This window comes from Cylas formicarius, unplaced genomic scaffold (assembly GCF_029955315.1).
Source record: "Cylas formicarius isolate icCylForm1 unplaced genomic scaffold, icCylForm1.1 PGA_scaffold_7__23_contigs__length_41026272, whole genome shotgun sequence".
In the NCBI taxonomy this organism is placed as follows: domain Eukaryota; kingdom Metazoa; phylum Arthropoda; class Insecta; order Coleoptera; family Brentidae; genus Cylas; species Cylas formicarius.
In genome coordinates this window covers 35,441,577-35,669,494 of record NW_026844352.1, presented here as the reverse complement: position 1 = coordinate 35,669,494, position 227,918 = coordinate 35,441,577, and the positions used below count along the sequence as shown (strand labels likewise).

Genomic DNA, 227,918 nt, shown 5'->3' with positions numbered 1-227,918 from the left:
CGAGAAACGCTGCCCTGTCGCTTGATTTTCTGCAAAGAAGAAAAGAGAGGATAAAATAATTCTCTGTCTGAACGAGAATTGGTGCATAATTTTTCCGAAAATAGATTACTTTAACAGGCCATATTAATTTCAAACAATAATAATAACAAAAAATAGAACCTAAAAATAATTGGTTATTCTTGAAGGATATTTAACACATACTAGGTTTTAAATTGTTTCAGTAAATGACTTCAAAGTTATTTCAGAAGCAAAACTAACCAGATTTTAGGTAGATTAAAATAATGGGTGTTTTTTTTTCGATGTATAGAACTTTAAGTTAGCATTACTGTTTAAGATGGCGACCGATTTAACAGCTGTCAAGTGATTTATTCTCAGTTTGGTTTGGCAATTCATTCATGAATAGTGCGGAATACGTCGACAAAATCGTCCATCAGAGTAGTTAATGGAACGTTCTCGCACCACGTTTACTCTTATTGATAACTCGCATCCCCAGAGACGCCGTAGCATTGAGGAAGAACCGAATGAGTCCATCCGCCATCGAACATACGAATTGGATCTGTGTCCATCCACTTTATGGAAGATTTTGCGGAAGTATCTTGGTTTACGTGCTTACAAAATCCAACTCGTGCAAGAATTGAAGCCAAACGATCATCAAGTAAGGCGTAGATTCGTCGAATGCTGCCGAAACTGCCGCATTTGGAGCGAAGCTAATCCTCAAATATATGTCGAAACACCGTTACATCCAGAAAAACTGACTGTGCGCTTTATAGGCTGGTGGAATCATTGGTCCGTACTTCTTCAAAAGCGATGATGGCCAGAACGTTACAGTCAATGGTGATCGGTATAGAGCTATGATTAATAACTCTTTCAATCCTGAATTGAATAACCATGATGTCCAGGAGATGTGGTTTCAACAAGACGGCGCAACATGTCACACAGCTCGTGCCACAATCGATTTATTGAAAGACACGTTTGGTTACCGCCTAATTTCACATTTTGGACCTGTGAATTGGCCTCCAAGATCTTGTGATTTAATACCGCTAGACTACTTTCTGTGGGGCTATGTAAAGTCATTGGTCTATGACTACATCCGCGCCAGCCGTGGCGGTCATATGCCAGAAATCATATTTAAAATGTAATGCCACAGGATTATCTTTCGGATATATAAAATTCATGTCAATCGAATAATCCATCGTTGTTTTATTGCAACTTAAAAAAAGCACGCCTTATAACCAGAAAAAAAAGAAAATTTTCCTCCTAATTTCAGATAAAAGCTTGTAACTTTGAAATCATAATCTTTCTGATTGTCCTACTCCACACCAGGGTTGTTGTTTTTTTATTTTACAACAATTTGAATTCAAAATTCCAACATCACAATGTCAAAATGGGGAATCAATAAAAAAAAATCTCTGAACATCTCCGATCTGTCAAAGACCGAATCTAGTTTGAGGCACCCGGAGTTTACAGCATTCCATGCATACGCGGCCAAGAATAATTTGGGTAGGCCGGACGAAAAATAACAACTAGGCTCAAAGAACATGAAGGAGCCTTAAGACTACGAAAGATAAAGTCATCAGCAGTGGTCGAACACAGTCACGCAAACGGACATCAAATTTAATTCGGTAAAACTAATGTTTTTGCATATAATCAATTCTTCTACCAACGACAAGAGAGAATCTATCAAAATCTATAAGCAACCAAACAATATTAATCGCGACTCAAGTCGTTCACCAATATGGGAATCAGTCATCCGAGGCAATGTCTCTCCTTTAGTCCGCCTCAAACAATTTATAAAGAAGTACAGAGTAGAATGCGAGCAAGTTTCAGCTCTGAAGAAGGCAACGGCATGATTGGCGAAACGTCAGCAAGTTCGATTCAACAACAACCGACGCAGAAATCCAGAAGTTTTATAATAATAGTCCACCAAATGAGGATGTTAATTAGACGAATTTCGAAAACGTCTGCCATGATAATCAAAAATCCTGTTTGACATCAATTATTCACACCAACTTCTGGAATTGACAATATCTCTGTGGTTTATTATCAGGGTACTACCATATGTGGCCACAAGGGTTTCATTTTAATTTCGACGTCACAACTCGGTCCGGCTCGAATGAATTTATTAAGTGTAAACAAGACCTGGATGGGAAAAAACAGTTCGTAGATAATTCCCTTTGAACCCTGCTGCGGGCTCTCAGTAAAATTTTCTCCAAAAGTTGGAAAGCAAACAGCCAGGAGACTTTTTAATTTTCTAGCACCGAGGCACCGGGGAAAATAAAATTTTCGCTAGGTTTTCCGCGAAAATTGCCTGCGCCTTGTAATTAAAACTGCCAACGATGTGCACAGGATTAATACCTAATATCCCTCAGGTATTAAACTACCATCCGATTACTCGTCCTAGATTGATTACCGTGGTCGCGCCGTTATTAAAACCCTATGAGAAAATATCGAAAAATTTCTCAATCACTTTGACGTGCGGCGCTTTTCGTAAATTAGTTTCCGGAGAGTCTAAGAATTTTTTTTCCGCGCTTCACAAAGGAGTAATTTGCTCGCCGAACGATTTCGAATAATAAACTTCGAATAAAGAAAAAAAAGGGAAGTAATACGGGACAAAGTTAGGGAAAGAAACTGTTCTTCCAATTCGGTTTTGTTCGCGCCGCTTTTTGTCTTTAAACGACAATGAAATTAATTCTATTGATTGGAGAAGTTTTCCCTCTTCCCGCGACCGGATTCACTTCCAAACGAACGGGCTCTCTAATTTATCATTGTTTGAATTTGTTTATTCCCCTTTTTCAATCGGCAGTCTGTCCTCGTTCCCGACCTTTTTCGGATAACGAAGTTTTGTCGAAGCCGCGTGGGTTTGTATTGAAATTTATCGGTGATCAAATCAGAAGCGCGATCATTGCCGTTGACTGCGTGGATCAATTTGTCGGATTTCGAATATGAATTCCAATAAACATAACTAATTTTTTTAGGTTGATTACTCTTTGGGGCCGCAAATTAATGAGGATAGTTACGTCGGCTACTTATTTTCGAGAGCGCGTGCTTTCGCAGTGGTATAGCGTTCGGCTTTTAGTTATCTATACAATTTCTATTAGGGTTTCCAGAATCTGGCTAGCATCAAAACTTTTGTGAAGGATTTAATAAGCTGATTTTAATAGAAAAATGCTTCAAAATTGACTCTCACCATCTCGATTTTATGTTTTTTCATTTACGTTTGAGTTAAAGCATAGTAATTCCACAAATCCGAAATATCAATGAAAATTTATTCATTTGTAGATTAAAACAAACTTTTAGTATATATATATTTTTTTATTATCTTGACAAATGTAATAATAACTTTATCTCCATAAACAGATGTTGAACCACCGCCATTTTTATATTTATGAAATGACAAGCCTTTATAAGCTAATCATTTCGTTTGAGTCTATTTTGTTAAAAGAAAGTAAAGGAACTGATAACGTAAGTATCATCTAATTTTAGCTTCAGTTTCTAAACTTTTGGATTCCTCCTGCATCGTTTTTTGCTGGGTCGAACTTGCTAACGTTTCGCTAATCATCCTGTGGGCTTGACAGTTTCAGTCAAGCTCTGAACAAGCCAACAGGATGATTGGCCAAACGTCAGCAAAAACCGACGCAGGAGGAATCCAGAAGTTTTGTAAAAAGTAAAAAATTCACAATTTTTCATTAATAACTTTTCTGCATTTGGCAGAACTATACATACCTACGTGCATTCCAAGTTATTGTGCTTTTGCTTCGTATGAGAAGTATTTTTAAATAAATAAAATAAATTTAACAAACTGATGTCGGGGCAGTCACATAACAAAGTGGTATGGAGATAATCCTTTCTATTTTTCAAGCTCATCTTGAGTGGTATCGTTGGCAAATAAAATTAGGCAGCTTTTGGAATTACAAATTTATTCAAAGTAAGTGCACAAATTTTATTACAGGAAATAGAAAACGCATCTAATGGTGCGTCATTTAATATAAATACTAAGTCTATGTACACATGAATTCAGAGGGCCCTTAGATGTTCAACATAATGCACGCAAATAATAGAATGAAGTCGAGGAAATACACGGAGTCAGTAACTCCGCCGGACGAATAATAGTTACTGACTCTTTATGCAATATGCTATATGTATTGTAAACAAAGGGGGCCCTTACAACTGGGCTCGTAGTATTGGATAGTGCCACAGACGTCTAAAAATATATGCACAGAAACCTCTACGTTATTTTGTTCAGTTAAACGTTTAACGTTAATGTTACACTTTTCACTATTACTAGTTTTTTATAACCGGGCGAGGCTGATAATGGTACGCCACTGGACTGAAATTTGACAGTTGTTTGCGGCATTGTTATCCTGGAAGCTTGTAAATTTATCGTAATCCTTCACACGGATTTCTAGAAGTCTGTGAGCGGCACCGTCGTCAGAGAAGAGATGAATTATATACACAAATATGAGTGAGTAAATGGAGGTTTATATATTACAAGAGCGTCCGCCGTCATCGTAAAATGTCCATCGCGATCACTTTCACACGCGTCAATAAATATCGATTAAACTAGACACCTGCGTTCATCCCACGAAAGGATATCCGGGATACGGGGCCGGGAAATATCCCGGAAAAGCGGCCGTCGGTGCCACCGGTACCGATGTCGTCATGTAGGTGGTCAATAGCGTCGGCACGACCGTCGTCGAGAACACGGTCGTTTGGGCTGTCCTCGCGCCGAACGTCAGTTTCAGCACCTTGCTGTTCGTTTGCGTCACCATCGTGCTGTGGACGACCGGTGATGACGTCACCGTGAACTGCGGCTGCAGTTGTGGTTGGGGCGCTGCCGGAAACAGTGGATTAATGGGATTGATAGGATTGATGGGCGGGGGAAACTGGGGCAGTGGTGGCAATGCGGGAGCGATCGTGCTCGTGCCGAACTCGTAGTCGGTTTTAGTAAAAGTGCCTTTGACTTTGGATATCGTGCTCAGGACCGTGTTTTGTCCCTGTGTAACGGGCAACACGTGCGTTTCGTACAACGTTTCCACTTTGATAACCGGCTTTGATGTGGTTATTACTTGGCCCTGGGCGGCGGCCGCCGGGTTTAGTAGTCTTAAAAGGGCCAGCTGCTGCAATTGCTCCGGGTTCAGGTTGGGCTGCGGTTGAGGCTCGTTTACCTGCGAGAAAATAAACAAATTGGCGCTTCTTGCAGGTGAGACAGGAAAAAGGCGCCAATCCTGATTGACAGAAAAGGGAGTTTCAAACTTTATGTAAAACGGATTTTCAGTTTGCGTCTTTCATATTCAAACTCATGCGCATGGACGATTCTACGTGTAAGCAAAATATGCGTCGCACCAGGGTGCTTCCGTATAAGGGCGCCATAATTTACGCAATATTTAAACAACAATGAAAATGTACGTAGACTTTTGTAAACTGCTATATGGTAAGATATTGCGATACGACGATTCCATTTTTGTTGGCACGCAATCGGCAAATTCAGTGAACCCCAAGGTTGTTCCATTCAGTGCAGTTTTTTCCACGGTGGACGTTACTTATTGTGTCTATCATATATTCAAGGGTATGGGTGTATTATTAGAGATCGCTTTGCTTAAACTTTCTGAAAGTACCTTTTCTTATTTTTCAATAAAGCAAAATAATATAATAATTTGTTTTAATAGTTATCAAAGAAAATAAATCTGAAAATGAAAATAAAAAACAAAGACTTGAAAAAAGAAGCTGAAAGAGAAGCAATTAAAGTATTATCATATCTGGAGCATATGAAATTAAGATATTTATGGACACAAATTTAAATATTTGCCGGGAAGATGATTAATTTAGATTATGGGGTTCCAAATTTGACCATTACTATAAAAATTTTACTCGCACTTCCTTTTCCGTAGCTATTACTGAACGCTCCTTTTCGAAATTGAAGTTAATAAACACTATTTGAGATTAAAATCATTTTTTTATTTGAGGGGTGTCAATTAGAAGGAGCACACTGCTTATGGGAAATCCATTTTTTCCTACCACTGCTTAGGATATTACTTTATCTGCAATTAATTTTTATGTGTTTTGCTAGGAAATTGCGTTACAAAGTGTCAGTTAAGGATTCACCCATGGATGAAGCAAAATGCTCTTTACTGCAAGATTTTTTAGTATCTGTTGCTAAACCATATTAATAATAAATACAGTATCAAATTTTTTACCAACACGGAACTTAATCAGTCACTTTAGATTATATTCTGTTTTTATCTGGAATCTAAGCTGCTGAGTAATACCTTTTCAAAAATGCAGAAAAGAAACTACTAGTTCTCAAATAACACAGACATGTTAACCGCACGTCATAGGAAGAGGTTGCAAAAGAATCGATCACTTACCTGCAACTGGCTTTGACTCTTTTTGCTTGCTTTCAACTGTTGCTCAATCTTCGACTTGTCTACATCAGGGAAGTTAAAGTCTGACCCTATCTGTGACAAGTCCAGATCGGCAGGCAATATTCTCTTGGGATGCCCGTCCTCATCCTGCTCGTTGTTATCGCCAAACTCGAGCTCTAAGTGCAGCTCAGAGCCGGCCTCATCCAATCGACTGTTGAACTCTTTTAGCGTCTTGCTCGGAATGAACTGATAGGCTTCCATCGGTGGCAAAGTTTTGGTGGCAGTCACCAGTCTCGTTATAAGATAAGTTTGCACCAAAGTGGAACTTTTGGTATCGTTAACGCTACGTATCACCGGTAAAATATGGGTCTTGTACATCGTCTGCGTCGTGCTGAACGTTTCGGTGAGCGTTTCGAGAGGCGGCGTCTCCGTGTCCGACGCAAGATAAATGGGCGGCAACGTCGCGATGCTCGAGTCTAAAAAGTTGTTATCTTTCGCGTAATTGCTCGTTGTCGCGAGAATGTTCTCTGTGAGGGGCTCCATCGCAACGCCCGTTGACGTCGGCTCCACGCTTTCCGAATAGGTCTTCTCGAACGTCGACGTCACCGTTATGAATCGCGTGTTCTTCACGTTTCCCACCTGTAACAACGACGTGATTAACTACGTCGTTAAATTTACACCAAAATCAACGCAACTAATAATATTAAAATTAAAAGCTCCACGTCGAAGGCAATCGCCCTAATTTGTATTAGTTAGCAATCCATTATTATTCTCCTTTGATATGGATTACAGAATTTGATAAGTGGTTTACCGGATATATCCAGAATTCAATGGGCGTGGACACCAAAAGGAAGGTAAGCTCATAAAAAAGAATTGGGTAAGACCACCAAAATTTATTACGAAGTCGGAGCTGCTGAGTTGAAGATCAGTGAGCCTACTAAATAAAATTGCAGCATTTGCGAGTTAGCAAAATCAAAAGCTTCTACGAATAAAAACCTTGCGTTGTACATATTAAGTTTCATTTACTATTAAAAGTTGGACATCAGCGACGCCGACTCTGAAAAACCTCCAAAAGACAAGCAATTATTTTGTATCAGAAATTAAAAAAATAACCTTATTTTTTATAAGTTGCAAAGACTGAAATTATTAAAGACATTTCAGACAATGACAAAAAATTACAAAGAAATATTTGATATAGAAGAAAAAATCCTGTGTTTAGTATATTACCAGCAAAATAATGTGGACGCTAGATAGAATTCTTTTGGTAAACCTGTGGTGCATACATATTCGTGATTAAGATAAAACCTCAGGTATAAATAACTTTTAATTTGTATCTATCAATTTGAAATAAAAGAAAAACAATTATTTTGCAATCTGATTCGATTAAGGAATAGCATCTGGGAATTGGCACTTTTAGGACCATGAATGACATGAAGCCTCAATGGTCTTGGAAATTTTTTTTGACCATTTTGGAAACTTGGATCGGTCATGACACGGAGAAAATTTCTCATTTGTCTCACCATTTTCTACCAAGAAATAGTTTGCCGACAGGATGAATACAATTTTCGATTTCATTCTTCAATATAAAACAGTAATTTTCCCCTGATATTGTTAGGTCAGATCAACTTATGGTTTATTGTTAGAAGCAGGAAATCAGAATACAAGAATCAGTTTCTTGCATACCCGAAGACTGCAGAAACTGAAGAAACATTTTTTTATTTAGTTATACAAAATTTCAGACAATGAAATTATAAATTTGTTGCAATAATAATTAATCTAGCAGTTAAATTATTCTTTCTATTGGAGAAATCCGTATTAGTTGAGTATTATCAACAAACGAGGTGTTTGGTCATAGAGGCTGGCTATCCTGCCTCAATCTCTGGATATTAAACAGTCAATTGAGTATTTTCCCATCCATAAGTTAGCTTCAAAGCAATGACTTTAATTTTTAAAGTTAAACAACCGTTTCAATCACCTCATATAAACATTCTCTTTAACATGTTTAATTTTATTTTAAAAACTATTTTTGTCGCTAGCGTCACCAAGCGCCTTTGCCCTTGGAAATGGCGGCGTCGTAATAATAACGGCGCCGAAGTACATGGCTTTATTAAAAACATGGCGGCGACGATAATTTGATCCGGCGAAATTTTTATATAAAATTGAGGCTATTTACTTTTACATTTATCCGGAATGACGTGTGTTACTGCACGTGAAATTTCTCATAAGGTATTTAAATTGCTCGCGACGTATCAGCTCTAAACTTCCCGTCTTGTTAGAGACTACATGTTTACCCGAAGTTAGTCTGTAGGAGGCAAGCGAATGGCATCAATTACACTTAGACTTGTATATAGACCGGTGCCGGATTAACTAATGAACAAAGGAAGAAACTGATTGAAGAATCCACAGACTAACCAACTAATTAAACTAAACTTACTAAAACTAACCAGAACTAATCAAAACTATAAAGGTTATTGGGCCGACAACACTTGTTTACATCATAGCTATTGGAACCGACCAATTTTACCACTTGCTAGCTCAATTTGATAGTCAAAACACTCTAGAAATCAGGCTTGACTAGATGGTATTTTATTATTATTATTGTTATCACATATTAGTAGACTAAATCGTTTACTTCCATTTTTAAATAATTACTCAATCATCACGACTCCAACTTGCAAGTTGGAATAGTTTAAGAATTTAATAAACAGATAGTACCAATTCGTTAATGTTAATCTTTGGTCCAAACTCCAAGAGAAATATAAAAAAAAATCACAACCTCAATCTTTGGTCCACACTCCAAGGTATTGAACCTGTTCTCGTTGAAATATTTTCGATAAAATATCTAATACTAATAATTCATGAAGTAGGATGACGAACAAATTGGACGAGTGTAATACACCACTGCAATAGCAAATCCTCGTAAACCAAATTCACACAGTTCTTAGTGTATTTATTGACGAAATAGAATTTCTAATTTTCACCCATTTTTGCACCAATTTCGTAATACCAACTATGTAAAATTAATGAAAAGAAAGGTTATGTTATTATTAATTAATAAACGCTGTTTTTCCATTGTGGATTTTAAATAATAACAGGAATTCTGTCAAATTTAAGGCGAGTTTACGCTACTGTACGTAGTTGGGCTAGTACATGTTGAAATTAATAAACCTTCTTTATGGTGTTTTTAAAATCTTATGACTTAAAAACACCAGTGCAGTGAGAGCAAGTGAGTGCAATCTACTGATATCTGATGGAGGTCTGCCCCAACGCAGTAATGTCAGTCTAGATTTACCTGAAAACTTTGGAGTCATGAGAATCTGACTTCAATATAAGTCGACCAGACTCTGTCGGTTCTCCTACCCTTGAGGTTTCACACATAGCTGACGAATTCCAAGTACGAAAAGAAAAAAAAACAGATTCAAATGCAAACTTCAAAGGCAATTGCCATTATGCAAAAGGCCAATTCCGAAAATAAAACAAACAGCAAACAAAAAGAATACGAACGTAAACAAATGGCAGAACAAGAATCTGGAAAAGCCTACAAGACAGAAACATTGACAATGAACTATTAAGAGTAATCAAATGTTTATACAACGAAACAAGAAATTGTGTAATAAGTAAGAACATGAGATCAAAGGCATTTTTATAGCACAAGAAGGAGTGAGACAGGGGGGTAGTTTGAACCCTTTACTATTCATAACTTCTATGGACGATCTAATTAGCATGGTCAAAAGACCTTTACGTTAGATATCGACAGCTAGAGCGTATCAACATATCGCAATGTGCCTTCGCCTATGATATAACGATCATAGCCGGAAGGATCTGGAGGAAAATCTAAATAATTGGGATACTTACAAAAATGGAACGAAAATGAACATAAATAAAAGCAAAGTTATGGCAGCGTCAAATGGAAAAGAGAAATTAGAGTAGAGAATACGTGGGACACTAATAGAACAAGTTAGTAGCTTCCAGTACTTGGAAATTATGTTCGAAGAAACATGAGGACAGGACACAGAATTAAATAATAGAATAGAAAAGCCAAATATGCATTGAGTAAGGGGCTCATAAATAAATAAAAGGAAATGAAAGTTTACAAAACAATTTACAGACCAACCCTTACATATGGCTCCGAATTTTGGACAAGAGCAAAATTGGAGCAGCAGAAATGAAATACTTGAGGAGGGTGAAAGGAATAACTAGAATCCATAGAAGAATTCATTGAAAAGAAACAACTTGGCTGGTGGGGTCATTTACAGAGATTCTTTCGATGTAAGGTAGCAAAAAATTATGAGCGGCAGGCAGGCAGGCAGCATTTCTTTTTCTAATTTAAATAAAATATAATAAATAAAAATAATAATAAAACGTTATTTTTCATCAGCACAACAGGTCGCTGCAGGTTTAAACTAACCAAAATATACTCAAAATATCCAGAAAAACAAATTTCGCATAGTAAAATTTAAAATTTTCAACAGCGCCTTATTGACAGAACTTCTCCTTTGATCGTCAGGTCAAAAGTAAAATCATGGTCGACTAGTGAATATTACATCAGACCATGGAATATTAACAGTTTGATGAAACATCAAATGATACTGAGACCGATACTAATCCACTTGTTAAACCGTGGTTACCCCAATAGCTAACCTAACCCTTTTGTTTTACTTTGCTGATAATTAACCATTCAAATACAAACTGTGCAAATCTAGGAGATGTCAAACAACAAAACCAAAGATGTTTTCGAAAGACGAATTAAATGATGATTATAGATTATAGATCGTTTCACCAAAATTCACTCGGCTCCATACGAGATGAGTTGAACACATAAGACATGACGAAATTTTTATTTTGTTTTCTGGTTTTAGGTTTAGAACGGAAAATATATTACGAATATAATTGACCCGTTACTTGTTTGAAACCAATCCAGTATGATTCTATTTTTTTTAGGTAAACATTGGAGGAATAAAAATAAACAAATAAGAATTTTTTAAACATGAAATAATTTTGAAATAAAACTGTAACAATTTAAAAAAGAAACACACATTCTATGGTGGTAGAAATTCTGTAGAATTGTTTGAAATGTTTGCTACCAAAAGATCACTTCCCATATAGATTAAGGCATAACCATAGAAGACTGATTAAATGCCAGTTTCTCCATATTCTTTCCGAATGCAACTCTTAAAATGCTCCATTATAGAATTAGCTGCATCTTTTTCATATAAAAATGGTTGTAAACGATTGGTGTGAAATGTGTTTCGGCTGAAAGTTAATACACATCATTGAATTCATTGCAATAATCTGCATCACAGACCACAAAACCTAGGTTGGCGTTACAAGAAAACTGTTTTTCTAAAGCCCCAGAAAGCACGCCAATGATAAAATTTGCGGCGGAAAACGCCCTACGGCGGTACTTCATTTTCGCCGCATTACCTGGAAAGTATAGGGTGACTTGATTGTGGCAATTTCGTAATATACGTCCTTAAAATCCGGCGGCGTAGAAATTTCAACTTTAATAGTTTCCAGGGGCAACGTCGGGCTATCCACTTTATTTTCAGTCGCACTCTCGTCGTCTATAATTGTGGCGACGGATTCTGATCCCTCCAAGCTATCCTCGTCTGATCTGGCCTGCGGCGCGACGTCGTTGCTCATTTGAACCTGGAACGAGATCATTATGCGGTTAGTGCCTCGTGTTTTGTACACCGTGTTTCGTGATAAGGGAGCCACGGAACTAAAAATGTACTGATTATATAGTAATAGCTGAATCACCTAAACGTAATCAAAAGATCTCGTGGAAGCAACTCAATCTCTCCAGTTTTATGAACCGTCCAAATTAGCGTTTAAGGCTTTTGGTACGCACTTTCTTGAAGATCCTTGTGTATGCCCATTTTAGAAACTAAAAAATAATGTGCAACAGCTTTTTGATCTTTCCTTTCTTTGTTTCTTTCTAACACAGTTAAAAAGGAAAAGTGTTGAAGGTCTTCACATTAAAGCAAGAACGAATTGTTGCCGGTGAAGAGGCTGACGTTGAGAGAAGGTAGTTAGACGAAGGCAACTTTTAAGCTTTGAGAAGATTTCGTACGCGCTAGATGATTATTTCCCCCATCTTTATTTTTTGGTGAATGCTGAGATGAATTGGTTACAGCTACACAACGAATATCCTCATCGAAAATTGGGATGTTCTCCTTTGATACCACGTTAAACAAAGGAAATGAGTTCGTCACTTAAAGTTGCACAGAGTTGGAACAAGCAACGATTAATGTAGGATTTCTTTGGACATACATGGTGGACGTATAAAGATTAGATGATTTTGCGGTTCAAAGCAAAAGTGTATTGGCATGGGGCGTTATTTTTATGCAGGTCCGATCACCTTACTTCTTATCAAAGGCTAGCTGACAACTTAGTGACATATCGGTGAATTGTCACAACTTCACCCACAAACCATCCCAAGAGGCTAACCTTTGTGTTTTCTAATTGAATGTCAATATTTAGGGGGGCGATTTTTGGGTCCATTTTCAAAGGAAAACTTCATATGAACATATGTCCTAAAAGTCTTAACTTTTGAGATACAGGGTGGTAAAGTTTTCAATAATAAAATATATTTTTTTAATATCTGTAATACCAATTTAGTTATTTGAGTGAAATTTTGCACACATGTATTATGTTTCAAGAATTGGAATTTCATCTGTTTATTTTGGCAGACATTGATGGTACGCCACTGATTTCTCCTAAAATAAAGATTATCCTCACAATCTCCAATCATTTCTAAAGAAATTTAATTCCTTGATTTAATTAAATCAATGAAATTAAAAAATCCTCTTCTGTACATGGTCATAACCATATCGTTAAAAAGACATCATGCAGAGAAATTAGTTTTTATTTTTAAACCTTTCAACGGGCTAAAAAAAAAATATGAGATCAAATCTGCTCATCAATGAATGCAAATGTCATTATTTTTTTTTAAGGGAAATCAGTGGGGCGCCACTCACTGTCTATGAACAAATATTATTTTGGTTAATTACGTCACCGCAACACTGGTTAAATCGGGAACTTTTTTTTTGAAAGGACATTCCTTTTTACTTTTACATGACATAACATCCAAATAAGACAAATAATTAACGACTCTTTAAAAAAAACAATACCTACAATTCATAATTTTTAACAAAATTGTCTGTTAATAAATTAATAACAATTTTTTTTAAAGTAAAACATAGAAACTAGATAAGTTGTTCAAAGTGTCCTCCACCTTGAAGGATACACGCTTCAGCCCTTTTCATCACATTGCCGCGCACTCTTTGAACTGCTTCTTCAATTTCCGGAGTTATTGCAGTCCGATGGGAACCGTTTAAATGATTACTTGCCCTCAGAGTAACTGTTTTAGTCAACCTTCTATGTGGGGTATTTAAAGAAAAATGTGGGACACTAAATAATGCCTCTTGCTATATAGAACATGTCTGCCAAATTTCATTAAAATATATAAAGTGGTATTACAGATATTAGAAATATACATATTTTTTTGTAAACCTTGCCACCTTGTATCTCAAAAGTTAAGACGTTCATATGAAGTTTTCTTTTAAAAATGGACCGAAAATCACATCCTTAATTATTGACATTCAATTAGAAAGCACCTTGTATAAGCAAAAACTCTATACTGGCGATACAGCCCGCGAAAAGCCAGCTTTAGCGCCTGCCCAGTCTTAGAGGGAATTAGCATCGATAAACTTTGAATGGTGCAAAAATGGCATCTAAATTTAACAAAAAAAGGCGTAAGTGTATTACCGGAACCAGCGGTTGGGCTTCGGGCGATGCAGACGAAACGGTCGTCTCCACAGCTTCGTTATTGTTGCCCGTCTCCTCCTCGTTTTGCTTTCGAATAATTGTTACTCGAGGCTTGGGGGTGGTCTTGTACTGCCATCTGCCCGGCGATCTGCAATAATATAATTAGCCCCATTAGCAAAATTGCCGCGCAGACGACGAAGTGGCGTTCGCCAGAGGCGAATTGTTCTGGCAATCGGTATCGGTCAGGGATCGATTAGCCCTGTCGGATGCGGAAATTTTATTACTATTGATCGATCTATTAAGAGCAGTGGGGCAGCGAGGACTTCATTTGGTTGGAGGACGGGTTGTAACTGAGATTGTAACCAGTCAACTTGCACATCTTATCAAACAACCAATCCAACCAATCCAACCAATATTTACTCTCGTCTGAATACTTCATTCACGAACATTAGAACCATATCCTACTACAGATATAGAGACAATGCCTACGCTGATAAACCAGTTGCTAAAATATCAAATCCCAGTGAGCCAAAAAAATCAGTTTTGAGATAGAGAGGCAGGCACATTTACCAACAAATATCTACTTCAGTAAATTTGGCTAAAATCATTGAAGACTGTCTGGTTAAGTTATTGAATGACAATCGCCACAATGAAGATAGGAGATAAGCTACCTGTTTGGCTCTTTTAGATTTTAGTAAAGCTTTCAACACGATCAATCGCCATATGTAGTTTACAAAACTTCATTATTTCTGGAACAATATCTGAGCAATAGTTCGCATTGTGTTGAAGTTAAAAAGCAATTTAATCTAGAAAAATCTAACTATACCCCAAGGTTCTATTTTGGGACCTTTATTGTTTAGTTTTTATGTAGCAGACATGAATGAATGTATAAAATATTCAGTGATGCAACAGTATGCGGAAGATACCCAAATATACATTTCTTTTTTACGGAGGACTTAAAACGTTCTCTAATAAACTTTGATCTTGACTTGAAATGTGTATCTGTCTATTCTATGGCCTTTCAAACTCAATACAAATAATTGTATCCAAAAATAGAAATTTGTTTTCAGTGTTCTTCAAAAATTCAGACAAGAAGCATAGTAACAAATTTAATTAAGTTCTCATCATTCAAATTGATTCAAATAGAAGTGGGGATCAAATGATACCTCATTAAAATGAGTTTTTAATTCCTTATGGATTTCTGTTTAGATAGGCTAATAAAGAAAATATGGTATTTTGGGTCATCTAATCACATTACGGTCCCAACTATAGTAACACATACGCTAACTGACGATGATACTAACTATTGATTATGTCATCCATTGTTTTATCCCGTTGATAATTCAAAGCACCATATTTTCCCGTATTTAAACAGAAGAATTAAAACCCTCAAGTATCACTTGACGACCTCCACTCCCATTTCACACAATTTGTACGATGTACAATCAGGTAATTGAAAGTGTCTTTTGCGGGAAAACATCCATCTCACAAAAACAAAGTTTGGATTTTGGATTCTGGTTAAAAATTCGGTGTGTTTTCGAAGGGCCATCAGGTATAATCATCTCGTCTAATGTTTCAGGTTCCCAGCTACGTATTTAACGGCTTGTTTTTAGTATGTCAATTTATGGTACGGGTCAGACTGCAAGCAACCCTTAACCTGTTATTACTCCCATAACAATATCTCGTCGTGCGAGCTGAGTGCCCGTAATGGAGGGTTACTTCGAACATAATATCGATCGAGATGTTCAGATAATCGAGGCGCAAATGTAATTCTTCTACTAAATTTCCAACCAAATACATATCCAAACACTGGGTCGAATCAAAATACCCGATTTAACTCGGGCAAATAGAAGTACTACTACTAACCTGTTCAACTTAAACTTGTACAAGCTTGTAGAGGCAGCACCGTGATCGATCGGCGAAGCTTGCACCTTGGGCTTGTATCCTCTTCTGCTGAAGCCGCCGTTGTTATTGCTGGTGGTAGTCTCGGGATGAACGGTTGCGACCTTGGTTTGTTTCTTTCTACTGGTAAATCTTCTGGCAGATGACGGGGCCGGAGTCGGCTCATCGCTGTACGCATATTGGGTTGTTGTAGTAGCGACGGATTTTGCGCCAGACTTGCGACCACCACGACCATGCTTTTGAGTTCTTTGTGAGGAAGGCGTGTTTTGTCTGTATGTATTTACACGTGTTAGTGCATACGGTGTGAGTTTGTAGACCATTTGTTTGTACGCATGCCTGTATCATGCTCAATTTTTGATATTAATATAACTTTTCTTACCCAAGTATCAACACCTCATAAATAAATGTTTAAGGCAAAATTAGTGTTGAGACTTACATGTTAGATAGAAAGAGTGACGTTAGAAACAAGTAGGAAAAAAAAACGAGAAAAAACAGCTGATTTAGATCATGCAACTATAGCTAAGAAGATCTATGGTGGTGGGTTATTTTATACAATGTGTCTCAGAATCTCTTCTCTATTATACCTACAGCAGATTAAATAGGGAAAGTTTTAGAAGAAACGTACTGAATTTGATAACCTGCCAACAGATTTAAGATCGGTAAATTTCGTCTATCGCCAGTAAATACAAAACGGTTCAATCGACAGCTGACACTTTTTTTTTTAACGTAAAATTTCCAAAAATCTCGAGACAAAGAGTTTTGAACATATTTAGAAACATAAACGCAAATTGACTTGCAAAAGTTGTACGAAAAAAGGTCAATAAAAATGTTTCGATGTAATTGGCGCCATTTTGCAAATCTGTGTGTTACATTAGATGTATATTGTTCAAATTTTGTTGGTTTTGTAAGCGTTTCAAATGTTAATTAAATTAACGAAGACTTTTCTGGCTTTTTCTTTTTAAAAAACGTTCATGTTCTATGGTGACCATAAGAAAAATTAAAGTTAAGGAGGGTTTGCGAAATAACAAAAGACGATTGAGATATGCAATAAAGTGTTTGAACTAGGTTACACTTTGGTAGCTGTCAATTTAACCGCTTTGGATTTACTGGCGAAAAACGAAATCCGCCCGTTTCGGTTTTTCGTCGGTATTTAAGAAACCAAACCACCGATGGTAAATCTGAAGCCGGTTAGCCACACAGTTTACTCTAAAACATTGCTCATTTAACCTTCGCTATAGGTACAATGGAAGCTTATCACACATTTTAATTGGTTAAAAAATACAAAATGTCTGTAGTTTAATTGACTTTGACTTTGCAGATAAATCTTCATCATAAAGTATTTATGGCGGTCCTGAATAGAATGAGATATTACAAACTATTACATCGTCTCAAATTCTGATTAATTTCTGATAATATATCAGCAGTGCATACAAGAGAAATAAGTTTTAAAAGTTTAAAAGTTTGGTAACTTTTTGACATTATGTTTATATTTTGAAGATGACAAGTTTTGGTTAGTTAGATAAATGGTTTCTATTTATATTCTTTTTTTTTAATATTTTTATTATTACAAAGAAAGGTATCTTAAACAGACTGTTGCTCAGCCATTGCAAACTTAATGTAAACAAGTTTGATAACACTGACTTACATTGCTAACCAAAACCAACAACTGACTAAAAAATTGAATATTTAATAAGTACTTTAGTTGTCTTAGCTAGCTTTAAGAATCAAAACTTAATTTTAAGCTGCTAGAATATTAGTGGCTAACCATTGCATAGATAAGGATCAATTGCCAACTTGACAACTCGTACTAAACTGTTGGTTTATTTGCAAAACTAGTTCCTAGTAATTAGCTTCATCGCAAGCTGCACATTGTAACAACCTTTAACTTAGATGTTATCGATTGTTCGCTTACTTGTTGCTCCTTACATGAGCCATTTATGTAGATGCTTTTCGCTTCTCACTTACTTGCTGCTCCTATTCGGAGTCCTGCTACCCTTGTGGCTCTTTTTGAACGTAGCCTGTGACGGTTCCCTGTCGATTCTCTGTTCGGGTACGTCCGCCTCCTTTTGCCTGTTCTTAAATCTCTTCGCGGGTTTCCTCGTGCCTTTGATGGCGTTGTGAGCGCCGAAAGAATCTACGGCCGAGCTTTCATCGTAATACGCAGCCGCAGCTGGTGTAGGTTCCAGATGTTGCCTGTGCTGTTTCGAGGCCTTGTTTAACGTCGGGGCGGCAGTTTTCAAAATCCTTACGCTGGGGCTGGGATTAATTTTTCCCTTGGGCTGACTGTAAACATGCGAAGTGCTCTGCAACACTTGAGCGTATTTCCCCGATATATAAGTCCCGATGACGCTCGTCTCGTAAGAGGTCATCACGCCGTCTTTTACGACCATCCCTTCGATTTTCGAGACTAATCCTGTGGGTTGCTGGGGGTGCGAGGGTTTGTTTTTCGGAGGTTCGATGGCGGACGCGCGCGGTTTCAAATGGAATTTCGAACTCGAAGGTTTCAGGTTGATCAGTTTGTAAGTTTCCTCGACGAATTCGGATGGTTGACGAGAAAGGAAATCGTATTCGGGTTCGCCGATGTTGTTGCCGACGATTAAAGCCGGTTCGTCGTCAGATTTTACTTGAACCACGCTAGAAGTTTCCTTCTTGGTCGTGAGCGGCAAAGTTTTCGACGGTTCGCTGACCACTTCGACTTTGGTGATGACGTTTTGAGTTATTTTTGGTGCCGCTTCCGTTACCACTTCCACTTTGGTTATTATTTTGGGTTCGGGTTTCGCTTCGACGATGTTAATTTTTGTCGCGACCGACGGTTTAATTTCCAATTTCTTATCGGGAGGTTTGAAGGAGGACTCGACATGCACCACAGACGAGATCTTTTCAGCTGTCGTTTTTGCGACGGCAACGACGACTTGAGGTTTACTCGGTTTAATGTTCACTTCGTCTCGCGCTTGAACCGCCGCGGGTTTGGTGTCGATGATTGAGTTCGACGATACGTCCTTAGTTTGTTCTGGAAAGAGGAGATTGAAAAAGATTGTCGGGTTAATCTAGGCGGGTAAATTGGGTGTCAATGTAGAAATGACACGGTCACGCGCTTGTGACGAATTAATGGCGAAGAAAAACCCGAACCTATTCGGAATATAAACCGAATAGGCGATGTATGTTGCCAATGCGTATGCTCGACACAGGACGAATTCAAAATATTTAGATAAGAAATTGCCAAATAAAGACCGCTTAGGAAAATGATTAAAATACTCATATTGGCGAAGGAGAAATATTTTTACAAAAATTTGTATGAAACCCAGAGTGCGGAATATACAGTGTTTTGTGTTTTAAAAAAAGCATAATGAACAGTTTGTTCTGTCCGACTTAAATAAAATAAAATTTGTTTAGTTGAATTTACATACGAATTAGAGCTGGCGGGTTGAAACTTTAATTAATCTGAAACTTCTTAGTTTAAATGCATCATTAAAAATTATCTATAATTTAATTTGTTATGTACTGTCTAGTCTTTTTACTAGACTACACCTCAGCCAATCAAAAAAAAAAAGCAATAAATTTAATAGTTAAAATTCGTTCCGTACGTACATAATTTTGCGTTAGTATTCCAAATGCATTGTTATTATATTTTAAAGAACGTTCAATTAAGTAACAGCACCGATAGAGCAATCACTGCCAATAGTAACTGACGTCTAAAGCCGATTTGAGTCCTAAGATTTTACCGTTTGTAGTAAAATTGCAAAACAGTTTAGAAAAAACACTAGTTTTATGTATGCACAGGATTTTTCGAGCATGTTTTTGCATCCTATCTACAGGGACACCTAATCAACTGACCAAAATTTCAGGTTTTTCATTGTTGATCGAAAATGTAAAAAAAAATGTATACCATACCCCGAATTTTCTTTTATTTAACATTAATCTGAAAATTTTTGCAAATCTGAAGATAAATAGTTCAGTCAATTTTGTTGACAAAACTCTTTGTGAGTAGGATAATAAGATATCAGAAATCAACCATGACACGTCGAGTAATTCATAACCTCAAACTTTTTTTCTTTAATTTCCGTATTTAAAAACAAACCTGTGGCCGGGGCCGCGCTCTGCGGCGAGAAAATCATCACGGTGTTGCCGATGGTAGTGGTGAAATCCAAGAAACCGTATACAGTCTGCGTGACAAGGTTGTCATTCTTGATCACCGGCGTTGCCACAACCTGCAACGCGGGATTTACGAACACGGGGCCGTCAGCGCCTGTCGCCAAGTCACCTGGAAAGAAAAAAACTCACGTTACTCAAACCCATTGTTGTCAACATCAGCTCTCGCATTATCCACAAAACTAAAAAAAATCATAATTTAAGATAATTCGACTTTCAATTACAGTTTTATTCATCCTTCCTATGACACCCATGAATTGGGAGAATAGAACCGGGAAAAAAGCTGATTACTGAATATAAAATATTTTACTCGCTCCTACTCGTATACCAAGAATGGCAAACCATTTACCTGTCAGTGTCAGTCACGATAATGCACGATATCATCGACAAGAAATGAAGAAATTATCAATTCTTTGAAATTGTCAAAAATTACAAAACAAACTTGGCATATGATAGAAACAAAATAATTGCTGAAATGGGTCATTAAGTTTTAATATTACCTCCTTACCATGGTATGTTTAATACTATTGATTTGGTGTGGGCTCAGTGCAAAATATTTTTTATTAAAATATTGTAAGTGATGCAAGGCACGATGATACGATGTATGGAAGGCAGCTGTTCAGATAGTTACCATAGAAAATGACATCAGTTGCATAACACATGCAGAAAATATAATAAAAGGATAGTGAGAAAAAGGGAATGCATTGATTAGATAGATATTTAGGGCAGAACAAAATCTGTTCAAGTGGAATAATCTATTTTATTCTGTGGGCCAAAATGAATGGTTTTATTGGTGTGATTAGTATGACCTTCATGGTATATTTCAACTTAAGAAAATTAAATGAACCCTCACGTCGACTGGGCGGAGTGTTTCCCTCGATAAATTTTAAGATTGTTTTTGAAAATAACTGTATACCACTAGGCATATATTAAAATTCCACACTACTTTCAATCATAGTAAGAGGTGATATGGGCGTTCGACGAAAATAATAAAATATGATCAGATAACTTTCTAATCTTACGTCGAATACTTACTCTGAGACATTAAATTCTACTCAAAACGTTATATCAGGAAGTTATAAAATAAAAAGACTTTAGAGAGTACTTTAAAATAAACTTTCAAAATAGGCTTGTATTTGAATATTGTATGGATCATACTGTTGCGAATGTTGCTATTTTCTATCTATCTATAGAAAATGGTATACCCTTCTACGCCGCGTTGTGCTCGAGGTAGGTGAAGGGACAACTTAAAATACGCTTCACCCGGCAAAACATTTTTCACTGCTCGCATAAACACTGATCGCGAAAACTAATAACGAATTCAAGAAAGTTGGTTGGCACGTAAGTAAACGAAAGTTTTGGAAGTAAAGACTTTCGTTCAAACAGTTGCCGTATTGTTTCACCTGAAGGTAATTAAATTTTTATTTCGAGCGAAACGGTCTGTGTGAGCTTGAGTTGCCTGCCGTTGGCGCCTTTATTTTGCCCCGCCCCCGAGCCGAATCTTTTTTGAGATTGTTTTAAGAGGAGAAAATTACTGATTCTGTGTTAAAAATACAAATAAAAATAAAAGCTTATATAGTCCTATATGAAATCTTGTAATACCTTTTTCATGATATTTAAATGCAAGAGTTGCCTGAAGTGTTCAAATCTTATATCAACAAATGGGCAAAACATATTTTTGTTGTATTTATGTGTATTAATTCAACATTAATTTTTAATTCCAAGTAATATGCAGTGAAAATTTGAACGTGCCTCATATGAATTTTTCCGAAATTTTTATATTAATTTTGCAAACATCTGGAAAGTTTTAGACATGAATAAATAATCCGGCTTATTTGTTTGTTTACTCTTGAAATATTAAATTTAAAATTATAGCGATTTACAAAATACATGACACAATACAAGGAAAGAAAACTGATTTCAGCGACAAGAAGAAATAACAATCAGAACGACAACAGAAGAGCTCGTCACCCGTTTTCTTGACGATATTGTTGGAGGAAACAGTGGGGTACTGAGAACATTATTAATTTTTATAATTAATTATAAATAAATATTAATGTTCTTTTTTGTTTATTTTATGATTTCTATTTGTTTTGATTTATCACCAATAAAATTTCAGCGAGCTTTTAGTCTAAGCCTTAAACTTGATCTTTGACATTGAAAACATAACTTCTTTATAATTTTTTTGTTACCTATTGTTTCTGAAGAACATTAAAAAACAGACCACTTCGAATTTGTCTTTAGTGGTCCATGTAATTAATCTGATATACAAATAATCCGGAATGAAGCCCTGAGATTTCCACCCTTAACCCTGATCTATACGTGGTGTTTTTTTAAATGCTGATTGTTCTTTGTTCCTGTGCGTCAGTTCCAAACGTTATAAAACATTTGACACAGATATCCATCTTCCCCGCTCTGTTATCAATCTATTAATTATAAAAGTTTCGCGGTAGCTATATATACACGGAATTCTACTTAAACGTATTAAAAATGACTGAATACCCTGCCAAGGTCGTTCATCATCCCTTACGTCAAAATGCTGCATGACTGTATAAAAGTCGGGAAACCTGTATGTGAATAGAGCGATATATACGTGCGAACAAAAAATGATCAATTAATTTTAATTTAGAGTCGAAATGTTATCAAAAGTTTCCACCGCCCTTGTAAGCCTATTTCTGGCCGAATGAAAGATATTGCACAATTAAAACAAATGAAAAGCGAAAAAGCCACACTAATAAAAGGAAATACGGGTCGTAAACATAAGTATATTTTTTAGTTAAATAGTTAAACAACGCTGTAATGCCCCAATGGGCTTATTATTATTTCAATCCCTGGCACATCATGTTGTCGTATATTTACTGGGAAGGAAACCATAATTAACTATTAATGTTTGTTTAAATTCAGTAAAACAATCGTTGCCGTCTAATCACGTAAACAAGTTCAATCCCTTAGTTGCTGACCAAACACCACCATTTGCAGCGACTGACAATTTCAATAAAATGTCCATGTTTTCAGGTATTGTCAACAATAACCGTTAATGTGTGTCTACAGTTTAATTATACTTGATGGCGGCCCTAGTAAAGTAAGTAAAGTATTTTTGTAATACTACTGATAAAGTTCAATATCTTGTAAGTATAAATGTTCAGTATAATCTGCAGCTCTATGTTTGGTATTATTCTCTAAGGCGGTGAAACAAAGTAACCCAAAATATAATATGTATTCAGCTGCTGCATTCTGCCTATTCCATCAAGGTGTACCCGCAATTGCCTCATACTTTTTCCTTCCATCTCTATTACGTTCAGCTAGCTTCTGCAATATTTTGACGTATTTCTGAACGAGGATCATTTTTTACAGCAGAACATTAATGGCTGACTGTCAGCCTCAGAGAAAAATTAATTAAACGCCATAATTGTCCATACCATGGGCAGTGACTATTCCATTTTTGCCATTGCTCTAACTCGAAGTGAATAATTACATAACTTTAAATACATTTCTCTGTTACCATCATTCAATAGGGAAAAGGTATGAATTTAGCAGCCAAAATTACAAAACAAGCAAATGACCAGTATCGGCGGAGATTCTTAAAACTTGTATAGGGAGCAAAAATGAAAGTTGTCCTCTATGAACACTACGGTGTGTCAAAAAAATGTTTTTTTTTTGGACCTGACGCACAAAACTGGTTGCTAGTTACCTCCCGAAAGTACTACTAATATTAAGGGCTAATACGTGGTAAGGTACTTTCTAGAGGGAACTAGCCATTGTGCTGGTGATTTTTTACGCTTTTTTTTTGGAATTTTTTGCCATTTTTTATGACATCGAAGAATTATTTTCACTACATTACCAGCACCAGAAGTCGGAATATTATATTTTCCGTAGTTTGATATCTTGATCAGTTACATTTTTAGCACTTTATTTCAGGGAATATTTTAGGAAATTAATTTGTTGAAAAAATACACACATAACCTCTTTTAATTCATTAATTTAATTAAATATTTAATTTAATTAATTTATTTCTTAATTCATATTAAATAATTATGGTAATTATGTTAAAACTTAGAAGACACAACGCGGAAGCTCCAAAAACTTGTACGCAATATAGGAATATAAGAGGCGGCAGAGAAACGATCTAAAATCACAAGCACGAAATCCCCAGATAAAAAAAAAATAAATTATAATTTTGCGAAAAAAATGGGTTCTATTTTAAGAAATATTCAATTATGATCCTCAATTGTGAATAAAGTAAAAAAATATACTCCCAAACAAATGGTCAATAATAAGAACTGTCATTTTATCAAAGTAAACTCTATTTTTTATAAATATTGCGAAAAGTCGTCAATTTAATGCATCAATTGAAAATATCTATTGAAAACTATTAATATAATTATCCATTAGGACTCCAAATATCTTCAAAATGGATCGAGTAATCGATAAACCACAGGAGACCTTTTTGTAGAGCGTTAAATTTGCTATTAGAATAATTGACAACACTTGACGATAATTATTTTTCAGTCAATAACCAAATTCAGAACAAAAAGTTATTTTCTTCATTCTTCAATTCAATTCTTTAACCTCGAATATCTTTGAAATAATATGATTATTTACATATTTCTACATACATAAACCGTTGACCAAAATTCTTGAAACAAAATTACCAGTGAAAGAGGTTATGTGCGTATTTTTTCACCAATTTCCTGAAATATTCCGTACTAAAAATGTAGCAAGTTATCGAACTAGGGAAAAAAAATTATATTCCGACTTCTGGTGGTTCTGGAGGATAATCTTCCCATTAATATTAAAAGTACATACGTGGTAAGTACATTCTAGAGGTAACTAGCAACTAAAAACCAAAAAAACAACAAAAAAAAATAAATGAGATTTTTTTTACCTATACTCTTGAACACATTTTCATTAAGAATTGAAATTGTGTAAATTTCGATTAAGGTGGAAAGAAAATATTATCAGTATCAGTATCAGTATATAGTATATAGATTCTCGTATGATAGTACATAAGGGAGAGCCGCCGAAACGAACGCACATATTATGTCCAGAAAGGAAATTGTGAAAATACAGCAGCCTTCTTAAAGGCATATGAGAAATAGTGTATACTATGGTATATTGTTTGTATTGCCTTTCTTGAGTCAATATTTAAGGTCATCCATTTACTCTGAATCTGTTGGTTCTTAAAAATATTTTTAAAATCTCCTCCGCCACTGGTCGGTTCGACTGTTTTCGTAATTTTGGTTACCAACTTCCCACACCGGTAAACGCGCAACCCTAAACAATAATATACAGTCACGAATTCGCGTTCACCGTCATTTTTTAAAACTATTTTTATTTGTAAGTTTTATTTTATCTTTCAGGTTTACATGGCCGCAATCGTCGTGTAATCGCGTAAACAAATTTAATCGCGTAAAGTTGCTGACCAAAGTGCAGGCGACTTGCACCACCATTTGCAGCGATCGACAATTTCCATAAAATTTTCCACGTTTTGTGCGGAAACGCGAAATTGCCGGGACCGCAAAGTAATTAACGGAGGAAAAAAAATTAACGAAGCCAATCGGAACGTATTCTATGGTGCAAAATCCGTCGTAATGATTCGGCACATTAGCCCCCATTAACGGAATATGAAATGAATTCCGCAACACAATAGGGTTCCGTACAGCCGTAAAAAAACTTTGCAGAAGGGCTTTCCGTGTTTGCGTACACAGCCTCGCATTATTTTTGACAATTTGTTGGAGTAAAAAGTACGAAAAAATACTTATGAAAGGTGTCAAACCACAGCACACTTCCGTCATAACTTCATAAGGCGGTAGGACATATACAAAAAGATTCATACCGAAGTCTGCTATGCTAAAGTAGGTCTCCGCGAATTTATTTTCGGCTGGTCTCGTTGCTAAATGTAAACAAACGTGAACGTTTTACTTGCAAATTTAATGAACCTTTGACAAGTTCTTCTTCTTCTTCACTCTAAATTTGACCACGAATTTTACAGCAACATGGACAGTAAACACTTAATTAAATTTACCCATGTGAACTGCGAATTTACAATATTTATTAAAGCTGCTTCAGTTTTGTAAACCCTCAGACCTTTTCTTTGCTTTAAAATTCATGTACATTACCCAAAAACTCGGTACTTTTTCAGACAATCGCTAAAATTACATACGCAAGTAATACTCTTTGAAAATTTTGTTAAATTCCCTAGTTAAATCGCTGTAAAATCACCGGTTCCGGTAAAACCTGTGATGCAGACACACGTCGTACGCAGATGAATGCACAACGCCATATTAACGTTTGAACTCTCTAAAGGCACTAGACGGGAATGAGCAAGTAATACTAATTTTTGTTATATAAGATTATTATTTTTTCTACGCATTTAACTATCCTAAAAAGCTAAGAAAGGAATTAGGAGTTATAAGATATGTTTCGTTATTTATTGTCGTTTTTTCTCAAATGTAAATCCTTTTCCGCTTTTTGAATACATATTTTTAGAGTACGCACTGCCAAAAAAGCGCAAAATTGTATCAAATTGATATTACTATTAGTAATATTTTCACATTTAAGTGCAATTTTGTAACTGATTGTTTTGAAATTCAAGATTATAAGTTGTTTAAAGGTCATATATACAACCATATTGCTGTAATTGGTGTAAATGTATATCTATATTTAAAGAATTGCCGACCATAACAACCGATTTTTTGCGGGTAACTTATCAGTTTCTATTTGGTAATTCTAGCTAAAAGAAAATTATTTTGACTGGTTAACGGTTTTACTCAACTAATATTAGTAATGGTCATATTGAAACATTAATTAATAAGAATTAGTGTAGATCTTTGACACCAGCTAACAAAGTATGCACAATAAGGTCCCTATACCGCTAAAAATGTAATATATTGGGTTAAACCTATCTTGTACCGCGACGACATGCAATATTTAAACAAAGAATATTTCTACATAAGTGTTTGCATGTTTCCAGATATCCTATGCATTTTAATTCAGGTGACTTAAAAATATGAAATATTCACTTAAAAACATAATAATACTACAATTGTTCCTGGAAATGGAAATTATGGCTGTGAATTTGAAATAATATACAGAACCACGTAAAAATTACAATTCTCGATGCAAAAGTTGTTAATTTAACCAAAGAATTTGCTGTATATTTACAGGATTTTTTTTTTATAAAATTCAGCAATTACAGCAGTATAATAGCCATAATATAAGAAGTAAATTAAAACATAATATGAAATAGCAATTAAAATTTAGATCAATCGAAGTAATATTAAAGTAATTTTGTGTGGTGGCCTAAAATCACAGCACATGTACTAGTAATTTTATCTACAAAGTTTGCTGAAAGTACCTTTCAAAATAAATAAGTGTTGCATTGCTAAGATTCTGGAACAAATATTGAAAGTTACTTAAAAAATCCTGTAAAAACTAGTACTGCTGTAGTACTGGTGAAAAATTACCTTCCAAATACTTACATGATATGAGTGATAGGAGTAAAACTAATGTAATAGAAATATACCATTTTTACAGACGACAGTAGAACTACCATACTGGTTTAAATTTACGATGCCCTTTGCTGGCAAAATATGACCTATTGGCTGTCAAATTTTCATTTTTTGATTTAGAGTGTACCTGAATGTCTCTTGAGTGACACTGCAACCATTTCCAATTTTACTTACAGAGATGTCTCATGGATCTGTACCTACGACTTTACCCGCGTAGATTCAACTTCTATAAATTTGCGAATTCCGAAGCTGTTTTTTAATTACCTCATTATTTACTTAAATACTGGTTGGTATTATCCTCATCGGAAATTAAATATAATAATAATATGTAATAGATTGTGGTAAGTAGGCAAAGTATGTCTGTCATGTTGCTATAATCATGTTTGTAACAATAATAGTATGTTATGTAAGTGCGGTAAACAGCATTTGACTCACGAGTTTATTTGACACGAGCGGAGCGCAGCGGAGCGAGTGTTTTATAAACGAGTGAGTTAAAAAGTTTACCGAACGTGTTGCATACTATACTTTTTCTACGACCGTTAGTTTTTGGGTACATTTTCGCAAAACAACACGAATACATTCACTGGCATGACTGTGAGAATTGACAAACATCAAAATTCAAAGCGTGGGAAATATCTCCGAAAACGTCCGATTGCTTCCAAATCCCTGCGGTAAAATCCCGGAAATGTCCGAAGTGGCTCGTATTCATAGGAAACGAACCTGACGTGGTAAAGTGACGCTTCACGCACGCTGGATCGGTGGGTAATTAGGTATGTTACAGACGGGAGTAGAAAAAAAAAATTCAGGATTGGGTTGTGGATTAGCCCCTTCAGGGTCCTTCCATTGATATTTTTTTAAAGTAATTACTTATTGTAACAACTTTGTAAGAAATGAAAAATAAACGCAAACACAGAAAAATCGAAAAACTACTTTCAAGATATCTTGTGTTTGCCCTGCATCAAAAACTTGTGAGTGTGTGATTCAACAAATTGGGCTATCGCGTTATTTCCGGAAATCAAAATCACTTAAAATTTGTTTTCCTTTACACTGGTTTCAAGAATGACCCTTCTGTTGAGAGTTTGTTTAGGTGTTTAATAAAAGAATGTCTGAAGAAATTCGATAAATTTGTTACAAGCTATATTTTTTGTATAACCGTTAGTTTTTGGGTACATTCCTCCCCACCAGTAACTAAATGTTCGACAGTGTTTAATCAAGTTGACTTTTAAAATGACATTGGCTGCAGTTGCGTACATTGCTCACTTAGGTATTTTAGAGTAGGGAGTAGTTCAGTTTCGCGAATAAGGAGTATTAGTTAGAGGTCGGACGTAACAGAAACATTATTAAAATAACTACCGGCCATTTCACCGTGAAACGCAATACCGATATCTAAGCTTGCGGAATTTCCAGAAACAGAAATCGGGATAACGGAGTAGCTTGATTAACACAAAGTTTCAATTTTGTTTATATTATCAAACGTTCCTGTCCCGAACATTTTCAATATGAATACAAACTTCATCAGCCGATGTGTTCCCTTTCGGCGAATAGTTGCGAGAGACTAATTCTGGTTTAACGTAAATAAAAGCGAATTCCCTCGAAGTTTGTTCTAATGTTGTGTGCGGAGCTTCGAGAGCAGATGTAATAAAATTCGTGAGGTAGCCACCGTCACCGTCCGCTAATCTGCGAATGAATCTGTTAACGCTAACTTTGCTTTGCTAAATAATTCTATCTACAAAAGACGGGAGTAACCTAGGTTAATATCCAGCGTTAAATTCGATATCTTCTTTCTTCGTTTCCGTAACGATTCGAACATTTAAAACGTACACCATCATTGGAGGTTCATACCAGAGATTTTGTAATACAGTTACAAACATAGAAAAATTCATTAAAAAGTGTTGTCGACTAATTGGCTGACTTTAAGTGACGAGAAATTTCAATGGGGACAATTATCTTAAAATTATAGATGAAAATAATAAAATATATGATGCAAACAAAACAAAATAGTATTATCGATTCGAATTATTAGTGGTTGGTTCGCGTTAGTTATATTAATAAAAGTTTTCTATCTCTTCTTGTCCAATGTAAACTAAACAAATAGCCAATACACGTAATATATCATAATGTACTCTCTGTCGACATATTGAAGCTAAAAAGTTTAAAAAAACTCTTAAAAGAGGAAAAACCATTTTATTTAATCCCACTTTCAACTTTTCTTTGGAGTTTGCTTCATTTTCCTTCAACATGATACAAACTGAACCGATGCCTTAATACAAATACACAGTATAGGTAAAAATAATAATAAATACAATTAGCATTTTCTGTATCGGTGCAGTACAGATACTCACGGAAACGCATACATAAGTCGTGACTCGATTTCTTCAAATCACTCTCTTTTATTAGTTTTCTCTACGGTTAAAATGCTCATTTGCCAATGAAGGACACCCGACAAACACTGGAACAGTCTATAATAAGGACAAACGTATATTTTTCATTTTTATTCCGATTGTTTTTCTATTTCCCCTCATTAAATTTAAATCGTTTCAACTTTTATAATCCAATTTAACGCCAAGTGACAAGGAAACTAAAAAAAAAAACAATTTTGTCAATCGTGTTCAGTTGAAAGTGGAACGATGGTTACAAAGTTTCTGTTATAAAACGATTAATTATATTCAGTTCAATTTTAAAGAAATTTGCAAACTATTATGAAAAACATTCTCTGCTCAAAAGCGACTGCCGTACTAAAATATTAATTTTACTTTAATTTGGTTTAAAATTTCTTTGTAGATTGAATAGACTAGAGTTTGTGCAAAACAGCAGTTTTTGTCTAATCAATCTAACATTCAATTTATTTCTTAAAGTTTATATGTCCTAGGAAGACATATTCACGATACATTTGTACTGCTTACAGCTAAAACGATACCGCGATTCTCAACCTCCGCTCGATTTTAATAAATACGTTATTGGCAATAATACAAAATTTTCTGATAATTTTACTATTCAGTCTTAAAAACATCTCAAAATATTTAAAATTTAGATGATTATTAATCCCTTGCAAGTACTATGTGCAGGCAATAAGTTCTATGATATAAATCCCATACAATTTAAAAACACAACTTCCAGGTTAGTTTTTTAAATCTTTAGAATAGAGATCAATTTATAGTTTATCGCAATTGGATCCCCCCACCCCCTTCACAATAAACCCATTGCGGGTTTCCTAACCGCTTTTAACGTTAAATCGTAGAAAATTACTCTTACGTCCCCCCGGCCGCATATATTAATCAACAATCAACGGTGATACTTTCGAGCGCAATCCGATATTTTCACAAGCATCAATTTTCTTTCAAAGTTTCTTGCGAAAATCGATCGCTGAATCTTTGAGCGACATAGAAAACAAACGACTGTAGCCGAGATCCTTGCCCGCTAGCTGACCTTTGGCTGCAGGGTTTTGGGAAGGGGAGAGGGGTTAAGGAATATTTCATCGAGGCAAACGCTGTGACAAATGAGATGCGGGGTGCCTAGACGTCTGCCGATTCAGCATCGAGGGTTGAATTAGTCGATTTTGATAGTTTTGCTGCTAGCGTTCTCCATCTTGGGGAGTAACTGCTGTGAAATTCTTAGCCCATTTGTTCCTTGCTTCCGAAGGGCAACTAGCTTTAATTTCAGGAAAAACCCAGCCAAGTCTATATGGAGCGCATTTTTTCTATTGTCTAGTCTAAAATGCCTAACTATCAGGCGTGCACAAAGTATCACTTTAAAACGTTCGCTTCATTAAACACTGTCGCAAGTCAATTCGGTATTTAGTCACGGGTTGTGAGCGTTTGTCAGTTTTGTTCAGTCACACGTCATTAAGTCAATATATTCGTGCTGATGATCAAAGAAAAAGTATAGTCTGTAACACTTTTATGAACTTCTTCAAACTCTCGATACATTGCGCATGGCTAAAATGTTGTTAATAAAACCTTTTATGTACTATTACTAACTAAACTAAAAACAAAAAAATAATATTTGCTCCTCATCCTGGATGATCACCAACTGGAGTACCCACATAGAAAAACTCAAAAACAAAATAATAGCCCCTGTTGGCCCCTATTTCTAGATGCAGAATATTCTTAACAAGCAATGCTAAATATAAAATTTACAAGGCATATATTTTATCAGAACTAACATATCCGTTACCAATTTAGGGTACTTGTGGGAAACTCAACTTCAATAAAATAAAGGTTCTCCAGAATACGGCTTTCTCTCTCCGACTTGGATTATTGGACTCACACAGATGATTTTTTCAGTATGCTAAAAGTTTAAAAATTAAATTAGTCTAAAAAATCATTAATATTTTTCAAAAATACTGAGATTATTCACTTGAACGAAATTCTTTCCCATTAAACAAGGAGAAACATCAATATCCACGTAGATATTGCTAGAACACGAAAGGCTCTCTATAATCTTATAAGTGAAGCATCAGTCACATTTAGTGATCTTCCGGCGGTGATAAAAACTGAAGTATCTTTAGACTCATTTAAAAGAAAACTAAAAGCTGTGCAATAACATAACAATACTTAAAGTATTGTCTAAAGTTAATCTATGAGAACATGGTCTATTGAATCTAACCTTCTTGTAATTAATGTACATAAGTGGATGCCTCTTCTTGAACTCAATTAATTTTTTTTAAATAAAATCTCTCGATGGAGAACGGCAAGAAATATCAGTGAAAGCTCTTCTTACCAATTTTGAGTAACGCGGTATAAATTTTTTCAAATATAGTTAGTTATTAAAATCGTTTGACCGTAAAAAATTAACAGAATATTTATTTAAAAATAGTTAAAGCCAATCAGGTGCATGGACTGTGCTGAACAATCCTATCACTGAGAGAATATTCCGAGTAAAACAAGTAACACACATAGAGAAAGCAGATAAAAAGCACCAATCTGCCTCCCAAAAACATTTAATTTCTGGCTATGAGTCTTTGTCTTCAAACTTGCGACAATTATCAAATTATCTCCTCTTAGCAAAGTTCATCATGAACTGAAAAGAAAAATAATCAGCCTTCTTTCGACATAGAGCTGCTAATAGAGCATCCTGAGTAGCAAACTCTAGATTAGAGAATTGCCGCTAAATATGGTTATTTATCAGAAATCTGTATATTTGAAGACACCCATTGCCAGTGCAGTACGTTTGGGGACGAAAACTATGTTTTTCTTTTTTAAATTTAAAATTCTATTTGTATAGTAGTAATAGTATATTATGCAACAAGTGCGGAAAACGGCATTTGACTCACGAGTTTATTTGACACTAGCGGAGCGAGTGTTTAATGAACGAGTGAGTTAAAAAGTCTACCGAACGTGTTGCATACTATACTTCTTCTACGGCCGTTAGTTTATGGGTACATTTTCGCAAAACAGCACGAATACATTCACTGACATGACCGTCAGAATTGACAAACGTCAAAATTCAAAGCGTGGGAAATATCTCCGAAAACATCCGATTGCTGCCAAACCCGTGCGGTAAAATCCCGGAAATGTCCGAAGTGGCTCGGATTCGTGGGAAACGAAACTGACATCGTAAAGTGACGCTTCCCGCACGGTAGATCGCTGGGTAATTATGTATTTTACAGACGGGAGTAGAAAAAACTCTTTATTTGCATAGTTTTGACTGTTCATATGACCAGATTGACCTCCTAAAATGTTCTCCTATGCTGATTTCTGCATCAAAATTCGAGCAAGGTTGGCAGCCCATACGTTTCGCGAGGGACACATTTCTGGCACCGACTTCGAAGAACTTACTTATGGTAACGAATACGGAATACGTAACGCTGTTGTGAACAATAAATGCAATGACTGCGCATTTTAGCCCACTTAGAGTTAGACAATAGAATTCGAACGCAAAAAATGCACCGCTTTCGTGTAATTACATCCTTGAATTCAAACTGATCTTTCTGAAACGGGTCTCAAGAATATTTGATGTATGTCAAAAGTCACATCACGCCCAACTACGCGGAATAATCATTTATGGAACATTAGGCGCCCGTAGCGAGAGTTTTAAGTGTTTGCCTAATCTAATTTAAATCAGAAATGAGAGAAACACACTCAAAATCTACATTTGCTATGTACACCAAAGTCGGTAAAATTCAGTTTTTAGGTCTCAACAAATAAACGATTACACAGCCATAAATTAAAAACCTAAACTTGAATCAGGGCTGTCGATCTCCATATTTTCCAGCAAATCCATCAGCTTTCTCCTTTTGTCATAGGTACGTAGCACTAGAATATTCTGTTATTCTGCTGAGGTGGAACTACATGACCAGATGTTAGTAAGTGGAGAATTGGAATTGCATTGAATGATGTTGTCCCTTGTTGAATTGTTTCGGAAGATTTTCAACTCAATTTTGTTATTTTTCCTAATCAAAATAAGATGATTGTTCAAACTCTAATTCTCCTTTCCAATCCATTCAATTGCTTATTTTTTGGATTGTTTAACCTAACTCTATCAATAAGACTTTCATTATGGAGTTGATGACCATACTCAGGCTATTAGCACATCATAATCGTTACTGTATTAAAACAATTCATAATTATTATTAGTTCGTCAATAGATATCAGTATTCATTTAACTTGGAAAGATAGGATCATAGATTATATAGACATATTTTGGTATATTGAAAACATTTCGATTGTTTCTCGTCACACAATGTTGTTCCCAAAGGCAACTGAGTTAATATGTCTGCGCCAAAAATGTACCCCTCCCCCCGGACTTAACAATAAAAATACATGGTGGTGAAAACTTTTCGTTCATCCGGCCAGTAAAGGGAAAAAAGTTTTGATTATTTATTAACATCGAGGTTTTATGAATCACCGTCACGGTTTTTGTGTGGTTTATATTAATTCCATTACGCCGGCTTTATCGTGTAATGCACAAAGCAACTTCTTCACGAGAGACTGTTAGTGCCCCGTAAATCTTGATTGTTTTAATAAAGAATTAGTAAGCGAGATGCGAAAAGCTCCCGGCACGGTCGTTATAGTTCGGCATTTAAATTTCGGGTTTACGGTTTAATGAAAAGCAAAAACGCTTGGGTCAATATCTTTAACTCGGTTTAAGGAACGCGTGAGCAGGATTAGGATTTTACAACCTGAAAAAGTATATAAAGGTTCTTCTGAATTAACGAACTACATTCTCCACATATAGTGTGTCCAGGAGAGGACTTGGTGAAATCTTTACTTTTTTAATGAATCTGTTAAGTAGTGAATAAGTTATTGGTTGCTGTAGTCACGACCAAATACGACAACTTTTCAAATTTCATGTGCTATCAGGGATCACTTAAAAACCCAAAAAAAAATTGATATATATTTTTACCTATCAAATGAATTTATACTACTAAAAATCAAATTGATCATGAGGGAAGGAAGAAAAAAAAAACAATATTTTCAAACTAAACAGTTGTTGGCAAAGTTCTGAAAATTGCTACTGTGTCTGAGAAACAAATTAGTGAGAATTATGTGTTCCAAATATTGCCACCAAAACTGAACAATTCTGAGTTGCAAAAATAGTTAAAATGTATTCGAATATGACTGGAGTTGGCTTTATTTAAATAAAAAGCAATTTTAGAAAAATACTCTGAAAGCTCATTTTGAACCCGACAACTTTTGTATAACTTTTTCTTTTTTCAAAACGAAAATAAATGTGCTAAGAAGGGAACACTAAAGAGGCTTGGTTCACTCTAAATTTGTCTACGAATGTTACAGTAACATTAACAGTAATAACTAAAGAAAATTTACCAATGTGAACTGTGAATTTACAATATTAAAGTTACTTCAGTTTTGTAAAAACTTACATTGATTTAAAATTCATTGACATGACCCAAATGCGAAAACTACAAGCGCGCGTAACATGAATTTTTTTTAGAAAAGATTAATATTTTTTCTACGCATTTAACTATCTTAAAAGACGAAGATAGGAATTATAAGTTATAAAATATGTTTCGTTAATTAAAAATTAATTAATTAATACATAATTAATTTAAAAATACAACTTTCACGTTTAGTTTTCAACACATATTTTCGCACTGTCAAAAAATAACGTAAATAAAAAAAAATAGTGTAAAGTGATATGACTATTAGTAATATTTTTACTTTTAATTTCAATTTCAAAACTGATTGTTTCCAAAGTCAAGAAGTTGTTTAAGCCATATATACAACCATATTCGCAAGTATATAAAATAAACTTAGACTTGCAGAGAATAGAGATAACTATAGTATTATTGAAACAAATACAACACCTAAATTTCACAATCATTGCTGTTCTTTTTGACGCCGTAAATATGGCAGTTTTAACAAGTTCGGTAAACTTTTTAACTCACTCGTTTATTAAACACACGCTCCGCTCCTGTCAAATAAACTCCTGAGTTCAATGCCGTTTACCGCACTTGTTGCATAATATACTATTATAATGCAGCAAATGCGGTAAACGGCACTTGACCCTCGAGTTTATTTAGCAAGAGCGGAGCGCAACGGAGCGAGTGTTTATTAAAGCAGTGGCTTAAAAAGTTTACCAAATGTGTTGCATAAAATCCTTTTTCTACGGCCGTTAGTTTTTAGGTACATTTTTGCAAAACAACACGAATATGTTCACTAATATTGTTTTTCAGAATTGACAATCGTCAATATCCAAACCGTAAGGTAAAATCTCCGATAACATCCGATTGCTCCCAAACCGGTACGATAATATCCCGGAAATGTCCGAACTTGTTCGGATCCATGGGACAAAAAAAACTCACATCGTAAAGTGACGCTTCCCGCACGCTAGATCGGTGTATACGGTATTTTACAGAAGGCAGTAGAAAAAAGATATTTATCAAACATTATCATGAACGATAATAAAGCAACAGAATATTTGTCTAGTAGGTACATAAGTAAATAATTTCAATTTCGGTGGGTACACTTAAGTCCCGCATTTAGGCGTAAAATGTTGACAATCGGTTAACAACAGTCAACAAGAAGTGAAACGACTGACATCACTCAAATATATGTGAAATTTCAAATACTAATCGACGTGTGCGAGCATTTTTCCGAAAAATATTACTGATTCGCTGAATTTATTCCAAGAGACTCGCACTTTATTTTCGTTAACCGCGTTTGTTTCATCCATTTTTCGGTCGAGACGCTGTCAGAATCTGAGACGCTTGAACGGGTTAAATATGCACAAGTCTATGTCTGGGGAGATGCGTCTGCGTCGAATAAAACTTCGACCGGAGTCGTTATTGCGTCATTCTCCCACCCCCATCTCCACGCTCCCATCAAAACCACCCTCGCGACCCGGAGTTGAAGTTCTATAACGAACAAATCGTTTAAGGACAACAGCGGAACCATTTGAACAACCATATCAGCTGGCGTGGGATAGCTTCAATCACAGACCATACAGTGCGTATCGGTTTATCATGATTTGATTTTCACGTTTTGTTTGGACCAACCACAATTTTAATGCATTACCATTCGTTTTGTTCAATTTTGAATTAATAAATAAAAACAAACAGAATCAATTGTTTTTATTTGCTGAACCCAACTACGGGCGGAATCTATTTGGCTAACTGTCCGACAATTCTATATAATCACCATTTCTTTCACCTGGACGTGTCTTGCTTCTTTCAACGTAAGGTAAAGAGTTTTTAGTTTTGGTTAGTTTTGGATCTTGTCCGCTCCTTGATAAACCGGACCTTTGTATTATCGAACTGTAGAACTTGTGTAGTGTGTAGAACTCTAGTGTAGGGTCTAGACGTCTAAACGTTCGCTCATAGGCAACGTTTGCCAAAAAACAAAACACGAGCGACGTTCGCTTATAGGCAACGTTTGCCAAAATACAAAACACGAGCGACGTTCGCTTATAGGCAACGTTTGCCAAAATACAAAACACGAGCGACGTTCGCTTATAGGCAACGTTTGCCAAAATACAAAACACGAGCGACGTTCGCTTATAGGCAACGTTTGCCAAAATACAAAACACGAGCGACGTTCGCTGATAGGCAACGTTTGCCAAAATTCAAAACACGAGCGACGTTCGCTGATAGGCAACGTTTGCCAAAATACAAAACACGAGCGACGTTCGCTCATAGGCAACGTTTGCCAAAATACAAAACACGAGCGACGTTCGCTCATAGGCAACGTTTGCCAAAATACAAAACACGAGCGACGTTCGCTTATAGGCAACGTTAGTCAAAATACAAAACACGAGCTTAAGGGTCTCGAAGTTGCAGGTAAATAGATAGGGTACAAAATAGAATTATAGTCACTTTCCGGCAGCTGTTGGCAAAGTTCTTTATTGATAATGGCTACTGTTTCTAAATTTGTATCTGGGCTTTCTAAAAATGAGAAAGTTATTATCCTAAATCTGTTGAAAACACTTGACCGGCAAAACTCAACATTCAAAGTTGCAAAAATACTTGAAACATGACTGCAGTTGGGCAGTCAACAATATGAATGAGGATAATGAGGGTAAACGTGACCCATCAGGTCACCAAAGATAAGTGCAGGATAAAGGTAACGAATAAATGCTGCCATCAGAAATATATTACAATCGAAAATATTATCTAAAATGATAATGCCTGATTTCATTCCAGCCATGGGTAAGAAGAAAACTTTGAAGGAAATAAATTTTCATTACGAAAAAAACTCAAAACAGAAAATTACTGCAAGAAGCTTCTGGGGATTGTAAATTTTTACAAAATTTGTCGCCGACAAAATCGTTTCAAAACGAAATATAACGGTACTTCGCCTTCCGCCATATCACTGCGTAGTATGGGTGTACAAGTAAAAAGTTTTATAGCAAGAGATAACATCATTTTTATATTGAGGGTTGCAAGAAGGGATAAAGACAGTAGTTGTGGAAAATTGAGTAATTGCAATTGATATAGAAGAATGATATAGAAGCTGATCGCATGTTAGAAGCCCATTATTATTTCTCTGGACTACAACGACTACGGAGCATAATGACTAAAATTTATCATTTTCATAATTTGCTTACATTTGTATAAGTTTTTATTTACTTGATCTCAGAATAAATAATATCTCGATTATCTACTCATCTCCATAATTATAATAGTGTATTATTATACATATTATTCTAATAAACTGCCTGTAGTAATGCCGCGGTGACATTACTTTCATTGACTAAACTTGTCTCTCTATTGTGTGGGAATTAGTATAACCCTAATTTACGAGTGGTTATAAATCTTAAAAACTGAAATACGGAATTTACCGGAAAATATCATAGCAATTTTTATGAATTTTTCGATATAAACTTTAAGTTGTCTACCATGTTAAATGTTCTCTGCCATTAAATATGGTCATAAATTAAACAAAATATACCGTGTGAGAATGGAAAACGTATATAAAAGCACAACAATGACTATAGAAACGACAAAACATACGACACCCATAACACTGCGCTGTCTGTGCATGGTTCTATACCAAAATCTTAGATAGTGCCAAACGATTACTGAGTGAGATGATCCAAAGCCAATTACACGACAACGAAAACCTGAGACCCAATGTAAAGGGTCTCTGTACAGTAATCTGATCAATAAGCATAAAACGAATTACATGCTGACGTAAATATTGATATTATGATAAATAGTAGTAAGTGTGTTTAGTGTAAATGTAAATGTAATGCAATGCGAACAAATATTTGTCAAAATCGATCAGAAAATACAATTCTAGACGCACCGCATATAATTTTAATTTCATAAAGCCTTACCTGAATAAAATTTCAAAACCTACACAGAACATAAGGAATAAAACAACTTTTTTTCTGCTACCGTTTTTCTTAGAAAAGTTTTTACTATTTGGCTTGGAATTTTTTCGAAGCTAGGGAAACGAATATGCTTTTTTCAACGAAAAGTTTCGCAGTTTGGAAACGCAGACATTCCCATTCTAAATGATTTTCTTTTTTCAGCTGGAAACTTTCCTCTCGACTAAAGTAAACGCCATAAGGCGTTTTTTGTAGGAGCTTGAACGGATCAATATAAAAATGAAAGCCACAGTCATTTATTCTACTAAAAATGAATATAATAACAATATTCATAAATAAAATTCAAAAACTTCGTTTAATTGTAACGACATCGCCAACTTCGGCAATTTGCTTTATTAAAAAGTTTCATATGGCGGCCATTTTACCACCTTAAGCGGTGATTTATGCTCGCAATTACACGACCAGCAAAAAAATGGCGGCAACTGCGAGCACCGAAAGAAAAAAATGACTACCTTCCGCCGAACTTTGAGAACGGTTATTTCCCTTAAATAAATAATTCAGTTAAATGTACGGCAACAGTCTTACTTTATTCGTTGCTTTTCACCTCGTTCCCGTTGGCAGGTTTTCCTTGCCGTTTCCTGTTTCCAGGCCTTTCGACGACAAGGAAACATTAATCTGGATTATGAAATCCAACGCCGGAGCGATGGAAATATCGGGCGAGACCAAAAAGAAAAAGGCGACGGTTGTTATTTTCGTAAAGTGACCTTACGACCCGAACTGAAAATGTATAATAAGGGTTATGTGAGCGGCGACAATAAGCAAAGCATTAAGGACTAAATTAGAGTTACAAATCATTATAACGCAAGTCAGCTAAAAAGAGAAAAAAAAACAACACGTTAAGTAAAACTATTAACGAAAACTAAAACATTTCGAAGCGACAAAGCGACACGACAGCACAATCCTGCTAAGCGAAAAGTAGGCATCAGAACCGAATCGATAAGAATGGTGGCTAATTTGGGCAAAGAAGACAAAAAACAACGAAAGTGACGAGGCAGGTGAACAGACGAGGGAAACAGTCACGCGAGGAAGAAAAAAAATTAAGGGCAAAAACGCGGCGAACGAAACAATTGGGAGGCGACAGTGCAGCAAAGCGAATAGTAAATTGCAAAAGCGACGAAACGAAACGAGTTGCAAAAAGAATCGAACAAAAAGCAGGATCGTAAAAAAGACTACGAAAGCGACTCGATAGTCCAAGGAACAAGAAGCACAACTAAGTCGAAAAATGTAAACAATGTTTTTAAACAATCCACTTATGGGAAACAAAGCATAGCGAAAATTATGAGGATTATTTTTCAATATTATATAATAAGACAAGGCTAAAATAATAACGATCACGATGATGAATAAAACAGAAATTACGCAACATGTGAACAAACAAGAGCAGCGCAGCGAGCGAAGTTCATAAAGCAAACGATAAAATTATGAAGCGGATAGGCAACCGACGCTATGCGAAAAGTCGCTAATACACTTCCATGAGGCATTAACCATATAAAAAAGAACATTTTCTTATTATACGTGAGGTCTAAAACTACCACAAAATTCAGACAAAACAAAAACAAGGATAGACGCGCGTTGCAACTGAATAGACCGAAATGCTTGAAAGGAAGGCGAAAAAAAAGTTGGAATCCAATTAAAATGTTGCTTCATACGTGCCCGTGGCGCTTTTAACTCACAAAGGGGCATTTTTTAAAATTGAACGTTACGTGGAAAAAAATATTTTAACGGAATTACTTGGCTGAATACATGAATTATTTTTGCATCTCGTTAAAGCGGGCGTACGAGCATATTAAAGCATAAATCATCTCCAACTTAGAGCGAGCAGTGCTCGCGATGTCAGACGTTATGTTAAAATCGCAAAGACGCTCGTTTAGGAATGTGAAGGTTTCGTGATGCTGGATCCATACTTCGATTAACGTACATTATGCAGAAAAGCAACATCGTTTTCTAATTGATGGATGTTTCCGCTATGAATCCCTTTTGCTTTTTGAAAAAATCAAAATCAATCTCTTCAATACTTTTCAGTCACATTTTGGTAGCTGTAGACTTGGTGCTTGATGCTTTACATTGAGTCTTTTCATATGGAAATGTGTAGGAAGTTTACTCAAATTCTTCATCTCATTATCCAAGTAACAATTGTTTTACTTTTTGATGTACTATTTATTTCAAATAAAACTTTCAGAATAGAAATTTTTAACTACGCAAAAGTTTATATGGGTCTTAAAGAAAAAATATTTGAAATAAAAACTATCAAATCAAATCAGGTACAATTAATTCTGGAAAAGATGATGACAATAATAATTATAATGTGTGATGCAATATTTTACACACTATGTATTTCAACATATCATCTTTTGTTCCCAGCGAACCCCAAAAATATGGAACAAAGTCACTCAAAATTCAGGTATTGGATGTTAATAAAAATGCGTGCAATTTTTTTATTCGCAAAAAAAGTGAATATGGAGCATCTGCGAACTTGAAACTTCTTTTTGGTAAAGCTCTGAAGAAGTCAACAAGATGATTGGCGAAACGTCAGCAAGTTCGCTTCATCAACATCCAAAGCAGGATTAATCCAAAAGATTTTTAAATAATTAAATTATTGGACCTTTTTTCTTGGATCGCAATCTTACTGGAACCCGATGTTTACAATTTATTCAAATCCAAATTAGCGCGACATCTCAGATAGACAGGTTGGTTTGTGAATATTTAAATAAGGTATTTTCCAGCCAGTTGGTTGGTAGAACGAGATCAATAGGCCTGCAAGATTTCCAGATATTATCCCACTGAATTTTTTCATGATCATCAATCAAAAGTGTATAAGGAAAAACCACAAAAATTAGATGATTTAAAATTTAGAATTGGATATCGACAACTCTCTATATTTTCCATTTTCTGAAAAAAATAAAATTATGATCGACGTGTTTGTTTAATATTTTAGCAGTTCACTGTATATAAATAAGAAAATTGCAATCTAGCTAATAGCATAATGTACGGAAAATGTGATATTGAAAGGGAGAAATTCGTATTTAGCACAGAACCACAGAACCATGATTTTATTATGTATTAGCCACTAATCAAGTTTGTGAAATGTTTATTTCTTAATTTCCAAAAAAAAATTTTTGGTCGGGCATAAAAATTATATTTTAGGCATTTAGTTATTTTTGATTTTGGCTTGCTGTATACAAACACATTTGCAATTTTTTTCATAGCTAAATGCTTAACTCTAAAATATTTATTATTATTAGTTTTATATATTTCAATTTATCAACATTTTATGTTGAGAAATACATTCGTTGAAAAATCATTAACCTAAACTAAACTAAAAACCAAAAAATATATCGGAAGATTTCGTTGGTTGGAAACGGAGCATTTTTTCCGATACAAGAATACTTGCCAACACTTTTTAAATCGTAGAAAATTTAAACTCTAAGAAGATTATAAAACGTATCCGAGCACTTTGTACTGAAATCATGAAAGCTCGGCATCGGTTTTGGTATATTTAAAGTAATTCGGTTTAAATTTAAACTTTTTGATTAATTAAAAAGTTTCCATCTGCCTCGGGGGAACTTTATTAATCTAACTCTCTCCGATTGCTCGCGAAAAAAAAAGTGCGACACAGCAAAGCACTTAGACTTCGAAGATAGGTTTTTAAAAATTGAGCGACGGCGATGTAGCGGGTGTGGTTTAGCAAAAGTTTCCATTTTGTCCGATTTACATATAGTGAAACAAAGTACTATATGACAAACGTGTAGCGCACTAATTTCATTTTTTTTTGTCATATAATTCTTGCGAAATACGATGCAAACCGCTTGCCCTCCCTTTTACGTATCGACTTAAAAAGTTCCATCCGCGGCACCGGATTACAAGTAATTTGTTTTAAAAAGTTCTGCCTTTGCTTTTAAGTAACTCCGTATGGTCAAAGTTATCCGGTGCTTTAGTGTTTTAAGTCGTAACCCCTCAAGATCGAAGCTCGACGCGAACTAGAACAAACACTTTCTGTTCGAGGATTAACGCGCCATCTCTGGAAAGCATCGATACGAGGGCCGTTTCGCAGAAAAAAATCATCGTTGTATATTTGAATATCAGAAGTTTTGGCAAGACGCACTATGAAAGGAATAAATTAACCAGTAAGACAAGAATATGTAATCTTGACCAACAAATGATAAATCATTAAAAAATTATCCATGACTAAAACGCATTGACATAAGGAAAACATACCGTCCTGCAGAAAGAATTCAAATTAGCCCAAAACTCTAAAGCGCTCTAAAAACACTCAGGCAGACAATGACATTAAGTCTTCATGGAAGGATCTGAAGGATGCGTTAATTATGACCCAAGAGACCAACATTGGATTTTCAAATCACAGCAAAAAATAGGAATGGATGACTAATGAAACTACAACACTGATGAATGAACGAAGAGAACACAAACACAAAATGCAGTCAAATATGCCGAAAATAACAGGCTTACTCGGACGAAATGCAGGGAAGCCAAAGGATCATGCCTGGCGGACAAATGCAAGGAAGAAACACGATCTCTTTAACTTACACAAAAATTTCAAGGAGTTTACGTGTAGGCAGTAAGGGGCTCAGAGAGGAGTAGTTAGAGGTTCCAACAACGAAATACTTATAGGAGTAGATGAGAAACTAAAACGGTGGAAAGAATACACCTAAAATCTTTTGGCATGAAAACATATTCGCCCCCAAAACCCAACCGACCACGCGGCAACTTAAAAACTCGCAGCTGCAGAAGACGGGGTTGGTCTTAATCTCATTACCACAATATTCAACCAAATGCACAGAATCGGAAAACTTCCCTCGGACTGGCTGAGATCCACTTCTGTCACTAAGAAGAAAAATGCATCGCAATGTGTGTGAATGATTATTTTGCCTTGAAGATATTCTTGCGGATCATTCATCCACATATATGCATTAAGCGCCTTTAGAAACGAGATGGGAACCCGAGGGGCTCTTTTCTCTTTTTTTGCTGACTCAGAGATGTAGAGACTTGAATGCCGATATATTTCCATTCTTTATTGACTATCAAAAATGTTTGTCACATCAAAAAATGATCAGCATTTTAAAATCAAATGGGATCGACGCACAAGATCGAAAGATCATAACTGGACTTTAGTGGCACCAAACACCAACAGTTAAACTCGAAGGGTCCAAATCAGAAGAAATAGGAATAAGAAGAGATGTGCGACAAGGATAATCTCCTACTGTTTAACCTCTACTCTGAGGCAATATTCAACGAAGCTCCCGAGAACACAACTTATTTATAATGTTAATAATGGTCGGTCTTTATAAAACCCAAACTATTGATATTCTCAAAAATCCAAGGAAACGCCACCCTAAGACACAATAGAGGTAAATGAAAATAATTAAAATCGATGAACCCTTCTTCACCTTGACCTTGTTTCGTTAAAAATAAGATTATAAGGATTTTAATTAGAATCAAATGAGAATTTTATTAATATTGGTAACCAATTTAATTGAAAAACGTTATCTGAGAACCACGGAGTTTAATGGAAGTAATCAAAATTATTGAAACCTTGTTAACTTCGAGCTGTTTTTTTTTATTATAACTATATGAGACTTTTTATTTAACTTCAGATTAACTACATAGTTAAACATTAAATGATAATAAAATATATAATATGGATGTGTTATAATAAAGGGGTGTAGGGGTTGCGCTGAGGGGTAGTACCTTTTGTCAAGGACGGTGGCACCTAACGATGTACTGATAGGTGGTCGGCGATAACTGGTCCTCCAGGGCACCCAATTCTCACTTATGGCTCCACGTGCCACACCCTGGTAACCGCATCCACCTGCGGGCCAAACTAAGTGAGGATAGCTAGATATAGCGAACAGCGTCGGATCTCCATGTTAGGGGCGGCTGGATAAAGGGCACCCTATTGCCCAGGGGTAGCGATACCACAAAGGCGGATGAACCATAAACAAAGGGTCAACGACATTGGATGCGAAAGGCAAGAGGGAAACCATCGCATTAACTTCCCAAGCAAACCATTATGGCAGGCAAAATACAAACCATGGCCCCCAGTCCCTGCACGACCTTAAGTGGTCAGGGGGTGCTAAGAATCACAGGGAGAAAAATTAGAATAGCAACCTGGAATGTCAAAACCTTATACAGAGCAGGCAGGTTGGCGAATGCCGAAGCGGAAATGAGCAGGATGAGTTGGGACATACTGGGCATGAGCGAGGTCAGATGGAAGGACGTGGGACACGTCAGCACAGAGTGCGGCAATGGCTTTTACTATTCAGGAGGAAAAAATGCACAGAATGGCGTGGGCGTCTTAATTAACAGAACTATGACCAACTACGTAAAAAGCTTTCTGCCAATCAGTGATAGAGTAATGTTAATCAAATTGAATGGCCAACCGTTCGACGTCAATTTGGTGCAAGTATATGCACTCACCTTAGACAGCTCTGAGGAAGACCTGGAAAACTTCTACAACGACATTGAATCTGTAAAAAAGCATATAAAGAGCAATGATGTCAGCATGTACCTCGGCGACTGGAATGCGAAGGTCGGGGATGAAACAGCAGAAGACATAGTGGGCCCATACGGCCTTGGTACCAAAAACGACAGAGGCGCGCGCTTTGTTCAGTTCTGTCAAGAAAACAACTTAATAGTGACGAACACTTGGTTCAAGCTGCCCAAACGACGCCTGTACACCTGGAAATCCCCACAGGACCAGGAAGAGAAAATTGTCAGGAACCAAATAGACTATATCACCATCAATAGAAGATTTCGTAACAGCATCCTGAACACTAAAACCTACCCAGGATGCGACATAAGTTCCGACGACAACCCGGTAGTCACCACTATGAGAATAAAACTTAAAAAGATCAAGAAAACAAAACCATCAAATAGAATAGCCTGGAGATCCGCTGAGGAAAATAAAAAGGATATATATAGGAGACACGTGGATACATTATTGGAGAAGAACCAAATAGCTAATGCCAGAAGCGAAGCAACCCAAGACAGTGTGGAAAATGTGTGGCGGACTTTTAGGGACACGGTCGTGGAAGCAGGGATGCAGGAGATAGGCGGGGAGGGCAGGGAGCCAAAAAAACCTTGGATGACAAAGGATATTCTGGATCTAATGGACAAGAGACGTCAAGCACGAAACAGGGACGAATGGAAATACAAACAGATTGACAGAGAGATAGGTAGAAAAATCATCGACGCCAAAGAAAACTGGCTACAGAGGAGGTGCGACGAAGTAGAAGAGTTACAAACACAGCACAGAGATAGAGAACTGCACAGAAAGATCAAAGAAATGGCGGGTCTGTGGAAACCCAAACACATATCTCTAATAAGCGATAACAACAACGAACTAGAACTCGACCCCGAAAAGCAAAAACTGATATGGCAAAACTACCTGAGGGAATTGTTTGGAAATGAACAGAGAAGAGAAGAACCTCCCCAAATCCAGAAGGGGGACAAACTACCCATACTAAAAGAGGAAGTCCTACAGGCTATCAGGGACACAAAAAGCAATAAGGCACCAGGCGACGACCAGACGACGGCAGAACATTTTAAGTATATAAGTGACAACGCCATCACAACATTAACCCGGCTCTTCAATGAAATATATGAAAATGGAATATTGCCTCAAGACTGGCTAACATCGACCTACATAGCATTACCCAAAAAAAGCAAAGCCCGAAAGTGCGAAGACCACAGAACAATCTGCCTGATGAGCCATGCAGCAAAAATCTTCATGCGAATAATATTCAACAGAATCTATAACTAATGTGAAGAATATCTGAGCCGATCGCAGTACGGGTTTAGGAAACGCACAGGCACAAGGGAAGCTACTCTGGGATTAACTCTAATAGCAGAGAGGTACATGGAAGTCCAAAGGAAACTCTATGTGTGCTACGTCGATTACAAAAAGGCCTTCGACCGTATAAAGCATGAGGAATTAATACGAATCCTGATGGAAATAGGACTGGATGGTAGAGATATAATCATCATCCGCAACATGTACTGGGACCATAAGGGCTGCGTACGAACGGAGACTGGAAACACCGAATACGTAAATATAGAAAGAGGGGTAAGACAAGGATGCATACTGTCCCCACTCCTATTCAACGTGTACGCGGAGTCTATAATGAAAGCATCATTACAGACCTGCCCCGAAGGAGCTAAAATAAATGGGAACATTATCAACAACATAAGGTACGCCGACGACACCGTGGTGATAGCAGATTCGGAAGAACAACTGCAAACTTTGATGAGCACCCTAAATGAAGAAAGCTCAAGAATGGGCCTGGAAATCAATACCGCTAAGACCAAGACCATGGTATTTGACAGATCCTCACAGGGGCACATAACCAACATTATGATAAATGGTCTCAGACTTCAAACGGTGCAACACTACATCTACCTGGGCAGAGAAGTCAACAACCAACTGGACCACTCAAAAGAAATAAGAAGAAGAATAGAAATCGCCAGAACTGGATTTCTAAATATGCGTAAAGTGCTATGTCATCCGAGACTATCAATAACTCTCAGACTAAGAGCACTTAAACGCTACGTATGGGCTCTATTGCTTTATGGCTGTGAGACATGGACACTTAAGCAAGACGACATCAAGAAACTCAACGCATTCGAGATGTGGCTTTATCGACGTATGCTTCGGGTCAGTTGGACAAGCCACACAACTAACGAGACGGTGCTACGTAAAATGAACACACGAGCACACTTGTACACGCTCCTTAAAATACGTAAAACCGCTTACCTCGGACACATCATGCGCCACCAAGAGCACGAACAGCTTCAGCTGATATTGGAAGGGAAGATAGAGGGTAGACGGAACATAGGCCGAAAGAAGAAATCATGGCTGAGAAATATCCGGGACTGGACCCAGACAGATGGAAATGCCCTCATACATCAAGCCCAGAACAGAGAAATGTATGCCACAATGGTCGCCAACCTCAGCAGAGACGGCACTTAGGAGGAGGAGGGATTATAATAAAAAAATAAAGTAATCGAAATTGATCAAATTGATCATTGTTTCACCTGACTTGGTTTTGTTTAGGATAAGAGAATGAGAGTTTTATTTAAAATCAATTTAATTTTGTTAATCTTGGCAACGAGTTTAAACGATAAAAGTTATCCACAGTTGAATATTCAATCATAATAATAAATAAAGCGTCAATGAAAGTAATCAAAATTGATGAACCCCTTATTCACCAAAAACTTGCTTTTATTTAAAGTAAGCCTATGACAGTTTTATTTAAAATAAAATTAATTTCATTAATGTTGGCAAATGAGTTAAGTAATAAATGTTATGCGGGAACCATAGAGTCAAATATTAAATAGTCATAAAGTAAATAAGTGTAGTAAATGGAAGTAATCAAACTGATCAAAATAATTTGATAAATCCAATTTTAATGATAAAAGGTATTATAGAACCATATAATTTTTTCCTAAAGTTAAAAAAATACAGGGGAAAAGTAATGTCACACGTCCCGGCAAACTTTTAAATACAATTTTATGGATATTTTATGGTACATTCGGGGGTAGTGAAAATTGGCTTCGCGAACTAATAACGGCGTGGCTCTCAATACCACCGCAATTCCAGACAGTTCCTTTAAAGATACGACAGGATAAAATGCAGTGTTCGGGCCCAGGTGCGCCGCTGTTATAACTCATAACGATAAATGAGTGGGGCCCGCCGCAGAAAATAGCTTGGCGAGATGATTTACCAAGCTCAGGGAAAATTTAATAAAATTTATATATATAGAAAAATATATATATATATGTATTATCTAGGGAGGATTTTTGTTGGCATAGTTATGGATATTTAAGAAGTCTTGTACACTATTCTTGTCCCCGCCAACTGGGTTTGGCATTTAGAATGGAAAAAGGGCTTATTTAGCTTCACCGAATGGAGTTACAAACTGGGATCCGCGTTTTCTTGTTTCTTAACTATTGATTACGTATATCTTTATTATTTTTTACTCGACTTTTTTTAAATTAAATGCACCAATTTAAATTAACTTAAAAATAACTTCAATATTCTTGAAAAATGAATTCGATATTTTCAAGATATATTTTTCATTGTAGTAAATAGTCGTGTTTTAAAATCATTCAAATTTTATTCCTAAATTACAAATTCTACTTCTGAGATTGCATCATCTCTTTATTTGGAAAGTATAGCATAATTAAAATGATGGTATATAATTTTTGAAGCAGAAACAATATACCTATTTTGAAAATGTAGTACTTCCCATTTCCAACTACATAAAACACAAATAAAAACGACAAAACAAAACAAAACTTTCGATTTGAGAATATGGTTGTGCCGTATTCTCAAATACAAGTCTGGAAAATAATTGTCCCATAATTACGATGTCTTTAATGTAATAAGTTAGACATCCTCAATTTCAAATTCCTTTTAAAATATACTTTCCATTGTAGTATCTAATTGTACAGTACTGTTTGGATTCAATTGATCGCATTATGTAGCTGCACGAACCCTGACGAGGTGTAACGATTGGTCATACGAATTTTCAGTGCAGTTTCAGTTTTTACCGCTGCAAGGTGCAAGGGTTGTGGAACAATAAATATCTAATACATATTGAAAAGTTGGGGAATTCCAGAGTGAGAAAAGTATGTATTTAGAACACTGTTATTACTTAAAGTAGAGAAATGCAATGTTTTGAGTATTAGAGCAAACAGAACTGAGTATCGTTATACCCTCAATAAAAGGAGTTTACAGCTTAGAAGAACAGAAAGACCTTGGAATTATGATAACTTCGAACTTGAAATGGGAGACACATATTTTAAAAATAGTTAAACAGGTTAATTCTTTGTTTTGTATGAAGAAAGTCTTTCTTAATAGATCATCTCAGGCCACAGTAAACATTTATAAGTCTTTCGTTCGTCCAAAATTAGAATCTAGTCAGACAATATGGGATCCCTACTGAATTAAAGACATTTTTAATGCTCGAGCGCGTTCAAAGAAGAATAACAAAACTTCCAATAGATTTATGTAATGATTTCTATGAGAAAAGATTTGTAAAGCTGAATTTAGCAACCTTGGAAGAAAGAAGACTACGTGGCGATCTAATTGACACTTACAAGATGATACAAAACTATTACTCATGTGAACTGAACGTGTTTCTAAATGACCCGAATATCTATCTACGAGGTCACTCCAAAAAAATAACCAAAGAAAAGACTGGCAAACCGCAGAAAAAGAACTTGGACAAATTGGACAGAGAATTGCAACGTTTAATGTGAGTAGATATTCATTACAATCAATAACTCTTTTTTCTTCCTTTTTCTCTTTTGTAAAAATCTTTTTCTTTTTTGTGATATCATTGAATATACACTATACACATACATATATTATATGCTTTTTAACAATTCTTTGTTTATCTTATTTGTATACACAGGACATTAGACATTTTAACATAAATAAATAAATAACATAAATTTTATTTATCAACCTCATCGAGTTAACCGCTTCCTGTTGTAAATAAATAAATGTTATTACTACATTTACTACCTACACATTTTAAGTATGTTATAGGGAGTACAGATTTTTGATAAATACATCTGTTTAAGTATATTCGGGACCAAATCCAAATTTTGAGGAATTTGCGCCGAATAATAATGAAAATTATGTAAAAGGAGGTGCAAATTTTAGGGGCGGGTTGAAAAAAGGTTAGATAGTAAGTGTTTTCATTAGAACAAACAAATATATTAACAATACTTCTATTATTATATTAATATATGACCTAAACAGTCTAAACGTAGTACTTTAAATAGGCTGCCCCCTAATTGTATGCAGCTGGTTAGGAGATGAACTGGAGTTCCCTTCCCAACCCCCCTCCACAGATTGACAGATATTACATTCCGCAGGCTTACTAATCCAATATTACTAATTTGGTGAACTATTAAAGCCTGTAAGTTTTATCTCATCAGCTTATTCTCAATACGATATGGGCTAAATTTTCTTAGGATACTGACAATATAAGTAAAAATATTAACTTTACAGTTTTCAATAATGTATTCGTATGTATATTATGGCAAATTTATTTCTTTTTAATTAATTAAATTGTATGGATATTGATATAGCTCCTTTCGGATCTATACTAAGCCCCTGCGCAAACTAAATTATGAATGTCGTCAGCAAGGCATATGAGACCAAAATTATGTAATACTTTATTACTCTTTAATCAAATTGGGGCGACTATACCCATCAAATACATTAATATTTCCAACACACCAAACTCAATTTTAACAGAGATTTTTTTTCTCGTTGAATTTTAACATTGAATGTTATTATAACGTCGGTCTGTATTTTCGGATGGTTTTACTACGTATAAGCGCATATGGCCGTTTTGGTTTATTAATCAAAATCGCTGTTAATATATTGCGGCATTGTTCGTTCGGAAACAAAACGCGACAGGCAGACAAAAACTAACCCACCTAACGCTAAATATTTTGCAATTCCGCAGATATAATACGTCGGTTGATTTTGATTTGTTTTTGACGAAGGCGAGTTTTTATTGTCCCTTAGCCAACTACTGAAATATTCGCAAACTAATATTTTGCTTTTTAACTCTGTATATTTCCGAAATTTTGATAATTATTAAAAAGAAGTGAAATTTTCTGCTTACTACATAATCATCAAATCACAGAAAAAAGGTCTTTACTTGTTGATTTTAGTTTATTTTATTTAATTACTTTAATGGGTATGGTATATAATATATAATATATTCAGACAAAAGCCTTCTTCTTAGGTGCGAGACTTATGTTTCTGAGCTTTATTCGTGATTCTGACGACCAGTTATCTTGCCATCTTTTTTGTGGCCTTCCTTGTGATCTTTTTCTTTTCGGTTATCCATCTTTTGTGATCTTTGTCAGAGTGTGTTGATTTCAACTTCTTCTTCTCACTCTTCCCCAGAGGGGGGAGAGAACTATATCGCTGGATGGTACATTTTTGCAGTTGTTTCGTCTATTATTTCCTACTTAATGTTTTCAGCTGAGCTTAGCGCCTCCTTGTCTCAAAAATTCAGTTTGTGATGTTTTATTGAGTATACTAACGGCATTTTTCCTAATTTTCAGATAGTAGCTCAATTTCCTCAATTTTTTTTTAATTTGATACTTTTCAGCACATTTATCGTATAAACCATCAACCGACCATCAACGAAACACACGCAAGAAAAAAAACGAAAATGGCCGACATATAAAACAAGACGAGAATAAGATCCAAAAAAATACTTGTAATAAATGAGTTAAATAAAAAGTTATTCTGGAATGCCACCACGGGGTTATAAAGCAAATGGGACCCGGGCCATATTCTCACTATGCCCCTCCCCCACCCATTTTTTCTTTTGTTTTCTTTGATATTATTTACTATCCCATAAATTTAGCTCCCGCGTACCTCTGGCAGAAAAGTTCGGTCCAACTTCGGGGAATTTGGAATTTATAAATCATAAAAAAAAATCTCCAAGTTGCCCGGGTCTGTAACCTGCTCGCTCCCCGGGGCGAATACATGTTACGGGATTAAGAATAAAATTGAATTTTCTCCTCTGTTGGCCAGAAACTTTCTAGAATATATAAATAAATAACTCGGATAATTCGCTTATCTGTCCGGACGTTGAGGATACTTTTATTATAAAACTTTTATCCTCCCCCACCTCTTACCCCACGTCACAAGTCAATTAACAAAGGACAACGACCAAGTGTAAAAGACATAAGGAGAGTTGTGAAGAAAAAGAGTGATAATGGCGTGTCAAAATTCCTGTCCCTGCGGTTACGGCAATTGAAGTTGTCGAACTAGATAGAGCCTCAGTCAGTTTTTGGTAGGCATCTTTTCTTAAATAAACTCAACGATCTATTTAACTTCATTAATATTGGAAATAATAAAGTTACTTTGCTTGGGGACTTAATATCCATTTCCAAAAATATGTTAGAAATTACAAAGACAAAACGAACAAGCGTCACTTCTTAGATTTAACGCTCTCCCATGGCCTTGAGGGTCTAATTGCTGTCCCAACCACGCAGCAAAACTGTTTGGATAACATTTTTATAAATTCTGAATATCAGAGTGAGGTAGATGTCATTGATACTCGTTTGTCTGACCACTGTGCAGTTACGTGTAAGATTTATTGCCCAACAAATTCAACTGACAGGGTGCAGACTGTTCGCCATAGGCCTATAACTCAGGTTGGTTTAAACGATCTATATTCGGGCATTAATAATTGTGTCCTACTCCTCCTAAAATTCAGTACATTTTTTGATATACTCATAATCGAAATTAATTGTGCTTTTCCCCTCAAGAATAAAATAGTTAAAAATACCAAATTAAATATCGAATGGTATACCGACGAATAACGAGAGATGCGGGATCAGTTAAACTTTCTTCAGGATATCAAAAAGCAAAATCCTATATTTTGATATTGAAAATATAATAAAATAGGGCTGCTTACAGGGCCAAAATAAAATTAAGTAAAAAGTCTGCTAACTCGTTCTACATAAATAAAAGCAATAACACTTCTAAGGCAGCATGGGAGGTCATCAATAGAAAACGCAAGAGTGGATCAAATTTTCATTCACTCCCGACAGTTTTAATGAATATTTTTCAGACGTAGCAAATAAATTAAATGTAAATATTGCTAATACTTACGATCCAACTGAGTCTATCAGGGCGCATACGGATAAGCGTTTTTCTTTCCGTGAAGTCCCATATATGAAATGAGAGGCATCCTGACTAGTTTTAAGTGTAATGGTAGTAAAGATATATATGATATATATATATATATATATATATATATATATATATATATATATATATATATATATATATATATATATATATATATATATATATATTGTAGCCCCTGAAGAAGAAAATAAACATTTTCGAAAGCTTGGTGTAGCACAAAAGCCGTTTATTTGAGCCCTCATCAGGACCGATACCCCAATTAACTTAAATTTGTTATATATATATATATATATATATATATATATATATATATATATATATATATATATATATATATATATATATATATATATATATATATATATATATATATATTCTCACGTGAATCAATACGTGAGAATATCATACACCTTTACGGGAAGGAGACCTTTACAGCCAGTGTTCGAAGTGTTTTCGGAGCGCGAGCATTGAAGATGCCAAGTGAGATTTTGGCGAAACGTCTGCAGGATTCCAGTCGGATGCAGGATTTGCAGGATTCCAGTCGGATGCAGGATTCCAGTCGGAGTTCAACGAGCGAACGGATGATATCCCGGAGTATAGTGTCATATATATATATATATATATATATATATATATATATATATATATATATATATATATATATATATATATATATATATATATATATATATATATATATATATATATATATATATATATATATATCAATATTATCCATTACATTAAAGACTTAATAGTTATTCCACTGACTAAGCTGATGATGGTATTTTTCAGAACTCCTTGAAGAGGTCCAGAGTTATTCCAGTTTTCAAGAAGGGCGATGTAAATGATATAAATAATTATCGTCCAATATCTATTATCCCCACAAACGGTAACATTATTGAAAAGATTCTATATTCTCAATTAGCAGCTTACTTCGAGGACAACCGTTTATTGTTTCCGGCCCAGTTTGGGTTTAGACGTGGTAGATCGACGTGTGGAGCGATTAGTAGATTTCTTGATCAGGTTTACGCAGCTTTTGAAGACAGAGATTACTCCGACACAGTCCTATGCGATCTTTCGAAAGCGTTTGACTGTGTCCGGCATCCTGCTCTTCTGAGTAAATTGCTGAGGTATGGTGTGGATCCCTCATCGGTTGGATTCCTTCAAAGTTATCTTTCCAACAGGAGGCAGATCGTGGTCCTGAATGGAATATCATCACAAGTTAGAGTTGTTGAATATGGAGTACCCCATGGATGCATTATGGGCCCTCTTCTATTCTTGATCTATGTAAACGATCTCCCTGAGTATGTTGCTGACATATTCTTGTCGAAGTCATTCTGAGAACGACTTGGTGCACAGCATCGAGGGGGCCCAGTCCGGGGTTAGTGAGTGGTTTCGTGCTAACAAACTTAACCTCAATGAATCAAAAACACAACAAATTATATTTTCTTTACGCGAGTCCACTTTTCAACAACCCATTACGTGTGAACTGTCTTGGGGTTCTGCTTGATCCGAAATTGACGTTCGAGCAGTATATTACTGGTCTTTGTGAGAAGCTCTCCAGGGTGGTGTACAATATTTTATATTTTTCCCTAGTGCTCTTATTCTATTTCCTATGTGTAGTTTAGACTTTCTCATAATTAAAAACTCATAATCGCATAATCTTGTTTGTCCTATAAAGAACATAGCTATATTAGTAAAATCAGGAGACAGTTTTAAACTACTAAACTGGTATAAATATTGCGTAGTTCTTGCTCCCCTGCTGTTTCTATAAAGTTAGGTAAGTACAGGAGACCACCTCTAGCTCAATAACTCCATGTTTTTGTCCTTCCTATTTGCAACCTTTTTACATGGGCACTAATTACTCGTATTTGCTCTAATTCTGTATTCGATGATTTCAGTTCGTTGGCCTTCACCGACGCAAATCAGTGCCGGAACAGTGATTTGGCAAATCTTCCGCCAACCAATTTTGTGTCGTACTAAATCCACCGCGCATTCACCTTGGCAAGAAATCGAATCCAGTGTCTTATTGTAGTCGGGTTTGGGTCTCCGGCAGCATCAACGCACATCCAATCGGGATTTAGCATCCACATGTAATTTCTTATCTAGGAAATCCTGGACTTTTTCTTCAGTCTCCGGTCGGATTTAATCGCGCAACGAGATAGCAGAAAATTCTTGAGCCCGTGTTGTATAATGTCGGCGGATAAAGCCACTACGTCTTCGACAATGCAGATCAATTACTTCCAGATCGGGCGATTAGATGTAATCCGACTGTTGTGGCCCCTTCGGAGGTCTCGGACCCGCGTCAAAAGAAAGACCCCATTTTTATTTGCGCCACTGGATTGATTGAATCGGGAGGTTCTTTGGTGCGGAAACCGAAGACGATATACAGTGTGGGCCCACTAAGATGACTTAAAAATTTGCAACTTACCAAAAAATGGAACGGTCGGTATAACCAGTAACTAAATCGCTGAGGAATAGACTCCGAACATTTAGTAAAGAGTACAGTGACGTAGCACGGACCGAATCACGTGGTTTCGAGCGAACTGTGAACTGCGAGAAAGTGTTGATATTTTGACGGTGTTTTTAAAAGCCTACGGAAGTGTTATTTAAATTTTGAAGTAAATATGTTTTCAATTTATAAGACTATAAGGCGATGTCGCCGTTTTTAAAAGAAAACTCATGTTGAACGTCATTTGTTTTATTCCAGTCATTGAAGATATGTTTTTATCTGAAGCAGATTGTTTGTTTGCCTAAGATGTCAAGTCAAGGGAGAGAAATCGTTAACAATGTCCCGCAATTTCTTTTGAAGAGAAAGCAGAGGAAGAAATACCTACTCCACTCAAAGAGCACAGACCCAGGAAAAAAAGCCAAATATTTCTAGGAAATTGGGACATGTGAAATCCATAAGGGCAATCATTTTCGATTTTTATATTATGCAGAAGAGACGACTTTAAAATGTTGGGATTTCAAATTTAATAGCACGCTTTGTTTTTTTTTTAATGATTTTGCGTGCTAACATGATAAGCGTTGGTTCTTTAAAGACTCTATTGGGCCAAATCGACTTCGAGTAAGTTATTTATTAATGTTATGTAATGTAAATAAAGATAAAAATACTTAGAACTTAGAGGCGAAGGGTTGAATGTTATGTATGCGGACGAAACATAAATACATCAGCTACTCAGATACCTCTTCCAGTAAAAAAGTATAAAAATGTATTTTCAAGTAATTCAAAAATCTTTTCATCTCTATTTTAAAATCTTGTTTAGCATAATGTGGCCCATACCTGGAATAACCATAAAGCCATTAAATGCTAGCGACTAATAGTGTGTTATTAGGGCACCAATTTGATCGCTTTTCATACGTATTTTTGAAAGCAGGCAATGGGTTATGTCTGTAAAGAAAGCCTTTTATTATGGCCCTTATGGTAATTTGGGTAGGGCGGTATATATTTTCTTTATAACAGATTTAGGGTGCTTCAAAAAGAGGTACATATTTTGATAACCATCGGTAAATAATTGCTGTCTTGTTTTAAATTTTTCAGTATGAAGTTACTGGGTTGAAATTGTATTTAAAAATATTATTTTTTAAACAACTCTTAGTAAATATGTAATAATTATAATCCATTTTTAGAAACTAAATTGGGAAATTAAAATGATTGAAATGAACAATAAAAATTTTATGACATGGGTCGAGAAGAAAATTTGCCTCCGAAATCACATTTGATAATAGGCAATGCGGCGTATCACAACGTCAATGTAAAAAAGAACGCTACCAGTGCAAACTGGATGAGTTATTAGAAAAAACAGGGCATAAAATTCTGAAACTCAGTTCTAAACTAATTGCAATTAAAAATGTCAATTTTGTTTTCTAGACTGTTCGCTAAATTGATAAGGGTTTGTTTAAATAAAAAGTTACAGTTGAAACTTAAACTACTTAGGAGATAAGAAAAATCAATCTCGTAATGAACTAATTTAAAAAAGAACTTTAATGCAGACTTCTTCCATCTTGATTCTAGTGTTTCATAACGCAATTCTTAAAATAAAGTTTGATATGGTATGTCAAATATGTATGTTCCATGTCTTTTATATTACAAAAGACGTAAAAATTTCTTCTGATTTTTTTCGATTTTTTCAGTATATTTTTGGTAAAGGGGGGACCACTCCAGCGAAGCATACTCTCGTATACTTCTTACTAGTGAGTTGCACAAGGTTCCAAAAATTTTTATTTGTTGAAAATTTGATCCGTTTTGGAGAATAAAATCCAACATTACGTACGCCCTTATCGTTGTGGTATGCATACGTGTTTCGAAGCTTGCTTTTGTGTCGAAAATTACGCCCAGATCTTTATTTTTCTTATTTGTTGTTATTATTATATTTTTGAATCGATGGAATCATACTTTAATGGATATTTTTTTCTTGTGTAACGGAGTTTAAAACATTTTTGTACGTTAAAGGATATTTTGTTTTTATTGGCCCATTCTTGTGCTCTGTGCATATCCTATTGGAGTAAAAGACAATCTACTAGATCCTTAATATCTCTATAAAATTTAATGTCGTCTGCAAATTGTCACCACAATTCTGAAAAATATTTATTAAACAACATTTCTTTAACAAAGAGAAAACAGATGACCCAGATTCCACCCCTGCGAACGCCTGAAACTATTATTAATATTAACCACAGCGTAAATTATTCTTTCCTTTAAATACTTTGCACATACCTTAAGAATACTGACAGAGGCACCAAAAGCATCCGATTTTTTTAGAAATACGTCGCGATCAACTCGATCAAACGCTTTTGAGAAATCTCTAAATATAACGTCTACGTGTTTATTGTTATCTATGGATTCATTTATTTTATTCAAAAGGTTTGTTAAGTTGTTAAGTTTGTTAAGTCGATCTTGGCGGCAAAAAGCCGTGTTAGTTTAAATTTTAATTTCTGACGCTTTTAATATGTATGGAAGAAACTTGTCTGGATCCACTCACTTTTTAGACTTCTAAAATGTCTTTATCCGGGATGGAATCGCGTCTGGTTCGTAGTCTAAGGCTGAAAGCCCAGTTTTAGTCCTACGTCGTCGAGGAAAATGTCTTTCCACTATAACCTATTTGAAAAACCTAAATTTTGTAACCGTATAAGAAAATAAAAAAAAAATTACTATTGGTAAAAAATTCCATTTATAGGACAAATTTGCATCCACCTCGCAAAGCAAGGCACTAAACGAACCTCTTTTACATAAAATTTATAATGTAGGAATCAAAAAACCAGCAAACACGTCATTTTCCCTTTTACACCGAATAAAATCAAACGCCGCCTTCACCCCCCGCCGGTTTCCCGGTTTTTGCGCAAATATTAAAATGATTTATATCGAGTTTTTGCGCGAAATAAAACAAAAATCATTATTCAAAGTCTCGGCCAGCAAACGGCAAAGAGGAAAGCGAAAAGCAATAATTTTCGCGGCGGCGTCGCCCCCGCCCGGAGGGGCAGATCCGCGTTCGGGGAGCTTATAAATTAAACACGGGGACGCGCGGCCCTAAGATCTTTTCGCCCCCAACCCGTCGTTGTGGTAAAAACAGCTGTGTTTACAGTCGATTCTGTACAGCTAGCTAAAATATATACGTGCGAACATTTTTGGAACCCCATATGTGTGTGAATGCGTGTGTTACAGTCGGCTAAAATGATTTCTCACTCTATCCTTAAACGTGTCACGTACAAAATCAAACAGCCGCATTAGTTTCATAAATCATTTGGATATAATGCACATAATATAATAATAATAATGTTTATCGTAATAATTATATAGCAAAGACCAAGAAGGTTTCTTAAATGCCTCTAAAAAAGTCTACCGAACAAAGTCCGTTGACCAAAAGACGGAATTGTGGACCTAAAGTCGAGTAGGTAGAAACCCATTATATATTAATCCTTAAAAGCGTGATTTTTTATTTTCACTTTAGATGTTATTAACCAGGAAAAATAAGAAAAACATTATTTTCCTTTATTTTTCCTTGAATAAAAATAAAAATATCAATGTCCCTAATTTATATGGAGTCAAAGAAATAATGCTGAGTATGAAAATACTTTTCGTTACTTTTCGCATGTTCAACTTCTTTCAGTGGCTTATTTCATCGGTCCTAAAATTCTTTACTATATATTGTTGTGCAATTTTGAATCCTAAACTACTGACTGTCTCGCTTGTTTGTAGAAAATCATTTTTTCTGCTAATTGATTGTAAAATCTTAGCTATTTCTTGTTGTCTACCTTCTGCTATTTCTTCTCTCGAAAACTCGACAATATCTTCTTCTTCTAGGGCTTTTGAAGACATTATGCAAAGGCTGAAATACATTTATTTTACTGAATCAATTAAAATCAAGCAACTTCCTGCGACGAAAGGGTTCTGCGGGTGTTGTTTACACCAATGGACACATCATTCCCTAGAGGATTATTTCATTTTGAGTAACCATGTGGAATTTTGAATTAGCTTAGTTTCTCGACGACAACAGCATGCCATTACATGCATAATAATCCAAACAAGAATATAAAATATATTTTTCTACTCCTACTTTGGAAATTTCCTTAATTTATCGGATGTTTTCGTTGGGGTTTTAGTCTCATTGCAGTATTCGAAGGGTAGATACATCCTCCGATCAAACGTTAATAAATAATGCTCTATTAAAGAAGCCGCGCCACTACCTTGGGAATTCTGAGACCAGACTACGGAAAATCAGATAAAAGGTTTCTTATTTTGACAACCATTTTGCATCGCTACTGGAAACGGGCTTGAGGATTGAAAGACTGTTAGACTGTCACAAAGAATAACCGAAAATCAATATTTGGTTAAATAAAACTTTTCTTTACAAAGATAAGGGATAGTTATCGAACATATATCATTGTCGTTTCGTAAATCGTTATTAAAAGTTGTTACCAAAGCATACAAAATATGTAATGGGTTGAAAATGTCTGCCTCCTTCCATATTGAAAATATTGGTATAATCATTATTTATTTTAATCTTTGAAAATACCTTCAAGTTGAGATGTAGGCATTTTAAACTTTTAATACACTTAACGACCATAACATTGATAAGGAAGACACCCTTGAGACTGGTACAAAACGAAACAAATTTAAAGTATATAATTTTGTACAATTTTCTTAGTAACCGCAAATGCAAAAATGAAAACAAATGTTTAACTATCAGCCAGCTATATTGTGCTTTTGCTGATACCAGATCACTTTGAAGCGAACATAACAAAATGTTGAGATTATTATTAATATATTATCTAACAGCTTACATTATTAACAATTGATTATTTTGTTTTTAAATGACTTCCCTTGTCCCATAACAATTATTAACAATCAGGAAATAATAATATCATAACCATTTCTTTAACTCTAACATATCTATTATATTCAACGTCAAGGATAATACCTTGTCACACTCCATGGGGAGTTATGTTATAAATAAATCAAAATTTATTGTTGTTTGCTCCTGCATTACGTCCAATCGCCATACGAGGTACGTTATGACTGATAAATATGAGAGGGTTAATTAGTGTACGTGCTCGAATTGGGTTTGCATAAATTATGAGTGATTGCGTCGCAATGACCGTTTTCCGGCAACGCCGAAAATTTGTCCGGGAAAATTCCCTACTTTCCGGTTTTGTTTGTGGTTTTCCGAGAGGGGGGTGCCGGGGGAGCGCGAACTGTCACCGCGGTCCGTTGATTTCGTTCCCCCGGCCAACAAAATTATGGTCGAGAGTCGAATTTTGCGGGGAGCGTAATTCCCCTTTCCCCTTCTACCGCCGCCAAAACCGAAAGCCCACAACCGCAGGTCGCTTATGCCGCGTTTGCCATTTCAGAAAATTTTCGGGAATAATTGCGTAATTTTTGTTATCCGTGTTACCAATTCCCTCTATTTTTAATTGCCAAATTTGAAAGAAAAACCTACTAGTTCGGCCACAAATTAAAATGAATAAAAACTAAATGTATAAGTTCAACCTTGACAAACAAAAAGCCATCACTAGCTCACAGTATTATAAAAATTTATGGAGAGTCGTGTTTAAGAGATCGGTGTCACTGATTCGAAACTGCTGATTCTTTTTTGGCTTTTCTCATCTCCGATAAAGGACGAACGGAAAAAGATAAAGACTCCCTAATTGTGCAAACTCGAAACCAGATGAAAGTAACCTTTGAAGGGGTGGAAAAACTCATCACCTCAGTGGAACTGTAAATACTATATAGCTGCTATAGTTGTGCCAATGCCGATAGTACAGAAACAGAAACCACATTGTCGAGAGGATTGGATTTTCTCAATATATATCTAAATCTCGTTAAATGTTCTGAGAAAACGAGTTAGGTGTGTGGAAATCGCTGCTTAGAAAGAAAATGGAGCAAAGTGCTGGTTAGTGGGTAAAATATCGAGGCATGCACGGAAAATACCAATGCTGAGTGAGGCGCATCAATGTATGTTTAGCAATCGTCTTGAAAATAACTAGATTTTTTTGTCAAAAAAAAAGCAGTGTGTCTCATTTTTTTTTAAGTTTTACGGCATGTCTCATTTATTAATGAAGCTAACCTGTTGATTGTTGTGATTTTAGAAATTTAGCACTCTTTTTAGAAAAAGTTAAAGTGGTCTGGAAAGAGTTTTTACATAGGTTCCCGTGAAGTAATTAGTTCTTAGTTTCTTTTAAAACTCTAAGTGTTCTTAATTGGTGACAACACATTTCTCTTTTAGACTAGATGGCTATGAGTGGTTGGTAATTAATTTCTGAGTAACTTAAGAGGTGTGCAAAAACAGCACCTCGCAATATATTGTTGAGCACTTTTTTCTATTGAGCGAATTGCCTTTAGTTTTGTTCTACCATCTATCTATTTTTCTCTCATTCGAGCCTTTAAAACGTCAACGTGTTGTTATCTTTGCTTGCAAATCCCACAAGTAGAAATCAAGTGGGGTTATATCTGGTGACCTAGGAGGCCATTTGTAACAATCCACTTATCATTGAAAATTGTTGTCAAAAATTAATATGTGCCTCGAAATGACCTGGTGCGACATTGTAATGGAAATGGAGATTCTGCGTAGTTATGAGGTCAATGTCATCTAGAAGAGCCTCCAAAAGCGTAAATTTTACATTATCAATTGTTTTTTCTGTTTTCGCCATCGTAATCAGTCGCAAAAATGCTACTAGTTTCCTAATTTAACCGACTTCGTATTTCTAGTCATAACAAAATTACCATTGAAGAACACTTAATTTAGATAAGTGGTTATATCTTTAATTGTCTTTATTAGTAGGTAATAGAAATAATATATTTATTTACATAAATTGTATAATTTATTATAAAAAGTTGATATCATGTCAAAATAAACGCGTGTGTGTGCATATTAAATGCTCATTGATAATACACCCGCATTTCAAATTTCTCTTAATAAGTTATACTTCGGATTAACATGAGAAATAGGAGACGGAAAAGGAGATATTAAGACAATAATTATGAAATGTCATGAATGTTTGACAAAGGATAATAAGAAAACGAATATATTTTTCCATGGTCTGCTCATAAAAGAAACAAAAGTAAAGATATATGCTTTGTATTTAAAATATTGGCTGAGCCCACCGTCAGGCAGCGGCCACCCGAAGCGCTGCAGTTTTAGCGCTAAAATTTTAGGACCAGCATGAAAGACGTTAGACGCTCCTTGGACCATATGGCTACAGAAAAGCGGGAGCTCAAAATAACCTCTTTTTCATGAGATTTGCCAAGTAATATCCAAATTAAGAAATTAAATACTCAAGCGACCTTCGAGAGACGAACAAGAAACAATCTACGATAGGGTTGTGTTGTGTGGGTTAGCAGCATTCGATTACATGCTGTATGAGAAGCTGTTATTTACCCACCTTAAGTTCGTTCAGGTTGGAGAGCATATAATGATCGTGTCTTTCGAGAAAGTTACTTAGCCGAAGAACTTCGTAATTTAGTCCACATGAATGATCACAGATTTAAGTGTAGGCGCGATTCACTCTGGAATTTTTAAACATTGTGTCTATATATTTCGTTAAAAATGCCACCGACTATTATTCATATTTATCTAATGTCTCATGTCTCAAATATTAATAAAATATATTTGCTTTTAGTGTGTATTGCACTTTCCATGCCACATACAAATAATCACCAGAATGCTGACGATGCCAAACATTATATAAACAACGAGAAATTTCACACAACACGAAACTGAATCGAGAGATTAGAAGTACTTTAAAAACTCGCTGCAACCATTTCCGAACGACGGCTGAGACATCAGCTACGTGGAAGTTCTCCGGTTGGCAGTGGTGTACACATCGAACTTTCCAAATCCCGTGGCTGAATATAAAATTCAGTCTGAAACTTTTATGCACGATCTTTCAACTCTTCTATCTCAATGCGACGCTAGATCGGCATGCCTTATTCAAAATAAGAAAGTCTTCCAATGTAAAGTTTTATTAATTTTTTTTGCGGAAAAATAATTTTAGTTACTCGAAACGAAGTAGCGTAATGATGCAAAGTGGAATTATCACGTCCAATATCCGTAAAATGATATAAAATTATGCGATTAAAATATAAGGTGTGTTCGGATATCAGTCGAGTCGATAAGAAGGCCATGAAGGCGGATGTTTTGAAGAAATCTCAAAATATCTTTCAACTGAGTAGTAGTAGTGAATCAATCTAATCGTGCTTATAGAAAACTCAGTTCGAGATGTAACAAAATAGTAACAATTTTACAAAAAAAAAACTAGGAACAGAATAATTTTTAATATTAGTAACTGTGATAAATTGAAAAGTTAATTAAAAACGGTAGCACCTATATAAACAGAATTTTTTAAAAATCTTACCACACTTCGCCCGTAAAACGAACTTTAGAACTTTTAAAATGATACTATTTTATCAAAAAAACTATTCCGGTATACAACGTCATTGTGGTTATGGTTATTGGCAAATGGTGAAAATCAAATATCCAGAGTAATCTCGCCGACAAAAGAATAATTAAGTTACAAGAAAGATATACGAAAGATATACGAATCACTCAGGAGCTACATTAATGTATTTTGACAAACTACCAAGGAGGGCGACGCACAGATCTAACAATGTAAAGACGGAAAACACTATTATTATTCTTCAATTTGACACCAAGGCCGTCGTTTAGCTCGTTAAGCGTACGGCACAAGGCTAACGAAACGTCATCGTATAATACTATTGACCTTACAAGAGGCAACACGCAACATAAAGTTTACATACACGCGTCGGACGTCACCGCGAAAGCACAGATCAGTTGCAGTACCAATTCAAAGTTTACTTTTTTTGTGACGTAATTACATCAAAACACGTTTGCAAGTTTAACGGAAATTCCCACCTGCCCGTAAAGTTGGAGTAAATGTAGGGAACGATTGAATTTTAGAAACGGACTTAAGGTTCAGTTCGGTGCACCGTCCGCTCTTCTTAGCTAGGCAGAGGAAGATGACTGCAATATTGGGAATCGAATGGTCTCTTGTAGATAGCAAATTATAATCTACGGTCTATTCTCAATTTGTATTGCCGCAGGAACAATTTTTGGATTTTGCATAACAAAGAAAAAAAATTAAAACCGAGTCGCACTTTGCTGTTTTTTTCTTCACTAATTCATATTATTCCTGAAGCTATTGTATTGACTAAAATTGTATTAGGCGATAGACACTTTTTCTTCTTTTTGTGACATGCATTTTTAAAGTGTCTTTGTTTCCTAAGTGTTTTGATTAATTATTCAATTATCAATTATACCAGATATGAGAAAGATACAGTGGCTATTTTCTAGTAGGACAGTTAACAAGCACAATATTTGAAAAAACAAAAGTTTGGAACGAAAAGGCTACAAAATTTATTAATCAAAATCGGCTAAGAAGTTTACTGTTCTGAAGTTATTCACTGGAAATAGATGCTCCGGCAATTGACGTCTGTTTGCAGTACAATTTCATTCCAATTCGGAATATTATTAGATTTAAAACCCTAAACGTCTGGTCATAGGACATAATATTAATAAAATAACGGTTTTCCAAAAAATATGAATTGTTGGAATAAGTTAGGGAACCGACACTGTGGGCGCCTAAAGTTAGGTATCGGCTACAGTGACTTTCCTACTACTGCTACTTTAGTAGTCTCCCATAAAATAAATTTAAGTGTCACCTAGTATAAGGTTGGTGGGAAATGAAAACCGCCTGTATGCGCGCCACTTTTTGTCATTAAAATTACCATTACCATTTTAATTATTCGATATACATTCCTCTAGCGTATAATTTACGTAACTACAATTTTTAATTGTATCGATTTACTTTCTAGCGGATTATGTCGACTCAGGCCTTATTCATTGAGCGGATTTTTCTCCACTCGCACTCGCAGCGAACAATTTGTATAATTGAACGAGAGAGGGGAACGAGAGTCATACAAAGGATTTGTAAACTTCAAGACCCTGTCCAATTAAATACGACGTTAAAACACCTGCCGAGAACTTGGATGTTTTAAAAGCGATGGCGTTTACTTACCGCGGAGCAGGACAGCTACGGCGAAAAATATTTCCAAAGGTTTCATTTTCCTAGGCGTTCTGACAATCAGTAAAACCGCATACTTTCACGACCCACTTTGCTGCCAAATCGATTCTGTAACAAAACAAAAACGCATTAACCATCGTTGTTTTTCCTTGTAAACTGAAATAAAATATTATGAACACACACATGGATGCTCTCGAAATTAACGATTTCACACTGTTTTCTTTAGTCATTTTCTTTCAGTATACTTATAAGTATAAGAGTTCAGAAAACTTCCCAACCAGGGAATCCCACGAAAAGCATCACTCCTACAACTTACCTCTTTACAAAATTGTCAGTTTTGGTTACTTTATTTCTACTATGGTGTGTCTTTAGCGATTACTTCATTTTTCATGTCCTTGTCTAGCTTATACATTTTACTGCAGAATGGTTAATGCTTTTAAAAGAGAAGCGATTAATCTTTGGGGAAGTTCATAAAAATGTTTTATTATGTCTTGATTATTCTTCAGCTTATCTACTAATTGTTGATTAGCTGTTGATGTTGATTAGTTAATCCTGCAGCCGAAAGGCAAAAAGTAAAAAACCATGGAATGCTGAGGTGATGCCTGCATAATTCACCATTTAATACAAATAAGTTGAAGTACAGTTTCTTATCTCAATCTTCCGAACTTATCTTCCGTATCGGGTCCCCTTTTTTTGCCTTAAGCTTTCGCGGCTTAAAGGTCCAGCTTCCCACATTTAAGGGTTCTTTATTTTCTCCCGGTCCGGCAGGAAACGTAAGAAAAAGGGATCATTAAAACGGCTTTCAGAAATATAAACCGCTGAATTTTCGGTTCGGGTTTTAAAAGGAAACTACCACCTATAGTCGGTAATGAGCTTTTCGAATTTATTTCGTCGCTTATGAGGGAGTTTTCGACGTAGTTTCGTGAGACTTTCGTCGCTCTAAATAAGGGTCGGTACGGATAACTCGAGAAACTCATTTTAACAAACCTTGCGTTGTTTTTCAACGCTTTAAGGACATTTCGAACTTTGGAGAAAGAAGCACTACGACGATTTGTGGTTGAAGGCAAAAAGATTTTTATTGAAATCTTTATCATGTGACTAAAAAGACTAACAAATTGCAGTAATGCTCAGTTTGTTGGTAAGATAGCTAGAACAGTTGCCTGTCGCTTGATGCACAGGCTCTTCTAAAGATGTGGGTAAACCAAAATAATAAAACGTGGTTTCAATGCAAATTTAAATTAGCGGATTATATAGTTAAAAGCCGATTGGCAGACAAAAAAAAAATTAAATTTAATTTATATTAATTATTTTAGTAATTAATTATTAATTAATTAATTAATAATAGTGATATTAATTAATAATTAGTTATAATTATATATTAATATATTATAATTATCAATTATCAATTAATTGATAATTAATTTATATTAATAATAAATAAATATTTAAATATTTTGTTTTTGAATATTATGTATGTATAATTTGGCGAGTTTTGGTTGATTCGAGAGTATTTGAGTGAAGTGAAGGTTAATTATTATTAACTGTTTTTTTGTACTTAATGCTAATAATTTAAGCCAATTATCTCAAAAACATATTTTTAAGATTTTTACAGAATTGGAAATTATTTTTAAATACCTTCATAACGAGGTGAACAACAACAATTTCGAAATAGCCAAATTGTAGTTTGTTTTAAAAGTTAATGGGCGTGCTTCAGTATTTTCCAAAAAAATTTGGAAAATAATTAACAGATAAACATAGTAAAAGGAAAACAAGGACCTTTAAAAAGAGGTGTCGCTCAATCGGCGGGGTCTATCTAAATTGTAATGATAAATACCACATCTCGAAGACGGAACCTTCTACGAAAATTTCGAAGTAGTCAAAACGCAGACAAACAAAATCAACGTGTATCAGCGTTTTTAATTTTTTTTTAAATACTTTTAGAGAAAATCAATTTTATAATATTAATAGTATTAGTAACTCACATAACTCTGAAAATATATGCATAAAGGTGTTCTCCGAATATGAAGTGGAAAAAGAAATTAAACCTAAATGCACAATGTGTCCAGATTTAATTCCACCATTCCTTATATCTGGCTAAACCGCTTGTAATTCTTTTAGTCTGTCTCTGAGAAACCAAGCCGGTCCTGGTATATGGAAAATGCCTAAAATTCTTTCAACACACAAAAAAGACTGTAGATCGCAAATCACACAAATCACGCAATTTTCCTTATCTGCAATTTCTGTAAAGTTTTAGAATGTCTCCTACAGGACAAAATATTTCATGTTGTTTGGAACCAAACAGTTCCCCCATTACAAATTTAACATCTATATATATTTTTGAGGCCATTGAGGTTCTCAAATTCACATATATCTTAATTTTTCAAAAGTAAAATTATAAGCCACAATCTCCGTGCTTTTGGATTTTCCGAACCGCTTGTTAATTTGTTTTCTTCATACTCGTCTAACCGCACCCAGTACTCTATGGTCACACTTCCGATGAATACATTACCGCCTTAGGAGTCCCCCAAGGCATATTGGGGTCATTATTATTCATCATTTTGATGTCAGTTTTTTAATACATACGGATGACGTAAAAATTAAAAAAAATCCGGTGTTGAGAGGATTGTCCTAGTCTCCAGCGTAGTTCGGAGCAAATCAACAATTGATCTCTAAGTAATAAATGCAACTTAATACACCTCAGTGTTATGTAACCTCTTTTACCGCCGTTCTAACACTTTTTGTGATTTGGGAGTAATATTCGACTAGAAATTATCCTTTGTTCTTCATATTAATAAGGTACTGGCAGAAGTCTATGGATTTATCGTACGTTGGACTAGAGACTTTAAAAATACAGACATGATAAAAACTCATACGTCAGGTCTAAGTTGAAGTATGCATCAGTAGTTTGCTCTTCTTTATCAAATAAAACAACTGCGAATGTTTACTTAAACTTTTCTGTACGTTCATGGCGCTCAAATCCGCAAAAAAAATCTTTTCGATGTCCAAACATCGTTCCCCTACGAGAGACGCGGTAAAAGAAATGGACGTTTCCCGTGTCCCGAATATCAAATGAACGAGGAGGCGGATTCAGCTTTTAACCTCGTAAAATATTAACGCGAGACCCACAACGAAAATAGGGGAATTAAGGAAATGAAACGGATCCGCGGGCTTCCGCGAGAGTTCCTTCGGTAGGGGATGAAGAGGTTCCCGACTAATTTTTAATCTGACCATGCATCAAAAAGTTGGGCGGACCAAAGCCGACAAAGAGAAAGGGGACCTTCATCAACGAAAACTTATTTATTTTCGAGATTAAGAACGGGTCCCGCACTTCGAAAGGCTTTAATTCCGGTATCGTTGCTTCTGTGCCCCCATTAGGGTCGCCCTTTTAGTAAGCAATATTAAAAGTAAAATTCCAAACCTCTGACCTCACCTTTCACTAGTTTCAAATAATTTATTATTATTAAGTGCCTCTCGGGGTTTGTTAATGAAATATAAGCCAGAGCAATACGTAATAAAAACATAATAATAAAATTTATAATGTTGTACTTTATTTTCTCGGGTTCAGACAGCATCGACAGACCGATAGTGCTTGTTTCTGATAATCGCCGTATCGCCGACAAATGTTATTTTAACGTACGAGAGCTTTCCGCAAAATAAATACTTACGCCAACAGTGTCGTATGAAGGCCGAATTAAATTTGATGGCGAATCGAAAGCTAAGCGAACTACTGTAAATCTCCCAACAACCGCTAGGGTTCTAATAAATATTCACACCTCATTTTTAGTGTCTTACCTGAAATAGAATCTTCCCTATTTGCCATTTTCAAATTCTAAGTGACGTTTTCAGATCTGTCAAATGTCAAAGTTACGCCAACTTCGATGTGAATGAATCCATTTATATTTGCAGCTCCCTGAATAGATTTTTGTATTCTAAATTAGGAAACAAAAGGTAGTGGACACATTCAAGAACGAATTAGGGATAACAGGGGGGTTATTTTGTTCATAGCCAAGATTCATTTTACGTGTCTCACTCAAAATAGAATCTTCCTATTTGTTATTTTTAAATGTTAAAATACGTTTTCCATGTAAATTTGTGTAAGGAAGCCGAATCGGTGATTCAGAACGGTAATGCTTGTCAAATATCAACGATTAATAAAGATTTATCATATTAACTCGCATGGAAACAACACAACCATTCCACATTTTACTTCCAAATTAGTTTAATTTTTTTTTTTGTTAAAGATCTCATTCCACATACAAGTTTTTGTTTCTTCTTAGTTTAGTTTCTTAAAGCCGTTGTAAATAAAATATTTTAGAGTTTTTAAAATGCCACATTTATTTGGAAGTTACTGTTATTTATTATTAAACTGTATTAATTGTAATTTTATTAATGTCATTTATTATCATATAAAACAAGGGACAACACACAAAAATATGAATCACAGAGCTGGTTTCCTCACACAAATTTTCGTGGACAAAACCTTTTAAAATATGCAAATTGAAAATAGGGAGCATTCTATTTCAAGTGAGACACTTAAAATGATTTCCCTGTACATTCTAAATTAGCTATCCTTTATCGGATATGTTGGGGTTTCAACTGGAAGACTGTAGTCTAAAATTTTTTTCTGTATGTAAATGAATGTTTATCCATTCGGTATCACTGAGAGATAGCACCTCAAAAAATGCGTTTTTCTTAAAAATCCCTAAATTAACCAAAGCTTGTAAAAAAAAATTGCATAAGGAAGAGATATAAGTTAAAAAATGTGTATTTACACATTAACACAAGCTACAAACAATATTTTTCAATAGAACAAATCAAAATAAATCGAAATTTAATTATATAATTTTTATCCCCAATGTCAGACAAAATTCGCTTCTAAGCAAGTTCAATTCAATTCAATTATGCGTTTCACAAAAAAATGTTGGGCTCGACTGCTAGGATCATTCGCCCATTGCCGACTTCCGTCGAGGATTTTCGCTTCTGGTCAATGACCACCGCGTACAAAGAAGAAGAATAACCAATAATTTGCTCAGCTAGCAAAAAACGATTCTGACCGATACCAAAAAAATCGGCTTCCCCCCGCTTCCACCGCGGACCATCCGGGCCCATCCGGCCTCCATACCGGCGTGAACAGGGAAAAACGACGGGCCGACGACGATTATCACTTTAAAACATGCACTGAACACTAAAAACACTAAGTCCACACAGTGGAAACCGATATCAAACTTTTGAGGACGAATACAAGGGATTCTGTCAGGAGCGAACGGAGGTTAAACCGCCGCGTGCAATGCTCCACCACAGAATCTTCTAAGCAAGTTAATAAGAAACACATTAATATTTTTATCAGTCCAAATTAATAAGCGCACATTAAACAAGTTTTATGGTATTGCCGGTTTTTTTCTTCGTGTTTCCCAGCCTTTTAAACTTATGAAAGAAGTGCTGTAGTCAGACGACCTTCCATCCAGATCATGCGGGGTTTCTACTTTTATATGCTTGTACAAATTTGTTTTTTAAGATAATCTTTTTTTGCTGTAAAGGTAATCGAAAACTGCTTCCTATTATCATTGTGTAAAAAATGGGAGCTATAAAAGTAACTAGTTTGGCACATGAAACAGTTTTCGACTACCTTTAAAACAAAAGAAAATGTTCTACACAGATAGTAATCATCTTGTTGTTATTAAGCATCTTTTTTTATTTTACCCTCTCTAAATCAAATTGAAGTTATGATGGAAAAGCTTTCTAATTTTGGCAAATTTTCAATATTGAAAAGCACACGTTCATAAAACTGGTCGGAAGTGTGATTGTGTTGCTCCTGGATCTTCCGTCTTCACAGATTCCTAAGCGAAGAATTCAGTTTTACTTTCATCACTCCTGTGCCAGTTTAAATTTATAAGATAACGACGACCAATATGTCCCAACAATTAAGTATACATGGTGAAACTTGCTTGTTCAATTGAAGACTTTCAGAAGTGTATTACGAATGAAAAATTATATTTTAGCTTACAGCAATATACAATAATTTTAAGATGCCCCAAGTATGCAGACAAAACAAAATCAGCAGCGGAGCAAGTTTACCGAACGTGTTGCATATTATACTTTTGCTACGACCGTTAGTTTTTGGGTAGATTTTCTCGAAATAACACGAATACATTCACTGACATGACCGTCAGAATTGACAAACCTCACAATTCAAGACGTGGGAAAAATCTCCGAAAACATCCGAATGCTCCCAAACTCGTGCCATAAAATCCCGGATATGCTGTTTTGCAAAAATGTACCGAACTGCAGTAGAAAAAGTATAGTATGTAACACGTTTGACAAACTTTCTAAGTCAATCGTTCATTAAACAGTCGCTCCCCTCGTGCCAAACCAGCTCGTGACTCAAATTCCGTTTACCACACTAAATATAAAGGTGATTCAATAAGGGTTTCCACATTAAAATAATAAAAAAACTCGGAAGAATATAAAAATATAAAAACATTTTTATTTGCCATTTTAGATTCTTCTTCTTCTTCTTCATAGGCTTCTTCCAGTGATTTCCATGCCAACCTTTGCTGTGCGGTTTGCATCCAATTTTTTCCAGCATGTCGTTGAATGTCATCTATCCATCTCGCTTGAGGACGCCCCACACTTCTTTTCGTTCTCCTTGGACGCCACTGCATTAGTGTTTTGGTCCATTTCAAATTGTTTCTAGCAACGTGTCCTACCCAACGCCACCTGAGACTCACTATCCGCTCTACAACGTCACAGACCCTTGTTCTTCTCCTTATCTCTTCGTTTCTGATCCTCTCTCTTAGGCTTACACCCAGCATTGCTCTCTCTATTGCTCTTTGACAGACTCGGAGTCGATTTGCACTGCCCACTGTAAGTGTCACAGTCTCAAGTCCGTATGTTATTACTGGGAGGATATACATATTGTAGACCTTCTTTTTCAAATTCACTGGTATAGTCGGGTTGCGGAAGATATAGCTAAGTTTCCCGAATGCTATCCAGGTGAGATTGATTCTTCAGGTGATCTCTGCTGTCTGATTTTCTTTCCCAAGCTGGATGTTGTGTCCTAGATATATATATCCCTTGACATTTTCTAGCTCGTGATTTTCAATGGAGACCTTTATATTGTCGAGGCTCAGAAGTTTAGTTTTTTGGAGGTTAATTTTGAGGCTACAGCTTTCAGTTCTTGAATCATTGTTGTCAACTCGTTTGTGTTGCTGCTGCAGAGAACGATGTCGTCCGCAAATCGTAAGTGGTTGATGCGTTTTCCGTCTATATCAGGTCAGGTTCTATGCCGGCTATTTCGCGTCTAATCTCCTGTTTCAGCGCTGGAATAGTGTTTGCTTTAGTTCTATACACTCTGCTTTTTAGATACCCAAAAAAAAAAATCTAGGGGCGTAAGATCACATGATCGCGGCGGCCAATTGATATCGCCGTTACGGGAGATAATCCGACCAGGAAACTTGCCCCGCAACAATTGCATCGTTTCTCTGGATGTGTGTCAAGTGGCTCCATCCTGTTGGAACCACAAATCTTCAATGCCCATACCTTCCAACTGCTTCTAGAAAAAATCAGATATCGTGTTTCGATAGCGATCACCATTAACCGCAACAGCGTTCTCCGCATTATCCTCGAAAAAAAAAGGGCCAATTATTTGTCCGCACCAAAATGGGCACCAAACGGTCACTTTTTGAGGAGGCATTGCTTTTTGAAAAATCTCTCTTGGATTTTCTAATCCCCAAATACAAGCATTGTGCATCGCTAAAGATGATTTTCGTTGAAAAATGAACCCCTTGTTCTCGTATCCATTCTGCAAACACGCGGCGCTGTTGATGATCTCGAGGTTTCAACTCCTGAGTTATTTGGACTTTATATGGGTGTAGATGCAAGTCTTTTGTTAAAATTCGCTGTGTGGTTGAATACGTAATACCCACTTGCTGTGATGGATGATGAATTGATGTGTTTGGATCTTCGGCTACATTTTCGCGAACAATGCCAATATTCTGATCTGACCGACCTGCCCGAGTAGGTTGAGGGACTTTGAGATTAGTTACAGATCCAATTTGCTCAAATTTTTGAACCACATATATATATATATATATATATATATATATATATATATATATATATATATATATATATATATATATATATATATATATATATATATATATATATATATATCGTCGGATTTTAAGACAAAAGTCTAGAAAATCGTCGACGACGACCGAAAGACGTAAGATGCAAAACCGGAAACATTTTAATAAATTTGGCCCGCGCTCCGAGACAGCCGGGGACGATTTAACTACTTAATAAAATTTAAACCGAGTTACCACTTTGCAAAGTAAAAGGGGTATAATGAGGTAACCGGCAATGATTTGTTATCCCCATTAGACTGCAACCCAAAACGGTTTTCTTACGGGATAAGGGTTTTTTTTTGTCGTCGCCTCACTCCTTCCTGCCCGGCGAACTTTCTAATTTTACTTTAAAATTCAATTCGACGTATTACTATTCATGGAGCTGCGAGGGGCGGCGACGCCGAGCGGGGATGGGGAAAATCGACAATAAAATCGTTACCAGGGAGGGGTTTGCGAGTCTTTTGCCTTCGATAACGGGGGATATCGGGATTTATATTTAGTGTCGAAACCGTTCCGTTTTATTGGTACATACAGTCGCAGACGTCTTTTTCGTTACTTCGACGGCACGTAGAACTTTAAAAGCTCCTCGACGATAGTTGGATTCTTCATTGCGTTTCGCTGGAGCGCAGTGGAGTCGTATTAAATAAAATATTAGCATACACCTGGTCAGTCCAAATCAAGTTATTGTAGTTATAGTGTTTGAAAAAGTAAATACAGAATTTTGAAGAGTTTATAACATTTAATTAAAACTAAGCTATGCGGAGTAACACAATTAAGAAGGTAACTATTATGTACCAGGAATAGTGCGATAGGAAATGAAAAATGGAGCAAAACGCTAAAAAAATAAAATTTAAAGTAATTTTTGGGACGTATTTGGAAAAAAAACCCTCATTTTTTGCTTTGAAACCGATGTAAACATACATACGTCAAGGAAGCGTATAAGTTAAATAACTTATGTAGCAAAATATTATGGGGAGACTTAAAATAACGCGATTATTTTTTTTAATCGTAATACTTTTGGACAGCAAAATTGGACAAAACTAAGCTTCGTAATCAACTGACGTTGAGCCAATACAAATGTTATCAAAATCAAAAAATCAAAAATTGTTAAAAATTTGGGATACATAAATAAAACAATTCTGATTTCACGCGTTAAAATCGTTGTGCGTCTGTCGGAAATGCAATAGTAAGGATATGCTGTCACCGTTTTGCCGATTTTGATTAAACTTCGTTAGTTTGTGTGTCGTAGTAAACTTTATTTGATATATAGTGATTTGCAGAGCAACCTAATTGATATTTTTGAAAAAAGTATGGCAATGATTTCCGAAACATGTTTTTTTTTTCCTGAACACCTCAACTTTATTGAGTGGAAGTTAAACCTATTCATATTCTTAAAGAGTGCAGTAGGATGTCAGATTTCGGCATTTTTCTTATGACTTGGCTATTTTCTTTGAACTCAAAAACGAAACGTTTCGGAGAGATCAATTAGGAGAATTTCACGACTTCCAGTCGAGCCTTTACTCTTATCAAAGGCCGCGGCGCATCGAGAGGGAGTTCGCAAATTTGATTGAATTTCTGACCCCGCAACGCAAAGCTTTCAGACCGAGAATGATTTGAGGTTTATGTCCAACAAAACGAACGTACGGATAAAAGCATAAGTCCCCCGCGCATTACGAATTGCCAGGCAGAGGGTGAACAGAATTTGGAAAGGGTAGAACTGTGAAACGGTAATGATTTCTCTAAAATACGATTTAACATGCCACTCGGACATTTGATGTCCCCCGTACGCGAAATCTGTGGCTGTCGGTTAAACAAACGTGTCTCGTTACGTTTGTGAGACGAAAAGTTAATTGTTGCCTATGGTTTCCGGCAAAACTATTGCGAAAGCGCCCGTCATCTTCAGAGACAAAATTATGCGGATTATTCCAGCTCGATAGCAAGCAGGGATTGTCGTGGCCAAAATACATAAATTGTGCTATCGAAGTAATATTTTCTCCACTAAACGTTGTCACCACCCGCAATCATCTTTTGTTTCTAGATGCAACTTCTTAACATCCACAATTATTTTTGGCTTAAATGCACAGACTGCGGCTGGAAAGACATAATTCTTCGAATGCAGGATTTTTTTTTATTCTGTCGGTCTGATCTTCTGCCTGGTGGACACGACTGCAGTGATCTTCCCGGAATTTCTTCTTCTTTATTTGATCACCTATCTTGTTTCATCTGATTGATACCGTAGTTCTTCATTTGTTACAATTTTTGGGTTATCAGATTCGTAATATATTGTTGACAATCGGCGGCCACGTTAATGTGGTTGTATTACTAGTTGTCCAGACCATGGGATCAATGATACAATTCTCCACTCATTCAATTGGTCCTTCTCTCTCTCTCTCTCTCTCAAGAGGGCAAAAATTGGTACTAGAGAATATTGTCAGCAATACAGAAATCATCCCCCAAACTATCCTAGACGTAAGAACCTTAAATGGCGCCAACTCCGGAAGCGGTCATAAGCTGGTACTTTGCAAAATGAGATTAGGAAATCCCAAGGCCCCAAAACCTAAACTGTTCATAATTAGCACATTCAACGTCGAATCGATAGAGGAGAAGAATGTACAAAACCTATATAAAAACAGATTAAATCAAAAAATAATACAAAAACCAATCAATGTTCAAGATTGCACAACAACAATAATGGACAACAATAAAAACAACATATTAGACGCCGCCATGGAAACAGTGGGAAAAAGACGGATAAATGTCAACACAATCATTGAAACAACCTGGTTTACTCCGGAAGTAAAGAAACTAGCACAATAAAAGAAAAAAGAGTACATTAAATATATACGAAACAAAACAAAAGAAAACTAGAACAACTATCGAAGAAAACACTGGGAAAAATTCACAAAAGAAATGGAGAGAGATATGTACGGAGGACAAAGGAAAATATGGTGGATGTTAAGAAGAAACAAGCTTGAAGTCAAAGATACCGAACAAACTAATAAAATAACACCAAAACAGTAGGAAATATATTTTAAAAATCTATATAAGGAAGAGGAAGACATGGAGCAAACAGAAAAGCTACAGAATGAAATACTAACCTTATTTAAAAACATCATAGATGAACAAAAAATACCGAACGATTGGAAGACCAGCACGACAATACCATCTTCAAAAAATGAAAGAAATCGAATCCGGAAAACTATCGAGAAATAACACTGCTCAATAGCATCCTCAAAGCATTCACAAAAATTACACTGGGAGAAGTCACCAAAGCCATAAGTATACGAGAAGAACAACAAGGTGTTCGAAGGAACAGATCCACTAATGATGCAATATTTATTGTCAAACAAATATGCGAAAAATCGTTAGAATTTAATTAACCTGCGTATATGTGTTTTTTCGATATGACCAAGGCTTTCGATACAGTGCGTTTGAGGGATATCCTAGAACTCATGGGAACTCATAGATTGATTAACCTAATACACGATATAATCAGCCATTGTAGAACAAAAATCAGAGTTGGACATACAACTGAAGATATAAATATAAACACAGGAATTAGACAAGGCGATTCACTTAGAACAGCTGGATTTAAAATGGGAAATACATTCTTTCATGCCGTCTGCTACGCAGACGATGCTGTTCTTATTGCAGATTCTGAAGATAATCTCCAAAGACTAATAGACTCTTTTAACACTAAAGCAAAAGAATTAAATATACTTATCAACACCGAGAAAACTAAATGCTTAGTAACATCCAAAAAACCTATAAACCTGGAAATCGATTCAAAAATAATAGAACAGGTAAATCACTTTAAATATCTGGGTGCAGAAATAACGAGTAACGGAAGCCTTCTCAACGAAGTAAGAGAGCAAACAATGAAAGCTGCTGCGGGATGTCTGAAAGAAATTATATGGAAGAACAAACAGTTTAATACGGAGAGCAAAATCAAGATATATAAAACGGCTATAAGACAAATAGTAGTAGAAACAAGAGTAGATGCAAACAGAACTCTCCAAATGATGAGAACAGTTGAAATGAAAATATTAAGAACTATACGGGGTCAAACTTTGTGTGACAAAATACGGAATGAGGACATCAGACAGCGGTGCGGAATACAAGACATAGAAAGGTGGGTGAGGCAAAAGAATGGAAGATGGCAGACTCGTCAAGAACGCAAAAATGAACAACCCAGTAGGGAAAAGTAGCCTATTAATATGGTATCCATGTTAGAAAGAAGACGAAGACGAATGTTAACAAATAAAACTATAATAATGTTCAATAATCTATAATAGATATTTTTATCGTTTTACCGTTTGTAAGTTCCACTTTATTTTTTATTTGTTTTTCATAGTAATACTAATACTTCATCAAAATGTATAATTAAACGTATCATACGTCAACGTTCTTTATAAATTATTTGGAAAAATTAATATTATATTTCGATAAATTCGCATTTCAGTGGACTAAAAAATGAGAATACTGATGACGCGCGAAGTATGGCAACACGGTAAGATTATTTCCATTTAAGAAAGCAAGTTTTGCAATATAAAGGAGTATATTTTTTTGTACGCAAAAAGAATTTGAAGCAATATTACATAAATCAGTTTAAATATCGAGCCAGTAATGAAGATGAACATCAATAACCCTGAAACGTTGCGTTTAAATGCCATATTATTACACCTAGTTGAACTCAAAGCTCTATCTAAATTAACCCGAGCAACTTTTGTATTGGGTTGTTCGGAAAGTCATTTCGTTTTTTTTGGGGAGCATGAAAGACAGTTTTCGTATAATGAATAAATATTTTATTAAATTATATATTGGCCATTCTGGTCCAACACCTTTTGCCATCTTTCTGGCAGTAACATAATTCCCCTCTCATAAAAGTTTTGCTCCTTGCTGGCAAAAAACTGGTTCAGGTGGTTTTTGACATCTTCATTTGAGGTAAAGGTTTTGCCATCCAAAAAATTTTGCAGGGACCGGAACAAATAGTAGTCGGAAGGCGCCAGATCTGGAGAATATGGTGGATGTTGCAGTACGTCCCATTCAAGCTGTAAAAGTTTTTGACGAGTGACCAAACTTGTGTGAGGTCTCGCATTATCCTGGTGGAACACTACACCCTTCCTGTTGATTAATTCGGGCCTCTTCTCTTTAAGTGAATCATTCAATTTGTCCAGTTGATGACAATAGACTTCTGAATTAATCGTTGTATTGTCCGGCAAAAGCTCAAAAAAAACGATTCCTTTGACATCCCACCAAACGGAGAGCATCACCTTTTTTTGGTGAATGTTGGCTTTTGACACGCTTTGAGCCGGTTCATCTTTTCTGCTCCATGACCTCTTGCGTTTAACATTGTTGTATACAACCCATTTTTCGTCCCCAGTAATAATCCGCTTCAAAAATGGATCATTTTCTTGACGTTTGAGGAGCGAATCACGCACGTCAACGCGACGACACAAATTTCGCTCCGTAAGGACATGGGGCACCCACACATCGAGCTTCGAGGTTAAGCCCATGCCTTTCAAATGGCCATAAACAGTCGAATTCGACAAATTTAATCTCTCACCGATCTCTCGTGTGGTTATTCGCCGATTTGCATCAACTAATGCCTTTATCGCATCTTTGTCAGCTTCGACCGGCCTTCCAGACCGTGGTGCATCTTCGACATCAAAATTGCCGGATCGAAATTTTGCAAACCAGTTCTGGCACTGGCGTACTATTTACACGCCTTCTCCATACACATCCGTCAATTTTTTTCTCGCTTGGACAGCATTTTTACCTTTTCTGAAGTAAAAAAGTAAAATATGACGAAAATGCTGCTTATTGCTCTCCATATTTAAAAGGGCACCAACCAAAAACTACTGCGTAAAATTAATAGAACTTTTTCACACACAAGCCTTGCAATATCAGCTCTCAAGACATATAATGGTTATGCGGCTTAAGTGTGAAGTTGGTTTCGAAAAAACGTAATTAAGTCCTCTGATGGGAAAAAACGAAATGACTTTCCGAACAACCTTATATTTACCTTTAGTTCCTGTGGTGCTTCGTGCTACTCTGTACATAGGTTTGGTATTCGTTGTACAATATTTTTTTAAATTAACTTGAAAAAGCGCTGTATTCGGTACAACAATAAAGTTAAGGACTAGTCAATACTTAATCAATAATCCTGATTGTAGAAATATGACATTTCGTCGATATGTCGGAGAAAAACGAAGCAATTTCCTAATAGCCGATTTTATTACCCCTCCACCTCCTTGGCAGAATTTAATTACCAAAGGGGCCGTTAAAATGTGCGGAATGCGAAATTCTATGCAATTCAATTTAGTCTTGGGTGGGTTGAAGTTAAAAGGCGGGGAATTTTTTTCGGGGCTCATCGATTCGCGAATAAACATAATCGCAAAATTTAGGACCCTCGGAAAAGGGGGTCCAAAGGAAAATTATGTAAATTTAAGAGGAGCGAAGGTGTTTTTAGACCGTATTCAGTATCTAATCTGCGAATTTTGTTCCGCTTATTTTCCGTTAAGGGTGAGAATAAAATTTCAACTTCTTTCGTGGACCCGGACATTTTGTCCTGCTTTGGTGTTGTTGGAGGATGTGCCTTACAGGATGGCCTAACAAACGATATTGAGAAAGAGTAAATGTAAAATGTACATTGAGTTTTGCTCAATAGCAAATAATACAGATATGATCAACAGCATCATCGAGCCTTGTGTGACCTATATGAAAATGGAATGTACAAATACTTTCCTGCATGTCGGGTCTGAAAGAGATTTTTCACATTTTTTAGAACTACCGTATGTTTTCGTTGAAAGTAAAATGGTTTCACCTACCCTACCTCTTGTACTTATATACAATACAATTCTGTAGTGAAGTGGAAGGCATGAACCAGGCTGTTCAACAACGTTGTAGAGTGCAGTGATACTTTTGACTTTTTGACTTTATTTTATTGACATCGTTTGAAGTTGAATTATTATTAATTAATTATATTTTAGATATCTTAGATTTCGCGGTTTCACAAAATGCTTATATCCTAACAAACAAATCGCAGTCGGTGATAGTGACCGTAAAATACTTGTTTGTCTTTGCCTCAAGAGGAAGGACGCGCCCCATATTTTTCCTTTATTCCCTAGCGAAAACAAACACGAACACTTCAATTTTCTTCCGAGTTTTTCGTCGAACAAATATTTTACCATGGATAACGGTAAATCAAAACTTAACAGATTTATATGCGGGTCTACGCTTAAGTAAAGGAGAGCCCGTCTCCCAACTTATAAGGGGTTAAATATGTTTGTATAATTTTATTTCCGAAAGTTGAAATGAATTTTTGATGCGTCGGAAGTCTTTGAATTTGTTTGCTTGAAGTATGGCGCGTAAAATAAACATCGCGCGGCGATATATTGATCCCCATGTTAAAGGTCCATTTTACACAATCTAATAATTATAACCGAGTTTAAAACTGAGCGTTGCCTGTTATACTGTTATAAAATAGAAGAATTACTAAGAGAAATTTTATTAAATATTTAATGATAATTAATACAAGTTCAGAATTATAACCGTGTGTGATTCTCCTTAGAGTAATTACACCAGAGCTAACAAATTGTTTTAACAGATTCGATATGTTATAAAAAAAATATATAAAACTAGCAATAATTTCAAATTTTGATGCCCGCTATATAATATGGCTTTTTTAAAGCAAATAGCTATTGCTGCTAAGAAATTACGGCAAGTAAATTTTTCGCACTAGAGGAGAAATTTGTCGTGAGTTCCTCCCTTCTTGAACATCGCGTAGGTATGGTGAAAAATCTCTAAAATAGGTGTGAATAATACTGGAAACAGAAAGTCGGCTCTCCTGGCCCGAATTTTATATTTAATATCGGACAAGGGCGACAAAAGCGCCCGTCCAACAATTTCGTCGTAACTAATCCCATTTAGAACATCTGCGGTAAATACGAGTATGGTGGGACACTCCTCAATTTGTCGTAACACAACTTAATACCGTTAGTAGTAGTAGTTCCATTAGCGACTTAATATTGATTATTTTATAAGTTGGAAACTTCGAACTCATGAATCGTAACGAGGGTTGCGCGTTTGAATAATAATGTACCCCCCCCCCAGCCCAGTCCGAACTAATTACCTACTACGGTCTATCGGAGGACGAGGCGGAGATCGATTTAAAAGCGTCGACTTCGACGACACTCATTATCAATTTATTTCCGTTGTACTTCATAGTTCTCGTCCTATTTTACATTTCCTCTTTCGATTATTCATTAATGATGCACGATTTTACGCGAGTGCAAATTCGTTAACTGAGACGTTTTTCAGTTAGGTAGTTGGATCGTATTTACAAAATTCAGCGACATCTATCAAATCCTTGGTTGTAGTCTATTAATATAGCCAATTCTTAATGTACACTGTGTGTCTTGTCCCATTTTGGTCGCGACTGAAGGTTATGTCCGTTGTTAGTGAAGATAGAGCCTTGCGTTTTCGGAAATCTTTTTAATTTTTTGTGAAACGATAAAACACGTTAACAAAATTTTCATGTATTGGTTAGTTTTTAAAATACAGGGTGATTTTGGAAATTTTAAGTTTTGGGGCGGTTTCCATTTGAGATGCCAGGAGTTTGCGGCATTCCATGCATATGCGGCAAAGAATACATTGGAGAGACCGGACGAAAAATATGAACTATTCTCAAAGAACATGAAAGAGCCTTAAGACTAAGACAAATAGACTCATGAGCAGTTGCCGAACACAATCACGTAACCGAACATTTTTTTTTAACACCACACAACAAAAGAAAATTCATATACCTTTCGCCAAATGTAAAATTTCGTCCAGATCACCCTGTATACTGGGCCGGCAAGTCTTTAATCGTCTTTTTGACGAAATAAAATATAAATCTTTAACAACTTTTAAAATAATATAAATACAGCATCTACTATAAAAACCTTTGTACACTATAAACAGTTTTTTTACATAATCTTTTGATTATGTGATTATAAACATATTTTTCAGGGTCTATACAAATTGTTAAATAAATTGTCTGTATGGTAAATAAAAGTATTATTATTATTATTATTATTATTATTATTATTATTATTATTATTATTATTATTATTATTATTATTATTATTATTATTATTATTATAATCGGTCTGAGATTTCCTCCAATCCTATTTCACCTAAGCTCAAAGGTGCAATTCTGCATGTCTAGTTTCTCCAGGGTTTTCTTGAAATTTTTTGTAATTAACTAAGACGCCAGATTTGTTTTAGCTGGATATTCATATTCATATTTTTTAACTTTCCCAGCTTCCATAGATCTCAAATCTTGGGTCAACGGTATGGCAATATTTATTATTAATATTATTATTATTATTATTATTATTTTTATATCGAGTACTAATATAACTTCGGTGTTTTTGTTTGGCAGCAAAGTTGTTCGGTTCTTGCCAATTTCAAACTTAGGATCCCATTCTTCAACAGTAAGACTTTTTAAAGAAAGAAAGATACTATAGGACACAAATTTTACTCTTACACAAAAATTCGATTCAGCGAAAACTTTAAAATTAGTTACGTCTTCCTCCAAAAAAAAAATTAATAAATAAGCGAGCAGCTTTTATCAATAATAAAACATCTAATAAGGAAATCTGTATTGAGTGTATAATCATTGTTCAAGAAAATTATATTATGTTAACATTACTTTTGTTAAAGATCTTCATAAAAATTATAATAATTCACATCTGACAGAAGTCACTTAAATGTAATAACCTTTACAAAATACATACAGCGATAACGACCAGAACATATTTGGATCATATTTTGTAAAAATTATAATAACAATAATAAATGCAAACTCGAAACCCAGCTGAGTGCATAGCGCATACGGGTTTGGGACGAGGAAGTATGAATTGAAAATTTATTTCTAAAGGCGGTGGTCCCAGAACACTTAATTCGTCAATATAATAACAACGAGCATGGAAACTCGTTGGACAAGAACAGCAGAATTTCAACTTAATAAATGTTTTTAATTGAAGACAACTAAGAGTGAAAATACAAAAGCTGTAAAAAGTATACAGGGTGATTCAAAAAAGACCAACTAATTAAATATAATTTTTTGAAGTTTCTTAATTTTTTTGCAAACGTGAACACCATTTTTTAGAAAAAATTAAATATTGGAAAATTGGAACTATATATTTACAACTTTCATATTTTTCTCATAACTTTTTGAATCAATGAGATAATTCTATCTTCTATCTCTACTCCATACTCTGTGCTGATGATAACCTAAAAACTAAAACAGTTGTAAGTATGGATGGACAAATGCTACTAAAGAAGATGGGAGTAAATATAAAAAATGTACGGTTCTTTAATGTAAGCTTAAAAGTAAGGTAGGTTTTATGACTACAAATTGACTGGAGAGAAAGGGTGTCTAAAGTCTGCGGGGACTAGTTATTTAATCTACTATCTGGTATAGAATTGTTTACGAATACCGTATTATTAACCATTTTTAACTTCACGTAACTAAGGTAAAAACACAGTTTTGATTATTTTAGAATTTGTTGAATGGGGTTTTCAGTAGAAAAAGATATATAATATAACGGGAAAATTACTTGTATAAATTCAATTTCGTCTCCTGGCTTTTACAATTCATAAACGAACAAGATTAGTCCCTCTCGTCCTACGAGAATATCAATAAAATGACAACCATTACAGCTCTCTAGTCTATTTAGCAAAAATTGGAGTCAGAGAATCAAGGCATTGAAAATGAGTTGAAAAACTGCCTCTCAGAAAATATTGTTACTTCTTTTTCAATGAATCCTAGTCTCTTTATTGCGCAGAGTAAGTCGCTAAAAATGTTCGTAGCATTCTGTCAACTGTAAGTTAAACTTAAGCATTAAAAAAAAGTTATCAATCACTTCGCGGTACAAAAAAAAACAATGGAGCGAAAACAAACGCGTGCGCAACGGCCATTGAGCACAGGCGAAATTCGTACGTCGACATTTTGACAGCTCTAATTCGGTGGCACGCGGGACAATCGTGATTTATCAGGGTCCGCATAAACGGATTGCTTTTTCTCGTATTTCATATACGCATTTCAAAAGATTTTTACGGTATATCTCCGGCGCTAGCAAATCAGACCGAACATTGATATATTAGCTTTTTCTGTTGTTCGAAACTGTTGGGGATACCCATAAATATATTTCGAATTTAAAAAGCCCGAGATATACAAGAATTCCATTCCAGTCGATTAAAACGTACGCTGCCGCGAACATTGTTTGTCTGGCCGGAAAGATAAATAACTTTTTTAATTAAACGGTCGGAAAATTAATTAAAACATTAAGTGCGCGGCCAGATTGAACCGAGTACTCTAACGTTTTAATATAATATAACACGCCGCGCACAGGCAAATTTTTCTCAAAATTCGCAAATTCCAACTTCAAAATTAAATGTTAGCCTAATCTACAATAATTCGAATGTCTAGTTAATGATTATTAGCAACCATATAGCTAACAGACACAGCCCTGCCTCTTCTCAGAATATAGGAACGTTTGAAGCCACCATGAAAAAACTGATAGGAAGCACCAATATGCGCAAATATCCTTTTCAACCAACCAAATCTTGCTGTCTACCAATCGTCAGTTCGACAGTTTTTGCTGAAAATATTCCCAGATCACGTGAAATCTTTAGACAGAAACGATTCGATTGTGTAGAGTTTGGTTGTGGTTGTGAAAGTTTATTAAATACTTTTACTACTGATTTTTATAGCGAAAGATAACTAAAAAATAACTTCTTGGTGCTGTACCCGCGGCCAACCGATAGATAAACTATAGATAATATAAAAATTATAAGAAGACACTCTAAAGTCTACTAAACGCTTTGACTCTTTTGATAAACGTTTCTTCTCGATTTATCTACAGTATTACAATATAAATTTCCTAAATGGGGATTTATATTTGTATGAATTTTAAGTGATGTAATGGAGCTATACAACACAGATTACAGCGCCTATAAAAAGTGAATTTAAAAAAATCAATTAATGAATGGCAAAGTATTTCGAAAATGGCACGACTTGGATATACCACTATCATAAATAATTTCAAAGAAATTTTTTTTCAGACTTTTAAAAATCATACAAGGTGTCCCATATCAAAAACTAAAATTATACCATGGAATGAATTTATATTGGTAAACTTAACATAGCGGCAGAAGTAAAGTTTAATTTTTGCCTTATTTTTGACAAAAGAAAATAGAAATAATTAATATTGCGAAAACCACTCTAGGTAAGCATTAAGCAAAATTAATCACATGAAGATAATAACAATAAATGTTTTTTTTTTATACAATTTCCCTTGAAGTGATGTATCATAACATATGTTTTCATTTCTAGTTATTCAAATATATGTAACATTGAAATGGATCTTGGAAACGTTTTTTATTGTATTTTAATTTACATAATTAATAATTATATATTTCAACCTATGTCAAGTGAGAAACTACTTAGTCTTACTTATTTCTCGATATATGTATATCCTAGGAGCCTGTCAAAGAAGGGTTACATTAGCTGAGGGGAAGAATTTTCTACTAAGAAAGCAGACAATCTTTTTGTAAGATCATGAGGACGCACGATTTTGCAACTAACAAACGAAATGTCTTTATAAGTGTAGTAACAATGATTTCCTTAATTTTAGTTCAGCCATTCTCTTTGTTGTTATTTGCTAATAACCTAAGGGCTCACTGAATAATTTAATTGACTACGAATATGACTTTTCATTTAAAGCGGCCATCACAGTTTTATAAAACAAGTCGGGGAACTTAGATAAGATCAAAAATTCGCTGAAAACGTTGACGTGAAGAAGGAATGCCCAATACAAGCCCACTAAAAGTTATTATCGAATGAATGGGTTTACAACATGTAAACGTATCTTATGGGTGCACGCCCGGATTTTTTGCGGCCGCTCCGGAATTTTTATCAAACCGGTCACGAAGGCTTTCAGCACGATCCGTCGTTAATGCAACACAAACGATGACAGGAAATGTTCCAAATGTGACCGAGTTAGGGTCACACCTAGAGTGAAAACGGGGGTTGTTTAATTTGATGTCTCCACGCTATAACAGAAAAACAGGTCAATAGTGGAATTTTCATAAGCCAAAGGCATTAAACCAGTGAGGATGAGAGGAGGGGTCCGAAAGTGAAAGCAAGAATTAATCATTCATAAAAACAGAAGTACACGTTTTAAATATTAGTTTACTAATAAAAAGCGTCCAAGCAAATTGTTCATTACCTTTCTCTTTTCTTGGCGACACTAATTAGTTAACTAAGTAACTTACTAACTAACTACATCTAACCAAGTAGCTAACTAGTTAGTTAGTTGGTTAGATGTAGTTAAAAGCCAGAGCTTTTGGTGGAAGATAGTTTTGCTAACCAAGAAATGAGCTATTTTCCTCCTTTTCACCTACTATTCACAAAGTGCAGACTCTATTGCTGATAGTCTCTAATGCAACGAGGATTCATCCTTCTTTCTACAGGCGCTACATACAGGTTCAAGATAAACTGCCTCAAACTTAGGAGATTATCCCGGTGGCTCCTTGTTTCTTCGCCTACACAACTCGTAGGTCTGGTATCCTTTGCATAGTATATACAAGTGGGATTGTTACAGCTCGGTGAGCTGCCTCTCGCATCGTCTTTTCCAGGTCTCTCTTCCAGCCCATCTCGTCCTTCCATTTTTATTGTCTCCATATCCTTCCGAACTTATGATATCCATTCCTCTGGAGGTCATTCATTCATTCTTCATTTTATTTCCAACAAAATAAATAATAATAATAATGATGCTGTATATTAAAAATAAGATGTGTTTCTTCATTCCGCACTAGCTTTATCTGCAAGTCTGAAGTCGCTGTTACACTCTGTACGTTTGCAGATGTTCCTTTCGCTATTGTTGATCCAGAACTTGGTCTGAACTTGGTCAGAGGCTGTCAATTCATAGAATTTTCTGATGGTAATCACTTGGTTTAACGAAACTGGAACCCGGAATGCCATATTAGTTGTGAATGATTCAAAAAAATAATCAAACATTTGGTGCCACCTAATGAGTAATGATTCGTCAGTAATACTATCTCCGATTCCGCTTACCGGCAACTTTACAAAATGTTCTTGTGCTTAAAAGTCTCCGTCAGGATTGACGAAATAAAACGCGGAATTGTTATACGACCCGACTCGTATCGCACATTCGGGCAACTCCGTGATGGCGAGGGGCTGGGAGAGTGGAATGGGGAGGCAGAGACGATCCGTAATAAACAATGGGAAACAATGCGGATGACATGAAAACAATAGTTGCGTTATCATTCGTACAAAAGGCTCGCTTTTTGGCTTTACTGTTTCGTGCTGCCGCCGAAAAGGCTTAAAAAGCAGATTAATGTCGAGCTGCGGGGAGTTTTAAGTATACCGGAGGGTCCAGCTGAACAGATATAAGTTCGCAGTTTCTTAGTGTTTCAGTCTAAATAATTAGCATGTAACGAAGGTATTGTCGAAAGAGATTTTTAGCTGCATTGTCAAACATTAGTAACTAACACCATATTGTTTTATGATGGGTTTATTTGTGACTTAACTAAACCCTTTCTATGAAATATTTTCAGATAATTTAAAACGAACAAATCAAAACTATACACTTTGTGCTCTGAAAACCGATTGGCGTTGTTTGGCATGCAATGCAACATTTTAACGTGAACACACACGCTGCACCTTAGTCCCTACACTACATGAATTCATCAATACTCTAAGTTTATCTTCGATTTTGTAGCCGTGCATTGGGATTTTTGAAGCTGGAAGCTGACTGTTTTATTAACGACTTTGTCTAGTCTCCTTTTGTAATATCATTGCACGGTAATTATCGGAGTTTGTTGGCGATAAATTGAAATGAAACACCATCCTATCTTAGAGACGTATCAAAATCCGATAAACCCGTAACAATATTTATGTTAAGAGACCCCGGTGTATTGATCGCTCCTGCCCGGGCAATCAGGTTCTATAGACGCTCACCGCTTGACCAGAAATCTAAATTGTATGCAAATTCGCATAAACAATCGGCCAGACGCTCCTTTGGCCGTAATTAATTGCCGTTTCGCTAACGCCCGTGCAGTTACCAAATACAATTAAATATCGATTATTTTGGTATCACTGCTCGGACAGATTTATAGATTTCTGCGTCAGCTGACGGGGAGGTTTTGGAATTGCGAAAACTCATCCGTTGCAAGAATGGGTCTTGGACAATTGCTAACTTTAAATTTGTGAGAATAAACAAATACATTTGCTAGAACCACTCTCATCTTCTACATATCGTGGAGAAAAGTTTTTTCTATCCATATTTTATGTAGTAACGAAGTAAAGTATTGTTTCTGTGTCGTATCATTGAAGTTTGTTTGGATAATTCACTTGTGTGATCGGCATTTTTTTTTACTTTAAAATAATCCAGACCAGGACAGTTCCATATCTTTTTACAGATTGCAGAAATAATGCACATTTCGTGTGTAGATTATTACATTAGATATACACTGAGTGTTTCAAAAATAGCCGCAAATTTATTAAAATATAACGTTAGTATGATTACATACAATACAATATTTTTACTTCGTAGTTGAAAATCACTCGCAAAACCAGCGATTTTTGTTACTATAAGTTAAGGTTTTCTAACATAACAAGTGTACTTTTTTAGCATAAATTGTTTCAAAAACATTTGGCCAAAAAAAATATCCCCATAAGGAAAAATATTAACATTTTGTCAACAGTAACACACCGGCACTTTTGGTGTAAATTTCATTTAGGTATCTTTAGTCGTTTGAGAAGCAATAAAAGAAACATGATTTTTTGGACTACTATCACAGAGACGTTATATTCTGAAGAAATCGTATAGTAGTTATTTATTTGAACTACTATACTAGGGCTGGTATAATATTGATATAAAAAATATTGTATTTAATTTCCGATTACGAGATACTGTAATATTCTGTTTTCTCATATAATTAACTTAATTTATTTTGCCTTATCGAAATAAAACGCCTACGAACCAGATACTTATACGGACACTAAAGCCAAATAGAATGTTTTAATTTAACGCCCAATGCTAAACAGTTTTCACTATTAATAACGTTATCGCGAAAATTTGAAAGGGAGTTTCCTCTATCGGTGACTCCCTTTGCCGCGTGATCGCGCAACAAAAACTTGACATCCGAACACCCTCGCATAATAGAAACATCCCCGACGAAGCACATTACTGGTCATTAACATAAAATTAATCATCTCATTAGGGGTAATACTGTAACGTATAGGAGAGAAACGCCAATAATCTCATTTATAGATTTTGTCGAACATTACCACCGATGGTAATTCCCTCCTATGTACCATAAGGTTATTAATTAATTGGATAACCTTTGTCTCTGTTTCATAGATTATAATGCGGCTCCTTAAAAAGCTCGATATATATATATATATATATATATATATATATATATATATATATATATATATATATATATATATATATATATATATATATATATATATATATATATATATATATACAGGGTTTTTCACTTAAAACTCCGCACGCCAATAAGTCCAAAACGAAAAGAAATATTTAATTTATGTAAAAAGTAGTCAAAGTGTGGGGTCAAGTAGATATTTCCTAAAGTTTAAAAAATTCGATGCCTGCAAAGAGCTGGGCGTCGCGACGCGTCGAAAAATTATTAGATTGCAGAGACTTTGGAAATACGCGCATACAAAAGTACATATTATTTAAAAACTTTTTTGTTATTTACTCAAACTTATTGACTTTACCCCTTTTCTAAGTTATACCGATTTAAAGTAAACATTTCTTGATTAATAAAAAATGTGATTAACGCTTATTTTTACCCATGAATGTTAGTTTTGGTTAGTTAGTTAGTTACTATGGCAACCATTGTCATCGCAGTTGTTTTAAGTGCAATTACAAACGTAAGTTGTTATTGCTGTATCAAAAAATTGTTACATTTTGTCACAAGAAATATCCAAATTAGTTCGGTTTAAAAAAAACTAAGAATTATTATGTGAAAATGGTGCAATTTAGCAATGAGGAAAAAGTAGACATGTTACTGGTGTTTGGAGAATGCAGATGCAATTGTAGAGAAGCAAAAAGAGTTTACGCACGGCGTTATCCGCATAGAAGAGTCCCCGATGCAAAAACCTTTTCAAGTTTATGTAAAAACTTAAGAGAATATGGCAGCTTCATAAAACCTAAAAGAGATAGGAACAGGACGGCCCCAAGATATCCCTATCAGAGATAAAAGAAAATACCGGTGTTACCATAAGTTCTTTGTGGAGAATTCTACATAGAAACTCTTTTCACCCGTACAAAAATAAACTAGTTCATAAACTAGAACCAGGCGATTATGCTAGAAGAATGTATTTCTTAGCGACATTGTCCGATTTGTATAGCCAAGATGCAAATTTTCTCTCGAAAATTTTATGGAGCGACGAAAGTCGATTTCAAAATAATGGAATCGTTAATAGACACAACTGTCGTTTTTGGTCGGAAAACCATCCTCGTTGGATTACAGAAATAATTAACCAACGAATTTTTAGTATCAATGTTTGGTGCGGCATATTAAATGGATTCCTTATTGGACCTTCCTTCCTTATTGCGCAGCAGCCAACGGGGACATCGCAACTACGATCGGGCGAAATTAACAACGCGACAATATATATATATATATATATATATATATATATATATATATATATATATATATATATATATATATATATATATATATATATATATATATATATATATATATATATATACTGGAACAAAACAGCGCAAATAAAACTAGACAACTATATGTCCAACAGATCAAAAGGGGGGTGCGACAAGGATCCGTGCTGTCTCCACTTTTCTTCAACTTATATTCCGAAGCAATTTTCCAAGACGCCTTGGAGGACATGGAAATGGGAATCAAAGTTAATGGGACGTGGATTAACAATATGCGTTATGCGGACGATACCGTCCTAATCGCTGATAATATGCACAACCTACAACAACTGGTCAATAATATAGGAGAGCAGAGCAAAATAAATAGGCCTGAACATCAATACCAAAAAAACAAAATTTATGATAATTTCAAGAAACATAAATACGATTGAAAACGCCGATATAAAATTTAACGCAATGCCCTTAGAGAGAGGGGATAAATTGAAATAACTGGGAGTCTGGCTCTTTGAAGACTGGGCATCAGAAAAAGAAACAAAACGTCGCAAGAATGCTTGCTTGCCCCGATTTTAATGTTAACCTACGACTGCGGTTAGTGGAGTGCTGCGTTCGGTCGGTGCTTCTTTACGGCATGGAGGGCCGGTGATTGAGGACGACTGCAATTAACACGTTGGAGGCTTTCGAAATGTGGCTGCATCGCAGGATCCTTAAGGTGCCTTGGACGACTAGATTGACAAACGAAGAAATTCTAAGACGCGTCGACAAACAACGTGAACTAAGGGGTGTTTTTTTTCGATGTATAGAACTTTAAGTTGCAATAAAACAACGATGAATTATTCGATTGACAAGAATTTTATTTATCCGAAAGATAATCTTGTGGCATTACATTTTAAATATGATTTCTGGCATATGACCGCCACGGCTGGCGCGGATGTAGTCCAATCTGAATTTTTCCAACATTTATGGCCGTATATCGGCAACAACACGGCGAATGTTGTCTTTCAAATGGTCAAGCGTTTGTGGCTTATCCGCATAGACCAATGACTTTACATAACTCCACAGAAAGTAGTCTAGCGGTGTAGGCGGTCACCAAACGTGTCTTTCAATAAATCGATTGTGGCACGAGCTGTGTGACATGTTGCGCCGTCTTGTTGAAACCACATCTCCTGCACATCATGGTTATTCAATTCAGGAATGAAAGAGTTAGTAATCATAGCTCTATACCGATCACCATTGATTGTAACGTTCTGGCCATCATCGTTTTTGAAGAAATACGGACCAATGATTCCTCCAGCCCATAAAGCGCACCAAACAGTCAGTTTTTCTGGATGTAACGGTGTTTCGACATACACTTGAGGATTAGCTTCGCTCCAAATGCGGCAGTTTTGTTTGTTGACGTAGCCATTCAACCGGAAGTGCGCTTCATCGCTAAACAAAATTCGCTTATGAAAATCGGGAACAACGGCAATCTCGTTTTGGGCCCATTCGACGAATCTACGCCTTACTTGATGATCGTTTGGCTTCAATTCTTGCACGAGTTGGATTTTGTAAGCACGTAAACCAAGATCCTTCCGCAAAATCTTCCATAAAGTGGATGGACACAGATCCAATTCCTGTGCTCTGTCTTCTTCAATGCTACGCTCTACAGCAGCAATAGCTTCTTGTGTACGCACCGTATGGCGTCTCTCGGGATGTGAGTTATCAATAAGCGAAAGTGGTGCGAAAACGTTCCATGGTTAATCGAATTAACTGCCCTGATGGACGATTTTGTCGACGATAGGACGTAGTGCGCGATACATATTCCGCACAGAACCATTATTTTCGAAATAAAATTGCACTATTTGCAAGCGTTGTTCAGGCGTGAGTCTATTCATGATGAATTGCCAAACTAAACTGAGAATAAATCACTTGGCACCTGTTAAATCGGTCGCCATCTTGAACAGTAATGCCAACTTAAAGTTCTATACATCGAAAAAAACACCCATTATTTCAAATAAATGAAGAAGAGAAAAACGCAAATTTTAATAAAGACCGCAAGGAATAGAGAAGCGATGGAAAATGTTATTGCAAACGTCCATTGGTGGATATGCATCGAAAGAAGAGAAGAAGATGAACTTTAAAACAGTAATTCTTTAATCAAGATGCTGCGAACGTTGATCCATAAGATCGTGGTCCCTAAATATGTTCTTAATTTATTTATATTCATTAAGTAATCAACAACAGAGTTCTAATTACAGATTACTATTTCTAGATTTCCTTTAGAACACATATTATACATATTATATCTTGGAGATTTTGGAACAACAAAATGACTTCTAATATTAAAATATGGGCTACAATTGAAGCTAATTTGCGACAGTAGTTGAGCGTTGTCAATTTTAAAGTTCAATTATTTGTATAGAAATATTACATATGCAACTAAATTCATCTAGAGTAAGGCAACTTTTTAAATCTTAAAAATTTATTTTCTACTTTTTCCGCTAGGTGTTTATGAACTACGTAATATGATGACCAAATTATTCCAGCATATTAAGTTTGCTACGAACAAACGCACTGTAGAGCATTTATAGTGTGTTTAATTTCTTTAGTGAATTTAAATGAATTTCTGATTATATATCCCAGCGTTCTACTGTTTTCACTATTCGCTGTTGTTACCTTAAACCGGCAAAACAAGCAATCTCCAGATATCAGGAGTGATATATAAATATAGCTGTTCCAAGTCGAAGATTATGGTGTCCCTTTGCTCTTTGTGAAACAAATATACCGAGAAGGTAACAATTATGATCAAAAACTATAAAATTTCCGTTAATTAATCAAATCTGTAATTTAAGTTTGTATAACTTCGTAGTGAGCACCCTGTTATATATGAATATTGCCGTTTACGTGAGCAACTAAAATTAAATCAGCAGGGTAAACCCCAGTGGCAGCATGCGGTCCGCTATTATTAATGGAAAAGCTGCTTATATTGAATTATAACCAATAAGCAACGGTCTGTTATCGACGATATAATTACGACCAACCGTAGGGTCTTTTATTTAATTATCGTCGGGGTTAAATGGTCAAAGCGTGTTTTTCGTCCCTCAATTATTAACCCTTACCCGACAACTTTTTACAGTTTCCTTTTTTTCAATTCCTTAAACTCCTTACGCTTCTGCGATCAATTTGAAACGCTATTCAAACATCATTAATACAAAATTCGCGTAATATTCGCTAAGGGGGGCGAAGCGAAATTGATTCGTCCCAGTTTTACCCGGACTCTGGAGTCGGTGTTGAGGAGGTTTATTTTGTCCGGACCTTACGATAATGGAATTTTCATTAGGTTGAAGGAATCGGACCGCCTGGAGCGGAATAAAAGGATTTGTTCCTAATTTAACTCTTTAATTTCTTAGGAAATCCGCGAACTTTTCTCCAACCCCAATAGATCTCATTCTATCCGAAGCAGTCATTTTGGGAGACCAAATTAAATGCAAAAATTTGTTTTTTTTTTGTTAGCGACATTGATAGGTCAATTTGGTTTCAGGTATCCAAGATTCTAGAGATAAATGATTTTCACTTTAAACTGGCGGTTATTTGATCTACAACACACTCTATAAGTTATAAAAGCCAAGTTTCCTGGGTCAGCCTGAGATCGGTTTTGGATTTTGTACAATTCAAACCAAAAGAATAAGATCAAATAATAAAAGCGTAACCAAAAGAAGTGCAGTAAGGTTGTTGGAAATTACTAACGATGTTACTATTGACGAGAAATATCTGATTGTAGTTTACTCTTTCGCGCTTTTGCTTTTGCCTATGATGCACAGCTATGAAAATCCGTTATACAAAATAATAATAATAATAAATAGTATTATTGCTTTAACTATTCATAATAATAACGTTGAAAGAAATTATTATCCTGAATCCTGAATTAATGGCCAAATAAAGTCAGACAACGGGCACAGCCAGATACTGTTACAGTCAAAAATGTACCTTTAAATGAAATGAAGCTTGGAGCGGGAGTGGGAGGAAATAAAGGAAAGGAACGGAAGTATCTAAGTGAAGGTTAGGGCGGTGTCGGAATGATTTTGCAATAGAATAGGGCGCGTGAAGTCTATATCGATTGAACGTATTCAACCAACCTGTACTAACCAAGTATGGTGACTTATGACTTCTACATATAACTCCATATAGCGTTTTAAGATAAGGGTTTTGAAATTGTTTGTTACAATTTTAATGTCATCTGGTTATGTCAATTATTTGCCAAGTCGAAGAAAAATTCTAGAAACACCCTGTCAACAATAACTATCGAAGCAGACCTATTTAAATTTCCCTTCCCTTTAAAAATATTCTATTTTAACCACCGGCAATTACTGCGTAAAATGTATTAACAAAAATCTTGAATCTTGGTTTGTGAAATGCATCGCGTGAGACACCTTGTCGCAACCAACTCTTGCACCATCGAATCTGTCGATGTATCGTGATGCGCACTATCAGAGGATGTCCCGCGTTATCTCTTAAGTCCTTCGAACGTTCGCGTGGGAATAAGCGAAGCCGTTTACGTAGTTGCACAAGACTTACTCGCAATATGCGACTAATAGGACTCTCGCTTGCTCCGTACGACGATCATAATGCAGGTAATAGCGCGATCCGAACACAATAGAGTGTGTAAGGATACAAATTGGGCGCGTTGCATCATCAATCGAGATAACATCTTTAAGCGTGGCTAAGCGGCATATAATTTTAATACGGCTGGTATCTTCAGACTGTTCAAGTCAGATTACCGATTAGTACTCTGAATAATGTCATTGAGAGGCTAGCAATTGAAGAACGCACATTGTTATGGTTTAAAGTAAGACTGAAGGAAGTGTTGATAGAAGTGAGTGGATTGAAAAACTCAACTACAACCATTTCATTAGCTTTTTACTTGTGAGATAAGCTTTGCTAGGAAGTCGTTTTGAAATTATCGCTATTTTGGTTGAATTGCAAATTGCCTTTGTGAAGTCTGTAGTGATAACCTTCAACATATCATATTTCCAAGGCACGAAGGCAGGCTAATATTACTTAGATTTTGTTACATGTTCCTTTATTTCAACTTATCAACAAGTTCTTCATTTGTTAAATAGGATGGAATAGTGTTATTAATTTCGTATAATTTTATTTATGTTAAAAATCACATCTCATTGACTTGAACCGAAACCATTTGTCTTCAGATGGACTCTTTACTTTTCTCAGAAAACGGCTGAAAAATCAATTTAGTTTTCTTCAAATTTGTAATTCATCTCGGAAGCTTTCCCTTTCAGTTTGCAATGATATCAGTAACCAGGCTTAGCCCACAATATTTCACGTAGCAGCTATCATTCTTCTTCGTTGTTCTCGAAAATGTTTATTTTTCATTTCGGCAGTGATTTCTTTTAACGAACGAATTGAATTTAAGCCTACCGTTTGCCGAGATTACGAAGAAAAGCCCGCGAAGTTTCTGCCTCACGGCGCATTGATCGCAACGTTCTGTTTTATCCAATTTCGGGAAGGATATCACGTTAAGAAAACCGTGTTTTGTGTGGAAGCGAGTTACCAGCGATGTTTGCGACAACATTTGCCGGGTTTACTGCATTAGTTGGCATAATATTTGCCTTGCGTTTCGGAGCAATGCTTTGACTCTCGTAATGGTGAACAATTTTTTTTTGAATACATGAGAAGAAGCTAAACCTAAAATATGTCCTATAATGTATAAATAAATATACTTTAAACTGAAATTATAACAAATGTTATTTACGAAAAATCTCCGGAGAAACTTCGAATAATCTGAATCAATATCAGGTTTTAGGATCTGTAGCCTGTTCGTTTTGAGTATCTAATTCTTCCCGACGCAAGTTATCAAAGCAATTGTAGGCAAATATGGGCAGGAGATGATTCAAATATACTAGCAACATATGTGGTTCATTTACTGTATTGTATTGTATTTGTATGTATTGTAATACTGGCAAAATGCACGAACATCTTCCATCCGCTTTTGCAGACCCTACAATTCGTTAAGTAATTTTTCTACGTGGAGAATCAGAATCAACAGAAATAAATATAATCGGAAAAAAATGAGTCGTAAAACATCTTTGACTTTCACTTTACAAAAATGTTATTTATGTAAAGCTGGTTCATCAGATTTCTCCGGGTCTTAGTCTTAACCGGTCAACTTTTCATACGTACATACAGATTTTTAAATGTCTTATATACTTATCTTACAGCATAAATTTAAAAGTTTAGTGTGTTCGACAAAAGTTAAGGAAGATTTTAATAACAGAAAGTAACTAATAATTAGAAGATTCTTAAAGTTGGAAAAAGTTGGAAAATGATGGAAATACCGCTCGAAGATTTTTTTCATATCCAAATTTATCCTCATAAATCACAGGTCAAAATAAAAATTTAATTTATAGATTTAGTGTCATAACAAAAACCCAAAATTGTAACTTTCAGGTAAATTCTAATCTATTTCAACAATGTGCCTTCGAAACCGCTGTACATTTATATGGCTGGCCTCCAAAGCCTCCTGCTATCAGCATATCAAGGAGGTTATGGGCCGTTTCGTGTTTCCAATAGGTCAGTTAGAAGAAAAGAAGAATACTCGAAAAATATCTTGGCTCTCTGCCTTTTTTATTTACTTATGGTGTCATCTGACCCTTTAATTTCGATTATTAGGTCTTTATCATCAACATAAAATTAGTAGTGGTATTGTTGACCTATTGAAAGCACCTCAAAAATAACACATGCAGAAAGTTGTCGATTTAGTCAAAAATAAATTTAAACGAAAGCTAAACTAGCAAATCAAGGTAGAATTTGTTTTTTTTTTAGAAAGAAATTTACTTAATTATCTTTTCATATTGCCAAAGCATAAAAGAATAAAAAAACGTAGGTATAATAAAAAATTACCCAGCGATTAAGTAAAAATTTCTGACATATAGGTATTTAAAAAAAATATTTCCAATAAAATCATATTTTACATTCTTTAACAGTTTTTAGCTTTTTTGTTTAGGTTTCCCCCTATATTTAATGGTTTTTTATGCATTATTTTAGACTACTTGTAACACCTTATACAGCAGATTATTAATTTCTAGCGTAATTAATAAGGTTTAATTATCTTCTTCGTCTAATTTTGTTATATTGGTTACTATCATAAATTTGAAATGATTGCTGCATAATAATATAGTCTGATAGAAGTCAGTGGTTATATTTTTTTTTTGTAAATTTAAGTTAAAAATTTAATAGTGTTATAGTAATATATAACCACTCTGTACATCTTCCGTACACCCTAGTTGACGTTCTAACACTGCTTTATGCATACATCTAATGGCATAATAGAGGTGTTTATATGAGCACGGTTATTTTTATAATTCTAGACCTGTAATTAATATCACTGTGCGTCGTCTTTGCCTTTTCAGCTCACAGTGTCCAGTCATCCACGTTAGGTTATTTCCGCTTCCAATCAGTTTCGTATGGGTGCCAGTATTGCATCGCTATCAGTGAGTGTATTGATTTTTCTAGGTGAACTAAATTTGCGCTAAAATCAGCTATATCTCGATTTGAATTCGTCTCTTGGATACGCGAAAATTTAGACTTTTTTTTAGTCCCCGTTGCAATCATTAAAAAAAAAGCGCTTTGATGACATATTTCGACACGCTCACGTCGCGTTTTGCCCTGCAAAACAAATAATCCAGTCCGTCGACTCTGCTATCAGGTTAAATAATCGGTATAGTTCGATCATATTAGTTTCTCAAATTGACCCGACGCAATACAATCGTGATAAAAAATGAAGCTCCTATGAAAAAAATAAAAATTCATTTGCCTTGGGGGGGGGGGGGGGGTAGGTAGAAGACACTGCGTCATATAAAACGAAACGTAGCTATTAAAAATGCAAATCTTTCGGTCGGAAGTGGGATTTTCAAAGAACACATGGAAAACCACATTTAATATTGTAGAAGAGATCGCATCCAGATGAGCTAAAGGACTGTAATTTCAAAGGAGCTCGGTATTGAGGAAATGGGAAAATACCTCGAACAGAATCGACTTCGGCTGAAGCTGACAACAGAAGTAAATATACATTCGGTGAATCTGACACACTACTTCACTAAGCATCGTCCGAATGAAATGAAACTACCTAATCGACTCTACATTGTTTTTCATTTTGTCTCAGTTTCAATGTATAAATACAATTTTTTGGTTTTAACCTAATGTGTCCGACCGGCATCATATTGCATTTCACCGACTTCTATCCTTTTACCCTTTTTTGCACTTGAGTTATTTTGTTATATAGCCCCTCCCGTCCAATGTTTTACCTTACAATTGCAAGATGTGGCTAAAGTCAATTAAGTTTTGGGTCAGTAGCGTAGCTTTGCCATTCGATACACTGTAATGGAAGTAATGGAATCTCAATTCAGTAACAAACAAATAAGATATTTGTCGCTGATGACGTTATAAAACTTACGACCCAATGTGCTACCGGATCCCGATGTATTTTTATAATAATGGACAACCCATACACGAATAGAGAGAAAACTGCAACAAATTCTAGCAGCCCAGAAATTAATGACGCAAAATAGAACCTTGGAAGGAATTTAGCAGATAATAATAATAATGTTTGTACTAATATACTAATATAAACTAATATACTTCAAAAGTAACAACTCATTGGGCTCAAAATTTAAAATCGTGATCTCTGCTACTCAACAATGACCATTTTTATGAATATTATAATAATAGTAAATCAACAAGCTATAATAATAATATTATAATAATAAGAGTCTAAACCTCAACAAAAAGAGTGTTGTAGCTTCAACAAATGGACCTTTATTGTCTTCCTAAGGACTTGAACTGAAGCACTATGAATTTAATACCGAAACACTAAACCATTTGAAGGTGGCTTTTACTTGATGAAAATTCATTTATAAAATAAATAAGAACTAAAAGTTCACATTTTCACGAAATTATATATTTTGACATGACAATTGTTTCGACAACATCGTGTCTTTATCAAATGTTTATTAAATGTGATTAGAAATTAGATTAGTCTGCCTTAAGCACAAGTCTTTTGCCTCATTTGTAAATTTAAGGTCCTCATTTTCTAATTAAATTTTAATATGATCGCACGAAAAATTATAGCATCCAAGGAGAGCAAACGGCACATTGTGTTTTTCAAAATTTTGCTTAAGAATGTGTTTTTGTATTCAATCCATTAAATGTGTGCGACAGCTGGATGTCACGAGCTCATGGCTGGATTTTAAAAAATTCTTTATTATTAGATATAGAGTACGGTTTTGAAAACTAAAAATTCATGCGCATGTATGACACGATTAAATTATATCAACATTACGCATCAGCTCGTATTTTTCAGATAAACAAAGCTTCGTTTTAATAATAAATGCAAAAGCATTTCCAGTGAGCGTCGCACAGACAAGACATCAAAGCCGACCAAATCTAAAGGAAATGATTTAATTAAAATAGACGATTCCTCGACCTTTAATTAAATTGTTCACATTTTCCTCCAGACCTGGCAATTTTCCGAAAGGCCGAAAATGAGAACGGGTTGATTTTTTCTACAAAAATAAAACAGACTCCACCACCTTAATTGACATGTGGTTCGGTGCTATCTATATATTTAAATATTTAACGCAACAGTGGGCATCTGGCTACCTCTATGGCGACCGCATGGAGCAGATAAATTTTCTTACAACAAAAAATCGGGGGTTAGAACGGGAAAGTAAAAAAAAATCGAGGCCATATCTGGCGACAGCCAGAGATGATGGCCGTAATTGACTTCTACTTTTATTACGTTTCGGAGAAACTTGGGAATTTGAAAAGTTTTGAAAATTGCTGATTTGTCATTCCGATATAAGCGATTAGTTTTGTCGGGTAACCTTGCTTGCTCGCATTGATGTTCGATGACTTTGGGTCCAGGAATTTCCTTTACGAACTCTATTATATTATCTGAGTAAATAATAATAATAATAATAATAATAATAATAATAACACTTTGAAAAACACCATTTTAGTGACAAGTTGGATTTAGCACGAGCGGAGCGAGTGTTTATAAACGGGGGATTGAAAAAGTTTTTATCAACGTGTTGCGTATGTATGAACTGAATTCGAAAAGCACGAATACATTGACTAAGTGGCAACTGTCAAAACAACATGGGTAAAATGCATCAAAAACATACGATCCATTGCAAATCCACGGCTAAACTACCGAAAACATCCAAAATGTTTCGAGACCAGGCATAAATATTTTGTCTACTCCAAATTACCAAAACTCTAGTGACCGTTTCCGGAACTTTATTCAGTGCGAGCGACTGGATGTTATCGGTAGATATTTATAATACTTATAGTATTTCGTGAGTTGTCAGTAAATCGTAATTTTTAATATATATATATATATATATATATATATATATATATATATATATATATATATATATATATATATATATATATATATATATATATATATATATATATATATATATATATATATATATATATATATATATATTCTTACGTATTGATTCACGGATGGAAAAATGTGATGACACTATATTCCGGGATATCATCCGTTCGCTCGTTGAACTCCGACTGGAATCCTGCAGACGTTTCGCCAAAATCTCACTTGGCATCTTCAATGCTCGCGCTCCGAAAACACTTCGAACACATATATATATATATATATATATATATATATATATATATATATATATATATATATATATATATATATATATTATATAAATGTAAAAACAGTCAGCATTCTTGCAATGTTGAACTATTCCTATTTTGTCTAAATTTGTTACAAAATGTGTATTTACTTAATTCAATAAAGTCCTTTATAATTATTATTATTATTATTATTATAAACGTTGTAGTATAATACAGAAGACAGATGCTTGTAAAACACCAACAAAGTTTAACTGAAGAACTAAATGACATAAATAAATAAATAAATAAATAACAATCTAAGGGATTTGAACCATTTTCTTCGACACTTTTACCACTTACATTTTACTGAGCTGGACAAAAGCTAAAATTGCAGCTTCCAAAGATTAATAAGGCCCAATCCCACTCCTAAACTTGATCTAGTTCACTACCTCCTCAAGAGTGGTGGTAGATGAAACTCTACACCGGATATAGGATTTGAGAATGTTTTGAAAAACCAAACAGATCATATAGTGTGGATTTTCCACCAGCTTTGGACTTGTCTTTGTTACAAGTCTTCATCTTTGCCCCTTAGGATAATATTTATTAATTATGTCAAACAGTTTTTTACTTTTTACTCTGAAATACCCAAATACCTAATTATGTCACTTGATGACGTCAGCTGTAGCGAGCTACGTTTCCGGTACTTCAATTTACAGGTTACAACACGGATGGTATTTCAACTTTGTCGATTCGGCCACATCACACGTAACTTGCAGTTTTGCAAAAATGGGCCAAAAAACCAATGGTCACCTTAAATTTTCCTGTCCCTGTGTCACTTTAGAACTTGTATACTTACCTATAAAAATCATTAAAATATTTGCTGCTATTCCAGCTAGATTTTTACTTCGAAACCGGGCACGGATTGGGCTCGATGTGTTTCAACGACAAATAAAAACTCCTCAAGGGAAAATTCTGCAAACCGTACAGCGAAGTCCGATGTATTATTCGCAGGCAACGACAAAAAGAGCAAATCCCGGTCACAACATAAAAGCCTCTAGGATATTCCGTATAATAAATCGCGATGCAAAATTCTGGAAGTTCCTTCGTTTGACTTTCAAACGCTGCAGAAAAAAAAAACATGTATACGTAGAGAAAAGGCTTTACCTGAGTTTATGTACCGCCAAACAAATAAAAACAAGCCGTTATATGAGCATAACCCCCGAAGAGTCTGCCGGAGAATCAGACTTCCTCTGTAATGGGACTCTGTCGATTTATGCTTCATGCTGAATAAAACGCTTTTTGAGGCTTCGAGAGAAGTCATTTGTCTTTTACGGATTTTATTTTTCTTTAGTGTATGTTACAACTAATACATAACTGGTGCAATTTGCAACATTACCGTGTGTGCGGTGGTAAGACTAAAAATAAGAGATGTAAAACTTTTAAGAACTGTGGATTCTGTAAGGATTCCATAAGTATAAGTCTATACATATTTTCACAATCAATGGAATGTTATTTTCAAGGCAGGTACCACGCTGTTCTGCCTGGAAAAATAAAATTTAAATCCGTATTTTCAAAAAATCTCACGTCTTATTTAAAACCGTCGAAACTTATAAACCGAAAGCCAGTGCTGTCGGCACACATGATGAAGGCGAAGTTTGAAAGTTTTGAAAATTTATACAAAAATGTTCACTGTTGCCTAAACCTTTAGCATTTCGTATATGCTGTAATCTTCAAAATCAGCCTCGAGTATCAGCATGTATGCTATCATTCTTTTTCTTTAAAAATTAAATATGTAAATATACAGTATTCTATTACGAACCCAACGATATATGATTGACTTTCCAAATCGTGGCAAAGCTAAAGTTTCAATAATTTCATATAAAAATAAAGTGTGACTGCGAGCGCTATATCTCTTTTCATGTACGGCAGAGAAGGATGTACAATAACAGCTGCGCATAAGACTCTTGCCTGAAAGAGAAAGGCGTGTGTTCAGTTCTCTGTGTATAAGACAAAGATAAATATATTTCCCCCGCTTAAAATTATTTTGGAGCCTTACCGCGTTTACAATGTATATAGTATATACCTATATGAATTTATAAATGCGGTTTTGTTGGTTTTGTGGTCTCCTCCGTCTATTATTTATTAGTCTATTATTGTTTTGATAATATTCAATGAACAAAAATGAAGAAGTGTTTTGTATGTGGTGAAACATCACAAATGATTGATTTTGACAATAATGTTTTTAAAAATTGTTATTTAAAAATACTATTTCGAAAAGAACGTGGATTTAAGAACGGTGATGTTGTTTTAACCGAAGAATCTATGGGTAATTTAGGTTATCACAGACAATGCTATCAAAAGGTGACAGCATTACGGGCAAAATACAGTGAAAAGTACTCCAAATTTGTTCAAAATTATGAAGTAAGTAAAAATTTTTATAGTTTATGTATTTTCTTTAACAAAAATAATTTAAGTAAGTATAAAAAATCAAAAATAAAATAATGATTTGAGGTTAAACACGGCTATTAGAGAAAAAGTTTAGTCTACCAATGTCCCACGCAGATTTTTTTGTAATATAGTAATTAATCATAATTTAAGGATAAAAAATAATTTTATAATAATAAAAAATATTTTTTCAACAATTAACTACTTAAATTATTTACGCTTTTGTTTCTTTAATGTTGAATCTAATATATTTTATTTTTTAATAATTAATATTTCCATTTTTAATTATTTGATTGGTTTAATAAGTATGATATAAAAATTTTAAAAAGTAAGGAAAGTGAATCTTGTTAATACACGTTAAAAAAATTATATTCCTTAATTGCAATAACGTGGTAAGGCTCCAAAATAATCTTAAGTGGGGGAATATATTTATCTTTGTCTTATTCACAGAGAACTGAACACACGTCTTTCTCTTTCAGGCAAGAGTCTTATGCACAGCTGTTATTGTACATCCTTCTCTGCCGTACATGAAAAAAGATATAGCGCTCGCAGTCACACTTTATTTTTACATGAAATGAATGAGACTTTAAATCGTGTCATCGTTGCGACGATTTGGGAAGTCAATCATATATCGTTGGCTTCGTAATAAAATTCTGTATATTTACATATTTAATTTTTAAAGAAAAAGAATGAGGGTAAATCACTACATTCGATTACCTGTTTGCACCTGGTTGACACGTATTGTTGCCTAAAAAAGGTAGTCAAACAGTGTATGGCATTTTCTATATACCTTTTTTCTTTGATTGAGACTAAATTTATAAAGAAAAATACTGACGGTAGTCTTGCTGAGATATAGACTGTCAATCGTTTTTCATTTGATTATCAATAAGTTTTATTATTAAAAAAAAGTATTTTATCACGGAAAGGAATGTGGGGTGTTGTTCTTAAACCGGATCCTCTACTATAATATTTCCAACCGATCCTCCCGGGCCAGAACTTCGCTGATCGATGTTATAGTCGCCCACAGTGATTATTTTGGAACGAAAACGTCCATAATCCGAAATTAAATTTATATTTGGCGGCTATTGCCAGAATCCTAATACGCAGCCATGATCAATGGCGAAATAAAATTGCCGGGTATACGGTTGAATGCGACCAATTACCGGGATTTTTGCTTTATTGGCTTTGCCAAAGCTTTAGCGCTGATTAGATACACTCAACGCTGATAAAACCCCATATTCAAACGGGATAATTGAAAAAGAGATGTCATACCGTTCTGGTTCGATGTTTTCCCGAGCACCTGACTAAAATTGCCGACCCGGGGCACTTGTCAGCGCAATTGCGTTCTACAGAAATAATTGGTTCCTTTGAACTGTCACTGTACGTATATATCTGCTCCGATTTGTGCCACGGGAAGAGATACGATTCGAATAAATTGAAAATACAGTAGCTCTAAAATATGCGATGACGGATGAAATACCTGTCATCGGACAAAAGCGAAGTTCTTTTGTTTCTTTCGATACTAGTCTTCTCGTTATAAAACAGGAACATTTGCCTTCGCACAATAAAAAAACGACTTTAACGATAAAATAAAGGTCACCTTGAAAGTTTGTTGTTTTTCTCCCAATATTTGTTTTGAAGTAGGAATGAAAGTAATCATAAAATGTCTATGATGAGTTGCTACCAAACATTTTCAATATACGCAGTATAATTTTTTTGTAAATGCCAGTTTATACTATACAAAGAAATTAGTTCAACTTTTGTAGATAAACACGGTCCATTTAAAAAAAAAAGTTTTTATTAATAATAAAAAGGTGCCAAATTTTTAACAGTGCAGTAGCGAGATATTTTTTTGAGTATTTGTTTTTGGGATTTAAAAATGTTAACACCTCGTATGTTGATAATTAATCATTAATATGTAAAGTTAAAGGTTCAAAAGCGAAAGGGTTAAGATAAGCTGACGGCTGCTGTGTAAAGCCTGATTGTTGCCATAAATTAGTGAAAAAATTTAAAAATAGAAAAATTATTTTTGCGATCACTATTTTTTAGATTTTGTGAGAATATATTTTATAATATTATAACAATTTCAATTCAAATTAAGGAGGATAACACATCTAAATTGAGCATGTTTTCCCGTTTCTAAATCAGAATGGTACGAGTTGAATTTGATACAAACATCCGATATAGCGACAGAACTACAGTCAACCGATAAATAGTGTTAATAGAGAAAAATGACTGCAAGGAAATTCAATCCTTTAATCGAATAGTAAATCTTACATCAGTCGTGAAATATTTATACGAAAATGACTGTTTCCATTGGTATAATGGACGAGAGTCCGATTCCAGTTCCCGTTCCCAATCGATTGGATAAACGGTCAAACTGATCGATAGATTAAATTTTTTATTCGTACTGCGAAACGGCAATTTTCAGTATTAGAGCTGCTTTGTGTGTTGTTTTTCTTTCGCGTTTAGTGATTTATTAAGCGAGCGTGTAAATATTTAACAACGAGTTTAGTGCTTTAAACGCATTTTATCCGGCTCGTTATAAATATTTCATGTCGCCGTGCTTTTCTATGACAACACGGACAAGCGTACTGGAACAACATTAGGTAGCTGTTCATATGAGTAAAAACGCATTAAAAGTTCCCCTAAAGAAAACTTTGAATAATAGTATAACACAAACTCAGGCTGAAATTTTCGCTTTATTGATGGCGGCCAGAGAGGTGCTTCGGCTCAACTACAGAAGCAGGAGAGTCTTCTTCTGCTCGGATAGTAGGGCTGCACTCATGGAGCTGAAGTCAGTGCGTACGCGCTCCTTGTTGATAAAGGAGTGCAAAGGGGTACTGAGGAGGGTGGCTGAGGAAAGAAAGGTCACGTTGGTCTGGGTCCCGGGTCACACCGGTGCCCGGGGCAATGAGGCAGCGGACGCCTTAGCCAGGGAGGGCTCCTCGCATAGGCATATAGGGCCAGAGCCCCGCTTGGGGATCGCCCCGTGTGTGAGGCGGGGAGCTCTCGAAGCCTTGCTGCTTGCTAGGCATTGGAGACGACCCGGAGTGTAGGTGGTGCATGGAAGGGGAGGAGACCCCGTATCATCTGCTCACCGAGTGCCCTGCCTTGACATGGGCAAGATTGGGAGTCTTCGGAACGGCCCTGATCGATCCGGACTCAGTGCGCGGTATTGGGCTAAAGGAGTTGCTGACCTTCTACAGGAGGGGCGGCATTCTGGACGCCCTCTAGAGCGGCCTGGGGGCACAACGGGCCCATCTGGTGGCCTAAGTGCTTGGACGCCCGCGAGGGCGCCCCCCTTTAATACCAATACCAATACCAATACCAATAACACAAACTCGAAATTCTTACCAGTAACAATATAGCGATTTCACACGCTAAAGAGTAGTTATTGTTAAGTTGCTGAATATCTATTATGTTTTAAAGTATTAAAACAATAATCACTACAGCGCCGACAGTTAAATGCGGCTTTGAAAACACAGGACTCTTAAAATCCCAAATCTGGTAAATCCAAATTAAAATACTGAAATCGTGTTTTTAAATATGGGCGGGGCGGAAATTATTGGGTTGTTCGGAAAGTCATTTCGTTTTTTTTTTGGGGAACATGAAAGACAGTTTTCGTATAATGAATAAATATTTTATTAAATTATATATTGGCCATTCTGGTCCAACACCTTTTGCCATCTTTCTGGCAGTAACATAATTCCCCTCTCATAGAAGTTTTGGTCCTTGCTGGCAAAAAACTGGTTTAGGTGGTTTTTGACATCTTCATTTGAGGTGAAGGTTTTGCAGTACAAAAAATTTTGCAGGGACCGGAACAAATAGTAGTCGGAAGGCGCCAGATCTGGAGAATATGGTGGGTGTTGCAGTACGTCCCATTCAAGCTGTAAAAGTTTTTGGCCAGTGACCAAACTTGTGTGAGGTCACGCATTATCCTGGTGGAACACTACACCCTTCCTGTTGATTAATTCGGGCCTCTTCTCTTTAAGTGAATCATTCAATTTGTCCAGTTGATGACAATAGACTTCTGAATTAATCGTTGTATTGTCCGGCAAAAGCTCAAAAAAAAACGATTCCTTTGACATCCCACCAAACGGAGAGCATCACCTTTTTGTGGTGAATGTTGGCTTTTGACACGCTTTGAGCCGGTTCATCTTTTCTGCTCCATGACCTCTTGCGTTTAACATTGTTGTATACAATCCATTTTTCGTCCCCAGTAATAATCCGCTTCAAAAATGGATCATTTTCTTGACGTTTGAGGAGCGAATCACACACGTCAACGCGACGACACAAATCTCGCTCCGTAAGGACATGGGGCACCCACACATCGAGCTTCGAGGTTAAGCCCATGCCTTTCAAATGGCCATAAACAGTCGAATTCGACAAATTTAATCTCTCACCGATCTCTCGTGTGGTTATTCGCCGATATGCATCAACTAATGCCTTTATCGCATCTTTGTCAGCTTCGACCGGCCTTCCAGACCGTGGTGCATCTTCGATATCAAAATTGCCGGATCGAAATTTTGCAAACCAGTTCTGGCACTGGCGTACTGTTAACACGCCTTCTCCATACACATCCGTCAATTTTTTTCTCGCTTGGACAGCATTTTTACCTTTTCTGAAGTAAAAAAGTAAAATATGACGAAAATGCTGCTTATTGCTCTCCATATTTAAAAGGGCACCAACCAAAAACTACTGCGTAGAATTAATAGAACTTTTTCACACACAAGCCTTGCAATATCAGCTCTCAAGACATATAATGGTTATGCGGCTTAAGTTGGTTTCGAAAAAACGTAATTAAGTCCTCTGACGGGAAAAAAACGAAATGACTTTCCGAACAACCTTATATTATTAATTTAACTTTTTCAACAATATTTTGAACTTTAAATGTATACGATTAATATAATACAAATGGTATTTAATGTCCATGGTCTGTCGTCAACAATTGTTTTTCAAATATTGTTTGGCTGCTAAGCTAGCGTCAGAACGTTGTTACTCAGGAATAATGGGAATGTCAGTGTGCTTCATACGGTGTGACCATATGGGAACATTTTTTTATTGATGAGTTTTAACAAATTTTGATCCTCTGAGGACAGATAGTTTATCGAAAATAATGAATAAATAAATTTGCGTTTTTAAACATTTGCCTTTACCTGTTGAAATTGTCATTTTTAAAAAAATGTATTACAAAACTAAAAGAGTTGTTTCCTTTTTAGTTTTCCACCTAAATTACGTAACTGAATTAATTTTTCATTATCTATAAGTCAGTCACCTATTTAAATTGTAATAAAATCAACTAAACTTTTTTTGGTTGTAAAATTTTAAAACCATATTAACAATTCTTATAAAACTTTTAGATTCCTGCGTCGGTTTTTGTTGAGTTGAACTTGACTGAAGGAGGGGGTTAAATGAAGGGCATAACTGGATAACTGATTCCCATATTGGTTACAGGTAACGTCCTGAGTCCCGGTTAAAATTGTTAGGTTGCTTATAGATTTCTACAGACTCTCGGATTTTTTGTTGGTAGAAGAAATTATTACGTGCAAGAATTCTAGTTTTATCGAATAAAATGTTATTTCCGGTTTCGTGATCGCGTTCGGCAACTGGTCATGAGTTTATTTATCTTAGTCTTAAGGCCCTTTTATGTTCTTTGAGCCTAGTTGATCTTTTTCCACGCATATGCATGGAATGCTGTCAACTTCTGCATCTCAAATGGAATTTTGTGGTAAATCTGGTTTCGACGTTCTATTTATACAATTTCAAAGGAAAGCAGTTTATGTAAAGTATTCAGTCTAGTCCGCCTAGTTATTTGCGATTTCTTTAAATTAGGATGCTTCATGATAACGTGATAAAAATCAGTTTGTGTGATTTTTTGTAAAAAGCAACTTTTCCAATAAAATTTTTCCATATATTCAAAATTAAATATATTTTTTTAATATTTAAGAAAACGCAATTTTGACAGCTAAAGGTAAAAACTTTATTGTATTGTATTGTGTTTAATTGTATTTTGTTATCAGTCGCCTCATTAGGCAAAAACCATTTGGTTTTTGGGTGAGTGCTCATCCTAAAAAATCTTAAAACATGCAGTGAAATGTATTTATAAACTGTGATCATTGAAAAACGCGGCGTACATGACAAGACAAATAGGATCAAGCAGTACTGAGAGATTTATCGCATGCCCATAACCGTCCGCTATTCATGTACCCAGTGGACGCCCACTACATGCATTCTGACATTACAAGAAATGCCCCTACGGTGTTAAGCGTATGCAGCCGCGATGTTTGCATTGTTCTCGTCTTAACACCCTGTCAGAACACCTTAGTCTCCTGGGGACTATTAATAATAATCAACTCGACCTTTGTGGCGCCAACAGTGACGTACTAACCCTAAATACGGTCAAGATTTCTGCCTATTTAGCGGCTTTCATTCCCTGATGAGATTGACAGATAGCGAGACTTTGAAAATCATCTAAAACTCCAACGTCATCGGCATACATTTACATTTTAAAATCTAAATTACATCATTATTTAATTAAATTATTTTTCCTACAATAATTCAATTACTTAATCCTAACTAAACGTACTTTTAATAGATATATTAAACGATAATTGTCGATTAATGATACATTTTATTATGTTCAGTTACGTTTGTTGTATTTCGAATCTTGTCGTAGGTCAATAAATAAAAACCTGAGATCTCTATAACAATTCTAAGCTGATATTTATTCATCAGTTGCGGCGGGATTAAACTAATTAAGAAGATTATAGAACAAAAGAAATATATAAAAATCGTAAACGAGAAAATAGCAAGATTACATTACGAAAGTAACTCGGACAAGACAGAGTACAGATAGTTAGAGACGCAGGCGAAAATATAACAAAAATAAACAACTCTGATAAACCTATAAAGTCTGTTCATAGATTTAAGAAAGTGACTAACTGATACGACCCGGGCAAGCTGTAAGAATGAAATATGGCGAATAGGTCCGTACTTTGCTTAGAATTTTATTATTTGGGGTTTTGTTAGGAAAAATAGATTTATTTATGTATGTATTTATGTTTAAATCTAAAATAAAATTACAAATTATTTTTATTAACTACTTAAATTACTAAAAATTATTCACATAATATATCAGTATCACTATCCCTATCATCGCCTGTTCTAATTATTATTTTTTATATCTTATTTGCAATATGGATGTACGATTGGTCTGCTTTTTCTATATGTCTAACAGAATTTGCCCAACTATGTGGAGGGATGATAAAAACTTCGGTTTCTATAAGTTTGAGGACATTGGAGTTAACACTGGGAAAAACATTGTTACGACGAATGGCAGATTTCACTTGGTGCCAAACATGTTTATTGGGATTAAATATACAGTGGTAAGGTGGAAGCCTTAAAACTGTATGTCCTAGATTTTTTGCATAATTATCACAGACGTATTCCTTTTGTAAGTTCAAGCTTTGCAGAACCTCAATTAATTGCTTTTTGGTATAATCTTCTTGAAAATAAATGTCGTTATTATACATGTAGTTTTGGATTGTTGCTTTTGTATCACATGAGGAATGGGTTTTAGTCAACTGTCTACTGTGATCACTTGCATTGTCCATTACAATGACGTTCTTAGGAGGAATTTTTGTTTTTAAACCAACTTTCAAATAAATCAGCGGTGGTGTCGTCATAGTAATCCAGAGAAGAATCTTTAATAGTTTTCGCAGACCGAGAAAGTCCATTTGGAATCCAACCATCTTTAGAGCCAGCATGCAAAATAGTTATTCTTTTACGTCTTTTTGATGGCGCGTTTGTTTTACACTTATCAGTTGAGTCAACCCAACCCTTTTCCGGGGTATCATAAGTGTCGAACTAGGTTTCATTCAGGTAAATAATTTGCCTTTATTGTTCTATGTAAATCCTAATTTTTTCTAGATATTAAACTCATTTTTGTCAGTTTTTTTTTAAACCTAAAACCCATGTGTTGAATACACTTGCATAAGGTAGTTCTGTCACATTTAACACTGCTTTCATCTTTCTCAAGCCTTCTAATTAAGATATCTAATGTAGGCACGCTTTGTTCCTCGTATAGCTGGTAAATTTTAAACCGTATTATGTCTTGATCACTTTCATCTACACTCGAGAAAATGCCAGAATCGCTTCTTTTTTTCCTCGCTGAAATGGGATTATTCACAATTTTCCATAATAAAGATGCTTGTTTGCTGGCACCACGTTCAATGAGAGTCGAATAAACATTGTTTATAACTTCCTTAGTCTCACATTTGGGCGGGAGCATCTCCTGAGATACACTAGACTCGTCGATATTTTGCATAATTCGCACACGATTCAACACACGCTGTATTACACTCGAAATAATAATGATTACTAATAAACTTAAACTAAGTAGTATACCAAACCAAAGAATATTAAACACAGGTAGGTATAAAATGATTTTCTATTACGGACCACAATTTTACCTGAATTGGATAAGCTATTATCTTGGTTCGGGTTTAAAGGCCGTCGTCGATTGGAATTACTTCCTAACGTTTCGCTAGCACGAGTGGCGAGCTTCTTCAGAGGTCCTTCCATCTCCGATGTTGGACGTAGACAGTCTACGTCCAACATCGGAGATGGAAGGACCTCTGAAGAAGCTCGCCACTCGTGCTAGCGAAACGTTAGGAAGTAATTCCAATCGACGACGGCCTTTAAAGCCGAACCAAGATAATAGCTTATTCACGGGCCGCGAAAGCCTTAACCAATTTATCACCGTTGGATAATCCCATTCAAAAGCAATTGGTCACTTTCTTATATCTATGAACAGACCATACCAAATAATAGACACACACAGATATGAAAAGGATAGTAATGAGTTTCAGCTACTCTATATTCCATCTCAGGTCACGTCTTGCCGTCTTTCTGAGCACAAACGCACTAACAAAAACAGAAAACATGTTTATAAAATCAGTTTTAGGAATATTTATGGGTTACTAAAGCTACAAAAGCAATTGGCCACTTTCTTATATCTATGAACAGACCATACCAACTTGAATGAAGAATAAGGGTTGTCGACCGAAAAACTGGAAGCAATCGAGAATGAACCTGGGGAATATAGCTTGAAGAGTAAAGAATATTATTATACAACACAAACCTTTTTCTTTGTCAACACTACCTTAACTTTCCGGTCAACCATCGACGATGGCCCTTCAGCGGCATCACTTGAAAGAACCGCCGCAATAAACGATGCGAAATTTGGAAAAATTCCGATCACGTTTCCATCGTGAAACGTTCGCTGTTTTACCCGAATTCTCGGAATATCTTGTCGCATGTTTACGACCTTTCCTAGGCGACAAATTAAAATATTTTATTTTACGGCCTACAAACGCAAACCGACAACGATGACACAAAGTCGAATCTCGGTAAATAATACACAACTCTGGCAGGTTCCTTTACATTCAGGTTTGGTTGCTGCTTGGTGAAAGCTAGATAGATATTTGGTTTTCTTTTGATTCGGGAGTCACAGCAACACGGACAATCCATTATACAGACAGCTCACTACATAAAAATATATCAAAAAATCTCTGGCGTTCAATTCGGGGTGCAAGTTATATCTGCAAAATTTTTGCCTAATATACGACTCAAACTAAAAAGGAAAAATAGAGAACAGAGAAAATGGTTGAAGGGAAAGGGATTTTAGATTAAAACAAGTAAGAAAAGCAAGAGTTTATATGTAATATTACAATATATATACGATATAATATTATTGCGAAGATTGGATCAAAATATATAGTTCAAAACATGTGACATATGAATGTATGTATGTATGGTAAAAAACAACGGTTTAGTTAATAAAGTACACGCTTGGACATATTTTTAAACTGATTCACTTTTATTCTTTCTGCAAAAATAATTTAAAATTACGTTGTGTGCGCATTTTACGGAGCACTTACCATTTGTACGTATTGACAGTTGCAATTATCGAAATTAATAGTTCAAACACAGCGTTGTTTGGGACTACGCGTACAAAATTATTGTGTCAATATTACTGCTAGCGATAGTCCTAGACCCGCAAATAACTTTTGTAAATAGGAAATAACGATTTTGGTATATAAATTGAATTATTTTTGGGGATTGGCGGTGAGTTTCACACAAGGTAGCGGATTATCTCATTTGAATTCAGATTTTATGGATATTTATTCTGCATTTCGCGTCAGATTAAGTTATTATTTATTTTATTAATTAGAGCTTAAATATAGAAAAGTAAATATGCAAATTTTAGCCAGGATACCAAAAAAAAAACGGAAAAAGCGGTGCTAATTTAAATTTCTCTCCGTGTCGATTTTTAAAACGCGAACCCCATCAAATCTGAAAATCTAGGAATAAAAATATATATTAACAAAATCCGAAAATGCAAACGCTGCTCGTTCCCGAATAATTTTTTTTTAATCGCGGCCGATTTTACGGGCCCATAGAATAAATTGGATATTACTTAAAAATTAAAATTTTATATTTCCCGACAGATTTATGTTTAAAATTCCGATTGAATTATCGTTCTGTGCCGGTTCGAAAACGTAGCTCTGTCGTTTTTATTATGGAAATTGATAACCGAACAATGGATCAATTTATTAGAACATGGCCGAATTAATTTTTGATATTGACGTGTTATTTATGCGAGACTGCATCGGGTCAGTTAATTTTTTTTAGTTTATTGCACTAGCAAATTTTTATAACACCAGTGCCATGCAATCAGTTAATTAGTGTCATGTAACGACTGCTTTGATTTGCGGCTACATAGGACAATTCTTTTCAATGCGCTAGTTCAACAAACATTTTTTCTATCGGTGCAGGTTAATTGATATTAGTTATGATAATGCACAAAAATAATTAGTCCTAAAACTGTCCCCGATTCAATCTTCCTATACTAGGTCCATTCTTCCGCAGTTTTTCTAAACTCACGAAGAATCATACAATCATAAAATGTCTGACGAAGTTTGAAGAATTCCATCAGAAAATAAAAGCAAAGAAGAGATTTGAACCGCTCAAAGGAGTCTACTGAATTACTTACATCCAGATTAAAAGACAAAAAATCTACTCTATCCAGGTGTACAAATATTACATTTTATCGTAAAAGAGATAAGGATTTGCTACCTTTTTTAGCTCAGGAACTTACAAAACAACTCTTAAAAAAAATGCGCTCCAGACGATTGGAGCCTTTTTATTGACAGATCAAAAAGTAGTTTAAAATGTGTTCTTTTACATTACGGTTACATTACTTCTATGAATGAGGAATATGACGCAATTGCACTAGTTTTGAAAAAAAAACAAAGAACATTACTGTTCAATTTGCTGATTTGATGATAAAATTGCTTGCATTTTGAATTTGAGATTAGCGATTATTGTTAATCCACCAGAGCAACGGTTGGCAGCTGTTTTACAAAAATAAAGAACTTCCTTACAAAAAAGTAGGTTAATCCTGTAAGCACACATTCTTTGGACTAAAATAATGTGGCTTTTCCATTTGAATACTTTGTTTTCTATACACGCTTTGTCAAAGTTAACTTGTTAAAGTATCTATATCGATATCTTGTACAATTTTGGTGCATTTTACAAACTCTTATCTAAACACGTCAAATTCTTTCTGAAGAACTTGAATTTAATTTTTTATAATTATGTTTGTGTAACTATTTTAACTCTTGTAAAAATTTGCCCTTATGTTATAATTGTATAAATTTTTTGTTCTATTCAGCGAGAGGAGATCTACTACAACATATTTATTGAATGTTTGATAAATAAAAGGGACATTATCTCATCTAAAAGAATATAGGTTTAACGAAAGGCTTACTGTTTTGTCACACCCTATTCATATAAATGTAGAATAAATGAATAACCGTTCGGCTCTTAGTATCCCTTGAAGAAGACTCGAATTGGAATGAAACGTAGGCATGGAAGTTTTTAAAATTCAATTCCCTATCTGGATTATTGTTATATAAGTTACGTTAGAGAAAAACAAACCGGAAACACCAAAATGTGAAGAAAACAGACCTCAGATTAAATTTGAACTGAGGTGACTTTTACTTGATGAAAATCCATTTATCAAAATAAATAAAAACTAAAAGTTCAGATTTTCACGAAATTATCTATTGACATGACAATTGTTTAGACAACGCTGTGTCTATCAAATGTTCATTTGATGACACGGTGTTGTCGAAACAATTGATTATATTAATTGTTGACAAGCTGCATCCTATAAGAAACGCAAAAATCTCCAAAATAAGTCCTAGGATAAGTAAGAGTTCCATATCCGTATAAATTCGTCCAATTCATTCCGTGTTTTGGACTTTATAGGTACAACAGTTCCATACGTATCCAACGATTACGACGATTTTTCCAAAATGTTCTACGGAATACGAGTCGTGACGTTTCTTCGGCTGTTCCTAAAAGGAAAACGAGGAAACTAATCGCCGCCTGCTTTCTATTTTTTATCGCGCATCGCAGAAAAGTGCACAAACGTGACTTACGGTCAGCCAGCTGACGCGATCGTAAAGATCGTGCCTCCGCAACGGTCATTATTCGTCGCACGGTATAAGAAACGCGTTTTCCGCAATTCGAAGATAAAAAACGAGCGTCCGATGCGACGAAACCATCGACTAATTGATAAGTACTATTTTGATGAGAAAAAGATATTTGATTGAGTAGACTGTTACTTGACGATAATCCATTACATACGTAATTTAATAAAAACAAACAAACACTTGCAAATTTAACCTAATCAATATGAACCCAACAGTTCCAAAATTATATTCGATAGTTAAATTTCATAAAGAAGATATGCCAATGAGACCAGTAGTATCCTTTATATCAGCACCGTCATACAAAGTATCTAAAAGACTAATTAACATAATTAATTACCACTGTATTGTCAAAAATTCTTATCAATTAATAGAGAATATCAAATCCATAGAATTACCCGAAAAGGCGAAATTAATTTCATTTGATTTCCAAAATTTGTTTCCAAGTAAAGCACCAATAGAGACAATAGATCTCATAGAAGAAATGTTAATCCGCAATAAAATAAATCCTATCATAAGAAATATTAGACACCCTTACAATATGTCTAGACCAAAACTACTTTGAATTCGATAACAGAATATTTAGTTCAAAAGAAGGTCTAATTATGGGAAATCAACACCCTCTTGCCAAACAGTTTTTGTTATGGTATAGATACGTGGATGATGTTATCGCTTCTTTTGTAGAAACAGAAAGGCAATTACATAGTTTTCTGAGTTATATACATTCCTTACATAGCTCCATAAAATTTACCATGGAATTAGAAAATAACAATTCAATTAACTTCCCTGGTTTAAAACTAAAAAGAAAGAAACATATAAATTTCTCCATTTATCATAAAGCCTCACATACAGACACAGGAATTCACAATGGTTCTAATAGGACTGTAATAGGACATTAGGATCTATAATTAAAAATAATAAAACGAAAATCCATAAGTTATGTAAGTCGGGAGTATACAAATTAACATGTTGATCTTGTCCAAAAATATACATAGGTCAGACAGGCAGAAGTTTCAAGAAACGGATTCAAGAGCACAAAAGTTCATTCTTGAATTCTAAAAATGACTCTGATTATAGTAATCATTTAATAGAAACAGGGCATTCCTTCAATAACGATGTTAAAATATTATGTGGTCAAGGCAAAAGCAAAAAACTTATTAGAAACAATAGAAATTAATAAACAGAAATATACAAGTTTGCTACTAAACGATCAAACCGACTTAAATAATTCTCCCCTCTTAAACCCTTAGATAAAGATTCTACCTACTGTATGGATAGTCTGTAATCAACCCTGTGATAGTTAGAGATTCTTTCTGAAGAAGGTACAGTGTACCGAAACAATTGTCAAAGTGTTTGTTTTTATTAAATTACAAAAAATATTTACTTTTTTTACTTTTTACTTTGTGGACAAAATTTAGAAAATAATAATAAAATGAATGAATAATAATATTAATAGTCTTTGTTGAGATATTTTAAATTATTGCATGAGATTTAGAAAGAATTACTTATATTAATTACTTATTATCTTCATCTCAGCTACTCAACGTCAACCGAATGTTAAGATGATAATGAAACAACAAGCTATAATAGTAATAAAAGTCTAAAAATTCATTATTGCTATAATATTAATTTGTTTAGGACAGAGACTTTTGTAATTCCAATAAATGGACTTTCAATTTTTTCCTACATTCTAGAACTGAGCTGAATTCAAAATCTTTATTATAATTATTATAAAGCTTAATGGCACTTAAGCTAAAGCAGCGTTTAAATTTACAAAAATTAGGCTGCACAACCTTAAATACAACAATTGCGAGTAAAAAACTCATTTGTTTGCAAAATAAAATTCAGGAATTTTCTTGCATAACTTGCAGTAGAACCCTCAACATGAAATGCGGCAACGTTTCAAGTTTTATTTAGTTAGTGGTTAGTTTCTCTTTTTTTCTTTATTGTTATAACATAAACTTTATTTACATCGCCGTATATGCCCCCCAATCCATTACGACGACAAGCTCTCATCCGCGCCGCCGTCGTCGTCGTCAAATAAACGAAACTTTGTTATCCGATAAATTAAAACGGCAACGGTATAATAGCAGAACGACAAAAGACTTAACGTAGTTAATATCTTTATGAACAAAGTTTATAATGAAGTAAAACCTCGGAATTATAAATCCGAATGTGTATCTCGCCGTAATACCAACTTCGCGGCAGAGGCGGACTGCGAAATCTATAGATGCCCAGGCTACCCGCGAGTTCGGATTATGTTTTAAATTATAATTGGAGTCATCCTCTAGACCCGAATTTATATAGAGCACGGGTTATCCCTAGATTAATAATAATATCCCCCCCCGAACTAATTATTACGGATTAGCGCCGGTCTTGCCTCCGCGTATATCTCTAACTCCCCGTTTGGCAGTGGCGGCGTAAGCTAGTCTTATTAAGCGGTAGAATTATCGCCGATTTTTCAAATCGATCTGCATAATATCAGTTTAAGTAATAGCTTACAATCAGATGTAACGTCGTCAATGAAAGAGTTGATATCGTCTGCTAAGGGATTTCCGCAGAGCCGTCCCTTAATAGGGAACTTGCTAAAAAATAAAATCCTTTAAAAACAATTAAAATCGTAAGATGCTATTCAAATTAATTTCCCATAAAAATAAAAATTCCAATCACAATTATATTTTGAATAATTTTACCTGCTCGTAAAATGCGCTACCATTTGTTGTGACGTCATACCGTTGTATTTCGATCTAGGCGCACGTATACAGACATTGAAATGACACCTAATCAATAATCATTGATATTTGGTTATTTTCGGAGAAAGTTTTGTTTAATTTTGCTTGATTTGGTGTTTGGTGGTTCCATTAAAGATTCAAAACGGTTGATGCGGGTTTTATAGAAGGTTAATGGGACCATTTACTCAAAGTTGATAGATTTATAAGTGAATCATATATTAAAAATGAGGAAGATTTTTTCCAAGTTGAAGTTCGTAGTGCAAAAGCTAGCAAGTAAATATAAATTGAAATGTGAGTTTATAGGTACAGATTTTTAATTTAACATTTAATTTAATTTAACGGTGGCTTTTATGCAAAAATGATATATAATGTCGTCTGTCACTTTAAGGAGAACAATCGTCCAGCTGTGATCTTTGCAAACTCAAAAGTTTCAACGCACCCCCGTATTCGGGCATCTAATATTCTTTCCACCATATTTGACGTGGTTGGTAGGATTCTAATTAAAGGCAGGTCTTTTTATTCATTTGGATCAAAAGTTGTCAAAGTGAACTATGTTGTTTCGGGTAAAATAAACTATTTATAATATCCTTCCAGTAAGCATTTTTCTAAAGTAAACAATCAAGTAGGCCTAGAAAAAGAAATGCATAAACAAAAGTTGCGCTGTATGTTGTCAGTCAGAAGTTTGATGTCAAGGTGTTTGAAACTTGAAAAAAAAATGTATTTTTCTTCTTCTTCTTCTACTCTTCACGGTTTAGACTTATAGTCTGTTCCGGCTTCATACATCCCTCCAGCGTCGGCGGGGTCGACCTACACTTCTTCTGCCTATTGGCTGGTAGTTTGTTATTATTTTCGGGATTCTGTCATCAGGCATTCTATCTACATGTTGTTTCCAGTTGCGTCTCTATTCTTTTATTTTATCTGTCATTGCAAATATTTGTAATTCGTTTCTGATATCTTCATTTCTAAATCTATCTAGTCGTGTGCAACCTTTCACCCCTCTTAAAAATTTCATTTCGGCCGCTTGTATTCTGCTATATTCTGCTTTTGTTGGTACCCAGCTTTCGCAACCGTATAGGAGTACTGGAGTTGCCATAGTTTTGTAGAATTTTATTCTGGTGTCTTTCCTTGTTTTATTCTTTAATGTTCTTTGGATTGTTCCACATATATATTCAAATTTACGTAGTTTTTGAGAGATATCATTATCTCTGTCATATCCTACTTCGCAACCAAGGTACTGGAACTGAGACACCTGTTCCAATGGTTGATTGTCTAGAACAATCTTTGTTCTTACAGAGTACATACCTTCAAAGGCCATAACTTTCGTCTTTTCCTTCGAAATTGTCATATTGTATTCCTTACACAGTAGGTTCAGTTTATGTATAGAGCTTTGGAGATCATTTTCATTGTTTTGTATCAGTATGAGGTCGTCTGCGAATAGAAGGGAATTCATATAGTCGTTCTGGTCGATCTTAATTCCCTTCTTTGTTTGTCTTTTCCATTCTCTCAAGATATGGTCAATGTAGATATTAAAAAGAGAAGGTGACAGACTGCATCCTTGTTTTAAGCCTTGGTTTGTCTTTATGGGTTTGGATTCGCCACTGTTTAATTTTAGAGTTATTTGGGTGTTTTCGTACAAGGTTTTTATTGTTCGCACCAGATGTATGGGGTATCCTCGGAGGCGCATAATTTTCCACAAAAGATTCCTGTCCACCCTGTCAAATGCCTTTTCAAAATCTATGAAGGCGATGTGTGTTTGAATATTGTATTCGCGGTGTTTTTCTATGATTTGTCTCACAGTAAAGACATTGTCAGTGCAAGATCTTCCTTTCCTAAACCCATTTTGATCTTCTAATAGAATGGCGTCTGAGATTGCTTTTATTCTGTTGTTGATAATTTTAGAGTATATTTTATATATAGAGTTCATGAGACTTATACCTCGGTAGTTGTTGCAATCGTTTCTCTTCCCTTTTTTGAATATTGATATGACTTGGGTGTCTTGCCATTCTTTAGGTATTTGGCACTCTCGCCAGCATTCATTAAACAGGTGCAATAATCTTAGATTTAATATCGGTCCTCCATATTTCAAGAGTTCCATGTTGATGTTCTCTGGACCCGCCGCCTTTCTATTTTTCATCTTTTTCATTACCTCATGAAGTTCTTCGATGTCTATTCTATCGCCCACATAAATATCGTCGTTTTCTGTTTCTTCTGATGTTACTGCATCTGGGTTGTACCATAGAGATTCGTAATGTTTAGTCCATTCTTGTTCGTCAATTATATTTAAGCTTGCCTGATCTTTTGTAGTTTTATTGTCTAATTACCTTATAAGCAAATGCTTGTTGTCCATGCATATCGTTTTCCACGTTGCTGATGAATTTATCCCAAGACTGTTGTTGTATTTGTTTCCTTAATCTGTTGACAGTGTTACGAGCTAGGTTATATTGCCCTTTACTCTCATCTGTTTTTGTTTGTAGATATTTCAAATATGAAACTTTCTTTTTCTTAATGGCTTCTTCGATTTCTTTGTTCCATATTCTTAGCCCATGTTTATTTCTGAACTTCTTCTTCTTTCCTAGACTTTCAAAAGCTGCTCTTTCTATGCATCTCTTTATGTTTTCCCATTCTTTGTCGGAGTTATCGCTTTTAAGTGTTTGTGATAAATAAGGCGTCTTATATAAAGGTCTCTAACACTGTTCTCGTTCAACAGATATACTTTGAATACCAGTTCGTTTGTGGGTTTCTTGCTTGTGTTTTTCCATTTTGCGGGCATATTAATTGTGGATATTAGCAAGTAGTGGTCTGAATGGACATCGCTGCCTCGGTATACCCTAACATCTTCTATCAGTGAGGTAATTTTATCATTTACAATGATATAGTCGATTATCGATTTTTGGCCTCTAGCACTCCAGGTGTATTTATGGATTTCCTTATGTCTGAAAAATGAGTTTGTAATACGTAACTGATTGTAAGAAGCAAACTGTATCAGTTCTTGTCCATTTGTATTTAGACATGGCTCTCCGAAGGGACCCAAAATTCCTGTGATAGGTATATTGCCTACCCTTGCATTTAGGTCTCCTGCTATAATGATAGCGTCGTTCTTATTACATCTGTTCACTAGACTTTGTAAAGTTTCGTAAAAGTATTCAGTATCTTCTTTTTTCCCTTCTTCTGGAGCATAAACACCAATAATAGTCAGATGACCTCTTTCGTATTTTAGTCTCACTGATACGATTCTTTCATTTATAAAAGTATAGCTAGTGATTTTTGTTTTCCATTTATGGTCGATTAATATACCGACTCCACAGCAGGCTCGTTTATTTTGTTCCACTCCACTGTAAATCATTGTGTAATCGTCTAATTCTTTAGTTCCTTTTAATTTCTTTTTTGTTTCAGTTATGACTATTATGTTTGCTTTGCGTTCTTTAAGTACTCTGTTTAGTTCTTGTTCTTTATTTCCTAAGCCTCTCATATTCCAAGTTCCTAATATTAGCTTATCAATTATACCTACTCGTTTACCTTTAACTTGCCGGGGTCGTTCAGCAGATAATCCAGTCCTATCATCCGAGGCATTTGTATGAAGCTTGTGAGTATTTCTGTATTTTTAAGAGAATTTTTATCTGATTTTCAATTGAAAGTAGTTACAGTGCCTAGAATTTGTGTACTATACGGATTAATTAGAGAAAGGTAAGTAAAATTTAAAAACGTTTTTTTTGTTAAAATTTAATTTGGTATGTAGCCGCAGAGCTTATTTACTGCTTACATGTATTATTAAAAAACAACACTATCTAACATTAAAATATTGCTTTCTGTCATTCTCTGTTTTTCCAGTTTATTCTGTTTTAGATACAGTAAAGTCTGTAAAAAAATATATTTCAAAAACTTTTGCCCCATTTAGCCTCCAGGCAAAATTTTTATTTTTTTTAACATAACATTATGGTTTTTTTACATATACCTAAAACACATATACATATTCCACACATATACCTATAACTATTATAGAAACGAAATTTTCTTGTTTTATTGAGAAGGTACTATGAAAATTAAAAAATGTTTGCAAATTAAAGAGAAATGTTTTGAAAAATTCAAAAGTCTGGTTTTGAATAAAATCGGGCTTAAAGTTGTTCATGAGACAAGAAATAGATAGCTTAATAAGAAAAATAAATAAATAAAAACTTATGTTTTTCACTTGCTAACTGAATTATTTTGTTACAGAGTAATCCAGAGCAAGTGAAAACATGAATCTTAAAAGAATAGATGTGTTTAATTTCCGGATTGATAAAAACGGCAATCATAAAGATAAAAATCTGCAAGTATGGCGCGAGACCTTAAATGTGATTAATATGAAAAGCCCCAAGTTTGAAGAGTCTACAAAAATAAAAATTAATGGAATTTGCGATCAGCTATCCAAAAGATGAAAAAAAGTAATCGTACGGAGAGTAGGTTTTTAAAACAAAACACTAATAATTAATAATTAATAATACCGTTCTATTTCCGAAAATGCTAACAACAAACTCGCTGGAAAGACCCGAAGAGTCATTTTCCTCGGGTAGTGAAAGAACTAGAACAAGAAAAATTAAGGAATTAGCAACAAGTTCCGAGCAAAATCAGTTAATTGGATCGACAAAGCTAAGTTTACAAAAAAAAAACGGAAAAAGAGATGAAGTCAAACTGCTTAAAGCGAGTCTCGAAACCTCCCCTAGCCTCAGAAATAATAAGCAATTGGAATATACATAAATCAAAGCCAATCATACCATACACAAATGCAGAAGCACTTAGCTTCGTAATTGAGACTAAGTTATCAAAAAGTGACTAACCATCAGAAGAGACAGAAAAGAAAGAAACTTTGATGTTTATTTTGCAGGTAAAATTATGCTGTTATCCTGATAACATTTTGGCAACAGGGTTGGTTATCTGCAAAAATTAAGTAAAAGGGCTTTTCGACCATACTGATCCCCGAATTATTTTCTCTCATTCAGAAGTTTTCAAAAATACATCTGGGCCTCTTGACTTAATTTTAATCACAAAATGAGCGTGTGACAGTAGCAACTGAAAATGCTTCGGATTCAAATATTTTCTTAACTTCACTTCTTCTTCTTACTCAAAAGTCGATCCGACTAAAAATAATTTATTGGCAGAACCCTGGACCATCGTCAACGAGGTATTGTAGACCATTTTGCTTTTATTTTCAGAAAGAAACTACTGCTTTCACATTACAAGAAGCAGCCTCTGTAAAAAAAATAAATTGATGTACTAAAATCTACAAAGATGAATCGCAACTTTTATCCATCAAACACCAAATGAAAATGACGATGATTGACGGGAGGATCTGTAGTGTTATGACAGAGGCATCTTCTAGCCAAGCCTGCAACATCTGTGAAGCAACACCTAAAATAATGAACGATATACAAAATGTTTAAACTAGACCAATTAACAGCGAGGCCCTCGGTTATGGATTATCCACTCTCCATGCGTGGATACGCTTCAAGGAATATTTTTTACATATGCCTTACAGACAGAAATGAAGAAAAGAAAAATATTCAACTTAAATTTAGAAAAGAAATGGGTTTGATTATCGATAAAGTAAAATCAGGTGGAAGTGGAACAAGTAATGATGGCAATACCAGTAAAAGATTTTTTGCCGATCCATTAGCCACCTCCAAGATATTAGAACTAGACGAAGAATGCATCAGACGTTACTCTTGTATATTACAAGTCATGTCATCAGGTTTTGCGATAAACGAAAGTAAATTTCAGGAATATGCGGAAGCAACTGCTAATTTGTTAGTAAATAAATATCCATTTCACTATATGCCGAGCAGCGTGCATAAAGCCTTAATTCATTTTGCATCAATAATTTCGGCGGCAATACTTCCTATAGGGATGTTATCAGAAAAAGCGCAGGAATCACGTAACAAATATCTTAAGCACTACAGAGAGCATTTTTCCAGAAAAAGGTCCAGAATTGATACCAACCAAGATCTCTTACCCAAGAAATATAAACATATTTTTTTTCTGAAGCTTTGCATCTGCTTAAGGACGATAGTCCATCATTGGCAAAAAGTGAATCATCCGATTCCGAAGAGGAATAGTATCGTTAATAATTATCTATCATTATTTTACTTGCTTAAGAGTGTTTAACTAAATTTCGTGGCCTATTTTCTACTATAAAAAATTAAAATCAAACAAAATAATATTTTGGCGCTACAAACGCAAATCCCCCATCCACAGTTTTTATTGCCACTAAGAAATGAGCTTAAATTATGCGTATTCGAAAAAAGTCTGTAAGGGAGAGAGAATTCGCAAATACTATTTGATTACTGGCTGGGGGGGGGGGTGTCATTTAGTTAATTTTCTATGGTCCTACTCTTTTTCGCAAATTCTTAGGCCACACACATATTTTAAAGCTCATTCCTAAAATATGCATAAATGCAAATAAGAAATAAGCCTTCCAACTTACTTACACCCAATATAATTTCTTGATGGTGTTTCATTTCATACCAAGTAGCGTTTTTCTCTTATACTAGCGCATTTTATAAAATTCTAAAGTCTATTTTAAATAAACAATATTTTTTATCTTTTTGACCAAAATTGTTATTCCGGCGCCCACTGTGTAACATTGTAAATCAAGCGTTTAATTTTTTGACGTGTTTTGTAGTCAAAACTGGGAGAGCCCCCCCGGAACGAGACCCGTTGTCGAAATCCGGGCTTGTTGTGCGTGTCGGTTTGCGCGGAAATAAAAACGTAAAATAAGATATTTTTCCGCGAGGATTAGAGGCGCTAGAATATCGGAAGGAAATTGAAAGCGCCGGGCCGATATATTAACGCGAGAGTGGTTTTAATATTCACGCCGAAACGCCGAGGCGGAGGATAAAATTTCTTTGCTTTTCTGAGTTCTTAAAAGTAATTTTCTTTGTGCCCGTGCCTTTCTTTGTGTTATTAATTTTGTTTCCTGAAACGTGCGGTGTGAAGCGGAAAGGAAGCTGCGATGGGTCGAAAATCGAAAATAAAAAAAACGATAGACGAAGCGCATAATATATCCAATAATGCACCACAGTATAAGTAATAACGGACACTCGGAACGGGTAAACAATGCGAAAAGTTGATAACTTCTATTGAAAAAGAAAATTACTGCTCAAGAACATCTATGTTAAATAATTACATTTTTTTCGTAAATTGGAACCAGACTGTCTTAAATTATAGATTAGATCACATTCTAACAGTACACAATACTTCGAAATCTTCGATTTCGTACTTGTCCAAGACTTCATATCTGTCCCCTCTTAGCTCATTATCAACAAAAATTTCTGTCAGCCTATTAACCATCTGGTATATTAGATTTTGTACTTTTGCTAGTACTGCTACTGTATGCAAACTTGCAATTTTATATTTTGCCAAACGTATTTCAAATACGCTTTTTTCGAAATACGAAAAAAAGAAAGAAATTTACTGACAATTAACAAGTTATTAACACTTATTTTTTAATAGTAGGTAATGGTAGGACTTCCTCTTGCCCTAATAACATCTCTTACACGATTAAGCATAGATCTAATGAAATTCGCTATTGTTTTTTGTAGAATGTTAAACCATTCTTCCTCTACTGCAACAATAAGCTCTGGGATTGAGGTTGGAGTAAGAATTCCAGCTCGAATTCTTCGTTTTAGCGCATCCCATAAATGTTCGATCGGATTGAGGTCGGGACTACATGCTGGCCACCCCATAACTCGAGAACCTATTTCTGTATTATAAAAATAATAATAATAATAACATTGCTTCGCCAAATATATATACTATTACACTACAAAATATTAGATGACACCACTTTTAAAGCAAACAAAGGCCCTAATAAAACGCAGACATCCAGTAAAGCCAGACACTGTTCAAGCCTCAATTTAATGTAAATCAAATTACCCTAGGAACAAGAAAAAAAAGATTCAAATGAACAATATTAAATATGTTACGCAGATACATTGATCATTATATACAAAAAGGACGGGATAAGAGTAAACAGCAGAGTTGTTTTTTGAGTTGATTTTTATGGTGTGCAGCCTAACATCGCCATGTATAAAAACGAATGTAGTCGACATAAGGAACCACATGATCTGCTAAAATCTCCTCGATGTACCTAGCACCCGTTGAACGTCCGCTGCCTTGACCGTGGTCACCGTTACGGATGAAACAGGGTGCACTCCGGATCATACAGGAATCACCCCCACCACCCCAATGCAGCATTCTGCAAATCGCACTCATGGTATTCGGTTTACTTTTCTCCGTCGGTCGCTACCACAGAGCCATATTCTGGTCCTATCTTAAAACAGAATAGACCCCCATGTCCAATTCAGATGGTCTCGTGCAAATCATAGGCGGGATCAGGTTATTTTCATACAGTCTTTTCGATTGCAAAGATTGTATTTAAACCTTTGACAAATTTGACAAATCTAGTTATAACTACCACATAAGCACAAGTATACAGTCACTTAATTTGTACAAAAATGTCTTACAAGTTAGAGACTCGCACCGTAATATTCTTTAAAATATCTGCAATTTTTCTTCCTTTTAATTTCACTTTAATTATTATAATAAAGTATCCAATTATTCAGTACAAAATTGCTCTAATTTTTTGTGCTACATACGATACACATTTAAAGGTCTACCTGCTGAAAATTGGAAATGAGTATCCAAAACTTGGAGATTTCTTTCAGAGGAGTACTTGATGCCACTTGTGGATTGTAGGAAATATTTTGGAAACACAATTAATTACAATTTGAAACAAAAAAGGGTTATACAAAAGCTGAAAGGCTCAACATTCACTGGTTGCTGGTCAAGGAGACAGATACTTCTACCAACCTTAAAATTTTAACCCTGTATTTTCGTACTATCTATAAAATTAGACACAAAATTCCAGGCTTTTATTTAAAACAAATGTGAAACCCTGTATGCAAAAAGAATCTGACTTTGAGCCTTACAACTCTTGTATTAGAACATATTTTTGTAAATTGGAAAGAAATATGCTAAAAAGGACTGTAAAATTAATTTTATTTTTGAATATATTTCTTAATCAACCTGTGATAATTTATTGAGGCATTATTCACTTCAATTGGCAGATTTTATACCCTCTATCCGACTGCATATCTACAAAACTATCTGGTGAGAGATTTCGTTATAGGAAAACTCAATTTACCCGCTACGATTTTGGAAGGATTTTCTATTCTATCAAGGCTTACTTTGGTGCCATCTATAGTTCATCTTTAACAACAAAAACCTGTAAAAAACATCGAAACAACTTACCAGACAAAAGTTGTTTGGATGCACTTAAAAAATATTATATTGTTATTTATATAGCATTAGCCGCTTGCTTATTTTAAATAGAATATACATTTCTTAATACCCTTGAACTTTGTAAACATATTTCACATATGAATAAGTTTTACCAGTTCTGACATATTTTGAATTTAACGTCAAAAGAAACGTTTGCAGGCGTAAGTAGACAGTGACTCTAGATTGCATGATGCAGTCGCTATAACAAAAACTAACTGATCTGAATGTCTCTTTATTTATTTAAAAAAGAAACAACTTATTGAAAATAAGTTTCTAAAGAGCCTACTAAAAAGGTCTGAATTATTTTTGTCTTAAATATTCCTTTCTTAGTTAACAATAAAGAATTAATTAAATTATATACAATATTAACGTTGCAGCTTAAATGAACAAAAAAAAATTAAACCAAATCAATAGAGAAAAACAACTGCATAATTTGAAATACTCCTGCTAATATTTAGTCGGGTCTCCCTCATTATCGATAACTGCTTGTAGTCTTCTGGGTATTGATTCAACTAATTTTGTAGTATACTCCGGGGAAATTGTGTTCCATATTTAATAACATTTGGGCAGTTATAAAGCAACCAACTGCGGGCCTGAAATGACGTACGCTTTGGATCATTGTCATGATAGAACCGATAATTGTTACCCATATTTAATTTTTGAGCACTAGCCACCAGATGCTGCGTTCCAAATTCCCTTCAATGAAATTCATATTACCTATTCCTGCAGACGACATACAGCCCCATAATATCACTCCACTTACACCGTGCTTTACCGTAGCTTTTACACTTTTCAGTTTTAATTCTTCCTTAGGCTTTCTCCATACTGATATTTTTCCATAAGATGCAAATGAGTTTATTTGGGTCTCATCGGCAAATATTACTGGATTCCAGAAGTTCAAATCTTTACCGATATGCTCTCTAGCGAATGCCAATCTCCCGTGTCTATTCTGCTAATGAAAGGCTTATTTTTGGCAGTTCGACAATGTAAATTATTTTTACACAGGATTCGTCGAATTGTTTCGGGGTTACACCTTTTACCAAACTGTCTTTCCACTTCGACACACATCTTTGGAGCACTTTTTTTGGATAATTCGATACCTCTCTTACAATCCCCCTTTCTTCACGTTCATTGAAGATCTTATTTGGAGCTCACTTAACTTATTCTCGGCCCTATTTTCGTTACAGTAACGCTCAATGATATGGTGAACAGTTGATGGACATTTATTTACCATTTTGGCTATGTCTTTCTGGCTGTATCCATTTCTGTTGTGAGTAATAATTAAATTTTTCACAGAAATTGTAGCCCGGCGACTCATTTAAAAAAAAATCATTTTGCTCAACGATAACGTGTTTTAAAATATCAAACTAAACAAAAATCAATTGCAGTAATAAATAAACGTAAATTTCTAACTGATAAGTTTTTACCCCGGATATTCTTTTTGCATCATTTAAGCTGTGACGTTAATATCGCATATAATTTAATTAATTCTTTATTGTTAACTAAGGAAGGCATATTTAAGACAAAAAGAAATTTACTTAATTAATTTCAATAAGTTTTTTTTTATTTTAATAATTAAAGACACATTCCGACCAGTTAGTTTTTGTTACAGCGACAGCATCATTTAAGCTGTGAGTCATTGTATGTATCCATCTAATGTATAATAGAATAGAATAGAATAAAATTGAATAGATAAACCTTTATTTTAAACTTGGCGAAGGGCAACATAGTTATTCGTTTAACCAAGCATTCATAAGTTACAAAACAAAACTCGATGAATATAAATGAGTTACAAATATTCCGTTAATAACAATGCCACGTTGCCACGTACAATTAGTAACGAGATTTAGTTACAAGTTACAAAATACGAATCACACCAAATCATAAAGCAAATACATAATAATAATAATGGTCCCAAAATTGATCCCTGGCGACACTCATACTCTGAAGTCGGACATTAAGTGAATCCAAACAACTTTCGTCTCTAATTACGTTTCATTTTAAATTCGGTCAACTCATTCACCCATTCAAATTTCTTTTTTATTTTTGTAGATACGTACTTCTGAAAACAGTTCACCCTGTAGACGGTATAAAAACTAAAAATCCCAGCTCATTACGCGGACATACAGGCCCGTAGTAAAACAACAACAAAAATTTGCGACCTCCTGTCCTCGTCGAACGGGCGAAAATCAGAATGGCGATAAAAACCGTTTCATTTAAACCGTACCAAAACGAAATTGTAATTTTTCACGATGTCAGCGCCGGATTCCATTTTAATGAACACGAACTGGCAGTGGACGAATCGAAAAAGGTAATATATTCCGAGCCGCATCTCGCCAAAATTAAAACGCGGAATCATATAGAAATTAATTTCGGTAAATTGCGTTATTTGTTGAAAACATCCCCCCATTTGCATATGGTCAATGGAGATCCGCTCAGCTGCTGAATTGACTAATTTCGCGACCGAATGCGTGGACAGACGCGCGAACTGACGCGTTCGTTACAGTGGCGTGGCGGTTTCGGTTTTTGTTTATTTGTTGTAAAAAACAATTAGAGAATACGTGCAAGTATCCCCCGGCAGCAAAAAAAAATTGAATGTTGCTATGTATGGTAGGCACACATATTAAAGTAGTTATAAATTAGAAGAGGCAACTACTCCGGTTTTAAGGAATGTGTTGTTAAAGATGAGGAACAAACGAAGACAATTATGTAAAACTTCAAAAGTTATCAAACTTTTTCATTCTTTAAAATTTTGTATAGAAATAACCAAATACCTAGGAAGCAGTATTTTCGACAAAAAGACATCAAAAAATTTCATTAAAAATTTCTGCTCCAATTTGCAAAATAAGAATGTAACACCTATTGCAATGTATGTCGTCCTGCCAAGGAAAAAGTAAAGTTGCTATCTGCAACTGAGGGAAGAAACCTGGATCGCGGTTTATGTTATTAGAGTATTTGATGATTTCGATAGACTCTCGAATTCTTCTTGGATGCAAGAAAGTGGTAGGTGCAAGTATTTTAGTCTCATTGAACAAAATCCGAGTTCCTGTTTCAAGATGATGTTCAGAAACTGCTGATGCGGAGATGAGCTCCGATTTTCAGTTTCAGACGACATTCTGAAGAAGGCAGCAGTACCGGATGCAGGAGAAATAAGTCCAGAAGAAGTGTACCTACAATTTAATATAGTATTTACGAAAGTTCTGCATTCCTCCTGCGTCGGTTGAATCGAACTTGCTTATGTTTCGTTGGCTTCTTCAGAGCTTAGCTGAAACAGGTTCGTATTCTGCTCTGTACCTGCTTAAATGTTGTTTGAGTGGTGTGGAGTGGGTCTCTGATGACTGAGTGCCATATTGGTGAAATGTAAAGATCTAAGTTGTGGTTAAGATGTTGATCTCAGGTTTCGTAAATCCAGTTTTGCTTTACTTTGTAAAGAAATATACCTAATCAGTAACTTGAATGAGTCAAAAAGTTTGTCCCCCCTTGTGAGTAAAATTCCTCATCTCTACGGACTCCCTAAGTTTTACAAACCAGGATTACCACTCGCCCTATTGTGAGTACCATTGGTTCTTCAACATATTCTCTAGCAAAATACCTAGATTCAATATTAATTTAGTTTCGTAGTTAATTCATTTTAGTTCATTAAACAATTAAAAAGCATTACATTAAATCCACAGAATATTCTGGTTAGTTTCGACCTAGAATAACTCTTTACTAAAGCTAAAGCTACACCTAATCCTAAAACTCTCAACATTATTTCAGATATATTAAAATCCGAGAATCTGGAACCAAAGCTTCTTAATCTTATCTTAATTGAAAAATCTTTGGAACATTTTTTTGTTATAACGGTCAAATTTTTGAACAAACTTTGGGAACAGCCATGGGTTCTCCATTTTATTATCAGTCATCACGAATATGTTTTTGGAAGCCTTTGAGAACAAAGCCCTAGACACCTTCCATCTAAAACCAGAATTATAAAAACGCTACGATGATGATACTTTTGTTATTTGGCCTCATGGTCAAGAAACCTTAGTAGATTTTCTTAGACATTTAAACTCTATACACCCTAACATAGGTTTCACCATTGAAATAGAAACTAATAACAACCTTCCAGTTTCAGTCATGAAACTTTTCAGTTAAGCTCTGAAGAAGTCAACAGGTTGATTGGCGAAACGTCAGCTAGTTTTTGTGTGCGGAAGTTTCTTTGAAAAATCACCTTGGTATATTATATTCTTTCATTCTATATAACATTTAGGAATTTACTTAAGGCTAGAGTTTGAAGAAAATGTAAATATTTGGAAAGGAAAGCGCCGCTCGTTTCTTTAATCGATCATTCTCGGCATCCATTATTCCGGTTGGGGGAGGAAATCATCATTTTCGCATTGCCGAGTCATCCCCATCTGCCTAGTAGCAGCAGATTTGCATTCCGCTGCACAGACTTCAATTCAGGTTACTAAAACCTTACAGCAGCTTTTTTTTCATGCACACAAACTCCTTGAATCCATTACACGAAAACCGCTTCCTCGAGCGTAACAGGTAAATTTTACCCCAAAATTATCGTTTTTATCACCGCAACTTTGTCAAGACAAGCGTTTTACGAGGTCCCGTGCAAGTGCATTAGAGCTCCCAGATATAGTTACGAGCTACCGGATGAAAGTTTAATGAAGAGGGGTTTTAGCAAATCGCACCAACGTCGTCTACACCAATGACGGGGTTGTGTGTTTTACGTATCCCATGTAATTTTGCCGCGACATGTACTTTAAAAGTGTACTTTTTTTTCCAACAGCCCGCCGATGAGCACCAACATCGATTTTCGCAATTCAGCCACTGACAGTGGTCTTTACTTCGAAATATTATTAACGCACAAAGTTTTTAATAGTATATTATGCAACAAGTGCGGTAAATGGCATTTGACTCACGAGTTTATTTGACACGAGCGGAGCGCAGAGGAGCTAATGTTTAAAAAACGAGTGACTTAAAAAGTTTACCGAACGTGTTGCGTGGGAAATATCTCGTAAAACATTCGATTGCTCCCAAACCCCTGTGGTAAAATCCCGGAAATGTCCGAAGTGGCTGGGATCCGTGGGAAAACGAAAGTGACGCTTCCAGCAAGCTTAATCGGTGTGTAATTAGGTATTTTACAGGCGGGAGTAGAAAAAAAGTTTTACATTTAGCATTCGTAAAGTCCTATTATGGTAAATTATTAAAATTACTTTCATACTGTACAGGTTATTCCAAAAAATCCTATATTATAGCATTTTTGGATTCCACGGCCACAGAAGTGTCTATTTGAATAACATTTAGGGTACCTAAACCTAAAGGTTTTTTAAATAATTCGAATTTTGTCAAAATGTAACCTAATTTTAATTTCTCAATTTCCTCAATCTTTAGTAAAGTGTAATCCTAGACCACATTTTATAACTCGATTATAAAAGGGTGGTCAAAATTTTATTTTAATATAATAACAACTTTAAGTGAGCATAACTTGATTGAACTTGCCAGGGAATGTAATTTTAAATTAGCTATCGAATGGTTTAAAGGTGTATATCATGCTAACTCTTCGCATTTTCATAGAATACAAGAAATTATGGTTTTATCTAAATAAATGACAGAAGTAAATGAATAAATGAAATGAAATGGTAGTCACTTTCGTCTACGTCTATTTTATGACGCATTGATCACTTCTTTTGAAACTTTATTACCACATGACATTAGTGCGAGTTGCAAATTGCGCCATTTTTAAAGATCAACGGGTGCAACAATTAGGTAGATAATATTAACGCGGAATATAAGTAAAGAAAGTAAGAAAACTAATTTAATTTTTAAATCCGTGACTTCGAATCCACCGGTTTTGAAAATTGGCATATAAAAATTGCTCGCCAAGATAATGAGGAGGTGCACCATTAAGCTGAAGCTATTGGGTTGTTCGGAAAGTCATTTCGTTTTTTTTGGGGAACATGAAAGACAGTTTTCGTATAATGAATAAATATTTTATTAAATTATATATTGGCCATTCTGGTCCAACACCTTTTGCCATCTTTCTGGCAGTAACATAATTCCCCTCTCATAAAAGTTTTCGTCCTTGCTGGCAAAAAACTGGTTCAGGTGGTTTTTGACATCTTCATTTGAGGTAAAGGTTTTGCCATCCAAAAAATTTTGCAGGGACCGGAACAAATAGTAATCGGAAGGCGCCAGATCTGGAGAATATGGTGGGTGTTGCAGTACGTCCCATTCAAGCTGTAAAAGTTTTTGGCGAGTGACCAAACTTGTGTGAGGTCTCGCATTATCCTGGTGGAACACTACACCCTTCCTGTTGATTAATTCGGGCCTCTTCTCTTTAAGTGAATCATTCAATTTGTCCAGTTGATGACAATAGACTTCTGAATTAATCGTTGTATTGTCCGGCAAAAGCTCAAAAAAAAACGATTCCTTTGACATCCCACCAAACGGAGAGCATCACCTTTTTTTGGTGAATGTTGGCTTTTGACACGCTTTGAGCCGGTTCATCTTTTCTGCTCCATGACCGCTTGCGTTTAACATTGTTGTATACAACCCATTTTTCGTCCCCAGTAATAATCCGCTTCAAAAGTGGATCATTTTCTTGACGTTTGAGGAGCGAATCACACACGTCAACGCGACGACACAAATTTCGCTCCGTAAGGACATGGGGCACCCACACATCGAGCTTCGAGGTTAAGCCCATGCCTTTCAAATAGCCATAAACAGTCGAATTCGACAAATTTAATCTTTCACCGATCTCTCGTGTGGTTATTCGCCGATATGCATCAACTAATGCCTTTATCGCATCTTTGTCGGCTTCGACCGGCCTTCCAGACCGTGGTGCATCTTCGACATCAAAATTGCCGGATCGAAATTTTGCAAACCAGTTCTGGACCTGGCGTACTGTTAACACGCCTTCTCCATACACATCCGTCAATTTTTTTCTCACTTGGACAGCATTTATACCTTTTCTGAAGTAAAAAAGTAAAATATGACGAAAATGCTGCTTATTGCTCTCCATATTTAAAAGGGCATCAACCAAAAACTACTGCGTAGAATTAATAGAACTTTTTCACACACAAGCCTTGCAATATCAGCTCTCAAGACATATAATGGTTATGCAGCTTAAGTGTGAAGTTGGTTTCGAAAAAACGTAATTAAGTCCTCTGACGGGAAAAAACGAAATGACTTTCCGATACATTAATGCTCTAATGTTTAAACGGACTTCTTCTATCAATCCAGGCAATTTTCATTACAAAAAATAATACCCCTATAGCGACATGAGACAAAACTAACAGCTTTAAGCTTGAAGAAATTATCTGACATTTGCAAATTCACGTATGCAATAAAACGCAATTTGATGGGTAAACTAAAAAATACGCTGTTCCATTTAAATTAATAAATTTATAACTACTTAAAGTTGTTTTTAGAGTAATAATATGGCAAGTTGATCATCACACTTAATCTATTGTTACAATCTGCTGTAAGTTTTGCTGACATTTATTAAAATTAATTAATTAACTTAATTTCAAGAATACTTAAAATTATGTTACATTTTGACAAAACACAATACGCTGATTTTAATCAGGGAATCCAAAAATGCTATATTATATAGAATTCAAAAAATATCAGTTTTAAACTTTTAACACTTTTGAGACAACCTAGATAGCTGAAATCAATTTTAACAGGTTACCAAAGCAGGACCTTAAACATCACCAAAGTAAACTTTTGGTCGGAATTAATGAAATTGTTGAGACAGAAATAGAAAATGTTGTGTATGGCACTGTTTTGATATCTCAAAATCTCTAACGCTACGATTGTGATTAGCGCAATAACAAATCTGAACTCTAGTGACGTCAAGAGATCTTAAAATATCAAAGCTTCCCCGAGACCGTTGGATACAGAAGTTACGCTTTTCTCCTATTTGAGCTGGAAGTTATTTTTTCTTTTTTTATTTCATCTTGTTTGCTACAGTTATTTTTAACATAAAGCCGGTGTTTGTGTTTTCGTAATCCAGAAAAACTTGATTGAAAATATAAATTAAAAAAATGTATATTAAATTCAGTGTATCCACGCCGTAAGTTTTTTATTTTTGGCATAAATGATTTTTGAATGACTACAGTTCAAAATATAACAAACATGTGGGTATATCGAGCTAGCTGAAAATGCAGCTGGGCCCTCTCAGATCTGTTTCACATTACAGAAACATGTTTTAATTTGTTGGCTGCGTGCGAGTGAATATATTACGAAAATTGACATAAATAAATAGTGTAAATGAATCTGATATGGTAAACTCTAAAGAATCGCGTGGACATTTAATAAGAATTCAATTTTGAATGTTAACAAGACTACGCGGGCAAAACCTTTCATCCCAAGTAAGAGTTTTACCTCGAACCACGATACAAACCAAACCGCAACTGCAAAATGAGCCTCGCGCAAGTGTCAGAAAAAGCAAATTAGTTTTTTAATAAATAAACGACAGACTTTATTTAGTGTTGCCGAGGTGCTGGCAGTAAAATACTCGACGTTAATAACGCCATTATTTTGGCGACTAGACAGTTTAATTACTTTTTTGGATCGTTTTTTTTTTTCGCGTCCTTTGTTTGCCACCACTTACCCATTGAGTTGACAAACCCGTATTTCTTTTCGCCCGATCTCGATGAAGCACTTCGGTTGACGACGACAAACATTGTTTAAGTATTTAGTTGTTATATAGTATTATTCGTAGTTATAGTTAGACCATAGCTACGATGTGACTTACCCTAGGTCGTAGGGGATTCGCTGCTGGCTTACCTGTAACAGATAGAAAACAGTTCAATTAAAGAAACGAATTGAAGAGTACCACGTCAGTTTCGTTTCCCACGAATCCGAGCCACTTCGGACATTTCCGGGATTTAACGCTCGGGTTTGGGAGCGGTCGGATTCTTTTGGACATATTTCCCACGCTTTGAATTTTGACGTTTGTCAATTCTGAGGGTCAAGTCAGTAAAGCATTCGTGTCGTTTTGCGAAAATGTACCCAGAAACTAACGGTCGTAGAAAAAGTATAGTATGCAACACGTTCGGTAAACTTTTTTACTCACTCGTATATTTAAAACTTGCTCCGCTGCGCTCCGCTCGTGTCAAATAAACTCGTGAGTCAAATGCTGTTTACCGTACTTGTTGCATAATATACTATTTATATACACTACGTTCTTTTTGTAAATGTAAAAAAGTTCTAAAATGTGTTTGAAATCCCAGATAGCACGACATGACACATGTTCAATGTACAACTTCTGGATACCCAATCTTAATTCGAGGATTCTAAGAACACATCAGACCTATCTGTTGCGTTGCAGTGGTTTTCAATTAAGCGCCCTATATTTTATTAATAATTGATTTTAAGAATAGTCATTGTGGGATGCTACCGCCTAGAATTATTCAACGTCACTAACCACAAACTAAATTTCATATTACTTTGGTCAAATCTTACCATCACAACCAAACAATTTTGTAGTAAATAGTTAAAAAAAATTAAGATTTGAATATTTCTTAAAAGAAACGTTTTTGGGTTTCAAAATTTTGATTTCTGTCCCAAGAGAAATGAGTTCCTTCATTCCAAAAATAACCCATACTTGAATTCCATGTCTGCATTCCAAAATGACCTCCAAAAGTTGTGAAATTAGTTGAGTTCAATGGATAATCACAAGATAGAGCAAGTGCGAATCCCGGGTATCCACTGGACAGCCAATTTGCTCAGAACGGACGGTTCGTTAGATTTCCAATGGCTTAAAATGTGCTATTTGGGATGACAGAGGCCATTAAACAAAGTGGACAACTTAAAGGTTATATTGTAAAGTTCAAATAAATTCATTTCAAATTTCGGAATTTCGGTTACTTACGGAAAAAATATAATAATAATTGTTGTTGGAATTTTTAAATTCTTATTTCTCTGCGCTAACCACGAAGTTAGACAACCTCTTTATCGTGCACTTGTTCTATTGTTGGTAAACTACCAATAGTGGTTATTCTTTACTTCCTCTCTTCCATGACTTACAATGACGGTAAGGCGGCAGTTTTTCAGTTCTCCCATAACCCTGTATAAAAAACAACGGTTTCTTTTTTCAATTTCCTTTTCTTCTTCTCTATACTTACTGTCTTTATTCCTTTTTGGATGAGCGACACTTGCGCCCATTATACTTTTTTGGGGTTTAATTCACAGTGATAGGGCGGAAGGTGAAGTACCGTTATATTTCGTTTTGAAGCGATTTCGTCCATAACAAACTTCGTATAAATCGGTTTATTCACATTTACAACCTACAGTAGCTTCCTTTTCAGTATATTTTTGTGAAATTATCATATTATTGATTTAAACAAAGTTATGTTAACATATTAGATATTTCTGTTTTCCCTTAAACTGTCTAACTGCTCAGATCTCTCCCAATTATTCTTCTGGGTCTTTTTATTTTCATTTAATACAGTTTCTCGTCACCAAAACTCATCATTCAGAATTGCATTGTTGAAATGTATGAATAGTATGACTGGAGTTGCACAGTCAACAATCGTATCAGTTTCAGTTCTTCCTGTATTTCTCTGTGGTGACCTGATACGATAGTTGACATACATTTAAACATTGCATTGCAACATTTCAACAATACAACCCCGAATGATGAGTTTTGGTGGTGAAAAGTTTTGAACATATTGGGGCAGTTTGGCTATTCCGTTCATCAGCAGGAAATTCAGAAAAGATAGCCAAGAACGAATAGTGCCACCAATTATAATTCTAATTTTAAACACTCGGGCACAAGTATGACCGTCTACTTGCCATTCTTGAGACGCATAACAATCATCATAGGTACAATTCTACTCCTCTAGAATACGGCTAAAACCAATAAGTTTTACAGTTCAAACAAAAATCATTCGCTATATTAAGCGGAGTTCATTATTTCGTTTAGTTTTAATATATTTCTTTCAATTTAAATGACAAATTTAATTTCCATGATGAATCTTGAATCCTTTTGATTTCAGGCATTTTAATTTGATGTCCTTAGATTTGATGTCTAGTTTTTATTGGCTAATATTTTAAATTTATATTGTATTTTGGCATTGTGACATATGAAATTTTAATTCGAATTTGAATTTGAAAATAATAACGTCTAGGAGCGGATTTAAATTTAAAATGAGCATAAAAAATATACAATTGAATTAAATTTAATAACAAAAGCAAATTTAAGTTCCTGTTTAGTAAAACTAACAAATTAGCAATTACTTACAATAACATAAATTAAAATATAAAAATTTTGGTATCTAAATTGACTTTATCAATGACCGGGCATATGAAGTCAAATCCCAAAAGAAGTTTTATATTCTCTGAGCTTCGCAGAGTTCTTCAACTGTTGAAACTGAGTGGTTAATTAATTTTTTTTCAAATATATTTTTTTAATTAATAATATGCATTTCATTGGTGATGGCTAACATATGAGTGTTTTCAAAAAGTAAATTAAATGTGTGTTGGAGAATGATTAATTTTTGTAATGTGCCCAAAAAACTTGAAAGTGTCAGTAATCGTCTTTGAATCTAATCTTTTAAGTGGTCGTCATAAAAGTTTTAACAATTAACAGTTTGCCAATATTTTTTGTTTTGAGAACGGCGAGGCGCCGCGCAAAATTCCTAACATCTTTGTATTTTAATTTTACTGAACAGATTGCGCCAATACAAAATGAAGTAACGTCTAATTACTGGATCAAGATTGCGCCAATCGGTAGTGGCAAACCGACGCGAAAAATGTCAAAAAAAAAAGAACGAATTTGGTAAAAATCGGTGACAAAACAACATGTTATTGCCGGTATTTACAAAGCTATTTCATAAAAACCGGTCCCGTTCGATCGACAACCGCAACGTGCATTTGTCGCCGGAATTTTTATTTGACAAATTTGAGCTTTATGGACGCGATCATGCGCTGCAAATGGCGCAAGTCTATGTTGATTAATAACGTTTTTTTCTGCTACGCAACGATATACTCAGTCAGATTTGGCGATCCAAACGAGCACCGATTTCCGAACGGCACTTAAATTAAGAAAGTTGCATTATAATAATAAAAATAAGAGCAGGAACACGTCGATCTATAAACGGCTAGAACTAATGGCTACCACCTGTCACAGCGATTTACCTAGATTCCTATACAAAATTCACTTTACCGGCTAATAAATTATCCAATTCGGGCCACTATCTCTTTAAATATTTATTCGTTTTTAGGTCGCCTTATCGACAATTTCAAAATCTAATTTTCCAAACTGCAATATTCAAAGTGACGTGTGCATAATTTATAAATTAGCCAGTAACCGAATGCGCTTGAAGAACCGGGTCTGTATTTCCATTAACGTTAGCTATGGTAAGAAGTATTTTTAATTTAACAAATACGCGGAAATTACATTTGTATTAACAAGTAAAATTAATTTGGACGAAATAAAATTGTCCATTTTATTATTGAATTTTGAACAGTAAAAATAATAATTAATCAAACATAACGCCTAATTTTTTCATAGTGCCTAAATTGTCATTGCCTTCAGCTACCTTTTTGCAGTTAAAGTTAATGTTGTAACTTAATTATATGCATTCTTGTATTTTGACTGCAGAATAAATATTATTATTATACACAATCCAGCGGCGTTTTATACTGTACTATTAAAAATTGCATATAAAAGTGTAAAAATATTTACGTATTTATTTACGTATTTATTTTTATAAATTTGTGGATTCGAAATCCCATGTTTATCAAAGATGATCAACAATCTACCTGATATGTATGACTGTTACTGAAGACGATCTGAATTTGCGGACACTTTTTTTTATAGTTCTTTTTGAGAAAATAGGATTGTTAATAAACCAGAAGTTTATTGAATTTCTATGAACTGTTATTTGCGAGAGGTGAATGAACCCATAAGAAAGAAAATGTTCCACTTAGGTACATACGAGATACAAAAAAAATATTCCTCAAAGTATGAGAATCACAAATGACACAATTTCATCAAATCGGATACCATTATATCATATTTGGAACTTTTTTTCTTGTTCCTGCGAAGTGGAGTACATCAAGGGTTAGAATTTAATATTCACTTGTTCAATGATGTAGCAAATTATTATTAAGCATCCTTTTCTTGTTACTACGTTACTTAAGGATCGAACTTATCAAATGCTGAAATTTTTGACAAACTCGCTTCACATTTGGGGGTTTAATCAAATCTCATAACATAAACGGCCGGGGATCAGGTTAAGCCTCCCAAATATTAAATTGTCAGTTGTAGTATGTTGTGGTATGCCTCCCTAAATTTTTTAGCTACTTGATGAGACGCTAGAACCGTTGAGGAACGCTCTTCTCTTAGATGTTAAGGCAAAGAGAGGCTTCCGTTTGTGTAATCACGACGCGGCAATATTATGGGATCCGTAGGTATATATACCAACACATCGAAGCTTGGCTTAGTTTCTGTGTATATTAGGGAGTCTTGCGAACTTCTATAAACACATTATACCTGGTAACGCGGCTTATTGCGAACACACATTCCCACGCAAAAGCAAACTACGCTTGTTTGCTTGGGTTTGATATCGAATTTTATTTCAAACAGTACGATAATACGTTCTCATCTACATCAAGTCACTGTGATAATATATTACCTGTGCAAAGTCAAACACATCTTTCCACTGAGGAATTACTACAAAGACAGCGTGAAAGGAACTTGACACCGATGCCTCAAAGGTAAATGCGGTAATTTGTTTTGCTAGTTAAAAATCGAGTATTCAGAAAGGACCGTTAGCACACTCAATTCGTTTTGAAACATGCTCTATGTCAGCTACTCAAACTATTATTCGATCAAAATTGAGAATAATTTGAAATAGCAGTTCTAAAACACCTTTAATTGGTATTGTTCAGTGAATGTTTTTATATCATAATAAGTATTTTTCGTCTTATATTCTAAATTATCTATATTTATTTCTGTAAATTCTTATTGAAGAAAATTAAAATACAAATACACTGGCAAATACGCTGTTAAAAAGTACCATTCAGCAGTTTTATGGCCTCACGGCTGACAGATTGCCGCAATAAGTTTCGACGTGCGTTACACAATCTGTCCTGGCCCATGCTCCGTTCTCTGCATTGACTATTCTCGTCTTTGGACGTTACTCAATTGTTTCACGTCACGCGAATTAAAGAGCCTCCACGTGACACGGAAACATAGGCCGTTCGACTGGGCGGATTGAAAAAATTCTTCGCCATTTGCAATTTTAATGTAACGCGCAACGCCGAAGGTTCTTGCCAACACGAACGGCAAGTGGTCGTGCTAAAGTCTCGTGTAACAAAACACGCCTCAACGCGCGAAAATCTGCACAAAGTTTACAACGTGATTCTTAGTGGACATTCCAATAAACAAGTTGTTCAATTTGAAGTTTTTACCTCGACGACGAAAAAATAAGAATATTGAAATAAATAAAATAAGTCAACATGTCAAGCAGTACATATACAGAAAGGTTAGATAAGAATAAAAAGCACGGTATTTCAAAAACTATTCGCCGCAGAGGCGGTAAAAAAGTTTATTACTAAAGTGGCCTAAACAAGACCGGGGCAGATGTTGCTGGGAGCTTTAATAGCTATTTTTCTCTGACGTCAATTTCATAAATGTGTTTCTTGAAGCCAAGCTTGACTCGAGTAATTCCAAAATGGTGGTGAGAATTCAATGCTTTTTTTTTAAGTAAATGATACCTAAACAAGTTAGTGAAAGCTGCATGCCGATATCTTATTCCTAGCCTAAAGGACCAAAGAAAGAAAATTTAGATACATACCATTCAATTTTATGAAAATATGCCATTACTCCAGTTCTAATCGTTTTTTATTTGTTTTTTTTAGATTCAGCGAGAATATTTTGAAATGATTCAATCGCAATATATATATATATATATATATATATATATATATATATATATATATATATATATATATATATATATATATATATATATATATATATATATATATATATATATATATATATATATATATATATATATATATATATATAATCATCCGACTGGAATCCTGCAGACGTATCACTTGGCATCTTCAGTGCTCGCGCTCCGAAAACACTTCGAACACCGAATGCTTTTTTTCAGTTGACTTTTTATTTTGATTTTTTTGGTATTCGAGATTTTAAGTCGTCTGCAGTTAGCTTCTCTATTTCGATGAAGCCGCTAGTCGTTCACATAGTTATTTATTTTCGGACATTAAGTGACCAGACCAGAGGCTGACCAGCCAAAAATACGGTCCACCTCATAACATTTGATCCTTCGAGCTGGTTTTGCTCACTTGGATCCGGATTAGCATATAGTAAGAAAAAGAGTAAGTCTTTTCTTATTTGATCTTTTTTTGGTTAGTTTACCGCAAACTAGGGATCATTAGCAATTGTTAATTATTGATCGAAACTGCTATTATTTTTTTTTTTGCAATAAGTAATAGCAGATGTTTAATGCAACAATAGTTCGCCGTGAATGTTTTTTATTCTCGCTCGCGTGTAAATACGCTTTGATAAATCTCTGATTATTTGCTAAACAAATCCATTTTTTATCATTGTTTTTCATTTTTGCGCTGACAACAAAATGTCAAAATGTCTGAAGGCACTTTACGCCAAGCGTGGTTAGAGAGAATTTATGCTTTGTAGACAGCAGCACAAGCCGCTGTATTGAACTCGAAAAATTAGGTTAAATTTAAAATGCGATACGAATCGATATAAGGAGACGATGAGATATAAGGGAAGAGTTTAATAGGGTATTGGTATTGGTATTGGTATTGGCTATTGGCATTAAAGGGGGGCGCCCTCGCGGGCGTCCAAGCACTTAGGCCACCAGATGGGCCCGTTGTGCCCCCAGGCCGCTCTAGAGGGCGTCCAGAATGCCGCCCCTCCTGTAGAAGGTCAGCAACTCCTTTAGCCCAATACCGTGCACTGAGTTCGGATCGATCAGGGCCGTTCCGAAGACTCCCAATCTTGCCCATGTCAAGGCAGGGCACTCGGTGAGCAGATGATACGGGGTCTCCTCCCCTTCCATGCACCACCTACACTCCGGGTCGTCTCCAATGCCTAGCAAGCAGAGATGCCTCCTAAGCCTGCAATGTCCTGTGTAGGCCCCTGTTAGTGCTCTACACTCCCTCCTGGTCAGTCTAAGCAGCTCCCTGGTCCGAGGAAGAGCGGGCCCATCCATCATAAGCCTCGCCTGCCTCATTCCCGGAGCAACTCTCCAGCCCCCCGCGGCCCGGTCTCTCGCCCAGGCTTCGAGAGCTCCCCGCCTCACACACGGGGCGATCCCCAAGCGGGGCTCTGGCCCTATATGCCTATGCGAGGAGCCCTCCCTGGCTAAGGCGTCCGCTGCCTCATTGCCCCGGACACCGGTGTGACCCGGAACCCAGACCAACGTGACCTTTCTCTCCTCAGCCACCCTCCTCAGTACCCCTTTGCACTCTTTTATCAACAAGGAGCGCGTACGCACTGACTTCAGCGCCATGAGTGCAGCCCTACTATCCGAGCAGAAGAAGACTCTCCTGCTTCCGTAGTTGAGCCGAAGCACCTCTCTGGCCGCCATCAATAAAGCGAAAATTTCCGCCTGAAACACAGTGCAGTACTGGCCCAGAGGGACCGACAAGCTTGATCCCATTGTCTCGCAGTACGCTCCAGCTCCGGCCAGATCTCCCATTCTGGACCCGTCCGTGTACCAGACAAGTCCATCCCAGGAGCCGACTCTGCCCTCTCTCCAATCTTCCCTTGATGGAAAGAGAAAGGTCAATTTATCAAAGAAGGTCATCTCGGGGATCATGACGTCACTCGGCATGCCCATGACCCCGCGATCCCCGCGACAGCCCTCTAAAATGTCGTACGGACCCCGATTGAGGGTTCCCTCCCTCCAGAGCCCGCAGCTCGCCAGCCTCACAGCTGTCCTGGCCGCCTCCATCTGCACCCGATCCGCCAGAGAGGGCAGCCCCACCAGAGCCTCCAGGGCCCTCGTGGGCGCCGTTCTCATGGCGCCCGTTATGCAGAGGCAAGCCAATCTCTGCAGTCTGTCAAGAACTAGCCTTGCTCCCGCTCTTTTGGTCCCCGGCCACCATGCCACTGCCCCATGCGTGAGCATAGGCACCACCATGGTACCGTAGATCCACTGCATGATCTTCGGCCCCAGGCCCCAAGTGCCCCCTACCGCTCTCTTATTTATTTTATTTTGGGACATTGGGCAATTTTCATAAACTCACATCGCGATATTTCGGTGAGTTCGCCACACCTACATATAAGGAGTGTTCCAACACCAAGCGAGACGAAGAAAACCCTGGGTAAGTCGACTGCAGCCACCCGAGTATTGTGGAGTTTGATTACTTTCAACTTCTCTTAATCGTTTTCAGGCTAACCAGCCAAAAATACAACAGCTATTATATTCCAATTTTATGTTACTCAAAGAGACAACGAAAGTGCAGATTTTAACCGTTATTTATTGGTTTATGACAGCTGTTTCGGCTTTTATTATATGCTAAGATATATTATATTATATATATTATATATATATATATATATATATATATATATATATATATATATATATATATATATATATATATATATATATATATATATATATATATATATATATAGGTATTTGATAAAGGCACCAATAAATAACTGTGAAAATCTGGACATTTGTTCTAATTTAATTGTGTTAAATGCATTTTAACCAAGTTTTAGCAACCTCAGTTCAATTACTCAAAAAGCTATTAACATAATCTTATGCGAACTTTAAACTCATCATTCTTCTTGTCTTAAATGCGGTTATCCCAACAGCTATAGATGGGTACTATAAATTTTGAACGAATCATTCCAGCGCCCGGCCGTCTGTAGATTGTCTGATGAAACATTACCATTTTAAATAATACAGTCACTGTTTCCAAAGTGGTTGATTTTAACTACTTCCTGAAATCTAATCACGCATTACTTTAATCATAGTTTGCGCAATATTGAAAAGTATCCGCAATTGTCCGCGCCGCATTTGTTTTTACGTCGCCGTTGCGCATTTTGCCTTAATTAAAATATTCACAGAACGTTAAAAGCTTTATAGTCAAGTTCAACCTCTGTTTAATATATAATTAAATGTTATGACTTGTTATACAATCGAAAATTGTTTAAATTATATATCGCCGTCGTTGGCAATGATTTTCCGTAGTTTATTTTTGGCCGCCGGATTTTAATTCCCTTCTAAATGCGACACAAACGGGCTATAGAATTAACAAAATGGTGTCGAAATTGTAGTGGGATTAATAAATTGATATTGACAGTCAAACCGAACGCTATATGTATGGGGGTTTCCATGGAAATTTAAATGGAACGCAAATACAATTTTCGAACTAACCCATGTTCGTCGGAATTTATTGATGTCCGTTCGACCGCTTTTGCGTGTACCAAAATGGCTACCCGCGAGTTAAACACTCGCAAATCGCTCAATGGTGTTGTCCAAACCATTAAAATGTCATTTTTCCAAATATTATCTGACACCTATGTATTCGTCAAAGAATTTAGCACACTATTCAACAAGTTTAATAAACGCCACCTCAGTAACAAATTTGTCAAATTGAACATTTTTTACCACCTTTAGTGACCATCAGAATTGTCATTGTCGGAAGTGAAGTGTTCTCATGGTTGCAACGGTGTAAAAGTGAAATTTGTAAAAAACAATAATAATAATATAATAATAATAAATATATAATAATAATAAACGATAAAAGTTGGTAGTTGGTCTCGTGGATTCTGTGATCACCCTATATGATGGTAAGCATCATACCAACGAACAACTATAATTACTATTAGTCCTTCCCTATCAATAATTCCATCTAGGAGTTTTGAAAAGATTGATAAAATTTTGAATGAAATTCTCGATGGTCAAGCTGTACCAAGGGTGCAGCATTACTTGTAACGAATTAACCTTGTATAAGGTAAATGAACCGCAGCCATGCTGGTGTGGGAAGTGGGAGTCTTCACGGTGCGTTGGATCGCATTTTAATCGAATAAAAATATTTTCCATGTTACTGACACTCGTGTCGGATCCGCTTTGAATCAATGATGTATAAAGAGCCGGCCTTGAATGCATCATTAGATAAGCAAACGCCAGGGAGTCTCGGCTCAAATTAAACGACCTTGACAGTGAAACGGTAAGGCAGCATTCCACGATCAACCAATGCGACCGGTTCTACGGTTTTTGGGATGACGCCATTTACTTTTCTGGCGCCTCAACCTTGTGCATAACGACACAGTGTCGATTTGCGCACTCTGTGGTAGGTCTATCATTAATAAGAGGCAATCGGAAGCTACAAAATTATGGTTTTGCATCAGTCGGCATCAAACTTGGACACCATAAGTTTGATAAAGCAATGTACCTACCAAAGGACCTTACACGCCAGGATTATTGTTTATAATTTTAGGAGTAAATAGTCTCACTACACCAACCATAAAAGCTATTTAATGATTCCACCGAAGTTTATATATTAATATATCAGTTGCTTATCTCGGAGTCCTTGTGGAATATTGTTGCTGCTGTTGAGAATCAAAATCCGTACACGGTTGATTTTATTTCTAGTCTAGTAGTAGGAGTTTTAATGAACGAAAACATCCGATCGCTTGATCGACTAGAATGTACCGGAAACTCGAAGGGGTGGTGGATTTGTCCTTTATGGACAGGGCGCTGCATTCAGATCTTTCGCTCCATTATGCCAGCACGTCTTCACTCTCTCACCTCAAGGAAGTACCCTGCCTCTTTCCCGGGGAATTTGGATAGTTCCCCTTATTAGGAAATAAATTGGAATTAGAACTCCTACCAGCGTTCGTAGTCGCGCGCGACAGACTCTGAGTCCAATTTTTTTCTCGACCGTTAATTTAAAGTGTAAGGGAGTAGTTTTGTCTCTTATGTTTTGAGCATATTCTGGATACACATTGCATTAATTCAATACTAGAACATTGTAGGTTGTTGAACTTAAAAACCACAATAAAGATTTTTTTCCGCCTTGTTCACTTTACTTACACTATCAAATATGATTCAGTATAACACGTGTTGACGAATTCGAATGTTATGGCCGTGGATTTTCTCATTCATATGTTAACTAAGACTGTATATAAATCTCAGGAAATAATAAGAACTACCTTAAGATAAATCCATGGAATTATCGAAATTTACTGAATAAAATTATAATGAAATCAAAAAATTCTTTTTATATAGAAATGAAAATAATAAAGATATTAGAAAAATGTATGAACTAATTAATGAAGCCACAAATGAAAGTAAAAGCCGACTTTATAAAAACATATCCTTAAACAAAGATGATATCTTAATAACTGATAAAATAGGTATGGCCAATATCTTCAATAAATATTTTATGAGGGAGAGGAGAAAAATGGCTACTAAAATAAAGTTGCCAATCTTTCCTATAATAATAAAACAAAAAAGTGTACGGTTAATATTTTTTGCTTCAGTCCCGGTAATTGCGATAATCCAATATCTAAATTATTTACAAAACAATTGTGCTCCAGGAAACGATGCAATCACTTCAAAAATTAAAAAAAATATATTATATGATAGGCCTCAATGTACAAAAATTGGAAACGTTTTCAGTGACCAAAGCTTTGCCCAGAACCAGGAACCGTGCTAGGCTCCTATTATTTAATGTATATATAAATGAATTAGGAAAATTAGTGGTGGGAGGGAGGGTTGTTCCCTAAATCAGATCTTTATTGCATATATTTTATATGTTACGAGAATTTCTTTATAAAAAAACTGTTACACTTATTTAGCATTAGGTCAACCGCTTCTATGCTACGGGATTCTAATATGGGTACAGCGTTCATCTTCAGTCTCTAAAATTAATACAAAATGTTCATTTTTCATAGAAACTTCCACAGTTTCAGTTAACCTCTGAAGAAGCCAACAGGATGATTGGCAAAACGTCAGCAATTTCGACTCAGCAAAAACCGACGCAAGAGGAATCCAGAAGTTTTGTAAAAAGTAGTACAAAATATTGTAGTTAAAATTATGTTTAAAAGGGCCTCTACTGCGATACTTTCTGCACTGTTAGTACATTGTTTACCTTGAGTACATGTATATACATACATTCATAAACATTCTTCCAAGCAGGCACCATAGTTATAAAACTACAATTTATACTGTGCTTCCTTTGTGGAAAATTAGACAATAACGATATTTTCGCGGAGATGCCAAAAATTCTAGAAAAATCTACCAGGTTCGGCGGTATGCTTGAATTTAATTGTTTAGTTAATTTAACTGTTCTGATTTGAAATAGGTTTGTAGGTTTGTAATTTTATAAATTAATTAATTTTGGATTTTGTCACATGTAAGGTTTTTAAACCCAGCTGTCTAGGTCAAACAGTCATTGCAATTGTAATAATAATAATAATAATAATAATAAGCACAATAAATATCTGTTCTGAAAAAAACAAAAAAAAAGTTACTTATATTGGAACTACGCTACAGAACGCCGTTAAGTGTCAATTAAGAGGAAGCTTTAGTTTGGGTTGTTTAACAGGACAACGGCAACATATTTGGAAAGAGTGGGGATCGTTTGGTGTCTGAACTTAACATATAAGTGAGTGGCTGAGTTTTACAGTTTACAAATTATGTCAATGGGTAATATTTACAAAGGGCATACATCTCCTTAAAGTTGCTTTATTCGCATCGCCACTCTTTATCTGAAATTCAAAAAATAAAAGTAGCAGATTCTTAAGTGTTAAGTTATTTTCACTGGTATGACATTTTGTATGGTCCATGCTTAGACAAAATCGACACAAATAGAATTGAGAGAGAACAAAAAACTGTCTACAGTTTATGGTATAAAGAAATATGATCCAATTTTGTACATGAATATGCAGAACAGGCGTATACTACACTGCTTGATATTTTTCCATAACACTATTTTTAATAACAGTTTAAACCTCAGATTTAAGGATCTTGTCTCCACCAGCTCACAGGACGTCAAAGAAACTTTTCCTACAATATTTATAAACAGCAAGCACAGTGGAGGCGCTTTTAGAGATTTCCTAACCTATTTTTGATTTTTTTCTTTTATTTATATTGTATACCATAGAATAATAGTTAGAAATAGTTAGAAATAGTGATTATGTATAATTTAATAGGGGTGTTGAACTTTGAATAATTTTTAATTTAATTTTTAAATGTATTATTATTACTATTACTGTTATTATTATTATTATTATTATCATCATTATTATTATTAAATAGACATTGTTTTTATTTCAGTAGAACAATAAAATCATTCCATTTCATTTCTTTGTTCATTGTTACTCGCATATCGGTTATTGCGTGGTATAAAAAAATAAACACAATATAAATAGTTCTAGAGACTATTATATGCTGCTAATAGATAAAAATTGAATAAAAAGAGTTTTATTGCCCATTTCGCCATTAAATGATTCCACTCCCACGAGCGCGATTCATCGCCGGCAAACGCATAAACGTTTTTCGCGAAGGTAACGTTAATAAATTGTTAATAAACGACACGCAACTATTTCGCCCAGGATATCCAAGGATTGTTTATTTATAAAACATGCGTCACACGCCTTTGTTTTAATTGGGACGCGGCGTGGGGCATACGGAACACAAACCGAGGCTTGTTGAGCCCTTAAATTGACTTGTTACGCGAAATATAACAACGGCGTTTATTTGATAAACGGATGTACGATTTATGAGACGAAAATGTCAAGGACCACGGCGCGGTGCAGTTGTCCTCAGAGGAAAACGTGCTCACGACTTTGCTCACAAACAATTGTTTCGCGGGAAATTGTTTCGACATAACAAAGGCTGTTAAATGGAAGAACTGTTCGATTGCGTGTGTGACCGACCTCTAGATTATCAATAGAATGAAACTGAATTGATTGAAACAAATAAATCAGATGTGTTACCAATCTGGTCGAATGGTCGACCTATTCATCGTGCAAACGTCCAATATGAATCGGGTATTCCAGTAACGACAAAGTACCATGCCGGCTGAGAGAAAACGCCGAAAATGACCACCACAGGAAGCAATTTCCATCTTTATTCTTACAACTCAATTTCTGCAGAATTTTCTGAATGAAATCAAAATCTGCAGTTTCAAATTTGTGTTCGAATTGAAGTCGATCAATCTGCTACTATATATACCGAAAAATGACCATAAAACCTTAATTAAGGTTGTTGTGAGAATTTAAGTTCAATGAAGGAGAGGTATTTAAATTATTAAAATGTCTTTTTCCGTGTTTTTGACGACAATTTTGATATTTTAGATACAGCCACAAGAAGTAGAAAATTAAATTTATTGGAAGCCATGGAGATTAACAAAATGAGACATTCAAATGTACGGCTTAACGATGAATTAGATTTAAATACCTCTACTTTATTGAACTTAAATTCTAACAACAACATTAATTAAGGTTTTATGGCCATTTTTCAGTATATATAGTAGCAGGTAGTTTGTAAATATTACATTTGATAAAGACACGGTTTTGTCGAAACAATTGTCGTGTCATAATATATAATTTCGTGAAAATCTGAACTTTTAGTTCTTATTTATTTTGATAAATGGATTTTCATCAAGTAAAAGCCACCTCAGTTCAATCCTCATACTTGCCGACCTCTGCAACAGAAGCAACCAAGAAAAGAAAACAACCAAGTAAACATTTTGAATATGAAACGCCAATGCATAAAAGCACCCTGACGTCTACGAAGGAGCTTCAAATACCGCCTTAAAGTAAATCTCATTAAGAGTATGCACTCCGTAATTACACCATACTTGCATTCGCCAATTAGCTCGTGAAGCAAGCCGATCTTCCTAGTTAAATGGGTTTAGTTTGCTATAATGATATTGGCCGTCGCGAAGGGCAAAACTTGAACAATACGGAGGCAATACGGAACAACGCGACAGACATTGGCCGTGACAGGATAAAAGTTTTCCCTTCATTGTCTAAAAAACATTTTACCTAAGAAAAGACAAGCGGGTAATGCACTACCGACACTAAATTGGTAACATGGAATGAAACAAAATCAAATATTACAAAAAGCATTTAAAAATAAATGTCTTTCTTGTAATGCCAAGCCCGCATCAAAGCGACGAGATTGTGGCAACCGCAATTGACCCGTTCACGATTAAAGTTCATAAAGAGAAGCAGCGGGTCGTTTTTTTATCATGTACCGGCCGATATGACCATGGAATAAACTGAACAAATAAATTGGTTTTAAAATTGCGAAGAAGAAGCTTAATATCATGAGACGATCCGTTCATGAATGGACGTAAATTAATTAGAGATGGCTTGTATACTTTCGTAGAAGCGCAGTCAAATTTGACACTAAAGCAAATATGCCTGACAGTTCATTATATAGTCTTAATGATAGACAGACATACAATTAGGAACTCAAGTTTCCGATCAGTTGTATATCCATTTCCAGTGTACCTTGTAATAAAAAAATGCCTTATAAATACGGCTCAAATATTTTTGAAACGAAATGAGCATAATAATTAAATAAGTTTTAGTGATACGTTGCTATTTTGATAATGGGTCATTTCACAACCTAATCCACTAAAGGTTAGTGCCAAAGCTTCTGTGACTCATTCTGCGTCGGTTGTTCACAAATCGAACTTTCTGACAGTTTCGGTCAAGCTCTGAAGAAGCCAACAACATACAAAACAGTGATATAAAGGTTGGTACTTTGCGTTGCTCTTTGGCTAAAATTTTTTCTTGTATCACTATTAATCATTATGCGACTCAGAATGAGCCTTAAAAATGTTCACAAAAATTAAAACAACTTAAATAAAAGGTATGTATATCAAATGATATCTAATCCGAAAGGCAAATATTACATGCAAGTTTTAGTGAAATTGGCGACTTTTTTATATTCAAAAATTATTTAAAAAAAAGGCAAAGTTTAGAAAAATCTTTAATTTCTCGAATTTTAATTTCCTTTATAACAATTCCACCAAAAATTATCAAATTAGATGGGGTAATGTGATAAAAATAAGATTTTGATTAGTATCTCATTTGCTATCGAATACTAGCTAGAATGGAAGATTAATATTAGCAATAAAAAAATTCGATTGTTGTCCACGATGTTCACGACAGTTTTCCGGCCCCGTATATAGGGTGATTCACTTATTATTATAGCTATAAAAAAACAAAAAAGAACTGTTTTTAATTTAACCAACAACAATATTTTAAAAACATACTAATTTTTTCATCATTTCATAGATCGTGGTCCAATTACAGAAAATAAAATAAAGTCGCTCCATTACTAAGTATTTGCATTTTCTTATTATCGACGCACCCGCCATTTCCTTTTTGCGACATCGATACAGCTTTACCGCAGTTGCCAAAGGTAATTATTAAGTAGATCGCTTACAAGGATCAGGACAAAGGTTGCTTTTTCAGGCGTGAAATTTAATACTGCCTACTGAAAATCCTTGAAGACGCTCCTCATCTTTAAAAATTTATTCTTTGCAATCTGACGGCTCGTTATTTCGTTTGAGTCATGAGTGGCGTGGGCGATGAAGCTACAAAAAGCGAATATTAATAACAATATTTTTTTATGTACGTTGCCCATTAATCATCTCACCTACGGTTGAAATCGTCGCGAGGAGCAAACTGCCGATATATGCCATTTGAGAGTGGGAAAAATAATACCAAATTTAAGTTCTTTAGTCACAGGTTTGGAAGCGAATATAGGAATAGCTTATGTAGATTATTTAACGATGCCTTGGAATATCTCCTATTTCCGAGAAAATTATATAACTCTGAGAGTAAAGCTGGCCTGAGTGTAGAAACTCAGTTTGAGAAAACAAAAGATCGGTGGAATCCATATACGGACGGCTAGAAGAAAATATCATAGTCGAATGTACACTACGCCAAAAAATAATAGACCATTTCTGTTATTTGGAAAGCCGAGTGAGGCCTAAGGAGAAAAATTAAAACAATAACATACAAATTTTTGCTTTAAATGAAATAAATTAAAATTTCTTGTGGCACGTAGGTCGGATACTCCTCTTAACTAAGTTGTTCAGTCCTTTTGTCAGTTTTTGTCCAGCTGTATGACTGCCATAGTTATCTGGACAAAACCATAAAGTATGCTCCCACTAACTCATCAATTTAAAAATATCCCCATATTGTATGTACGCTTAAGACTACATATGACGTCTGTGCTATTTGGAGCGTTCTATATATAACATTTATTTAAGATGTTTAAGATGAAGATGAAGATTAAGACATTCCGGGAAGGAAAGTACTAGATAATCCGAGACAATTCCCAAAAACTTGTCAAATTAAGGATTTTGCCCAAATCGACGATTAACCAGTATCTGCGATGACGCTGTAATGTTTTGCTCCCCACAAATTCGGTTTAATCTAACTTAATGCCCCTCGTCCCCTATTTCAGATTACAATGTAATTTACACTTGGGCTACACTCTATTTACCTGTGGATTAGTAGACTGGCCGCGGGCTACAATTAACCTCTTACAGGGGCACCGGCTCAACTTAATGTAGATAAATTGAATATAAACTCCGGCCGCAAATTGCATGGCCAAACAAATTTCGTTGATGCTCTTTGCGGTCCGGGTTATATTCTTTGAGTTGTTACAAAAGGACCGTAATTCCTATTTAGACATTTATATCAAAAGAACCGTCGATTATAGAACTCTACTGGGAGATTGAAGAGCTGGATATGACGCATGAAGATCATAATTTTCACAAAAAAGATAAGAAAATCTCTGGTATATTTTAAAGGAGACTTAGATATCGACCGATGGACAACGAAAATAACACTTTAAGCAAACTGGAGAAAATAACTACACAACGGGAAAAGCACATAGCATGCAAAGACTCCTGTGGATCGAGCAAACAATATATTAAGTTCAGGCATTCGAAAATCGGAAGTCAATTAAATTCTTATCACATTTTTTAACTGTATATATATAAAAGAATATTCCAAGCTTTAGGAATTCTGAGATCTTAAACAATGTCGACACCGATGATAAGGTTCTATTATGCGATAGCGAAACCTCTCTTCAATAATTACTAAATAGAGTTACACCTGCCGATAACGAATACGGACATCAAACGACGAATATAAGAGTAAATAACGAAATGATACAACAAGTAGCTAAATTCATGAATCTTGGGTGTTGGATTGCTGAAGCTTTGGAGCAGGATGCAGAGCTTAGCCAGAATGGAACAATTCTGTAACACAGATTTAATATTAAATTCCCGTTATCGTATGGTTAAATACTATTCTGTATTCTTACATGAAAGTTACCACCATGAGGAAAATTGAAACCTATGAATTGTGGATATTTCATTGTATGCTGAGAATATCGGGGACAAAGCATGCATCGAATGAATCAGTATTACTCTTCATGAACCAAGAGCAAGAGCTACTAAGCAAAGGTAAAATTGATGGGAAACGAAGTGCAGGCAGAAGAACAGATGGATGAAAAATATCAGAGAATGAACTCGACAGAACAGCAAAGAGATGAGAAGAATTTGCTACAGTTCTCGCTAATTTTTGGTGAGGAGAAGAAGAAACAAAAAAAAGTGTCGCGATCAAAAATTACCCAGTGCGCCGTTACAACGAGGAGGAGACAAAAACTTTAAATGATTGTTTAGAGAGTCGAAAAAATTTTTACTTACGAGTATAAGTCAACTCTATTTTAATAAGCTTAAATCCGAAACCGATATATAAACATTTAAAAAAAGGAGTCATTTCGGAAAGTATGTAGGCAACTCAAATTAACAACCGAACAATGCAAAAAATTAAAAAAATGGTAAATTTTAATATGATATGATGACATATTAATGAAATTTGTTAAAGAGTATTTTCAATCAACTCTCAGTTTCTTAATTTCAATTAATTTATCAATGGTTAATTTAGCTATTGAACTGATGAACTTTGTAAATAATATAGGTACATACTTTTTAGAAAATTTCTGGATTCTTCCTGTGTCGGTTTTTGTTGACTCGAACTAGTTAACGTTTCGCCAATCATCCTGTTGACTTCTTCAGAGCTTGACTGAAACTGGCTCGCATTTTACTCTGTACCTGCTTTTATATTGTTTGAGGGGGGCGGAGTTTGAGGAGGGGCATAAACACCGTCTCGGATGACTGATTCCCATATTGATGACCGGTAGAGACCTGAGATGCGGTTAAGATTGTTGTGACTCACGGATTTTTCATTGGTAGAAGAATTGATTACATGCAAGAATTTTAGTTTCATCGTATAAAATTGTATGACTGGTTTCGTGATTGTGTTCGGCAACAGCTGATGAGTATATTTGTCTTAGTCTTAAGGCTCTTTCATGTTCTTTGAGCCTAGTTGATATTTTTCGTCCGGTCTATCCAATGTATTCTTTGCCGCATGTGCATGGAATACTGTAAACACCTGACATCTCAAAAGATATTGAGATTTTTGGACAAATAATTTCCACATTAAAGATATTAAGCGTTGTATCACAAAATACACTTCACCACAACCTTCCAATAGCAATGAAATCGAAAGCAATGCCACAGTTGCCGCTGTTGTCCTTCCTCATATTCAAAACATCACTGACCACATATCAAAATTTCCAAATGTCCAAACCACTTGTCCAAAAATCCTTCAATATCTCCGATCCGTCAAAGACAAAATTTCATTTGAGATGCCAGGAGTTTACAACATTCCATGCATATACGGCAGAGAATACATTGGAGAGACAGGACGAAAAATATCAACTAGGCTCAAAAAACATGAAAGAGCCTCATGACTAAGACAAATAAAATCATCATCAAACAATCATCAAAAAACAATACAAAAGCAGGTACAATGCGAGCCAGTTTCAGTCAGGCTCTAAAGATGCCAACATCATTATTGGCGAAACGTTAGCTAGTTCGAGTCGACAAAAACCGACGCAGGAGGAAGAATCCAGAAGTTTTATAAAGAGTATTACAGTAGCCTGTGGAAGTTTCTTTTAAAAATATATCTACAGTACTGCAAACATCCTCAATTATTTCACGTTAGTCATATTCCAACCATCATCACCCAAGAGGTTGGACTACGAGAATAGCAAAGAGCGGATTGCTGGTATTTTAGAATTCAGTTAACCTAATAACAATAATCCAAGTTTACAACAGAAGCTTCAAAAATTAAAAAAACAAACAAACTGTGTATTGCCCATAAGCGATTTTTTGAGCATTGAAAAATGCACTTGTTATTTCTACCATATCAAGCATCCCTTCAAATTTAAAATTATACGCCTTATAGTCTGGCTACCCCGAGTGTTGATAAGTGTTCTCGAGGAGCGCCGAAAAGTGGGGAAGCAGTGGCGTTTGTTGCCGTTAGTTTAGTTACGGTTTCAGTTAGTTCGCTGAAGATTGTCTTAATATATTCGCTCGCGGGTAAATTAAATGCTGTGCCTAACTTACCAATCTTTCAGGAGAATTTCCACCTGAAGTTCTCAAACTTTCAAACGGGAACTAGCAGTCTTACTTACTGACTAATTAATCAACGTTCGCTTCGGGCACTAAAGTTTGCGACTATTAAAAAATACACAAGTAACGGAACATGTTCGGCGCGTGTGCATGTCTACCTAAATCGGACTGAGTTCACGGTTAAGGACGCGAGGGAGATGAAACTGGTCGAAGGCAAAAGCGAATTCCTTCGTTTTCTTCGGCGCTCGCAGGAGAAAGTGGTAAAATTGCCCGTGCCTTAACGGGCGATGACTTTAAGCGCGTGAAGCCTACCTACAGTATTATTCTCGTTGCTCGTAGGTTTAGGTTGCCGGTTGCCTCATTGGTTTGTTAAGTTTTCATTTTGCAATTGTTCGCGTATAATAAACTCGTAAATGGATGTATTTATCCAGCAAGTGTCGAGCTTTTGCCGTAATACTGAGATGGACATTTCGGTTTCCCAGTCTTTAGCTAACTTAACTAAACCTAAATGAAGTATATTTCGGGTCATGGTTTGAAAAGTGTTGCTTGAAGACCAAGGTTCACATATTCCGTCCCACATTTTCATATCCGAAGGAGAAGAGCTAATTATTGGATAGAATTTGCTCCAAATCAACTAATGTTTCACAATAAAAAATAAATATTTTCTACTTGTTCCAAATATAGTGAAAACTCGCTATAGCGAATATTTGTATAACATAAAGAGGAGAATAGAATAGTGATGTGAGGCATTGGTACAGACTTACACCGTCGACTGTATCCACAGTGCATGTTGAAGCGGCATGCAATTTTAGTAAAAAACTAAGAAAGCAGTTGCAATGTTTTATGGTGATAGATCAGGATTTGCCTGCAACAGCAGACTTTGCAGATGAAGCCGTATTACAACAAGCAAGAAAGAATGAGGAAGAGCACCACGAGGAAGAAAAAGTTGATCGGGGACCACCACTAACCATTCAACAAGCCCTATATTCAGTTAAGCTGCCAGAGACTTATTTATGTATCATTGGGAAGATGCCTATCTCGAAGACATGTCGAAAATACAAGCGAAAGTACGATTGACGTATTGGCATACTAAAAAATTCAACATAAAATGACCGATTATTTCAAACATTATATGTAGCTCTTAAATATTCCTAAGTAGATTTTAAAATATGTATATAAATACATTATTACTTATTACAAAACACAAATGCGAGTATAATTCCAGCTAGTCAATGCATAGAGATGAGTGCGGATGATCTTTCCTTGGTGTTGTCGGGTTGTAATGACGATTATTCTCGATAGATTGATCACGTGGTTTGGAAAAAATAATCTATATTTGAACGCAAGCAAAACCCAAACTATTAGGTTTCATAACTATTAGAAACAATGTCATGATTTTAATATTTCCTTAGGCAATGACACTATCTCAAGTGGGGATACTGCGAGGTTTCTGGGACTAAGTTTGGATGAACGTTCAAACTGACCACTCATTGTGATAAGAAGGTGGAGTCTCGATTACTTTATGGATTTGTGGGGAGCATCTGTAAATGCCGATAAATTATTTTTGGCACATCTTGTAGGTGTTTATTTGCCCAGTACGGAATTCTCATACTGGCGAGTCCTTTCATTTTTAAAATGTCATTGTACGTTTTTAACTCCCATTAATGGAAATGTTAAAAAGCGTACACGAGATTCAACGCCTCTAGTGATTGTGTCCAGTCATGAATGCGGAAAACGCGCGGAACGTATGGTTCAATTCAATTTAAAGTTTGAATGGTAAAATATGGAAAAAAAATTATGTCGAAATAGTTTTTTTTTTAATAAAATATAAGTAAAGTGCTATTATCCGTTACAAGCTACTGTATTATTTTCAGTGTGACGCATTACTTTGAACTGCCATGGATGGGGTTCGTAACAGTATACGCGACCTTCCCCTCTATCTTATACTCTTTGCTATCGACGACTTGGAGGTCACCTGCCCTTAGAGTTAAAAGACAAACGTTTAAAACATTGTCTATTTAAAAAACGATTACAAATATTTTTGTTACACAAAACATTTTATAGTCTAGACGATTTTTTTTGGTATTGCCCTTTATACTTATTATTCCTATACAATTTTGTAGTTGTCTTTGGGAAAGTAAATATTATTATTATTTGTAAAACTTCTGAATTCCTCCTGCATCGGTTTTTGTTGAGCCGAACTAGCTTACGTTTCGCCAATCATCCTGTTGGCTTCTTCAGAGCTTGACTGAAACTGGCTCGCATTTTACTCTGTACCTGCTTTTACACCGTTTCCCATATTTGTGGTAGGTAGGGACGTGAGGTTGCTTATAGATTTCTATAGACTCTTGGATTTTTGGTTGGTAGAAGAATTGAATTTTAGTTTTATCGTCCGGTTCATGTTCTTTGAATCTAGTTGATATTTTTCGTCCGGTCTCTCCAATGTATTCTTTGCCGCATATGAATGGAATGCTGTAAAATCCTGGCATCTCAAATGGAATTTTGTCTTTGACGGATCGAAGATGTTGAGAGATTTTTGGACAATTGGTAGTAAATCTGGTTTCGACGTTATATTTCTGTAGAACTTTTGATATGTGTTCAGTGATGTTTTGAATATAAGGAAGGACAACAGTGGCCAATGTGGGATTGCTTTCGGTTTCATTGCTATTGAAAGGTGGTGAAGTGTATTTTGTGGTGTGTGAGCCCGTTTCAGTCAAGCCCCGAAGAAGACAACAGGATGATTGGCAAAACGTTAGCTAGTTGGACTCAACAAAAACCGACGCAGGAGGAATCCAGAAGTTTTATAAAAAGTATCACAGTAGCCTGTGGAAGTTTCTTTGAAAAATTATTATTATTATTGTTATTATCATATCATATTATTAATTATTAGAACATTGGTTCACCTGACATTAGTAATCACTGGTTGGTTTCCATATTAGTTAAAATGTATGAACCAAATCGCCTAAAATCGTAAAAAAAGTAATTTTAAGTGGCTGTTTTCATGAGATGTTAAGTTGCATAAAATTATTTGCAGAATTTTCTTCGGAAATTTCGTAGTTTCTTTAAAGTTTCAGATGACATAAAATTATTTTTTTCCGAGTGTTTCGAGTCCGGACATAGTAACCGGAGCTACAGGTATTCATAAAACTGGTTTGTTTTAGCGAGTTTTGTAAAAACAAAGCTCAACTTAGGAAACTACCCGTATTAATGGATGCCTGCGTGAATCCGCCACCGGACTATCCGAATAGAATTAATCCATCCGGAAACAACTCGCGACAATGAATCAAACCCAGGAACGAATAATTATTAGCGACACGAACACAGACGGTTTTCATTCGATGATCGATAGAGAGTAACAACGAAATTTACAAAACAGTGCTGTGTGTGCGCCTGTGTGCGTGCGTATCGGCGCTTTTCGATAATGGCGGGCGACGCCCGACGAAAGCAAAAAAAAAAACAATAGCGGACGTACATCTGTTTACACCCGCATGTAAACGATCGGGTCCTATCCTTTTCACCGCGGATAATGAATTAAAATATCGAACGATTGAAAATCGCGATTCGCTCCGTTTGGAGAATTGTGATTGACAATTCACATGGGCAACGAATTGAACACAGCGAACATTGCTTTATTTGTTTATATGTCAGATTCCATGATTTAACCTTTCTATAGAGTGTTGCTAATGTTATAAGGATCCAAACATGTCTGGATTTACAGGTTGCAAGTGTCAGGCACTACATTGGTGTCCTTTGATTTACAAATGTTCTCTCGAACAGACTCCAACGGTCCGCAATCATATAATTAGCGAGGTACGAATCACATCCGGGGTCCACAGTGGTAGTGTTTTGGGTCCCCTGGCCATTTTACTTTTTTTTATGTTCTAAATATCGTCTATAATTTGTTCTGACGGTTGTATTATTTATAAAAAAAGTTGCCAGATTGGAGGATAGCTTGAGTTTGCAAATATATTTGAATCTTTTTGCCTGTTAACTAGATTAGCGAATATTGGGAGGATTACAAATAGAATTGTTGCCCATGCCTAATAGATTTTAAATGTTAACTTAAAGTAAGTGAAATCGTGGAAATTATTATTTAACGCTAGATTCACGGGGAAGCAAGCAATGCAATTTAAAATTTCACTCCTGTTCGATTTTCCGTTAATCATTTTTCCTATTGGAAAACTTGGGTTACACAACGCAACATTATTTAATTATACAGTGTGTTTGCTAATTGTATGTCAGCATTTAAGAGGGCGCTTTATGGATTCATTTTAAAAAGAAAACTTCATATGAACATGTGTCCTGAACGGTTTAACTTTTGAGATACAGTGTGGTAAAGTTATCAAAAATAAAATATATTTTCTTTAATATTTGTAATACCGCTTTAGATATTTTAATGAAATTTGACACATATGTACTATATATACAATACAATATATAATTACTCTTAAAATAAAAATTATTTTTACAATCTCTAAGTATTTCGAAAGAAATTTAATTTCTTGATTTTTCTCAATTCGATGTACCATTTTCGCTTAAAACAATAAGAACCTATTCTCTTCATGGTCGTAACAATAAACCGTGAGACGGACTAAAAAAAATCAAGAGATCAGTAGCTCGCAATTTACTCTTTATGAACAAATGGTATTTTGGTTATTAAGCTCGCTACTGTACTGGTCAAATCAAGAACTAGAAATATCTATCTAAAGCAAAAGATCTAGTTTTTAGTTACCAACTAATGTCCTTGAGAAAAAAAATTAGAAGACTTTTCTTTTGACTTTTATAGTTTTAATTAAATAACATAACATAATAATTATAAAGATTTCACTTCGATTTTTTGAGTTATTAATTATATAAGATAGACAATTACTTAAGTAAGAAATAATGACCTTGTAAAGAAGAGGTTTTTTTTTAAAAAAAATCAAATCAAGAAATTAAATTACTTTAGATATGATGGGAGATTGTAAGAATAATTTTTATTGTAAGAGAAATCAGCGGTGTACCATCAATGTCTGAAAAAAAAGACATGTGAAATTCTGTACGGCCGTCACTGGTGTATTTAAAATGTGGTACACTAAGTAATGCCTCTTGATACACGGTACATGTGTGCCAAATTTCATTAAAATATTTAAAGTGACATTAAAAAAAATATATTTTATTTTTGAAAAATGTACCTCCCTGTACTCAAAAGAACTTTAGGGCATATGAAGTTTTCTTTTCCTTTTTATTGTCTTTCTCAAATAAAAGGAAAAATATCAAAAATCATGAATGGCCAAAAAAAGTTGTTCGTAAGTTACCCAAAAAATACAAAAAAAGTCAGATGTTGATATTTTTTTGCAATTCGCAAATCGAATTTCACCAGACACCAAGAAAGAAAAATATGCAAAATCTTGTTCGACTACTGTTACCCCTCACTCCTACTGCTTGTTATCGAATTCTTGTGCGGCACTCAACCTTCCATTCAACCGTTTCAGTTGAGATCGAGTAAAGAACGACGGGCATAGTGTGGGCGACCTTAAACTCCATTGGACCGAGACCTTGGCGAGTAATTTTCACAAAAATCTATAACTAGAACACACAGGCGCGCCCCCACCGTCGACCTAGAACTAATTACTCCGACATTGCGGCAAAGAGAATTTATATGGCCTATCTGAGAGCCGTTGCTTATCATCTGGTCAATCGAAATCGTGAAACTAACAAACAAAATGCCCGTTTGGGCAAATTATATAATTTTACTCGCCACTTATAACTATTCAATGTACGATGTGCTCCAATCACCAAACGGTGGCTTGTTCTTGATTTGTTTTTGAAAAATTAATGTACAATAATTTTTGGATGAACTGAAACAACTGACGCAATTTTTCAAAAGTCATGTTATAGTTCGTCCATGCCTTAAATCTTTTGTTTCTGTTTTGTAAAGGAAGTACCCTGAAATAAAAAATTAATGAACAATAATAATATAGTTTTTTTAAATCGTCATTACGAGAATTTTGGCTTTCGACTTTCAAAAATTGGGTTTATTCAAAGCAACTTTTTTAAATTCATATATTTCTAATACTTACAAGATTAAGTAAAGCTTTAGACTGTAGCCAGAAATTTTTATCTTGATTACGTTCAATCTTGTACCTGAAAAATAAATATCACATTTAATCAAAATATATCCGTATTTTGAAAGAAAATTTATGGAAAACCTGGCTAGTTGTTAATTTTTTTAAACAACAATTACTCAGAGAGTAAAAGGAAATTCGTTAAAGAGATAGCTGACTCTCGTCAAAAGAAAGTTCATTCGTCTTGTTTACTGACTTTAATAATAATCCACTCGGGTACTTGAGAAAAATATTTAATTAAAAAAAAAAACTGCTAAAAAGCATTTCCGAAGACGATCCCAAGGTATTGTCCAACTTTCTGAAGAATTTAATAAGAAATAAATTACCATTTTCGCACTTAAACCTCATAAGACTTCTCCACAGCATGCGGCACAAATTTAATCCCAAATTTTAAAGCAAAAAAAATTGTGTTGTGCTAGTTTTTAATTTATAACGATATTTTTCTTCATCTTCGTTCGTTTCTGTTTCATACCCATCCGCATAAATCGGCAACTATGCGGCTTACGAGGGGAGAAGAAAAACAACCCATTCAATCGGGGAATCTTCGCGAAGGCTTCAACAAGCCTAGCACCTAGCAACTTTAGTCATTATTCAAACGGAGGGAATGTTTCGAGAAAGAAATAAATTTAACAAACTGCCCACCTCAACGGTAATTCGTAGGTGTTTGGAAGTCTGCTATTACGTTGGATTTAGTGCGCCGTTTCAGCGTTCGTTGAATGGATTGCGAAATTGTAAGGTGTCAAAGTTTTGTTCACTCTTATTGTGGAAACTTAAAATTACTATTCCCCGAATGCGAACGCGATCGTCTAGCTTGGAGAGTTCGGTTCTCCCATTATTCGTTCGTACGTATGGCCTGTTCCGATTTCGGTTTAACGAGGATTAATTTTGATTTATCGCCGCCTTCACTTCAGGTTTCAATTTTCCAATTTAATCAATGTTTAATTTTTATTTTATTTTTATTTAATTTGAGTTTCGCTTGTTATGCAAATGCAACAGGTCAGCGATTTTTGAAAAGAGTTAATTAATTTATTCAAGGGATGGCAATAAAGTATTAAAAATGACCAGTGTCTATTGGTGTAGCTTACCTGTTTTAAGCAGGTTAAACCTGAAACCGCCTAATTCGCAAAACTCGGTCAGAGACACGGACAAATCGCAATTTTCTCTGTTATGTTTATAGCGCTTAATCCTTTAAGCAATAAATGAATTGCGCTCTGCCTCATGTACTTAATAATTAACTTATCTATCGATGTCAAATAAAAAAAAAAAACTTGTCAGTGTCAGAAAATTTTTAGATATATAGATTTTACCACAAAACTAACTTTAAAGTAACTTTTGAAGAAAAAGAGGCTAAAAGAGTTTTCAACTTATTGCATTCTTATATTAAAACCATTGGAACTAGCATTCTTAGAATCATCTTTTGAGAATTTGTAAATTTTTCACACCCAACTTTGTTTACATGAGTAGTACAGGTAAAATTGTGGTCCATAATAGAAAATAATTTTATACCTACCTGTGTGTAATATTCTTTGGTTTGGTGTACTACCTAGTTTAAGTTAATTAGTAATCATTCTTATTTCGTGTGTAATACAGCGTGTGTTGAATCGTGTGCGAATTATGCAAAATATCTGCGAGTCTAGTGTATCTCAGGAGATGCTCCCGCCCAAATGTAGAAAACACTATTCTATTGAGACTAAGGAAATTATAAACAATGTTTATTTGACTCTCATTGAACGTGGAGCCAGCAAGCAAGCATCTTTAGAAGAAACGGCCACATTGACGAAAATTCCAACATCAACTGTATGGAAAATTGTGAATAGATGAGTGTAGATGAAAGTGATCAAGATATAATACGGCGTAAAATTTACCTGTTATACGAGGAACAAAGCGTGCCTACATTAGATGTCTTAATTAGGAGGCTTGAAAAAGATGAATCCGGTGTTAAAAGTGGCAGAACTCCCTTATGGAAGTGTATTCAACACATGGGTTTTAGATTTAAAAAAATTGACAAAAGGCAAGTTTTAATGGAATCTTTTAGATTTCGGAAATGGCGACTGGAATATCTTGGATGAAACCTGGTTCGACACTTATGATACCCTGGAAAAATTTTAGGTTGACTCAACTGATAAGTGTAAAACAAACGCGCCATCAAAAAGAAGTAAAAGAATAACTATTTTGCATGCTGGCTCTAAAGATGGTTGGATTCCAAATGGACTTTCTCTGTCTGCGAAAAATATTAAAGATTCTTCTCTGGATTACCATGATGACACCGCCGCTGATTTATTTGAAAGTTGGTTTAAAAACAAACTATTTCCAAACATTCCTCCTAATAGCGTAATTGTAATGGACAATGCAAGTTATCAAGTAGACAGTTGACTAAAACCCCTTCCTCATGTGACACAAAGCAACAATCCAAAACTACATGTATAATAACGACATTTATTTTCACGAAGATTATACCAAGAAGCAAATAATTGAGATTCTACAAAACTGGATCCTACAAAAGGAATGCGTCTGTGATAGAGATGCAAAAAATCTAGGGCACACAGTTTTAAGGCCTTACATTACCACTGTATATTTAATCCCATTGAATATGTTTGACACCAACTTAAATCTGCCATTCGTCGTAACAATGTTTTTCCCCGTGCGAACTCCAATATCCTCAAACTTACAGAAACCGAAGTTTTTAACATCCCTCCAAGTTGGGCAAATTCTGTTAAACGTATAGAAAAAGAAGAACAATCTTATATCCATATTGCAAATAATATAGAACAAATAATAATTAGAATACGCGATGATAGCGATACTGATATATTATGTGAATAATTTTAAGTAATTTAAGTAGGTAATAGAAATAATTTGTAATTTTATTTTAGATTCAAACATAAACCTGTTCTATATTTCATTCTTACAGCTGGCCCGGGTCTTTCCTTAATTCGTATCAGTTAGTTACTCTCCTATATCTATAAACAGACTTTATTCGAAAGTTAGCCCTATAAAAACTATTACAATTGGGTTGATCTTCCGAGTTAAGTTGTAGCCCCTGGCATCTCTGGGATGCTTAACAGATCCTAAGAAACCGAACATAATAATGCTACTTTTTAGAATTACGAGGGAGCAATAAATATTAACGATTTAACTATCAGTTACGTGATAGCTAATAACACTAACAAAACATTTCAATTTGAGTTGGCATACAGGGATGGGGCAGGGCTATATATTTATACAAATTCATGCAATTTGACTGAAATATGAATTTTTAAATAATTTAGTAGTCTTTTATTTCTTTCTTATAATTCTAGGCACATCCTACCTCGTAATCGCTTAAAAAATTCATAGTCGCCAAATTTCCAAATCTAAACACGATAACTATGTCGAAATATATATGGCGGTAAGGATGCATCATTATAAAGTGTCTCGACGCACTCGCTAAGTAAATTTTAATGAAAACAGCGTTCATGCATCGCAAGCCAACTTTCGACTACTAATTTTGCTTTTGGCTGCATTACGCCACGAACTCTTTTGAGAGTTGCAAATTGAGTGCATGTATATTAATATGCGCTAATGGAGGAAACTAGTTCACGTCGCCAAGAAAATTAGGGTCGCGATATAATTTACAATTTTACGAATATGAAAAAAAATCGTCGGTTGTATCGTCGTCTATTCTAATCACGGTTCCGTAAACGACAGAGAATTGCCGTTTCCGCCATTGAAATAGTTCTAAGCTGCAAGTAAAATTCAGTTCCATTAATTTATTCGGCCGCTTTATTTGGCCCTTTTAATTTTTCGGAATGTCATTTGGTGCTGTAAAGTAAATAAAATACTTAGTCAGCATCATTATTTAATTACATTTCTACAGTTTGACCTAACCGATCCTGTTTCCTCGAAGACAATTTAGGAATTTGTGCTTTTCTCTTTTCCTTCAGCAAAATCGTGGCTACAAGCTTTCGTTTACTAGTTGAATATCGACTTTCTTTTAATGCACTTCTATCAGGCTCCACTTGAAGCATTTAAAATTTTATTATAGGTACGTAAAACGTACAAAGTACAACGTACACATAACGAATAACGTGCAAGATATTTCCCAAGGAGCGGACGGGCCGATAATTCATCTTCCTCTCGACGTTTTGCTCAATTTTCTAGACTCGGGTTCGCGTGTATTCGTGACTATATAATTTGTTCCGTTAGGGCGGATTTATAACAAGCTAAAGCGATGTTCTAATGTTACTTGTTGGCAGTAATTTGGTTTCCCTGATTTAAACGGCCCAACGTGTCGGGAGTTCTCGGCTCGCGACACGAACGTTTTCTTTAAGTTTAAGGATTTTATGATTTTATTTATTCACTCCAGGAAATATAAAGGTCGTTTGGTATTGGTTAGGGATTTATTTGGTCAAATTGGTCAACATGCACAGACAGTTGAATGTTTAACTTATTTCCTTATTCCTTATTAACGATACACTTATTTCGCACGAAGGAATGCTAAACATCTAAATGGCCAGTTGGGAATTTTGTTTGATTTGCGGTGCCAAACTTAATTAAGAAGAAGAAGAAGAAAAGCATTTGCACTTCTATTGTTTAAATTTTAAAAATTCTTGTGGTATAAAAATTTGGCATTTAGGATTTAATCTTTATGATATGTTAATATGTTCCGCACTACCAAGTATTCGTTCACTCGGCCATCAGACTAAAGCCTACTAAAAAGTTCGTTATTCTAAGAGGGGGTAACTTATTTAGATCCCCAAGTCGGAGGGTTTGATCCGTTCATTGCTAATATGGTGTAGATCGTACGTTTCTACAACCGTAGTTGGCCTTGATTGCATCGCCAGCGTCGGTTGTAGTGACGTCTCTGCTCCTTTCCTCGATAAGAAGTTGACTTATTCGTCACCCTCCACTCCACTAGGTTATAGTATTCCTGCCAGTATCACTTTATTACTCAAATATATACAGGGCCTCTTAGCAGCTTCTGACAGTCTTAGAGATGCATTGGGGTGTTTTTAACGCCTTCGGTACTGTGTACTGTGCGCACAAATTGCTTACTTTGCAGGACCCGTGCGCAAATATTTAATCACGGTAACCAGCTGTTCGAAATTAGAGAAAAAGATAGCGGTTTATATTGATATATAATAAAATCATTTTAGATACTTCCAATATTGTTCATCTTTGTAATTTATGTTATTAAAGAAGAAATAGATGCAATGTTAAAAACACTAAACCGGTTATGTAAAGAATAGCGAGTGTAAAATGGAGAACCTAATTGTATATTTAAAATCGTAATTAATTTGATACAAGAACATTTAAACGTATAATTTGAAACGGGATGTCGTTGCAACTTATCATGATACGTACGGTTTTTCCAAAAAGGACGTTGTAGACATTAACCCGGTACCGTGTACCACGTAAGCCGCTAATTTTTCAACTTATCGTTTAAAAGCTCGGGCATAGTTAAGATGGCCCAATCCGCATTACTAATCTAGTTCGCCGGATGAAAAACTCGATAATTAGAAGACGCAATGGCCTGAGAACCCCTACCGCGTGTGCGAACGTATTTCGCACCAATTCTTACATAAATGCACCCCAGTTATGTAAAAATTACACTTTCAAATAAATATAACAATGTTTTCGACGGAATAATTGCATGGAAACTTTCGATTTTTATTTTCCCATTTAATTACGCTAGACGAGAATAAATTGTGCGCGTTTTATGTAACACCTCGCATAAATTTCAATCGCCGATCTAACGCAACAACGCGATATTCTAATTGGTCTGTCAGATTTTCCTGCCATCACGGGCGTTATCTTTATGGAAACCTGATTCCGGTTCTGAACTGTCGCCCATCCTTGTCATTTTATCTCGACCGTTATTTGGTATTTACCAAAAATATCCGATCGCACTCAAACCCGTGACTAAAATACCGGAAACAACCGAAATAACTAGAGACCGTGAGTAACGAACTTGACTTCTTAAAGTGACATTTACGGAGTACGGAGTAGAAAATAGTATATTATGCAACAAGTGTGTTAAACGCATTGGGTTTATTTGGCACGAGCGGGGCGCAGCGGAAGGAGTGTTTAATAAACGCGTGAATTTCACCGACATGACCATCAGAATTGACACACGTCAAAATTCAAGGCGTGGGAAATTTCCGAAAACATCCGGTTGCTCCCAAACCAGTGAGGAAAAATCCCGGAAATGTCCGGAGTGCCTCTGATCCGTGGGAAACGAAGCTGACGTGGTTAAGTGTGGCTTCCCGCACGCTCGATCGGTGTGTAATAAGTTATTTTACAGAAGCGATCAGAAAATTAGTATATTATATTTTACAGAAGGGAGTAGAAAATATATATAAATTCTGCAAAGCATATACCGGGTAGCAATTTCTGCCACATGGCCGGTATGAAAGTATATTCAGATACATCTTGTATTGTTTCTCTAAGCTAAAATCTATCCTATCGCTAAACGAGTGGGAACATTGATGAATATACAATATTTATATAATATATAATCATATGCAGTCCTCTGCAGGACCAATGGCATCATCATTATAAACTACGCAATACAAAAGAGATCCCTAAAGTCTGATAAAACGCTGTACACTAAAATGAAAGGCCAGTTACGCGTATATATAGTATAAAACAAAAATGTGCTGTAATAAATCATACACACACACACACACACACACACACACACACACATAGTTCTGCAATCATTTCGCCAGAGGAGTTCGCTTTTAGGTTGGTTGTTGATAAAGTATTATTGCGAAACATCGCCTTGAGGCACCAGAGAGGGCGGATACTCTGGTAAAAGAGTTGTTTGTGTATCCGCGAGATTCGGTTTTATATCCATCGATTCGAATAGTTTGCGAAAAAAATGCAATACCGTTTGTTGTACGTGGTCCAACGAATAACGCAACTCTTGGGCCTTGCGTGGTACGTTTGCTTCATTGCGTGGCCTTAATTATCGATTATTCGTAACCCCCCTTCAAGCAGATTGAATGTTTTCTAAATGTAATGTTAATTGACTTTTTTGTATGTATCGTAAAGATGATCTTCGTAGTTAGTGTATATTCTGAACCAGCTAAAGAGCACTCGTAGTCAACCAGGCTTGTCACTTTCTATCTAGAAGGGTTCTACTAAGTCACATCAACTATTATTTGCTTAATTTAGAAAAAAATTATCAGTTGATGCCGCGACACTACATAGAATGTCGACTTCGTCAAAATAACCTAGAAATGGCTATTTTTAGTGCAAGTTAAAACCCGAACAATGAGAAAAAGGCGTTACTCATGTGAGATTCGCAACTATGGTGGAGTTCAATAACTAAACAAATTACAACCACATGAGGGCGTTGCCAGGCGACTGTGTAAAATAATTCAAACAAACCGTGCTTTATTTGAGTTGTGCATCGCTAATGCGTAGCTTTTCAGAAAAAAAAAAATTATTTTTTTGTTAAATGGTAAAATGAAACGTTGTAGTTCTCTACCCAGAGCAGCGCAACTATTTCGAGGCTGTAAATCAGTAACAACGTGCGCATGTAAACTCCCATGTAAAATAATCAACACACTAAATGGAGTGGTTTCTAATACTTAATATAAATCTAACTAACTAAGTAACCAATAGAATATGTGTCCATCGATTAAATGAAAGCGGCAGCAAAATTTTCTGTATAGTATGATTGAGCATCATATAGTATATAAGTCTCACGCTGAGAAAATACCGTTAACCATCTTAAAAACCCATTGCAAAGAGAACAAAATAAAGCAATCAAACCGTTTTTTTTTTAACTGGACTATTGGACACCTATAAAAATGGTGAATCTAAGTTAATTTACTTTTAAAAAATAGGTTAAAATTTAAATGACTGGAAACATCAGGGAAATTGTAATTATGGAAAAGGTATTATTTTTGTTGTTCGTCCTTCAAATAATCCCACAACTAGGGTTATATCTGGTGACCTAGCAGGACCATTTGTGGCAACAATGAGAGAACCAATTATATCGCACCAAACGTTAAAGCTAAAACGAATTTGTGGATCTCGGGCATGTACTAACAACAAATTTTCTCGTGACCAATAATGATTATTTTTTGGATTATAAATTCCAAAATTTGAAAATATTGATTAGTCAATCCATAAACTATACCGAATTTGTTTAAAAAATTTTTAAAAAATTTGTTAAAAAAGTCTTTTCCGCATCCCCTGCACCGCACCTGAGTTGGTCTGAATTTATAAGGGCAAAATTTGTGTATTTTTTAAAATCCTTTTGACAATATTAAAGGAGAGGTTAGATGTCTAGGATAAAATTGTCAAGATAGGCTCGAAAATATCCAAGAACACCAATTTCCACGCTTTCACTTATGTTAAAGTTTTTCATCTTCTTTTTGCAAAAATGATTTAATTATTTCTAAAGATTCGATAAAGGCGCAGCAAAAATTGTGCATGTGGTGCAACGTATCGTTCTGTCGCCATTACAGACGCACTTTCCTTCATGTGTAAAATTAATTTAATTGATAAAATTGATTCAATTATATCAATAATTAACATGTTAAAACTAATTTTTTGACAATAATGAGACGGTTTTTGCTAAAAGAAGAAGAAGAAAAATTGTATAATAAATGTAGACGTAGAAATTGGTATCATTAGTAAATGAGGAGAATGGAGTTTTATTTCGCAACCACTCATAGTCATAGGCCATTTAAAAAAAGTACGTTTTCCTCATTTTTTTCTAAACCCTATATTCAATTGTTTTTCTGTTTTCACCATTGTAATAAGTGGAAAAAATGCTACTATAGCTTAACCGACTTTTTATTTCTACTCATAACAGAGTTACCAATGACGAACACTTAATTTAGATCAGCCAGTAGACATACTAAGAAGCAAATGTATGTTTGTCGATAAAACACAAGGGCAAATTGCCAATTTCACAAACTCGATAGTCTAGCTATCGTCATTGCCATCAAGCAAAATCGTTCGACTTCAAATAGTTGTCTAACATCCGCAGTAGAGTAGTATAAAATGGAGCCGCTGCAGACATAGGAACAGAATGCAGTCGCGACCCTTAGTACTGGCAATTTAATTCCATCCAGTCGTTTAGCTGGGGACCTCATTTGCCACGAACAAAGAGCAAATTAGAGTATTAGAAAATTTCAAGGGGTCTCATTCGCTCGGAAAAATCGCCATTTTTAATTTTATTCATGACGCTCCGACAACGACGCTGCCGCGTTTGCATCCTAGTCACGGTTCGATTTCTATCGGCGTTTGCATTTTTAGCGACGTTAGCTGCTCTATCATTTGGGTTTTTTTGGTTTTCTATTTTAGGAACCAAGCAATCTTTCGAGAGAAATTGTTTGCAGGACGCAACTGCGTGTGTTTCGTTGCGATCAGAAGTGGGATCGCCTGCCAAGTGAAATTTTATTTATCGAATTCGTTATTGATGGAATGTGTTCCATTAAACCTAAAATTTGAAAATAATTAGTACCTATTCTAAATTTCCATAAACTCGCATTTACAGTAATTAGCTTACTATTAATCACGTTTTCCCCGGATAACCGAATTGTTTTGGTTAGTTAAATTTACTATCCTCCACATAATTTTTACAAATGGAGGAAAAGTTTCTCCTAGACTCAACATTCTTGCATGTCATGAATAAATTTGTTGATAAAAAACTCTGCATGACATCCACAATCAAAGTGCAATGATTTTTTTTATTTTTGATAAGCAAATAGAACTTGTTACGTATTAGTATTTCACTACTGCGGCTACATCGAATAAATTCTTCGGTAAGATCAATTTTTATATTTTAATATATAAATAATATACAATAGATATCGGCAGATAATTTTTGGTTTATTGCATTGTCCTAATCACAAATTAAAAAAAAAATAAACTGAAGCGAACATGTCGGCACATTTAGCTAGTTGCTAAATTCCTTAAAGTCTATGAAAACTTACCAAAAGTCAAGATACAAAATTAAATATTTTCAAAATTCAATACTTATAAAAATTTAGGACCATACTGGCTCACTAAAAGAGTTGCAACCAAGTTGTTTGTCGCATAAAAACTATATAAAATATGTTAATATTTCCTCTCACTTACGATTTACTTGACTTAAATAATATATTTCTTTCCTACGTAATAATAAATTCGAATACAGACGCTGAAACTAACTAAATTAGACAGAGAAAAATTAAACAAATAGTTTATCTGATTTAGAGAGATTTTGAATATTAAAAAACACTTTCCTTTTTGTAAAAACTTTGACACACCTTTGCAAATTACGACACATGTGAAAAAAGTCGTATTTTTACCTAATTAATCTAACCTTAACGTTTTCGAGTCACGCGGTATACGTTTAAAAAAAAACAGAAAGTTGAACACCCTGTGCAACACCCGCGAATCAATTAAGTTTAACTTAAATTAAAGTTAAAGCTTCCTGCTTCCTTTAGAAATCGGGCAAGCCGTGGCGTGAGCTGTCGTTTAATATCCTGACGTAGCAGTTCCCTTAGCAGCGTAACCAACCCAAAAAGAGGAAAGCCCGTCGGTTACCCAACCACCATGGAAGGCCGGGGCGTGGGGGGAGGGAAGAAATGACTTTTTTCCGTGAATTCTACCATTTAAAATCGCACGACCACCGATGCGGTTACACGACGAAGCGAGCGAGCGGTAACAAAGAAAAAAAAAACGATTTAATTGCCTTTAAGAAAAAGGCCTGGCGTTTCGCAATGAGGAAGAACAGATTGTTATCTATTCAAATCTCGAGAAAATGCCAATTTTTTCGGTACGAAACGTAGCGAGAGGATTTTGCCCAATTAGATTAATTTGCTTAAAAATTGCCACACATCCCCAGCTAGCGCAATCCCGCCGATGATTATGAAAATTTAAAAAAAAAAAGAAAAAAAGGTTACGAAGGATGTTTTATAAGCTTTCATAAATACAGCACTGGTAATTTGCGAGTACTATTTTGTTAAGCAGAACTTCTAGAACACTTGATAAACTTGATAAACCACACTTTAGTCCCTGGCTTAGTCGGTGAATGGCAGATAAAATGTTTATTTATAAATTTACCAGTCTTTCACGTATTGTGTTGAAACTAAGTATGTATGTTTAATAATTAATTAATAATTTTTATCTTTGGCGTATTTCTGGCATTTTTAATGAATAAATACAAAAATAAAAAATCGACATTAATAAGTAACCCATTTTTTAATTTAATTGGCAGTAACTAAAGATTCTTTAATATAAAAATTAAGTAGTAAATAAATTTAAATTTAATGTTTCGCATGTCCTCCTTTTTCGTTAATACACATGTCCCTTTTTAATAAGTGAAATACGATTTTTTAAAAATATTGGGGCCTTGTTTAAATTCTACCTCCCAAATTCCAAATTCCCAAATAGTGTTTACTAGCAATGGCAACAACATAAACAGAATCTTTTATAAACGTTTATAGTATATATATATATATATATATATATATATATATATATATATATATATATATATATATATATATATATATATATATATATATATATATATATATATATATATGATGACACTATATTCCGGGATATCATCCGTTCGCTCGTTGAACTCCGACTGGAATCCTGCATCCGACTGGAATCCTGCAACGAGCGAACGGATGATATCCCGGAATATAGTGTCATCATATTTTTCCATCCGTGAATCAATACGTGAGAATATATATATATATATATATATATATATATATATATATATATATATATATATATATATATATATATATATATATATATATATAGAGCACAGCAATCTGGATCTCTGCGAGCAAACAATAAAAGGAGACCAATAACCACACCGAAGTAGCTCATCGCTGATTATAATCTGGATATTCATTAATGCTTTGAAGAGAGTGCCGGCCGCCCTCCAATTCTAAAATTAAAAAAATACGCACAAGCCGACAAAAGAATTTTGTCGCTAACGTCTACATACGACAATACAAACATATTAAGTTATTTATTTGGCAATTTTAATATGTCGAGATAACTTTATAAGTACACATAACATACCGATGGCATATAAATTTTGAAAGCATTAAAATTGTCTTGTACGTACAAGTTATTTGAATTCGAAAGATCTGCGAGCAAGAATTAAAAAAGTATAATAAAACAACAATAAAAATAAAAATATAGGCTGGGATTTTTGAATCATTTCGTGTCGCTCTAAGTCAATTATTGCATAATATCTCAAAAATTACAATTGTTATTAAAAATACACAAGAGAGAAAAAAGTATGCGAACCAAGATCAATCGATCTTAAGACCGTACATCTAAAAAATTTGAGGGGAATAGGGTAAAGAGTACAACAATTGCACCCAAATAATCTGTTATCAACGTTGTTCTTTTCGACTTACCATGTATCTTTGATTATTTTTTTTAGGAAATTTTGTAAGAAAAAATGAATTAAAAAGAACCTATTTTGAGGCGCACCTACGTTTTCGAAATACTCTCGCGATCTACTTGACAATAATTTACAATCGCTTTTAAAAAATACTTTACTTTTTTGGAAGTGCCTCCGATATGAGTCGACACTGAGTTTTGGCGACACCAATCTGGTTCTAAGCGATAGCACTGACTTGCTTGCTTTATTTATTCCTTTCCTTTGTTGGTTTCAATGCAACGAGATCCAAGTTATATATTTCTGACTTGGCGTGTTTTTATTATATCAGAGAAAGGGCCAAAACACCGCGGCGTTGCTATCTGGCGTCGCAATTCCAGTGCTTCCCACCCGAAATCCTGACTGTTTTTCGTGCATGAAAATCATTATACCGAATCTAGTCCGAGTTTGTCACTGGTGTCCGAATAACGAGGGTCCACCCGGTCAAACGGACACGAAGCGAGTTGCGTGTGCTGAAACAGACGGAAATAAGATCCGACCGACAGATCATTTATATCCCCTATTTCACGGCCATATGCGGCCCTTCGCCTATCCCTATATCATGCACGCATCGAGAGACATGTAACTATTGATCCTTTCGGGATCAAACACGACGGCGGCGATTATTTTGTCGGGACCAAAGAGCGTGTTTATATCGTGTCCCGGTTATTGAATGCCCAGACGGTGTTTGATGTGCCGTTACGTTGAGCCCTTCATCTAAAATGGCCGCCGCTTTGGGGGTTTCTCTCTAACCTAGACGATGTGTATGCCGAACGTGCCGGCGTTCGTTGAATTGCGTCGACATTTTGATGCTCAGCGAAACCTTTTCGAAATGATAGGTCATGATTGATAAATAAATGATATGTTATACAGCCCGTAGAGGAGGTATCGGCGAAGAGTACAGGAAGGGAAGACACACTGTTACTATTGCGCATCTTGAAGATAAATGAAATATTCCAGTCTGTTCTAGAACGGAGGAACAGGAATTTAGTAGATATGAAAGTACATAAAAAACGTCAAGCCTAGTAAAAGGAAGCTATCGAAAACTAGCAAAAGTGGAATGAAACAAATCTCAAGAAAGTACCAACCGTATGCCGCACACTGCGACCTCAAAAATTAAGGACAAAGCATCGGTGTGAGTCTCTGAAAAGTCTCAGACTTTGAGACAAATCTCACAAATTTTTTTTTCGACGTTGCTACCCCCACATCAGCAATAACCGTACTCCATTTTCGATTTCATGTGTTAGCTTAGCTTAGTGTTTGTTTCCGTATATGCATTTTAAGAAAGTGATATTGCACGATCCCAAGATCAAACTAAGCTAACACAAGAAATCCAAAATGTAGTAGCGAAAGGTCATCGGAAATTATGGTAAGTGTATAGGAACCGGAGAGATCATTGGCTACATAGATCATAGACTACAAATGTGAAAGCAAACAATGCTCGGATTGAATGAATTGTTTCTACCTACATGACTCTATCTCGGTGAGAGAGAGGAAAACAACGACAGGGCGAGTACACTAATTAGGCAAACAATTGGAATTCTGACTCGTGTACAGAACTGAAGACCTTGACGTCGACAGACGTTCGAAAATGTTTCGGGCAATGGACCACCTTTCTTAGAACGGCTCGTTACGCGCCGGAGGGGATAATCCCCCACCCTCCGGTCCCTTAAACAACAACATGGCAATTTCGTCGTGTGGGAGAGTTAATATTAAGAAAAGTGACAAAAACCAAGGCTCCTGCCGACGACAGTTACTTATTACGTTACTTGTAAAAGACACTTGTTATGAAATATTAGTACATTGCCGCTGCTGTAAAGCTATACGAGTTAAATCTCGTAACCGTTTGAGATGTGCAATCGCGAGACGCTCGAACGGTTTTCATTTCCATTGTGTTCCTCTCCGCGACATGAGACGGTTCGGGAATTAGATACAAAGAAAAATAAACGTTTGTTTGTTACACTAAACGACAGACTTCCCTGAATGTATGCACACAGACGAACCAACCAGATTGAAACGTCACATTGAAGTTTATGTGGGAATGATAAAGACGGACCAAGTCAGGACGTAGTGGCAACATGTCATGTTTCGTCACAATGTCACCTCTTTCGGGAAGTGAGCGCTCAATACGACAAAGAATCAGTCCCTTTACTGGTGAAGATAACGTCAAGATACCAAAGATACCAATTTTTGTAGATAACCAAACAGCAAACAAGGTCAATAAATCTGCTAAACCTGCCCTCCTATTTGTGTACGAGCGATTCTAACCTCAGTTTGCTTGTCTTAGTACCACAACTGCAAATTACTACGAAAAATATATTTCCATATTTTTTCATGCACTACAGACTGTGTTATCTGATAAAATTGGCATCAAAGACATTTTCAAGTTACAATGTTCGACGATCATGTGTTTGTGCCTTTATATACTCTATTCTACGCGCGTCAGAATCAAACCTCGAGGAAAGTAATAAGTTATTAATACCCGTCCGTCGAAAATTTCTTCGCTGCAAGCCATACATCTTTTCCGCGGTGATTTTTATTATTCATAAAAATATACGCGTCCGAGCAGTACTATTAATTTCTTGTTCACGCTTTCATTCTGTGGTTAAATTACTGCCATCCGTAATACTTGACCGACAAAAACAGAAGCGAAATTGGTTAGACGAAGTGGCTTTAACAATAATGACAGTACTACTAACAATAAATCATATAGGGGCGGGTGGGGCAAGGCGCCCCACTTAAGCGTGATATTATTTTTTGTGGCTTTTAACTATCAAATCGATTTATTTTTGATTTAACTTTAACTAAATACAAATTTAACTAAACGTAAACGTCTAGGCTAAAAAACTTAAAGATAAAATAAAATAACTTGAAAGAAAAGTTATGAAAAATAATTTGGTCTGAGGATCGGCCAGAATGAGAACCTGCTGACAGGTACAATCGTTAAGCTAAACCCGTTATTGGAAACGAATATAACTATGTATGCAGTTCACAAACGTGAACAGGCACCAATAATTATCGAATTTGTTTCTTTTCTAGGAAAGACCCTCTTGTTTAAAAACGCCACAAAACTGAAGAGTGGTGGGGTATCAATCGGGAATGACCTCTCCCCCGAAGATCGCTTCGAGCAAAAAACTCTGGTGAAGTATTTGAAATTAGCCAAACTGGAAAATCCTAACGCCAAAATTAGGGGATTTCAATGGATGTAATTGAAGGATGGAAGACACGGAAGAGGGCGATTTCCCGGAGGAGGAAAAACCTGTGGTAACTCAAAGGATCGAACAGATTTACTTCAGGTCCTAAGGCATGGATCAGCCGTGCAAGCAGAATTCTCCGTAGCGAGAAAAGTAGCTCATTTTTTACTTATTACTTATTACTACTGCTAGTGGTTCGTTCTTTTTGCTACTTGTTTAGAAATTCCCACTTTCACGTAAAATAAATACTTTACTGCTCAACTCAACTCAATAATGCTCAGCATTTTGAGAGTGTCACATCTTAATATAGCTTCATTATCATTACATTCTGACAACTTTAGGGAAATTATCCTGGAAGAAGATTACGACATAATCGAGAATCCCTGAAACCGATTTAAAACCGCATATATCTAGTTATATAGTGAAATTACTAACCATTATTTCTACAGATGGGCTAGGGTAGATCGCGAACGTGGTGGGGTAGGTCTTCATATAAAACATGAAACTTTAGACGTGATTGAATGCCTTTTGGAAAAAAAATCAAAAAAATTGATCATTGGGTATGCTTATAGGTCCCCAAATTTTAGTCCAAATATATATGTGCATAAATCGGAAGACCTTATGCCACAAACCGTATTGAAGATAGATAAGTGAGTATGAATTTGGCTCATACTTAGTTTTCTGAAACCGACTAGAGAGACACTTATTAGTAAGAAATTAATAAATCACCTATTAGTTTCAAAAGGGATAAAAGTCATGAATAATGAGAATATTCGAATGACAAATTGATTTTTGCGAATGGTGCAACCAACTAGGTACAGAGATTTTGAAAACATAGGCATAATTTATATAGATAATTCCTTAAAATCTATACCTTGCCGTTTTATATTTGACATTAACTCTATTGATGAGAAAGTGTCCTTCTTTAATGAGAATATGAACATTCACCTTTAAAAATAAACACTTATCCTGCTTACTAAGGTCCTCATAAAATTATGAAATAATATCAAGTTTAAGTACAAAATAATAAAACAACTGAAAATTAGCCCCGTCATAAAAAGCTTCAAAACTTTAGTAACAAAGTGAGTCCGTATGAGAAAAAAGCTAATAAAAAAAGTGAAGTATTTTGGAAATTTCTCGTGATAAAAAGTTAAAAAACACAGGAAAAAGAATTCCTGACTAACTCTATTCCAATTTTAAATTCAACATCACCAGTGACCGACCATCATCTTGTCAATTTTTGCATCACAAATTCTGTTTTTCCTTCTACTTGGAAAGTGCCCGCAGTCATTTAGTGATTTAAGACCCATTTCGATTCTGTCAATATTATCTAAGGTTATAGAACGTGTCTTAAAAACTTATATAGTAAATGTTGAAAGAGAGAAACTAATTGACAAAACACACGGTTTTAGAAGTGAGCACAGTTGTGCTACACATATGACAGATTAGAGGGATTGACGAAGGCAAGCGCATTGTTTTTACTCTTACTCAACTACTCTAGGGCCTTTGATACCATTAGTCTTAACAGGGAGAAAACAAAAGGCGCACTTGAACGGAGTCGAGTCTGCTTGCCTAGACATAGGAAGTGAAGTTCAACAATGTTCGATTTTAGCTAGTATTCTGTTCACTATTTTCACAACAAAATTCATAGATTTTTAGAGTACTGCAAAATAAGCTGACGACAAGCAGCTCTACTATGTTTTAACCCCTCTTGCTTGCAGGTTGAACGCCAAAATATCAACAGTGCAGCGCGAGCATTGAAGATGCCAAGTGAGATTTTGGCGAAACGTCTGCAGGATTCCAGTCGGATGCAAGATTTGCAGGATTCCAGTCGGATGCAGAATTCCAGTCGGAGTTCAACGAGCGAACGGATGATATCCCGGAATATAGTGTTATATATATATATATATATATATATATATATATATATATATATATATATATATATATATATATATATATATAGTATAAACCAGTAGAAACCATTTTTAAGGAAACTGAGAAATCGTATTCAGTGCCAAACGCTAAACATAAAAACAACAAATGTTGGGAAATGTATGCAGATGCAAGTATATCTGCCATAAAGAACTAGATCAATATTGATCGAATAGCAGATTAAAGGCAAATATTAAAATTACGTAGACTAGTTTCTTCAGAGCGAATATTATGGAAAAACGAAAACGGAAAGTATCAAAAGTAGAAAAATGCCATCAAACAATTAGCCGTAAGTGTTATGAAGCACTAAAGATATAAATCAACGAACATTGATATTTCGAAGTATCAAGGAGAGTCTACATTCCATTTTGCCGAAAGGACGTTCCGTGCGATTTTAATATTTATTGCGCTCCAAGAGTCGGTGGAAATTTATAGGATAGGCCATATCCGAACAAATACACCGTAACAACGTATATTCAACATAATTAATTGCAATTTTGCAGAGTATGGGTATTTTGATCCCATTCGTTATATCGTAGCGATTGATAATGTTCACGGTAATTGATGCAACCATGATAATTTACATACGGCAAAATATATCATTTAAAATCGTTCCAATGACTCTCGTGGCATTTGCCGTTCCGTTGCTCAACTGTGGGAAAATTGAACGAGTCTTACGTCTTACCTATTTGCTTTTTTATCGGAAGAAAATGTCGTGGTTCATTGTTAAATACTCTTTAAGTATTTTTCTCTGCGTAACAGTAACGAGAACTAAGCAGCAGTACGGAACGTATAATTTTGGTACAGTAGTTCTTCTTGTTTCCATCTTCCCTCGTTGATAACAACTCGGAACAACTTCGCACAGTTTGCTTTCCTCTTATTTAATGGCGTATTATTAACGCTCCATATCTTGATGGGCAACAACAGACTACAAAGAAACTACATTCCTTCCCCTAGCCAGCTGCGCAACACTAGATAACAGTCGACTACTAAGAATGCTCAACTCAACTTATTGAGCCGAAGCTATCGAATCTCCCCATGAAAGAGGTCCTAAACTTCCTCGAGAGAAAAGGCTCTTCTAGAATAGGGAGCAAGGATAATACAGTGCTACTTTCGCTCGTTTGGATTGTTCGTAGGACTTCTGGTTAACATCATAGTCTTCTAATCATCTCGCCATTTGACACTCTTTCTCACTCTCACTCATTCTTGATATCAAATACCGTCAATTTAGTGGTATATCAATGAGTGTTTTTATCTATTTGTTCTGCTATTTGTATTCATGCACCCCTTCAACTCCTGCATTACCTTTGCAGTTTTTTATGTTGGTGAGAAGTTTGCTGGAGTTTTCGCTTTTGTTTGCTATTCCAGAAATATCAAATGTAACCCTGCATATAAAACCGCAGCTGCTGTAAAATTGCCTTTGTTCCCTTTCAGCGTACGCCTGGTAGTAGTTTAAAATGCGTAACAAAGTAAAACAATACCCAAAAACCGCGTAATATGCTCGCATTACAGAGATACTGTAAAATATTTCGCTAGGCACTAATTACCTACGAGCATATTCAACGTACAAAGCGCATTGTTAATGAAAATACTAATAGGATTTCTGTAATCCGAAACAAATGCTAAAACTGCTAAAACGTTGAGCAAAATATAATTCTATTATTTAGATCAACGCATTCGGTAACTGCGGCCCAAAAAAATTTACGTTACCATTGTCCGACCCCAATGCAAAGTAATAAGTGTGACGATGTATATATAATATCGCTTAACGATGTCATGGTTAGCCATTACAAATGCGTATCTGACACGAGTTATCGTACAGGGCGATACGATGCTCGATGCCACGAGGGATAGGTTCAGGAGAACTCGTTTTGAACTCGTATGTGCCCACTACTTCCCCTAATAGTTAGCTGGTTAAATTCAATATTCTGTACCTATAATATCCAAGTCTTTGGGGCCCCTATTTCTTCTCGTTTCAAATACCGGAGCAGGTTATTACTTTTCATAGAGTAACGGCAAACGTCTGAAATTCGTACTCTTTTTCATTGGGTAGCCGAAGTCCGCCTTTTATAAATTGGGTGCTTCAAAAAATATTACGCTAATATTTGGGGTAACTAAACTGTAAAATTTGGTTTGTGTCGACCAAATTTATAACAAACCTGCTAAGCTACAAAACGAGAGCCGCCAAACTAGCCACTGCCGGCCTTGGAGGCATCTAAGCCTAATCGGAGTGGAAGCAAACACTTGTTATCCCAATACGAAAATCCATCGAGTTAATCTGTTGGACGTAACCAAACCAGAGGTAATGAGCAAGACCAAGCATCGATTATCAAAGCTGTGAAGTCTGATCAGAGAAAGCAACCTAGATAATGCTCTATAACTATGGATGCTTTGGGTTGCGGTCACGGTGAAATCCCCCAATCTGATGATGAATGTTACTGCTGATAAAATTTGAATATATCGTATACGTGCCAATTATTTTGCCCTCGAACTGTTTCTTATGGTGTTACTTTCATTTTTTTGGGCAAAAATTTTAATTTTGAAACAATTTGCTATAATAGATGTCCACAAAGTCAAAAAACTTGTAGCATCTGAATAGCGAACTTTACAGAGACATATTCATTAATCTAACTAACTATATTTTTTAATATTTTATGTACCATAGTAATTGGAGTAATTTTTTTTATGCCTGTGGTGTGTTGTCTTCAGAAGTAGACCCAAATGTTGCTTGTCACTTGTTGCAATATTCGAGCCACTATTCTTCTGCGTCGCGTAGAAAACAAATCAACCAGCCCCCCCCTCGTACCGAATATCCATCCCCAACCTCTAGCGAAATCAACGAAGAAGTCGAGAGCACTCCTAAGATGCTCGTACGAAATTATATCCAAATATGTCGTGTGGACTCGAACAACATACGAATGAGAAGGCGGAAGACATCTCGAACAACCCTTATACGGCAATATAAACGATCTCGTCCGATTATTGTTCGATAGCATGTGAAATAACAGAAAAAGGAACGTGCTTTTGTGTACCCAATATAAACGGAGTCAATAAGTTTGGGGGAGTTTGCGGTAGTTTGAGGGTTGAGGTGATCTAGTTTTGAAGGGTACCGAGTTTAAAGCTTATTCATTTAAATTAAGGTTCATAGTTTACGCGGTTGAGTTGCAACCAATGCGTGATAATAATAGACTTTAAAAAAATGATAAAATAAATTTCTAAAAAAAATTTTCAAAAGTATTTTTTGTGCCTAAAATTCAGTGATTTGGAGCTTTGGGTACTTTTAGGAGAGACGGGGAAAAATCAGACTAGGCTAGGTTCAAATTTCAATACCGCTGTGACTTTTGAGATATAGCAAAAAGTTGTTCTTTTTCCTATGGATCATTCTAAGTATTTTTATGATGAATTAGACTGCTGAATTTTGCTCTAAAATTGTTTAAAATTGCTATAAAAAAGCTTGCCTTCAAATTTGATCACCGGAAAACTAATCTTTACTTGCAAAAAGGCTCATTCTTACCTTTGGTTGTTATTTATTTAGAAATAATATGAGGTCCCGTGTATAAAGTAACCGCTTTTCGCATTCCAAGCTCTCCAGACCCATGCAATCTCTCAATCTGCTTGCGTTCCAAATTTTACCTTGGAGGGGATATTATATTCACCCACTTGCAACTCCAAGTAACATTTTGATCCCTATAGACAGAGTTGATAAGCCATTTTTGGACGACATAATTTATTGCATTTAATCAATCTAATGTTGAGTTGACTAAAAACATCCTGAAGCGAACCTGAAGAGTTTTCGATACAGTCGACGCTTTTTTCCCTAAAAGCAACGATTTAATTTCCGCTTTAAAAAGAGGATCAACCTTCGAAGCGAATACACGACCACGTGCCAGATTAATTTCACACGACAAGTCTTTATCGATGGCCAATTCAAACCGCTCGAGACCGATTCCATTTCTAGCAGTGTTTTCACATCGGCAGCTCCGCCGTTTTACAACCCCTGGGAGTGCAACGTAAGGGGAGATATACGGAAAACCGGTAACATGGTGTACGTATTATCGGTTGGTCGGAATGTTTTATGACGACTTTGTTCCACTTAATACTAGCCGAATGGGATTTATTGATTTTCGTCGGCAGTGGCTGCCACGTACCAGAAAACCGATTCGTCCATCTTCCGGTGGTATCAGAAAGATCGTCGGGTACTGCACCCTAAAACCTGGTATCGATTTAAAAATATTTTATCAGCTCTCAAGATATTAACGTAAACGTTAATAATAATTTTCTGCTCCGCTTTTTAAAATTGGCGATTTATTGGTTATTCACTGGTTTTTTTGTTGACGTTCGTTTGTTTGTTAAAAGGTTAGGTTGACTTTGTTTTTGTTTATACAAAAAAAGTGTTTATCCCATGGGAAACATATTTAATACAGTTTTAACAAAGTTCAGGGCAGACCTCTTTTTAATTTAGAAAACAATGAAAAACTTTCTATAAACCATAATTTGATTATCTGTTCTGAATCGCCCCTTATAGCATAAAAAATATTAAATGTCAATATAAATAAAAAAACAAATTTTGGAGAAAAAAATGTAAAAAAAAAATTAGCTTTCAAAGTTCCAAATTCCAGAAATTTCAAATTGCATTTAAGTTGGAGATTAAAATAAGGCATAATTGTAAATAACCTTTATTTTTTATTTTAATTTTATAAATTCACACATTCTGTGTTATAGTGATATACCAATATCAGTTTATTTTATTTCAATGAAATCATTACTGGGTACTTCGTGCCATTATTTGTTGAGTGTCTTATCGTTGAATATATATATTTAATATCTAATGTAATGCATACATATAATCAAAATAATTATATGTATGCATTATAAATTCTATAAGATTTTTTGGCGATTCTAGTTTTCAATAGGCTTCATAATAACTAACGACGAATTCAGCTGCAATTTTGTGTCGACACTTTCTTTAAATCTCTTCTTTATTCCTGTCGCTGAGGCGTGATGTAATAACAAAAATATATAATTAAACTGAAAAATGCCGTCGAGCGTCTGCAAAACGATTTTTAAGTTTTGCTATTTATTCAGGTCAACCGAACGCGTCGCGACTAGAATTTTAAACTGCAACGGGACAGTTTATCGATATCGTAACTATTTGCGTACAATGAAAACTTCATTTCTAACACTCGTTCAGAGGTCGTACGCGAACCTGATAATAAAAATTAAATTCGCTAGGTTGGTGGTGTGGGGTGATGAGAGAATTTAGAATTTGTTTGGAATTCTCCATCTGTAACTCTAGGTCACAACACTTAGGCCTTAGCAAGCCTATTGTGCTTGTTCCTGGACAGAGCTCTCAGCTTTACATCGAACCTAATGACTCCACGTAGACGATGACAGACAGAGGTTTGAACATTCACACAGAATTTGTTCTACTGTCTCGTCTTCCTGTACTGGACGGTGCTACTCAAACCCAATCTGAATTGGTGTTTGTGAGCAGTGACAAGTAAGAATACATGTGGCATGCGTAGCTTTTCCTGGATAGCTCAATACCTACCTAGTCAGCCAACTGTTTTATTTTTAAGACCGGTCCTATAGCAATAATATTAATAATAATAATAGTTTATTTATTCAGGGAGATTGCAATGTACTGTGAAAAAGAAATAATAAAAAAAAGAACAAAAAAAATAAACGACTACCTACAAAAGGTGCACGTTGTTAGTGGGCTAGTTACATGATCGGTCCTACAAATTAATTGTCGCATATATTGCAATATTAGTAAATTGAAAAATAAACTAACAACAAAAAAAAGGAAGTACAATGCTGCCTACCCATGTTTTATGATAATAAGCCTAAAATCATTTTAAGTCACTTTTGTAAATAAAAACGGACTTATCCGCAAAACATATAATGCTCCGTTTGGCTGAAAATTAAATAAGTTATTAATATAAATACAATGCACCCCTTTGAGGAACGCCAGTTTTTATTTTATTTTTTCAGAACTGTACTGCTCACCGATCAACACCGACTCGTACCTTTCTGATAGGTAACTTTGAAAAAGCATTAATACCAAGATCATCCAGCCAAATCTAAAAACACACACAAAACCCTTTAAAGTTTAGTTATTTACTTATTTATTTATTAAGAATGCAGAATTTTTAGAGAGAACACTTATTTATTAATTCTTTTTTGCCGAAATATAAAAATATGCTTTCTGCAGTTACTAAATACGTTCTTGCGCTTTAAGTATTAATAGTAGGATTCCTACGGAATTATTTTTTCGTGAACAGCACTTTTTTGTTGAAACATGGGGATTTTTTGAAAATTTTTACCATTTTTGTATTTCCTAAAATACCAGATAAGATAAAACAAGCATTTTAAATAGTTTATGCAAAATTACTTAAGAAAGAAGCAAGAAATTTTTGATTATTGGTTGGTTCATTTTGTTCGTTTTACATAAGCTCGGTGTTTTGAAAACAAAACAGTCATAACCTTATACTATATCAATATTTTGTCTAACCTTCGGACACTTCCACTCCCTTCCGTAATCTCGTGTCGTGTCTTTACTGAGACTTGCTCCTTGTAAACATGTGAACAGTGAGGATCAATGTTGTTTTTCCCGTTTTGTGCAATAGCGTATATCCAATAAATTTCAGATTTCAGGAAATAAGACTAGTGAATAAAAAGCTTTGTCGGACATGATTATAACTTCCATTGATCTCGCGAGTTAAAAATTAGGAATTAGGTTTCAAAAATCGTCCTGTCATCATAATGTTAATGATCACTGACTATGACCCGGTTGCTTTCTGATCAGAAAAATGAATATAGGAATTATATCCACAGAATAGTGTCCAAACGAACACCATAAGAAACCTTTGTCGAAAATGTTTTGATGTCCGTGGCTTAATTGTTTACCAATAATGCGATCTATGATTCTGCTGTCGAATTTTAATAGTAATATAGAATTAATCACAATTTTAACGGCACATTCGTTTAACTTTAAAAAATCACAAAAAATTCATTTTAATCGGAAACGCAAACACGGTCAGACATTTCGGCATACGGGTATAAAATAAATACGTCACGTATAAATTATGGAAAAGGTAAACACGAAGAAAAAAAACGAAATGCAAATGTCCGCGAGCCGTAACGGCGGAGCTGGCAAAGCGTCGGTATTTGCCAGAAAAATATTACATAAATTAATATGTAATAATTAGTTTTTCGGTCGTCCAAATATTTGTTCGGGATTGCGCCGTATGTTTATTTATGTATTTTCGAGTGAAATAAATGGCGTTTTTTGGGCAAAAAAAAATGCATTTTACATTTATATTTTACCATACAATCAACAATTCGAAATGTCGATGAATATGATTATAGTGATCATATTTCGTTTTCCTTATGTTTTATATAATTTAATGATAAAACTAAAACAGTAAAAAAGATTATTTTCATTTTTCGTATGGTACTTTCAATACTTTGCTTGGAATTTGAGCCTGTAACGATGTTGCAGTCTATGAAAAACCTAACCAAACCAAAAGAAAACATCCAAAAAATAGGCGAAAAGGTGTTTGTTCACTAAAATAATTAAAATACGCAAAATACTTACGTTATTTTTATTGTCGTTCACGCCCCAAACTAAAGCGTTTAGTAATTTGTAATATTTTCTTACTTTCGCTTTACTTTTTTTAAGACTACTTTTATTTTTCTTCGTATTCGCTATTTATATTATTGACTATTCAAGAATATTCAATGTTTTCATTAATTTGTGAGCAGTTTCTTATCTAAATATAAATTTTGAAATGAGCATTTCCTCCATCTACGCCTTGTGCGCCGGTTAGAAATCTGCCTTGTTTTCTCCCGACTATTTTTAAGCTTTCCGATCAAATAATAAAATTGCCTAAAAAAATAATTTCGCGCCGATGTCAGGGCTAATATATTCAAAAACTTGATTATGCAAATTCGTAACGCTAACGCAAACATAATTTCCATTAGCTTTGCATTCCTGCTTTTAAAATCTTAATCGTCTGCCGAAAAAAATGTTTTCAAGTTTTACCGCAAAATAATGGAAACGACGCGAATGCTAGAAGGCGGATCGGAATATCTTCCGCATTCGTCGAGAGCTGACGAAATTACTCGGGCTTGTGCGAGGGGGAGGAGATAATAATATACCGGTTTTAATTATCTATAGATATTACAAGGTTGCTGACCGAAAACAGTTGAAAAACTAACGCAATAACAGAAAATTATATTATTCAATGTTTCATAACCCCCAAATTGATTTTGACGATTGCGAGCGAACAAAGAATTGATTTAAAAATTCGGCCCAATTATTGTCGCAGGAAAAACAACGAATGAGGACGAAGATACGAAAGTTGACACACACTGACGTGCACTTTGCTCCATTTAATCCACATTTTTCATAATATTTAAAGGAGTCTGGACACATCGAAACTGAAAGCCACTAGGAAAAGTTCAGCACTTTATTTCGCAGTATATTTCGAAAAAAGTTCACTTTTTTTTTTAAGAAATACCCTCCCTAGGTAAGATTATGATGACTAATATGAGAGTACTATGTTGATAACTAGAAAACCTTTGTGGACCACATTAAAAAAAATGTGGATTTTGTCTGCCAAAGCATAACCCTAAAACCATTTTACTGAAAAGCCAGCTGAGGAGAAAATGATCGACTATTCGTTAATTATAACTTCAACAGAAGATGACAGTTCTTCAGGTGGCAAATAATATTATTTAATATTAATAAATATAATAATAATAAAATAATAACATAATATTATTAAAAAAAATTTAAAAGTAATTTCTGGATACAATGTACATAATGCCTAATTTTTATTCGGTTGCAATAAAATTCTTTCCTTTTTACTGGTATCTTGGAGCTGACGAGAAAATGATCGATTATTCCTGTTGGTAAATGGTTAGCAAGAGGCAAACCCCATAAATTGAACTAAAATCGGGTGACACTAACTGCACTCGACAAAAAGAAAGAAATTCCACACAATAAAATTGGCTTCAGTATTCGTTGGATTACTCTGTAGTCTATTTTCATATCTAATGAGGTTTTTTGACTATACAACATTCTGAAACATACTTATGTATTATTCAGTCCTCAAAACAATTTGTGTCTAAACCTTTAAAATATTTTCTACATGGTATTCGATATTTGTTATTATATAGGTACCCGGAGCTTGATGCGAGCTAAAAATACTGAAATTGATTAATAAGCTGTTTTTGCTGGCAATGAACATGGACGGTCAAATTTTTAAAAAATGTCAAAAATATTTTCTACAGCATCTTTACGATCGAAATCTCAATCTATCAAAAATTAACTCTATCTAAAAATTACTCCATCCTAAAATAATATTATATTACTCTAGATTAATTTTGCAAACTTGTTACACATGTTTTATAGACCAGAGAGTATTTTTTAGTACATTATATGTATATAGTTTTTAATTTTTTTATCAAATATCGAAAATTGCAACTTCCAAGCACTTATTTTATCGCTATAAAAATAAACCTTTTCGAAAATAAATGAAAGTCCGACTTTTATCAATTCAATTCCACTCGCGTGAAAGCAAATATTCACCGGGACTTATTTTTTTTTTGCGTTCAAACCAGCCTTGACTAACGACATTAATATTTTCATTCTTATTAAATTAAAATCGTCACAGTCGTATTTCGATTAATTTTTTTTCCTGCAGGCTATTGAAACGGGTCGATTGATAAACGCTGTCGATTTCAATTGCGTTAAATTTAATATTCGAACGCCAATGAATCGCGAATGGAAAAAAATCCATTGTCAAAAAAATAACTTAATTTCCTGTCCAACGGGCGTTTAATACGATTTTCGTCATGTTTGTGTTAGAATTCGTTAGTCAACGTATCGACCAGGGCGATCGAAAAATAAAAATTATTATTCTTCATAACGCGGTTCCCTTCCAAATATCTTATACCAGAGGTTAAAGCAGCAGTCGAACCAAATTAAATTAGATTGAGAAATCTTTTATGAAAGTGTCTACTCCATATGCTGACGATATTGGGTGTCCACCATTGTTTACGTAAATTTAATTTCCTTTGTCAAATACAAGATTCCCATTAAGAAGTCTATTAAGGATGCTTTTTAAAATTACTTTCGTGATGTATGGGTTTCCCCAAAAGTGCTAAATGTAATTTGCAGCAACGAAGAAGAATAAACCATAATTCATATCCTAATATAAAACAATTCCGTGGACGTTGTTCTCAGTCTTAATAAAACCAAAAAGTCAATTTGATTTCCTGTGCTATTTGGTAAAAAACAATCCATGATTAAAATTTAATGCATTGTGCTAATGGTAGATGTGGTAGTAACTACATACTTATTGACTGTAACATAAAACTGTGATGCTACCCTACCGGGAAATTTCTATCTACATTTACCATATTTGTGTGGAGTATTAATTTAAGTGTCTCGTTTTACTAATAGCCAATAAACAGTTGCAAAATAAATTCCGTTTAATAATGGAATTTCAATAGTTTTCAAACGATGTCGCGCATCGGTAGCAATTATAGCAATTGTAGCAACTAACCAAAACAAACCAAACATTGATTCTAACATAATAAAAGCATTTTTTACCCTGCATACATCATATCGATAATTACTATCGATAATAAATATACGGTGCATTTAAAAATGAAATAAGCAAACTTTACAATTCCATAGAACAGGAGATTCCAAATTGGGCGCAATCTATATAAATATCTCTTAATATCAAAGCTAGGCAATCGGTAATGTATTGTCAAACAAAATGCAGTGAGACAAGGAACAAACATAAGAAACGAAAATTAAGTGTTCAGAAAACACTATTTTCCAGAACCTAAAATCTTGGAGTGTGAAGATTAAAATGTCGGTGTGAGAGAAGGTACAGTGGACCGTAGCGGAAGCAGAACATCATCAACGAACCGGCGGCGTGACGACTTTCACCGAATAAACCCGAACGGATGCCGATTTCTTTAAACGCGTTGGTTTTTGGTCAAGTTCAAGTGAAACGTGCGTACCGATCGCAGTCAACGTAAAAATAAATCGAGATCGATTTCCGAGATAAAAAATCCCAATGCGATCGAAAACACCTGAACCCAAACTTCACCTGTCAGTGGTCTGATTCTTCCGCATAATTCGGCAAGATTTATCGCCGTTTATTTACATAACAATCGCGATTCTAACGAGATTGTTCTTTTGTTTGTTGCTATTGTCCTGTCTTGTTTGACGATGTTGTCGACTAGGCTCAATCGCGCTTTAATTAACGCTGATATAGTAGCCCGGTAATTATAAGAGAGCAATAAAAACCGATTAGGGATGTCAGTATAACCATAGTTCTACAATACTTCTCATAAGTTTGGGTCTGTATATAATCTTTAGAACTCACTTTAGAAAACCTCCAAAATGTGATACACACTTTGAGAATATAGACCAAGCCACCAAGTTAGCTGCTCAGTAGTCCGTTTGCCCTACGAAAGGGTTGCTGTTGTCACACGTATTCACTAACCAAGTCCCCGAACTCAACCAGCAACAAAGGTAACACATATTTTTCTCCTTCAGTGCGACTTTTCACTGAATCTTAAATTTAATTAGTTTCCTTCGACACTAGAGCTAATTCAAGAAAAATCAAAAACGTAAAACTGGTATTAAATATTAAGAAGTCTTCAAAATATACGAAAGGACAAGGAGATACATTAAAAGGTTTATGCCCTAAGATATGCCCAGATGACCTTCAGCATAACTTGACAGATTTCTTTTATTTAAATTTAAATTATCAACATTTTACTGTTCTCTTATAATTCTGGGACGACTATACCAAACTCCCATTCGGCGGCGACGGACGGGCTTAACTTTGTCCCGCCTCAGTTAATTTAGATTTAATCTGGGCTTTTCTTAACCTTTGTCGTATCCGTTCACCGAGAATCGATGAGCTCTGCTTGCGAGAAGCCAACGTTAATGACTTCCCCGATGTTTCAGACGGCAACGTATTAGTTTTGGCGAAACGATACAGCAACGGAGGAGCCGTTATATTAAATTGTCAGTATATAACAACTAACGGGCAAATTGAGAAAAGGATTTTCGTTCCAAGGGAGGCGAGCGAGTGAAGGGCAAAAAGAAAGCGATTCTCATTAAATCGAAGTCGAGACAAATGGAACGCATTTTTCGCAGGACGCAGAGAGGGAATCGATTTTTTTCCAATAAAAATTAAACACAAATGTAAAAGAACATTTCTCAACATTTTTTTAATTTCAGCAAATCATTATCTTCCTTCTGCTTAATAACAGCCGAGAGAAAATAACTATAATTGTTTTTCCGTCATAATTTTAGAAATTGAGAAAAGTAGCACTGGCAAAGTCTCAACCGAAAATGGAGAAAAGTTATGATCACCTCAAAATGTCATAAAAGTATTATCTGAATGACACAAGGAAGACAACATTTTCCTATTAGGGTAAAAAATGGAAAGCAACAATAAGAATTTGTATTCACAATTTGAGCAGTCTAAAAGACAAAACTACCTTTCAAGTGGACAAACAAATCGTGCAAATTCCTGCAAAATTTCGTTATTATACTGTCGAAAAATGGCTTTTCTCCAGGATGCATTTTACCACCTGGTCTTGTGATGCAAGGGTCGTGGGGTGAAGAGCGTTGTCTAAATATGAATGGTTACTATGGTAATTACATCAGGTGAGAGAAAATAACTCCCGATAGGAACAATGAATCATTGACGTGCAAGATTATAATATGACCAGATTAAAATGTTCATAATTATATAATAAATAGTTAATTTAAACAAACTTGGCACACTTTCAGAGATAGTGCAAACCTTATCTGATGCCCTTGAGCGTTCTTTGGAAATCTAAAATATATAATACAAAGCACAAATACACAAAACAAGAAAATCAGTTTACCGGGCTACACATCGTCAATATATTTTTCTACTCCTTTCTGTAAAATAACTACCACGTCAGTTTCGTTTTTTACGGATCCGAACCACTTCGGACATTTGCGGGATATTATCGAACGGGTTTTTATTCAAATAGTATTTAAAGCTAATGAAGAAAATATTACTTGAAACATATAGGTCGGTTAGTTTTATTCAGATCCAGCTTATTTTTCGCACCTTTATCATAAGTATTAAAAAACGAATAATATCGTCAACGGACACGTCTATTGCGCACCTACGAAGACACTATACTTATGTAGATAATACCCAGCTATCTAAAAGTGCACACCGTGAAATGGCATTTGGTGTAGCAATCTGCTGAAAATATCACACGGTATAAGCGAGGGCAAAAACATCTCCGCCGCCGCGTATGTAAAATTTTGCCCGCAATTTCATCGTAGAGTTAACGTCTCTCATAAATGCAAAATTGCTCTTTATTCGCCCTTATGGGTACATGCGCGCGATGGCCTTGCGAGTCAGCCATCCCAGCGGAATTCTTTTCTATTAATAATTATAATCGTATTCGTTTTGCCCGAAGATCTTTTTCCCGCGATTTTATTTGCGTTAGAAACGGTGTCAAGAGAGAAAGATAGTTTGTAATGCAAATCGGTTGGAAACTGCTTTAATAAATAGGAATTTGAAGACATTGAAATATAATTTGGACAAAATAGGCGATAATTAAAATCATCCAGCTTTGGAATATTATCAGAAGTCATATTATTGATATTCACAATTTCATTTCGAATGCTGTTTAATGAAAAAAATACAACAAAATACAATAACATGGCATTACATGGCATCCGCGGCCGAAAACCGCAGTTTTAGGAAAAATCCGACGTTAAGAAATGTTTCGATGGCGTGGAATAATAACCATTTACATTAGTTGCCCAGCCATAAATACTAAAGAATTTTTCTATACAACACTGCATAAATACGGTTGACAATCTTAGGGAATTGCTAGGGAATTATATTCCCAAATCAATGTTCCCAAAGCAAGTGGATATTGGAATTTTCTAATACCCAACACAATTACAATCAGATCAAGTTATGAGACTCTTAACAATTTTAAACTTTTCTAGTTGTTGATATCTTAATATGCAGTTCTCTTATTTAAACTTATGATGTTAAATCAGTGTTGTTTTACATTAAAAAATGAATATAAGAAATGCATGGTTTTGTTTTTTTTTTTTTGAAAATTAATAGTTCTGGTTAGTTTTGCTTATCTTTAGGACCTCCTGTCCTCTGTGTCATTATCTGAACATTGATTGATCTCAATTTATGTGCATTTAAAAACTTGGAGATCAATAACTTTATGAATATATTAGATAATGGCTCATTAGGAAATAGACTGTACAAAATGAGACATAATATTTTATCAAAGTAAAAAAAAAGTCGTTGTAAAGTCAACTTTTATTAGAAATACACGCAGAAACGAAGGTCGTATGTAAAACGTATACGTGGAAAAAAATGTCGGTTATTATAAACGCTAGCAGGAAAAATTATTACAAAATTTAATTAAGCGGGTAAATAACCACGACAGCGTAATTGTGCGCTTTGAGTTAATCATCTCCCGCGAGAATTAATAATGTCAAAACCCAAAATGGATGCCGTTGCGAAGCTACACGTAAAAAAAACGTAATTTACGCTCAAACGATCGTTTAAAAATTAAAAGTTGAAACGATTGTTTATATATTTAAAATTCCACACCGTAACCAGATCCTATAATCATTGAACAATAAAACTAAATAATACATTAGCTACATAGTTGACTTTTACAATTAGCATTAAATGTGTAAATTTAATAAATGTAATGCTTTATTGCCGTTCGAGGTAAATTATGTACCTTTCCGTCATTTATCTAAACGAGAATTACTATCGCGTTTTTTATTTCGGATTTCATGATCGATTAACTGCCACATGTTTCGCGAGAAAATAATAGTCTTATAGTTGATCACGTCAAAAGAAAGTCGCTTGTTCAATAATGATATCCCTTCCTATAAATAAATTTAAAACGTTATAAGAGCATTAAATGAATCGAATTGTGGTATAGTAATATAAGAAAAAGAAATGATCGGAGCACTCTCAAATGAGAAAGATTTACACATGAGATATATTAAAAATAAATTAAAACGGTTTTTCGAAACGAAATTTAGAAAAAAAAGATACTTTCCATTCGACAAAAATTTTGTTAGTATTAGCAGCTACAGAAGGGTTAATTTAACTTTATGAATTAGAAGTTTCATTTGTTCATTTAAAGGAATTCCTACTAAAATCAATCATAAAGGAACTTTTGTGCTCCCGTCTGTAATACCTAATTACACACCGATCTAGCGTGGGGGAAGCGTCACTTTACACGTCAGTTTTATTTCCCACGGATCCGAGCCACTTCGGACATTTCCGGGATTTTACAGCACAGGTTTGGAAGCAATCGGAAATTCCGAACAAAATTACATTCATCCAGGTGATAGAATATATATATATATATATATATATATATATATATATATATATATATATATATATATATATATATATATATATATATATATATATATAAACCCAACCAAAACTAACCAAAGCTATTTCAAGTTAAAATCTCTTGTCCTCCGCATTATTTTTTTAATGTGTAATGTAAAACTCTTAAGGTACTAAAGAAATTGATATTTGATATTAAAAAAAAAAATTAAAAAGCTTACCACTAATAATTGCTGCCTCTATTTAAAATGATATTAATAAATATAAGATATTAAAGATTTACTCCCTATAATTTTTAATCAGAAAGTGAAAGCCCTCCTGCTACATATGATATCCATCCATTTAATTTTTGATATTTGAAACTATGTGCATAGATATTCACAGAAAAATATGTCTATGTACTTTTTCTTATCCTTCTTGAATTAGAAGTGTTGGATCATATTCCGGATACGCCGAGAAAATTTCCTACTTCTGACTCGGCTAAACTAACGAATATTTTTATTAAATAAATTTAACGAATTGAACTTATTTCTTCCACTATTTACCACCATTTACAAGGCTAATAAAAGGTAAATAATTACATATTTGCATCTTTTTTTCTTTTTTACTTTTACTTTAGTTCACTTCACTTTAAGTTCGCAACCAGCTAAATTTTCTCCACCGAGAAAACCATTTACATTTTCACTGATATCAATCTATGTTGTTCTTTGTTACATTTCCCCATCTTTTTATTTCTTTAACAGCCTGTTTTTTTTTGTATGACAGTAAGGACTAAAAATGGAGTCTTACTTCAATTTAGTCCACTTATATTTCCAACCGCTTAAATTGTCCCGGTGCACAATTCGCTATTTCTAATGCCATTTGGCCCCATGATGTTTCCCTAAATTTTGAAAATATTTGAACCAGCCGGAGGTTCCGCGTCTAATCAATCATCGATGTCTCCAGCGACCGACGACACTTTCGCTCATCCGGAAACGACCGATCTTGGCGTCGCGTATTAAAGGACCGTCACCATCAGTCCGCGAGCATCATCGAAAAAGTGGGGGGAAAAAAGGGCAAAAGTACTTACCGCAACGAAGACGATAATAGATAGAGACCGCGAACGCACGCGTTTGCCTATTGAAAAGGAGAAGTAGCAAACGTACCGAAGTCCACTTGTTGACTGAGTACGCGACGCGAAGACCGACCGAAGGAGTCGAACTATTCTCCGCGAAAGAACTGTTTTCTCTCTAGGTCATAAAATATTCAGCTGGTCGGGTCTTTATTGTCTGCACGTTGTCGGTGACGGGGTCGCGTGTCGCAGTATTACGCGGAGGGTTTTTTTTTGCGTAAGTTTTGACGACGATTGTCTCATGTGAACGCAGCACGCCTGTGTAGCGTTAAGATTAGAGATCGCGCGTGGGGTGGCGACCAAATCGCGAAGTGAATTGTTCATTATGGCACATGGCATTAACGGGCAAGGTTTTGCATCGCAGGGGGCCTTCCGCTAAACAACCTCCTTATCGGCGCTATCTTGTGCCGATGTGGCCATTTTTGCCGCCAAAAACCATATAATTCAACAAGTTTTGGTCTTTTAGCGCGTTTTTTGTAGTGTTTTAACGAGTACAATATAAGGGATTTTTTTAGAGGTATAGAACTTTAAGTTGGCAACACTTTTTTCACTGGCGGCCATTTTATCAGCTGTCAAGTGATTTATGTTCAGTTTGGTTTGCCATTTCAACATAAGTAAAGTGAAGCCTGAACAAAGTTTCCAAATTGTGCAAATTTATTTTGAAACTCATGGTTTTGTTCGAAATCTGTATCGCGCACTACGTCCATTTTAAGGTCAAAATAATCGTCAATCAGAGCAATTAATGGATACGTCAATTAAAAGAACTTAAAGGTATGTCGAGTCACCGTTACATCCAGAAAAACTAACAGCTTGTTGTGCTTTATGGGGGGCTAGTGGAATAATTGGTCCGTACTTCTTTAAAACCAATGCTGGCCAGAAAGTTACAGTCAATAGTGACCGCTATTGAGCAACGATTACTGACTTTTTTGTCCATCAATTCAGCAACTATGACATGAAGGAGCTGTGGTTTCATCAAAACGGCGAAATATCCCCCAATTGATTTATTGAAGGAAACGTTCACGTTTCCGACCCGTGAATTGGACTTCACGATGGTACGATTTAACGCCGCTAGACTACGTTCTGTGCATATGTAAAGTCGGTAGTCTACGCCGATAAGCCCAAAAAGATTGACTACTTAAAGGACAACATCCGCCGGAGTTATTGCCAATAAACGGCCACAAATGTTAGAAAATGTCATTGAAAATTGGACCTTCAGATTAGACTACGTCCGATTCAGAGGAAGTCACATTTAAATTACATAGCCAAAAAATTATCTTTCGAATAAAGCAAATTTTATGTCAACTTAAAAAAATCATTTTTGTTTCCTTTTTGAGAAATGTTTTCTAGTATAATGCTTTGCGATATCTTCCGATCCATTATGCCCACACACCTTTACTCCCTCCCTAGTAAAGCCCTGTACTCTCTTTAATGAGAAGTTTGGATAGTTCCTTCTCTTCTAAGTACAGGCTATATGTGCTGTCGTTAGTTTTGGACTCGCTCATTCTATTCCAAAGGAACGCTCCGGTTAGTCTGTCAAGTAACGGTCCCGAACTCATCTTCAGACAGGTAAGAACAGTATGGTGTATGAAAGCATATCGGTGATATCTTCACTTCCGACCAAGATATAGGACGTTTCTCAATTGTCGGCCTTTTAAAGAATTGTTTTTATGGAAACTCCCAATTTGGATAAAAATTCCCCGAGTCAAATGCTACAGCGTACTCAGATTTTGTTGTAGAATTCCTCGCTGCCTCGAAAATGACTTTATTATCTGAAAATCGTAGTAGGTTATGGCCTTAAAGAAATGCCAGTGTTGAGCCCTAAATCATGTATGGTTGCTGATGTAAAAAATACCTGACATAAGGCATTTTTCATTTATGTACAATTAGGTCGTGCATATAGATATCAGTGTTAAACTTAAGTTTTAAGTTTATTCAGAAAAGATGCTAAAAACGCACAATTTTAGCATTAAAAACCTTTATTGCGAAAGTGGTTAAAGAAAAAACATGTTTTCAAATATCTAAAACTTTCAAAATGATTTTTCTCTGAAATCCACATAGTAAGTGTACCAAGCTACCAAGTACTTAAAAGTTAAGCTTTGTTCGAAAAATTTTAGTTAAACAATTTTTGACGTATCTACTAAAATGAAGGGGTGTTTAATTTTCAACTCTAAGTGCTCTCTAAGCTTGCAAAAACCATTTATTGCTGCTTCAAACCCATCTTACTTATCTTAATGATGTGACTAGAACGCGAAAGGATTATAAAAAAATTCTTATAATAAGTGTAAGTTCTTAAAACTATTAAAATGCGTTTTATAATGATGTATATGATATATTTTAAATGTCTTCGACTGTTGTAAATAGAAGACAAGAAATCCGCCTAACGAAAAGCATCCTATTTGGAAACGAGTTACGAAAGGCTAATAACAAACACTAAATTTTGTTATTTTCAGCACAACACAAATTACTTCGCTACCACAATTTTGAAGAACTATCTTCTTCTAAAGTTAAGTTGAGTTCTTACATAGATTCCAAATTAGCTTGGCATCCCAAGACATTCCGAAATATCATATCTAGTTTAAATGTTTGCCTTCTAAGTATTTAATGAAAAAGTCATCAACGTATATGAAATTTGCATCGCAAAAGTGTCCACGCAATAATATTGATTGTACTGTGATACTCATTCAATTACTGAATTGAAATACTGCAAAATATCTTTATTACCGCCCCAAGGTTTCGAGTAGTTTCATTTGTAAGCACAACTTTAGAACAATTATTTAAGAGTAGTGATTTCGACATCGCACATATTTAACAGCTTCGCGAATATTATATCGTTAATCCCATCATTTTTACTTTTGCAGAACACACATTTAATACAATACTAGTAAGTCTTCCGACACTATTTAAATAAATTTTTAACTTTTGTAAGAATTTCGCAAATCCATATATTTTTCGGAAATTTCGTAAAAAACCGTATCTCTTGGTTAGTTTTAATTGGTTTGTTTCGTAAAAAAGTGTAAATTCCTAATTTTCTTAAAGTCCACAAAATTATTACAAAGTCTTATGAAAAGTAGCGTAAATTTAAAAGTCTATATATTCACAATTACAAAAAAAACATTTACTTCTACAAAATTTTGCAAAAAAAATGAAAATCAACGAGGGCTTGCCAAATCTTGTAAGAAATGAAAATTTTAATTATATTACGATTTTTCGCAAGTCTACTCAACTTATTAGAAAAAATTCTGTAAAAAAAAGTGTAAATTGCCAAAATATCTAAAATTCGTATCTTTTTACACAAACAATTTTGGATTTCGTAAGAAGTTCGTAAATTGACACTGTCAATTAACAAAACTTATTACGAAATTCTATAAAAAAAAATATGGAAAAATGTAAAAGTTCGTGAATTAAAACTTTTTTAAAACATCTAAAAGGTCATAAAACCCGTAAATCCAGAAAACGTATTATAGAAGTATTACGAAATTTTGTGAAAAATGTGAGAATTTCGCAAAATCTGTGTGTGTGTGTATGTGTTTCATTTTCTTAATAGCTTTGCCAATTCGCAATTTTTTACAAAAAATATGAATTTCAGACTTTGCTTATCACACGACAATGCCGAAAGTTACAACGTACTTGAAAATTTTAAATTAATATTCTGAAATACTAAAAACTTCTAGTATAAGGGGCGTGGTTAATTTGCATTTTTCAATTATAAACGACATGGCGTAATTTTTCACCGAAACACAATATAAGCGTTTTCGATTTTGTGTAAACCCGCACGGCAATACTACAACAGTAAAAGAATTTATTGTTCTATATTTAGTGCATTTCTCTCGCTCCTTCAGATTGCTTTTACTCGCACCTTGCGAGCGAACGTTAAACCGTTAACGCACAACAATAACCATTTTGTGCTTTAATTAACCCGAGAAAATTACTATGCAACCGCGCTTGTTGGAGCAATTAACATTTTTTGAGTAATTACATTTTTCGGTCTTCGAAAATTTTCTCCCAACCACAAAAACTATTTATTTCAAAGATCACCAAAGCACTTCCTGAATTGTAATAATAATGAGGTTACGTGTAATAAATTATGTGAAACAACGATTAAGAGAATTGAAGGTCGATCGGTGTTAAAGGCAACGCGCTAGAATAAAAAAAAAACGATTATTGTTAATTATAGGATTGTTTTTGGTCGGCCTTTCCAATTGTGAGTCTGGTCCACTGCAATGCTTTGAAAATCACGTGGAAGCGGTTGCTTTTAACGTACTCTGAAAAAACAAATTAGAGGATTAAAATCATTAAATTTAACCTAAAAAATTGCATTCAGTTTGCGATTTTATTTTTCGATAGTGGCGCTGACAACAGTAAACAAACGTGGCCGTTGTAAGTATTCCATATTGTTTAAATATTACCTTTAACCAGCTCATTCTTCCTGTACAAGCGACCCTAAAGCTTCGCTCTGTTATCAGTGTGTGGTTTGTCGCAAATGACTCAATGCAATCCTTTTTTATCAGATTTAAAGTGTAATGTGGAAGCCCTAGTTTTGTATAAAACGAAGCCATATTAAATGCAAAACATGTCGTTGTAATTAGGTATACTACAGGAACCGATAACGTACCTCCATATTAACAAAATTAAAACCACTCCCTATGAAATTAATTAAATATTCTAAAAGGCAAGTGTCCATAAATCAAGTGGTTTGCAGTTGTAGAGCTGGTTTGTCAGTAAGTTGTAAGTATTTTAGAATGATTTTTTTTTACAATAAAAGCTATTAATTAATGTTTTTGAGTGACGTCCCTCAACGTCTTTTGCGTTTGATTTCGAAACCGGTGAGCTTTTTCCCCAACACCAAACGGACTATTTTTTGAAGCAAACATGAAACTCATATGAAAACAATGTCGCTATTTCAAATTTTAACTCCGCAGTAGCTTCATATTTTATGTAAATGTAAAATCGCAAATACGGGTGAAATTAGAGTTCTTCGCCAGGCAATGAAGCAATGAAGTCCCATCGGAAACGCATCATTGATATAGAGGAAATATGCTATACGATCGAATTAATTAATCAAAACATTTTTCTGTATTACGATGGTTACCTGAAGCCTGAAATTGCAGTGTTGATAAGTTGTTTGACTTTTATAATTAATCGATATTTTTGGTTTTTAATTAGTTTGTGCTAGCTTGTTTGTTATTTCCAGAACTCAGATTTTTTTTAAGTCCACAAATTTTGTGTAAGCAGCAATTTGAACTGGTTCTTGTAAGTGAGTGCGACCATAAAATACCAAAAAAGTTGAAATAGTCGAGGCAAAGAGCTTATAGCTTTGTTAGTACGAAATTTAAATAATTTATTAATATAATTAAATTTTAATTAGTGTTATTAACAGAACAGTTACTTTTTGGTAAAAATGAAGTCCTAAAATCTCTTGCAAAAAGCATAATTTTACAAAGAGAACAACCAATACTGGATATTACGGACATTCGTAGCATTTTATTGGCGTTTTGTATTGTAATAGTTAGTGAGTTGATAAATAAATAAAAGAGATAGAAATGACCCTAACTTAATAATATAATTAATTTAAGGTCCTTTATAAATTAATAAATACAGCATTTTAATTTTACGCCTTCAATTAATATTAAAGTGCAGATTTTCTGGGCCATGACGGATTTAGTTTTGGATGAAGGTGTAGAGGCTTTGTCTATGCTGTCTTCAGGGAAATAATGAGAGAAGTCGGCCATTTAAAAAGAAATTTGAAATTTAGGGGCAACCGCGGAAGATCATAACCGCCTGAATTGAATTTTTCGATATATAATTTTTTTTTAAGTTTTACCTATAACAAATGTTAAGATATCTTCATCAAATTTGGCGCACGCCTGCTATACATCAACAGCCTTATCAACGTAAAATATTTTTATATTTTTACAGTCTGCGTCCGTATAGAACTAGATATTTTTGCCGACTTTAAATCGACCGAAAACCAAAGCGATCATTTATAATTAAAAACTCTTTGCTCTCGTACCCATGTCAATTAATCAACGTCTAAACGAATAATTGTAGAAACAAAGATCAGCGGGGAAACGAAAAACAGACGGTCGGAATTGCTTATTTCGCGGCGAAGTTATTAACAAAAAAGCAAATGATCCCGAACCCTCCGGGCAAACTTTACTTTGTTGACGTTCTAACTGGAATTAAAAACTGGACCCTTCGGAATATTTGGTTTCAATTTTAAAAAATCCGGAACGCCACCCGAAATGAAATATCGATAGGTTCCAAAACTAACCGGTCCGTTGTTTGAGATTTATGATTGGATTTTTAACCCTCCGCGTTTAAACAGTTCGCGATGCCTCCCAGTGGTGTAGCCGTTTGACGTTGTCGTACTACCAATATACAAAAGTATGCGCTTACATTGATTTAACTTTAGTAGTGGTTCTGCCGATAAACAAATATGTACAAATAAAAAATCTGTATTATTATTATTTTTGTTTCCAGCACAATATATAACTACGCTATGCCGAAAAAAATATTACGTTCAAAACTGTTACAGGAGTAAAATCTTTTAAAAAAATATTGAAATGGCAAACTTACTCCTAATTTTTCAAATATTCAGTTAATCTCTGAAGGAGCCAACAGATTGATTGACGAAACGTCAGCAAGTTCTATTTACCAACAATCCAGGAATCCAGAAGATTTGTAAATAATACTACAATCCCCTGTGAAAATTTCCATGAAAAATATTTAATATTTAAAATCGGTTTGACACATATGCTGATCAAATATTTCTCGTCTTGATGATTCATTTCGTTATTATTAATCGAATATATAGTTATTTTTTTCCAATCACGCTTGATATATTGAAGGGAACTTGTTTTCCAGTTCGTGGAAAATGAAATTAAATGCGGATTCGCAAAATACCAATGTTTTTTCCTGAAAGGGCAGATATCGAGAACCATTCAAACAAAACATATAATTTGTTATGCAAACATTATTTCTTTTGTTCACAAGTTTTCTATCAACATTTTAAAAAATCTGTATAATAATTTCACTTCATTTTAGTCTAATCCAGATCATCAACATCAGGAATCAATAAGGTTCAATTTTAGTAACTTTATTGTTTTTGGTTCTATTTATATCCATGTATTTAGTGAAACCAACAGCTGCTTTGGCATTTGGACAAATTACATCGCGGTGCAATATGACAGCAACTATCCGTGTGCTCTTGAGGTGAATGTTGTTAAAACGTTCTACATCTTAGTGATAGAATAACAAGGACAGAATGATTTGTATTATGCAAAACAATTTACTCCTGGCTTACAATTTTTTTTTTTTAATTTGTATTTGTATATTGCAGAAAATAAATAATAAAATAATATAAAATAATATTTCAAGCAACGGAACCTATTTCAAAAAACTGTTCTTTTGTAAATCTAATTGTGTAAGAAGCTGTAGTAAAGTAAAAATATAAACAATTTTTAATTTCTGCTTTCAGGTATCTGCAGGACACCGTATATATAAAAACCGTAACCGATCATTGGCGTTTAACTACTGTTAGATAGTTAAGTTAAGTATAGTAATTTTCATTTATATAAAAAATAAAATAAATAAACAATGAAAAATGTAACCGTATTACGTGACAAGATAAAAGAATATTAAATGGTTAATCCAACAATGATCTATAATATAATATACAAATTGTAGTGCCCTAAAAAAAGTTGGACTATTACTGTTAAATCAAGTAAATTTATAACTATATTTGTTGTTTTTCTAAAAAACTCATGCAATTATTGGTATGTTACTTTCTTAGATTTTGCCTGTTAATCGCCATCAATTGCTTTGATTAGTTATGAAAATATTTTGGATCATACAATGGTTTCCTTGCATTTTTGCATTGATAGCAATGTGCAAAATGACCAATTTTTTCATTTTCCTACGTTACAAATACATATTTCGAGCAGTGCAAACTATATGAGATTTTTTATAAAATAAAATAATTTATCAATAAATATTTGACTATAACTATCTGCCATATTATTTCCATAATTACAGTTGATTTGAAAGAACATTTTAAACCCTCTCGCGCGCCATTTTTTATTTTTAATTAAGTGTATTACTTATTTCAAAATCATTTTAAGTGATATACAAACTTTTATGTTTGTAGAAAAAATTGGCAGTCGAATTAACCAAAACTCACCTCTATGAATAAATACGGTAAAAAAATGAACCCTACCTTCGTCAGGCATAATTTATTCAATTAGGTAACCGAAATCTAGCGTTATCTCTCTGCGAGGGAGTTAATTTATGAGTGCGATAATAACCTTTTCTTGATATTGTTTTTGTTTAGGCGCGGTATTGTTGTGACCTTGCTCTTCAGATATTTCTGGTGACTGGAGCACTGCGGGGACAATAAGCCGCTGCTGCGTATCTGGGTTTCTGTGACATATATCACGGTTAATGTGAATATAACAATCGTTTATGTCCGTCGGATTTTTTTTCGATCTTGACCTTAAAAGTAATGGGCTGGTAGATTCGATTTGGCACCATCTCTGCCACACAACTTCTTTTCTAAGAGTAAAACAAATGACTTTAGAAGTCACGGCAAAACTGAAAATATGTACGAGACAGTTGCTGTGCGTGGGTATCACACTAAAGTTTGGAGATCGTGCCACTATAGGAAAGGTTAATAATTGCAAACGGCCGAAGTTATTATAAAAAAATCAATATCATTAATTTTTTTTTCTTCTAAGTTATCAACGCAATAAATAATATTCCATTTTGGTTACTTAAAATAGTTTCCAATCGTCAAACTTGGCATTTCCTTTAAAAACCTGTGCGAAATTGCATTACTTAAGGAAAGTAAATAAATCTAATTCGAAAAAATTTTTTCTCACGTGACTCACTTAACGTAAAAACTAACGTCCAAATGATTTGTTATTATTCTTTTGATTGCACAAATACAAAATTTTTATCAAAATGCCAAACCAAATGATAGCTGGACACCCTGTGCAGTCGAAAATCGAAGCCTCAGCCCTCGGACATGCAGTATTTAATTAATGTAGAAGGTAATGGCGATTGCATTTTCCGAATAATCGTTTTTCAATAAACATTGTCATTAGTTTGTCGATCTGTCGCGGAAATATATCGTCGAAAAGCAAATAGAATTTTAATCGCGAGACTCGGTCCCTGGCGATGGTGGGGAGCCGGGTTGCGATAATGGGGTGGGAAGTGTTAATTAGTTTTATAAAATTAGGCCGACGTGCCATTTCGTGTTGCATCCTGCCAGTCTCCGACATCGATGAAATATTTATTAAATTCGTTAATATACAGTTCGAAACATTTTTGGCGACATTCAAATTGCGAAAGAAATTTTTGCTTTCACTCCTTTCGTATTTTTCCAATTACTCGCATGTTTATATAGTATATAGAATATTAAAATTTATATTTTGACAGCAAAAATATTTTTGTTTTTTTTTTTTGAAAATTTGGAGAACTGCAGTAATAAAATAGGGGATACGGTAAATTTTTGACCTGTATATTCATACAAAGAAATAGTTAAAATTTATCAAATAGCAAATATTAGTCGGCTACGTAAAAATTGGACCCTTTGAAATCCATCAAAAAATGTTATCTACAGGCTAACAAACTTTTTACTAATTACTAATTTATGTACATCGATTAGGAAGATAAGCCGCAAAAGAATTCACTCGCCCCGGGACTATAAATCGATTCTATATAATCATAAATTGGTGCGAAAATCTATCAGACCAGCAGTATTCACTTTGAAATTCAAAACATTTTTTTTAGTATACTTTTCATTTATTTGGAAATTCACGACCTTTTATTATTTAATAAGATCAGCTGAAATCCATAGAAATCGGTGAAAATCCACGTCGACAAAAATCTTTCGACAACATAGACAGAGAAACACGCTCGTCATCGCATGGTAGAGAATTAAAATCGACGATACGGTATTAAGTATTCGCGAAACAAACCGAATTTTATACAACGCGTACGTGTCTTGAATCTGAGAATCGAAACTTTGAAACTTTGGCCGAGGGGGCAAAGTTTTAACGTTTATGGTTACGACAGGACTTAACGCAGAAAATTTTAATTGGCACGCCGGGTATTCGCCACAGATATTTTGATAATCCACCGGGTGAAGAGGGTTAAAATTATTTTTGTTTGGGGTTTTAATGGGGTCCTCTAAACCGGCTGCGGTTTGCGAAGCGTAATCCCTAGGGACGACAAATTTTCGATAAACACCCAGAGGAAACGACTATTTGAACGGCTTTTTACGATGCTACCATATCGTACCGCCATTATTGGTATACGGTGTGTCCCATGTTAAACATCAAGGTGTGACATAAAAGTTGAAAAATTGCAAATTAAAGTACGACTAGGGAAATAAGTGGCAAAACAATTTATTGCCCCACAGATTATAAATGATTTATCATTTTTATATAATCATAAAATAGTGACAAAACCAAGTTCAGACGATTCTTTTAGTGTTATTCTAACATTGTCAATTTGACATTATTGAATTATTTTCGAAATAAAATAGGTAAACTAACCAAAACTAACCTAATTAATTTCATAACAAATGCATAAAATTCAATTCACAAATATACCACAGCCCTCCGAAAACATACGCCATTAGTTTATGCGGCTACAGAGAATCACTGATGTACCGAGCAAGCCGATATTTCATTAAATTTATCAAAAGTCTCTGTGCAGCATACATGTATCACGTGACAGTCAACGTGCTAGACGATAAAAGGAAGAAATATGCGAAAGAGACGTTTGATTTACAGCTGGCCCTGCATCGCGTGAAAATATCGAAGCTCGTTTGAATCCATGACTTGATATCGTCGCTGCAGTTTAAATCTTTTATAACCTGAATTGTATGTTTATTAGTGAATCTTTTGCTTATCACGAAATTGTAAAAATAGTTTTCATTCCGCGCCTTCTTTTTTTACTTTTGCCACCAAAATAAAAATAACCCGTCATCCACACGTTATTATCGGGTTTTAAAGAGAAACGAACTGTCAGCCTTGTATAGAGATATCCAAACACACTTTAAGATATTCACAGATAACGTCTGACGTGACCAGAACTCCTAATTATTACGATACCATTTTTTTCGCAGGCAATTTGGTTTCAAATCAACAAATAATGCATTCACAAAATGTAATAAAAAACTTTTCCCGGCGAATTTTTTTGTCTTGCCGCGCCTTGTTAATTATTATACCCGAGTTATTAATCGAGATCTATTTTTTTCTCTGGTTCTAGAATTGGTTGCTCGGGTAATTTAAATTTACGTATTTTAAATTCGACCGCTATTCTTAATCAATCAATATTTCAAATAATTTTCATCCAATCTTATCCAATTCCATATTATATATCTGTCTGTCTAACGTGTACAGTGGAACAATAAACGACAAGGTTTAAAATGAAATGAAAGACGCAAGGGGGAAAAATTGTTTACAGATAAGATCTTAATTTTATATGTAATAAATTATGTTTGCAGAGTAAATTCAATGTTAATTTATTAGATTTTCGCAAAAAAATGATTTACAAAAGAAAATTTAACCTTAACTATATCGATTATTGTTCGTTATTGTTGATTTCGTTGATGTAGATTGTAGGTAATGGATTAGTACAGCTATCACCATTGCATTCTAAGCAAGCTGCAGTGCAGTTTAATCCCCTTTCCTGCACCCACAAGATGCTCCACATCCTGTTTTGCATGCGCAAAAAATAATGTTTAGTAAAGATTCTAGAGCTGGTCGCTGCGTCATTGTTTGCGGTATCAATATTCCGCGTTCATCTTTCCAACCCCATTCTTCTGGTAATATTTCTTTTGCGAACCATGTTTGAACTTGTAAATATACTCTTTTGAAGTGTTCAAACGCGGCATCTGTAGCAGGTAGTAAAGGGCAGTTTAACGCAGGTATTTTTGGCAGTTGCTTTCAACTAGATCTACTAGATCTAACACACCTACAATTATTTTATGGATATTGCGAAAATATTCGCTTTTCTCTTCGCTTATCAAATTTAAAATAGCTTGCTTGAACTCAGAGGTAGTTACGTAGCTGATTTTCTGTCTTACCGATTTGGACTTTCTTCTTTCCTTCAATTCATCCTCTTCTTTTTCACATAAAAAGCACTTATTTTTCCAATCAAAATCAATAGAAGTAGCCGTTCGCAGTTTTTTTTTTAGGTAGAGAGCATGTTAATGTGGTGTTCTTTTTTTTAAATAAGCAGTAATACATCCTTTATTGATACATTTTTATCTGCATACTGAATGCACGTAGACAAATTCGCAAGTATTTAAATACTGAGAAAGTCCATCCCCTCTTTCCACAGAAGCAGCTTTCAGTGTTTGTATTGCTCTAGTGACTTTAATAATATCTCTTAGCTCAGAGCTTAATTCAGAGCTACATCCAATTTTGTCACAAATGAGATAATCATTATTTATATTATCACTATTCGATGGTTCACCCATTTTGATACGAGGCTGTAACAACAAATATTACTAATATCAATAACTAACCTTTATATCACAATTAATTAAAATTTCAGATGTAAGGATTGGAAATTTCTTTTTTTTTAAACAAAAATGTGAAAAAATCGGAATTTTCACTATTTTTCCGATTAATTAAATTATTATTTCTGCATAAATAAAATACATAAAAATAAATCAACTGTTTGTGTAAGCACTATCTTATAGGAAATTTCATGCAAATTCCAAATATATATTAAATTTTACCATTACATTCTAACTTTTAAGATCGATCTATTATAAAATATACTATTGAATATTCACAGTTGTTTTCAAAACCATGTAATATAAATAATAAACAAATACTGCGCAATAATATATTTATTTTTTAATTATTTTAATTTTTTTTTTTTTTCGGAGCAAACAACAACTACGTATCAAGCCTAGCAAGTTGCCACGTGTACTATTCTGTTAGGGCCCGCGTTAACAACACCCAACAGCTGCTGTTGCCCCCTCTATTCCCCTCCCGCCCTTCATCGTTTACCTGCAGTCCCTTGAGACCCAAGATGAAGTTTGTAATAGTTCTTGTTTTTAAAATCAAATTTTACACTAATATAACTTAAGGAAAACTCCAAAAAATTAATAATTATTTATAATAATTATTAAAAAATTAAGATCGCACAAAACATTTTTTTTAACATTTTTCTATATGCTATTAAAAACACATTGCCAAAGTTTATAAAAAGATTTATTGACTGGCCCTGGATTCCGAGGTATAAACCTTACGGCGCTCCACTAACTCGTGATAATAATAGAATATTTGGGAAGTACATTTTACATTAACTATAAAATATACAACAAATATTATGTCTGCAGTTTTATGATTACTGAAAAAATCCAAGATTAAATGGATGGATGAAACAGTTATACGAGTAAATTTTATCTAAGACCTACGTCGATACTTCGCAAAATGTCCTGTTAAAACCTCAACACGACAGGAATTGCGCTTAGTAGAGTTTCCCCGGCCGTTCCGAAACATGTTAGCAAAGTCTGTCGGCGTCCCGATCATTTTCAACTATCGAGGACTTGGCTAATTAAACCGAAAGTCGTCGGCGTCGGCATTATACGTATCTGCGAACGTCCTGCATGCAACTTACTGCTATATGAGTACAAACTTCGATCAAATTAGGCGATGTCATATTATTTTCAGACACTGTAAAATAGATGTAGCAAATTGGATTTACGGCTAAAAGTAAAATATTTTTTTGTTGCTCGAATATAAGGAATCCACCTTTTACCCCTTAAAACACGTAGAATTCTTCCTACATCACTGGACGAACGAACACTTCTTGTTCTAGACCGCTCTGGAATGTTCCTGCCTTATTACCTAGAGAACGTGTCGATTGGTTTTATTAACCTAAGGTAAAACGTGAACTTGTGATAGGCTGTGGCATCCTTTATACCTTACACTACGCCAGCAATGCGAAAAAATCATTTTTATCACACCTTAGTGTACTCTGTTCACTTGGACCAAATAGTATTGCTTGCATTCTTTACTATTTTCCATTTATCGCTAATTTTGTGATTTTTTCTACTTTTTACCGGCAACACTTCTGCTGGATTTAATATTGAAACTTGAATAATTGCAGTTTTTTTTCCTATTTCTTGTTTTTTCCACTTTCAATGCGTCGAGGGTGTTTTTCCAGCATACTTTCCATTAAGATTACAATTTTGCAAAGAGAGGGTTAGACGAGGGATTTTTGTAGAAATATTTTATGCACAGAAGTTGTAGTTAAAAAAAACTGGTGTCATTTACGTTTTACTTAACAAGTGGTGGCCGTTGTATTTCGTACAACTAATTCAATTAAGTCCATCAAAAATATACACCACCGTCGGAAAAAATCGCATTACCCGCAAATATAGAAAAACTCGAAAAATTTACAAAAATGGCTGTAACTCGTATACAATAATCGGACGTTTATATAATTTTTTTTGATGCAACTCACCTATTTTAAATTTCATGACTTTGGGTCTGCCTAATGGCTGCTAAGTCAAGAGAGATCGAGAGTTCATTCACTGCTAATGAAAAAATATGGCTAGTTTAAAAAGTACGACAAAAAAAATAAATTCTCGAATTAGTGTGAATAGCGTTATATTGTAGTCGTGATATTGTGGCTTGTATTGATTGATAAATAAACTTTGTTACCTATAACGAGAAATATTGTTCCTATTTGCCTATTTTTTTTTCCCCGTGGCCGTATCACCATCCAGGTTACATTTGAGAGGTATGCGCCGCTCAGCTACAGCCGGAGCGGGAGTGAGTAAATTCACGATTTAAGTACCAACTTTTAAAGAGTATTTTTTTTTATAGGGCGCCAGGTGATTTCTTTACTTATATACCCCTAAAAACACTGACATCACCAAACCTAATTCGCACTGGTGACATTAGCTACGGTTATCACAAAAAAAAGGAACAAAAAACACTCCATGACATTCAGTTATTCGATTTAATGTCGAAATGGGGGGAAGAGTTATCCGCCGCACTGGGATCGGTATACAAGATCGCAATATGTAATTACATTAAACAACTTTACACGTTTTATTTTCCTACAGCGTAAATAATCTCTCGAGAGTATAGACGAGTATAAAAAGAGGGTAACCCCTTAACGACAAAAAAAAAGGAACCGTCAATAACCTCTTTTCAACTCATCGTTCAGGTAATATCTTAGATGTACAAACTTAAGTTGGGCACTACACCAGTCCTTTTTGTCGAATCGTTTTATTTCCTTTTACGTGTATGCGAAAATAAAAAAACAAATTCCACTACGTGGTACTTATCTGGAGTACGGACGTCGGTGTAGAACTCTCAGGTTAATTCCGAAGATTCCCGAAACTAAGGCGTTTGCTCTTCCCAATTTTCCGGATGTTCTAGGCGTACTATTATAATATCAACCAATACATGGCCTTTTCCGGATAAATAGCAACCTTCTGTTTCTCGTATCCGTCCGGGACCACAAAAAGCAAATTGCCAAAAAAAAGAAAAACGCCTCGTATCAGCACAAAAAATCAAACCCAAAACACGAGACGTTTCTCTACAAAACCCAATATCTATTCAAGATAAGCTTTGGAACTTCTTAAAACAACCAGAGTACCACAAAAGTCGCCAAAGCGGGATGCAAAGTGAAAAATCCGTAAAACGCCAGAATAACTTTTCTGTTCACTAAGCAACCTAGTTATGACTCGTGCAAAATTTAAGAGCGATCACCGCGGTCACGGCTTATCGCGCTGCCTTTTTTTCTCTCGGTGCGTCGTTCCTTTTTTTTCCACGCTTTCGTATTCGCTTCGTAACAACTTATTATTATTATATTATATCAAGTCCTGTGGAACGCCAGAATAAGAACTCAGTACTAAGCACCACAATGCGCATCGTGTTTAAACATGTTTCGAATTTAAACGACAATAAAAATATCTGGCAATAATGGAATCATGTGTAAAAAAAAGTTCGATTAAAATAATAAAAAAGAAACCTTCTTAAAATGATTTGAAGGTACAATTTCACACACTGATCGTCAGGAGGATGCGGTCGATTGCAACATGTTCCACAACTTATCGTTTTATTAACGGCTGTACAACTTTGGAAAGAACTAACAGTATACTAATAAATCAAGTGAATATATATTTTTTAATGACTTTAATGACTACAAAGAAGTTTTCCTACTATTTCTTCGAAATGAACAAGGCATAAGTGGATAAAAAATCCGGCACGCTTCAACAGTAACCGATTGCATTGTTAGCGAACAAATATGTATCCATTGATCTGTTATCGCTTTCCGAGAACTCGGTTCTTATCGTACACAGAAATCTCATTCTGAATAACCTGGAAAGCGACGCGATACACAAGTTAAGACAAGTTTCCAGCTTCCCCCGTCTTTCCCGCTTTCGCAATGCTACAAGTTTAAGGAAATATAATGCAAGACGCGACGTTCCGACACTAGCATAAGACGACGCCTATTTAGGAGAACCCAATTTCAATTACGAAGCTCTACATAGAGCGGCAGAGGGAGAGAGATTGCCCGCGCGCAATACCCCTTCGTGCGACGTTAAGTACAAACGAGGACTCTGGTGCCACGCAAAGGCGTTTTCAATGTCGCCCTGACGTTGCAAATAATTGAACCAGAGCTATCTTCGTCAGGTTATAATTAAGACAGCTTTAATGCGGTGACTGTCTTAAGGGTATATTTAATGGAAAAGCTCGCGGTTGAATCTCTATTTCCAACTATTTCCAATCCTATGCAATGATTCCAGCGCAAGGAAATTCGTGCGGACATATCCAGTGTATAGCCATCAAAGGGCTTTCGACAGATGCAACAAAAGTGACGTAGTGCCAACCCAAACCTGCGTAACATCATTTTTTATAGACAAGAATTTGCAAGCAATTGCATGTATGAATAATAATTCTTTTTAATTGGAGAGTCAAAAAATGTTTTAAATAACATCTTACGATTGTAGAGTGTAATCGATAATTATTTAAAAAAAATATGTATTTTATAATAAATTATTATGCATTTGTCACGTCCAAATTACTTATAACCCCTTCAATTAATATCCGAATACGACATTTCGCGATTCGGAAAATCTCAATAATGATATCGCCTCCTTTCGGTTCCCACGACGCGACAGCAACGTACGCACAACATAAATAATGAGATAATAACAAAAATTAGTTCGGTCAATTCCACAACCCCGAATGTGTTCTTGGCAAAGACCATTTACTTATATTTATAAACGAAGCCTGAAAAAGAAGAGGTGAAATGAAAATTATTATTATATTAGTTTATTCCATATTATTTATTGTTTTCCTCACTTTCCCGTATTCCTCTCGTAGCACACAGACCTGAGGGTTGTCTGTTTTAAAATGCATCGATGCCCTATATAAAAAATGCGGTTAGCTTTATAATATTTTAAAAATCATCTGCCCCACCATCAACCCCACCCTTGGGAGCATAAAAATGCGCGCACGGGGAGCACGGAAACGAGACCCCATCAGCATTGCAAATGCGAAGATATGCCCCGCAGTATCTAAGCGATTGTATGGTTCAGATTCTCGCGGATGCTGTGTCGCAACGAGCATATTTTCTGGGAAGTAATCGGACGTTAGGAGGGGTTGACAAAAGAAAAGCGGAAATATATATATATATATATATATATATATATATATATATATATATATATATATATATATATATATATATATATATATATATATATATATATATATATATATATATATATATATATATATATATATATATATATATATATATATATATTGTATCGTATTGATTCACGGATGGAAAAATGTGATGACACTATATTCCAGGATATCATCCGTTCGCTTGTTAAACTCCGACTGGAATCCTGCAGACGTTTCGCCAAAATCTCACTTGGCATCTTCAATGCTCGGTCCTTGAGGCTCACAAACGAGAGGAACAGAGATGAAGAACTGAAAAAAATTAGTACCTGTCTTCGACAAAACGGATATTAAAGGCGCATCATCAGCAATGCAATCAGTAAACAACAACAGCCGCAGCAGAGAGTGCAGGACAAACAAAGATCGATCGCTGTCCTGCCATACATCAAGGGGTTACTAACAAAATCGGCCGAACATTACGGAAACACGACATATCAACGGCATACAAACCTGATCATACCATCGGAGCAATATTAAGAAACCCAAAACAAAAAATTACTCTGGAAAACCAAGGAAACAGTGTAGCATGCGGATCGTGCAGCCTAACGTATGTGGGACAGACCAACACAACGATTTCAGCCAGGCTCGAGGAACATCGTTTAGCCATAAGAAACAAACAAACAACATCTGCTTTGTTTCAGCGCCAACATCAGACAGGCCATAAAATTGATTTCGGTACTTGCAAACAAATAGCTAATATTCCTGATTTTAGGACTATTATTATACGAGATGCCATCGAGATAGAAAAGTCCGGACACCTGAATACGAGAGACGACGCTCTGCATTTCTCCAATCCAATCCAATCCATCCAATACGTGGAGAACGATAATCAAACAGCAGAGCGATACGCAGCAGCCAATGGGGACATCGCAACTACGATCGGGCGAAATTAACAACGCGACAATTCGGGGGGCGGAGCCACCTCCCCTTCCGCACAAGCAGCACCGTTACCATCTCCGGCGCAGGGTATAAATACCGCACGCACCGCCGATAACCTCCCAGTGTCCGAAGTGTTTTCGGAGCGCGAGCATTGAAGATGCCAAGTGAGATATATATATATATATATATATATATATATATATATATATATATATATATATATATATATATATATATATATATATATATATATATATATATATATATATGTTTTTGGAATGCCCACACAGGCGGGCATTCCAAAAACTGTTCTTCCTCATCAAGACAGACAATCTATCTATCGGAGCTATCGCTCTACTAGAATTCGGATCGCTTATTATTATTGTTATGCTTCTAAACATCAGAAAAATATGTTGATGTTTACTAAGGCTTAATTATATATTGACCTAAATGAATAATAAGCTTATATATGATTAGAGTAAGCGTAATTTCAGAATGGGACAGCACGCTTGCTATTATTCGGCTGAATTCGTGTTTCTATTTTCTGTCCTCATTTGTGCGTGTTTAAATATGGCTCCAAAAAAAAATTCGAGTTCGCGAGGGCCTGTGATAGTATAGCATTCTGAAATTACATTCACTCTACAATTGCTGACAGAGCATCTTTTATACCAGCATAGTTACTTTCGCCAAGAAAGAAGAAGAAATTTTTTTCTTACTCATCAAGCCCACGCAAAGTCTTCAAGACGGCAGCTCCGTAAGTCAAGGTCGCGCGCCACTTCGCACATTTCCGGTACTGGTTTGACAGTGTTCGAATGTTTTCGGTAGGCTTTAATCACGGTATATTGAAGTTTGTCAGTCAGTGAAAACTAAAGGTGGTAGAAAAACTACAGTATGCAGTAATAAACTTCTTCACCGGGAAATATGAGCCAGATCCGACTACAACACTATTGCGATTTTTCATTCATTTTTCGTCGATGTTCACGACGTTTCGAAAAGTATTTTTTGATAAGGTAAATTCGAAGATCTGCTGGCTAATTTCATTTCAATCCCCCGAAAAATATTTCGAATTTGTCTATCAGTACATAATGGTAAACGTTTTACTCGCTTTTTTCGACTACAAATACCATCGAAATTTGTAAAATCAGCGGCATAGATCCAGCAAGAAATTTACGTGAAAAGTTCGATGGAATTTCCAGTCGATTTCACGCAAAGGGCCCTTCGCCTCGAGACATGTGACGAATTTCAAAAGATTGGGAATTTATTCGAAAAATGGGGACATAATATTTTATGGGGCAGTGTCTCTATGAAAGTTCTACTTTGCCTCAAAGTCAAATTGGACACAAGGAAATTTATGCGCTAGTGGAGAGGATGTAGGAGAGTCGATTGAAGTTATGGTCGGCAGAGATTCTTTGTGTAGTTCCTGCTTTCACATAACAACTTTGCTCCTCTATGGAACATAATACAATACGTTGGAGATTGAAATTTTATGGTTAAATCTCATTTTACAATGTGCCTCTAGAAATGCGTCCTATCAATAAATACTACCCTATATCTAATTTAATAAGCTGTTGTGTATATCTTTCTTTCACTCTCTCATTCAAGCCTCATTTACCGTTTTCAGAAAACCTCCGGAGAAAGCTTGGCAGGTCGGAAATAATAATCCGCGATTGGACCGAGAAGACTAAAAAACAATTCGGGCCACCCTCTTGTTTATCCAAAAAATGGCTTCTCGCGATCGTCGTCAATTAATTACGGGCATTAGCGGTCGAAAACTTTTCAATAACGTCACTCGGAATTTAACACTGAGACAATAAATTTCCTCTTCTTTTGCAACCCAACTTATACTTTTTTTTTTCTTACGCGGCGAACAAAAACCGAAGATGCCGATGAGGAAAACAAAGTGATAAATTTGCGGTTCGCAAAGGAGTTCATGCCGAGCGGGGTTTTCTGGAAAAAATAATGCGTTCGATATTCTAATTTAGGACGCCCGAAATCGCTGGTGTATCGCAGAGAAAATATCACGGCAAGCCGAGGGGATAAATATCTTCCTCAAATTTTGTACACCATAAATCACTTTCGACAAAAATAAATCCTTATAAATTCGTAAATCCGTATAAAAAACTGGTTGCCTTCGCGCACAATGTTAGGTTATGTAGCTCCAGAAATGTTTGGGTGTAAACGTCTGATTTGAATCGCTTCTATTATTGACAAGTCACCGTAAATCGGCAATGAATTCTAGCAACTACCTGGCCTATATAATAGTGAATCAAAAACCCGAAAATCGTTCAGTCATGAAAGTATATTATTATTTTTGTTATTGTTGTTGTTGTGTTTAGACTTTCTATGTTTTTATTTTTTGAATTTATTAGTTTGGTTTAATTTTTAGAAGTTTCGACTTCCGGTATTCCATTTTTCTTTATTTAAAAATTGTTTTTAAGTAATTATATTGTCAAAGCCTACTGGCTATGACCGGGTGCGTAGTTTCCGGAGGTAGAGCTCTCTAAAATATAGTTTTATTGTTTAATGATATTTTTTATACATAATAATATATAATTTTACACCTAACTAGCTAGGTCTGTAAATCTATTGTTTTCTTTTTATTAAGAAAGGCGGTGATAGGAAAGAGGAACGTATAAGAAAGGTTTTGCGGATCCGTCTCCCTCGGTTGTTGATGAATCGAACTTGCTGACGTTTCGCCAATCATCCTGTTGACTTCTTCAGATCTTAACTGAAGCTGACTCGCAATCTACTCTATACCTGCTTATATATTGTTTGAGGGGGGAGAAGCTAAAGGAGGGGCATGAACATTGTCTTGGATTCCCATATTGGTGAAAGGTAAAGACCTGAGTCGCGGTTAAGATTGTTGGGTTGCTTATAGATTTATACTGGTCCTCAGATGTTTCATTGATGGAAGAATTGCAAGAATGCAAGAATTTTAATTTTATTGACTAAAATTTGATGTCCGGTTTCGCCATAGTGTCCAGCAACTAAAGGCTCTTTCATGTTCTTCGAGCTTAGTTGATATTTATGAACTGATTCCCTAAACCGAGAATAAAATCACCTTACGTCTGCTATACTTTCTAATAATTTCCACATTAAAGACATTCCAAAGACATTGAGTCCGAAAACAACCTCACACTTGCCACTGTTGTCCTTACTTACATTCATCACATCTCTAACTGCATATCAAAATTTCCTACCAAATATAAACTAACCAAAACCAGATTCACCACGAGTTTAAAAAATTCCGTTTGAGATAACAGGAGTTTACAGCATGTGCGGCAAAGAATACATTGGAGCGACCGAACGAAAAATATCAACTAGGCTCAAAGAACATGAAAGTGGAAGTTTCTTTGAAAAATTTATAATTTACATTATTATTACACAAGTTAAAAAAACACTTACAACAACCGTAAACTTATAACACAATCCCTATTTTTTGAACACATTTATTTAATGCTAATTAAATTAATTAAATACTAACTTAACCTAATTCCAGTTCTTCAAGGTATGTTATCATTTTATATACAGTCCATAAGTCTATTAAAATGGCGGACATTCCTTGCCCAACAAGAAATGTAAGGCATATGCTCTCAATCTATCTTTGAAAAGCCTTACAGGGATATTTCATGATTCTTTTAATTAAAAATTTCTTCTACTTTCTAGCGATCTATATATGTTTTTGCAACCATTGACTATGACTATTGATTGTTCTGAAACTTATTTTTTCGGAAAGGTATTCTGGATATTTTGTCTTAATTATTGTGAAATAAAGGCAACAGCGATGGATCAACCCGCTTCCTTCAGCTAATAACTTCCGCGACGGATGCCGTAAACAAACCTCAGGCATCAGGCAGAATTATTGAATCTTTTCAATACGTTGTGACGAATTAGCTGTCAAACAAGGCCCATATACAATATCATAGTGATTTAACTCTGAAAGAACAAGAGCATCGAATCGAAAAGCAAATTCAGGACACCTTTTGCTTTCTCCCTGTTAAGTAGTTTTTAATTAAATTTACGGATGCTTTCCCAAAACCTAAGTATTTATTAATAGTGAGCAGAATATTGTGACTGATGGTATCAAAAGCGTTAGAATAATCGAGTAGAACCAACACAGTGCACTTGCCTTTATGAATCCCTCTAATGATGTCATCTGTCACATTAAGAAGCGCTGAAGCACAACTGCCCTCCTCCACGTCCCTTGGATAATATTGACAGAATGCAAATGGGCCTTAAGTTGCTAAACGACCGCGAATTGTCAATCTTAGGAAGAGGGTCAATATTAGCCACTTTCCAAAGAGAGGGAGAAACAAAATATGTGATGCAAAAAATTACATGATGGCAGATGTACTTTAATATAAAACGGCAACAAAAAATGATAAAGTTAATATGGATTCCACCATGACCAACCGCTCGAGTTTCAATTTGAGTGAGGAAGTGTGCAATTTGCGATTCTAAAAAGATAAGGAGAGTTCTTATAGTAGTCGATAATTGGCAATGCTGAATTTGAAATTGGAATAGAGTTAATGAAAGACTTGTCTATTAAATCTTGATGTGGTAGTTGGTCAGGAATCTTTTTTCCAGTGTTTTTTGTACTTTTTATCACATTTAAGTTTTTTAGAGATTTCCAAAATACTTTACTGTTTAAAGAATGTTCTATATATGCTTTTTTCTCGCAATGGAACACTTCGTTAGTAAAGTTTCTAAGCTCTCTATAAAGGGCCTGATTTAGGTGTTTCTTTTTAAAGGTGACTATTTTTAATGGAGCATAAGCATCCAATAGAATGTTTATATTTAAAGAAAAATACTTACATTTGATATAGCAGTACTAATTAAAAAAGTAAACTACTTTTTACATTTTTTGCTACGTAGACTTCTGCTTCGACCACTGATCGATGTTTTAGGACTGTAAATAAATCTCCATTTTTTCTTCTTCTTCTTATCGTCGACCTCGTAGCCTGTTCGATTTTCTGAGTTCCAATTAGTCGTTTGGTATTTCTTCTGTATCACAAAAGCGAACCTACACGATTTGCAAAAACAGCGTTGATTTTTAAGTTTTTCTTGTTGATATTGTTCGTGGTTTTTCTCGAAAAGTTCTTTCCCGGAATGTAGTAATATAAAATAACGAGGACAACTCTGAAGAGTGAACTCAGCTGTGTATTGAAGTTGAAGGTAATTACAACGGAAAACAAAGTTTATAGGAAATAAAGACAAATTTTTAGGATTGAGTCTGAGCCAACATAAACTTGCCTAAAGTAAACACATGTGTACCAAATCTACTTTCCAACCAAATTCAAAAAAATATCCCAACATTGGAAAACGGCCACCCCCAATGTCGTCTGCGCCCCAGATACGCCTTCGAAGGAAAAGAGAATTTATATTACAATATCCGTTTCTAAACGACCGGAAGAATTTATTTTCGAAAATAATCGCATTTACGGGACCGTACATCAACCTCCCGCAGGAAAGTTCGACCTAGGAAAACGAGACGAAAAAGTCGCCGGGTCGAATAAATTTCGACCGAATCCCACGCGCGCAGATACTTTACTATTCTGTGGGAGTCGGTTTATATATACGAAATTATCGCCGGAATGTTTTCTACCCAGGGTAACATGTAAACACGAGCCCTTTATAACGTTCCCGATCCATTTTCGTCATTTTTGTGCGGTCTCTAAATGATAAATAGTTAAATAAAATAAGCATATAATATTTCTCAAATGACCGAGAATAAACGACATCGTACGGAAAGGTTCACTGGTTCGGATACGAAGCGGTCATACCAGAAAATCGATTCCTTCAAGAGGATGATCGCAAGTATTTCCAGCATTGAGCATGACACGGAGAAAGATGGAAAACAATCTGAACAGAGATTAAAATAGAGAATAAATAATTTACTTTTGATATTAGGTATTCACAGTGTGTTTTCCAGTCAAGATTTTTATCCATACATAGGTCCAGAAATTTAGTATTGTCGCTAAAACGGATCTTGTCCAATTGTATTTTAATTTTATTCTTACTCTTTTGTGCATGATAAAATCACATAAGCCTCGTTTTAGATGGACTTAAGTAACATAGAAGCAACTGTTATTTTTTAAAATTTACAATCAACCCAAACAAAATTATAAGCTTTGCATAGAAGCAAAAAGAGAACGTGCCAAATTCAGGACTCAACAGTTTGTACCTGCTCAAGAGTAAAGGTTTGCTTTTGCTCGCTCCCAAAAGTGGTTAGTAAGGATCCAAAGGAAAAGCAAACTAAATTGAGGAAATTAGAGGAAATTCTCGCATAAGTAACGACAATAAGACACCCTGTATATACCTACACAAGAGAAGTTGCCTCCGAAATTACCGCTGTAAAGCAGTCGCCAACATAACCTCGTTTAGGACGTCGTTAACAACGTAGCTCGAACATTATCTAGACTGTTGCTTAAATAACGGCGGCCTTCAAGGAGCACATAATTTTTAAATTAAAAAAGGACCATTACTCTCCGAAGCCAAGGGGATGAAACTGCGTTAGCGACCCGCTTTCTTTTATTTAATCGGGAAAAGAAAAGCCCTAAATACACACTTAATTAAGGGGATGAATAAAATTGTGTTCTGCCTTTGTACGAAATTCTGTTTCTGGTTAGTCTAAAGCCTTCCTTTTTTCAAAATTGATTAATTTTTATTTATTCAAACAATGCAATATCGATATGGGCTAATAAATTCACTCTATAGTATCCTCTTCCAGTTATACCGGACTAACTTTTATTAATTTATTGGCAAAGGCACCCAGTCTATAACTTAGGATGCCAATTCTATCGAACTAACTGGCTCCAGGAAAATGTTATTATGCATCGGTCTCCTGTAGTTTTTTTTTATATTTTCGCAATTTTTTTCCAGTACTTAAATAAAATATTTCTAAATCATTTACTTCATTTTAAGATTTTCAGATATTTTATTTTTGTTAAATTCGCTTTATTTTATTTTCTACTACCGTTTAAAAATGGGGGACAAGAGGAAAAACCTGTGCTTGTTACATTTAAATGCTTGAAACTTAATATCAATGATTATCGGGTTGATTGAAATTGTCACTTTGATGACAAAGCGCGGCCTCAAGTTTATATGCTACAAAATATTTATCGAACGAAAACAAGTAAATGCTAACATTTATAATAGAACAAAAGGCATCCCAATTGAAATAGTTTCAAGGATATATGTATACGCGGTTTGAGTCAGACTGGTAACGCGTGAAAGTGCTATCAGAAATATTTACGTTGTGTAAAAAAAAAATAGTACTGATTGATACGTGATTGCGAAGTACCTTCCTAGTGCGGTTTATGCGGAATCATTTTTTTCATCGTCAAGTGTTTATTTTCTTAACGCGAGAGACGCTGGAATCAAGGTATTTTTCAAACGGACACAAAGTAACGCAAAAGTAAATAATCCTTTACTAGGTTTTGTTTGTTAGGCTTGTCTTAGTTTATTGTAACAGAAATCAACAGTCAACGAATGTTTAACTTTTGAGATCCAGGAAAAAAGCTATTGTTAAAAGTTATATCACGAAAGCTAGCAAGGGATATTTTAAACGAAAATATCACGAAAGAACAAGCCTGAAGATATGTACTATTAGCAACAGTCCCGGCTTAGTAGGGCGCCGCCGGAACGGTATTTGGTCCAATACTGTTGTCGATATATATAATTATAAGCTTATTAAAATTCATTTACCACACAACCTTCGAATATCATATCATCGACCGTTTGTTCAGACAAATAATTCAGACCCATTAGACTCAACACAAGAAATACGCACGTTGATGATATAAAAAGGAAATACTACAAAATCGGGCAACATTGTACTATATGCTTTATTTTGTTACATAATTCTCAATTTTGGTTGTTTCTTAGACAGCGAAGTTTGCCAAAAAAAAACTGCCAACTTTGGGCACCTGGAATTTACAAAAATCTGAGAAATATAACATATTCGCTTTCTCATTTAACTGGGCAGAATATAAAACTAAAATAACAGAAATATGATTTAGAATAAAACATAAATAATATATCAAAATACTAAGCGATTGGCAAAATTAATTTTAAAACTAAAATATTTGTAATGTAATGTTAAAAATATTAATTCACAAAATTTAAGCTAATGCGTTTTTCGTCATGCTGACACCAATTCAGAAAAAATTGAAAAAATGCCGGCATTTAGGCATAACTAAAAACTGAAAACAAGTTATTTATATATATATATATATATATATATATATATATATATATATATATATATATATATATATATATATATATATATATATATATATATAGAGCCTGGTTGAAATCCTCCTATTTTTCTGTCCCACGTACGTCAAGCTGCACGCTCCGCAGCTACAAATACTCCTTGGTTCCACAAAGTAATTTTTTGTTTTGGCTTTTTTAATATTGCTCCAATAGTATGATCAGGTTTGTATGCTATGGATATGTCGTGTTTCCTTAATATCCGTCCGATTCTCTCCCCTGGATGTAGGGCAGGTTAGCGATTGATCTCCGTTGGGTCTCGTCATGCACCACTCTCTGTTGCGGCTGCTGTTGTTTGCTTATTGCCCTGCTGATGGTGCGCCGTTGGTATCCGTTTTACCGAAGACAGACAGATTGTTATCCGCTTCAGGTTCTATTGTGACTTGAATCCTTGGATGAATAGAATTCGATGGTCTAGGAATTTAAATAGCTCCGCCTTGCCAAAAGACCATACAACAAATACGTCATCAACGTATCTTGTCCATAGTTTTGGCTTCAGATTTGCCGTCTGAGTTTTTTTTCTTTGTTTTTAACCACAGACCCCAGATACCCCGACTGGAATCCTACAAACGTTCCACCATTTTAAATGCTCGCGCTCCGAAGTGTTCGAAGTGATTTCGTTATGATATAATATAAAATTATGAAAAACACACCCTAAGTGGTGTTGGACGCTCACCAGCAATATTTTCTGTCTAAAAAACATTTTATTACTATTTTATATACAGTTTCTCACTATAACTAACCAACTAAACTAGAGTCATCCAAAGCTATAGTGCACTCAGCAGTTGGTGTTATTGTTATACGTGGAGTTTCTGTACAAAAAAGGACACAGTATTAATAACAACAGAATACCAGAAAAAGAAAAACGATCAATGTATGCAAATGATGCAAATCAGCTCAACTTATATGAGTGCTACTGTTTGTATTTCTATTTCTTTTGTTTGAAAGCCAGGTGCTCAAAGAAAAGAAGCCTCTCGCTAAAATTCGAATAAATTTTTCTAAATTTAGGGCTCAAAA

General features: G+C 35.1%; 2 protein-coding genes across 4 annotated transcripts; both read right to left on the bottom strand.

The window, feature by feature from the left end:
- Positions 1-3,906: 3,906 nt before the first annotated feature.
- LOC132705212 (uncharacterized) lies at positions 3,907-200,097 on the bottom strand. Of its 3 annotated transcripts, none has more exons than XM_060675674.1 (11): positions 199,966-200,066; positions 165,874-165,937; positions 139,074-139,105; positions 66,738-66,851; positions 20,113-20,295; positions 18,000-19,044; positions 15,999-16,304; positions 14,133-14,280; positions 11,787-12,011; positions 6,366-7,001; positions 3,907-5,165 (listed from the first exon to the last, which is right to left on the bottom strand). In XM_060675674.1, exons 4-11 carry the CDS (start codon positions 66,781-66,783, stop codon positions 4,575-4,577), a joined length of 3,180 nt encoding a protein of 1,059 aa, XP_060531657.1. In that variant the 5' UTR covers positions 66,784-66,851; positions 139,074-139,105; positions 165,874-165,937; positions 199,966-200,066; the 3' UTR covers positions 3,907-4,574. The 3 variants fall into 3 exon arrangements, with proteins under 3 accessions (XP_060531657.1, XP_060531660.1, XP_060531659.1); XM_060675677.1 differs by having other exon boundaries at positions 15,999-16,202; XM_060675676.1 differs by lacking the exon at positions 165,874-165,937 and having other exon boundaries at positions 199,966-200,097.
- LOC132705136 (uncharacterized) lies at positions 73,488-147,521 on the bottom strand. The gene is made up of 3 exons (XM_060675570.1): positions 146,821-147,521; positions 146,543-146,790; positions 73,488-73,605 (listed from the first exon to the last, which is right to left on the bottom strand). Exons 1-3 carry the CDS (start codon positions 147,487-147,489, stop codon positions 73,488-73,490), a joined length of 1,035 nt encoding a protein of 344 aa, XP_060531553.1. The 5' UTR covers positions 147,490-147,521.
- Positions 200,098-227,918: the final 27,821 nt, after the last annotated feature.

Bases quoted from the DNA above. Each gene is read 5' to 3' on its own strand.
- LOC132705212 (XM_060675676.1), bottom strand. From the start codon at position 66,783: ATGAAACCTTTGGAAATATTTTTCGCCGTAGCTGTCCTGCTCCGCG. The intron at 14,281-15,998 runs GTTAGTAGTAGT...ATATTATTGCAG, and splicing joins TACAAGTTTAAGTTGAACAG to ATCGCCGGGCAGATGGCAGT. The intron at 12,012-14,132 runs GTAATACACTTA...ATCTCGTTCCAG, and splicing joins AAGCCCAACCGCTGGTTCCG to GTTCAAATGAGCAACGACGT.
- LOC132705136 (XM_060675570.1), bottom strand. From the start codon at position 147,489: ATGCAGTGGATCTACGGTACCATGGTGGTGCCTATGCTCACGCATGGG. The intron at 146,791-146,820 runs GTGCGTACGCGC...TTGATAAAAGAG, and splicing joins CACTCATGGCGCTGAAGTCA to TGCAAAGGGGTACTGAGGAG. The intron at 73,606-146,542 runs GCTTATGATGGA...TGACACTTACAG, and splicing joins CCGGGAATGAGGCAGGCGAG to TGGGCAGTGCAAATCGACTC.